This window comes from Aricia agestis, chromosome 2, assembly GCF_905147365.1.
Source record: "Aricia agestis chromosome 2, ilAriAges1.1, whole genome shotgun sequence".
Classification (NCBI taxonomy): Eukaryota; Metazoa; Arthropoda; class Insecta; order Lepidoptera; family Lycaenidae; genus Aricia; species Aricia agestis.
Window position 1 is genome coordinate 21,012,711 of NC_056407.1, and position 259,679 is coordinate 21,272,389.

The following is a 259,679-nucleotide window of genomic DNA, read 5'->3' on the forward strand; positions in this document are numbered from 1 at the left end:
TGCCAGATGGGGACGACTTGGGCAAGTTTTTCTTTTTATAGTTTTATATTTAAAGTTTGTATATATAATATATCTGTATATTTTAGATAGTATTTTAGTGTTTACATTTCTATCATATATGGACAATAATATTATGTTTATTTTGAAATAAAAGAAGATATAATGACAGCTGTCAAAGTTGTTCGACTGATATACACATATAAATAGGTAATAACATAAAAAGTAAGTACAGAAACAAATTTAGAGGTTGGAACTTATAACTAACAATAATAACTTGATGATCAATTTTGAATATTAATTATAATAGCATGAATGTCAATTTATATAGGATGGGTATTATCACTAATAGAAAGAAAATGTTCTTTTACCAGCATGATGCACCGATAATGTGTAGCCGTCATTCTTATATGGGTTGGTAGTGAATTCCACAGCCTTATTCCAGTAGCAACTGTTCAATAGATTTTAAATCTTTTGTGGTATGACCGTGAATAATTGAGTATTTTCTACTTATATTTCGCTCTTTTTGGTTGGAACGTGATATTATGAGGCACTTGTTGACAGATACACCGTCCAATACATATACGTGGGAGAGCCATGCTTCGGCACGAATGGGCCGGCTCGACCGGATAAATACCACGTTCTCACTGAAAACCGGCGTGAAACAGCGCTTGCGCTGTGTTTCGCCGAGTGAGTGAGTTTACCGGAGGCCCAATCCCCTAACCCCTACCCTATTCCCTTCCCTACCCTCAACTATTCCCTTCCCTTCCCTTCCCTACCCTCCCCTATTACCCTATTCCCCTACCCTATTTCTTAAAAGGCCGGCAACGCACTTGCAGCTCTTCTGATGCTGCGAGTGTCCATGGGTGACCCGTTTGCTCGTTTGCCCCCTTATTTCATTTAAAAAAAAAACATAATAAAAATAAAAAGCGGGTTCAAAAAACAATTTTTTAACTATTATAAAGTATATTACAATGACATAAATCTAAAAAATCATCATCAGTAGGCGGAAAATTATTACCACAATAATTATTAATTTAAGAAAGCTAAGAAGAAAGTAATTTGAAAAGAAAAACTTGGTACATTTTATAGCGAGTTTTTATAACATCGGCTACGCGCTACGAAAGACGTAGCAGCTCTACGAAAAACGTAGAGGGTCTACGAGTTCTCGTAGCAAGAAAGTTTGATTAACAAGCAAGTAATTACTTTGATAATCAATACTAAGCACTAGTGAATAATTCAATTGATATATATATATATATATATATATATATATATATATATATATATATATATATATATATATATATATATATATATATATATATATATATATATATATATATATATATATATATATATATAAATATATAAAAGTCAAAGGTGACTGACTGATTGACATAGTGATCTATCAACGCACAGCCCAAACCACTGGACGGATCGGGCTGAAATTTGGCATGCAGGTAGATGTTATGACGCAGGCATCTGCTAAGAAAGGATTTTGATAAATTGCAACCCAAGGGGTTCAAATAGGGGATGAAAGTTTGTATATAATAATACTTCTTAACGCGAGCGAAGCCGCGGGCAAAAGCTCGTAAACAATAATCATGATAAATATTCTATCGATTTAAAATAACATGGTTCTGTGAAGGTTGCTGTAATTGATAATTTTTTATGAGTGTCTTGTTATATTTATATATATTCAAGAAGAATTGAAAAAGATAGAAATCATAATATCTAAACGGGTAGAAAACCCTTATAAAACAAAATCCAAAAGGACGGGTAATTTATATTTTTCGCTTTATGCCTGAGCGGGGTACTTTTAACTGTCGAAATACTGTTTGAATGAGGAATCAATATTATAATAGTCAATATTATCACGGGCGTAGCCAGGGGGAGGGTTTTGGGGGTTGAAACACACCCCCCCCCCCCCCATCAAATACATAAAGCGAAATTGTACTGTCTTTAAAATAGCCTAATTGTTTTAATACTCCCCCCCCCCGAAACAATAAAATATTAACATTCATAAAATTCGAATAAGGGCAGGCGTGCGGCATATCTCATTTATTACAAACTATTGTTTATTATATATATTATTTATTATGTACAGGGTGTAACAGAAATTAGTGATAATACTTTAGGGTGTGTACGTGTTCCTTGTAGACAGTTCACTGTGAAAGTAGCAGCTCTGAAAGACGACAATTTTTTTTCACTTTTGTATGGGCAAGGGCCCGAGCTTCACGAGTTTCCCCATACAAAAGTGAAAAAAATTTTTGGTCTTTCAGCGCTGCTACTTTCACAGTGAACTCTCTACAAGGAACACGTACACACCCTAAAGTATTATCACTTATTTTTGTTACACCCTGTATATTATATTACTAAAAAAAATAATCACATCTTGATTTTTCTCCATTCTTTCACTCCTCAGTTTTTTTTTCTATTCCCGAATAATAAATAAGTCCTTAATAGACACTCTTTCCTTGATTACACCTCGAATACGGAACCCTTAAAAGAACATCGTATTCATAATGTAATTTGTAATATTACCAATAACTTCGAAGCGGCCTTAATCTGCGAATATCAGCGAGATCAGTCTCCAGCCTGAGTATCGGAATCCTAATAACAGATCCGTAGCTATCCAATACCTGGTATATGAGGCGTATCGAAAACCTTACCTTACTAATATTATAAATGTGAAAGTGTGTCTGTCTACCTGTCTGTATGTCTGTTACCTCTTCACGCCCAAACCGCTGAACAAATTTTGCTGAAATTTTCTATGAATATACTTTTGAGTCCCGGGGTTTGAGATATAGAATAATTATTTTTATCGAGGAAAATGTACTGTTCCTACGCGATAAACTAAATTTGGCGTCATCTAGTATATATGACGTCATTATTGTGACGTCATTTTCATGCAATAAAATAATAAAAATAAATAAAATAAAAATAAAATCATTTATTTCATTATTGTGACGTCATTTTCATGCAATAAAATAATAAAAATAAATAAAATAAAAATAAAATCATTTATTTCAGGCTTCTGCGACCCATAACATTACATTATAAAATTTCGTTACATTATCATTATAGTCATTACATTAAATTACAATACATTTAAAATATATGATTTAGCAATAAAAATTAAATTAAAATTTTAAAGTTAAAATTATGTAAGCATACTTAAATAATATAATATAATAAAAATAACCTATATCTGTGCCATATTTGGCACAGATATAGGTTATTTCCTGACAATGTACCTACTGTCCATGCAGAATTATTTATTTAAGCAGGCGGAACCACGTAAAACGTCTATACGCTATACAAACAAATGATCGCCAGAATAATCATAGAAAATAAAAATTACCTTCTTTGGAATCACTTTAAAAATCGGCCTAGTGCACGAAGGGCGAAAGTAGGCACCGCTATAGAGCGAAAATAGACAAAAAAAATGTTTTTTGTATAGGGGCGCCCCCTTAAGTTAACAGACAGACAGACATCGAAGTCTCAGTAATAGGGTTGCATTTTTACCCTATGAGTACGGAATCCTAAAAACGGTCATGTTATGAAAATTACAATACTATACAAGCAGTTATGATCTACAGCCCAACTCGTTATTTAAACATTTCAAATACATAAAGCGAAATTGTACTGTCTTTAAAATAGCCTAATTGTTTTAATACTAGGTTTATGTGGCGGTCGTTAGTGTTGGCCACAATAATGGCCGCGTTAATGGCCGCTGTGACGTCACTGCTCACTATAACAAACTGATAAACTAATTTACAAGGTTAGGCATTTTTAAGTGACAGAAGGGGGGTTTTGTGCTTTTGCTAAAATTAGGGGGTGGGTCACCACTTCCTGATAAGTGCCCGATAGGCTATCCACCACTTAACTTGACAGACAGAGTATGGAGAATCCGTCAAAAAAGTTGTGGATAGCCTATCCGGTACTTTATCAGGAAGTGGTGAAACAGGCCCTTAGTGTTATTTTTGGTTTAGCTTACTTTTAGTCTCGAATAACACGCAAATCTGTCAATTTTTCGATTCTTATCAAAAAAGGCCTAATGATTTTGAAATATACTTTTTCTTCTTTTTCGATTTTTTAATAGAGTCGATTTGAAAACAATCTCAAGTAAGAATAGGTAGTGAAAATGGTGTAAAGTTGCGATGACAGCAAAGCAATAAAGCATGAACAACTAAGTTCCTAATAGACAATCATAAAATAATATAAGCCTCTACACGTTTGTGATCACTGCTATTGGTTCATTAAAGCAGCCTTTGCATAGGCCAATATGTAAAGGCTGCATTAATCTATACAAGCAATAGCATGTCAAACTAATTACAACTTTGGAATTAAAAGAACCTGGTAATTGTTTTGTTTACTTGATACCATCCTTGATTTGCTTTATCATATTTTTATTGAAAAGCAATAAAACTGTTTTAGGCTGCCTTCACATTAAGTCGCGAGTTATGCGGCAACCGCACGACTTCTATACTAAAACGAGTGGGAGCACTTTAGACGTGGGAGAGCCATGCTTCGGCACGAATGGGCCGGCGTGAAACAGCGCTTGCGCTGTGATTCGCCGAGTGAGTGAGTTTACCGGAGGCCCTACCCTATTCCCTTCCCTACCCTCCCCTATTACCCTATTCCCTCTTATAAAGGCCGGCAACGCACCTGCAGCTCTTCATGCTGCGAGTGTCCATGGGCGACGGAAGTTGCTTTCCATCAGGTGACCCGTTTGCACGTTTGCCCTCTTATTTCATACAAAAAAAACGTTTGTATAGAAGTCGCGCGGCTGCCGGCTGCCGCACTACTAGCGACTTAATGTGAAGGCAGTTTTAAACGCAAACGGTATCTATGAGTTTATCTGTCTGCTAAATCTTTCTTTCTTTACATTTAAGCCTTAAAACTGATTTGAATATTTGGTATGAAGTCACTTCAGTACAGGCGTTTTTGTCTCAGAGAAATCTCGGTTCTACCCTATTAACAAGATCATTACTTATTATATAAAGTAACGAGCTTTTGCCCGCGGCTTCGCTCGCGTTAAGTAGTATTATTATATACAAACTTTCATCCCCTATTTGAATCCCTTGGGGTTGGAATTTATCAAAATCCTTTCTTAGCGGATGCCTACGTCATAACATCTACCTTCTTTCCAAATTTCAGCCCGATCCGTCCAGTGGTTTGGGCTGTGCGTTGATAGATCACTATGTCAATCAGTCAGTCACCTTCGAGTTTTATATATATAGATAGTAGTAATAATTATAAATAAACAAAAAAAGAACATGTATATTTAATTTGCTTACATTTTGACATTACCTTTTAAAGTAACCTAATCTCTCAGTCGTAAAAAGAGATAACAGCTGAAGATAAATCCTGGAGTCGTCTAAAGATAGTATTTTATAAAGATCAAAGAACTTCCACGGATCCTGTGTCGTATCTCCGATCTGCCGGGTATTTCCGTGACGTCACAGCATATCCGTTACGTCACACATGGCTTTCATTTCCGTACTCGAGGTTCAGCTATACAACTAATATTAATATTGTCTGCCTATAACTGTGGGTAGGACAATGTGGTAGTATAATTGTGGTTTAAGTGATCATTGTCATTAGTTTTGATGGCTTTACACATACTAGACATCGGATTATATGCATTTGCATATTATTTGCATATGTTTTGGGCGTTAGTGCATATTTTGGCAATGTTTCATTGATAGTGCTTATTTCAGTCATATTATGCCTACGAGACTACGAAGTCTTGAAACTAGCTATCAAAAGCTTATCATTTATCACCATATTCACTACATTTCATCTCGTCTAATTTCTGTCGCATACGTACGCTATACTTCACCAGTCATTAGAACTCATTTTATCTGTAATCAAATTTTATGTACAAATTTAAAATATCACAAATGCTGAATTCTGTTGGTGAGTCTATAAAATAAATAAATAATACAATAAAACAAAATGTTTCTTTGTAATTGGCAACATTCGAAAATAACTGTATTTAAAAAAGACAAAACCGACTTCAAAATAATAATTGAGAATTATATAATATCTCCCTATCTCCAAAACTACTGAACCGATTTTGATGAAACTTGCACTGTTCCCTAAGTTGAACAATACCTAGTACAACAAAGAAAGAATGACTAAAACCGGAATGGTAGTTCCAGAGATATGCGAACACAAACATAAAAACATACATAGGTACATACATACAATTTTGAAATTTGGCACATTTGTTCAGACGCTGATATAGACTAACATATACGAAAATTGGGCAGTTCTGGAAATATTACATACATACTCGTCGAATTGATAACATCCTTTTTTCGAAGTCGGTTAAAAATAAATAAAGTGGGTAATGAATTTTCATGGGCAATAAGATTGCAATCGGAAAATGTTGGTAGAAAATTATTGGTACTGTGTAAGAAATGAAAAATCCTGGATTTCATGGAATGATGAATTTTGGCGCATTAATTAACGACACCACTGCAAAACTCTTCAAAAAATGATACATTTAAATAATAAGTGGCTTTTGATTATCATATTTCGGCCATTTTTGTGCATATAATCCGGTGCCTAGTTATTACATCATAATATCTTAAATGCATGGCACGTGTAATGCATTATTACATAATATATTTACGAACCGTCTCCGCGAATATATAAATTAAAACATATTTTAAAGGTTAATTAATAAAAACTGTAAGGCCTTTAGTGCTAAAAACTGCCACAGTGCCTTGTTCTGATTCATTTGACGTAAATAAAACTAAAAAGTTTTCTCTGAGCATGGTAAGTATAATTATTCTGAGCAGCTGTGCTATGCGTTATTTAACGAGAGGGCACACAGTGCTTTAATTTGGTAACCCAAATATTTTAATGATCCAGTTAGTATTTTGTGGTACCTAAATAATTAAACATTTCTACAATATTAAACGAACAACTTAGAGCTTACGTCAGTTACATTGAAACTTAAGAAAATGTTTAAGAACGTTCACAAGACAGTTTGCAAAGTTAGCCGCAAACTTAGCTTAAAGATTTTGCAAAATTGAGTAGCATTCATCATGCTTGTATTAAACTTTTGATTCTTTATGTTGCACCTTGTGTATACGAACGCCTTCATTCAGTCATGTTAGGTAAAGGAACGATAAAGTGACAGGTAGGAGGAGCCTGAAAGACTTTAGACCCGTGGTCGGCCCGCAACAAAGTAAATTTTTTGAATGTTCATTGTTCAACTACACAATGGTTAAAATTACGCCATATTTAATGAAAATGTAACTGGCCAGTTCTGGCCGGTTATGGTTAATGTTGATTACACCTATCTAGTAAAGTGGCGAGACAGTGTTCTCGACCAAAAAAGTTTGCCGAGAGTACTGTCTCGCCACTTTACTCGGTAGGTGTAAAAAAGGCATGACTGTGGAACTGCTCTTGAAGCGACCTTCACATACTCTGCGACCCGGTGCTGGCACTCACATTGTCATGTGTGGCCCTTGGCCAGTAAAGTTTGACGACCACTGCTTTAGGCACAGCGCAGATGACAGACTATCCGTGACGCACTTTTTTGTCCGTGGAAATAGAACCGTCTGCGTTGCGCATTAGACAGACGATTTTTAAAACAGCATATAGCCAAAATGGTCAGCCAGCCTCCCAAGGTAGGAGATAAAAAGCACAGCTTTTAAGTACTAGATCTAAATCAAACCCGTGGTCTCTAGTTCAAAATTGTTAGCCACTATATTATACTATAATATGCTATAGAAAAAATTTGCGTGAAGCTGTAAAGGAATAAACTACGATTTGTTTTTTGTTTTTGCTTTAACAAATGGAAAAGTTTCAGCTGAGGAGAGTATTGTGGCATCAGTATTCAAAAGCCTTCGAAATATGTGAACCTTTTGTTCTACAAAAATTATATTCTGCGCTAGTTTATTCAAAACTTTCCGTGGCTTCCGTTGTTTAAACTTTTTGTATTACCTTAGATTTGACGTTTAAAAACTCAGAGTTAGTTAATTTCACACAATTGATCATGACAGAAGATTAATTTATAGATCTTTCGGTAGAAAAATTTCTTAGCCTTATTTTTTGGACATAAAATACGAACAGAATTCTTATTTATAATTGCTGCAACCGCATCGCTGTTGTCTATTCTATTAATTAATGATTCTATTATTAAGACCCTGGTTGTCCTAGGCAATCTAATTTTTTTATGTAAATGAAACAATTGTATATTATGTCAAATGAAAACGACTGCTGCAACTATTAAATAGTTGTGGTTCTACGACCCAGGTTTGATGTTTCTCATGCGAGATTTACACATGCAGTCTCAAAAGTCACGGGGCTCTAAGGTTCATTGTATATTCAGGTCGCTAATAGATAATATAAATTCTGGCGCAGCTCCAAAGATCGGCGATCCTAAAAATTGTCGAAGAAATCGATTAGGCGCCATCTGGAGACCTCAAGAATGGTAACGAAATTATTATTCTTTAAAAAGTTAGATATCAATATAATGTAGCAAATAAAGTACCTGCATAATACAGTTGTATGATAAGCATAATAATAATGGGCCAAAATTAGTAGCAATTTCAAATATCGCCAACGGGTCACACAGTCAATCAGCCAGTTAAAACACAATATGTCACATACACAGTCAATAAAAAAATTTTTTTTGACGTGGGAGAGCCATGCTTCGGCACGAATGGGCCGGCTCGACCGGAGAAATACCACGTCCTCACAGAAAACCGGCGTGAAACAGCGCTTGCGCTGTGTTTCGCCGAGTGAGTGAGTTTACCGGAGGCCCAATCCCCTACCCTATTCCCTTCCCTATCCTCCCTTATTCCGTTCCCTTTCCATCCCTACCTTCCCCTATTACCCTATTCCCTCTTAAAAGGCTGGCAACGCACCTGCAGCTCTTCTGATTGTCCATGGGCGACGGAAGTTGCTTTCCATTAGGTGACCCGTTTGCTCGTTTGCCCCCTTATTTCATAAAAAAAATCAGCCGTAAGAAAAAATAAGTTTGAATGTTCTTTATGAACCCATTTTTTCTTTTCAAATATAGCATGTCCTTAAATTAGATAAAAGAGTTTTATTTAAAAAAAAATCCTTTAACAAATTGTTTCGTTGAACCTACTCAAAGAATTTATCTGCAAATATTCGAGTTTCTAGAATCAGTAATTAATGCTGTTGTTTGATCTAATTACTTTCGTAGCTCTATAATTAACTGTACAAAATTCTACATTTAAGTTGTTGATATTAATTAGTAACCGGCTTATTACTATTTAATACTAGGTTAACTAGGTTAAGATTTAATCATGTTATGAGTTTGGTTGGTTGGAAAATCCTAGCTCACAATATGTGCCGCAAATTTCAACAAGTGAGATTTAATGATCGCAAATCATAAATCTTCTCAAATTAAATCGGATCCAATCTGCCGTCGTAACAGATGCCTGTCACGCCAAAATTTCGATTGATTGACAGAGTTTTTTCTCAATAACGCCTAAAGGCACAAAAGGTGTCAAAGTTAGGAAAAGTAATCTTTTGTCGAAATCATACAATACGGATGGGCCAGAAAATCGTCAAAAAAATATTATCTAAGCGTTTGGAGTTTAAAAATATTAGATGAAGTGAATGATTTTTCGGTTCGGGGAGCGTAGGGCTTGTTGTAACATTTTTTATAAATACTTAAATATCTCGAAATGGAATTGGCTTAATTACCACGAACTAATGTTTGATCGATACTCTAAGCATCCTTTTATCAATTCTAATTGAAAAAATAAGTAGGTACTAAATGTACAGCTAATTTCTTAATAATTTTTATTTTCCAAAAAGTGGTAGTGCTTGGGGCATGTTGTAACATCTAATGGGGCAGAATATGGTAACAGCAATAGTCTTTTTATTTTTAGGGTTCCGTACCCAAAGGGTGAAAAAGGGACACTATTCATGAGACTTCGATGTCTGTCTGTCCGTCTGTGTGTCTCCAGGCTGTATCTCAAGAACCGTTATAGCTAGAGTTCTGAAATTTTCACAGATTGTGTATATCTGTTGCCGCTATAACAACAAATACTAAAATTAATATATTTTAAAGGGGGCTCCCGACAACAAACGTGATTTTTTGGCCTTTTTTGCTCGATATCAATACTGGCACTTGATATTTTCACAAAAGCCTTAATTATAATAATTATGTTTACTTCAATATTTAAGAATAATATTAAAAAAATAAGGGGGGCTCCCATACAAAAACAATTGTGGAGCAAACATAGACCAAAAATTGTTTTGGTATATGTTTGCTCTATAACAGTACGAAACCCTTCGTGCGCTAGTCCGGCTCGCACTTGGCCGATTTTTAGCTTTATACTCAACTTACAATTAGACATTTAACAAAAATTTTGAGGTACTTATATAAAATGTGTTATCTTACAATAGTTCAACTAGTTAATTATAATATCCAATCGAAAGTTTACGAAAGCAAAATAATAAATATAATAAAATAAATTAATTAAAAATCAAACAACCCGACTGCAAAAAATGTTAACTAAAAAAAAAGAAACAAGACCTAATTCTGCCGGAGGCATCGAATCCATGTTTTAATTGATACGACTCTTGCTTACGAGTTTCATGCCAGGATGCCTATCTAAGAACGCTTGGGTCATTAAGACAAATCTAACGATACCTCAATTGTGAAAATCCGTTTAGCGGTTCTGGAGATACAAGGTAATAAAGAATATTACAAACATACAAGATACGCGCCAAACACATAACCCTCCTGGCAGTCGGGTAAAAAAAACCGGCCAAGTGCGAGTCGGACTCGCGCACCGAGGGTTCCGTACAAACCTGCAAGGTTTACAAAGTTCGTTCATTACGACAATCGAGTCATAACTATGATAATTTGATATGAATTTCAACTTGATAGCTCTACGCGTTCATGAGGAAAAAAGTAATAAGTTTATATTTATTAAAAAATATATATTTTGTAATGTAACTAAAAATTTAAGGTTTTCGGAATTTTTCCTTTATGTGTGCTATAAAACGTTGCTTCATGCCAAATTTCAAGATTCTAGGTCGACTGGAAGTACCCTTTAGGTTTTGATTCCCTTGCGAGTACTTGCGGTTTCAAAATATGCAGCTTAAATTGCTGTTTCTTTTGATTGCGTTGACATAGAAGTTTGATTTTGTTACAGCTTAAAGGTATTATAGACCTGAGTATTTGGTATGAATTTCAATTTAATACCTCTACGCGTTTATGAGGAAATGGGTAGTAAGTTTAAAATTATTAAAAAAAAATATATTATGTGATGTAACTAAAAATTTATGGTTTTCGTAATTTTTCCTTTATCTATGCTATAAGACGTTGCTTCGTACCAAATTTCAAGATTCTGAGTTCACGGGAAGCACCCTGTAGGTTTTGATTCCCTTGCAAGTGTCGAAAATTTGCGGCATAAACGGCTGTATCTTTTGATTGCGTTGGCTTAGAAGTTTGATTTTTTCACAGCTTCAAGGGACAGTAGACCTGAGTAATTGATATAAATTTCAGCTTCATACCTCCACGCGTTCCTGAGAAAAAGGGTCTTGACAGACGGACGGACGGACAGACGGACAACAAAGTGATCCTATAAGGGTTCCGTTTTTTCCTTTTGAGGTACGGAACCCTAAAAAACTGGAAGAGATTCCAATTTGGAATAAGAAGTACCTTTGTACTAAAATATAAGGTAAAAGCACTAATGGCAGACGCTTTAAGGAAACATAAAACATTTAAATGTTATAAAATATATATTTATGAAAATAGAGTTATCAATACTTCTTCCATGTCTTCAGTAACTCTTACAAAATAAAACTATTATAATTAATATCTGACAAATCAATAAAAAATATATATTATTGGTCTTTTTGTAAACTTAGTCATAAGTACTAATAGATGACATCACAAAAAACGAACATCACTAATAGTAGACACCAATATGAACTAATAGTTGACATAGAACATTACATTACATTTTACATTTTTCCTATTAATAGGTCTTTATTTGCCGTTTTTTTTTTAAGATTTCATTTACTTCATCATAGTGACTACATGCATATGAAATATTATCCACGTTGTCTCCAGATTCTATCTATTCTTCTTCCATGCTGAAACTATCTTTCCTCTTATCTTTATTTTTCATATTTTTTTCCTAGTAAATTTATTTTCAATCTTTAGTCTCTATAGGGAATTTAATAAAACCACGAATTAGAAAAACTATGGTGCATCGGAGCGTTCAATAAGTAGAGTGTCACTTCGCGTGCGACTTGCGTGCGGCTTTAGTTGCGACTGGGTTGCGACTGTGGGTCCCGGCCCCCGGGGAGTCGGGCTAAGGGCCGGAACCTTTTCCTGTGGGAACGCTCTTTCAGCACCTAATTCTTTATTTAACGAAAGCATACAAATCACAAAGTGTTAGCAATATTTTAAAACCAATACAAAGAGCTTATTATTAAACTTAAGTATAGACCATACATTCAACAGTCAACACTGTTTCTTACACAGAACTAATTCTAATAAATTATCATAACTTATGGCCTATGGTGTAGTGCGTCGCCTACAATCTGCCTCCTTAGTGCTAACTAGTTGGCACTACTGTCCTGTGGTGCCAGTAAGGCGACGCGCGTCACAGGTCTGCGCAGCACACCGGTGCGTGTACGCACATCAACAATGCGGACTCGTCCGTCGCGGCCCGCGTGGGTCGCGCTCACAACCCCATGTCGCCAGCAGTTACGTTCTATATTGGGTTCGACTATGATGACGTAATCTTTAACCAGTAACTGTCTGGACTCAGTAGTCCACTTTTGACGTGGTAAAAAAGTTGGCAAATATTCTTTCCAGCAATATCCAGCGTGCCCAAAACATATCAGTGAGTCGCTGTGCTACTCGCCAGCGTTTTTTCAAATTTAAATCCGAATTATCGTATTTACCGAATTGTGGTAATGATGATGAGGAACCGATCAAAAAATGGTTGGGCGTCAGAGCCTCGGGATATTGCGGGTCATTCGAAACATATGTTAGGGGTCGACTATTCACTAACGATTCTACTTCAGCTAAAACTGTTAGAAGAGTTTCAGTGTGGGGTGCGCGCTCTTTTAAAATTATCTTTAGAGAGGACTTAACCGTTCGGATCATGCGCTCCCATGCTCCTCCCATCTCTGGGGCCCCAGGGGGTATGAACCTCCACTCTACACCGCGGATGGATCCTGCCTCCCGTATAGCCTCCTGATCCAGCTCAGATAAGCTACGTTTCAGCTCCGCGTCGGCACCGCGAAGGTTTGTGCCGTTATCCGACATAATTACCTGTGGCATACCTCGACGTGCAGCCATTCGTCTCAGAGCCATTATTGTGGAGTCAGTCGATAAATTCTCCGTCATCTCTATGTGTACAGCCTGAATAGTTAAACAGGTAAACAACATGCAGTAACGTTTTTGTCTCGTTCGACCTACAGTGACCTCGAGTGGTCCAAGAAAATCTACTCCGCTGTAACTAAAGGGACGTCTATTATTTTGTAGCCTAGCTTCCGGTAGGTCGCTCATACGCTGAGGCTGCGGAATCGCGCGCCTATACCTACAGAATAAACAATGAGATGCTACAGTACGAACCGTCGGTCTGAGCTTTAAAATCCAGTAGTGCTGTCTCAAATTGTTCACGACGAGCTCATTTGCACCATGTAGTGCTTGTCTATAAAAATGTTCTACCAGTAAGCGAGTGATTCTATGTTTTCCCTCTAGAATGACTGGTCTTCGCGAGTTAAGCTCGACACCAGCGACAGCCTCCACCCTACCGCCTACACGCATGAGACCGGTCTCGTCTACGTAAGGGGTTAATTGCAACAAGCAACTATCGCGTGTCAGGGGCTTATTTTGTTTCAATAAGTTTAAGTCAACTGCAAAACTATCGTTTTGACATTTCTTTATCAGTAGGTCTTCTGCCTCCTTCATTAGAAGAGTGTCGAGTGAGCATCGTTTACGCTGACATCTTCTAATGAACAACAAAACTCTAGCAGTCGCGCGTACGAGAGTAAGCCAATTCGAAATGTTACTCTCATTAGGCAATGGTATAGTCGAGTTATCTACTGCAACCAAATGTACAACTCGTTCCTCACATTTCGCGTCATCTAACATCTGTTTAAACTTACGGTCCTTGGGCCATTGACCTTCAGGTAGCCTCAAAAACAAAGGGCCTTGAAACCAGGCACTCGAATACTCCATTGGGGGCGCGTCATCACGGGTGGCCACGTCGGCGACGTTGCTCGCGGTGGGCACGTGACGCCATTCGCACGATTTAGTAAGTTCGTCTATTTCACCTAAACGATGGGCTACATAAGGTTTGTAACTACGAGGATCGCTTCGAATCCACTGGAGGACCGTGCTACTGTCCGGCCAGAAGTAACGTTTCCCGGGCTGAACGTCCTTGTGCTCGCGTTGTATAGCTCCTGCGAGCCGTGCGCCTAGAAGGGCGGCCTGTAGTTCCAGCCGTGGAATAGATATCGGCTTCAATGGGCTTACTCTAGATTTACTAGCTACAAAACTAACTAGTACACGTCCGTCGGCACGTGTCAAGCGCCAATAAATTACAACAGCGTAAGCTTTAGAAGAAGCATCGCAAAAAATATGCATTTGTTTTTCAACTATGTCGCACTCATTTTTTGTTGTATTGTTGAAGTGCGTAAACATCTGTTCGGCTGAGTAACAATGGGTCCACTCGTGTGCGTTGCCGTAATATCGTGGAATTCGAAGTGAGGGCAGGCACTTCAAATCTTTCAGCCAGTTGAGCCATAAATTATGCTCCTCGGGTCGAACGCGGCAATTCCATTCGACTCCGCTACGATGTACATTTTGAAAAATAATTTTACCCTTTATTATGAACGGGGAAAGAAAACCGTGAACGTCATAAACGGACATTATAATACTTAACATTTGAGCTTTAGTGGGTACTTCGGTGCCATCTAATACGTTTGGCGAAATTCTACTTAAAGCTAATTTGAAACTGAACATATCGTCGCTCGGATGCCACATCAAACCGAGAGTACGCTCAGCTGTGTTCGTAGCTCCGTTTTGTAACTCGATAGCGGCGGGCGCGAGCGCCGCGCGCGGGACGGTCTGCAGCACCCGTGTGCTGTTACTAGACCAGCGAGTTATCTCGAAACCACCTGACTTGTGGATCTCGGTTATTTCGCGAATTAATTTAACAGCGTCGCTTTCGCTGTCGCAAGAATGCAAACAATCGTCCATGTAGTGGTCGTTCAATATTACACGAACTGCCTCGGGGCATTCTTCAATATATTTGATCGCATTTTTATTTTTTATATATTGTGCGACAAATGGTGAGCATGTAGCTCCAAATAGCAAAGTTTGCATTACGCAAATTTTTATACGATCATCGGGGCTCTCCTGCCAAAGAAAGCGAAAAACATTTTGATCTTCGGGTCGTATTTTAATTTAAACAAAGAAATCTTTAATATCTGCAGTTAGAGCGATTCGGTGTTCACGGAAACGTAACATAATGCCTAGTAGGGAATTGTACAAATCGGGTCCCGTAAGAAGGAAATCATTTAGGCAGACACCGTTAACTTTACCTGCGCAATCGAACACTAGTCTAAGCTTGTCGGGTTTATTAGGATTTTTAACTCCAAAATGCGACAAGTACCAGGTGTTACTGGGTGCGGGTTCGTGGTCGGCTATTTCACGCGCGTAGCCGTTATCAAATAGTCTCCGCATCTCTCTACGATATTTATCTGCGTACGTAGAGTCAGACTTAAACTTTTTAACTAAGTTATTGAGCCTTTTTCGCGCATAATCATACGTATTGGGAAATTCCAATTTATCTTTCGTGAAGGGTAAACCTACCTCCCATTGATTACCTACATTTCGTGCAGTTTCATCTAACATACGCACTGCTCTTAAGTGTGCCGTATTTTCGCGGCGTAAGGTCGATACTCCTATCGAGTCTAGTTCGAATGATTGTTTAATTAAATTATTTAATTCTGTAATGTTCCTATCGTGTTCCTCTCAGTGAGCGAGATGAGAGGTGTGGCCGTTCACGGGAGTGTGAGCGAGACCGATGCGGCCATGAATGGACCAGCCTAGGAGGCATCTCGTGGCATATGGTTCCTGCTTGTTACCGTGCAGAATCTCAAGAGGGGCGATAAGAGAGTAGTTATCCTGACTTATAAGTAGACGAGGCACTACACATTCGTTACAAACATAGTTCTTAATTTTTAACAAATGATTGCATTTTACATTTTTAACAGAAGACAAATTTTGTTTAGGCAAATTTAATTTGTTAACAACACGTAGAGTTACATCAAAACTTTTATTTTCGAAAGCTCCAGCTATAGTAGCGGACACTTTAGGCACATCAGATTGATATATTTCAATTCCAAAGGCATCAATAAATTTTATGGGGCTAGACTGACAAGTTATAAGACCTAAATCACTCACCAAGTCCTTATCGATTATGGATATGGATGCACCGTCGTCTAGTAACGCGAATGCACTCACCGTGCCCTTTGGGCCACTGAGATTGACTTTCACAACTTTTAGTAGCACTTCACTATTTACTTGGGGACCGGCGTCGGCGACGTCGGCGGCCGGGCTCGCGGGGCCGCTCGACTCGCGCCGAGGGGCGGCCATGTGCGCCACGGTCTCGTTGCACGCTGACGATGATGACTCGCCGTCGGCCGTCTGCGGCTCGTAGGTGGCCGTGCTCGCTGTAGCCTCCTTGTTGACTGGGGGCTTCTTGAAGTGTAGAAGTCGGTGATGCGACAGTCCGCAGTTATCGATGTCGCACAGAGGTGCGGGACATGCGGTCTTCTCGTGTCGCTTCTGCAGGCAGCAAAAACATAGGTATTTTGCTTTCACAAAATTCCATCTGTCCTTTCGCATTGCTCTATTGAAAAATCGACATTCGGCAAGTAGATGCGCAGATTTTGAGCAGAACGGGCAATTTTTCGATGCCGTCGGTCGAAAGGTCTTCGTTGCCGTCGCGAGTACAGGGCGATTGTAGTACATAGGCTGCCTCTGTTTCTCGTCCGGCTTTGCTCGTCCGTGTGGCGCCGGGTCGGGTTTCCGGTTGTCTCGCAGGTGAGTAACTCCGACTGTCGAGGCCACAGTAGCTTCTCGTTTTAGAAATGTGGCCAGTAGCTGCAGTTTTGGTACGCTGCTAGCTAGCTTATCGTAAGCGTAGTCCGACCACTTACTTATTAAAACACTCGGCAGCTTGGTGACGATTGACGTCAGTAATTCAGGACTGCGTAGATAATCGTGCTGATTGAGTGTATTCAGCGTCGCAACACAGTTATTAACTTTCATAGAAAAGTTAATAATATCATTGTGATAATTATTCGAGAGTGGCGATAATTTTCTCATTTGTGCAGTGAGCTGTTGGACGATTAAGTCTGGGTGTCCAAATCTGAGCTCTAGCGCCTCCATTACAATAGCTGGCGAGGTGCCGCCGATTAGCAAGTCGGTGACGGCTTCCTTAGCCTCGCCTCGGAGCGCTCTGCGTAGTCGCCATAAGTTCTCGGAGTCGCTGAAATGGCATACCTGTGTAGATTCCTCGTAGGAGCTTTTGAAGTGTAGCCATTCGTTACATTCACCGCTGAATGTCGGTAATTCTCGTGGGGTACATAGGCGTGAGAGTAGTTGTTCGTCTTGATGTTGTTGTGACGAGATCATGATGTCTTTCAACGTGTGAGCGAGCTGAATAATTCCTCCGGCGTCTGGAGCAGTAGCCCGACTAGGTGCGCATGCGTTTGCGCTAGGTGTCGGCGCCACCTCCGCTGCCGTTGCTACCGCCACTGGTGACGGCTGTTCACTACGTTCCAGCCAACTCTCAACGTTGTTGTGACTCCCGTCGATGCTAGCAGGTTCACTACATCTGGAGGAACTCTCGACCAAGGCTAAGTCACATTCGAGCCTCTTGTCGATTAGTTCCATGGCTATTTTAGCCCTTTCTTCGGCTGCCGCTAGTTCCAACTGTTTTCGCCTCAGTAGAGACGATGACGATATTGACACATTAGACTCACTTTTCACACTGTCCGACTTAGATATTTTACGCGATTCTGGTTGTTTGTGACACTCTCGCGACAACACGTGCTCCGAAGCGCTTTCGAATTTTTCTAACAATTTAGCGCGGGATCTAGTTGTACGATGCATTGTATTAGTTCGAGATCCGGCTCGTATGGACCAGAAATTATAGGGAATTTACTGGTTTAGATCCGGCTCGAAGGACCAGAAATTATAGGGAATTTAATAAAACCACGAGTTAGAAAATCTATGGTGCGTCGGAGCGTTCAATAAGTTGAGTGTCACTTCGCGTGCGACTTGCGTGCGGCTTTGGTTGCGACTAGGTTGCGACTGTGGGTCCCGGCCCCCGGGGAGTCGGGCTAAGGGCCGGAACCTTTTCCTGTGGGAACGCTCTTTCAGCACCTAATTCTTTATTTAACGAAAGCATACAAATCACAAAGTGTTAGCAATATTTTAAAACCAATACAAAGAGCTTATTATTAAACTTAAGTATAGACCATACATTCAACAGTCAACACTGTTTCTTACACAGAACTAATTCTAATAAATTATCATAACTTATGGCCTATGGTGTAGTGCGTCGCCTACAGTCTCCATGCTTCTCTTGCCTCTTCTTTTTTCTTCTTTCTTTTCTCAGCTCTCCTTTTACTGCTAAAAAACTAAAGCAATCGATTTTTACATCAGTACAAGGTCTAATATTATGTCCATTTTTAGGTACAGTAGTTCTAATTTGTTAGTTTGTTAATAGAATTATATTCTCAGAGAATAGTGGTGATATTTGCAGTAGAATAAACTACAAAATAACTTTAGTATGTATTGCAAAACTAAAAGATGAGATCCATGTCATCTATAAGGTTTTTTTACATTTTCAAGAACTAATAGTAGACATCCTTTATATTGTTAGGAAAAATGGATAAAAAATCATAAATAAACATTAATTAGTGTATACAACATGACCATTAATCCAATGAAATCAATAGTAATTACAAGAAATCAAATAAATGTATTCAAACCTACCGGCAAAATTTCGCCTTCCTTAACCTATTTGCTAAGAAATTGCCGAGCGCGTGTTGACGTGGTCACATTATTTACGAAAACTGATCCCACTTTAAAATTTTGTTCCCGAAGGCGTCCCAAATATATTTTTTCACATCAACAGATGGCTTGAGAAGCTTATAAAATTTATAGTGTTGAGAAAAAATTAGAGTAATTCTTATTTTTATGGTATTTTTGTCGTAAGTGTCATCTATTAGTTCCGAGTCTACTATTAGTGCTTTTACCTTATGTCTAGTTTTAAGTTTTCTATGATAACTGGTTATGAGTACATAAATTATTAAATAAATATCTACACTACTATTATAAAGAGGAAAGATTTGATTGTTTGTTTGTTTGTCTTGAATAGGCTCCGAAACCACTGGACCGATTTGAAAGATTATTTTACCATTGGAATCCTACATTAATTCTGCTGAACATAGGCTAAATTTTATTTTGGAAAAAAATTGGGTTCCGTAAGATATTTGGGATTTTCGGACGCAATGTGTAAAAAATCAACCAGAAATGTTACTTTTTTCGCGTACGCTCCCTAAACTATAAAAGATAGAACCATAAAATGTTCTAAGTAATTGTAGATCTTTTAAATATCTACAAAAAAGTCCGCGGCACACTATACCTATCTATGTTGAGTGAGGCACAATAACCATTTTTTATTAAAAAATCTTGAAATGTTTTTGGACTACATTTTAATGCCTTTATTTTACTCATGGCATTAATTCTTATCAAAATAAATTATTTCATTACTAAGTACAGTTAATGTAGATAATATTTGGTCTTTGAATGATTAAAATTGGACGTTTGGTTTTAATGTTATGGCGAAATTAAAATATTACGATTTCTGCTGCACGTTGCGAATTGGGCGTCGTCAAGGCGCGCCGCGCGGGTGTGCCCGCCCGGAGAGTCCACGTAAATATGAATTATTATTACCTCGATCATGGGAATCGCAGACACAATAGACACAAAATTTATGCCCATCAAGTATGTGCAATGGGACAAGGCTGCTTATTAAAGAATTAAAGGACAATTTCATTGTAGCTACCATTATCACCGGCCCAGCAGCTGGTCAACTAGCTCATATACCGAGGATAACGATGATTCCGACTGATCTGCCAATCCCATTTAAACGGCTTCAATTTCCGGTAAAAATATCTTTCGCATTGACTATTAAGAAGTCCCAAGGTCAGACTTTCAAATTAGTAGGTATCGATCTACGAAAAGAATGTTTTACTCATGGTCAACTATACGTTGGCCTATCCCGAGTTGGAGCTGCTGATAATCAATTTATTTTGCTGCCACAAAATAAAACAACATCAAATATCGTTTACAGGGAAGCTTTAAGCCAATTTTAATGTATTAAATAAAATAAATAACTTGGCGAAAACGGAAGGCTCCCATAGGATCCACACACTCCTACTGTAGCTTAAATAAGGTTTAAAACAAGGCCGCTGAATAGAAAAGCATAATTATTATTTATTTTAATAACTTAATGGATGAATATTGAATAGCTTACTTTTTCTGTATAAAGGATACTTTCCTTCTGTATAAAGGAAAGTACATAATATAACAATAATCGGCCAAGTGTGAGTTGGACTCGCTCACGAAGGGTTCCGTACCATTAAAGAGCAAAAATTTACCAAAAATGTTTTTTTTTGTATGGTTAGTTATTATTTTATTTTAATTTTATTATGAATTATTAAAGTACACATATAACTGACGATTTTGTGAAAGTTTCAAATGCCTACCTGTTGCCATTATTGATATCGAGCAAAAAAGGCCAAAAAAAAATCACGTTTGTTGTATTTGGAGCCCCCCCTAAATGTTAATTTTATTTGGTTTTTAGTATTTGTTACTAAAGCGGCAACAGATATACACACTCTGTGAAATTTCAGAAGTTTAGCTATAACGGTTCTTGAGATACAGCCTGGAGACAGACAGACGGACAGACAGACGGAGCGACAGATAGACGGACAGACATCGAAGTCTTAGTAATAGGGTCCCGTTTTTACCCTTAGGTTACGGAACCCTAAAAACTAGAACCTACTTTTGAATAACACCTGCTAAATAGTACTTACAACTCAGCGACAATGATGATGAACCGACGTTTTTTATTGATCCCTAGTAGGCTACTAAAATTAATTGAGCTATCCAATTCATTTTAACTACGCCTATCTGCGTTTTCATATTTGAATATTGTCGGTTCAGTGCGTTTCGAGTTTTCCGTGGTTCAACAAGTTTTGTTGTTCGTTTAGTTGCGATGCTATTTGGGTACTATCTTAATATATATATTTCTTGTGTGCGTGTGTATGTGACTGAACTCCTCCTAAACGACTGGACCAATTTTGATGAAATTTTTTGTGTGTGTTGGTGGAGATTCGAGAATGGTTTAGATTTACAGTTTGGTCTACTGGAAAATGTTTTTTCAATTAATTTCTTATTTATAAGGAGTTGTTGATTTTGGAATGTTTTACATTAGATCCGGCGGACGGCGCTATCATCGCATTCAATATTATTCTATTTCAATTTTAGTTTGTCCTGACAGATGGTGCTATGATTAATTTGAAAAAAAATTTGTTATTCAATTCATGTGCTGATTAAAATATTAAATAAATAACACATAGGCTACAATTTTAACCGACTTTCAAAATGGGGGAGGTGTTATGTTCGTTTTCTTATATTCAACGATTACTCCGCCGTTTGTTAACCGATTTTCAAAATTTTTCTTTTGGTATATAGGGTATCATCCCAATTTGGTATTATATTCAGAAAAGTGGTGATCTGATGAAGGATCCATAAGTAATCGAGGGAACTCCTCAAAACTTATAGGGAAACATATGGTGACTTCGGTTTCGTGAGAAGTATTCTAAGCATATGCTACCAACAAGTAAGATTTTGCACCGAGATATACCTGATATACCGTGGTTCGGAAGGTGCTGAGAGAATTCCTGATTCTTTATAGATACAAGTTTGGGAGTTTCGGCGTTGTTTTAAGAACAGAAAGCATATGCTACTATGCAAATTACATTCATCATCATCATCATCATCATCATCACTACCATATTATACCATTTCATAGTCTTTTAGATCGAGACTCGAGTTTGTCAAGCGATAATTAAAAAAAATCTATATCTACCTAATATTATAAACCTGGAGAGTATGTTTGCTTGAACGCGTCAATCTCAGAAACTACAGGTCCGATTTAAAAACTTATCTCAGTGTTAGATAGATCATTTATCGAGTAAGACTCATCATTTATCGAGAAGGTTATATTATATTATTACTCTAAGACTAATACGACAGAAGAAACTCAGGAAAATGTGGGAAAAACGGGGGAAATATTTTTATGGGAAAATGTACCTACGGATTCTGTAAAATTTCTAATTTACGCGGGCGAAGCCGCGCGGGACATCTAGTATTATTATGAAAATTTATCGCGTGGGAGCCGAAAATAATTCCGGGATGAAAAGTATCCTAAATCCTTTTCCGAGATTCAAAGTATCACCATATCAAATTTCAGCAAAATCGTTTCAGCGGTCTGGGCGTGAAGATGCAACGGACAGACAGACAGACAAATAGACAGATATACAGATAGACATATAGACAGGCAGACAGACGACAGACAGATACATTTTCGTATTTATAATATTAGCATGGATAGGCCATTGGGTATAAGCCACATACAAAGGCCATATACAGCTTTAAGATCGATTGGTGTATTTAAATGGAAGGGAGCGGTGTAATGTTAGATGAGGTCTTTTTGGTGAGGCGAGAAGTGGATTGGATAGAGAGCTGGAAACTGTATTGGTGGACCAATGACCATGATATTGGTAGATCGCAATGAGACGGTAAACACTATTGATGGCTATTGAAGGTTATTGGTAAGCACTGGATGTGTATCCATTTTCAACAAGTGACCGTTAAAATGTGTGCAGTATATAGTTTATGTAGTAATAAAATTATATATTTCACACCTATATTAACGTTTTAGTATTTGATTAAAGTAAGGTAACGAGTCGACATAACATTGTGGTTTATTATTACTGTTGATTAAAAACTACACAGTATACACTCTTAAACAAGTTTTAATAACTTTTTTAATATAACATTGTGAATTAAAACCATTAATAAGCGCTGAAAATAAATGTCGTAGTATGAATTATTGCGGCATAATTATTTTCAAGTTGAGCGTTTAAGCCCGGTAGGGTCTGCAAATTAAAAGGACTTAGTTCTGGCGCGTGACATTGATTGATATTGGCGAGACAACTGTTGCTCTGACCTTACCTACAGGTCTGTTCGATGCTTATCATTGTATATTATAATATGAAGTCACTTGATGTTTGTACTATCAAATAAATTGATGCCTAGGCTGATTGCGGCCTTGCGTAGTTTGGTCGCGGTATATCAAACTCAGCCGACAGATCACAATTAACATTGAATTGACATGATCCGACCAAATGACGTTGGTCTGTCAACTACCAAGGAATCAACTCCTTTGATAGTCTTCATAAATTCGAATCGGATTTAGCTCTGCTTTTATGGGGTAATTATTACCCCATATTGACACAGTTATTCACCTGGAGGTTTTATAAAATACATAATACAAAATAATCAATAATAAGATAATACATGCATAATTTAGATAAGAAAATGGTTTCAGAGGTAGACAGGTAAAACTGGAGATGTTATGAGATAGTTTTTTTTTATATTGGGTAGTGGGGCATGGAGATATTTTGAGTCCCGGGAAAGAACATAGAAGAAAACCGGCGTGAAACAGCGCTTCCGCTACGTTTCGCCGAGTAAGTGAGTTTACCGGAGGCCCAATCCCCTACCCTTTTCCTTTCCCTACTCTCCCCTATTTCCTTCCGTACCCTCCCCTATTCCCTTCCGTACCCTCCCCTATTCCCTTCCCTACCCTCCCCTATTACCCCTTAGAAGGCCGGCAACGCACCTGCAGCTCTTCTGATGCTGCGAGTATCCATGGGCGACGGAAGTTGCTTTCCATCATCTGACCCGTTTGCTCGCTTGCCCCCTTATTTCATTAAAAAAAAAAAAACTTTTTATGCCAGAAAAATGTACGATTCCCGCGCGATAAAAGAATTCTGGCACAACCGAAGTTGCGAGTGTCATATAGTCATACATAACATACAAAATAAGTTTATTTGAAAGCATTACTTGATACACCTACGCTGTCTTGAAACTTTCTAGTAGTCAAAGGGAGTGGGGTCAAGATAAGGGATATCAGAACCCGATAAGTTTTGTGTAGGGATACTTAACTATTTAAGGGACACTTATCTATTTGATCCCCACTTCTTAGTTCTGACTAATTAAAACAAAGAGAATTTTCGTACTATGTTAATAGTCGTTGAGACTTTCATTTCACTTGAAATCATAGGAGACCAAAAATTAAAAAGGTTTAGCAGTATTCTAAAAGCAAAAGGTTGGTAGTCTTATTTCAGCCCGAAAGCTCAATTATTTCAAAATAATAATTGTAATTAAAATAATCCTATATTCATATTATGAGCATTACATAATGTACACTTTCAGTTCACTTTGCGACTATAGTTTTCGTCGAAAAATGTGCAGTTTACGAAAGAAACTGTGCAGTTTTTGTAGTCACCTGTACGGTTTTCGTATTGACCTATATACAGTTTTGTATAGATTCAATGGATAAAATTTTATAAAATAGTTGCGATTAAATGAAGGAAGAAATAACTTGACCGGATTTTCATTCAATTTGTAACAAAATATCTTCCAACATGAGAAAGCTTTACCGTTCAACGGAATGCAAGTTCACTCACTATTTGCTGTAATTCTTTTTCTTCTTTATATCAAGAGAAATGCAGGAGATAAATAGGATCTATATTTAAAACAAAAACTTATCCATTTTTATTTATATAGTTTCCCTTGGTCACGTCACGCGTAAACGGCTGGACTGATTTTGCTGAAATTTGGAATAGAGATACTTTGAGAAAGGACATAGGATACATTTTGGCCCCGGAAAGATGTACGGTTACTGCACAATATACTTTTATGATTTTCGCGTAAATTATACAATCGATTTTGATGAATTTTTGTAAGGAGATATTTTGAGTCTCGGGAAAGGACAAGGGATACTTTTTGTTCCGAAAAATGTACGGTTTCTGCCCAAGAAACTTTTATGATTTTCGCCTAAACTATTTAATCTATTTTGATAAAATTTGATATGGAGATTGGAGATACCTACTAATTTATGGTTTAGTACTTAACTAACAGGATAAACGTTTGTTTTCTTTTTTGTTACGGTTTGCCGGATATTTAGCATCTGAAGTTGACGGGTACCGATCAAGCCCGATAGTTTGCTACTCAATCTATCGTGAAATCTCTAAGTTATGGCTCCTTGGGAAGTCCTTGTACGAAATAACACGAGAATGGTTGAGACCAAGACGAAAAATGACTCAATTTGCTCATATTTACCTCGTTTCAGTTTATCTTTCTTATGATCATATTATTATTTTTTAACAAAAAATTTAAATACAAATACTTGACATAGAACTTAGCCAGTACCGACTTCAAAAGAATGAAAATTGAGAACAGAATTGGTGGAGGTTTAGTCGAATTTCGAAAAAGGCGCTAATGAAGAATAAGAATTATTTATTTATTTATTTATTTTATTTATTTATAAATTCTTTATTTGCATTATAAACTATATAAAATAACAAAAACAACATTAGGCAAGGAACATAGCAAATAGGCGGCCTTACCGCTTTCAGCGGTTTCTTCCAGGCAACCAAAATATGGTGGCAGAAAATAATGTTAAAGTGCTAAATTTAAACAAAGAAAAATAAATACACACATACATACATACATATACACACATATATACACATACACTAAATACAATATATTACACATAATAAAATAGCCAAATGAACTACACAAATTTACACAGATATAATAAGGTTAAAAAAGACATGTTGATATAATTACCTACATTACATTAAAAACCTACATTATAAAAAATAAAGGAACATTAAAAGAATTATTTCATACTTCTTAGATCATATTTTAAAGAATATTGTTTTTACCTTGGAAGTCGGTTTAAATTTTTTGTTGAAAAATAATAATTTTACTCTTTTTAGTTACCTACAAGATATGGCTTCATGCGTAAATAACCACTACGAATGTTAACTGCATATTCACATTATGTTACTGTAAGCGGAATTGTGGTAAATGCTTGCAGTTATCTAAGCCATGCTGCAATTTTCAAACTTTTATCTTTAAAGGTTCAGGAGTTCTATTCAGTACCTTCGGATCAAGAGACAGCTTTCTTTGAAATTTCACTTATTTGTAACATAATATTATGTTTAAGTTACTAGAAACATCTTCTTAACCGCTATTTGATTTTTAATAAATTTCGAGGATTTACCTCGACTGCTCATAGATCCCATCATCAGATCACCACTTTCGTAATTGTTATACACAATTTTGATTAAGTATATCCTATACAACAACACAAGAATTTTAAAAATCGGTCCACAAACAGCGAAATAATCATCAAAAACATCAGCTTCAATGCAAAATATCACGAAAAGTACGAATAATTGCATGATGTGATGACGCATGGTATAATTATGGTTGTGATGATGATGATTAATCAAATTGATATATTGGCTTATGCTTTCAGTTGTTTAAAAAACGCCAAAATCCTCGAACCTGTATCTATAAGGTTTCAAAAGTTCTGTTGGGTACCTTCGAATTCAGGATTTAACCTGGTGCGAAATATTACTTTTTGGTAGCATTTATCTCAAATGCTTCAGAAAAAATCGAAATCACTATATGTTTCAATACAAATTTCAAGGAGTTCCCTCGATTCCTCATGGATCCCATCATCAGATCACCACTTTTGTGAACATGTAGCCCTAGCACGGCCACCAGTAGGAATGCGAAAGTATAGATAAACTGTGGACATAAACTAAAGGTGCCGTTCCGCTCTTTACCGCGGCCAATCGCGACCGACAAAAATTCAATTAAAATGCCACTTTACGACAGACAGTATATGTCATAGAGTAGGATATTATTTGAGTTAGAGTAGATAGGTAGGTAGGTAGTATATTATTAGAGTATAGTCTGTCATAAAGTGGCATTTTAATTGAATTTTTGGGAACGAAAAAAGATCGGAACGCTACCTTAAGTTTATCTCCACAGTTTGTCCATACTTTCGCATTTCTACTGGTGGCCGTGCTAGGGCTACTGGTACCAAATTCGAGCTGAGCCCTATACAACACAAAAAGAATTTTGAAAATCAGATCATAAACGGCAGAGTCATAGTTGAACATACAAAAAAAGATACAGAGAACGTATTACCTCCCCCTTTTTGGAAGTCGGTCAAAAACATGTGAAATTGAGTCTGTCTGTCTGTTACATCTAGACACTTAAAGAGATTTAGTTAAAATTTTGTATCCAGATACTTTAAGACCCGAGAAAGGACATAGGAAGTCGGAAGTTTTTTTAACATTAATAAAGTGTAAATAGGCAATATTATTTAGTTTTGAAATAAATATACGAGTTTAACTCGATTTAGGCGGCTAGTATGCTAATAATATAATTATAAATATAATTAATATAAAATAACTACAATGACACATTTTTTTTACCGATTTAAAAAAAGGAGGTTATCAATTCGACGCGTATGTAATATTGCCAGAATTGCCCAGTTTTTGTATAGTTATTCTATATCAGCGTCTGAGCAAATGTGCCAAATTTCAAAAGTGTAAATTATAATATGTATGTTTTTTTGTTTGTGTTCGCATATCTCCGGAACTGCAAGTCCGATTTAGGCAATTCTTTTTTAGGATTCCGTATCTTTCATTAAATCAACTGAAACATAAAAATAAATCAAAAACCTTTTGATTTCATAAAAAATAAACCTATTTTTGCTGCGGAATCCTTCATGGGCGAGTCCAACTCGCACTTGGCCGGTTTTTTTTTTGTTGTACTACATATATTTGTTCAACTCAGGAAGCAAGTTTCGTCAAAATCGGTTCAGTAGTTTTTGAGTAAGGCTTTAAATCTTAATTATTACTTACAATTTTGAAGTCGGTTTTATGTTTTTAAAATACAATACCTGGACACTTTTAAAATGCTTACTTTTTCGGCACCCGGCGATGTAAAAACAGAAGAAGACGGATTTTTCAAATAAGTACTTTTTAAAAAACAATACAACGAAATTGATGAGGTATATAGAGTATCATTTTAACAATATTTAGCCATTCATAATAGTTATCCACTTAGCAGTTAAATACTCGTATTTACCGCGTCACTTACAAATTAAATTTAATTAATCCGGGGCTGATATTTTCCAATATGTGCAGAATTGACTATCGAAAATACCTCGTTAAGTTCGTATGCCAGCTATTTCGTTAGCTCCATGCCTGCAGTAATTGGACTACGGAAATTACAAGCATGCAATCCTAATAAAAACAAAACCATCAGTAATGCATACATTGATTTACTCAGAGTATTCCCCCTTATAAAATACTACCTAACGTAACTCTGTTGTAAAACTATCCTAATAATATTTTCTTTCACGGGATGCAAAGTATCTGCATAGCAAATTTCATCAAAATCGGTTCAGTGGATTAAACGTCTAGAGGTGGCAGACAGACAGAAACATTTTCGCATTTAAATTAGTATGGACTTGTGCAGTGCCAGTCATGTGACTTTCAAATGTAGGTTGTACCAGACAGAATCAAAATATGTACAAGCAAACGACAAGAGCAGTGTAAATATTGTTCTTATCAAGGGGAGCTTTGGTTATATATTTTGTCTTTCTACCATTTTAGTAATATCCAGTTAAATTTGAGGGAATGCCGGAGAAATGTCTTCCATTTCCATGCTACAACAGGACTTTTCTTCGCATAATATAAATCAACAATAAAAAATACAACGACAGGTAGCCAGAAAACAATGGATCATAAAAGTGGGACCAATTATCGCCAGATGAAAAAAATGTTAAAAATTCATATCTGGTCATTGGGCCCACTGGGCCTAAAAACCTTGGGACGAAACACCAGAGTACTCAGAGAACGCATACCTAGATTTAATAAGAGGATTTTTAAGAGCTTGGTTAAAAAAAGCATATTAAGAGCCTATAAATAGGTATGCTGTCCCTCTTCTTGTTAAAGCTCACCTCCAAAGTCTTCGACTCCTCCGATCTAATGCAGCCGTAGACCACTCCCCTCAACCAAAACCAAAAGCGTTAAATAACGTCCTTTTATTCATAAAGTAAGCGAGTTAATTGCATTGAAGTTCCAGAAGGAATTCGTCGGACGAAGTTCCGAGAGTTGGATAACTATAAGTCTAATAATACGATCCCGGACAACAGAACTGCGATTTAAAACAGATAACATTTATCACTTGCTTTTATTTACAGGACAGTTGTGTAAGTAGGAAGTTGCTGGGAAGTTTATCATAATTCTGTATTGGAACTTTATTTAGTTATGTCCTTTTGCCCGCTAATAGAAAAACGATCGGGCTAAGAGGTAGCTTTTAGCCTTTTAATAAAAATAATAATATCTATGGACCTGAAGTAAGTACCTGAAGGACTTGTGTTACGGGTACCAGACAACGGAAATATATTTTATACTTTTATACTATACATAATAATATATTAAGATTTTTATATTAAAACCATAAACTAATACAATAAAACTAAAAGTTTATGTGAAAAAGTTAGAAGTATTTGTTTTTTGTCTTTATTATATTATGATACAAATATTTAATACACATCCATGACCCAGGAACTTTGAAAATTTTTTGTTCCGTCGGCGGAATTTGAACCCGCAACCCCCGGCTTGAGCTACCAATAGCCCACCAACTGAGCCACAGATGTCGTCAAAAGTTGTCAAGTCTTTTGTTTTTTAACTGACTTCTTTAAATTGGAACTTGTGTCACTTCTAAGCTCGTGCCCCATTAGTTACTTAACAATTTTATTGACATACTTACGCCACCTATAGTTTCTGCACGCTCCCTATAGGTAATATCGGTGAAAACTAACTGTTACAAAATACTGACATTTACATCCAATTCAATTTAAATCAGTAACTGCCGTACTCAGAGATATTTAATTATGATTACCCTTTAATTTAATGAAGAGTTTGACAGATAATATATGAGGCTTATGTCAAAATTTTTAATTAATTACATTAAAGTAATTAACGTTCCTCTCTGAGTGCGGCAGTCAGACACTTACGCTAAATAAATATTTATTTTGATCATTTGACCTACTGGTCAAATGATCAAAGCGACGCATCGCGTGCAGGCACACGTGTACGTATTACATAATATGGAATACGGGCACGTGTGCTTTACTTAAATTAAAATTTAAAATTAATTTAAAATTTACGATATCGGTAAAGACGTTTGTGTAACCTTTTTAACGCCACGTAATCCTTCATAAGGTGTCTCCGGTTTAGCCCTTGAGTTTTGACGGAAGTGATTTATGAGGCCTACTTCAGATGAAACCCCGTGCAGAGCGTAGACATACGATATCCAGAGATCTCGCAAGTCAATACATACAAAATCTGTGTATGCGGCGAGCATAAGAAAACTTCAGTTTTGTCACGAAGATTGATAAGAGTGTTATAGAAGGAGTTGCAAGCAACACAGAACTTATTTTGGTAAGGTCAGGATACTTATTTTGGTAAGGTCAAAAAAAAAAGTTTACTTATGTTGTATAATATATAAAAACGTGGTGTCACCATGAGTCTCCACACGTTGAAAAAGACCTGAAGAAGAGAGTTATGGAAAAATACTCATAACACCGTAGTACGCGATTTTCCCATCTACAGATGGAAAAATATCCAAAACACGCTCAAGACTTACCCGGGCTTTTACCCATGTACGCCTACCTAACGTAACTAACTTAAAAGTATTTACTGCTTAACCATTTAATAGTCCAAGCTGCAGATAATGTTCTTGCAGTGGACACGGAAATATATTCGTTTACAAAACTAGAAAACTGCTAACAGTTAACTTTGAGAATTCCGTCCATTGAAACACAATCAAGCGGACCAAGTGCTTGCTTAGCGGAGCCGATGTTTTCGAACTTTTTATATTTATCGTCTGTGCAGTGCCTTTGTCTTTCCAATGAGTTAGCACAAACAAAGAGATAATTTTAGCACAGTAATGATGTCATTACTCGACTGCCGAAGAAAGGGATAAATAAGAAAGGGAAGAAAGCGATGTGCAGTAAGGGATATATTATACCAGGGGTTCCCAAACTGTGCGCCGCGGCGCCCTGGTGCGCCGTGGAAAGGCAAGAGGGGCGCCGTGAGTCAATCCTCCATCCTTATCCGAAACCACAAATATTAGAAAAATAAATTTATAATATTAATTATGTGAAACAGATAGCTGATTAAATATTTGTTTATTATTATGTATTTAACTGCATAACGTAGCTATAATAATTATAGGTGTTTATTTATGTACCTTTTTCTAATAGCTAGGAAGAGTAGGGCGCCGTGACAAAATATTGAACGTATAACTGCGCCACAGGCGGAAAAAGATTGGGAACACCTGTATTATACAGTAACATAATATCTTGTGAGTTGAACTCCCTTCATTAACGGCTTTATGGATAGGTTGGAAGGTGTCGTTACATTCGTCTCAATTGTGACGATGACCATCATTTTAATAATATGAGCTGTACATATAAATAACAATAATAAATTTATATCTTGTTTAATGTATAATTTAAGTATATTATTTGTACTAGATCTTGTTCGCTACTTCCTATGTCAGGAATAGTCTATAGCGTATAGCGTGGCTCGGAGGTCGTGAGTTCGATTCCCGCGTTGGAACATGTTATTTCCAACTTTGGTAAGGACAAAACAGGCTGATCACCTGATTGTCTGACAAGATGATCCATGCGTCAGATGGGCATGTAAAAAGTCGGTCCTGCGCCTGATCTCTCGCCGGTCGTGTCGGTCTTTCGTCCCACTGGGTTATGAGAGTAAAAGAATAGAGAGTGCTCTTGTGTACTGCGCACATACCTGGGCACTATAAAATTACTCCTGCGTAGCTGGCCTGGCTTCAATGAAACCGGCCACCGTCACCGAAACCGGTGTGGGAGCTATTATTATAATAGACTAAGATAGGACGAAGACGGCGATTTAGTGATCATAAATAAAATTTTGTGAATCCTTTTTTATACATACAAACTATTTCACAATAAAAAACCTTCAACTCTAGGATTACTAGAAATAGAGACAAAGAGCCTTCGACACACAACCTTCTCGCTGAGACAAAAGAATTTCAATTAAGTATACTCAACGGTTTGTGAAAAATGGAAGAAATTTTAAAATGGCATTCCTCAAGAAAAACGAGTTTGCACAAGCAGATTCCTACTTTGAGGTGCATTTCTATAAATTAGAGAAACGTAGGATTCTCGTTTCGGAACAAATTAAATATTTGCGACAAACATTTAGGGATAACTGGTTCAGTCTTCGTAACAAAAATTCTTAGTAGGTACTTAGCTGATGAAATATAAACACTGGAATATTAATGAAAAGAATCTGTCGAACCACAGTAGTTTGTACACTGTCTTGGTGCAGTTATTATATTTGTGTAATAAAGTTTATCTATACCGTAATTATTTTTCGACCAAAAATTTAACGTCGTCTGCTACCTGCCTGAGTCTAAGACCCCCATTCATTATTAAATCTGCATGATTAATATTAAGTTATATTAAATTAGTGTATAAATCACTGATGACGCCCGAAACTCCGTTGCGCCAAAATTTGTTTTCACGCGGGAACCGTCCGTTTTTCCGGGATAAAAAGCATCCTTTGTCCCTTGACTCGAGTATTCCCATACCGAATTTCAGCAAAATCGGTACAGCGGTTAGGGCGTGAAGGGGTAACAGACAGACAGACAGACACATTTTCGCGCACACACGCTCAAATTCAGAGTTCCAAATTCAAATAATCATTTCATCGTCCATAGTCAGGTTTGTGCGTGTGTAACTTGTTGCGTATCGCCGGGCGCCCCTAATCATACCCCCTTTACCATATCAGAGCCATCGGGCGGGGGCGTTTATAAATGGGCACAGCTGTACGTCAGTTTTCATTATAGTAGCTTTCAGCAACGCTGTATTCACTTATCAACATGTCATCGTCCGCAACTTAATTCGGGTTGTATTTGGAATAAAGCCAAGAATTCGGTCCGCTTCCCCGTGACAGGTCTTTTTCGGATCTACACCTGTTGCCTCGCCTAGGGGCCTATTTGGGTAGATTTAGTTTGTGTTAACTACCAATCCAGGTGATGCCATGAATAACTTTCAGTTATTTCTCGAAGTAAATACTTGTACATTTGGAAAACAAATAAAAAGCTCTTTCGTCTTTTCGCTGTGCATCGTATAACGTCTTTTCAGTTCGGCAGACTTCAGCACGGTGTTTGTATGCGTGCGACTAGACGTATGCGAATTATTATTGAATAAGTTGATTAAAAAATGCTAGGTATGCAATAGTCTTACCGCAATAGTCCCCAAATGCCACACGTATTTTTATCCGAATGTTGTAAATGGCCTTTACTTGGCTACGTGTTATACAGGCTACGTGGTATACAGGTCTCAAAGTCAAAAGAGCTATGCAAGGGCTATAGATTGCAACGTGACGTTTTGATGCAATGCCCTTCCAAATTAAAAAACCGGCCAATTGCGTGTCGGGCCACGCGCAATATAGGGTTCCGTAGTACCGCTAGTTTATATTTTTATTTTTGTATGGTAAATTAATGTACATTTATAACGTGTGAATTTGAACGAAAAGTTCCTTTATGCTTCGCCGAATACATTTCGTTTAATTGATCGACTATTACTCAATAACTTATGAAGTCTTCTAAGCCGTGATAGTTTTCCTTTTAAATTTAGCATAATATTTCCTACTCTCGTGAATTTTGTCACATTTCCAGAAGCAACCATTTAGCTGGTGGAAGGGTGGGACACTGGACTCTAACGATTTTTTCCGCTTTTAAACTTAATATTTCACAAACGGATCCCTAAATAGGAATATGATCTATGAATACTTATAATATTTTTAAAAAACCTATCCAACGACACCCCACACGATGGGGTGGACGCGAAAAAAAATTCATTCCCGCTTAATATTGTGTAGGGAAGGTACTTACCATAAAAAAAAAATATTTCATGTACCATTTTGTCGGCATCATTAATATGTGTGTTTATGCCAAATTGAATCTCAGTCTCTGAGCAAAACCGCGGACAGACAGACAGACAGACGGACAGACAGACGGACGAACAGACCGGAACTAGGGTTCCTTGTTGACTACGAAACCCTGAAAATGGAATAGGCAGCCCAGCACCGCAGACAACAAGTATGTCAAATTATTTTATATCTTCATTAGCAGTAAATAATGTTCATTTTAAAGACCCGTAAAGTACGGTAAAATGTGGAGTGACAACAAATCTAATGTTTGAACAGCGGACGAGAGTCAACCGGGGCTAATTCATTATGATAATGTGGCGCTGTCACCGGCAGTGACGGATTGCCCGGTCTCCCCCCGCGGTGACACGTAAAAATATGGGTAAAAATTTTCAGCAAACAAAGGGGTGGATTTTTTTACATACCATTATTACGCGTGTTCGAGAAGGCTAAGAAAGGAACAAAGTTTGTCCCCAGCGGCTAGGACACAGGTTATTAAAATAAAGTGTATAACCTTATTTCTATTGCACGATTTAGTTTTATCCAATGCCACATTAAAAATGTTGCTACCTAAAAAGCCGACCCAAAGAAAAACACTGGTTACACTCTAAGAATGCTGAAACAAGTGAAAACGTAACGTCTTTAGTCCACCGACGCTGCTAACTACGAAACAGCGGAGAACCGATTTACTGTCTCATCCGCCACACGACAGTGCGTTATATTGCATCTCGCTCTAGAGTTTTCGCAGTTCGCACCGTCGCGTCGGTGGACTAGAGGCGTAACAGCAGAGCATACATTTTCATTTTTCAGCAGAGAGGGGGATATTATTACATCCTACGCCACCGCCGGTAGCGGTCTACTCTCCTTTCGTCTTACGAATTTTCATTCGTGTACGTTCAAGCAACGTATCCTGAAATCCTGATTAGAAATTAATATTTTTACGCCACTAAATAAGTTTATACTTACTTCAAAAATGCCTCAGGTATCATCTTATACAATTTAAGACAAAATAATAAGAGTATATAACTGTAATTTAAATAAAAAAGATAAAACCGACGTAAACCGACCGTTCAAAATTGTACGTAACTAATAATATCTATGGACGCTTCACACCACGTCAGTCTTAGCCCCGTGCTAAGTACCTAAAGGACTTGAGTTACCAGACAACGGAAATTTGTATTTAAGAGGATACACCAGGAGCAAGAGAAATTGAAAATAGGTATTTGAAAATGTATTGCTGTCTCACCAATCTCAAGTCTCCCACCGCAGAGCGCGATAGAGACAACACGACAAAAGTTCTAATAAAAGAACAGAAAATCTTCGATTCGTTGTCTGCTGATTCCTTCTCCAAAACTTAACCGATTTAAGTACTTTTTTCACTAAGAATTAAAGGAAGGCTTGAGCTGTGTTCCTATGTTTTATTTATTTTTTTTGTATATTTTAGCCAGTTTTGTTTCCTGGGTGTTTAAACACAGAGGAAAATCTGGCCATTTTTTGGGTTTTTGGACGTTCTTATCTTTTTTAATAATAAAATTATGAAAAAAAGGAAAACATAGGGACATGCTAATAGTGGCCATAGATATTCAGGAAAAAAATCATATCTCTATCGGCATTATCCTGTGAGGAAACAGGGGACAACGTCTGTATGGAAAAACGGCGGTGTGGAATCCTCTTAATACACATCCAGACCCGGGTACATTGAAAACATTTTGCTCCGTCGGCGGGATTCGACCCCGCGACCCCCGGCTTGAGCTACCAAAGCGCTCACCACTGAGCCACAGAGGTCGTCAGCTGATAATTAAAACTACCTATCTCCAAAACTACTGAATTGATTTTGATGAAACTTGCACTATTCCCTAAGTTGAACAATACCTAGTATAACAAAAAAAGAATTACTGAAATCGGAATGGTAGTTCCAGAGGTATGCGAACACAAACATAAAAACATACATACATACAAACTTACATACACTTTTGAAAGGCACTTTTGTTCAGACGCTGATATAGAAAATTGGGCAGTTCTGGAAATATTACATACACACGCCGCACGCGTCGAATTGATAACCTCCTTTTTTTGAAGTCGGTTATAAAACTAAAAGACACATTTTTATTTTAACATATTATTGCATTGTCATTAGCTCTCAATACGTATGCAAAGTTTCAAATTATTTAGACTAATGGAGATAGGTAAAAATCATGCTCAAAGGTTCCGTTACATACATACAGTCCAAGCTTATAGAAGCGTGTTAAAAATGTTCAATCTCGTGCATTGAACTTCGGTGGGTAGTTGTAAAAATCGCAGCTGATGTCGTCGCTGATGAGTTACAAGCGGCCAATTAACCCTATCTGCCCCATTTCGCCGGCGAGCTCCATAATCACCGTAATCGATTTCTACTCACGTCGATATATTAAAAAAACTCCGCTTCGATTTTTAATCGATTCCACAGCATGTCAAAAGTACCTATAGATTCGTTATCGATATCGATTATAAGCGAATGGAATGACACTGAGACATCACTTTTTAAATCAGCTGGTAAGGGCCGGGGCCCGGGAGTCGGGACACAAAAGCACGACGTCGTATCGTACCACGACGCGACGTCGTTTCACGATGCTACATCGTGTCGTGGGAATGTACAACGCGCGTCGTAAAAAACTACGACACGACATCGTACGACGCCGCGTCGTAGAAACTTATCATTGAATTTCTACGTGAGTTTCTACGACACGACGTCGTACTCGTACGATGTCGTGTCGTAATTTTTTACGACGCGCGTTGTACATTCCCACGACACGACGTCGCATTGTGAAACGACGTCGCGTCGTGTTTTTGTGTCCCGGCCCTTAGTCGCCGGTGAATGGTAATTCTAGTAGCGGTATTGTAAATTATGATAGTACTTAATACGTGTTTCCCAAACCTCTAACGGCGTCTATAGACCGTAATATAAATTAATATACAGGGTGTAACAAAACAAAGTGGTGGTGGAGAAACGAAGCATAAAACAACATAGAAATATATGGAAATGGATAAATACATACAGTTTTATTAAGTTTTATGATAAGGTATTTTGATTTATGCCACACTTGACAGTACACTGATATTTTTTTAAAAATACAACCAATATGATGTTAGTGACGGTATCCTGCAACTAATTTCAGATCATCCCCACTGATCTGAAATTAGTACCAATAGAAAATCTAGAAGTGTCTATCGTCGCGCCATTTGGTGTAGATTCTAAAAATAAAAAAGAAAAGAAAAAACCTCTTTTCCAGCGATGTTCTTTCGGTCACAGCCACACTCACGCGAATTTGAACACAACCTAAATTATAACATTACTAGCTGTCCCGGTGAACTTCGTGTCACTTTAAAACCTTCCCACGACTTCTACGAATATTTTAAGACTAAATTTAGCCCAATCCGTTAAGCCGTTTTCGAGTTTTAGCGTTACTAACACAATTGAAAATCCATTTATATATATATAGATAACGTTTTTAACCTAAGTTATTATTAGACCTTTTCCGATACAGTTCATAATTAATAACCGCCCTTTGCCTGTGCCCTGTCACCTTGGGCCTGAACTTCATAAGGCTGGCTTAACCCAAGGGCAGGACGATCTAAATTACTCTACTTCATCTTTAAGAAGACAGCTATTAAGTTCTATTTCATTTCAATTACATTCACAGTTCAGTGTCTAATTTTCTTATAAAATTGTCTTAACCACATTTGAGGCTTTGATAAACATATATATTCTAAATTTTAATAATTAGAGTTTAAATAAGAAGTTTATTCAAGTAACTGATCAATTAAACGTTTTTTAATATACTATAAATAATAATAACATCTAGTTAGATAGGTTGTTTTAATGAAAATACAAAAAGTCTATTTAATATAATTTATATATTTTTTAATATTTTGATACACAAACCAAACAGAGAAGTAAAAAATTAACATCCAGGAATAATCAAAACATTTACTGTCCGTTGTGAAAAATAATCGGCTAAGTGCGAGTTGGACACGCGCGCGAAGAGTTCCGTACCATTATAGAGTAAAAATAGCCAAAAAATTGTATTTTTGTATGGGAGCCCGCCTTAATTTTTTAGTTTATTTTAATTTTGCCATCAATTATTAAAGTATAAATACAACTAAATATTTTGTTAACATTTCAAGAGCTTTTATTATAAATATTTTAATTTATTTTGTTTTTATTATTAATTGTTGTTATAGCGGTTGTGAGATACAGCCTGGAGACAGATAGATGTACAGACAGACGGACAAACATCGAAGTCTTAGTAATAGGCTCCCGTTTTTACGCTTTGGGTACGGAACCATAAAAATTAAATGTGCATACAATATAGTACAAAAACCATTTCCTAAAAGGTGTTTTCTGCTTATATGAAGGGTCCACTGTAATAATAATGACGTCCAAAAAAATTGAAATCTTAACGAGATATTTCGGCTACACGACTAAAACGCTCAACGTCATAGGCGTTTACCTCAAAATAATCTTTAATTCCAAGTTTTGTTATACCGCTCTAAATTTAAAAACCCAATTATCTCAAAACTAACAACTTAGGACATTCATCATTATTGCAGTGGTGCCTTCATATGAAAATAGGTATTGAAATCTTTAAAAAAAATAAAGGTGCCAATAAAAATAGTTGACTGTTGAAGATGAAAGTGCACGGTGTGGACATAGCTTCTCCTGACTATTCTACACTGGTCAAATCAGCGTCATACTTCTGTCACTTTTAAACTCTGTTGACTGTTACCTCTTGCTCTCTCCCTTACTCATATGCTGCGGAAGGCTACTGTGGACGTTTGTATGCCTTTTCGCTTGCTGAGGCGTCGCAAACTCTTTCCCGCATATATTGCACTTATGCGGTCGCTCGCCTGTATGTTTCCGCATATGCACGTTCAAATGCGCCCTCTGTTTATACTTCAAGCCGCATATTTCGCATACATGCGGCTTCTCTCCCGTATGCCAGAACATGTGATACCTCAGGTAGCACTCTAAGCGATACCTTTTTAAGCAAATCGGACATTGGTAAGGTTTTTCGTCGTGCAATCTCTTTAAATGCAAACTTAATTTGTTTTCGTTCTTGAACCTTCTGTTGCAATGGTCGCAAGTTACCGGCTTGTTTGGCTTGTGGACGCTTTCCATGTGCATCTAAAATAATGCCGATTTATTGAAAAATCGGCATTATTATCGGCTTATTAAAAATTTAATAAGCCGATAATAATTTAATTATTAAAAATCGGCAAGATGTTAGTGTAAACACCGTAAGGGAGATCGCAGACGGCACACTTTTTGTGTGATCGAGTCTGCGGCGCACATACAGTTTGCATGGCGCGGCCATGCAAACTGTATGTGCGCCGCAGGCTTTTAAAATTTCATTACGTTTGCAGTTTAGAATTAATTAGACAACTGGAGTTAGGCAAAAATCGTGCTTAAAGATTCCGTTACATACATACAGCCTATTAAGCTTATAAAAGCGTGTTAAAAATAATATGATCAGGACGAGCGAAGCGAGCACTAGTATATCCCACAATCTGAACATTATGTGGTACACTTAACGGAAACTATCACGCCTATTGATTTGTGCTGTAGCATAGAAAATTTTATTTATATGTAGAATGTAGATGTGTCATCATCAGCGAGTCAAGGTGTGACGATGCGAGCCTTCACAAAGCTCGGCTTCTAGGTAGCTATTAAATAGCATTTTACGCAGTTACTAGAGCACAGCTACTTACTCGTAAGGTGGCCGGACGTTTGAACCCCTTCCCACAAGCCTCGCAGATGTACTCCCTTACATCCGAATGGTCGATCATGTGAGCCACAATTTGGTTTTTGTATAAAAATCTGCAAGAAATATTTTGCTGTAGCCCAAGCCCAACCGCTTTACGCGATAACGGATTCAGTAGCGGCGTTAGGGTGGGCGACGCTGGGTGACCGCCCAGGGCGCCAGATAAAAGGGGTGCTGAAGACAAACAATAGGGGTGCCAATTTTTTCAGCACTACCAGCGGGGCTAAAATGGTCACATTTAGCAATTCCTCTCAATCAATTCAGCAAATGAATTGTCAAAACTGTCAAAATGACAAATCAGTACAAAAATACAGAAATGAATTGCAAGCAGAGTTGCATTTTGCGATTTTAGAAAAATGAATCATATTATGATTAATATCATGATTCTTCAAAGCGACCATTTTAGCCCCGCTGCACCCTGGGCGCCGAAGAAATCTCGCCCAGTGCTGAAACCAGCCCTAAACGGATCTACGCAACACAGCTGGCTCTAATTCTACGGGACTGGAAGTGTCGCGTCACTTCGCTTTATTTTCGGAAAAAAGTTGTACTCTGAGGGCAAAACAATAAAATACGTTTTAGCTGAAGAACAAGTAACTGTAGCGTCGCTGTGGTTTTTACCCGTCTCAAAAATCTCCCAAAATGACACATAGGGATCAAAGGTACCATCGAAGAAATTGTTTCATAGACAGTTGACGGATCTACGTCAATTGGTCGGATTATGTCGATTCAATGTTAGCTCTGATCTTTCGGATAGGTTTGACATAACGTGACCAAATTACGCAGGTCATCTGCCTATGAATGAAACTCAAAGTTCTCTGATAGTACAAGCAGAGTAGACAGAATTGTAGAGTATGCCGACTTAGAAATGATGTTGAAATTTTTAAATTTGACGTATTATGACGAAAATCGTCGCTAGGGTTGTTAACTTGTTACCTACGAATTCAAAACTATGACATAATATTCGCTGGACGTGTTCCTCTTTGGTCGTATTGTTGTTTGTGTTTTGACACATGCGATTAAAATTGTCAGAGTCCAATTTTGAAATCTTTATTTTAAATATTTAAAAATAAATTATATCAGCCAGCGCGAGGCACATTCTGTTCATAATCCTAGTGAAACCCGACGAATTTGACAGATATTGAAACCTGTCCGTTTCTTTGCAGTCGAACTACTGGTCATGGGCGTACCGAGGGGGGGGGGGGGGGGGGGGCAGCTGCCCCCCCTGGATCATGTTGACGTTCCTACTAAGTATATTATCTAGTACTTTTATGTATAAAAATTTAAAATTAAGAACGAATTTTTGCCATTTGTTTGCAATACAATATTTTTACAACTAAAAGTTATTAATTTTTTATTCTTTATAAACACCTAGCTTATGAAAAATCTGATTTGCCCCCCCCCCCTGGCCCAGAACCTGGGTGATTTGCCCCCCCCTGGCACCAGAACCTGGGTAATTTGTCTATTGTGGTACAAGACGCGGACAACTTCAAGATCGCTTAGTAAAACTGGAGGGGACAATATCTTACCAACAACGTACAATAACTAACAATAATGTCACCCTCTGATCGCTATCTACTAATAAAGTCCAGTCTAAGTACTGTATCACTAATAGCAAGAGTCCGTGCACGCCCCGCTCATTCCTAACCCCACCAAAGAGACCTAAAACCGAACACGATGCGCCTTGTCGGGTTCCCCGACTATTTCACGACCAATCTTAAACTTGAGCAGCCTATAAATAAACACAAAACACTTACCTTCTATCACAAAGATCACAAACAAACATCTTCTTCACGGTATGCAGCCTGTCATGTTTTCGCCAGCTATGGTAGTTCTTGCAGTCTCTACCGCAGTACGGACACTGGCCAGGTTTCTGCAGGTGCACCGATCTATAGTGGTACTCCAGCATCTTGGCAGATTTCATACGCCGATTGCATATGTGACACCAAACGTGCTGGCTGATGTGAGTAAACCTGCACACATTTTTAATTTGAGACACTAACTAAAAATAAAACCAGCCAGGTGCGAGTTGGACTCGCCCATGAAGGGTTCCGCAGCAGCAATAAGGTTTATTTCTATGAAGGTTTTTTATTTATTTTTATATTTCAGTTGATTTAATGAAAGTTAAATTAAGGTTTACTATTTATGACGTATAAAAAAACTACTTGCTAGATCTCGTTCAAACTAATTTTCGTTAGTAGTTTTTATAGTAATGTACATCATATATATTTTTTTTAGAATTATCATGCCCCTACTCCAGAAGTTAGAGGGGGGGGGACACATTTTACCACTTTGGAAGAGTCTATCTCGCAAACTATTCAGATTAGAAAAAAATGATGATTGAAACCTCAATATGATTTTTGAAGACCTATCCATAGATACCCCACAGGTTAGATGATTTTTTTTTGTTTCAGTTCTGCCTATGGGGACCCCTAAAATTTTTAATATTTTTTCCATTTTTGTATCGAAATATTAATGCGGTTCATAGACTACATCTACTTACCAAGTTTCAATACTGTAGCTGTTATAGTTTCGGAGAAAAGTGGCTGTGACATACGGACGGACAGACAGACAGAACTCCTCCAGAGGTTCCGTTTTTTGCCATTTGTCTACGGAACCCTAATAAAAAATGGGTTGCACTTCCAGAATGTCGACACAAGTGAAATAACTGGGCATAAATGTTTGCCGCGCGGTAGAAAAAGTGGGATATAACTGCCTCTCCTGCGTCGCGCCGGCAGCCTCCTCCGTCTTATGAATTTTCGACCAGGTCACTGTCTTCAGGCGAGTTTATTTTTTAGTTTTAACAAAAAAAAACACGTCGCTAAAGAAGCCTATCACTTGAATAATATAAATCATGTACCTGTGAGAAATCATTTTAGCGGCGTCTGGTCCATTATATCCACATATTTCACATTTGAATAAATTATTTTCAGAGTGCTTGTTGAGATGGTCCCTTAGTTCTACCTTATTATTAAAACATAAGTCGCACAACCCTACAAAAAACATAAAATCTTTTTACTAAGTTTTTATTATCTATTTGTAGCTTTTTTTTTTTTTTTTTGAGATAGTTATATTTACCACAAGTGTTTTCTACTTCTTTCTTAGTTGTATCTTGTAGTATTGGACTGGGTGCGACCTTTATTATTTGGTCTCCTTTCTTATTTTCTTGAATATCAATATTTGTCTCATTGCTACCCAACTTTTTATTTAAGCATTTGTGATTAATGAAACATTTAGAATATTCTGAAAAAGCAATAATTTTATTACAAGATACACAATCAAAATGAACCTAATGACAAGATTACCACAATTTCACCGTCTGTTAGTGTTAACAGCTTGTTAAAATGTCATGTCTTCTCTTTCGTTGGTACAGTCGTTGGTGAAATTGGGGCTTAAATCTAATGACAAAAGGTTTAGGCTCTAGAGTCTAGACGTGCCAAAAATACACTCGAAAAACATAAACCTACCAATTAAATAAAAATAACATGAAATAAAATTGCCATGAATCAAAACTAATATTGAAAGGGTGAGTCCATAACAATTTGTATATCTAGATGAACTTCACAAAAGCGAGACAACGGGCGAGTCGGAACAATGTGACCCAATAACGACACCGTCACGATTGACATACTGCCCATTGTGCATGCATGAAATATCGCCGTGGACGCTATAAACGAAACAAGATGGATACTATCAGAGTAAAAAAAATGATTTTTTACTAGATGCTAACATTTTGTTAAGGGGCGTTTCTGGGTATTTTTTATCAGGCTCCACTATACTAGCTCCTACATAATACTTCGAATTTGTTTCTTTTGGAATTTTACAAGTTTTTACTTTAAAAATAGTTTATTATTAAATCGTTTTGTGAAAAACGCGTACGTCTGAACGCACCCTTAGTGAATTTATTAAGCAGAACACGTGACTTTTTTTCGTGATAAAGACTATTCCATGTCCTTTCTCAGAGTATCCACATACCAACTTTAATAGGTTCAATGCTTTAACACTAGAAAGACCGGAGCAGTCAAATGACCGCATTTTCATTTTTAATTTGCGATATTTTTGTTACCGTTGCGTGAAAATCGTTTTCCTCTCGTGACATTTAATAATTTTCGATTGTTTAAATTGTGATAAGGGTGGTTCTATTTTTTCGGTCCCATTTGCTTTCGGGGTCAAAATTTGATATTTACGAAATGAATTTTTTCGATCAAATACTTTTAAAATGTTAAGTCTGTAGTGTTCTACTTTGCCACGTATTGTGTATTACCGTAAGATAATTAATCAAAAAGATATTAAACATCAAATAGCCAAAATTTCATTTCCAACGCTCATACGTTCCCAGATTGCTAAGCTTAGACACAATTTTTTTAGAGTTTTCGTAATTAATCTTATCATGTTTTGTACTGAAACATTAGCTTAAATACTCATATTAACCATTTTAAACATAAGAATGAACTCGTGCATGTGCAACATTGAGAGAACGTAGGTTTTAATTTTGTCATGCGAAATTTTTCATATCGTTCCGAGCAAATGGTTTTTATGTTTTTGACCAAATCTGCATCTGTAGATCTACGTGCAAACATGTTTAGGAACCCCCACGCCCATGTCTGCCATACCTACATTAAAGGCGAGATAAGATGTGCGCATTGTTTCTCGGAGAAAATTTAATTTTTAGTTGCAAATTCTCGTTTTGTCACGGGTAAGCCTTCATTACCATCCATTGCCTATTTAAATGACTTTTGTTGCTAGTGATTTTTATAATGCATTATGATAAAGGCTATTGAAATATCTTCTAAAGATATGTTGCAGGGCTTTGGAAAAATATAAGAATGCAACAAAAATTTGAATTAAATGCCAAAACTTCATTTCCATCCACTTCATTCCCATCCATAACTTCCGATTTTTAAACCAATTTTCCGATTTTTTTGGTATTATTTAGTATTTTATAACAGATTTTGTCCAAATCCTATCTATATATTACATTCCATTTTAATGTTTCTTGCTGCGAGTCATTCTGTACCAACTTACCGCTATTCTCATAAACACAGAGAATGGATTGCTTCATCATCAGTTGGTTCACTTGAATGGTTCTATTTTGGGGGTTCGTTGTCTGTCTCATCACTGTTATCTGCCATTAGATAGAAAAGGGGGGGTTAATTACGTCTGATACAATATTTACTTAGGAGAAGTCACTGACGTTCAAAACAAAAGATTTTTACCTAGCTTGTGGATTGTGGAACTCTATATAGATATTGTAGATTTACGCCCTGTCAAACATATGCTTCTGGAGCCTTCAATGAACCGACGAGTACACATTTCTGACAAATAAATATGGAAAATATATCTTCGAATAGTATTATTCATGTTAATCTCATAATGAAACTAAATATGTGATTATTTTGAAATGACTAGTATTTTTAGTAACATACGGATAACCCTCTATATTTTCCTTTTAACAAGTACCTATCCATGTAGTACTAATCTAGCTAGTACTTTAAGTGATTAAAAATAATATTTAAGATTTAAAACTGTTTTTTAAGAATTTAAGATTTCATTAGTTAAAGGAACATATTACATATTTTTGTTGCTCAACATCACTATCTCTAATGCCTGTTAATGTATAAAGTGGTGTGTAACAAATTGGGATATTATTTTCAAGAGTTTACTAAAGTTTACTAAACTAGTTGGCGCTAAATTGCATAGAACTGCGATTTGTGAAACTATTTCTTAAAATAGTGTTTTCCTTAAAAACTCTAGTAAGTTGGGTAAAGTATATGGAATGTTGATTGTATACGATCATACTATAGTAGAACTAAAGATTGGTTGCATTTTATTTAAATAAAATAATAATGTCTGACTTGTTTCCTATTTTTTAAACAAAAGTCTTATGTTTTTGTCAATTATTTTAGTAGAGGAGATTTCAATAACTGACACTGGTTTTATTACTCATAAATTATCTAACATGAAATTCCTTAACTTTTTTCGCTTCCATATATAACTATTTGTCATTTCCATCCAATCCTTTAAATTTCCATCTTATCGATTTTCATTTCCGTCTGTTGCATCATTACCATCCATCTATTTATATCGTAAATATAAATAGCAGACTAAGGCAATTCAGAAATCAGAGTAAGTATACGTTACACAAGCCTAAATACAAAATTTTGTCGTAATATCTTAAAAAAAATTGATTCTACAAAAATAGCCAAATGAGACCGAAAAAATAGAACGACCCATAACGTGTTTTTAATGATTGCTCAATAATTATAAGTTTTAAATAACAACCTACCTAGTGACCTACCTAGAAAGACCGCAGCGGTCAATTGATATTTCATTTCTAAAGCATACTTTTGTACTTTTTTAGCTTTAGTGATAAAAGATTTTTATATTGTAACCAAAAATACGACACGAAAATATAATGGTTTTGTCCTCCAATAGAGTATTTTCATCAAGATGTTCATGGCTTCTAGACGTGAATTACTGTACATAAGAGTAACTTTACCATTCTATTGCTAAAATGAGAAAATATAAAATCTGAAAAAACGCTCTTTATGCTCAAATACAGGAACAAAACCAATAAATGTCATTGTATCAGTAGCAGGTCTATAAAATGCTTTTTTAAATAATTTTCTTGAATATTTGTTCTCTAATTTAATTTAGTTACATTTATAAATAATTATATAATTAATTACTTACTAAATTTTCGCTTGCAAGTGGTACATTCATGTGATTTTTGTTTATGATCCAATGTTATTTCACTTCTGGAACTTTCTATTTGCTTTGTACTATTATGTAGCAGTGAAGATTCACATTCAGGATAATCATTTTCATTGCCCTCCTCCTTTATAGTAATGTGAACTAAGTCTGTTTCCGCAGTGTCTCTGTCAGACTTGTCTTCATTGTATACACTCTGAGCAATACTTTCAAAAGTTAAATATTTTATACATTAGGCTAATCTTGATATGTTTAAACTAATTCTTATTTGCAAATAAATATAATTTTTCAATAATATCGAAAAATTACATATTTTGTAAGGTAATATTGAATATAAAAATAAAATAGATAAGTTTAGCTTTATTATCAGGTAACCTATAATTGCAGGCATATTCTGCAAACTTTTTGCATTCAAAGTACAACTCGGAAAATTAAAATTTTTGGAGGTACACTATAAATTAATCAGTGTGTAAAGGGCACATGGGAACTCAAGAGCAAGATGTTCTCGAGTTCCATTTGTCGACTATCCTGAGATGCTGGTTTTAATAAAAAACAAGGAATAACATACGAGCCACACCTATTAATGACCCCAATTATTGTACCCTCAATTATTTAAATTAACTTGATATTAATTGTAATACTTAGATGGAGATAACATAGGTATGTAAAAACTCACTTTGTTAATAGCATTCTTCCAATAAATTTCAGATTTTATACACTTTAGTTTAAATTTCGCAAAGTTCTCCATTTTTTCTACACACTCGTTGTACACTCTTAGAGGTGGAATAGTCATGTCAACCTGTAAATGTACACACTAATAACAAATTACATAACATACGGTACCTACATAGTTTATTCACTTTTGTTACAGGTTATATTACAAAGAGGGGGTATTTGGTAGTTACTTATAAGATAAGTTCCGTAACTACTAGACCGACAAAGGTTGGCACAAACATTCTAGATTATGCCAGGGACAAGCGCATAGGTTTCTTTTTGGCTAGACATTGATAGGCAGAACACCGTTCCCGGAGAAATTTGTTTTTGGAGTATGCCATCCCAGGAAACGTCTATTATATTATATATATTATAATTATGTTTAAATTAAGTACAGGTCTTACAACAATATCCGTACAATATTGATATAATGTTAACATAGCTTCATTTCCCGCTAACGATACAGCTATTTCATCCAATTTTCTTTCGAGGCAAACTCGACACGTAAATTTCTTTATAATATTTACATCCATTTCACTGTAATAATATCAATTTTTGATAATAATTTCCAATCACAACAATAAAAATTAAAAACTGTGATAAAAACGCTTAGCGAGCAATCAGCAAACATCACCGCTTTGTTGTGACAGCTGACATTTGACAGCTGACAGTTTTTTTTTCATAATATGGCGCTCGACTTTTTAACCATGGCCAGCGTCAAGTAAAATATGGAGGGAAAAAAATTTTTCGTGTAAAGTTACAAAATTTTAAAGTCGTTTTTCAAGATGATCGTCAAGTTGAAAGTCTAGTAAAAGTCTAAAAATGTAGTCAGTAAAGTCAACGAGTCAAGTCAATTGTTTTAGTAAAGTGGTAGACCCTTTACTAAAACTTTCGATGGAGTTTAATTTAGAGGGAATACAAAATGGGAACAAATATAATGACCACCAAAAAATGCACTGATACCCTAAACTTGTTTACCTAAAAAAGATGATTAACACCAAAAAAATAGTCTAAAATTGGAATACTACCAGCTATTTTAGTCATGACAAAACTTCAAATTGTAATCGAACACCAAATATAGTAAATGGTCACCAAATAAAGTAAATGATCACCAAATATAGTAAATGATCACCAAATATAGTAAATGATCACCAAATATAGTAAATGATCACTAAATATAGTAAATGATCACCAAATATAGTAAATGATCACCAAATCCTTGTGAGCAAACCAATGCGATATTTCTGTCCAAATAAATTACTACGATTGACAAAACATGTAAGCATATTAATAACAAAATAGTCGGCCAAGTGTGAGTCGGACATAGAGGGTTCCGTACCGTTATAGAACAAAATTAGACCTAAAGTTGTGTTTTTGTATAATGTTGGTGATCATTTACTTATTTTGGTGATCATTTACTATTTTTGGTTTAAAGATGTTTAAATCTTTGGATATCATTTTACATTAAAATGGTGGTCTGTATTTTGGTGATCGTTTACTATTTTTGTCTGTGAAATGTTACTATTTCTGGTGATCAGTTAATTATAAGCCATACAAAATGGCATGTTTCTTAATGTTGTATCGCTTGCCCACACTTGTGCACGACATCGAATATTTAATGGTTAATATTCTACCAACATTACCCATTGAAAACCGAAATAACACAATTTTAGGAAAATAATACAAAAACACAACATAAATCTTTCATATTCCCATCAAAACTCCCAGCTCGCAGTTGACAAAATATTACATACAAGCTGTCAGTAGCATAATGTTTTTATTATTCTTATGGCAAATGACAATAAAGCTAATAAACCTAAATATTAGGTTAACTTTAATAATATCTAACTTTTTAGGGAAAGTTAATAGGTAATTTTATTATCCTTAATATAACTTGTAAAGTTCGTCGTTGATTAGCATTTATCAGTTGGTGGGATTGGCAATAATCATAGTTTCTTAAGTTAATGCAAAAATTATTATAATCAATAGGTAAAGGGTTCCGTAGTACGGTAGGTACCGTTAGTTTTTGATAATTTTTGTATTTTCAATAATTAATGTACATTTATAACGTGTTTAACACTTTAACTAACATCATCTCAGTTTCGTTCAAAGGAATTAGAACGAAAAGTTCCTTTATACTTCTCCGAATACATTTTTTTTTAGTTGATCGGCCAATGAGTTTCTAAAATACTAGAGTAGCAATGTCTTACAAAAGATTCTCAGAAATGCGTAACCACTTTTTTGTTCAAAAGACAATGTCAAGTCATATATTCGTTATGTCATTATGTATGTGAGATATGCCTGCAGGCATCTTCGAAGTGGCAACGCGTTGCTACCGTAAACTTCCAATCTAGTTACGTTAGTAACATAGAATATCATTGTGATCGGCTATTACCTGCTCAATTATTACTTGAAGTCTTAAGCCGTGATCATTTTTCTTTTAAATTCAGCATAATATTTCCTACTTCCGTGATTTTTTCCATATTCCAACAACATAATATTCCCACACGGTCGGGTGGACGCGAAAAAATATTTTCATCCCCGCTTGATGTGTAGGGGACGTACCAATATTATACTTATTATATTTTTTTAAAGATTTTATGTACCATCGAGGAAGTTGATTCCTATGCAATTGACAGACAAACGTTATTTGGTCGAATATGTCAATTCAATGTTAATTGTGATCTGTCAGCTGGGTTTGACGTAACGCAACCAAACTACTTAGGTCCCCGATTTGCATAGGAATCAACCTCTGTGATAGTACTTAGTACTTACCATTTTGTCAGCATCATTAATAAGTGCATTCATGCCGAATTACAGCTTTGTAGGTACAATTATAGTATCTGGGCAAAACCGCGGACAGACAAACGGACAGACATTGTTGACTGCGGAACCCTAAAAAAGGAGTTTTATCCATAATTATTTGACTGACTCTGGTACCCATCAGAGCTGGTGACCTGGTCAGTTTCTAATTAATTAGGTTAATAGTCGTGATTTCTTGTAAATTACTTTATTTCTATTTTGTAACGTATTAATTATTATTATATTCAACTAGCTGACCCGGCGAACTTCGTATCGCCTAACAGTCGATTCTTTAACTTTTGTATGGGAGTATAGAAAAGTGTTGTTTTTAGACTTTTTCAGGAAATTTATTTTTTTTTAGAATTTTTCTCTCCGTAAGAACCATCCTCGTACTTCAAGGAATATTTTAAAAAAAGAATTAGCGAAATCGGTCCAACCGTTCTCGAGTTTTGCGCTTAGCAACACATTCAGCGACACATTTTTATATTATAGATTACTTATGTACCTAGATTACAAATTAATGCATGACGTTGTTAACACCAACGATAATTGTTAATATATTTTATTGTATTAAGTAAACTGACAAATAATGTAGCAAATAATACTAAAATCAGGTGCAGTAGTTAGTAGGTAGCTGCATGGTGTCTATTTAATAATATTGTCTGTTTCTTAGGGAAAATCTAGAAAGGAAAATATATCTCACCAATTAGGGGAGATACGAAAAAGATTTAAGAATGTAAATAATTGTAGCCTATTAGGATGATAAGTGTATGCAGTAACAGCGAGTAAAATAAATGCTATGAGCTATCCAGTAGATTCGGTTTTATTTTTATTTGCGAGGTTCTATGAGGAGCTATCACGTAAAGAAAATAAGCGTGGCTTTCGGAGACTGCCGTGGTAAAGCTTAATATGCAATATTATATTTAGCATACGTATAGTCACATGCACACAAACACCGTGCTGATGTCTGGCAACGCCGTTGTGCCGGTCGGAGTGGAGGGTGTTAGGTTATTTTCGTTACCGTCGCCGCGCTCATAGCCTGTGACAAAAGCTATTCATTATCATAATACTTACCTATGGATTTTATATTATTAACAAAAGGGGTAAGTAGTGTCTTGAAAACCATTTGATAGAAGCTTACTGATAAAAATAATAATTACACGTGAAAATAGACCAACATTTCTTCTCTTTACTGGCACGTTGGAAAACTCACATGACAGACAAAAACAGCTAATTTAGATTTTTGCGCCTTGTTTATAATATTACTATGTGTATTTTTTTTTATTACTAGGGTATTAGTTAATTTTAAGAGGCTGCGCCTATTTTGAAGTACTAGAGATCGCCAAATGGTCGAAATTCGACCTTAGTTTCAATGACATTAGGACTACTACCTACATTTTGTAAAAAAATATTGACTTTATAAAATTTTTTTCAACTCTTGTCTCTGGGACTCAGCTGATCGCAGACTGGCCGTGTAAGCATTGTCTTATAGTATCTAAGATTCAATAAAAAAAACTATAATACATTTCCAATTTGTCACCTTGTTGTCAACAGACTTCAACCATAAATAAAAGAGTATAATTCGTATGTATAGGCTTGTCACTCAAAAATCTGTAATTTTTCCTAGTGTGTGTGTTGTAGTGTGTGTAATGTTTTATTTTTTTTTTAAATTTACCTACGATTAAAGCATAATTTCAAAATAATATTAGCTCGATGCACTCCTCCACCATATAAACTATAACTGTGCAAAATTTCATTCACCTACGTTTCCCCATTTTTTGTCAAAAGGGATACAAAGTTTTTGGCTCACGTATTAATATAATATAGAAGATAGTTTTTGTTAACCTTAAATGGAAATAAATATTTTAATTTTAAAATTAAATGAAACTCGTTATTTCTGGTAATATACTCCACATAATAGCTGCTATAATATGAAGTATTTAGTTAGTAAGAAGTAAGAGCCTATGGGCTATTATAATAATACAGGGAAGATATACCTCCTGCTTGCTCAATACCAAAGGAGTAAGTAGTAACTAACAACTCCCTCATTGGTTTCGTTGCCGGCGGCCGGTTTAATTGAAACCTAATTGAAACCGGGCCAGCTATATGTAGGAGTATTTTATATTGCCCATAATATAGTTATGTGCGCAGTACACAAGAGCACTCTCTATTCCTTTAACTATCCAAACGGAAAACCGACACGACTGGCGAGAGATCCGGCGCAGCTGGCCAACTTTTTACATGTCCATCCGACTCATGGATCATCTTACTTGTCAGACACTCAGGTGATGAGCCTGCTATCAAAAATTCGAACAATAATGTTGTGTTTCTAACGTGGGAATCGAATCTAAGAAGTCCAGTCAAGAGCCACAAGCTCTAAACCACTGAACGTTATTATTGTGCGCTTTTATAATTTTGGACGTGGCAGTAATATCGTGGACGTCCGCGGTAAAAACGATAAAATAGAGAAGTAAAATGTATGGAAATATAATAATATGAAGACGCTTTTAAATTTCCGTCGACGATAATTTTTAACGTGCACGTTAGACCTAGGACATCACGACGTCTACACTCTTCTGAACTGCACAAAACGTCCGCGGTGCGTAAAATCAAAAGGCTATTAATTTTAACGTACCCTACGTTTTACTGTGGAAGTCGGCGTCCACGATAACGTGACGTCCCGAATTATAAAAGCGCACATTGTCAGAGGAGTAACAAGTGTGTATTGCTATACCCAATAACAAAGGACAGTTGCGTACACGTAATAATCGCGCAGGGGCCAGTGTTATCAATTATGCGACTGTCGCTTCAGCCGCAGCTTTTACAGTGTTGCCAACAATTAGTAGCTTAACGAATTCCACTGGCGGGGAGATTAGAGCTTATATTTTTTAAATGTTGCCAAAACGGTGTAAAAAATGCACTGAATAGGACTTTTACGTATTTTATTAATATTATAATTTAAAAATATGATGAGAAAGACTAGGGCCGGTATAAATAGTCAGTACTTAAGATGCGACCCGATCTCAAGACGCGATTCGGCTCTATGATTGGTCCAAATTTTGACAGCCAACCAATCACAGAGCCTGAACCGTGTCCTGAGACCGAGATGCATCTTGAGTACTGACTATTTATACCGGCCTAGGCATAAAATACAACGTAAACATTGCTGCGAGTTTTTTCCTATACCGTACATTTTTGTAGTATAAGTTATGTATTTTCAAATTTTTATGTAATGTATTTATCACTTCTAAGAAAATGATAATATAACGTAGTCAACCCAAAGATTTCCCCTTAGTATAAAAAAAGTTACACAATGGACAACAACATATGCTTAATATTATGGCAGACCTGTCAACCGTCTTTTCAACTGTAAGGGCCTTATCACACTGGCGATTAGCGAGCGATTTGAAAGCGACGCGACTGCGCAGCGCACACGCCGCGATGACGCCGCGATTGCGCGACGTGCACGCAGCTTGCCTTCGGCGTTTTGGACACTCAGCAGCAAAATGGATTCTGACGTCACTCGCTTGACGAGTCTACTATATATAATAATAATCTGTGTAGACGAGTGTACAAAATGACGTCCACGCCACGCCGCGACGACGCTGCGCTGTCGCGACGTGCACGTCGCGCAATCGCGGCGTGTGCGCTGCGCAGTCGCGTCGCTTTCAAATCACTCGCTAATCGCCAGTGTGATAAGGCACTAAGTTGTAACTTGTAACAGTCCAAGACAAAACCAAGCCTATGTATGGTTTCAATACTTATTGCATAGCTTTTATCGCGGGCTTTGAGCGCGGCGAATGAATCACGAAATTCCGTTACAAAAACAACTAACATTCGTCTAACGGTGTTTTAGTTCGGCAGACCTCTTTTTGGAACGAAGTTCCTTATCGCGCGTTGCGAAAGGGAGCTAGACAGAAAAATTAAGACGAAAAGTTCTAACGACACTTATTGCACGGCTTACAATGCAACTATAGCAAAAATGCTATATGTGTATATGTTTGTTTCTCTGGCTGTCTCTCTCTCTCTCTCTCTCTCTCATTGCACAGTGTGTTTTTAGATTATGTAACAGGTTTTTTGTACATAAGAAATAACAAACTGGAACTTCGTTCAATCCGGGTATCCCTTGACACCTCTCAAGTTTTTTTTAAATGGGAACTGGATACGAGTCCTTTGCTCTCGGCAAATTTCGGTTCGGCTGTGTTGCCGCACCGCTGTGCCGATCAGTGCGATGTTGCCAGACTTCGCCACGGTGTTTGTTTACGTGCGACTAGACGTATGCGAATTATAATTATTGTATATAAGTTGATAAAAAATGCTATGCATACATTTTTGAATTCGCTTTACCGCGGCAGTCCCTAAATGCCACACGTATTTTTATTTGTAAGTATATAATATACTAGCTTTTACCCGCAGCTTCGCTCGCGTTAAAACGTATTATTATAATATTATAGCTGTTGCCCGCGACTTTGTCCGTATTAACATAGTATAATAACGGAAATGGATAATTTTTAAATGGATTAATTTGCCGACGGAAAAGTCCCCTGCATATTGATCAAAGGTCACTCGTAAACTGTATGTTTAGCTTAGGTTGGTATAAATTGACTTTTAAATAATAACTATATTCCTACAAACGAGAATTAAAACTTAACACTAACGACGCTAAACCATTTTGATGTAAGCAACAATCCCAGGAGGTTGAGTTTGGGAGGGCGCAGCCCCCCCAAGTACGGGCCGAGGGCAAAGTCCCCCGCATATTATAAATGAAATGACACTCGAAAACCGTATGTTTAGTGTAGGTTGGAATAAATTGAGTTTTAATTATAAACTTGAATCCTAAAAAGGAGAATTAAAACTCAAAACTAACGACGCAACATAATTTTGATGTAAGCAGATATCCCAAGTTGTGGGGGGGGGGGGTTTGGGGGTAGTACGGACCGACATCAAAGTCCTCCAAAAATATATAAAATATGCATTAATCAAATGACAGCCGAAAACTATTTGTTTAGTTTTGGTTGTGTTAATAACTTTGTTATTAAAAGGGAAAATTAAAACTCAAAACTAACGACGCGACATCATTTTGATGTAAGCAGGTATCCCAGGAGGGGGAGGGTTTAGGGGGCGCAGCCCCCCCAAGTACGGACCGACGTCAAAGTCCTACGCATATTTATCAAATGAAAAATCGGTTTAGCGGTTTGGGCGCAAATCATAAAAGTTATTGAGCGGGAACCGTACATTTTTTCGGGATGAAAAGTATTCTATGTCCTTTCTAGGTACTTAAAGTATCTCCATACCAAATTTCATTAAAATCGATTGAATAGTTTACGCGCAAATCACAAAAGCTTATTGTGCGGAAACCGTACATTTTTTCGGGACATAAAGTATTCTATGTCCTTTCTCGGTACTTAAAGTATCTCCATTCTGAATTTCAGCGGTTTGGGCGTGAAGAGGTAACAGACAGACAGATAGACAGACACACTTTCGCATTTATAATATTAGTATGGATAAAATAATAATTAGCAAAGGTACAATAGGCTGTTAAATAAGATGGAGAATGTTTAATTTCAACTCTTTGTCTCCGTGCTGTTCTAGAGCTTGTACATCCACAGCTGGGCCCGAAACTTTTTAATATTAAAAGTTCGCTAGGTAGCTACTGTTTTTGGAGCATTCGTTTTTAATACGTATTGCAATTGCCAACTTTCCAACCGACTTTTTTCATTTCCGAATTATTCGTAATACACTTTGTTGCAACATTGTTTTGGTTTCATTATTTTATTATGTTTGGATAATAACACAACTCAGCAAAAATAAATTTGTTTTAGATTTGTTTTAGTTTAGGTATGATCGTCATTCTAATATTTTTGGATATGCAGACTGCAGAGTCAGAAAAACCATCTAGAATCCTGGCAACACCCATGGGTGTCTTGTGCTTTCATGGCTATGCTGTGTTGTCTGATACTCTGCGCGCGAGCTCTGAGAAATCGGTGGCACTCAACTAGGACAATTTGACAATTCCCCCGCTCTACCCCGCAACATTTCCAAAAATTCCTCGAAACTCATAGTAAATAATATGAGTATTCAAGCACAATCTAGATATTACATTAGGGCGAGGACCATACCTAAGCTGAATACCAAATAGGGTACGAAAATCCATAATTTGAGGATCACAGCCACATTGTGACAGATATCTTAATATTATCCTCTCATATTTTATTATTTAGGTAGGGATCACAATCAAAGCTAATCTATACTAATATTATAAAGAGATAAACTTTGTTTGTTTGTTTGTTTAATTGTAATGAATAGGCTCAAAAACTACTGGACCGATTTTAAAAATTCTTTCACCATTCGAAAGCTACATTATTTACGAGTAACATAGGCTACTTTCTATTTTGGAAAATATAGGGTTCCGTAAGATATTTCAGTTTTTCGGAAACAACCAGAAAATTTACTTATTTTGCGTACGCTGCCTAAACTATAAAAGATAGAACCATACAATGTTCTAAATAAATGTAGATCTTATAAATATCTACAAAAATGTCCGCGACATACTATACCTATCTATGTCAAGTGAGGCACAACAACCATTTTTTTATTTAAAAATCTTGATTTTTTTTGGACTAATTTAAACGCATTTATTTTACTCAAGCTAATAATCCTTATCAAAATATATTATTTCATCTCTAAGTACAGTTTATGTAGACAATATTTGGTCTGTGATTGATTAAAATTGGGCGTTTTGTTTAGAAGTTATGCCGAATTTAAAATATTGCGATTTACACCCGTTGTTGTAAAAAATGTAGGTTCAGCTGTATTAAAACTCCGTTTGCTACTTCCCTGAACAACCCTTTCTGATAATCTTCGTGCTGGCAGGCCGTGGGCGGTGGGTGTGGGTGTAGTAGGGTTGGGAAAAAAATGGAACTCGTTGCGCCTAAAGTAGTTGATCGCGCAGGATGTGTACATTTTTTCGGGATAAAAGTATCCTATATCTTTACCGTAATTTCATACCAAATTTCAGAAAAAATAGTTTAGCGGTTGGGCGTGAAGAGGTTACAGGCAGATAGACTCACAGACAGACAGTCGGACAGATAGACACACTTTCACATATTTTATGGAATATTAGTATGGATAATGGATGGATGCCTAAAGTCCTGAATGCTGTTGTCATGGAGGACTTGTCAAGAGTAAAGTAGCTGAATAGACTGTTCGGGAGCGTCCACAAATTACGTGAGAAGTTTTGACGATTATTTTGATCCGGGAGGGTTCCTCTCCTAAATAGGAGAGGAGGGTTCCTCCTCGCCGGATCCAATCTTACAATGAATTACCAATTTGTAATTTATTGTAAGATTGGCCTTGACTTCACCTAATCTTACAAAATCGTGTATATACACAAATTGTAATAAGTATTTAAAAACAGTTCTTTATTAAATAGTGATAACGTTAAGTTTGAAGCATGGTCATGTTTTGAAAAGCTAATCCAACTATGGAAATTATTATAATGTTCGAAAAAATTTCATGAGTTTTTCTGCGAGAGCACGTAAGTTGGTAAAATTTGGCTGGATGGCTTCCCATCAAAATAACTCGCGTAATTTTTGGACGCCCCCTTGCTAAAATGCAGGTAACAATTCTTTCACACCTCACAAAGCATATTTTCTTCGCGTTTTCCTTCTACTTTAAAAGTACCTACGGGATAAATATTTTCGAATTCCTTCACGTGTTGTGAATAAGGAAATGAGATCAAATTCTAAACATACGTAAAACAAGTAATAGACTATGTAACATTGCTTGATGTTGTTTGCAGCTTTGTTTCCTTAAGAAGTCGTATAATATATACTTATTTGGTTCATGTAAATACTTTGAGGGCACAATTATTTTTATGATTTTTACTGCGGCAAAAATCAAAATATACTATCACTTATCAGGGAAAATGATAAGTAGACAGTGCGATAACCTGAACAAATATCAGCTGTCAACAGTTGACAGCTGTTCGCAAGTCCAGGCTACTCAGCACGACTAATTTACTTGACATAACCCGAGCAAATTAAGTAGATAGACCATTTAGCTACATGTGAATACATTTTTCTGATGGTACTTTTTCTACGAGAAAAACAAACCGAGAAACCGATATTGTGGGCAACGCCGCATGAAATAGTATAAAATATTATCCATGTATCATACAAAAGAGAAGTAAAACTAAAAACTGGCCGCCTGTTGCTCGAACGATTCCCAAAAAGAGCGGTCGAACTTCGAATGATAAATTCCACGCTATTCATGTCGTGTTTTATTCAACCTTTTTCGCAATACGTACTTATTCAGATATTTTGTTAGAACTATAAATTTAGCGATACAATTAAAATACTTGAAGTGAATAATTCGTTCTTAGTAAAAGTGATTCGCGTTTAACAACTTTAATAGTTTACCTGATTGAAAATTCGTAGAACGGGTAAGTTCCACCGGCGAGGAGTAGGATAGGAAGTAATGCCCCCTTTCTTTTTACCACACAAAAAAAAATTATATGTATGCTCCGTGTGCTTTGTTGTACTTTGTGCATGCAGAGGAAAATGTGGTTGCAATTATTTGCAGATTTACAAGGATAAGGGCCTGTTTCACCACTTCCTGATAAGGCTATCCATATCCACCACCAATTAACTTGACAGATCAAGTATGGAGAATCTGTCAAAAAAGTTGTGAATAGCCTATTAGGCACTTTATCAGAAAGCGGTGAAACAGGCCCTTATTCTACCATTTTATTGGCGTTGATAGTAAGTTTATGATGAACAGCTGCCTTTCTTACTGAAGCCAAAACATACAAAATATTACTCGTAAGATGATATAGTAAGATTGTATGATTGACTCACCATGAATCTTCCTATTACATTCTATGATCTACTTCACATAGAATATATATTTTGGTCATTGGCAAAAATATATATATATATAATAGCACATGTAAAAAATCATTGAACATTTTTATCGCGTATCCCTAACCGGTGCTGGCTAATAGGCGGTTTAGATCAATAGATACATTTATGTTTTATTTTGCTCGTAAAAGTAACATTTTCATAGAATTGATTGAAAGGGGTCGTCTAGACCGTAAACTGGAATGGAGGGCTTCTGCTGTCCCGGGGTAATTTTTTATGTCCACTGGATTTTATGAGCCATCTCGCATAAACGGCTTCCTATAAACGTGTATTACTCATATTGCGCTAGGTGAAATGCCCTGTGATTTTTAACGGCTTTTTTAACGGCTTTTTAACAGGACCTAATAATATTAAAGGCCTTATATTTAAGAAGTTAGGCTATTTTTGGATAATTCGATGAAGTGAATAATATACTTTTTGTAAGATATTATTTTGACACCCCATATTTGTAAATAATTCCATCAAGTTATCTTTTTATATTTTTGTGAGACTATTTTTACATGCTTGATTTTTTTCTAAACAATATAAATTCTGTTTGAAATTCAGATCACAAGAAGATAATCACTGAGAGTGAAAATCAGCGTATAATATAATAGAAAAAATATAAAATACAAAGCTGATAATTATATTATAGCTAGTATTGATAGATTCATGACTTTATGTTATATAATCCATACTAATATTATAAATGCGAAAGTATCTCTGTCTGTCTGTCTGTCTCGCTTTCACGCCAAAACTGCTGAACCGATTGCAATGAAATTTTGTACACAGTTATTCTAGAGTCTGAGAAAGGACATAGGCTACATTTTGATTTGGGAAAATATCTTATTTCCATGAAAATATCGATGAAAATGAATTCGCATTACGCGTGGCCAGCGCTCATCCCGGGGGTCCTGGGTTCGAGTCCCGCAGGCGGAACAAAAAGTTTTAAATGTTCCTGGGTCTTGGATGTGTATTAAAATAAAATTTCAAAAATCTTAAATGTATTTTATGTATAATATTATAAAAAATTCAGGAATATATCGATGCAATGAACATTTTAGTTCTAATACGATTCAACATATGGCGTTTTATATTTTACTTCATTGTAACATAGAACTAATCATACTTATTAGTTACTAGCTGTTGCCCGCGACTTCGTCCGCGTGGACTTCAGTTTATAAAGCGCGATGTCAACAAAATTGGTGTCAAAAGCTTTTATAAAAAAAACCCTGGTACCCCTTAAATCAATACAGCTGTGCAGTGTGCACACAATAAGTATTTCATTTTTTTATATTTTATGCCAAATTTTAAAGCTTATTTAGCTCCCAATTACACAACTTTACCCATAAACTATTTATCATTGATAGGTTTAAGGTTACGTCACTGCACAGATAAAGTACTGAGTTATTTAATACCGTAGAATAGATATAACAATCGAAAAAAAATCGAAACTTAAATGTAAGATGATACCACCTCTTATAGAAAGACTTTTGAGCAAGCGTTAGCGCGATGTAGAAGACGCACGGCGCCATCTATTATGAATTTTTGGAACTAACTTAATTTGAACAAATTTATGCATTTTCACCCCCTGACAACCCTTTTTTCCAGTAACAAAGTAGCCTATGTCCTTTCTCAGGCTTTAGACTATCCATTACAATCGGTTCGGTAGTTTTGGCGTTTGGCGTGAAAGCGAGTCTGACAGACAGACAGACAGACAGAGATACTTTCGCATTTATAATATTAGTATAGATTATGTGCACACTGCACATCTGTTTTTGGGTATTTCGATTAATTAAGGGCCGCACTACACCGGAATGGCAGCGGCGAGGCGAGCACTTTCAGCGCTGCCATTCCGGTGTAGCGCGACCCTAAGAGGGTACCCCTCTTAGGGCCGCGCTACACCGGAATGGCCTTACCAGGGTTTTAAAAAGTTTTTAAATTTGACACAAATTTTGTTGACACCGCGCGCTATAAACTAAAGTCCACGCGGACGAAGTCGCGGGCAACAGCTAGTATCTATATATATAAAACTCAAAGGTGACTGACTGATTGACATAGTGATCTATCAACGCACAGCCCAAACCACTGGACGAATCGGGCTGAAATTTCGCATGCAGGTAGATGTTATAACGTAGGCATCCGCTAAGAAAGGATTTTGATAAATTCCAACCCCAAGATCTCAAATAGGGGATGAAAGTTTGTATATAATAATACTTCTTAACGCGAGCGAAGCCGCGGACAAAAGCTCGTAATTTGTATACGTATATTTCAGATGTATGCATATTAAATTCTAATATTACTACCTATTTCTTGAGGGCCGTGGGCAAAATCAGGCCATTTAGCCGAAACTTTTTCGTTTTCGCTTCGTTATAGAATCGCCGATCAAAATGTATGGAATTGACATAAGACGAGTCGAACGTCAGCGTCATATTAACGAACGCTTATGTCAATTCCATACATTTTCATCGGCGATTCTATAACGAAGCGAAAACGAAAAGATTTTGGCTCACCCCCCTAGTTACGTATCTCGTATCTCGTAATCTACTTTTTATAATGGGTCTGCCATTCTACATCATAGTAATTTCAAACTGCATAATATTATCCTACATTGCAATAGAAGCAATATAAAGAAAAAACTAAACACAAATTCATGGAATCCTGTCACCAGCCCTCTGAGCGTCTGAGACGTCTGAAAACGGAACGTGCGTTGAATGTGCAGTGAACACGCGAGTAGACCTTTGTAGAGAGGACACTTCGTACTAACATATTTATACCTTTCGGGTTGATAATTTTAGTAAAATACGTCTTATAACTATTAAATTACAAATACTAATTGAAATCTTATTTGTGTACCGCTCTCACACTCCAATGGTAAGCATTGGCTAATAGAGGATATCAGCCAATATTGATATTAGTCAGCGTCACAAGATAGGCTTTAAGTTTTTACCCACACTTAATAAAATATAGCCTCTAGCCTCATAGAAAATTTGAGTACCGAGTTTCACGTTAACTCGTTTGAACTCAGTCACACATAATATCATGGATCACTATATCCTCTTAAGGCATAATCTTGTACTGATTCTATGTAATTTTTAACAGACTTCCAAAAAGGAGGTAATAATTATGTTCGGCTGTGGATTTTTTGTATGTTCAACGATATCTCGGTTTGTGAACCGATTTTCAAAATTTTGTTTCTTTAAAGTTTTCGCGTTAACTCCCATTAAAGTACCCTTCTGTTCACATACTTACTCCCAGCACTGACCTATATCTGCTGAGATGTGGCCTGTAGTTCCGCTCCCATATGCTTATTCTGGATGTCGTAATTTATTTCGTTTTACCTTATTAAAATTCTAATATGTTTTTACAGTAACATAGAAGAGTGGCTGAGCTAGGTAGGTAAAAAAAAATTTTTTTTTTTAAGTAAATCTTTTCTGATTGTACGTTGGTATCGCATTTAGAAGATGCAAATACAAATGGCATCACCAGAGAAGTTTCGAGTGTCTATAAACATCAGGTTTGTATTAATCCTAGGTTTTCTATATAAGGTTTCCTTGATTTTTTTTTATAATCACTTTAAACAAAACGTTTATTAGTTAGTATAATAATATTTACTTGCACATAATGTTAAAATTGACTCCAAGTAAAAACGTGAATCATATGTTATGTCATCCATGTAACACAAAGATGAGACTGAGAGAGAGAATTATGTAATTAAATATTCTGCCAGGTGGGGATGACCTGGGGAAGTGTTTTCTTTTTATTTATTTTTTAAGTTTGTATAATATTATATATTAATATATTATGTATATTTTTAGATTGTATTTTTAGTAATTAATTTTATGGTTTAGGGTTAACTGTGTTATTACCCATTTGGTGTTAGATGTGCAATGTAAATATTTATAGAACAATAAATACTTTCGATTATATACCAAAGTACTTTGACTAAAATCGTAGCATCAACGCTACGCATGTATCTTGTAGCGTCAGTGCTACGGCGTAGGCGCGTAGCACATTCTGTAGCAAATGCCAAATTAAACCACAGCCTACGAATATTAAGGTCGGTTTACATTATTCCAATCCATCAATCTAAACCAGCGCTGGATTACTAATTGAATAATGTAAACGGTACTGGAATGGACTGAATTGCATTCTAGTGTGATCATTATTCCAATTCAGTATTGATTCCTGGATTGGAATAATGTAAACCGGCCTTATTGAGATTAAACGCGTGCTTAATTATTTTTTATGAAATAAGGGGGCAAAAGAGCAAACGGGTCACCTGATGGTAAGCAACGTCCGTCGCCTATGGACACTCGCAGCATCAGAACAGCTGCAGGTGCGTTGCCGGCCTTTTAAGAGGGAAAAGGGTAATAGGGGAGGGTAGGGAAGGGAATAGGGGAGGAGCTGTTTCACGCCGGTTTTCTGTGAACCCGTAGTATTTCTCCGGTCGAGCCGGCGCATTCGTGCCGAAGCATGGCTCTCCCACGTCAATACTGAATTGGAAAAGTGTGATCATTATTCCAATCCAATATTGATTACTGGATAGGAATAATGTAAACCGGCCTTATTGAGATTAAACGCGTGCTTAATATAATTTTACAATGATATTCCTTAAGACAGTGAAATTTCTAACGTGGCATTCGAGTAGAATTTAGAGTCTACATAGTTAAAAGAGTTTACATAACTATAGTTATAAACTTTGAAGTGGAGCAGTGATTTGTCAAAGTCTTAGCAAATAAGTTAATTCGGGTTAGGTTTCAAACAAACTTCGCAACCTTTTCCATTTAAGGCGGGGATTAATCTCAATCAAAAACAATAACCTTGCACACAACCAAAGACCAAGCGTATACGCATCGCAATAAGATTCATTTTAGCTTAGCATAAAACTATAGGTTCTCGAGCGGATCTTCTCTATTTTTCATGTTTTTTTTGAATATCTTTGGAAATAAATGTTAAGAAACAAAATTGTTCGGTTAAAGAATTTTTAATATAGATTTACTAACAATTTATCCAAATAAAATGTACAATAATCCTAGTTAATACTTATATTTCGATGAAATAGAGTTTTTTCGGAGGTAAGTTTGTAAATTAATTACAGCCAAAGTATTACGTTTTATTAAAATGTTTATGGTTTAAGGTATTTTGAATATTGTGCTTTATATCTCATATTTTTTAACACTTCGTTATTATATTGGAACTAGGTAAACCGCGAGTCACGGAATAACAAATTGGGGTTTATCCTCGCCTTAAGTCGTTATTGTTGACAATAACAAATACGGGTCGAATTTGGGTTTCGGTGAATCGAAAATTATGCTTAGAGTAAATAAACATTATATATGTTTATATATATGTATGTTTATCTTCTGACACAGTCAGGTAAAAATGGTTTTCTGAAAAAAAAAGTGTTTCAGATATTTCGAAAAGTCCATTTATTAATAATATATTATTAATTTATGTCGATCCTTGACTTTCTTGCCAATTTTAAAACTAGTGTCAACCTGGTTTTAACTATACTGATGCCTGTTTTCACCAACCGCCTCCTAACGCTAAGTGGTCCCCTAGCGGCCATTAAGGGTAAGTACATATCCTTCAAGATTTCACGAATTTTTGTATGTCACGTTCATCCTTAGGGCGTAAGAACTTTTGCAAAACATTACTTTTTTAAAATGTGTTTGTTTTAAGAGATATTTGACCCGCAAAGATCGCTAGGGAACACTTAGAGTTAGGAGACCGTTGGTGAAAACAGGCATTAGTCTTCTATATAGCAACACAAAAAACTGTTTATTTGTTCAAAATTTTATTAAAACCTACAAGGTGTAACAAAACTAAGTGATAATACTTTAGGGTGTGTATTTGTTGCTTGTAGAGAGTTCACTGTAAAAGTAGCAGCGCTGAAATACCAAAATTTTTTTTCACTTTTGTATGGGAAAATTCGTGACGCTTGGGCGTTTACCCTTACAAAAGTGAAAAAAATTTGGTCTTTCAGCGCTGCTACTTTCACAGTGTACTCTCTACAAGGAACTCATACACACCCTAAAGTACTATCACTTAGTTTAGTTACACCCTGTATAGATTATAGGTATTTGTCTTACTTGAATTCGCTTACTTAATTATGATTATTTTATATGTGTTGTGATAAGAATATAATTTTTTTACTTTTAATTTATTAATAACTGAAAACGCAAATGGATGAAGTGAGCAACAAACAATTTGAAAATGTTCGTTTAAGGCCTTTAAGGACCGGAAAAAGAATTTAAGATAAAAAAAAATATGTTTTATGTGTACCCTGTAACATGTTAGCCAGACGAATTTAAGTCACAAGGCTTTTTTAAATAGGGACTCATTAAAGGGGAAAAATGAGTAATTGCCCTTATGTTATAAAACGTTAGTTATCCAGTTTATCCACTCATGTTTTCAATTATGATTATTTTATGTACTTATCAAGTTACCTTGATTACACTAAAAAGCAAAACATACCCTAGCAGGTGACCGATTGTATTTGCCGCCCTACTTCTGGGCGCGCCTTATAGATCGCAGGCCGCCGTTCAGTGAGTGCCCGAGTGTTGCCGCGCGCGGTCGTCCTACCCCACGTACACGCGACGTAAGATACGAACCCAACGGGTGCGAGTGAGACAGCAATCGACGTTTTCAACAGGTCTTTATTGTTTCACTAAATGGTCGTATCGTGTCATAATTCTCACTTCAGTTTTACTTTTATGAGTTATCAGCTTTATACTTGTTGATAAAAGCAAAGTTTTGCGACGTGTCGATTTGTGTGGTGATGATTTGTATTCACAACGCAGCGTGGTATAAGTATATGAATAATAGTAGGTATATACTTTTGCTTGTTTTGTTCTAGAAATGAAATAAGCCAGGTGTTATTTAGTTGAAAAGAACTTTGCTCATTCTCATTATTCAAAACATTATTATCTATCTTCTTATATATAAAAATGGATTTTCAAATATGTTAGTCGCGCTAAAACTCGAAAACTACTGAACGGATTGGGCTGATTTTAGTCTTAAAATATTTGTAGAAGTCCAGGGAAGGTTTTAAAGTGACACGAAGTTCACCGGGACAGCTAGTTGTTAATATTATTATACACATTTTTTTCTTTAAAGTACATTACTTCTAACGTTACACACATGGATACAAAACTAATTACTTATGTGGTTAAAATTAGGTCAGCCTTAAGACTATAACTTCAAGTTACACTCGGAGCGGTAATTTATAAAGCTGAAGTTTTCCACGCGTTTTCCACGCTTAATTAATTTTATTATGCTTATGCCTTTTACGTTGAGCTTACTTTTTATACGGACTAAGATGTGTACGTAACTCTGCTTACTGCAATACAGCTAGTGCTTCCAACATTTATACTAAAAGGAAGCTTATGTTATTTTGGTGTATGTGAGTTTGTGTCTCTTGATCAAGGCCATATTTAGGCTAAGGCGAGTATATTAAGCTTGAGTGGTAAATATTGTGAGATTAATCTTAGTCATAAAATTAATGAAAAACTCAACCAAAGCAATTATTATATATTATATTTTTATTATTATAAGAGTAAGGTGAAATTTTATGATGCTGATTTTCAAGAATTACGGTTATTAAAATTTATGAAACCACTCAACTAATACAGTATTGATTGAGAATAAATAATCAAAACCTTTTAAGATCTTTTGATCGAAAATCCACTGTCTTTATCCACTCAGAAACGTAACGCTCAGAATATGGATCATATCTGTGATTGGCCAGCTGTCACGTCGCTGTGACATTAATAACTGGACCACGAGTGACAGTGATTTGGGAACCCTCGCTCCATCCAGAATTATTTTACCCTTGGCTGGATCTTATGTCAACGAGAAAAGGATCAATCTCATGGAACCTCTGAGTCAAAACAGTAAGGGAGATTCTCCAAATTGAATATTCTTGCTCCCAAAAATATACCTGCCACGGTAAATCCCCCACAGGAGTAAATATTGTCGATTTAGAATTTGTAGTCCCCAAAATATTCTAAGGAAAGATTTTTAAACAGTAAAAAAAAGTTTCAATTTTTTTTCCTGAGGCAAACCTTATTTTAACAATTAAAAAATCCGCCTTTAATCAAAAAAAATATAATAGGGATGACGTCAAGGTTTGATTGGCTAATTAAAAAAAAAAAAAAAAAAAACAAACAAAAAATAAGCATTCCCAAAATTTCAGCTTCATTAACTTATGAACTTGGTCAAAGTTGGATAGTCAAGTCTTATTTTTGTAAACCTTTCGATAAGTAATATAAGTAATTTATATTTTTTTTCTTATTTATAACCCCTTTTATAAACGCAATATTTAACATATCTATCGAACAAAATCTTCCTGCGATGCGTACAAACTAGCTACTGCAGGCGTGACGTCATAGTACTTTGATGACATTTTGTATGAAGCGTATTGGGAAGGTTATTTAAAGTGAGTTTTTAAGCTATCAGAGTAATTTTTTCATCGATATGTCTATTTTTGAATGGTCCTTTAATAAATAAATAGTCGTCGTGCGTATTATTTAACGTTTATCGAAACATCTAACTGCTGCAGGTGCTGTCATTTTTGTTTGGTAGGTACGCCGTACGATACCTAGGACAATTCCAAAATATTTGGTTACTAATAATATAGAAAATATAAAATACTATGCTCACTACTTTATTCTAGCAAACTTGTTTTTTTTTTTATTGCGGCACAATGAACGGTTATCTAAAACCGTATTTAATACAATATGAAAATACCTTAAACATAATCATAAACAGCGCTTGCGCTGTGTTTCGCCGAGTGAGTGAGTTTACCGGAGGCCCAATCCCCTAACCCCTACCCTATTCCCTTCCCTACCCTCAACTATTCCCTTCCCTTCCCTTCCCTACCCCTATTACCATATTCCCTCTTAAAAGGCCGGCAACGCACTTGCAGCTCTTCTGATGCTGCGAGTGTCCATGGGCGACGGAAGTTGCTTTCCATCAGGTGACCCGTTTGCTCGTTTGCCCCCTTACTTCATAAAAAAAAAAATCCCCGCTGGCCGCAGAAAATTACGGTTTGCGTGAATTTTCAATATGAACTTCAATAGATAGAGTGGTCACGTGTCGCGCTACTTTGAAGAATCGATACCAAAAGTTAGACTACAGCTACATGGCTTTGAATTTCGAAATAAAACTTATACGATTTCAAATTCAGCACTCGTACTAGACATCACGAGAATTCACAGTCCACACTTTTATTATAGATGCATATTCTGTCTATTTATGTGTATGTGTTGCCTATCATAATATTAATTGATTTGTCTTACTTTCTATTACCCCTTTACACCTTATTAATCGCTGAGTCTATTTGGATGACTTTTTGCATGGGGACAGACTCAACTAAATGATTTAGTCCTTGCTGTCTAAAATATATTTATAACTGACTTAAATAAGCAATTTTCTGAATATATTTTCTTTTTTAAAACTTTAAAATGGCTGCAGTTTCTGAACCCACCGCTAAAATAAAAAAACGCTCCTATTATTCTTTTATCAGTTTTACCTAATGTACAACACCTACTTAGTCTCCATGACACTCGAGTGACTACAAAAATAGCACCCTTCCCTCCTCTACTATTAGTAAGAGCTACTCACGAAAAGTGAGATGAAATGAAAACTCAAACATGGAACATTCCTCAGGTGGAATTACTAGACGAAACGTGCACAAAAATGTCATTTGACGCTTAAAACGAAATGCAAACGTCCGAAAAGTGATTAAAGTCCATAGCGAGCGTTCTGGCTAATTCATTTGGCTGTTTCTAAAGTTCTTCACTCTGAAACGAGACGATAAAATGAAACAAATACTGGTTATACTATAATACTGTTACTGGAAGAAAAAGTACAATAATTAACAGTTATATCATCTGTAAAAAAATAATATAAAGAAATAAATGTTTAAGAATATCTAGAAAGAAAGGAAAAATAAATAATATGGAAGGTGCGAATCCTAAGTTTCATTATAGAAGATATAAAGAAAAATAACATTAAGAATTAAAAAAGTAGATGTACTTAAATATAAAAAAAAAAAACTTCAAAAAACAATTGTTAAAAAGTTATATATTATATCCACGGTCTACCTATAGTCATTCCCACAGTAAACACGAATCTGATGCCACCTCTACAACTCAAAACATTTTAACAATAATTATTGCCCATGATGTTGGGCTGCCTGGGCCCGTATCATTATCTTGGGTTAATCCACGCAGGTCAGTAAACTGTTGTAAAGTGAATTGTTCTGTTTAGGTATCATGACCACTTTTACTTCTGAATGGTTTAACCTGTAATATTTGTCTCTGAACTGGATAAAAAAACGAACGTCAAATTTGACTAGTGGAAATGTTTTTTTTTAGGAATTGAAATGGCATAGCCATAATGACTAACGGAAAAATTGTAAATCAAGATGAAAATATAGTTTAAAAAAGATTGATTTTTTTTTATTATAAAATATACTATTTTGTAATATATAACGTGGTCAATGTAGGAATAGTTACTTTTGGACCGATTTTATTGTATTTAAAGGTAATTATTATAAATGTGTAAATGGTTTTATTTATATTTTTTTGGCATTTTATAAGCCCTTTATCAAAACACTGAGAAAATAACACTCCTTCATGTTTATATTATCACAAGCATGGCGATCTAGAGGAGAAAGAATTCTCTGACATTGGCAACTCACTGAGTCGGCAATTAAAAAAAAGAAAAAGGAGACAAAAAAAGATAATTAGATATTAATATTATTATGTTTATAGAGATTATGTTTTAAGCAAGAAATTGATAAGTTTATTGGTATTTGATACCTACGCTAAATAATGAACCTTAAAAAAGTCTTAGAAATGCATCAAACTTGTGGATTACAATTACATGCATTACAACAGAGTTGATGTCATGAGTCAACATAGTTTGTTGAACTTGAACTTATTCTTGAACTACCTACGTTTTTTTTGAGCTTTCAAATAGGTATTATTGTAACATAAACAGGCAATTTATAAGTTTAATAATCCCCTTTTCGTGCCTTGTAAGGCATTTTACATTATTAGTACTGTGTACGCTGAACCAAATATTTTTCAGGATAAAGGATGATTGCTAACACTGAGATACTATAAGTACTACATTGCTAATAAAAAGTGTAATGATAACGAAGTCCTAGGAAGATAATATATATTCATTCAAAAGCTTAAATTAAAATAAATTTAATAAATATTCGTTTTTAAATGTTTTTTCATTTATTTTCTCACTGAAATATACCTTAGATACAATATATTCATACACAGCTTTCATCAATAGGTACTATATTTGTCTTACACCTTAGTATCAACCTAGTATCAGATTGGCAAGTGTTAAATCTCTTTTATATTATACTTATAAAAATATTTATACAGCGGAAATCTTAAACAAGTTCTTGCCACTTAAAATCAAAGAAGTTGAATCAAAAATCCCTTGTGTAAATATTAATTTATTATTATTAAAGGAGTTCAAATACAAACTTTTGATGAAAGATAAAAACAATATTATAATTTCAGATTTTATTTGGCAAACCAATAACAATTAGAAACTGCATTGCAAGTTGCAACTATAGGAAATTGCCTGGGCTAGCTCAGACAGAGAGCGGTCCAGGGTTTTGTGTTTTTTGTGTTGTATTATGTTGTAGAATGCTTCCCGTGTGAGTATCTCTATATACTCACACAGGAGGAGTTCTGAATGTGTGAGAATTGCTCCTCAGTCACATACTGACTTATAAAAATATTTATACATACTGACTGACTGCTCCAACGCAAATGCTTCAACGCGTGACCACTGTGTCTGATAGGTCCCTAAGACGACCACGTCTTTTTAAAAAAAATTAATACATGAGGACTAACTAAAGTCCTCATGTATTTTGAATTTTAATCTACGAATAATAAAAACTAAGGAAGAGTAACTCCGTCAACAAAAGTGCACCAAAAGGCTACAAAATGTGACCCGAATAAGCCCGTCTTTCATATGCCAGGTGAAAAAGGACGGCGCGGAATCATCGCCGAGTTAGTTTTACTTGAATAAAAGACGAACTATAATGATTATGAAAAAAGTGTTTTGAGCAAATTTAGGTTTTATCAATACCTTTTTAGATATTAAAAAATATTAAAGAAGAGACAGCAAACTTCGAAAATCCAAGCAAAAACGTTTTTAAAACAAGGTTTTTTGTAAAAAAGAAACTATCGAGCATTTTTTGAGTAATCGTGTTTTTGTCTTGAGCATTTAATCTTTATGAACTGAAGTTACTTGTGTCAAAAAATCAGTTTTCTAGACCTTACAGATTTTGAGATCTAGGTTAAAGTATGTAGTCAAGTTAGGGTCATATGGGCTCTTAAATTCCTTGTATTTTTATCGACCAAAAAAAAGATGGTTTATTTAAGTTGGATGCTAGGATATTTGCGAAAAATCATATTTCTTGCTACGGATTTTTTTACAACAAAACAAAAAAAAAACATAATGTAATTAATTATGTTCAATCGACAAAAACAAATAAGTATTGCCTTTAATATTGTAAATGAACAAAAATAAATAAACTGCTAACTGTTATTAAAATATTATATTAACTGTGAGTTATAAGTACAAAATTTACGTAAGTTTTTAATTTCAATTCTTTAATAATTTAGCACATAGATTTTTGTAATCTGAAAACGTCTTCTCTAGGTGCCCGGAGCCTCGGACAGTTTTAGATTTGCTTATAATTATTACATGTATATTATTATTATCGATGTCTTAAGTATCAGAGGAAAATGTTTGATTTTGAAATAATAATTATGTCTACTCGTTTCTTCGTGATAGAGATGTGCTTGGTGTATACTGCATAATACTATCCGCTTCTGACAATTATAGTTTCATAACTATGACGATGACAATAACCGCGCAGGCTGTCGCCCGGCGCGCAATATTATGATACGTTACATGGGAAACGACCTTGGCGAAAATCTGAATTGTCATATTTTAGTGTTCGAAAAGGAGCCAAATTTAAAACGGTTGAAGCATGGGAGTTACGTTTCCTAAGTTTTTATTATTCGTAGATTTTAATGTAATAATATAAAACTAATATTATTATTATTGAGGTACAAAAGTATTTTTGGTAATAATAATATGAGTTCCAATGAAAATATTATGTTTTATGAACAATAAATATGTTTGTTATGCAATTTTTGTTATGTCTTTTTGAAAAAAGTACTATAAGTAATGTAGGATTATATTTTTGAGTTTTAGTGACTATTCCCATTGTGTGTTATATCATATTGTAGTCAAGAGAAGAAGTTATAAATGAAAAAGTGCTTGTATGAGAATTTAGCTAATTTGGATTCTATGATATTATCAATTAAGTATTTAACTTTTCTAGTAGTTTAGATGTGACAATGTTTATCCGAAGCATGTTATACATACATCTTATAAAGTTATAAAGTTTAAAAGGTGGTGTTCTCAAAATTCTTGTTAAAAGTAAGTAATATGCCTTTGAATTTACCTCTTTGGTGCAGTGTTTATCATGCATATACCAAAATACTTCAGGTTTACAAGGAAATAGTTTGTGAAATAACACAAAAACCTACAATGCAACTATAAGATTGTACCTGTAGGTTTTTGGTGAAAATTCATACTTATTTTACAGTAATTATACACAACACTTGTGTTCCTTACACTTTGTATGTGTTTTTTGTGTACTAAATCAATGCAGTCTAGCTCATCGCACAAATGCAAACCTTATTGTTGCCTAGACATATAGGTATATTGTATTATTATACTACACCTCACTTATGTTATTATTCTGAAACCTCACTAACACTAAATGAATTACTAAGGTCTCTAAGGCGTCTTTACTTATGTCTCGCTTCGTGATTAACTTGAGAATACTTAATCGTTTTCCAAAAATTCAGACACTTCGAATGTTTAGTTTTTATAGCGAATTATTTTCACTAAAATATAATTATGCTATATACTAAAATATAACTTATTAAGTAACTAAACAACTAAATAGCAATATAATTTAAGACTAAAAAGTATGTAATATTAATAAATAAAATTACTTAAATGTAAACTATTCAGTAAAAGCTACTCGTTGGTTGGTGTTTATTGAATTGCTGTATTTGACGTAAAAGCCAGCCAGCTTATGTCAGTTGTGTTGTCATGATACGAAATTACTACTCAGCTATCAATGGAGAAGTGAGTTTTGTGTCACATGACCACTGACTGGCTGGAAAATAGAGGTCGTGGTACCAAAATGCGAGCCATTCAGTATTCTGGCTGGTTTTAAGAGCTTGTGATAGAGGCCCTGTTCCAATTTTGTTTCCAAGTTTGTTTGGGACAATGCAGACTGATCACCTGATTGTCTGACAAGTAAGATGATCCATGCGTCGAATGGGCATGTATTAAAAAGTCGATCCTGCGCCTGATCTCTCGCCATTAGTGTCGGTCTTCCGTCCCACTGGGTTATGTGCGTAAAAGGGATAGAGAGTGCTCTTGTGTAGTGCGCACATACTTGGACACTATAAAATTATGAAACCGGCCACCGTCACCAAAACCGGTGTGGGGGTTTATACGACCCTATCGATGCTTCAATGCTCAGTGAAGCGTGTGAAAACTAATCAGTGGAAAGTCTTTCGGCTTGCTATCTGTTGCTTCAGCAAAGCCCGGATGATTGATGAAAAGCAAAAGTTTTCCCGGCGGAAAACCGAAAAATTATTATGAAAGAATATGTTTTTTACGTTACTTGTATTACATGTACTATCCATCAACATGCTCAGTCGAATTAGCGGTGACGGTAATGGAACAAGAAATCTCGCAGCCATTTTGATTTTGGTTTGTTTGGATAAAAAAATGATTAAATAATTTTACAGGCATAACACATTAACAATATGATAGTGAAGTTCCTAAGCGCGCGTTGCTTTAAAGGGGGCTAGACGGACAAAGTTTTAACAACACTTTTTTAATACCTGTGTCGAAGTAGGGGCAGAGGGCGTTGCTGTGGCGATGACGTAAACTGGCGGGAAATTTAAAATTGTACCATTCCTCTATTTAATTCCTAAGGAAATTTATTTTTTAGCTGTCTGGGGTGGCGGTTCTCTTCATTAATTTTTTTTTGTGTTTTTTTATAACTTCGTTCCATCCGGGTGTCCCTTAACACCTCACAAGTTTTTAATTTTGATAGTGTACGGTTATGTACTTGAATAGCAAAAAAATTGGTCAAAAGTTGATGAATTACGGAAACATTAAGGGCCTGTTTCACCACTTCCTGATAGGAAGTGTGGAAGTAAGTGGTCGATAAGACCACTTTAAGCTTGACAGATGAAGTATGGAGAATCTGTCAAAATAAGTTGTGAATAGCCTATTCGGCACTTTATCAGAAAGTGATGAAACAGGCCCTTAGAATCATAAATCTGCATTCATTTCACAGTTCAACCCGTAGAATTTTCCCTTTCGTAGAATGTTGTCCTCATATTTTGCATACTCTAAGTAATAATTATTAGTATCATGGTAGCGCCTGCTCAAATTAAGAAATTCTATAAATTGACAATTTGTCACGTTCAGTATGAGGCTTCTTACGGACGAACGGCACTTGTCGACAGCACGCGTCAGTTACTGGATTTTTTTTCATTGATTTTTTTGTCGACGGCAGTCGACGGCTGCCATCAGCTATAAGGCTGCCTTTCCACCAGAGCTGAGCGGTCCTGTGTTGCGAGGAATTTGTTTTTGAAAACCAATAGAATCACTTCATTGACATGACTTTGCCATGACATCGCTCAGCGCGCCGATCGCTTCGTCTGTAAGCGCTCTAATAGCTAGTTAGTGACAAATAGTTCAAATATATCTATTTATTAAACACTCGATATAATGTACATGTAGAACATAGTGGCAACACGGAACATCCACAGTATTGCTTAGTTAGTAAGTTATTAGCTGTAATCCTCCTCGCGCGGAGCCTGGCACGCAATACATGCGCGGTAATTAACACCCCGCTGTTATTCCGAGACGAGACGAGATACATCTATCTCTCTTTGACATGTTCACTGTGAAAAGTTCACTGTGAAAGTAGCAGCACTGAAAGAGTAACTTTTACTATTATTTTGTTTGGGAAAATTCATAACGTGAGGACGCTTGTCCACTCTTTCAGCGCTGCTACTTTCACAGTTAATTCTATATAAGGATCACATATTTATAAAAAAAAACATAGATTATTATAAAGAAAAAAATCAGGTACTTAGCACGGGGCCAGACGGGCGTGGTGTGAAGCGTCCATAGATATTATATGAACCCTCAAGTATTATCAAACTATAGTATTTTATATCAAGTATAAGACTTACACTATAATTCTTCAGGTTTAGTTCGGCAATTTTGCGTGTACGATAACCACCCTATGCGTGCCAGTAAACGCCGGCAAACTTGCTATTTGTTCACACCATATCATCATTATGGTGTTATGACGTGAACATAATGATTGCCCATTTTAGTTTAGCAATACCGAATGCTATAGAAAACTCAGATTTCCACACTAATATTATTAAAATGCGAAAGTGTGTCTGTATTAACTCTTCACTCCAAAGCCGCTGAACCGATTTTGATGAAATTTGGTATGAAGGTTCTATCATAAATTGATTCATAGGCAGATGGCCAACCCAACCTACGAATTTTGGTCGCGTTTTGTTAACCCCAGCCAGAGTAGACAGAATGATAGAGTATGCCGACTTAGAACTGATGTTGAAATTTTTTAATTTGACGTATTATGACGAAAATCGTCGCTAGGGTTGTTAACTTGTTACCTACGAATTTAAAACTATGACATATTCGATGGACGTGTTCCTCTTTGGTCGTATTGTTGTTTGTGTTTTGGCACATGCGATTAAAATTGTCAGAATCCAATTTTGAAATCTTTATTTTAAATATTTAAAAATAAATTATATCAGCCAGCGCGAGGCACATTCCGTTCATTATCCTAGTGAAACCCGACGAATTTGACAGATATTTAAACCTGTCCGTCTCTTTGCAGTCGAACAACTGGTAGTTATGTCTATCGTGCCTAAGCCAACGACCTTAAGGGCCAATTCAGACCGCAACCCAACGAGGCAAGGCGAGACCCACGCGGCATTTTGTATAGATTTGACAGATTTCAATTGCGTGAGATGTCGTGGGAATCTGTCAAATCCATATAAATTTAGAAATGCATCTACGCGTCTCGTTGCGGTCTGAATCAACCCTAAGTTGACATAATCCGATCAAATGACGTAGGTCCGTCGACGACCTATGAATCAATTTCCTCGATGATACTTTGAGTCCTGGGAAAGGACATAGGATACTTTGTATGCCTGAAAAATGTATGGTTCTTGCACTTTAAACGAATTTTGGTGCAACGGAGTTGCAGGCGTCATTTAGTAGAAAACAAAACCCTGTGAAACTGTATTGTCAGATTTAACATTGACGCAACGAAACGAAACTCGACGCTTCGATTTTCAAATCTATTATTTTAGCCCAGATTTTTACCAGCGTCCGATATCCGGAATCCAAAATTCGATCGATAAACGAACAGACAGATCGCTTGATAAAAAAAAAAAACTAGGCCTTTGCATCCGTTGTGGATACAGTGTTTTCAGCGAAGTAACCACTCCTCAAACACTGTAGTGCTTGGGATTATCTGGGATTTTATTTATATTCAATAATCTCTTATTTTACATAGCACCAGAAACATTTCTGATTAAATTTTTGGTTAAAGTAGATACTTTTCAAAGCATATAAAAATATTGTTAATTATTTATTAACTAAAAATATAGTTAAGTAATTAAGAATTTATATAAAAACTAGCTGTCCCGGCAAACGTTGTTTTGCTTTATAAAGTATTTCGCCCATATTATTTTATTGAAGTGACTAAATAAGTATGTAACCATGGCAACGACCATCGCGGCTATCCCGTCGTAACAATGGTCGTCGTCAGTCTCGAGTATTAATAATTATAGGGGTTGGTGATAAAAAAGTAAAAATTTTGGGTTGTATGTATTTATTAATGCCACATTATAAAAAAACAAAAACAAAAAAATTGCGTTCAAAAATTAAAAAAAAAATTTAAGGGTGCTCAATATGCTCACAAAATTTCATGAGAATCGGGCAAGCCGTTTCGGAGGAGTACGGGAACGAACATTGTGACACGAGAATTTTATATATATAAGATATAAATTCAAAGCATATAAAATAAATAGCCATAATTGCCTATCTACATTCTAGATGACCTGGTGAACTTTGTATCACTTTCCTCCTAATACAAGTCTGGTCTAGATTTCCACAAATATTTCAACACTAAAATTTGCAAATCGGTTCAGGCGTGTTCGAGTTTTAGCGAGACTTAGGGCCTGTTTCACCACTGTACCACTGGTAACAAAACTAAGAGATAGTACTTTAGGTTGTGTTTTTTTATGAAATAAGGGGGCAAGCGAGCAAACGGGTCACCTGAATATGGAAAGCAAATTCCGTCGCCCATGGACACTCGCTGCATCAGAAGAGCTGCAGGTGTGCGTTGCCGGCCTTTTAAGAGGGAATAGGGTAATAGGGGAAGGTAGGGATGGGAAGGGAATGGAATAGGGGAGGGCAGGGACCCTTCCCTGCCCTAAGGTAGAATAAGGTAGGGGATTGGGCCTCCGGTAAACTCACTCACTCGGCGAAACACAGCGCAAGCGCTGTTTCACGCCGATTTTCTGTGAGAACATGGTATTTCTCCGGTCAAGCCGGCCCATTCGTGCCGAAGCATGACTCTCCCACGTCTAAATTGTGTATGTGTCCCTTATATTATAGAGTTCACTGTGAAAATAGCAGCGCTGAAAGAGCAATTTTTTGTCATTTGTATGGGCCAGCACCCCAGTGTCATGAATTTTCCCGTACAAAAGTTTAAAAAAAGTTACTCTTTCAGCGCTACTACTTTTACAGTGAGCTCTACACAAGGGACACATCATACATATACCTTAAAATATTATCACTAAATTTTGTTACAGGCCCTGTATATTTATTATACATAGACTACTATGGCCCAAAAATGTTCCCCCAAAAACATAATACTATGATCGGTTTTATGATAATAGCTTCTGCAAAATTATTTCCCAATATAAAAAGGTTAAATGGACGTCTACTTATCAGGTAACAGATAATTTCTGTTCTTAATTCAAAGTTTATCCACCCTCTACAAAATTATGCAAGAATTAGAAGGTTCCAGACATTTCGAATAATTAGCCGAACATCTATAGAACATCGCGGTTAGGGTGTGTCATTTTAAAAGTTGTATTTGTCCATAAAAATAATAACTGCATTTATTTTTTCTACTTAAGTTTACGTTTTTGGCTCGCTCTAAGACCTTGAAATTTCGAAAAAAGCACAAAATCAGACATTCAATTAAGATTTTTTTTGCTATTTGAAATTAAAAAAATAAAAACAACGGACTGTTTTAATATTATTAACAATGTAAACAATATCTAAAAAATATTTTAGACGTTATACGACTGTTTCTTTATATTTTATACTTACATACCCGCGCCCTGTTTTTATTTGACCTCATTCGACTCCTACAGTTTCGACTAAGCGGTATTTTTCAGTTATCTGAGTGGTTCAATTGTAATTTGTGAGCTAAATAATAGATAAAAATTAGTAATTCGTTTCGTTTAATTTGATAAAACGATTAAAATCACTTCAAAACCTAAGATAGAAACGAGAGAGCGAACTAAATTACTATAGAGTTATGAAAAGATATACCGTCGCATACGAGTAGAAGAGCATATAACAATGGTACAAAAACTAGGTTTATTTTATCTGGGGCATGCAACTTATCAGAATCTTCGAAGGTAGTTTCGGAAGCTATTATTTTATATTTGGCGGAAATCGACTAAATTGGATTTGTTGAACGCAGCCGGCTGTAATCTTGCCTTATGTTTAAACTACTTTGCTATAATTTGATGGATTAAAATTATTTTTTTTTACTTTCTTTAATGTATAAACATATATTTATAACTGATAAAAATTAATATTTATCACTTTAACCGACTTAAAAAAAATAGGACAAAAATTCATTTTTTTGATATTTCAAGACACTTGAGCGAGCCAAAAATAAAAGATATACGTGGGAGAGCCATGATTCGGCACGAATGGGCCGGCTCGACCGGAGAAATACCACGTTCTCACAGAAAACCGGCGTGAAACAGCGCTAGCGCTGTGTTTCGCCGAGTGAGTGAGTTTACCGGAGGCCCAATCCCCTACCCTATTCCCTTCCCTACCCTCCCAAATTCCCTTCCCATCCCTACCCTCCCCTATTACCCTATTCCCTCTTAAAAGGCCGGCAACGCACCTGCAGCTCTTCTGATGCTGCGAGTATCCATGGGCGACGGAAGTTGCTTTCCATCAGGTGACCCGTTTGCTCGTTTGCCCCCTTTTTTCATAAAAAAAAAGAAATATATAACTTTTATAACATATACATAATCATATAAGTCCAAGGCAACTTTTGATTCCTATTACGTAAAGAAATTTTAAGAAAAAAAAATCGCCCATACAACGTGACACACCCTAATCGCGGTATTATGTTTTCTTTGCCGAGTATTTCTTTATGATAATATTTGAACATCAAAGAGATGTTTTGATTTACAAGGTTATTATGTAAGGAACTTTTCCGCTTTCAGTATTTCGACAGTCACTGAAAATAATGACATTGGAATCTGTTAAAATACGTATTGAATTCAGTCATGTTCTTTAGATATTTTAGAGCCATGCTTCGGCACGAATCGACCGGAGAAATACCACGGGCTCACCGAAAACCGGCGTGAAATAGCGCTTGCGCTGTGTTTCGCCGAGTGAGTGAGTTTACCGGAGGCCCAATCCCCTACCCTATTCCCTTCCCTACCCTACCTTATTCCCTTCCTTACCCTCCCCTATTCCCTCTTGAAAGGCCGGCAAAGCACCTGCAGCCCTTCTGATGTTGCGAGTGTTCATGGGCGCCGGAAGTTGCTTTCCATCAGGTGACCCGTTTGCTCGTTTTTTCATAAAAAAAAAAAAAAAAATGTGGGTTATTACACAAATGCTTAACAGCGAGTAGCAACCAATTATGGTAACTCCGGTACTAATACTAACTTAGAATGTTGAAAGTAGACAAGAAGAAATCTAACGACACTAGTGGTATAAATATTCTACTTTCCCTTGAAAATGTTATCCAAGTGCTTAGAGTCCCTGTATTTATAAAGACTTTATTTAATTTTCCCGAGTCACGCCCTATCAAGAGTGTCGCCAAACGTTATAACAAATGGCAAAAAAGTTTGCTTTGCCTGCCTCCTTTTTCTTATCAGCACAAAAATACGTATCGTATCAGCTGCCGCCGCGCGCCGAGACGAGCCAAGCGAAGCACAACTACCTAGCTTTTCTCGAAGTGTTTTGTCGTTTTTGAACCCTCATAGAGTTCGTTTCTGTTGTACCAGATAGTTCATAATTTATTATTCTCAGGATATAATGTCAATGATAGCTCCCACACCGGTATCGGTGACGGTGGCCGGTTTCATTGAAACCAGGCCAGCTATGCAGGAGTAATTTTAAGGTGCCCAAGTGTGTGCGCAGTACACAAGAGCACTTTCTTTTCCTTTACTCTCATAACCCAGACAGGACAGAAGAGCGACACGACTGTCGAGAGATCAGGCGCAGGACCGACTTTTTACATGCCCATCCGACGCATGGATCATCTTATTTGTCAGACAATCAGGTGATCAGCCTGCATTGTCCTAACCAAAGCCAAGAGCCGCGCTCTATACCACTAGACCACGGAGGCGTATAATGTCAATAGTAAAGTAATTAAACATACAAAGTCTCAATTGAATAGCTCTTATGCTTTAGATTTTATTGATATCTAAAATACACCGATTTCGTCACTGTCTCACTGATAAACTCATACACTGACACACTGATGATCATGAAAATGTTTGGCTACTTCCTGAAGTGCTTGAAAGCTGAGGTATGTTATTTTTTCTTTTTTTTTTTTTTCTATGAAATAAGGGGGCAAACGAGCAAACGGGTCACCTGATGGAAAGCAACTTCCGTCGCCCATGGACACTCGCAGCATCATAAGAGCTGCAGGTGCGTTGCCGGCCTTTTGAGAGGGAATAGGGTCATAGGGGAGGGTAGGGATGGGAAGGGAAGGGAATAAGGGAGGGTAGGGAAGGGTTATCTAAGTTTAGTCTACAACAAACAAAAAATTTCATAAACCTATAACTTTCGCCACCCATCTCCGAAAATAGGAGGTGGAAGTTTGAGACTGTCACCAATTTTATGAATTAGGACATGAAAGTTCACTCGGGACTGTAGACAGTCACTAAAAAACCTAATAATAAGTACTTACAAGACCCAACTTACAAAAAATTCGTTTAGCGGTTCAGCCCCTGTAGACAAGTGGCAAAACGCTAACGCTAGCGCTAACGCTAACGCTACAAAATGTATGGATTTGACATTAGTATTCGCTAGCGAAGCGATGACTTATGTCAAATTGCATACATTTTGTAGCGCTAGCGTTAGCGTCAGCGTTAGCGCTTTGCCACTTGTCTACAGGCCCTGGAGATACAAGGTAATAAAAAATATTACATACATACAAGATACGCGCTAAAAACATAACCCTTCCTGGCAGTCGAGTAAAAAGAACTGAAATCCCACCAAATACATTTCTTGTAAAATGTTGCCGAGACGACTACATCAGGTTTACCCTGTGAAAAAGATATAAGATCTCATGTAGAACCAAACTTCTGTATATATACGGCCTAACTCTACTGACCCTAAATGAAACAAATTCTACATATCAATAAATATAATATGTATGGCTCGGCTGTTTCGTTAATTACTTCAGATCAGAAACTAAATATTCGCATCAGCTCCACGAGGAAACGGAGAAGCCATACAATATATTTACTGACTAGCGACCCGCCCCGGCTTCGCACGGGTATAAAATAAATTATGGCCTAAGTCACTGAAAAAATGATTAAAATCGATTCAGTAGTTTGATTTTAAATAATTTATATTCATTACTACCCGTGGCCCGCGTTGGTCGGTACTGCCGCAAAAGCTACTTACGTCCCGCAATTTTTAAATCTATAATGACTTCGAAAATATTCATTTAAAATTAAAATCGTAATAATGATGCTGTAAAGGGACATAATCAATAATGTATTTGAAGTATTTAATTGAATAAGGATTATTGCCGTATTGGTTAAAATCGCTTCGAAAATTAGCCATTATTTGAAGTTAAAAGTAAATGACAAAAAAATATGTTATTGTGGGATATATCCATAACAGATATACTTATACGTAGGAGAGCCATGCTTCGGCACGAATTGGCCGACTCGACCGGAGAAATACCACATTCTCACGGAAAACCGGCGCTTACGCTGTGTTTCGCCGAGTGAGTTTACCGGAGGCCCAATCCCCTACCCTATTCCCTTCCCTTCCCTTCCCATCCCTGCCCTTCCCTATTACCCTATTCCCTCTTAAAAGGCCGGGAACGCACCTGCAGCTCTTCTGATGCTGCGAGTGTCCATGGGCGACGGAAGTTGCTTTCCACCAGGTGACCCGTTTGCTCGTTTGCCCCCTTATTTAAAAAAAAAATGATATACCATCGTGGAGTTTTCTGTAGACCTTTTTAATGTGTACAATGCGCACCCCTGCATTGGTACTTGTACTATTATCTATTCTGTGGCATTGGTAGCGCCCATTTCGAAACGGGCGTAAATCGCAATATTTTAATTTCGCCATAACTTCTAAACCAAACGTCCAAATTTAATCATTCAAAGAGCAAATATAATCTACATAAACTGTACTTAGTGATGAAATTATTTATTTTGATAAGGATTATTAGCATGAGTAAAATAAATGCGTTTAAATGTAGTCCAAAAATAATCAAGATTTTTAAATAAAAAAATGGTTTTTGTGCCTCACTTGACATAGATAGGTATATTGTGTCGCGGACATTTTTGTAGATATTTATAAGACCTACATTTACTTAGAACATTGTATAGTTCTATCTTTTATAGTTTAGGCAGCGTACGCAAAATAAGTAAATTTTCTGGTTGTTTCTGAAAAACTGAAATATCTTACGGAACCCTATATTCTCCAAAATAAAAAGTAGGCTATGTTACTCGTAAATAATGTAGCTTTCGAATGGTGAAAGAATTTTTAAAATCGGTCCAGTAGTTTTTGAGCCTATTCATTACAATTAAACAAACAAACAAACAAAGTTTACCTCTTTATAATATTAGTATAGATAAGTTGAATTTGTTTAAGTTAGGGTCAGTAGAGTATTGCCGAAGCGTTAACTTTGGTGGAATTCCGGTCCCTTGAGGTAGACCGGCCGTGGAGGGAGTCCTGTGTTGGACAGATGATAGATCTAGAACATCCCTCCATATACGGCTGAAGGCAAACCGCAGGTGGTTTTAGTGGGTACTAGCCCGACGTCGGGAGTCCCACATACCCCCGGGGTACTTCAGCTTAACTGAGGCACATCCCAAACCGGGACACCCATAAAGGGTTTCCCCTACGCACCAAAAAAAATATATTTTGATAATTACATTTGTACCCTCATGCAGGCAGGTTCATTACGGTAGGTAAGTTTAGAAAACTTTTGATTTTATTGTTATGATTTATTAAAAAATTCCGTGGTAGACTGACTTGGGGGTTTAAAATTGGTGTGCCTCAAATTCTTTCAATGATTTTCAAATACGTCATAGCCTGTCCAGAATTTAAAAATAATATACAATATTCCCTCCTACTTTTCGTTACAAGTTACAACGGTTGTCACATCAGTATATTTGCAAACAATGACGTCATTATAACACTATATCCACAAGGGAGCGGGTGAAGTAGGTCGCACATATCAACAAGCAGATGCGGGGTCGCGGTGTGTCAACATGCTTTATATCGAAAAGGGAGTTAATATTATCAAACAGCACAATATATTTTTTCTTTATAAAATAAAGGGGCAAACGAGCAAACGGGTCACATGATGGAAAGCAACTATAACCGTCGCCCATGGACACTTGCAACATTAGAAATGCTCAGAGCTGCTGGTGCGTTTCCGGCCTTTTAAGAGGGAATACACTCTCTTCTTGAAGGTTTGCAGGTCGTATTGTTCCGGAAATACTATAATATATTTTATACCTACTAATTACTATTAGTATCCTCACTATCATTATAGCTTTTATACCTCGATCGTGGGAATCGCAGACACAACAGATTTTCGATTGTTAAGCGACAGCCGGGTGCCGCTTGGGGATTGATGGGTTACGGCCAACTTGTGCCAATCCGGGTAAAATGTGTAAACGTATTTTCATTTACTAGTGCGAGGTACGAAAGTGATAAGTACTTTAGCTCAGGGGTTACTATTTTTAACCTAGACTGCCGTATGTTCAATTATAATAAAAATTGTAGCTTGACTGCATAATTTCAGTTTTGTCATGCCAAGTGTATCTGTGCCGCTTATGCCGCTATATGTTACCCAATACCTTGCTTGCCTTGCTTTATAACGCCTCCGTGGTCCAGGTGGTTCAGAGCATGGCTCTTGACTCGGAGGTCATGGGTTCGATTCCCGTGTTGGAAACAATATGTTAATTCCAAGTTTGGTTAGGACAATGCAGGCTGATCACCTGATTGTCTCTGTCTCTGACGCATGGATCATCTTCATTATGTGTGAAATGTGAATGAAGATGATCCATGCATCGGATGGGCATGTAAAAAGTCGGTCCTGCGCCTGATCTCTCGCCGGTCGTGTCGGTCTTCCGTCCCACTGGTTTATGAGAGTAAAGGAATAGAGAGGGCTCTTGTGTACTGCGCATACACTTGGGCACTATAAAATTACTCCTGCGTAACTGACTTGGTTTCAATAAAACCGGCCACCGTCACCGAAACCGGTGTGAGATTTATTATTATTATTACTACCTTGCAAATTAATTTGTTTATATTACATTTTTTTTTCCTAGACTCGAAGTATTTGACATACTTTCAATTCGATCTGATCTAAATAGCTGGCAAAGAATTTGAACATACTGAAACTAATTTCGTCCAATTACATCGTATTTTGCATTAAATAAATTTCACATTAAAAAGAACTCGTCCACCATAATAAAACTTTTTAAAAGCATGATTCATATTCCATTTTTTCTCGTTAGTGTAAAGTTGGTAAACACACGGGAACCAACTATGCCGTAACACTCTTTGTTCACTCCCCTCCCACCCGTGACCCCTCCTAGATACCTACTCGTATGATATTGAACTATGATAGAAATAGATGCAAATATCGTGTTCTCTCCAGGGACGGCACTGCCACGTAAATATTTTGTAGAATTTTAGCGTTAGTGGTTCGGAAAATCTTTGAAAATTTAGCATAATTTAGAATACACGTCCAAAGGACAATGGAAAATAGGAAGGGATTGAAATCCTACAATTTGTTCGCTGTTCTGCTTGTCTTTCTATCGCTGTCATATAAGTCGCCATGGCTAGACAATACATAAGATTTTTAATTAATAAATAATATTTCGTAATTTTATTTAATATTCTCATCTATATTTAAGTATATAACTTGCTTATTATATCTAGCTTATGTCGACGATCTTTTACTACAGAGCTTTTATGATCCGGCTTAGATTTTTGAAATAAAAAATATTATCATGTCACTAAAACCGAATAATATTTTTACGATCTGTATTATTTCAAAGGAGGATCAAATTGAATTTTGACAAAGAAAGAAAAATCAAGGAAAGTGAAAGCCTTGTAAAATGTTAAAACAACAAAGAAAAGCCTTTTAATATTAATTTTAAAACACATTAGCATTGTTCGCTTCAGATTTTTCTTGTTTATTTATATTAGAGGTAAAACAATTTATTTCCAACTGAAAGGAAGAAAATTTACCTAGAAAATTTACCTGATACATTGAACACAGAATTATTTAATACCAGCTGTTGCCCGCAACTTCGTCCGCGTGAATGTATGTTATTAAAATCGAGATTTAGAAATTTGAACACCCATCTACGATTATTTAATTTGGATATCGTATGCGACATCAGATTTACACTGTAGGTTGTCTAGCATTGTAGTTCTTTCGTCTTGGTAGAAAAAACTTTCCCAGAAGAGAGGTTTATTCAAACATACTGCCTTCGGTCGTACATATTCTACCATTTCTACCTATGTGCTCGAAAGATGCTAGTAACTTAGATCAGTAAAGTTTGACTTTAAAATTTCCATGACCGGTAACCAATTGAGATACGCAGTGGTCAATATCCATCCAGGGTTTGGATAATCGTTTACGAATATTAGGAAAAGTTTTAAAGATCAAACTTTGCTAGAATTGGTAATAATTTTGCCTGTCGTTGTAAATTTCGAGGAGTTCCTTCAATTCCATTACTTATCAAGTCACCGTTTTTAGGGTTCCGTACCCAAAGGGTAAAAACGGGACCCTATTACTAAGACTTCGAGGTCTGTCCGTCTGTCTGTCTCCAGGCTGTATCTCAAGAACCGTTATAGCTAGAGTTCTGAAATTTTAACATATTGTGCATATCTGTTGCCGCTATAACAACAAATACTGAAAACAAAATAAAATCAATATTTAAGGGGGGCTCCGATACAACAAACATGATTTTTTGGACTTTTTTGCTCGATATCAACAGGCAGGCAGTTGAAATCTTCACAGAATCCTTAATTATATGTGTATTTTAATAATTCATAATAAAATTAAAATATAATTAAAATTTAAGGGGGGCTCCCATACAAAAACAAAACTTTTGGCCTATTTTATCTCTATAACGGTACGGAACCCTTCGTGTGCAAGTCCGACTCGCACTTGGCCGATTTATTATAAACATGGTATCAAATTGGGGCAATCTATACAATAAAAAAAGAATTTTGAAAATCTGACCACAAACAGCAAAGTAAATATTAACTCCTCCTTTTATGAAAGTCGGTTAAAAAAAAGTATCTAAGATGTTGACCAGGGATGTCATGTATAATCATGCCAAATTTCATTGAAATCGCTCCAGCGGATTCAGAGATTAGCCTGTGCAAACAGACAAACAGACAGAGAAACAAAAATTAAAAAAACAGTTAAAATATGTTCTATTACTCTTCTAACATGCCCCTGACTCGTTTTTTCAAGTTTATTTTCAATGTAAAAAATTTTACCTCTACGATTTTATTATTTATTTATTATTTATTATAAGTAAAGTAGTAAAGTATATAGATAAATAGGTATAGAAGATAGACTAGATCACCCGGTGGTATCATTTCGGAAAAAGAAATTGACGTTTTTAGTATTTTATTCGCAATTTTTTCATATTTTCTAATCGCCAAACCTTTTCTGGACCTAATTTTTAAGATTTGTTTTGAATTTTTCAAAACAAATCTTAAAAATTAGCCAAATCAGCCGTTCTCGAGTTTTAGCGAGAGTGACAAAATTGAAAATTCATTTTTATTTAAGTATATAGATTTTAACGCAGTTTCATTGAGTCACGTAGTAGCCTTGTCCAAATTACAAAAATATATTATTAGATACGGCTTCGCCCAACCAAAGTCCGAACCCAATAATTACGTCGAATATGGAAATGACAAAGAAATCAATGAAGCAAACATAGCAACAAGGGTCCTATCGAAGAGTAGGTTAAGTTGAAAAAGCCGACAGATGCGAGAAAACCGATTTTTGTTTTAACAGTCCAGTAGAATCAATAGTTTTGACATACTTTGTATGGGCACTATGACTTTGGATAGTTTATTTACAGAGACACAAACTGAAAGCTCTGGTCACCTAATATATAATTTATCTAAATCTATATATTATGTACTATCAGAGAGGTTGATTCCTAGGCAGATGGCGGACCTAAGTAATTTGGTTGCGTTAAAATACAAGCCCATCCGACCGATCACAGCTTACATTGAATTGACAGAAGCCGACCAAATGACGTAGGTCCGTCAACTGCCTAGGAATCAATTTCCTCGATGGTACTAGGTTTCTACCTAATATACAGTACAAAACTAACTGGTTATACATAAGTGAGTGTTTTACATTTATACGTGGGAGAGCCATGCTTCGGCACGAATGGAGAAATACCACGTTCTCACAGAAAACCGGCGTGAAACAGCGCTTGCGCTGTGTTTCGCCGAGTGAGTGAGTTTACCGGAGGCCCAATCCCCTACCCTATTCTTTTCCCTACCCTCCCCTATTCCCTTCCCTTCCCTACCCTCCCGTATTACCCTGTTCCCTCTTAAAAAGCCGGCAACGCACTTTCAGATCTTCTGATGCTGCGAGTGTCCATGGGCGACGGAAGTTGCTTTCCACCAGGTGACCCGTTTGCTCGTTTGCCCCCTTATTTCATAAAAAAAGTGTATTTGTCCCTTATAAAGAAATCACTGTGATAGTAGCAGCGCTGAAAGAGTTACTTTTTACCCGACTACGGCGAAGCAAAAAGGAGGGTTATGATTTGGACCTGTATGTATGTATGTATGTATGTGGGTATGGATGCTCATCTATTCCCTCGTAAATTTAATTAAATTTTATAATGGGTCATTTTTATAGAACGACAAAAGTAACTTCCTTCACGCCTACAAAAACTACCTATACAGGGTGTAACAAAAATAAGTGATAATACTTTAGGGTGTGTACGTGTTCCTTGTAGAGAGTTCCATGTGAAAGTAGCAGCGCTGAAAGACCAAACATTTTTTTCACTTTTGTATGGGGAAACTCGTGACGCTCGGGCACTTGGCCATACAAAAGTTAAAAAAAAATTTCGTCTTTCAGCGCTGCTACTTTCACAGTGAACTCTTTACAAGGAACACGTACACACACTTATTTTTGTTACACACTGTATATTATGCAGTATGCAAATATTAACTTAGTGCATAATCAGTGTCACTACCACCATACAAATCGGATATAAACAGGACGGAGTCGCTAGAATCAGCTCCTCTAGTTATCAAGTAAATGAGTGTCGAAGCCACAGACATACATCAAGATAGATACCGCATGTGTGTGTACTTCGCGTGCCATATCGCATTCCCAAACGACGAACAATGCTCGTCTTTCGAAAGTCTGTTCTTTAGTCTGCTATCAGAGTCGGACGTCAATCGGAATTTTAAAAATGCCTAAATGCGTAAAAGTGCCGTATTGAACAGTAGAAATTCAAATAGAAACGTTGGCCAAGATAATGGGCACGATTCTTATCATCTTACGCCAGTTCTTCTCGGCGGGGTAGTTCCCGAACCGGTGGTAGGCAACGTAGTTTCTTCGTTCGACTTTCAAAAAGTGTATCATGATACACATTTTGAATAAAAAGATATTTTATTTATTTTATCGGTACGTCATAGTAGGTGGGAAAAAAGTGACACGCTCGTTTTCACACAAATGGAGCGACATGCGGTATCTATCTTGATCTGTGTCTGTGGTCGAAGCCGATATCACTTGTGATTGGAAGTGAATAAATATTGCCAATTACAGTAACTAAGGCGCACGAGGGTCGATGAGAGCCCTCGGCAGTGTTTCAGTGAGAATTATGATAAAATATGTCTACTTAATATTAATATCTGCTCACTAATGTTTGGATTATGTGCAGTAAATCACACGGAAACTGTGTAGTGTGTTGTTAATAAAATAAATATTATAATATATAATATATTATTAACAACGCACTATACAAATAACTCTACGATTAGGAAACAGTAATCGTTGAGTAAAATTTTATGCCAGTTTGGTCGAATCTGCCCTTAATATTTGTATCTGACCGGTATACCTCGGCGATACAGTATTTAAATATTTGAAATTTTCGTTGAATTTCGAACCCGCGGCCATTCCGCGCGGCCTTTGACAGGACGTGTCAACTCATCTCCACTACACCTAGCCGAATAGTATCCGTGTTTGCTACGGTTATACAATTTTGTTTCTATACTAAAAGCTTTTTTTCATGTTTCATATAAATTAAGTATATTCCCAACGAAGTACCATATTATAATATTTGTAGTACGTACCTGTTTCTACATGTGCACTAAAGGTAGCAAAATTTTATTTAGTTACTAGCTGTACCGGCAAACGTTTCTTTGCCATATATACAGTGTGTAACAAAAATAAGTGATAATACTTTAGGGTGTGTACGTGTTCCTTGTAGAGAGTTCACTGTGAAAGTAGCAGCGCTGAAAGACGAATTTTTTTTTTCACTTTTGTATGGGCAAGGGCCCGAGCGTCACGAGTTTCCCCATACAAAAGTGAAAAAAATTTTGGTCTTTCAGCGCTGCTACTTTCACAGTGAACTCTCTACAAGGAACACGTACACACCCTAAAGTATTATCACTTATTTTTGTTACACCCTGTAGTATTTCGCCCGTATTATTTTACTGTAGTGACTAAATAAGTATGTCACCATGGCAACGTCTATCGCTATCCCGTCGCACAAACAATAGTCGCCATCAGTCTCGAGTTCTAATAATTTACTATTATTTATTTAACAAATGCACTTATGAATATAATAAGTATTAAGGCGCTGTGGTTGTTGCAACTACGTAAAATGGGTTTTTTAAAACACGTTTTTAGTAAAGGAAATGTCATTATTTAAGTATAAAATAAGTACCGTTTTAAAATTGAGAAAATTTCCTATACTTACGCAAAGGTATATCAGTACACAATTTGAAAAATTCTGCCCGATAGCGCCTTATAACGCCGTTTTTCATAATTAAATCATTTTATGGCTAAATTACACACTTTCTAGAAAAAACAAAAAATGTAGTATATGTGTCGTAACCTAACGTAAACGATTTGATATATTTGATTTGTGTAATACTAAAAACAAAAGGTTTTTACTCCTATTTTCTATTATCAAGGCACGCGGCGAGCGCGTAACAGCCACTGTACAAGGCGCGTGTTATTTTCATGTCCTTAACATCGATATTCGTACTGACAGACATCGACCTGTTTATTTTAGGGACTACTGGGCCTTAAGTACCCAGTAGCCGATTCTCAGAACCACTGAATATGCATATAAAATTTGGTTAAAATCAGTAAAGCCGTTTCGGAGGAGGACGCGGCCTAACATTGTGACACGAGAATTTTATATATTATGAGATATTATTACTTATACTTTCGTTTTAAAACCATCAATAATAAAAATATTCAATTTCTGGATCTTACTTACCTAATATAACATTAAAATTGAAATATTCATAATAACAGAAAAATAAAAATGATTATCTTATATCTTTAAACGAGCAATTCTTGTATATATATATAATTGTATTACTGTAATGTACGTGGGAGAGCCATGCTTCGGCACGAATGGGCCGGCTCGACCGGATAAATACCACGTTCTCGCAGAAAACCGGCGTGAAACAGCGCTTGCGCTGTGTTTCGCCGAGTGAGTGAGTTTACCGGAGGCCCAATCCCCTACCCTATTCCCTTTCCTACCCTCCCCTATTCCCTTCCCTTCCCTACCCTATTACCCTATTCCCTCTTAAAAGGCCGGCAACGCACATGCAGCTCTTCTGATGCTGCGAGTGTCCATGGGCGACGGAAGTTGCTTTCCATCAGGTGACCCGTTTGCTCGTTTGCCCCCTTATTTCATTAAAAAAAAAAATTGGAATCTCGGAATCGGCTCCATCGATTTTCATGAGTATATAGGGGGTTTCGGGGGCGATAAAACGACCTAGCTAGGAATCATTTCTAGAAAATGTCATTTTCATCGTATACCGAGCAAAACTCGGTCAAACAGCTAGTATTAAATTATAAGACAACACGAACTAATTAATTGTAACTGAAAAAAAAAATATGAGTCCAAAAATAACTTAATTACGTATAAATTAAATTATTATTGACTATAAGTCGAGTGTGTCAAACGGCGAAGCAATTATGATATTGTTTCTAATAGCACGTTTGTATTTAATGACTATTGGTTCCCTATCAATTGATATTGAAATTGTTATTCGGTATAATCAAGCTAATATTAGTATTAGGGACCTATCAGAAAGAGAGCGGTCACGCGGGCAAGCGTTCAAACGGGCAGTTTGCGTTCTTTGTGTTGTATTCGTTATAATATAGAGATACTCACACAGAGGGCGATCGCCACGTCGAAATTCCTCCTGTGTAACTGACGGCTCGAACGCAAAATGCGAACGCAGAACGCTTGAACGCGTGACCGCTCTCTGTCTGATAGGCCCCTTAGGTTATAACATTAGTATTTGTGCGTGTAATAATATGATTGATAACCTCTAAAGTAGGTCTTCGGACAGAGTGAGAAGATAGACACCCGAAGTCGACGGTTATTTAGTTATAGTAGATTCGACACCATAAGTTTTTTTAGTCCGCTTTTTCATTTTTCATTTCATTCATATTAAGTAGTATTAAGGTCTATTTTCCATCTCTACCTTTTAGTATGTCAACCGCTGGAGGCGTATCGCGCGAAAACTGTCATTTTTTTCAGGATAAACACTACTCTGTCCTTTTTCTGGATCAAATTATATATCTATACAAAATACCTATACGATTTAAAGTAAATAAGTCACAACTCAGCTGGCAGCTACAGTTTTGCATTCATTATAGTCTGGAAAGAAAATCAAGAATAAAATAAGGACTGTCACTCATACTGGACCACACTTAAGTACTTTTTTTTTAAATTTGCAGTTGAAAAATCTGGGAGCTGTACATGATGCTAACTGAATTAGTTTTGTAACTCTACGTGTTCTAATTTTCATCTTACTTCTCTGAGAATAGAGTCCATTTTTGCGCAAGGAAAAACAGCAACAAGTATTTTTATACAGCGAAGCGGTCATTATAATATTGTGTAATTAGTACCTTTTTGTGAAGCGGAGAGGCCAAAAATTCATAATTAAGTCCCCAGTTGTAATTTATGCAAAATGTGTCATTGTGTCAACGACATTCGCTAACTGTAAAGAGCGACACAAACTGCCTCTTGCGGCACTTAAATCTTAACAGGGAAAATATACGCCATTAAATTACCTGGTCCGTCGTTCGGGGGAAATATAACATTTAGTTAATTAAAGGGAAGGGACTAAGGTTCACTCGGCGTAACTTGGCGGTAGCCCTGTCAAAAATTTGTTATTTTTTGTACAAAGCCGCGAATGACAACATCTGACACCTTTTTGTCAATCGCGGTTTATATAGATAATGAGAAGTTTTTGACAGGGAGTCAATGACCGCTACCGCCAAGTTTCGCCGAGTGAACCTTAGTTATAACAACACTTTTACCACAATAGACAGAACGACCCAGTTGGTCGGCTTTGTTCTCGTTTATACGTTTGACGTGTGACATATCGGCCGGCGCGAGCAGTGACTCACTCAGCCGTTCATAGCATGCTTTTTGATACAATAAGGGGGCAAACGAGGAACCGAATCACCTGATGGAAAGCAACTACCGTCGCACGTGGACACTCGCAAAATTAGAGCGGTACCCGTGCCGATTTGTTAGTTTCTTTGAAGTCGGCCTACTGGTTCGTCCTGTCTATTGTGCTTTTACTCTAGGCACAATTGCGTTCAGCTCATGTACTTTAACTATTTGAATTATCCACGTTGGCAGGAATGATTCAAATATCATAACCCGTTCAATTTTTTTGCCCAGCCACAACAAACAAACTGTACAAAATTATTTCTGGAGCTAACTACTCGAAATAAAATAGTTCGTCCAGTGAAATTTAAAATCAATAAATATTTCACAGAGTTCGGATATAAATAAAACATACGCTTACTTCCAAAGGTAAAGTTACTTTTCGGAAGTCGATATAAGTTCTAACGTGCAAGGTCTCATAAATTCTTAGAGTAAGTTCACGAAAGTTTAAATTTTAGTTCGAGTTCAAATGCTAGACGTATTAAATGTTTGTCCAATCGAAACTGTACCTCGGGGAGTGTGGAGTTCAGGTGGAGTGAGGCTTAATAGATTGGCTACCAAAGATCGTTTCAGTGTAACACGGGCGTACACCTAAGGGCTTTAGTCCACTGCAACTTTTAGTAGCGATGCAGTCGCGCGACTATGAAGCGCACGACTGCATCACTACTAACGCGCGTTAGTCGCATTTGCAACTCCATGAACTCCAAAAGGGGGATGGTGCGGAACCCAGAAAAAAATGGCGGCGTTCTGTGGCTCATTTATTTCATCTAGATGCATTTTAAATTGAAACAAGGGGGCGCTAAAACATAATCTTTTCTGAAAGTGGGCAGTTAGACGAAATAAGTTTGGGAACCCCTGGTTTAGAACTATAGGGATTCAAAACGCTCGGTTTCGTGGATTTGCAAAGCCGGAAGGAAGTACGTAAAAAAATTTAAGAAAAAAAGTTATTAAATGTTTTGCCCTCACAAACGAGTTCAGAGTCAATAAACTTTAAGGTGGTTTGCCGAACATTTCCGGCTGTTTGTGAGCCCGCAAACCAAGATAATCTTGTAGTAAACATTGCAAGGAACAAACTAAAAAAAATAATCATGTTACGTAATGAGGGCAAAATGACCTCCCTCATCACACACTTGAAAAGGCTTGCCTGAGTCTTTTCCGGCCAAAAAAATTAGAATGCGTAATTTTTTTCCTGAAAGGTAAAGAAATTTCCTATTGAATACACTTTAGAGTTTAGGCAAACCAGTGCACATGGTGAGGGAAATATTTATTCACTTTTTTCCTGAATTTTTTTACGTACTTCCAGCTTTGCAAAACCACGTAAACCGAGCGTTTCAAGTTCCTATTTTCATCAAGAAAATCCATGCACGCTATGAAGGTACTTTTGAGATTGACAGCTCTCGGACCAAAACGATTTATTTAAATAGCGGCGCGGTACGCTATCAATTACATACGAGTATATATTATATTAAATGCTTTTAATCGTGCCGCCGCATATTAAATAGTCGTTCTATAACGTTTACTTCACCAATCACCGCACGGTTTCTGCAAGGGAAACGCGTGGTTTTTGCTGTGTCTGAACTTCCTCTAAGGATTGTATCACACCTGTACATTGCACTATGACATAAATTAGTTAATTCATAAGTTGATGGTGGACCTTCGTTATTTGATCCACTCTTCGATTTCCCTGTAGGTTTGCGAGATCCATAGCCAATTTATTTCGATTTCGGTTACCGATTGACAAATCTGACTGTGTATTTTAAGGCCTGTATTCACTTTGATTAGTGATAAGTGCAGGTGATTAGTAATCAGGAGACTTACGTGTGGACAGTGACTGATTAGTGCAAGTGCTTTAATTTCTCCTAATCACTAATCACATATACTAATCACCTGCACTCGCACTAATTAATAGATTAGGAGGTCACGACATTTTTGGTAACGATATCCAAAATGACTTATTTTAGATTGACAAGATAAAGAGCAACTCTCTGATGCCAAATATGTCGGTCTGCCTGAGTAAAGTGGTTGCGTTCTCTGTATAGGGCGCCTGAAAACCCAGTTATCATGACCAAAAAAAAATGATAAGGTAAATGGCTGAGTAAGTTATACCACAGAATATATATTAGTAGTACCAACAGGAGTCTCACTAGAAAACCCGTTTAAAGAAATAACGACTCATGTTACGATTCTATTAAGTTCAAATTCCGACCGCGCAGTGCTAGGTGCCTACAATTATATTCACCTACATGTCCGCTCTCTGTCTATCGCATAACTCGTACCTTTTCTGACGAAATCAAGGTTTTCGCCTTTTAGAAAACAAAATATTCTTTTTTAATTACTATTGGTATGAATAGCAAACCTTTTTATAGTAATATACAATTTTAGTAACCCAACCTATATTTTATAGTAGTTTTATATATTCGATTATAGTGTAAGAAACTTTTACAATTTAAACATAGTAACTTGTGTTTATTTCTGTGTAGTTTGTGCGTTTCTTTGTATGAAATTGGTTTATTTGCTATGTTTGTATAGTTTTTATCTACTTTTTATATTTAAATACCTTATTCAAATACATATTTCATTGGCCTTTCCTTATTGTTCATTTTTATAAGATTTATAACGATTTTGTCACAGCGGTTAAATCAGTACCATGAATAAAATTCCTCTATGATCAGTAAACAGTAGATACCACGAAAAATCTTGCGCGTGCGTCACCGCTCGCTTGTGAGTCCCTACTGATTGGCCACCCGCCGGTGGTACTTACAGTTCGATACCTATTCTCGCGAGTGGGACAGGCCTGGTTTTACTAGAGATCACCCAATGGTCGAAATTCGACCTTACTTGCAACTACATTAGGACTACTACCTATATTTTGTAAAAAATATTGACTTCATCATAGTTTTTTTCAATTCTTGTCTCTGGGACTCAGCTGATCTCAGACTGGCCGTTTAAACATTGTCTAATAGTATCTAAAATTAAATAAAAAAAAACAATAATCCATTTTCAATTTGTCAACTTGTTGTCAACAGACTTCAACCATAAATAAAAGAGTATAATTCGTATGTATAGGCTTGTCACTCAAAAATCTGTCATTTTTCCTAGTAGTAGTGTCGTAGTGTGTGTAACGTTTTATTTGTTAAAAATATATATGATAAAAGCATTATTTTAAAATAATATTAGCTCGATGCACTCCTTCAACATATAAACTATAACTGTGCGAAATTTCATGCACCTACGTTTCCCCATTTTTCGTAAAAAGGGTTACAAAGTTTTTCTCTCACGTATTAATATATAGATTAGGTAAGTACTGATTGCTCTCATATCAGTAGCGTAAAAACTGACCAAATATTCGGTTGCGTTATGAAGCAACGAGCGTTCAAACGTGACTTATTGTGACCAAAAAAAATGATCAGGTAAATGGCTGAAAATTACAAATCGTAAACTGTCCGTACGTACTAGATCAGAGAGTTGCTCTTTATCTTGTCAATGCAATGTCACGGACGTAAAAAAAGTACGGACGTAACCTTCTCTAATCACGAGTGAAGCCTAGTTATGGCCGCCCGTGTAGGACGTGTGCGTGATATGAGGGTTGCCATATAAATCATAAATTTCCCTACTTTTAAATTTTGTAAACTCAGACAAGTTAAATGTATTTTTTATACTCAAACATATTTTTATGTTTTTTTCGCTTCAGAAATGTAAGCGGTTGTTAAAGATGTCATAATGAAAATATTATTTTTATGACACTATAGATAGAAAAAAAAAACACATATTACGTACGGAGAAGTATATTATTTACATAACATTATTAGTAATAATGATTATGTACAAACATTTACAATAATAAAATTATTACTAGCTATTTGACCGAGCTTTGCTCGGTATTCGATAAAACACGAATAAAATGTCATTTTCTAAAAATAATTCCTAGCTAGACAGATTTATCGCCCCCGAAACCTATATAAGAAACCTGTATACGAAAAGATATAAGATACTTAAGTCCCGTAACCCGTACCTATCTTCAAACAATCAAGTAATGTTAAATAAATAATGGCTTGTCAAATCAGTTAACGGCCTGTTAGAGCTATCGAGAGTTCTACCATGCGCTAACGTCAAATCAAATCACCTAACATGGTGTTAAATTTATTCCTGGTCTAGAGGTCCATTCAATATTTTCATTCCTACTAGGTCTCAATGACGCTCGGGTGACTACACCAATAGCACCTTCCCTCCCCTACTACTGAAGGAAATCTAAGACAACAATTTTATCTATGGACGCTTCACACCACGTCAGTCTGACCCCGTGCTAAGTACCTGAAGGACTTGTGTTACGGGTACCAGACAACGGATATATATTTAATACTGTTATACTATACATTTTATATTTAAGATTTTTATTATATGATACACATATTTAATACACACCCATGACCCAGGACCTTTGAAAACTTTTTGTTCCGTCGGCAGGATTCGAACCCGCGACCCCCGGCTTGAGCGACCGACAGCCCACCCACTGAGCCACAGAGGTCGTCAAACAACAGTTATATCCACTTTTGTAAATTAAGAAATTAATAGGGGTGTAGACTATTTTTAGGAAATATATTTATTTTACAGATGTACCATCAAGGAAGTTGATTCCTATGCAACTGACAGACCAACGTTATTTGGTCGAATACTTATGTCAATTCAATGTTAATTGTGATCTGTCAGCTGGGTTTGACGTAACGCAACCAAACTACTTATGTCCCCGATTTGCATAGGAATCAACTTCTCTGATAGTACATAAGTATTTTGATACACCTAAAAATATGTATAAAAAATAAATACACTCTTATTTCAATTAAAAAAATCACTTATTAAATATAAAAAATATTATAAAGTTATTAAGTAAAATATGTCCATTTTCGGTAATTCTATAATACAAACTGTCAAAAAAACAATAATTTGTATTAGATTTCGTTTACTGTCTACACCCCTATTATTGTATTCCTGCCTAATTACTGGTCAATAGTATGCTAAATACTTACATGACACTAATAAAAGACAATAAAATTAATTATTTGATTATCTAAAAATAATTTAAAATTTTCCCCGGTTTGGGGAAAATTTCCCCACTTTGTTATGGACATTACTGACCTGTTGAAGTTGAATTAATATTTACATTATTTTATCAAAATACTTTAAAAATATGTTATCTTACCTATGAAATATTATTCCTTGATGTTTTTTGTGTAAGGTTGTATTGTTCTTGCACCATTTTACAACACAAGATGGCATATTTATTTTTATTTATGAATGACAAAGATGTGTCACCGCGATGCAGTCTAATTGTGTAATGGCGGTACGATCGGCTTATTACAGTGCGAGTGTGCGTGCAAGATGTGTACATATGATCGCCTGGGCTTATTAAGGGTGCTTCACTCATTTCATAATGGCGATCCGTCCGTATTTTTTTTACGTCCGTGTGCAATGTAAGTCATTTTGGATATCGTTACCAAAAATGTCGTGACCTCCCGTAACATAAAGGGAATACAGGCCCTTTAATATGATTTTAATTGAAACAGTGTTCCAAATATTTGACAGACTGTCATTCTAGTACACTGAAATAACAAATACAAAAAAACAGTCCAAAAACATAAATTGAAGAAGTCTTAAAGTAAAACTATTAAATTCCTCGGAACTATAATGAAAGTTTTATCAAAAGATGCACGCCTCTACAATATTAATTAGTCCACGGAACGGAACCGACCAATTTTAATGCAAACTAAAACAAAATTGGTTTCAAAGTTAACATCGAACAATAAATCATTTTAAAGCGTTTTATACCGGAACAATAGTATGTATATCGAGCGAAGTCCAGTTCCGATATCATCTTGAGGGTAAGGCCAAATTAGCCTCGAAGAAGCTTGGCGTTCTTAACAGAGCGAGACAGTACTTCAGTCCGGACCAACGCCTACAACTCTACAAGGCGCAGGTTCGGCCTCATATGGAATATTGTTCTCATCTCTGGGCAGGGGCGCCAAAATACCAACTGCTCCCTCTGGATCGTATCCAACGAAGGGCTGCTCGAATTGTTGACTGCCATAGTGTTTCAAACAGCTTGGACCCCCTGGAATTACGCCGAGATGTTGCTTCACTCTGCATCCTCTATCGGTTGTATCACGGGGAGTGCTCTGAGGAATTGTTCGGAATCATACCACCTGCAACTTTTCGCTATCGTCCCACGCGAAAAACATACCATCCTCATCACCTTGATGAGTGGCAGTCTTCCACAGTGCGTTTTTCGCGTAACTTTCTGCCGCGCACTGTAAAACTCTGGAATGAACTGTCACCAGCAGTATTTCCGGACCGATACGACCTGCAAACCTTCAAGAAAAGAGCGTATACCCTCTTAAAAGGCCGGCAACGCACCTGCAGCTCTTCTGATGTTGCGAGTGTCCATGGGCGACGGTAGTTGCTTACCATCAGGTGACCCGTTTGCTCGTTTGCCCCCTTATTTAATAAAAAAAAAAAATGTATTAGCGATATTACGGAACCCTATATTTTATTTTTCAATTATCGGTTTTATAATTATCGTGAAACTGTTTCAGGCTGATAGTGTACCAACTATGTCCTAGATGTTGCCCGCAAGTTCATTGCTACGAAATTTTTCATGGGGTACACTCTTCTAGGATAAAACTATTAATGATAACGTGAACCTTGTCAATTTTTATTTAAGAGAGCGACTAACCCAAAATTGTCGATTTTATAATTCATTTTTATACTTGAAAATAAGCCTGGAATTGTTTCATTTTCTAAACATAGATACTACATTATTATTTTTTTAAGAACTTGATCTGAGCGAAAACACGATATCTTAAAATTTTCACGATAGAAAAAAATCACAAAGATGCATCTAATTTTCACGAATATTTCATATATTGCCAAAACCGTGCATTAAATTAAGTTAATATTTTAACACATTCTATAAAATTCGATCATTGAGACACTCACCTGGCGGATTTTTAAAATGTTGTATATATATATTAATTATCGAGTTATTAAGAAGAAACTAACTTATCGATGATTCCTCGTCGTCCTTTTTAACCTGGCATATGAAAGACGGGCGTCAGTGTGAAAAGAGAACGACGATGTTTGATTTTTTGGGTTAGTCGCCCTCTTTATTAAAGATTTTTTTTGTTCAGAAAAACAAGGTAAATAAAACACACTTTTGCTCGCATAATAGTTTAGATGTTGTTAAAATATGTAAAACTCTAATGTTGGAAAAAAGAGGTTTAATATGTATTTGGATTACATTTGGCTTTTTATAAGATTTTATTTTGGATGTTATTCCCCAATATTATTTCATTTCGAGTATATGAATTTTATTAAAATGAATAACATTTACGAGATTCAAATAATAAATCAAAGGACTGTAGACATTGTGAAGGCTTTACTAAGCTTAATCATAATATAATTCTGAATAAAATAATCCGAATTATTCTGAAGACATTCCTTTTTAAGTCAAGGATGGGTAATCTACGAGGAAATCTGCTTTGGTAATTTGTCAAATGTCATTTACTGGCGTTCTTACCTTGTGATATTCAATTATGTACTAGATTTTTACATGACGTACTTCAGCTGTAGAGGCTTGGGAAAAAGTAATCCTTTATTTGGGACTGAAAACTTTTGCGTTTTTAACGCACTTTTATTAGCTTGGGCTGTATGTATGTAACGGAATTATGATACCTATCTCCAGGAGTCTAATTAATTGGAAACTATGCAATAATTTGTACTTTTTAAAACTTAATTTTTTTTAACAAATAACGTGTTTTTTTTATTTTTTTTAACTATTAAAATATTGTTTATAAGAATTTCAAAAATTAATAAAGTTCGAAACTAAAAATCGTGAAAAATAACAAAAGAAACCGGACAAGTTTTCCCAGAAACACAGCTCTACGTATTCTCCATACAAAATAGCGTGTGAGGGTAGTTAGGGGACGTATTTATTCACTTGCACCAGACACGTACTCCGAATAGTGCATCTTGAATAGGATTTTTGTTCCTCAATTCGAGACGAGATTTAAACGCGACTTAAACTGCCCCGGACTGAATGTGAATAAAATATGGCTCGCTTTCACTGGCTTAGCAAGTAGAAAGATGTTTCTCACAAAAGTCGAAAACGTCATTTCTTGTAAAAGGGTACAGAAAGTTTTTAATTTATTTTGTTTATTCCTAAATTTTTAATAAGAATTTTATTTAAATATGTAGTAGCTGTCTAGTTTTACTGACTTATTAATCACTAAAACCATACATTCACTACATAAAATATATTATCTTATATCTTTAAACGAGCAATTCTTGTATATATATTATATATTTATAATTGGAATCTCGGAATCGGCTTCAACGATTTTCATGAGATTTAGTATATATGGGGTTTCGGGGGCGACAAATCGATCTAGCTAGGAATTATTTTCAGAAAATGTAATTTTCATCGAATACCGAGCAAAGCTCGGTCAAATATTTTGACGACCTGTGCCTCAGTGGTGAGCGCGTCGGTAGCTCTAGCTACCGACGCGCGTTCGAATCCCGCCGACGGAACAAAAATATAATAATATATGTTCCCGGGTCTGGATGTGTATTAAATATGTGTATGATATAATAAAAATCTTAAATATATGTATAGTATAAAAGTATTAAATATATTTCCGTTGTCCGTCCGTACCTGTAACACAAGTCCTTTAGGTACTTAGCACGGGGCCAGACTGATGTGGTGTGAAGCGTCCATAGATATTATAAATAGCTAGTTTGAAAAAAATATACTACTACATAAATAAAATATAAAAAAGTTAGAATGCTAATTTACTGATTCCCCCTTCCCAGCCTTTAATTACTGAAAAATAAAAGTATCAATTATTTTATTTCAGGGTTCTCGTTATTTAGATTTCATTGATATTTAGAATTCACCGATTTTGTAACGACACATTGACCCACACACTGACACACTGATGATCATCAAAATGTTTGGCTACTTTCTCAAGTGCGAGAAAGCTGAAATTTGGCATCTAATCTAAGTTTAGAATACAACCAACAAACCCCATCCCCTAAAATGGGGGGGGGGGGGGGGGTGTATAAGGGACTTTCACCAATTTTATGAATTAGGACATGATAGTTTACACGGGACTGTGGACAGTAACTAAAAAACCTTTAAAGAAGTACTTACGAGAACCAACTTACAAAAAGAACTGAAGTCGCATCAAAAACATTTCTTGTAAAGTGTTGCCGAGACGACCACAATATAAGGCTTTCCCTACAAGGTGTTAAAGATATAAGATCTCATGTACAGTCAAGCTTCTGATTCTACACGAAATAACTCTACTGACCCTAACTTAAACAAATTCTACATATCGGTAACCATGTATGGCTCGGCTGTTTCGTTACTAACTTCAGATCAGAAACTAAATATTCGCATCACCTCCGCGACGGTAGCGAAACGGCGAAGTCATACATATTTACTGGTATGTAGAATTTGTTTAAGTTATGATCAATAGAGTTAGGCCGCGTAGAATCAGAAGCTTGCCTCTACATGAGATCTTATATCTTTTTCACAGGGTAAACCTTAATATGTGATCGTCTTGGCAACATTTTACAAGAAATGTTTTTTGTGGGAATACATTTATTTCTATGTAATAACAAATACTAAAACCCTGTAATTATAGTGGTTGGCACGCCAGACCCAGGTACGGCATTACAAGCTAATCTCGGTGCCAGTCGAGGCTGTCACTGGCACGCGTGGCTCGCAAATTGGCACACTCCAACCTTTTATTGCCAACTAAATCTAGGCTTTTATAAATTTACGATAAAAGTTTTTTACGATTTTCTACATTTTGCTATTATATTTTAGATATTATACGGATTTTTTTATTAAAACTACCTGAATGTGTTTAGACAATAGTTAGTGTCTACACACACTAGGCCGAAAATACGCGGCCGAAGTTCGGCATAATTATGTATGCAATGTATTTTAAATTACTAATGACACACCATGCCAAAATTACGTCGCGTTATATTGTATGCGTAGCGCCGCATTGCTGGCGTAATCATGCCGAACTTCGGCAGCGTATTTTCGGCCTAGTGTGTTTAGACTTTAGACACTCATTATAGTTGACACAGCGCAGTTTGTGACCATAACAATTATTGTGGTAAGCACTATTTTCGTATCCGTAGATCAATTTTTTCCCCTTTTTTATAATAATTTGCTTAGAAATTGACGACAAATAATAATTAGACATATCTTATATCTTTAACACTAGAAAGACCGGAATTCTGAACTTCCTAGAAAGACCAAGAGTGGTCAAATGACCCATCGTATGTTTTTACATTTTTTTGTGTGTCTATTTTGCTTTTGAATTTTATTGACCATGTAATTATTTATAAATGTAACTAAATTAAATTATAGAATAAATATTCAAGAAAATTATTTAAAAAAATAATTTTATAGACCAGCTGCTGATATAATGGACATTATAACGACTCCACAAGATTTATTGGTTTTGTTCCTGATTTTTGAGCATAAAACACCGTTTTTTTCAGATTTTATATTTTCTCATTTTAGCAATAGAATGGTAAAGTTACTCTTACGTACAATAATTCACATTTAGAAGCCATGAACATCTTGATGAAAATACCCTAGTGGAGGACAAATCTATTATTTTTTCGTGTCGTATTTTTGGTCACAATATAAAAATCTTTTATCACTAAAGCTAAAAAAGTACAAAAAAATATGCTTTAGAAATGAAATATACTTCAATTTAGCATAAATATAACAATTTTTATCATATTTTCATAGAACTACAATTCGCAACCTTTAGTTTGTTATTTGCTTCGTTTGTGTAGGTAAAACAAAAAATAAAATTAACTCAGCATAAATATTTCATGGAAATTCGAACTACTAATAAACCCTGGCTATGTTAGGTCAACTTAGACAATAATACTATGAAAATTGACACAGATTTTTGTAGTACCGTTGATAATTTTCAAAAAACAGGGTTTCATTAGGCAAAAAACTTGAAATACATTACAATATCAAAACAGGCAAGGCAAAATGTTTTGTTTGTGCAAAATACTATATTTGTCAATATATTACCATTATCTTTATATATAAAAATGTCAAATTTTGGACCATTTATGTAAATAAAAGTATTTATCCCACTTTTGTCCTATGAGTCATTGACAAGTCTATTTCAGTCGAGTTTTTTATAAATTTTAAATCAAATTTCAAATACAATACATAAACAAAACATGACAATAATAAAAAATTTGAAAGAAAAATAAAACTGGCAAGAAAAACCCACTTTCTTTACAAATCTTATTCAAGCGGTCAATTGACCGCTACGGTGTTTCTAGGTAGGTTGTTATTTAAAACTTTTAATTATTGAGAAATAATTAAAAACACGTTAGCACAATATAAACAATCGTAAATTATTAAATGTCACGAGAGAAAAACGAATTTCATGCAACGGTAACAAAAATGTAGCAAATTAAAAACGAAAATGCGGTCATTTGACCGCTCCGGTCTTTCTAGTGTTAAACGAGCAATTCTTGTATATACATAAATATATAATTGGAATCTCGGAATCGGCTCCAACGATATTCATGAAATTTAGTATATAGGGGGTTTCGGGGGCGATAAATCGATCTAGCTAGGAATCATTTTTAGAAAATGTCATTTTATTCGTGTTTCATCGAATACCGAGCAAAGCTCGGTCAAATAGCTAGTGACAACATTAAGTATACAACAATAATTGAAGATGTGAAGGGATAAACTGGGTACTTATACAATAATTTAAGAATATTAATTGTCGTTTTGCTTTTGCATAAATAGTGGCCTTAGAACAAGGAAAATAATTTGAAATCAAAAAAAATGTTGTTTTGATATACTATACTATACAGTATATTATATGTATGTACTATTCAGTATATTATATAGCCAGTTAAATTAGCTAGATGAAATAGGTGAGTTACTAGGTTTGTTCAAATTATAAGGGGAAAAACTACGAATAATAAAAACTAAGGAACGTTACTCCGATACTATTACCGTTTTAAATTTGGTTCATTTCAAACTGTCATGTAACGTCAGCCTGATACCGCCAGAGTAGACAGAATGATAGAGTATGCCGACTTAGAACTGATGTTGAAATTTTTAAATTTGACGTATTATGATGAAAATCGTCGCTAGGGTTGTTAACTTGTCACCTACGAATTTAAAAATATGACATATTCGATGGACGTGTTCCTCTTTGGTCGTATTGTTGTTTGTGTTTTGGCACATGTGATTAAAATCGTCAGAATCCAATTTTGAAATCTTTATTTTAAATATTTAAAAATAAATTACATCAGCCAGCGCGAGGCACAATCCGTTCATAATCCTAGTGAAACCCGACGAATTTGACAGATATTGAAACCTGTCCGTTTCTTTGCAGTCGAACTACTGTAGCGCTAGCACGGTGACCAGCGGAAATGCGAAAGTATGGACAAACTGTGGAAATAAATCTAAGGTGCCGTTCCGATCTTTTTTCGTTCCGAAAAATTCAATTAAAATGCCACTTTATGACAGACTATAGTCACAAACTGTGGAGATAAACTTAAGGTGCCGTTCCGATCTTTTTTAGTTCCGAATAATTCAATTAAAAAGCCACTTTATGACAGACTATAGTTCTAAAAATTCAAATAATATCCTACATTATGACATATACTATAGAGTGTCATAAAGTGGCATTTTAATTGAAGTTTTCGGAATGAAAATAGATCGGAACGGCACCTTAGGTTTATTTCCACAGTTTGTCCATACTTTCGCATTTCCGCTGGTCGCCGTGCTAACACTACTGGTAGTTACTCGTATGTCTATTGTGATACCGCTGAAGGCCACCTAAATATTGCAAATGTATTGAAAATGTGTGCACGTTTTTGACAAGTATTGTAGAACATGTTTTTTGACGGACTTACTTTTCCTTAATTTTTGTTATTCGTAGGGGAAAAACAAGTAGGTAATTATTGTCCTTATGTTATAAAATATTCACCACTTCATCCACTTACGTCTTCAATTATTATGAGTTAGAGGGCCCCTAGACGATCAATGTTGGGACGCAATATTACGCATTGCACAAGTTTAATGGCATTTGGCCGTCTAGGGTTTATATTGAACGCGCCCTTTCAATCTTATTGTCAAAATAAATTGTTCAATAAATATTGTTCAATGTTATTGTAGACCTACAATTTGAATGGAAAATTCTCGTTCATTTTTTCTAAGCGCCAAATCAAATAACTGTCAAAAGCTTACCTATTTAATTATCTTTACCCTTGTGTTTCCTTTTATTTTCGTCCGTAGAATCAGATTTGATCAGCTTGTTAGTATTGGATAACATGTTTGGGAAGCGTGAACAAATACACAGGGCTGTTTACTTTACTTATACGGCATGGGTTTTAAGGACATGTACTATCAGAGAAGTTTATTCATAGGCATATGGGAAACCAACGCGATTTAGTTGCGTTATGTCAAACCCAGCCGACAGTTATTCACAATTAACACTGAACTGACGTAATCCGACCAAATGACGTAGTACGACGACGTGTAGGTCTGTCAAAATTAATGAACAAATCGGTTCACTCATGTGTAAATTAGTTCAACCACGTCTGCAATCGTTGTGGTTGATATTTTTAATTGTTCAAACTTTTGGGTGGTCGAGCAGTTTGTCTAATGTCTATGTTGTACGTACGCGATCCAGTACTGCTCAAAATGTAATAAACATGTCGTGTGATAACTTTGAAAAAGACACGAAATTAGTCCGACTTGAATCATGAAAAGCCTATAGAGACCACTAGCAAGACCACATCAGAAGCGACGTATAAAAAACAAATCGAAAAAAGCACATTTTATTAACAAAGAAAACAATAAAAGAAAATGTCCTTAGAAATAAAGGGAGAAGGTGAATTTTAAAAATGTTTACTCTAATAAGAGTATTTCCTAAGGAACAGCTTGCCAATAAGGCAGCCCCCAGGCTTGTAGCGATGCAATAATTGTAAATAAGAAAATACCATTTTCCAACGCCATTTATGTCAGCCGTAGAATAAAATGTACTTTTACTTTTTCACAAACCCAGAAACAATATGCTCAGGTTTATTATAATACAATATGTATCTTATCATCATTAAAATATTTATTTAATCATTACTATCCACATATAAGTTATGATTATAATATAGATAATATTATTTAAACAGTTATAAGCAAAAAATATTTTGTTTGTTTTTCAATTTTAAACCCCGACAACACTCGTAACAGAGGACGTGTCCGTCTGTTTGTCTGTCTGTCTGTGTACTATCAGAGAAGTTGATTCCTAGGTCCCCCACCTACATAGTTTGGTCGCGTTTTGAATTTTAACATAGAATCGGTTGGTCTGTCAACTGCCTAAGAATAAATTTCCTCGATGGTACATTGCAGCATCTAAACGGGTAGGTAGACTGATTTGGATCTAGTTTTTTTTTTGTTCAAAAGCTGACTCGATCGAGTGTTCTTAGTCATAAATTATAATTCATAAGCATTATATTGCTTACTGCTACAATATAAATATTTTATTAATTTATATAAATAATAATTATGTAGTTCATTGAAAGATTGACGGCACTTGTGTCAATTTTGTTAATACGGTTCTCTACAGCTAACGATGAATAATAAATAGTTTTTATTATTCGTAGACAGCAAATAATTAAAATCAAATAGACAATAATTGCTGTCATTTACAGTTTATTGTGACGTTATTACTTAAGCTTACATTAATTAATTTTATTTCAATTAAGTAATAATTGTGTGACGATTTTGGATGATAATGAAGCAAATGTATTACAATACTATGTAGGCATCACAATTTCTACAACTATGGTCCAAACCACGATGTGGGACACAAGACTTCTAATTGTTAAAAATTGTAAAAAACATCATGAAAATTATGTGCCTTATCTCACGATTTTTAATATAGTCAAAACTATACGGGTCTCATGGTCTGGACCATGGGGGTGCACCTAATCTAATAACGTCATTTCATGTTTGTTATAGTATAAGTAGGACCCGGTATTCCTATACGTTCGTTTGAATCTCAAAACGGTTTCGTGGTCGAGACCCAGGTTGCAATACGAAGTTTATACGGTATTTTTTTTTCCGCAGGTCACCTCGCCCGGAAGAATTATGTGCTTCTTCAGCATAATAGTCATAATATTTGACTGCTACGCGTAAAGTGCGACCATGAGGTGGCGTGCTGCAAAATGGTTTCTAATATACCTCGCCAGCGGATGTTTATTGGGTAAGTTGCTTGATTCCCTTTTTTTTCTAGGCTCGGCTGTCCCACCGCTGGGCAAAAGTCTCCCCCACAAGGTCCAATTTACTGCTAAATAGCATTTATTTAACATTTTGGAACGAAGTTCCTTATCGCACGTTTGGCGTAAATCTGAAGGCTAGACCTTGATTTTACCTCGACACTTTTTTATTAGTTCCTGTATGTTAGGGGCAGAGGGCATTGATAGTAAGTATCCCTGTGCGTCAACTAGATCGTCGCCCATGGACACTCTCAGCATCAGAAGAGCTGCAGGTGCGTTGCCGGCCGTTTAAGAGGGAGTAGGGTAAACGGGAGGGTAGGTAAGGGGAGGGAATTGCGGAGGGAAGGGAAGGGAATAGGGTAGGGGATTGGGCCTCCGGTAAACTCACTCACTCAGCGAAACACAGAGCAAGCGCTGTTTCTCGCCGGTTTTCTGTGAGAACGTGGTATTTCTCCGGTCGATTAGTGCTGAAGCAAGGTTGTCCCACGTCGTATTCAAATAATTGCGATTGTAAACGAATCCCCATTAAGGAAAACATTTTTGCGGAATATTTTTACTGTCGGCTCCTGGAAATTTTCCTTATACTGTCTGTCAATATCGCTGATGAGATGTAATTAAGTTTCCTGTCAAATGTGGGACACAAGACGGGGGTAGTCAATGATGCGTAGCTTCATAGTATACTGATTGTAAAATATTTTGTTTCCGGGTCACGAAATAGAACATTGACGTTCTTCAGAAATGTCATCGGAAAGTCTCACGTACATTCTTTTGAGTGTAAATATACTTCTACTAGCTGTCCCGGCAATTGGTATGAAAAATAGATGTTGGCAATTTTGGTATGAAAAATAGATGTTGGCCGATTCTCAGACCTACTCAATACGCTCACAAAATTTCATGAGAATCGGTCAAGCCGTTTCGGAGGAGTACGGGAACGAACATTGTGACACGAGAATTTTGTATATAAGATTTATTAACTAGCTGACCCTGCAAACATTGTTATGCTCTTTATGTTACTTGGGGTATTAAAAAGAGACTAAAAATACTGTCCGCAAATTCGTTAAGCTGAAATCGGTTTACCGCGAAAACCTTACATTTTCCAGAAAAGAAACTACACTTTGTCCTTTGCCAGAACTCATAGTATCTCTTTGCCTGATTTCATTAAAATCGGTCCAACTAGTCAGACAAAATTAAATTACAGTGTAAGTATTCTAGGCAAAAAACATCTCTGGCGGAATTTATAAGTACAAAAATCTCTAAAACTTGTCAACAAAGCCAAATTCATCAGCGAAGGACCAAAACAATTTGTTTGCAGACGTCACTTCTCAAGTTAATCAGCTAACTTTTCGGCCTTTGGGAACTCTTCAAATTATAAATTATGATACAGGCTCACGTATTACGACATACGAAAATTCGCCTCTCGACGTCATGCTTAAATTAATTTTTGCCTTCCATTAATCATTTAGTCCTACTCCCTCATACGCTTCCGGATAAGATCGGATTAAAAATTCAGGATGAAATATCATTTTTGGTTAAAATCCTATTAATAATATAAATGCAAAAGTGTGTCTTTGATACGGAAAAATGCACGGTTACCACGTGATAAGCAAATATCGACGCAACGGAGTTGTGGGTGTCATCTTATTGTTACTAACAATCATGAAGTGCTACACTTGTAAACAAAAATCCATGCGGCTGCTTTGCAAATTTAAAATTCTTATCTAACGTAAGAAATTCCATTAGAAATAAAAATGTGTTTAAAAATTTAATTTAAATCTCAGGTCAATAAAAGTAGTAGGTAAAACATTTTAAAGTTTGCAATTTAAGCAGCTATGTAGTCCAACCACATGTTTTGCGTGTGTATCAGTTTGCCGCAAGATGTAAGCGAAGCGGAAATTAAGTGTTTTGGAAGCGAATTAGAGGCTAATGTTAACCGACCTTAACTCCGAACTTGCTTTGAACTTACGTGTGGAGGCATTAGTGGTTTACGTCGATTTTATTCAAGTTTCTCGTTTAAGTGATTGTAATTATAAGTATCTTCATATTATACGTTAAAATTGAAAAGATCAACAATATAGCACTGAAATAGAAACGGGTATAGCGTATCACCTTGTGATACTCCTACAAACATTTGACTAAATACAATACAGCAATTAAATTAATTGTTACTAAATAAGTTACCTTATGAAATTTGTTACTAAAATTAGCAGTTTTAATATTAGTAAAAATAACGTGTATTGTAGTGCCTTTATTAACGTACATAATAAGATAACGACAAGAAACCACATTATCCAATTCAGAGTCGCTCATAGTTTTCATTTAATATTTTTTCCCGCGAGAAATGGAGCACGGCCAAGCTTTGTCCACACTGTGCCTTTTTCTGTTCGTCAAGGGCATGCGTTATAGCGCAGTCAACAGCGAACGTGAGGCATGCCCGCGACGCATGCCCTCTGACCGTGTCCAAAACTTCAAAAATGACAATATTGGCATTGCGTTCCTTGACACATTTAATTATTGAATGCGCCAATATGAAAGCTTATGGCGAAATTTGAAGATGAAAGTGCACAGTGTGGACATAGCCATTAGACAGTTTGCGTTAAAAGCGTAATTTCATTTTAATGATAGTTTTAAAATTATTTAAAACTATCATTAAAATGTGTAGCATTTACTGTTTACATTATTGTGATTCAATGCATTTTAATTATGGTGTGTTTAATGTAACGAGCTTAATTTTATTCATTTAATTTTATGGCTAAAAATAAATTTTATAGGAACTTATCATTTAAAATAATAATTTTACTATAGCTTATGTAACCGTTTTATTGTAAATTTGAATACATTTTAAACACGCATATATTATATATGAAATTTATTCTAATATTATCATATCAATTACTACTAGCTACAAGAATTGCTCGTTTATAGATATAAGATTAGTGAGTACAGCTGTAGTCAACCAAGTTTTGTTGATTACATAACCCTAAAACGGAACCCTAACCAGCTGATTTTTTTGTATATTGATAGGTTAATAGTTACTTAATTTAAGAGTAACCTTGTCCTACAAATAAAACTTTCCATAGCTTAGGACCATCAAATCAAAGTATTAAATCCTTTCTATCTCTGTTAGCTACCACTTTCGATATTTTTGAAAATAAAAATGTTGTTCGTCTTATCAAAATGTAGCTAACAAAAAATTTGCTTGTTAGTAATCAGATTTGTTCTAGGGCTCCCTGACTATAATAATTATGTTTTGAATGAAACGCTTATTTTAAAATAAATTTGGATTTATAATTGAATTGAACTAGATAATAATAATTTCTATAACTCCATTCACTTGTTATTTGTTCTTACCCTAACACTTGAATTTCTACACAATTATAGAAAGCTCTGAAGCATTCTGCATTTTCTATTTTTATCTGAAATCTGAATGTGCATTTAATGTTGAAGAATTTGAAGCGTCTATTTCCGCGTCGTTCTTCTAGAAAATTCACTCTTGAAAGTGGCATGCAAAGCAAAATGGTTTTTTGTTCCTTTTGGCGACAAACACAAGGTTTTTTTTACTGAGGACCGGTAAAAACGTAACAATGTGTTTCATTATATTATAATTTATACAGGGTGTAATAATACTAACGGCCGTTCCCAATATTTGTTCTATCTCTGGTTTTGCCCTACTAGAGATAGGAATAACTCTTATTAGACATTAGAGACATATATTATAAGTCAATTATGAGCTATTCCTATCTCTAGTAGGGCAAAACCATAGATAGATCAAATATTGGGAACGGCCGTAAGTGATAATACTTTAGGGTGTGTATGGGTACCCTTTATAGAGTCCGATGTGAAAGTAGCATCGCTATAAGAGCATTTTTTTACTTATGTATGGGCAACCTCAAGCCACGAGGCGCTTACACATACAAATCACAAAAAAATTGCCTTTTCAGCGCTGCAACTTTTACAGTGAATTCAATATAAGGGATACTTACACAACCTATAGTTATAGGTTGTGTAAGTATCCCTTACACAACCTAATTATAACTTAGTTTTGTTACACCCTGTATAATTAGATTATTTTTGATTTCATATAAACGCATATAGTATTATTTCACCGTTATCTACCTACTTTTATAATGAGGAAGGTAGAAATTTTATTCCAGCAATCCCACAAGATTTGCGAGATCAACCTTATCTTAAAACAAATTGAGTATGAAATAAATTGTTGGATATTTCACGTTCACGTACAAGGTACACCATAAACCCATGAACTTTTCTCACGTACGCAATTCTCAGAGAAGTTAACCCGCCTTCCTAATTTATTCGCTTGTCTCTATCATTAACGAGGTCCCTGGCAGGTAATATCTATAATTCCTGGAAAACTTCGTTGGACAACAGATTTCCGAGTCGCATTAAAAGATTAATGGCACAATAAATATTTATCGCAATCATCAAAACTCGGATTACTGTTGCCCTAATGCTTGGGAGTGGTTGACGAAAATTGTGAAGTACTTCGGACAAGTTACAAAAAGTGTCAGAAATTGCAGATTTATCGTTTGAGCTCGTAAAATATTATTTTCCTAATTTATTTGCGGCCCCACTTAGAAACTGTCTCTCAGAAGTTTATGACATAATCGTTATTAAATGAAAGTTAAGTTATCATTAAATTATTCTGAGTATTCATTTAGCTCTTCTATCGATCAGTAAACTTTACAAACCCATCTCAACTTCCATGATCACAATAATAATTATTATTATAAATAATACAAGCTGTAATAAAATATAGTTAATAATAATTTAGGGTGTGTACGTGTCCCTTATATGCAGTTCTCTGTGATAGTAGCAGCACTGAAAGAGCAAAAGTTTTTTTGTGATTTGTATGGCCAAGCACTCCAGCGTCATGCATTTTCCCCTACAAAAGTTTTAAGAAAAGTTGCTCTTTCAGCACTGCTACTTTCACATCAAACTCTATATAATAGGGGACCCATACACACATTAAACTCTAAAGTATTATCACTTAGTTTTGTGACACCCTGTATAAAGATTTGGATCCCTTTTAGCCCGGCTGCACATTGTCCGAAATTTCTGATAGGAAACAGTCGAACGTCCGCGCTCTCTTACATTTTGTACTGAGCCGAGTGAGCTCGAACTCGCCGGAAGGATATTTCGGATAGTGTGCGGGGTGGCGGTCCGGCGAAATTCAACTGTTTCTGATCAGAATTCGGACAATGTGCAGCCGGTCTTAACGAAAAATGCGGAAACGTAGGTGAATGAAATTTTGCACAGTTATAGTTTAGATGGTGAAAAATTGTATCAAGCTAATATTATTTTCAAATTATACTTTTATGATAAATTTTTTTAACAAATTAAATATTACACACACTACAACACACTTATTAGGAATTTTGAATGACAAGCCTATACAAACGAATTGTACTCTTTTATTTCTGGTTGAAGTTTGATTGACAAATTGAAAATTGATTATAGTTTTTTTATTGAATCTTAAACATGGGCGTATTATATTATTATCATGCAAGCAAGAAAACAAAATTGAAGTAGGAAATATCCATAAGATAGTAAAATTTCCGAGGAATATTATACGTAGAACGTGTTTCTAACTACCAACTACCAGGCTATTACGAGAAAGCCAATATCAATGAATTTTCATTATAATAAAAGGTTTTCTTGCTACTAAGTTACTTAAAGTGCATTGGATTTTTCTTTTTAAATTTTGATTGTCTATAATTTACAAATTGTCTTTGCTTCCGGCAATTTGTCTTGCACTTTTCAAATTGAATTCATATCCCCAAATTACATAATATTATCTTATATCTTTAAACGAGCAATTCTTGTAAACACACCGGCAAAATTAGAGGAACATAACAAAATTTTCAATTTTTTTTAATTGTTCACTGATTTTTATATATTTATTTATTTATTTACTAATTGATTATTAAAAAATAAATTTTATATAAATTTAGGGCATAAAAACGTGAAAAATAGAAAAAAATCAGCAAAAATCAAAAAATTAAGAAAATCTTTGAAATTTCAGTAGTAAGTTTTTAAGATAAATTCTCAATTTTTATTAAAGAAATGCCATGTTAAAAGCGTGTAATGCCTTCTATGGATCTCAAGAGGGCCTGGATACGCCATTCCATGCTTGCATTTTAATTGTCAATCATTTCCTGTGGGATATTCTCCTACTCCTCCAGTAGCGCCAACTCGAGCTCCTGGACACATTTTGAAGCTGGAGTTTTAACTCGTACCGTTCACCCATTGATATGCCACACGTCTTCAATCGGATCCACATCCGTAGACCACGCTGGCCTCTCCACCTGGGCTACGCCAGCATCGTTTAGGTAATAATGCCCGATTTTCTTACTCTATGGACGCACATAAAATTTAATTTACTACCTAAAACTGTGTAAAAGGCACACCATGCAGTTCCAGGATGTCGATGCTATAGCACTGTACTGTCAAAGTACCATCATCTATAATCATCAGCTCCATGCGGGCTCCAAATCATATGCAACTCCAAACCATTACGAAGCCTGCATCATAGGCCACTGTTTCCGGTAAGTTTGATTACCTGTAGCTTTCCTTATGATTTATCCACATTCTTTATCGCCTGTCAATACAATGTACACAGAATTTGCTCCCATCACTGTACAGCACAAGATTTCACTCACTTGTCTAATTTTGATGTTCACGCGCAAATCTTAGCCTGGCTCTTCTGTGTCCTGTCTCAAGTTTTGGTGCCTTTGCTGGCACTTTTGAGTTTAATTTAACTTCTTTGAGTCTTCTTCTTACTGTACAATCACTTACACGTTCATCTTGGACCTGTTCCGACAGGTTTCGTGTCTGCATAGCAGTTTGAGGTCGATTTCTTAAGTTTTGTTTCCTTACAAAATGGTCATCCTGAACCATTGTCACCCGATATCTGCCTTGTTCTCGTCTCCGAACGTAAGATCCAGTCTCTCTGAAGCGTTGAAAGTTACGATGAACCACGGAAGCCGACACACCTAAGGCCTGACTGACCGAACGGTAGGTGTGACCTTTCTCTATCGTGGTTACAGCTCTAGCTGTCGCAGATGCTGAGAAATCACTAATTTTGTATCTAAGCAATGTGTTCTTCCAAAAACCAAACAATCAAATGAGCTGAGCATACCTTTCACCCCGCTAAAACGCCATTCTTATCAGGAACACTTACAACGTCAATAATCGAAAAACACTTATTAGGGCATAATTGCTATAAAAACCTGTCAACTTGCCAGTTTTGTTCAATATTTTATTTCTTGAATGAGCTTAGAAGCTATAAAAAAGGCTTTCAGACAGCCCGACCCACTTGAGTTCAAGTTTTGGCCCTTTTTACCTATGTTCCGCTAATTTTGCCAGTGTGTGTATATATAGGGCGTTTCGGGGGCGATAAATCGATCTAGCTAGGAATCATTTTTAGAAAATGTCATTTTATTCGTGTTTTATCGAATACTGAGCGAAGCTCGGTCAAATAGCTAGTAATAATTTATACCCTAAAGTCGTTATTTTTTTTGTCACTGTGTCAATAACTTGTATGTGAGAATCCAACCGCAGTAATGTCTGACACACTAGAAATCATTGTTTACCGAACGCGCAAAGCAAAAAATAGGCAAAGCCACGGGCTGAAGCTAGTACTAGTAAGCATTAACTCTGTATCACAGAAACTGATTCATAAACTAGGCCCTACATAATTTGGTCGCATTACGTCACGTCAATGTTAGCCGTCGTCCCGGCCGGTATTGACATAACCCGACTTATTGTAGCTAACCCGTAACTAAATAACTAAATAAAATCTGGTCAGAGCTTTTAGACAAGTATAGAATTGACATAGGCATTCAATAATAATCTAATCCTACTAATATTATAAAGGCATAAGTTTGTTTGGATGTATGGATGTATGGATTTTCAAAATTTTTCTTTTGTTATATAGGGTATCATCTCAATTTGGTATTATACTCACAAAAGTGGTGATCTCATGAAGGATCCATAAGTAATCGAGGGAACTCCTCAAAATTTATAGGGAAACATGTGGTGACTTCGGTTTCGTGAGAAGTGTTCTAAGCATATGCTACCAACAAGTAAGACTTTGCACCGAGGTATACCTGGTATACCGTGGTTTGGAACGTGCTGAGAGAACTCCTGATTCTTTATAGATACAAGTTTGGGAGTTTCGGCGTTGTTTTAAGAACGGAAAGCATATGTTACTATGCAAATTACATTCATCATCATTATCATCACTACTATATTATACTATGCATCGTCCCATGATTATGAGCCTATTATGACCCTGTTATTGGTACTTTTCCTAGTCTTTTAGATCGAGACTCGAGTTTGTCAAGCGATAATTTAAAAAAATCTATACTTAATATTATAAAACTGAAGAGTATGTTTGCTTGAACGCGCTAATCTCAGGAACTACAGGTCCGATTTAAAAACTTATTTCAGTGTTAGATGGCTCATTTATCGAGTAAGGCTATAGGCTATATAATTATCACGCTAAGACTAATACGACCGGAGAAACTCAGGAAAATGTGGGAAAAAACGGGGAAAATATTAGAAATCTCACGAACTACTGGAGCTTTTTTGTGGAAATATTTGGCACAGATAAAGAGTAGATCACACGAAGCGGGTATAGCTATTTTTATGGGAAAATGTACGGTTTCCGTAAAATTCCTAATTATCGCGGGCGAAGCCGCGCGGGACATCTAGTAATATATAAAATTCTCGTGTCACAGTGTGCGTAATTGAACTTCTCTGAAACGGCTCGACCGATTTTCGTGAATCTAAGCGAGCATATCGGCTAGGGTTGAGAATCGGACAACATACTACTTTTTATATTGATAAATGCATTTGTGGAATAAATAATAGTAAATTATTACAACTCGAGACTGACGGCGACAATTGTTTGTGCGACGGGATAGCGATGGACGTTACAATAAAATAATATGGGCGAATTACTTTATATGGCAAAACAACGTTGCCGGAACAGCTAGTAATATTATGAAGTCGACATTAAACTCATCTCATGTGAATTCCATACATTTCGATCGGCGATTTTATAAAGAAGCGAAAAACAAAACGTGTTGGCTAGGGCCAGCTCTAATTTGCTTATTTGGTAATATCAGATCACAGTCTGATGATGATGCCCCTTCATACAATTTACCCATTATCGCTCAGTGAACGTATATTAATTTTTTCAGCCGCGACGCTCGTCGGTGTCACCCGTTATCGCCATAATAAACTACGTTGAGTGAGCGTATAAATTTAACGGCAAAAATTAACTGGTACAGTCAGTTAATTAGTAAAGCTTTTAAAAGCAAAAAATTGTAAAGCTAAAAAGAGAAAAAGATAGAATTTAGATTGATCTATTTTATTGTTCCTCGTAAGTTATAGCTATTTAGAAAATGTGGTAATGGGTAAAGGTTTAAATAAAGCTTTTCAGATGAAAAGCTTTCCCACCACTGCAACTCCTGTGTCGTCAGGATCAATAGTGGCAACCAACCACGAAAACCCTTTGATATGATCTCAGGGATAACCGAGGGACTAGCTATCGATATATCGAACGCTCTTGTCAATCCCATACATTTTATCGGCTATTCTACAAAAAGGCGACAAAGAAAACGCAACAGCAACGCAAAAAAATTAACTGGTACAGTCAGTTAATTACTAAAGCTTTTAAAAGCAAAAAAAATGTAAAGCTAAAAAGAGAAAAAGATAGAATTTAGGTTGATCTATTTTATTGTTCCTCGTAAGTTATAGCTATTTAGAAAATGTGGTAATGGGTAAAGGTTTAAATAAAGCTTTTCATATGAAAATAAACTATATATATAAAACTCAAAGGTGACTGACTGACTGATTGACATAGTGATCTATCAACGCACAGACCAAACCACCGGACGGATTGGGCTGAAATTTCGCACGCAGGTAGATAAAAAAAAAAAAAAAAAAAAAAAAAAAAAAAGGTAGATGTTATGACGTAGGCATCCGCTAAGAAAGGATTTTGATAAATTCCAACCCCAAGGGGTTCAAATAGGGGATGAAAGTTTGTATATAATAATAATTCTTAACGCGAGCGAAGCCGCGGGCAAAAGCTCGTGTAAAATAAAATATTCAAAACGTTTACCCCAATAAATGAAGTAAAGTAAACAAAATGAAAATAAAATACATCGTTACATAATTTTAGTAAAATTTGTTGACCAACGAAATGAAAATTTGCGTGTTCAAGTGCGGTTTGTACGGCGAAAGTTTAATAATTTTATTTAGAACTCATATTTTATTATTCAGAATATTTTATTATGGTGACTCTGAATATAACAAATTAATAAAATGCTTAAAGTTGACCTGGTTGACATATAAATAATAGTTAATTGCTGATCATAAAACTAACCCCATGCGGAGAGGGTTAAAAATACCTTGGCATGGGTCTCTTATCAGCTAAGAGAGCAATGACCGATAGCTTCGATGACATATCAAGATTAGAGCCCCTGGCCAACACGTTTTTGTTATCGCTTTTTCATAGAATCGCCGATCAAAATATAATTGACATGAGCATTGAGCGTATTATGGTCTGCACATGACATGACTCGAATGTCGACTTCATAATATTATATTATCGAACGCTCATTTTTTTACGGGCAAAAGGCCCACCACACATTCCCACCACTGCAACTCCTGTGTCGCCAGGATCAATAGTGGCAACCAACCACGAAAACCCTTTGATATGATCTCAGGGATAACCGAGGAACTAGCTATCGATATATCGAACGCTCTTGTCAATCCCATACATTTTATCGGCTATTCTACAAAAAGGCGACGAAGAAAACGCAACGGGCTATTGTATAGCTAATAGATAGTCTACGCGCATACTCCTGGTCGCACGGACACAAACACCTTGCCGAAGTCTGCTGAACTGAAATGACGCTAGACGATGCGTGTTAGGTTTATTTTCGTTATGAAATTTCTTTATTCGGTCGCTGCGCTCAAAGCCCGCATTAAAAGCTATGCAATGGCTTATAAACAAAATGTTTAGTTGTTCCAACGTGAGAATCGAATCTACGACCTCCGACATAAGAGCCAAACCTAAACATGTAGACTATAATTATGTGCTGTAAGTTTTCCCAATAAAATAAAATAAAATAAATAAAGAAAAACAGGAAGGCGGTAACAGACATACTCCCCAATTTCACCAACGTTTGTTAGTGTTAACAGCTTGTTAAAATGTCATGTCTTCTCTTTCATTCATAAGAAAAACGAAAGAGATAACGTGATTCAAATTCGAGCGTTAACTGGTGCAATTGGGGCTAAGCGTCATAATTAAATCTACCGTCATAATTATTAAAACCACTGCAGTGAATGACGCCCATGCTTAAAGGCCACGTGTTGATTGCACACCTACACGTGTTCCTGTCATGCCGTCGTAGCACGCGTGGATTGTACGAAATTTGGCTCTATTATGAGATGCGTAGGTGAAACGTTAAAAGTATCACGTTTTGGTAACAGCCCCTGAGGCTACAATCACCAAAACGTGAAACTGATGACGACATTCTACGCGTAGGATTATAAAATGTGCTTCTGGGGATTTATACAAACACATAAGAAGCACCTCCAGGACATCCATGGTACGGAAAAAATTTCTACGAAAGACAAGACAAAGTGACCAACAATCTATACTTATAATATTATAAAGCGGAAGAGTTTGTTAGTTTGTTTGTTTGTTTGAACGCGCTAATCTCAGGAACTACTGGTCCGATTTGAAAAATTCTTTCAATGTTAGATAGCCCATTTATCAAGAAAGGCTAAAGGTTATATTTTATCACTTTATGACTTATAGGAGAGAAGAAATAGTGGAAAATGTGTAAAAAGCTGGAGAAATTATTTGAAAGGACTTATCTCTTATATCTTATACTTATTGACTAGACTAGACTTATATCTTAGACTTATATCTTATACTTATTGGCGCATTTTTTATGTTATTTGGCACATATAAGAAGTAGACCACGTGAAGGATCATAGGCTATTTTTTGTGGACTAATTTGTCTGTGAAATATCTAATTTACGCGGGCAAAGCCGCGCGGAACGTCTAGTAGGGAATATTAGGCTAATTAATTATAATTAATTATAATTATAATAATATTTAATATTAGGCAGAATATGCTACCAGCACAAACAAAAAATATTAATCCGACCAAATTCCGACACGTTGCAATATCAAAATGTTGACAGAGTTGTCAAACGTCAAACATAAATTTAAGTTTACTGTCTTTGCAGGTGCTGCCGTCTTGCGTGAAAATATCGCTGTAATATATTAAGGAAATCTGTCAGTTTATCTTTAACTAACAGTATTTCTACTCCCTAATAATATAGGGATATATAATTAGTATAAATTAGGCTTGCAGAAGCTTGTGTTGGGTTTCACCGTATCGGATGCTTCGGTCTGACGATGCATCATACTCATTTGAGGGTTAACCCTTGATCAATTACTAGGCCAACACGTCTGAGGGGCACCAGAAGAGTAAAGTTTCAAAGACCGATTCTAGTTGTCACACGGATAGCTATGCTCGATGCCCTAAGCAATTCACAGGCATGGATTGCTTAGAGCATCAAGTAAAGCTTAGGCCAAACCTACGCGACCAAGCGACTGCGAAGCGGAAGCGTCAAGTTGTCAAATGGTTTAAAAAAATAAGTCTAGTTACAAAACACACATTTGACAACTTGACGCAACTTAACACTCCCGCTTCGCAGTCGCTTGGTCGCGTAGATTTGGCCTAAGCTTAATCCGTCACAGGTCATACTTGACAGTTGAATACGCCTTGTATTTACATCAAAGCGCTGACATGGGTGCTCTCTTGGGGCCATACCGCGTACCCGAAACAACAAATCGGAGCCTAGTTGCGGGATCCTAAAACAAACCTATTACAATATTATACACATCAATTATTGTATACTATAATAGGCACGTTAAATACAATATCATCCATGGTTATAGTCCAAACCACGAGTTATAGTCTTTCAATTGAAATTTTATATTATGATGGCATTGGTTAATAAACGGTTTTTTTTATGAAATAAGGGGGCAAACGAGCAAACGGGTCACCTGATGGAAAGCAACTTCCGTCGCCCATGGACACTCGCAGCATCAGAAGAGCTGCAGGCGCGTTGCCGGCCTTTTAAGAGGGAACAGGGTAATAGGGGAGGGTAGGGATGGGAAGGGAAGGGAATAGGGGAGGGTAGGAAAGGGAATAGGGTAGGGGATTGGGCCTCCGGTAAACTCACTCACTCGGCGAAACACAGTGCAAGCGCTGTTTCACGCCGGTTTTCTGTGAGAACGTGGTATTTCTCCGGTTGAGCCGGCCCATTCGTGCCGAAGTATGGCTCTCCCACGTATAAACATAATATAATATAAACGTGAAACATATAAACGTGAAACATAATATCTTCAATTTCTTTAAAAATAACATATTATTCCGACTTTAAAATCTAAAGATGACCCACAAGATCGGATAAAGTTCCAGGTGAAGGAAAATAAAGAGTAATGTTTTAAAAGCTTCTAGTTCAGAGTTTAGTTTGGATACGACAGGATTTCCAACTTGAAGTACCTTGCGCTTAAGCTAAGTTCTGCCTTAAGTACTGACCGAATGGCGAATATGCATCAGTTAATAGCTTAGAGCTAGCTTATCAGCAAGAGTTTTATGTTAAACTAGATGACGCCCGCAACTCCGTTGCGCCGAAATTCGTTTATTACACGGGAACTGTACATTATCTTATATATATAAAACTCAAAGGTGACTGACTGATTGACATAAAATAATCTTAATATATATATTTCTTGTGTGCGTGTGTATGTGACTGAACTCCTCCTAAACGACTGGACCAATTTTGATGAAATTTTTTGTGTGTGTTCGTGGAGATTCGAGAATGGTTTAGATTTACAGTTTGGTCTACTGGAAAATGTTTTTTCAATTAATTTCTTATTTATAAGGAGTTGTTGATTTTGGAATGTTTTACATTAGATCCGGCGGACGGCGCTATCATCGCATTCAATATTATTCTATTTCAATTTTAGTTTGTCCTGACAGATGGTGCTACGATTAATTTGAAAAAAATTTTGTTATTCAATTCATGTGCTGATTAAAATATTAAATAAATAACACATAGGCTACAATTTTAACCGACTTTCAAAATGGGGGAGGTGTTATGTTCGTTTTCTTATATTCAACGATTACTCCGCCGTTTGTTAACCGATTTTCAAAATTTTTCTTTTGGTATATAGGGTATCATCCCAATTTGGTATTATATTCAGAAAAGTGGTGATCTGATGAAGGATCCATAAGTAATCGAGGGAACTCCTCAAAACTTATAGGGAAACATATGGTGACTTCGGTTTCGTGAGAAGTATTCTAAGCATATGCTACCAACAAGTAAGATTTTGCACCGAGATATACCTGGTATACCGTGGTTCGGAAGGTGCTGAGAGAATTCCTGATTCTTTATAGATACAAGTTTGGGAGTTTCGGCGTTGTTTTAAGAACAGAAAGCATATGCTACTATGCAAATTACATTCTTCATCATCATCATCATCATCATCACTACCATATTATACCATTTCATAGTCTTTTAGATCGAGACTCGAGTTTGTCAAGCGATAATTAAAAAAAATCTATATCTACCTAATATTATAAACCTGAAGAGTATGTTTGCTTGAACGCGTCAATCTCAGAAACTACAGGTCCGATTTAAAAACTTATCTCAGTGTTAGATAGATCATTTATCGAGTAAGACTCATCATTTATCGAGAAGGTTATATTATATTATTACTCTAAGACTAATACGACAGAAGAAACTCAGGAAAATGTGGGAAAAACGGGGGAAATATTTTTTATGGGAAAATGTACCTACAGATTCTGTAAAATTTCTAATTTACGCGGGCGAAGCCGCGCGGGACATCTAGTAAATAAATAAAATAAAAAGTCTTTATTTCAGGCATAAGTACCCATAACACGATATGTGTAAAATATTATGTAAAGTTACAAGTAAAATAATGTTAACACTGTATAGGGGTGTCCAGTCAGAAAAAAAAAAAAGAATCACTTTTTTTTCTGGTTCATGTGAACAGAGATCCACCGCACGTACATAAGATTATTGTAGTAGTCGTCAGAGATAGCCTCGAGTATCCTATTGCCTGAGCCGCGCAGTCTATGCCAAAATGCAGCCACCCGAGATCTTATGATGGCAAAAAGTCAGGGACTCCCGCCTCCGCAAACATACCCGATGCACTGCAGCTACGGAGGAGCCGCATAAGAGTTCGGTATGCATCATTATACTGAACTCTTATACGGCTCATCGACTTTTGTTTAAACGTAATCCAGAGCTGGCAGGTATACATGCTAAGGCAATATGCCTTAAAAAGTGTCGTTTTAACATCCCTTCTGCAGTTAGCAAAACGTCGAGCGATCATATTAGCTCTGACGGCGAGAGCCCTGCGCTCTCGCTCAATGTCAGCGTCATCCTCCAGTCGATCAGTCAGCAAATGACCTAGATACCGGAACTGCTTAACAACACCTATCTCACATTCATTTAAGTACACTTTATGTACCACCTCCGGACCCCGACCAGATGCGAAAACCATGACTTCAGTTTTCGAGACATTATAGTTTAGTCCATGCGCATTCGCATAATGCTCACAGATCGACAGCAGTCTCCTTAGTCCTTTGATCGAGGGGCTTAGGAGCACCATATCGTCTGCGTAGCTCAAATTATTTAAACAAACGTTTCCTATGTGGCAGCCGATTCTGGTGCTACTCAACTCCTCAATCAGGCCGTTCACATACACATTGAAGAGGTCCGGAGAGGTGACCCCCCCCTGGTGAACTCCACACTCTAGTCTATATACACAAGAGGCCGCGTCACCCCATTTCACAAAATTAGTTTGGCCTCCATACCAGAATCTCATCAGATCAATCACCCGCCTAGGCACTTGTGACTTGAGCAACTTATTCCATAAAATGTCATAGTTGACCAAATCAAAAGCGCGGCTCAGGTCTAGAAAGCACGCATAAACAGAAGTCTTACGGGACTTGTAGTGGTTTATGGTGCTTTTCAGACTGGCTATAGCAGCATCTGTCGAGAGTCCGGCCCGAAAGCCAAACTGTGCGTCATTAATTTAAATGTTCTTAAGCAGCTCCGGTTGCAACAGTCTCTCTAAAATCTTGCCGACTATCGTACCCCTTTGGGTAGGTATATCGGCCGGTAGTTTGACGCAGAGCTCAGGTTACCCGTTTTATTTTTTACGATAGGAGTGACTACCGTTCTCATTAGTTCTTCAGGTAAGTACGAGTACTTAATACAAAGATTAAATAATCGACTTAAATGCCAAGTAATTTTGTTGCTGGCCCACACTATGTGCTCGATACTGAGTCCATCGTGCCCCGGCGATTTACCACGCTTCATACTCATTATGACCTTTGAGATATCCTCGGGTGTAAATTCTATGACATCATTATTAGGACAGATCTCAGTATCAAACACATATTGCGCATCCAGAGGACTTATTCTAAATTTACGAGAGAATAATTCTGCTATCTCGGACTGTTGCTGGCAGTCCTCCACCGACACAGGCAAGTTTTGCTTATAATTAAGTTTCTTAGTAGCGTTCCAAAATTTACCAAAATTTTTATTCTTTCTATGTAAAGCTAAAATATTCATTTTAATACTTTCCTCATTTTTTTGACACCATTTAAGTTTATTTTTAAATTCTTTCCGACTATTGCAAATATTTTCATATTCTGTACCGCTGGAGGGCTTGCCAGCCACCATCCAGCACTTAAAATAAAGCCTAGCTCTCTCGTGGCTATCTCTGACGTGGTAGTTCCAGCCTGGTATTTTCTTACCACATCTGTGTTCACAAGAACCAGAACTTACAATTGCTGCGTTTTGTAATACGTCAATACGAGGGCTGCTATTTATGTATCCGGAACTGGCCACTTACAAGAACAATATTTAAAAAGTAATTACAACATTTGAAAATAGAACTCTTTGGTTGAAGAATACATTTTGTTTCATGTGACTGTCAATTATTTTTCCATTGTGGCGTCATTTTGAAAATTGCGTGTCTTCATTTGCCATGGATTTAACGCGTGAACATTTTCGTGCAATGATTTACTACGATTTTCGGCGTGGGCTAAATCAACAACAGTGCTTTATTCAACTCACCGCAACTTTTGGAGATGAAGCACCATCAAAAACCACTGTTTATCACTGGTACAGTGAGTTTAATCGTGGGCGGTCTATGCTCACGGATGAAAATAAAGAAGGTCGCCCAAAAACAGCTGTTGTCCCACAAAATATAGATGCTGTGCGGGAACTAATAATGCGTGATCGTCATGTCACATATCGCGAGATAGAGGCGTCCTTAGGCATAAGTATGACGAGCATACATAAGATATTACACGAACATTTGGCTGTAAAAAAAATATGTTCGCGTTGGATTCCGCACAACTTGACAATCGATCAAAAACGGGCTCGTGTCGATTGGTGCAAAAAAATGATAAAAAAATACAACCGTGGTACGTCAAAAGCCGTTTATAATATCTACACAGGTGATGAATCTTGGATCTATGCATATGACCCCGAAACTAAACAACAGTCAACGGTGTGGGTGTTCCAAGATGAGCCGAAACCAACAAAAGTTACTCGTGCAAAAAGTACTTTGAAGCAAACGGTCGCCTGTTTTTTTTGGAATTAATGGACATGTGGCTACAGTGCCATTAGAGAATCGTAAAACGGTTAATTCTGAATGGTATACGACTATTTGTTTACCAGAAGTCTTTGAAGAAATAAGAAAGGACAACCGACAACGCAGAATCATATTACATCACGACAATGCTAGCTGTCACACCTCAGCTGAAACAACTCAGTTTTTGGAGGGTCAAAAGATCGAATTGACTGGTCATCCGCCGTACAGCCCTGATTTGGCACCTAACGATTTCTTTTTATTTCCATACGCGAAGAACAAATTACGTGGTCAACGTTTTCCGAGCCGCGAAGAGGCTGTTGATGCGTTCAAAATGCACGTTTTGGAGATACCTCAATCAGAATGGAAAAAGTGCTATGAAAATTGGTTCCAGCGTATGCAAAAGTGTGTCGATCATCGCGTCGAATATTTTGAAAAGCAATAAAACCATATTAAATGATATATGTTTGTCTCTTTTTTTAATTCCGGATACATAAATAGCAGCCCTCGTAATATGCCTATAATATCGATCAATACTATTATAATGACTTTGTAAATGTTCACAATTAAAATTAAAAATGTCTTGACAATCACATGAAAAATAATTAGTAAATATATCTAAATTATTATTACAAAATTCCCCGTATAACTTAATTTGACTAGAGTTTCTCTCGCCCCATTTTACGTACTTTAGAGCATCCGGCTTGTAGGAAACGCTAGGACTTATCGTGGGCACTAAAATATCACACACTATACTTAACGGGTGATGGTCGGACCAGAGTACGTCATGGGTGGCATAAGCATCTACTACAGTATCCCACGCGGCCTTTGTTGTTATGCAATGGTGTAAAAATCTCCTACTGCCAGTCGCCTCACAGATAAAAGTGTAGGTATCGGAATCAGTCCCAAGTATCCTCAGGTCTGCCCACTCCCACAACATTTCATCGCAAAATTTAAGAAGCTGCTTACCGAATCTTGCACCAGGATGCGCGTTAAAATCCCCCAGGATATAGGCGACCTGAAATTCAGAGTCATCTATAATAGCACTAACTTCAGCCAGACATTGTGTAAATTCTTCCACATTATCACTAATATCAACAGGCATGTATACATTAATAACAAGAAACGATCCTGTATTCACAAAAACACGTACAGCCTGAATTCTCTTACTCACACAGTCTATAGGTACAACATTGGGAAATATTGCCCTATCCCACATTAGCAAGCCCGCCATAAGGCCTACCCCTAAGGATACCCTCCGAGAAGTCCACTGACGACTTAGCAACACAGCCGAAACATTTATTTATCGAATGCACAAAGTTCAAGTCGTGCTCAAGCAGCCAGGTCTCTTGAAGAACTATAAGATCAGATAGTGATCTATCAACGCACAGCCCAAAACACTGGACGGAACGGGCTGAAATTTGGCATGCCGTTAGGTGTTATGACGCAGGCATCCGCTAAGAAAGGATTTTGATAAATTCTAACCCCAAGGGGTTCAAATAGGGGATGGAAGTTTGTATATCATAATACTTCTTAACGCGAGCGAAGCCGCGGGAAAAAGCTCGTTTGATATAAAAACTATCCTATATCCATTCCCGGGATTCAAAATACCTCCAAAACAAACTAATTCAGCATAATCGGTTCAGCGGTTTGGACGTGAAGAGGTAACAGATAGACAGAAAGTGCGTTATAGTTTTGGTGTGATTTTGGCTACGCGCTAAACCAGCCTTTTTATGGTTTTCATAATTGTGTCAAAATAAACAATGATTCTTATCTGAAGTACCTTAAATAAATCATCATTATCTTTATCAATAGCCTAAAATATTACGAAATGCCGTGACCGCCGAAACAAATGATCGGATGTAATTCGTAGAATTAATTGCCATTAAGAATCTCGAAGGGTCGAAAATAATCGACTGTTTTTATGGACAAAGAAAACTTGTAAGACAGAGTGGCCAATAAAATGACGGGTCCTGGCCATTTTCAGCACCGGACGCGCCGGGATTCTGTTCAATATCGAAGTCGGAAATAGAAGTTCAAGTTTTTCTGGGCTTAATCGTTTCCTTTGCTTTTTTATTTCTCTCTTTTTGCATAAGTATTTCTGATATTGTATAGTGTTTAGTTACATAAGTTTAAGTTTTATATTTCCCTTACTAATTTTTAAACGTGAAATGTCTATCTGTCTGTTCAATTAAATAATTTCCTTGCACTTATTCTAATTTATTATATTAGATTTATTATAACACTCCCACACCGGTTCTGGTGACGGTGGCTGGTTTCATTGAAACCAGGCCAGTTACGCAGGAGTAATTTTATAGTGCCTAAGCGTGTGCGCAATACACAGCAGCATTCTCTATTCCTTTACTCATATAACCCAGTGGGACGGAAAACCGACACGCCTGGCGATCAGGCGCAGGACCGACTTTTTACATGCCCATCCGACGCATGGATCATTTTACTTATCAGACAATCAGGTGATCAGCCTGCATCGTCCTAACCAAACTTGGAAATAACATGTTTCCAACGTGGGAATCGTACTCACGACCTCCGAGTCAAGAGCCGCGTTTTATTCCACTGGACCACGGAGGTGTTTATTACAAAGTTATTATCTACACGACCGGTTTCGATAAAATCATCATCGTGTCCTGTTACCTCTTTACGCTTAAACGACTTAAATGGTTGGTAAGGAAATTCTTTGAAAGACGGGAAAGGAAATAGGAAAAAGTTTTTGAGAATGAAAATATATGGTTAGGAAATTTATAGCAACTACACATGCAAAATAATTAATATTTACTTTTTCGGTTAAATTTTTACTAAAAATTTTAACGTCAACGTGAGAAGTCGCGTGACTTTAAAAATGTTTTTAAAGAAAAGTTCGCAATTATTCAACTAAAAAGTTTTAATTGACGGCTCATCATATTGCATTAAATTAATCTAGCAATCATGAAGTTTGTCAAGCTAGTCATGACTCATGGTATAGCTGCGTGATCATATTTTTATGAAATTATGGTACAGGTAACTTTATGACTGTTTTTTATTGAAAGTAGCTCCTGTTTGCAGCTTCGCCCGCATAAAATAAGGTAACTTACATACAAACTATGTTTTTTCCTATTGAACTATGAAAATTGAATACAAATTGAATTCTAACTGTATACATACAAGTTGAATGTTATAACTTCCTAACACTCTCTTACCTTTTTCTGTGAAAACTTAATTATAAATCAAAAAGACAGTAGTTAAAATATTTATGAGATCAAAGAGATTGAGAATTTCGGAATTCTATAGAAGACGATTTTAATTACGAGCAAAAGTTAATTTACTCATGTGTCTGCCAGCCATCAGGTGTCACAAAGTCTTTATGAGCGATTCGCTTGAGAATTGTATACTTGTTTCTTTTTTAATATTATTACTCGTATCTAAAAGATGTTGTTCGCCAGTGTAAATTTTTCCGGCATAAAATTTTCTAAAGTCCTTCTTTCTTTATCTCAACAGCAAATTTTTAATATTAGTGTGAAGAAATGAAACACCGATAGAAATACGGAGAAAAAGGCTAGAAAATCGATGCTCAAGCCGGGGGTCGCGGTTTCAAATTCCCCCGAGGTGACAAAAGGAGTACAAAATATTAAATATTATGATTGATACATGGGACTGGATTGGCGGGTCATAGACGTTTTATTAAAAAAAAAAAAACAATAGCAATCACAATGTCTCAACTCTTAAGAGAATTAGAAATAAAAAGTGTATAATTAATTCTGATTTTTTGTGAGAGAGCCGATTGCCTTTATTTGGAGAATCTTGCCCACTTACCCTTCTAGCCATTTCTTTGAACAGCTTTTACTTTTGTAATTAGATTACGGACTTCCTTTGACCCTACGCGTCGATCGAAGTTTTTTCTTAATTTAATTCGGAAAACTTATGGACTGCCTTGGAAGTACAATCAGGAGCATAATTATCAAAAACGTCAGTTGTTTAAAAATAAATTACAGACGGCTATAAGGATCTTGTAGCACTTGGATGACATTGTCATACAAGACATGTCATCGTAAGTTAAAACAGCTGCCACTCGAAATTATTCCAGTGCAATTAAAGCCAAATTTCGATATATTGATCCTTGTTAAAAATAAAAATACACGTATTTTTACGCGCGGCGCGACTCTTTTGTATAGAAATCGCGCGCTGCTGCCGCACTGCTTGCGACGTAATGTGAAGGCGCTCAGCTGGTATCTATACAGACTTCAAAATAATGAAGATTGTTAAATTACAGAAATAGTTGAGGTTTAGGCTACGAATAATAAAAACTAAGGAAAAGTAACTCCGTCAAAAAACATGCTCCACAATACTTGTCAAAAGTACCTTAGGTACACATTTCAATACATTTGCAATATTTATGTGACCTTGAGCGGTACTAGGCTGACGTTACATGACATATCAAAAGGAACCAAATTTAAAACGGTAATAGTATGGGAGTTACGATTCCTTAGTTTTTATTATTCGTAGGGTTTAGGAGAATTTTTTAGTTCATTGAACAATAAGTAATGTTATTGTTTCCAATTGGAAGTTGTTTTAATTTTTTGTCATAGTTCTTGAACTTTGAGCAAAGGCTATTTTGAATCGTGTGCAAATGAGATGTTCAATTTGAACCGAGCCCAAAAATCGATAGCCATACACGCTACGGACGGTGTGATCAATCAGACACGTTGACTAAAATAAAACCGACCGAGTGTATAGTCTGTTAGGTAATTATTATTATTAAACATAAGAACTTATTTTATATAATCGGCCAAGTGCGAGTCGGACTCGCGCACTAAGGGTTCCGTACCGTTATAGAGAAAAAAAAAATAATCTCCACAGCCGAACATATAACCTCCTCCTTTTTGGAAGTCGGTTAAAAAATAGGCCAAAAGTCGTGTTTTTGTATGAACCCTTAAAATCTAATTTTATTTTAATTTTATTATTAACTATTAAAGTACACATATAATTATTATTAAGAATTCTGTGAAAATTTCATCTGCCTGCCTGTTGTCATTTTTAATATCGAGCGAAAAAGGCCAAAAAATCACGTTTGTTGTATGGGAGCCCCCCATAAATAATATTTTATTATGTTTTCAGTATTTGTTGTTATTGCGGCAACAGATAATTATATACACAATCTGTGAAAATTTCAGAACTCTAGCTATAGCGGTTCTTGAGATACAGCCTAGAGATAGATAGACAGACAGACGGACAGACATCGAAGTCTCAGTAATAGGGTCCCGTGTTTACCCTTTGGGTACGGAACCCTAGAAAGTACTCTAGATGACGCCCGCAACTCCGTTGCGCCAAAATTGCCTTATTGCGCGGTAACCGTACCTTCCGGAATAAAAAGAATCTTAAATATCCTTTCCCAGGGTCTCAGAATATTCCCATTCCAAATTACAGCAAAATCGATTCAGCGGTTTGGGCGTGTAGACAACAGAAACATAAAGGCAGACTTTCGCATTTTTATAATAATAGTATGGATAGTAGAACCATAACAATTAACGCCTCCGTGGTCTAGTGGTATAGAGCGCGGCTCTTGACTCGGAGGTCGTGGGTTCGATTCCCGCGTTGGAAATATTATGATATTTCCGAGTTTGGCTAGGACAATGCAGGCTGATCACCTGATTGGCCGACAAGTAAGATGATTCATGCGTCGGATGGGCATGTAAAAAGTCGGTCCTGTACCGATCTCTCGCCGGTCGTGTCGGTCTTCCGTCTCACTGGGTTATGAGAGTAAAGGAATAGAGAGTACTACACACACACTTGGACACTATAAAATTACTCCTGCGTAGCTGGCCTGGTTTCAATGAAACCGGGAAAACTTTTGTGGGAGTGAAGGTCATGTCAAATAAAAACACCTTAACCACCTGCAGGTATAAAACCACCGCTCTTGCTACTTTTTAATTCATATTAACAAGTCGTTTTAAATAATTTAAATCTCATAGTAATTTTCTTTACGATACAAATTTAAAGAGATGATATTTCATATCATGATTTTCACTACGCGACTTATATCTTATATCTTTCGAGCAATTCTTGTATATATACAACTCTCGATTCAACGATTTTCATGAAATTTAGTATATAGGGGGTTTCGGGGGCGATAAATCGATCTAGCTAGGAATCATTTTTTGAAAATGTCATTTTATTCGTGTTTTAACGAATACCGAGCAAAGCTCGGTCAAATAGCTAGTTCACACTTATACGGAAAAAAATTAATAGTATGGGCGACGGTATTTGCTTTCTACTCGTATGTGACCCACCTGATGGCAAGCAACTATCGTCGTCGCCCATGGACACACGCAACATTAGAAAAGCTGCAGGTGCGTTGCCGGCCTTTTGTGTGAAGTAAAGTCAAAACTACTTTGTGATAAAAATACACCCAAGATTGTTAAAATGAGACCGGAAAACGCTGTAGCCGCACATCATATATGATGGGATGAAACCCTTGAAAATACTTACAGGAAATAATAACAACAGGAAAAAGTGACTCAATCCCTGACCCCAATATTTGAATCCTTGTTAGGGCAATGGACTACCAGGACCCATGTTGTTTTAGTGGACTCTTGGTAAAGTCGATGGAAGTTTTTTGGTAATTAGTAATTAGTGTCTCATGTTATTTAATTCAAATTTGTAGCGCACAATCCTGAACTGCATTGTCAAAGTTTCTGAGATCAGCATAAACGTCTGAAAAGCCGTAGGGTATACCGTGTCAATTGTCGTTTCAAACAGTTGTACTCTAGCATTATATTATGTATTATGCACTGACCTCCATTATACAAGTACGCTGCACTTATGATTCCCTTTGAAATGACAGCTATTTTTTGTGCCTAGTTGAAGCGGAATCAGCGCCCTCAATGGGGGGAAGAGAACTTAAAATGACGTTTGAAAGTCGCCATATTGGCGCTGATAGCAGTAGTGAGAGTATTTGGAACTAATACTTGTGATGACAACCACAACCAATAACAACATTATTGGTTGTGGTTACGTCAAATTTATGTCTCTTCTCTCTCGGTCGAAAAATCTTCCTTTGGAGCTTTCGTGTATATTCGGCGAGCATGCCTCGCCCGTATGCCGCGCGCGGCGGGCCTCGCCCAAGGCTGCTCGCTTGGTGTGGACCCGCCTATTATCCCACACATTTGTTTTCACCAAAAGGTGAGAGACGTTATAATCAGTAGTATATTGTTTGTGTATTGTTCAGAATAATTATGTACTGCACTCAACGCCTTAACAAATTGTCGCATTTGAGCTCGTGAAATTACATTCGTAATTAATCCTTCAAGCCCTATAGGGATACCGGTAACCGCGACAACAATAGAATACAATAGCATTTCCAAGAATCTCCAATCGAAGGAGTACATCGAATTTTCTGACAAATTATATATCAAAACTCTAATTAAGTTACCACACATAACGAATTTCCCCCACTTTTCCTGTGAAAAATGATTTGACAAGTAGCATTTAGCGTAGAGTTCGTTAATGACGTTGGAAGTATGTTACAGTTCCATAAAACGGTTTGCCTGGCAGCCTTTACTACTGATAAGATTTGTGAAGCTACTTAAGGCCGTGTAAAATCTACTCGGCATATAAATATCACCCGAAAATCAGCCTTATTGCCCACGAAATAAGCTCCGTGGTCTCACTATTTCTGGTAACGGTTAAGAAACACGCAAACCGACGGCGTTTGTTTAAAAATTCTTGACAAATTAACGTTGAATGTTGCCCGTGATTTTTATTATTTGATAAAATTTTTGTTTATGATTCAATTGAATGCTTGTGGAGTTATTTTAATACTTTGTCATGATTCAAAATATTTGTAAATATTTTTTGTGCTGTTTATTTTATAAAAGAGCGTTAAACTTAAGATTTTACCTTGTTTATTACCTTGACCATAATTATATATTTGCCGCGTTGCCGAGACCGCACCAAAATCCTATTTTTTTTTACTTAACTAAAGTTCAAAATTGACCTAAAAAATTCAAAAGGGGAATATGTAATTTAATGAAATTGTCGATCTATTGGCGTGTGTTTCATATTATATAACATTTGTAAATATACTAGGGAGATACTGAAAGTATGCTTGAATTTTATAAATTGGTATTACTTTGGAAACTGATATCATGAGTATAATAAACAAAAATAGGATATTAATAACGGCGAAAGGATTATACATATACTGATAATTATATATAGTATACTATGTTTTATTATAATTTTGTAGCTTTAAAATTATGAGTTATATTATTGCTCTAAAAACTGTAAATTACGGCATCTCCGTAGCGCCTTAAGGACACGCAAATTAAAAAAATATTTTCAAGCTAATTGTAATAAATTTCAAGAATTTTGTTTAACAAATCATGAAAAACACTTTAAAAAATCACGCAAACAATAAATAATTCATATACTTATATTTGCCTGTTAAACATTTTTGTAAATATAGTTTGTTAGCACCGTTTTTTCTTCTCATAAAATGTAATCTTTCATTTTTCAAGCTTTTAATAGCTTTTACTGATGACCTTAGCACAATCTTATATCTTTAAACGAGCAATTCTTGTATATATATATATATTTATAATTGGAATCTCGGAATCGGCTCCAACGATTTTCATGAAATTTAGTATATAGGGGGTTTCGGGGGCGATAAATCGATCTAGCTAGGAATTATTTTTAGAAAATGTCATTTTCATCGAATACCGAGCAAAGCTCGGTCAAATAGCTAGTGTATATAATACTAGATGATACCCGCAACTCCGTTGCACCAAAATTCGTTTATCGCGCGGGAACCGTACATTTTTCCGAGACAAAAAGTATCCTTTGTCCTTTCCCGGGACTCAAAGTATCTCCATGCCAAATTTCAGCAAAATCGGTTCAGTGGTTTGGGCGTGAAGAGACAACAGACAGACAGACAGACAGACACACATTCGCATTTATAATTTTAGTATGGAAGTAGGATACAGTAGCCCATGTTTAATTGTTTATATTCGGCCGCTTTAATCGGGCGTGCACACATTTGCGTGATTTCAGTTATCTTGGAATAGCAAAACAACGTACGTGCGCATGCTACGTGCAGGGAGGCAATTCTCAGGATGTGAACATTTTCCCTCGTAAAATTATCTCACGAACTATTCATGTCTACTGGCAAGTTCGAATGATACGTAAAACTCGTATTCTGGGGACCAATAGAGTATCGAGGAGTTTCTGCCATTGACATTATTTTGCGTTCTTTAGGCATTAAAAAAAACGCTACGATAAATTTTGCAACGTGCGAAGATATTTAATTGTATTCTAGTAAATATAGCTTACGAAATAATTGATTTTATTACACCACTAGCTATCCCGACAAGTTGTTTTGCGGTTATTTTGCCGTATGATTAGGTAGTACTTATCTCAAATCTCAATGCATAATATACTTAATATAATTATTTGTAATTAATAACTAAATCCTCGTAAAATTATTTCTTGAACTATTCATTTCTACTGGCAAGTTCGAATGATCCTTAAAACTCGTATTCTGGGGACCAATCGAACAAATTACCAATCGACCTATCGAGGTGTTTGCGTTCCGTTTGGGCATTAAAAAAACGCTTGGACAAATTTTGCAACGTGCGAAGATATTTAAGTGTATTCTAGTAAATAAAGCTTACAAAATAATTGATTTTATAATATTACTAGCTACCTTGGCAAATTGTTTTGCGGTTGTTTTGCAATATACTTACCTATATTATTTGTAGTTAACAGAGGCGGCGCAAGGCGTGGGCGGTGTGGGTTGCCTCTCCACTGGTAGTTAATACGAGACACAATTATAGCTTACCTATTGTTATCGCGGTCGCCGATGACCGCTTGGGGCTTGAAGCATTAAAAACTAAATTATTCTTTTATTCTTTATAATATTTTGTAAATAACAATTACTTATATTTTTATTGAAGTGACTAAATAAGTATGGCACCACGGCAACGTACGGGACGTTGCCGTGGTGCCATACTTATTTACTTTTACCATACTTATTTATTCACAAACAATAATTTGGTCGCCGAATTTACTGTTATTTATTTGACTAATGCACTTATCAATAATTATAACAAGTATTGAAACAACACTTATTATTCTAATACAGCGTTATAGTACTTGTACTATTATCTATTCTGTGGTTATAGTAATATAAGTAATATCACAATTTAACTTTCGTAATCGGAAGCGGGCGCGAGACTGTCTGCAGCCTGCCGCTGGCCGCAGCCCGAGTCGTTCCGTCGGGAGTCGGGACTTGTCGGGAGTCGGGACACGAATGGCGCGCACCCGCTCGGCCTCCAAGGGCCGCGCGGCGCGGCGCGCCAAACCGGAATGGCAGCCGCGGCGAGGCTAACACAGCTAACACTTTCGGTGTCATATGATTTTAAGCTTTATCTTCATGACTGTAATACTTAATGAAGTCTACGGCCGCCCATGGCCGGTCGTGGCCGCTGGCGGTTTTGATAAAAATCAGTAAAACCGTTTCGGAGGAGTAAGGTAACTAACATTATGACACACACGACAATTATGATAAACGTAATTATCCAAAAAGTAGCTGTCCCAGTGAACTTCGTGTCACTTTCAAACCTTCCATGGACTTCTACGAATATTTTGAGACTAAAATTAGCCCAATCCGTTCAGCCGTTTTTGAGTTTTAGCGTTACTAACATAATATATATATATATATATATATATATATATATAGATGTATACAGTATAGGTACAATATAATAGAACAAAAGTTCTGATAAAAATATGTAAGTCTAATTCAGCTATATTTTAATTTAACGAAATTATAAATAGTTACTTTTAAAGTTTAAACACATTAACTTATAATTAGTAAGTTATTATATCGCAAAAGAAACACAAATAAGTACGAAATTTTGTACTTCTTTGCTACATATCCACCAATAAGAGGGCGAATTTGTGTACGAATTCCGACATCTACCGGTCCCTAGCACTCGTATGACTCGAGCGATCTTTACACGAAACATTTCTAGTGTGAAGTTCTGAGAATACACAAACTCACAGCAACAAATTGTATCGTGCAGAAACCGGTTTCCAATCGAACGCCTATCCACCAATAGGAGTGTAAATTGGTGTACGAATTCCGCCATCGTAGAAATAACCGGTCCTACTCGTTCGACTCGAGCGATCTTTGCACGGAATATCTCGAATGTGAAGTTTTGAGAATACACAAACTGTGTTACGTTCGTAAAAATCTCATAATTGGGTAATTTTTTCGAAGGTGAGATTTTCTCACGTTCTGAGAATTGGCTTCCAGCTCGCGCGTAAAACTTGTACCTTACACACCTGAGATACTCTACTGTGTCATGTTATGGCCGTAGAATGAAATAAAATTTAACGACGAGCAGATCCAGGCACTCACTATAAAACACATTTAGGTGTTTACGAGCGCCTGATGCAATTGAAATCTAATTATTTTATACTCTAACTGCAATAACACACCTTATATCTTTTTAAGTTTACGAGTGGTATTATATCTATTATCATCTATCACAACACTAAGCATTCTTTATAGCTGAAATGGCAGGAAAAAGAAATGCGCTCTGTACAAAATTCGTACAAGTATTTAAAACTTTGCAATAATTAAAGTACCAGTTATTATACCTACGCAAGGAATAGCACATATTTTGTAAATCTTTAGATTTGCTTTAAATAATTAAAGACGCACTTTAATGAGACAAAAAATAGATTGTCGACAGACAGTAGATATCTTAATAAATCACGCGTATATAAAAGTTGGAAACTGAGGAAACAGCCTTTTCCTTAATCGTCTTCAAAAACCATTAACTGTTTTTTAAAACCAAACAGCTTTTGAACAAACTACGTAAAAAACTAGGCCTTTACATCCGTTTTGGAGGATTTATACAGTATTTTTCAGAGCGAAGTAACCACTCCTCAAATACTGTAGTGTACTGGGACATGATTTTTAAATGTCTGTATGGTTGACCGAGCGCATACGGCATTCTCGTATCATAGTCGCCCTAGTCTAGAGGAAAGAACTAGTCAATACGTCTGGGACCAACTATGTGCGGGTTTCCTCACGATTTTTTCCTTCACCGTACGAGCGTCCGTATTATGTACTTGAGATCGGAAAATGTCTCATAGGTACTCGCCTCCACCCGGGTTCGAACCTGCACCCTCTAAGAGTGCGAACCAAAGGTCTACCCATTAGGCCACGGACGCTCAAAAACGCTACAGTTTAATAAAACCATACTATTCTGGCCAATTGACCCTTTCCTCCGAAATCGCTTACCGCTTATTATTTATTCTATCCATCCCGAATTAAATTTGTATTGACAAACAGATCTCTTACTTAATAGTTTATTTATCCGACCCAGATAATGGTGTCGTCACTTAATCCCTGATCACTGACCGTCTCCCCGTATTATTCGGATTTCGATAAAATGCGGTCCGAGGAGTGAGGACCTTTGTGTCCCAAATCAAACACAAAGAGCAATATGATATTTGACATTTTTCGATGAATCAGCTCGACGACCTTTTTGGCACTAGGGTTTGATTCAGACCGCAAGGCGACGCGTAGATGCATTTCTAAATTTATATGGATTTGACAGATTCGCAAGACGTCTCACGCAATTGAAATCTGTCAAATCCATACAAATTTATGCCGCGCCGCGCCTCGCCTCGCCTTGTCGCGTTACGGTCTCAATTGACCCTAAGTGACATAATATGAGATACTTTTTCACACCTGTAAGTTTCATCCAGGTATTTTGCATGTAGCAAAATATTTTGAAGAAAAACACAGTCTTGTTCCGCTCGCTTAATGGATCCATAATTCCGAAATCTTTTCTATGTTTTTGCAACCTTGCTCACCTTTTTTTCTTGCATCGAGAAAATGCCTTTGAATATCTTCTTGCTAAGAGTCCGAAGTTTGTAGGTCTCTACTGCACCCAAAAGATGGTGAATTAAGCCAAACTAAAAACTCCGCGTAACTTCACTATGCGCCCTGGGTGAAAAGTACACTTATGACTTCAGCCATGGCACCTGCTATTGAGCAAAAATAGAGGCTATAGCGGTGGTTGAAAACATGTCACTAGTACTTAAAGCAGTTCTCTTTAGGTCCCGTATTTTTATAACTGATTCCTAACATATTTTGTTTAAAAGTAACGCACCTGAGCAATTTTCACTTCAATAGAAAGCGCATGCTGTATGACATCTTATCACCCATCGATAAGGCTGCACTAGAAAAACGTATCATTCCGAAAAACCAGCATAATGACGTCATAAATAAAAGTCCGTATCCCAGTAGCAATATTTACAAGCTCATAAGGCTTTCGTTTACAAAGTCAATAAATACAGCGGTATCTCGATAAATTGATAATATTACGCCCGTTTATCTCCAGGCCCCTGACATCTCTTATCTCCTTATCGACCTTAACGTCTTACACATAAAAAGGATTTTCCTCGAGCAATGTATTTTATTTTCTTGTTATTCCGTTCTGATTATTATATCATAACTTTTAAAAGAGCCGAAATGAAGTCAGTTTATTGCGTTACTATTTTACTTGGCGAATTACTTTCCTTTATGAAGTCACGTCTCGCGGGTTTTTCGGAATTCCAGAGTCGTTAAGCCAAAGAAAACCCCAAGGAAAGCTCATTATACGTATTCCAGTATTTGGCAGCGTTTGTAATATTTACAATAGCGGCTTTCGGAATAGTGTCAAAACATATATCCTAAGTATACTTTAATATGCGCTATCAATTTTCCCTCATTTTTAAGTCCTATTTCACAAACTTCTAATAACATAATTTGTTCAGATCACAGACATAGATCAATGCCTGTGGTTCAGATGCTATATTTCTGTTGGCCAGTAAGCAAGAAAATACTTTCCAATAAGATATTGGTCACTTATTAGGCAACTTGATGACGCCCACAACCCCGTAGCGCCAAAATCCATTATTCGCAGGGACCCGTACATTTTTCCGGGTTAAAAGGCATCCTTTGTCCTTTCCCGGGACAAAAAACGTAACTCAAAGTATATCCATATCCATACCCAGCAAAATCGGTTCAGTGGTTCGGGCGTGTAGAGGTAACATGCATACAGACACACTTTCGGATTTATAATATTAGTAGAGTATGGATGTGAAACGGGACTAAAGATTGTTTGCATACAAATTAAAAAAAAAATATATATTGCTGATTGTCCGATGTCCAAATTCTAATAATGCAACATTTTTCCTCCTCACCTATCATTCCGAGATGTTGCCCAGATTTTCAACATCTTTTTTACAACAGAGGCTAAGCGCAAACCCTAATCAGGCCTAACAGCATGACGAACGAATTTTCAAGTTATTTTAATAAATTATAGATCCAATTCGGGCCTCACAAATAGCCTTTTATGATGTTTCCCAACGAGCGGTCTGCCTTCTGTTTACGGAAATCCTTTCTGTGACCTTTGACTACATGAAATTTTTAAAGGGTTCCCCGGGCCAGCTGGGATTTTTGCTCCGCTGAAGATAATGTTATTTTGAATTACCATTTTGAAAGGTGTCAGAAGTGATTGTTTGTTGAGATTTATGGTCAGCTGGAAATACACGTTCCTTTTTGTTATTATTATATTTTATTTTATTTTGCGTTCAGTGTTGTTACTAACAATGTTTTTCCAATTTTAGTCTCTAAATTTTATTTGGTGAAAATTATCTTATAAAAACTGTTTTCTTTACTTTCAGTACTGATTATTATACTGTGGTTTATCAGGTTGTTACACTATCGAAAACCTTCGTCTTAAACCCATTAGGCTATTCTAAGCTACGGGAGATATCTGCATGTAATCGCGCCCTTTCAGTTCTGATCAGTTCTCATCTTCATTTGTATCGCTATGATTAATGGTTAGCTAAAAGATTTGAGGTCATCATTTCAGATAACCTCTTGCACTTATTCTTCAATAGATCATTTTTGTAAACGAATTCAATATATATAATACAGATTATTTTACCGGTGGTTATAATGTAACAACGAACCACGTTACTTGGAAGAGTTATGCCAATTAATAATGTTGATAATATCAATTTATATTACAGTAAGAAGAGGCAACAAAATGCGATGCATTCAATAATGAGCCATTAAAAACTGAACTTTACATATACTGTACGAGAAAATACGGCGTTAAATATACATGTTACGTTAGTTGTGTTACTTGGGCACCGAAAACGCTCGATCCTTGGGCGGAAAAATAGCTCACAACGCGTTGTGGTCACAGTTAAACAGCCACAACGCAAAATTCATGTTGTGGCTGTTTAACGTCATGCGTAATGCGTATGCGTCATAAACGTCATGGCTTTTCATCATGGCCACAACCCGTCGAGAACGAAAAGTATGAAAGTCGTATCGGTCGCCACAACTTGTTGTGGCCGTGGCTGTTTTACTGTGGCCACAACGCAATGTGAGCTATTTTTAGGGTTCCGTACCCAAAGGGTAAAAACAGGACCCTATTACTAAGACTTCGTTGTCTGTCCGTCTGTTCGTCTGTCCGTCTGTCCGTCTGTCCGTCTGTCCGTCTATATGTCTCCAGGCTGTAACTCAAGAACGGTAATAGCTAGAGAGTTGAAATTTTCACAGATGTGTTGCCGCTATAACAACGAATATTTAAAACAAAATAGCTGCCCGCTAAGTTGGCCGACTATTGTTCGTATTCTCAAAATGCATCGCATCACCTGGCCGCGTTAAAATGTGAACTAACCCTTAAAAGCAAAAAGTCAGATTAACAAAGTCATATCAGTTTACGCAAGAAAACTTTTTCATTTTAAATCCCGAAGAAAATAATCAAAAAGCTTAAATTCATTCTAAGACAGGTAGGCCAAAGGAGAAACTTTCAAAGTGTAATTTTCAAAGTTGATCAAAAGATCTTGTGAAATTGCCTTAGCCTCATCTTGTCACAAGACTGTCCCAGACAACTTGTACTTAAACCTATTTTAACTTATTTATATATTTGTGGACTATATTATTTGATTATGAGGGCGTAGAAAGCAAAATTAACAGTTGCTGATACTTACTTGATAATAAGGCTCTACGAATTGTTTTATTTTTTAAACTTAATACTACATTATATTTGCGACGGTCTATACTAGTGAAAACACGCTATCATAATTTTTTTTCAACAGAAAAAAAAATCACAAACGCATCTAATTTTCACATTGTTTCAATTAATTTCCAAAATAGTGCATTCAACAAAAAAAACAACAAACATCTTAATACAAATAACATAATGTAATAAAATTGTTTATCGAGGGGCTGGACTAGCGGATGTCGAAAATGTTGAATAATATTTATCGAGTTGTTGTATATATTTGTCGAAAATGTTGTATAGTATTTATCGAGCGAAAAAACTATTTAGAGGCCGATTCCGTGTCGTTCTTATTCACCTTACATAATATTATGAATGACTACAGATGGGTAATGGAAAACTTTCCGAAAGAAAAGAAAAGAAAAAAGAAAAATTTCCAATATATTTTTCCAATTTTTCAAATATTTTTCAAATATTTTTCCAAATTGAAATGTCAACCAAGATTATGTACCCAACAATTCCGTACCCAAAGCATAAAAACGGGACCCTATTACTGAGACTTCGATGTCTGTCTGTCTGTCCGTCTGTCTCCAGGCTGTAACTAAAGAACAACAAATACTAAAAACAAAATAAATTAAATATTTATAGCCTAGTAAACGAATGCCCAAAATGGGGGTCTGCCTGGAAAAGTCGAAAGCAGAAATTTTAACTTTGGTACTTTGTTAAGAGTAGTTAGGAGATAAACATACTAAAAGTCCTGATCCCTCCGAGGTGAGCCCGAGGGAGGGGGGGGCAAAGAAGGTCCCGTTTTTTTGGTTTTTTGCTTACTCATCAAAAAAGGTGCTTCGTACGAAATTCTCTTCTACTTCATAATAAAAGCTAATTAAATTCTCTATAACTTCGTCCTTTACACTTTGTATCTATCTCCAATCATTGCCTCGCTATAAGCTTCTAAAATTGGCCGATTTTCAAAAGTGTGTTTTTTGGGGTTTCGTACCCAAAGGGTAAAAACGGGACCCTATTACTGAGACTTTGATGTCTGTCCGTCTTCCTGACCGTCTGTCTGTCCATCTGTCTGTCCGTCTGTTTGTCCGTCTGTCTGTCCGTCTGTCTGTCCTTCTGTATGTCCGTCTGTCTGTCTCCAGGCTTTAACTCAAGAACGATAATAGCTAGAGATTTGAAATTTTCAGAGATTATGTATTTCTGTTGCCGTTATAACAATAAATACGAAAATCAAGAAATTAAATATTTTAAGGGGGCTCTCATACAACAAACTTGATTTTTTTTGCAATTTTTTGCTCGATCTATCATGGCATAAGGTAGGCTGAAATGTTCACAAAATATTTAGTTATATTTATACTTCAATAATAATAATTTTCTTTACCAAGCAGAATCATTCGTTTACTAGGGCTCCCATACAACAAACGTGATTTTTCAAACACTTTTTGCTCGGTATCAATGATGACAACAGGTAGGCACTTGAAATATGCACAAAATACGCAGCTGTATTTATACTTTTATAATTAATAATAAAATTTTAATAAAATAAATAATTAAGAGCGGCTCCCATACAAAAAACACAATTTTTTTACTATTTTTGCTCTATAATGGTACGGAACCCTTCGTGTGCGAGTCCAACTCGCACTTGGCTGATTATTGCTATTTACTATTTCATTTAATTTCAAACCAATAATTTCAGTAAATAAATATTTTTCCAATATTTTTCCAATTTTTAAATTTTTCAGAAAAATAAATTGAAAAATTTCCGAGCTTTGAAATTTTTCGGAAAATTACCCATCGCTATGAATGACTGGCGTAAGAGTGAAGAAACCAGGGCGATGTTTTATATTTTGCCTTATTCACCCCCTTAAATTCTAGTTTTAGTGGCGCTTCATAAGTCAATCATAATTATTTGAACAATAATTCTACATAGCTCCTCCGGCGCGTGTCCGAACTTATGCCGCTGTCTTGTAGTGTCATGTGACTGACATCTTGCCGCCATCTTGTGGTGTCATGTGAAATACAGTTGTTACAAACGTTACATCTGAAATGAAAACCTACATTTTACACGTACTCCTCATCCATGCCATCATGATAATGCCACTCAAATACCACAAAATCTTGTAGTACTTTGTTGATCGATAACATTCCTGTACTTAGCTTAACAATAACGTTTTTGTCTATTTAAGAATCTTATATCTTTAAACGAGCAATTCTTGTATATATATACAAATATATAATTGGAATCTCGTAATCAGCTCTATGAAATTTAGTATATAGGGGGTTTCGGGGGAGATAAATCGATCTAGCTAGGAATCATTTTTAGAAAATGTCATTTTATTCGTGTTTTATCGAATACCGAGCTCGGTCAAATAGCTAGTAAAAATTAAGCAGGAAATCCGTAAACCACCAAACTGTTATGTTAATTTGATGTCCGTCTATTCACCTACGCAAATGGCAATCATTTAGACATAAAGACAATATTACGTTTCAAATGCCAAACGATTTATTATTACCAAAGTAGACAGAATTATACAGTGTGTAACAAAAATAAGTGATAATACTTTAGATACCATATACAATACCGAATACCAAAAATTTTTTTCACTTTTGTATGGAGAAACTCGTGACGCTCGGGCCCTTGCCCATACAAAAGTGAAAAAAAATTCGTCTTTCAGAGCTGCTACTTTCACAGTGAACTCTCTACAAGGAACACTTACACACCCTAAAGTATTATCACTTATTTTTGTTGCATACTGTATACGATTGTTGATCATTTCTTGCAAAACAATGACGTAAGCAGAGTAGACAGAATGATAGAGTATGCCGACTTAGAACTGATGTTGAAATTTTTAAATTTGAAGTATTATGACGAAAATCGTCGCTAGGGTTGTTAAATTGTTACCTACGAATTTAAAACTATGACATATTCGCTGGACGTGTTCCTCTTTGGTCGTATTGTTGTTTGTGTTTTGGCACATGCGATTAAAATTGTCGGAATCCAATTTTGAAATCATTATTGTAAATATTTAAAAATAAATTATATCCAGCGCGAGGCACATTCCGTTCATAATCCTAGTGAAACCCGACGAATTTGACAGATATTGAAACCTGTTCGTTTCTTTGCAGTCGAACTACTGGTAGTTATGTCTATTGTGACGTAAGTACTATTTTATATTTATTCTTATTTTCAATTTTGATAGAAATAAGAATAATTAATTTTTCTTACTTCTATCAAATAAGAATGGAAATAAGAATAAGAATATTTAATGAAACAGAAGACTATTACTAGCGTCAATCTCCGCTATACTTTTTACTAACAATAACGAATATCAATAGAAAGACTGTTTTTGTTTGTCTGACCGGAACTTCAATATTTAAAAAAAAAAAGCAAATTCTTTTAGCTTTAAGCCCGTCACAGACTTAAGCTATAATATAAATTAATATATTTATAGCTAGACATAATATTTTCTATACTAAATCCACATGCCACAGAAATATATATTATAGCTGCGTGTGTGGTCACGCGAAATTAGTATAGAAAATATATATTAATATGCCAAGCTATAAATATATTAATATATATTATAGCTAAGTCTGTGACGGGCTTTATAATTTACAAGTGACGGTGATATATTTATGTGTATCACGGTACTTGACATTTAAAATTTGTATTGTTTGTGTTTTTATCCAACTCAAAGTCACACCGCATCCCGTCCCGTTTCCCGATGTAAAATTAGTTGATCACAAACGAATTCGATTCTCAGTACGCGATCGTTTCTAGCCGACATACATTTGTGACCAGAAGTCAACCTGAACTACTCAAATAGTCTTTGAGATACGAGCCAAAGCAATTTCCTCTAGACCTGAGACTGGATTTACCTTCTATAAGATTACTTGCTGCTCTCGAACTAACTGCTAAAATACTCATGTTATTCTAATAATATCTTTTTGTCGTTTTACCGCTTTACTAATAAAAAAATATGTTTAAAAAATATTGTAGCTTATTTTAGGTATTATGTCCAGCAGTGAACGAATTTAGGTTGGTTTGATTGATTGATTAGTTATTATAATATTGTGTTTGTCATGATTTAATGCTTAGTATGTAAGATTTAACTTTTTTGTACGTTATTGGAAAATTATAATTGGCATATCGCTGTATAATATGTTTTTTAAAATGATTTAAGTTTTCCTAAAAAAAAATTATAAAATAATTAATAATAATGAAAAAACTGAAACGGAGCATACGGAGCATACGGAGCATACGAGACGACCTCTGTAGCTCAGTGGTGAGCGCGTTGGTAGCTCAAGCCCGGGGTCGCGGGTTCAAATCCCGCCGACGGAGCAAAAAATCACAAAGTTCCTGGGTCATGGATGTGTATTAAATATGTGTATCATATTATAACAAAAATCTTAAATATATTATGTATAGTATAAAAGTATTAAATATATTTCCGGTGTCTGGTACCCGTAACACAAGTCCTTCAGGACTTGTGTTACACTTACCTTGGGGCCAGACTGACTGTGTGAAGCGTCCATAGATAATATTATATTATTATTATTATTAAAGCTGTACAATGCTTTGTCTCTGTTGTTGTCTGTTACATTGAAAAAGGCGTTTATTATACAAGAACATTCGTATAGCGTATCTTTTGTGTAAACTTTTAATTAGTAAGAGACTAAGGGTCTGTTTCACCACTTTCTGATAAAGTGCCTAATAGGCTACTCACAACTTTTTTGACAGATTCTCCATACTTGATCTGTCAAGTTAATTGGTGGATAGCCTTATCAGGAAGTGGTGAAACAGGCCCTTAATATTATAATGATAATGATGATGATTTGATATAAAGAATAAATACTATTATTATTATGGTTCTTCAGCGCCATCAATCATTTTACGTATTTTATTACAACCTTGATACAGAAGCCAAATTAATATAGATTGATGAGTGCAGGTATTTTTTGTCCCAATTTCTATCATTCGTTTATATATTTTTACATATTGCAATTATATTATTACTTATTTTTATTATGTTTTTTGTCTCTGACATTCTAAAGGTTACAACCAAGAACTACTTGGCTGTAATTTTAATGCCACTACTATGCACTCTTTAAGACATAATATTAGTAGGTTGGGGAGAAAGTTTCCTCGCATTTAATGTAAAAATTCAAAAGGCTTTTTTAATAAGTTTATTTACATTTGACTAAATTATATAGGTGCCATTTCGTTCGACAACTCTTTGCCATCTTGTTGGTGATGATGATCCCATTGCTATAAACATTTTGGGGCTTCTGATGAAACAGCTTTATCCTAATATGTGACTCTATGAAACAGCTTTTTCTATGTGACACTTTTTTTAATGGCGATGTTAATTCTGATTTCGTCTAGCACTAAAATCCTGGTAGTATTGTTTTTTTTTAATTATTATTTATTTATCTTTATTGATTAAAATGTTTACATAATATTTTACTTGTACATAAAAATCGACAATTTGTTGGCGATTATTTCGTTGAACTTAATAAAATTAGCAATATCAATTTTTAATTCTTAAATAAATAACTCATTTCCAACCTATGCTATAAATAAATCATTATTACCTTTTTAAGTATCCTAAAATATTAATAACTAGACCACATAATATTTTTAGGATTGTTAATAATTGATAACACGAGTCAAAACTCGACTCTTTCTCATGTAACTTGTAAGCCTAAAATTTCCCGTGTAACTTAAACCGACGAACTTTGATAATAATCTATTTACCTTTGCGATTGACTGATCGGCTGACTGAATTATCGACGTTGGTAACGAAGTTTCACTACTAACCCAAGAGCCAGCGACAGCCAGACTGTCCTCATTTTATAAAAGCCGAACGTCTATTGCTAAGTACTCACATACGGTTTTGCTCGATCGAGCAATAACGTCGAGCAAAACTCGCGTCTCGGGATTTCGTCAACACATTCAGCATTGCTCGATAGTTTATTTTAAATCGATATATTTAATTCCATCGAGCCGGCTCGATGCGAGCCTTCGAGCTTTAGTTTTGCGGTCAACACAGTAATTATTACTCGATTCTATTCCCTTCCCTTCCCTTCCCTACCCTCCCCTATTACCCTATTCCCTTCTGATGCTGCGAGTGTCCATGGGCGACGGAAGTTGCTTTCCATTAGGTGACCCGTTTGCTCGTTTGCCCCCTTATTAAAAAAAAAAAAAAAAAAAAGATTTGGAGTAAAACTATCGAGCAAAATCACATGTGAGTACTTAGCATAATGATCTTAAAATTCCCTTGATACTTTGAGGTGGTCTTGCAGTAAGAAGCAACAGTCAAAAATTTCCAGCAGTGGTAGATGAGATTCCTACTACCCCGAAAAATATTAGATATAAAATTAAGCTTAACTTTTTATCGAACGTCCGGTAGATCTTCAGAACTGGATGCCTCTTAAAGTAACCGTGTCCAAAACTCTAGTTGCTGGTCGTTTCCCTCTCTGTAGGGGTAATAAACAGGTAAACTTTCAGCCTTTATAAAATGAACTGGGCTGGTCACGTAGGTCGAAGAACAGACGATCGCTGGAGTAAACTTACTCTGGAATGGAGACCAAGGCTGGGAAATCGGGGTGTAGGTCGACCTCCAACTAGGTGGGACGACGATCTCCGCTTAGTTGCAGGCCCATGTTGGATGCGAGTAGCAGGAGATCGGTCATCTTGGCGTTCATTGAGAAATGCCTATGTCCAGCAGTGGACGACTATAGGCTGATATGATGAAAATGAAGACAATCTGGCTGTTACTGGCTCTTGGGTTATAAAGCCTGGAATTGGGTGGTCTCACCGTAAACAAATGTTACGTTTTGTTTTAACGAGATGTTACCTTTTTCTCGGTTGTGTCTCGATTTATTTTAGTGGACAATGTAGGAAAACGTTTTTACTTTAGATTTATTCTGAATATGTAATGTCGTGAAGGTATTACACAACTATTTTCTCTTTTGTGTATCTTGTACAATATAAAACTATCGTCTACGTTATAATAAGTAAAGCACAGTTGAAAATTATAAAGTGTGTGAGTCAATTTTCAAAAGCACATTGGGCTTTAATAATAATAATAAATAGCTCCCACACCGGTTTCGGTGACGGTGGCCGGTTTCATTGAAACCAGGCCAGCTACGCAGGAGTAATTTTATAGTGCCCAAGTGTGTGCGCAGTACACAAGAGCACTCTCTATTCCTTTACTCTAATAACCCAGTGGGACGGAAGACCGACACGACCGGCGAGAGATCAGGCGCAGGACCGACTTTTTACATGCCCATCCGACGCATGGATCATCTTACTTGTCAGACAATCAGGTGATCAGCCTGCATTGTCCTAACCAAACTTGGAAATAACATGTTTCCAACGCGGGAATCGAACCCACGACCTCCGAGTCAAGAGCCGCGCTCTATACCACTAGACCACGGAGGCGTTTTTTTTAATAATAATATTTGATCAAAATAAAAAGTTCACACTTAAGACATCAAAAAAGTATATCAATACTAAAATAAGTTTTAACTAAAATATTTAAGCAACTTTTTGGGAACGATAGACAGTGTGATAAGCCTAAATGGAATTGAATTTAAAAATTAAAAGTACCAAATTCAGAAGCCAATTAATAAAGTTAAAGCGTCAACGACGAATACCAGATTAATTCGTTAAAAGATTTAAGGATTGAGTTAAGCAAAGAAATTATCTCTGAAGCTTAAATCTAATATTTAAAAACATGATGATGATGACAATGAATCTAAGTATTTACAGCAAACGACAACAACTATAGACAAAAGAATAAAGTTAATTTCGGTAACTAACCCGAGCCTGCACGTCAACATTAACAATCTTAATTATACTTAAGAATAACGCGCCCTTTCAAATTATATAAGCATCTTAAAGTTCCCAAGGGAGTGGATAAATATCATCCCTTTAGCCCTAGTAATAGCGGCCCTTGAACAGGAAATCCACTAATTAAGACGCGCCCTTCTCGCGTTCGTATCTCCTCAGGGGTAGTTGGTAAATGTTTGTTGTTTTGACAACGTGTCTGTGTTCTGGCGACATATTACATGGAACTTTCACAACAAAACAAAATATTAATTAAAGGTATCGGTTGGTAGCGGACGACATGAAGCAACCGCAGACGGCATGTCGTCGCGACACTACAGGGTTTGTAATAATTTGTATTTCATAGAAGTACGTAGAAATGACGTGACGACACGTCGTCTGTTGCAACTTCATGTAGCCAGCTTCCAACTTAGTACCTTAACGATTGGTTTTGAAGGAGCATTTTCAGTCCCAATTTTACCAGGTTATTTTAAGTTAGGCTGCCTCCACATTTAGGGTTTATTCAGACCGCAACGCGACGCGTAGATGCATTTCTGAATTTGTATGGATTTGACAGATTTCAATTGCGTCAGACGTCATGCGAATCTGTCAAATCCATATAATTTTAAAATTTATATAATTTAGAAATGCATCTACGCGTCGCATTGCGTTCTGAATCAACCGTCGCCTGTAGTGCGGCAGAGGCGCGACTTAATGTGAAGGCAGTCAAGGTCTATCAAATATTTTGATATTCAATCTTATCGAATGCAAGAAGATGTATGATATTATTTTAGCAGAAATTACTAATTACGGGCTTTCAAAATTAAAGAGATACTATTATCTGTGTGAGCTTTGTAAGAATATTTGCCTGAGCTTACCCAGGAAAGATCATCGTATTATTTGGTAGTCATCTTTAAATATTAGGTAAGGTACTACCACAGATATTTTGACAATATAATTCTCACCATGTCACTGTTAATGCAAATTTACTGATTTCATTAGAGCTCACTAATATTCTATTGTTTAAACAAACGTGATTATTCAACTGTATTCCGAGTTAAGCTTTAACATGTACAGTGTGGACTCTAGGTACCTGTTAATTACAAATATCTGTTAATTTACAGGGAAATAGGAATGTACTGATGAAAATACACATTCCCAATACCGCACGATATGACGTGACGATAATTATACACATTCCTTGCACTTATTCCACTTTATTATATTAGATTTATTACAAAATTATTATAAACACGACCGGATTCGAAAAAATAATCATCAGGTGTACTCTAGATTTTTTCAAAACCAGTCGTGTATATAATAATTTTGTAATAAATCTAATATAATAAAGTGGCATAAGTGAAATAGAGTGTATAATTATTTAATTGAACATGAATTTCCACCAAGAAGTGACAGTACATTCAATATCATAATATCTATAAGCGATTTTACTACTAATATACTTATAATATTATTATAATATCATTAGCCGTATAAAAACAATCAAGTTGCGTTCAATTTTTAATATATTATTATAATATAGCTTTGCTTATATGAAATTTTAATAAGACGCTGTTAAAACTTAATGCGTGTCTCCATTGCGTATTTATTTTACTTACAAACCTTTTGCTTAAAAATTAAGACTTTTTCCTCGGAAATTTATCCTAAAGACATAAAGCACACTATTCTAGAGATATCATAGCTTACTCCAATATCGTCGCCGTGACACAATGGAAACCCGCCGTTCTCCGACGCATATTGAGAGCATGTGGTCGTTGGGTCTTATATTGCTTTGTTCGAATTAATGTTATTGACAATACAAAACATATCAGGAACACAGATGGCTTTGTTTCCCCTGTATTTAGTACTTAATTATCTTTGTACTATTGATTATTTATATACTTACATAATATATAATTCATGAGGTACAACATTATTATGTTTTAATCTTTTGGCAAACATCAGATCTATAATGTAATGTCTGAATTTTATTGTTTTTTTAAGATTTAAACGTAATCGGAATAAATATAAATAGCTTTAAATTTGTTTTTTTTAGAATGATGTAGAAAATTCATTTTAGCCTCAAATGTCACTAAGCAACATAAGAAAACAAAAAAAATGCTCTTCAATTAAAACAATGTACCTAATATAGTATTACAAAATGTGCTATTACTTGAAACTAATAATTAAGTTATATTATTATGTATATTTGGTATTACAATCAAGTTGAATACGCCTGTATACATTGGTTACATTTGTTCTATCTGCAGATTGTTACAGAACTCACGTTAAATATACCAGCGTATTGGACATGGTGAGGAGTCAGCAGTATTTACACATTGTTGGCGTGAATTTATACGGACGAATCGGAGCTGGTTAGCAATATTAGTTTCGCGCATACGAACTTTGCCTGAATTGGTTTTGAATATCGATTTTGAATGAATATTCAATGGAATGTAATATTCAAAAACGAATTTAAATACAATCATGTGATCCATAGGCACCTCGTGGTTTGAAGTTTAAACTTATTTGTTACTTATTTACATATCAAATATAAATGTTAAATAATAAAAGAAGCCTAACAGTACTCAATCTACCGAAACTCCAAAAAGTCCCAAAAACTTCCCTCTTCCTGGGTAATTCTAGTAAATATAAACTCAAAACACCTGTTTAGTAAATAGTTAAAACTTGTATGCTTGCTCAAGTTCCGCAGAACTTGCTAGAACTTAACATATCCAGTGGCAAGTTAAACATTTACATCGGGGAGTTTAGTTTGTAAGACAGATATGGCCTTATACCAGACTAATTTAAACTAGAGTTAAATCAACAATACTTAATTCACCGCTGATATGTATTTCGTCAAACCAGCTCATAATCATCTGTCTATCGCCGACTATTACTACTGTGCCGAAAAATCTGACTTCTTGAATGAGCGCCAACCATAATGATCTTGGGCTCTCATCCATCCACTGCCCTCCACTTTCTTTAAACTGTAAATCGAATCGGCTGCAGGGTATTCTACGCTACGTTTTCTTCATAGATTTATCATCATCTGCAGACATGGCCAGTCCACTTCATTAAACTGGCTCATTTATACCTAAATTAGTACTTAGATATGAATGTGTCTGTTGATGAATGAGATAGTTCTCAGTTTAAACCTTAACTTGTATTACTTTCTGAAATACCACTAGTATCCCACATTTGTATTATTACTAGCTAAAAACCGAATGTAAGGGCTCGCGTCGTCACACCTTGCAACTGACTAATTATCATCACACACACACATCTATATATATAAAAATGGATTTTCAAATGTGTTAGTCGCGCTAAAACTCGAAAACGGCTGGACGGATTGGGCTGATTTTAGTCTTAAAATATTCGTAGAAGTCCAGGGAAGGTTTTAAAGTGACACGAAGTTCACCGGGACAGCTAGTCTACATATAAATAAAAATTACTATGTTATAGCATACATCAATAGGCATGATAGTTTTTCTGTAAAGTGTACCACAAAATGTTCAGGTTGTGGGATATACTAGAGCTCGCTTCGCTCGCCCTTATAAACCATGTTTTGTTTGATATCCATTTCAATCTATTACAAAATATTATTTAATACGTACAGTAAAATATTAGTCTAATATTCCAAAATTCACGGCTGTCTGCGGTCCATTTGGACAATTGTATTCAACTAATATCCTGTCAGAGTTTCACCAGTCGCCATATTAGTTCAGACCTGCGGCGAGAGTCCGCGACGATATTATGGAGGCATCGCTAATATAATATTACTAGCTGTTGCCCGCGACTTCGTCCGCGTGGACTTCAGTTTATAGCGCGCGATGTCAACAAAATTGGTGTCAAAAGCTTTTATAAAAAAACCCTGGTACCCCTTAAATCAATAGAGCTGTGCAGTGTGCACACAATAAGTATTTCATTTTTTATATTAAACTTTATATTTTATGCCAAATTTTAAAGCTTATTTAGCCCTCCAATTACACAACTTTACCCATAAACTATTAATCATTGATAGATTTAAGGTTACGTCACTGCACAGATAAAGTACTGAGTTATTTAATACCGTAGAATAGATATAACAATCGAAAAAAATCGAAACTTAAATGGAAGATGATACCACGTCTTATAGGAAGACTTTTGAGCAAGCGTCAGCGCGATGTAGAAGACGCACGGCGCCATCTATTATGAATTGTTGGAACTAACTTAATTTGAACAAATTTACGCATTTTCACCCCCTTACAACCCTTTTTTTCAGTAAAAAAGTAGCCTATGTCCTTTCTCAGGCTTTAGACTATCTGTATACAAAATTTCATTACAATCGGTTCGGTAGTTTTGGCGTTTGGCGTGAAAGCGAGACTGACAGACAGTCAGACAGACAGAGATACTTTTGGCGTTTGGCGTGAAAGCGAGACTGACAGACAGACAGACAGACAGAGATACTTTCGCATTTATAATATTAGTATAGATTATGTGCACACTGCACAGCTGTTTTTGGGTATTTTGATTAATTAAGGGCCGCGCTACACCGGAATGGCAGCGGCGAGGCGAGCACTTTCAGCGCTGCCATTCCGGTGTAGCGCGGCCCTAAGAGGGGTACCACTTACCAGGGTTTTAAAAAGTTTTTAAATTTGACACAAATTTTGTTGACACCGCGCGCTATAAACTAAAGTCCACGCGGACGAAGTCGCGGGCAACAGCTAGTGTTACAATAAAGTAAAAAATAAAACGCCATCTGCTGAATCGTATTAGAACTAAAATGTTCATTCCATCGATATATTTCTGGATTTTTTATAATATTATACATAAAATATGTTTAAGATTTTTGAAATTTTATTTTAATACACATCCAAGACCCAGGAACATTGAAAACTTTTTGTTCCGCCTGCGGGACTCGAACCCAGGACCCCCGGGATGAGCGCTGGCCACGCGCAATGCGAATTCATTTTCATCGATATTTTCATGGAAATAAGATATTTTCCCACATCAAAATGTAGCCTATGTCCTTTCTCAGACTCTAGAATAACTGTGTACAAAATTTCATTGCAATCGGTTCAGTAGTTTTGGCGTGAAAGCAAGACAGACAGACAGACAGACAGACAGACAGAGATACTTTCGCATTTATAATATTATAGTATGGATTGTATCGTGTACTGCATGTACCATCAGAGTTAGTTCGTGGGTAGATGGCGGATCTATTTTATTTGGTCGGGTTATGCCAATTGTCATGTCAATATTAGTTGTGACTTGTTGACATGGCTTGACATTCTCTAACAGTGGTGATTCATGTGAGTGAAATTCGAATTTCATTGCAACGAGAGGCAACACGATGCTACATAATATAATTAGGGCCTGCCCACATCTCCACGACACGACGTCGTCAACGTGGAACGGTGCAGCGGTTACGTGGCACGGTATGTTGACGTGACGTGCAAATGTATGTTAACGTAACGTAAAATATACGTCACGATATAGCAACATTATACGTCGCCATGCCTTGTAAAACTGCTACATTCTTCACTACCGATCTAGATGTGGACCGCACAATACGTATTCTGCTTTTGCGATTGTTAACAACGGAGAAAGAGAAGAAAAGATTTTTACGTTACGTTGACATAAATTTACACGTTACGTTAACGTACCGTGCCACGTTACCGCACCGTTCCACGTTGACGACGTCGTGAAGTGGAGGTGTGGTCAGGCTCAGAAATACAACATTGAAAATTAAGCGGCGTCAAATTATTTAAATGTATAGCCTTAACTTATATTTTTATTTATATTTTTAGCCTTAATTTATATTTTTAGAATGTAAATAACACCTTTTTCCTGATGTACTACTCCAAATCCATTTTAACATAATATTATTAAATTAATTTAAGATGATTTTAAAATTAACTATTTATCAATTTTATAACCAACACTTTTTCCAATAAAAAATATACCTTCCTTTTTGAAACGAAGTTTTGTTTCTGGAAAATTCTCGCATTTAAATCACAATAATATTCTTGCGGTTGGAAAACACTTGAGTGCACTGATTTTCTTTTAAAGCATTTCAGTGTCTTCAAGATAAGAAATGTCGCTCATTTCTTCGTCACAATATTTTATGCAAGAGGACAACAGATCTCTCCGCGTTTTAATATTGCAAAGCCATAAATTTTCTTTTATTTGCTTCGGTAAAAAATATTTACCCTATTGCAATTCTCGATGTAACTTAACAGCATGGACGTGTCGTCAGTAATATAATAATAATAATAATATAATAATATATATGGACGCTTCACACCACGTCAGTCTGGCCCCGTGCTAAGTACCTAAAGGACTTGTGTTACAGGTACCAGACAACGGAAATATATTTAATACTTTATACTATACATATATTTAAGATTTTTATTATATCATACATATATTTAATACACATCCAGACCCGGGAACATTGAAAACTTTTTGTTCCGTCGGCGGGATTCGAACCCGCGACCCCCGGCTTGAGCTACCGACGCGCTCACCACTGAGCCACAGAGGTCGTCGTAATAATAACAGCCTACGTATGTTTTTCATAAATCATGTTACGGAAAAAGATACACCTCTGCCGATTAACTTTACTCCTCCTCAAAATATGGTTATCAAAGTCGGCTTACTTTCGAAAGGTTTTCGATTCATACAAACGAATATTTTCACTTATAATACCACAAGAGCTTCAAAATTATCGGATATTTCCCGATAGATTCGTTGCAAACAAATGAAGGATTCAAGTTTTTCAGGTTAAAAAATCACGAGCGCGAAGCGCGAGTGATTTTTCCTGAAAAACTTGACGACTTTATTTGTTTGCAGGGAACCTTGAGGGAAATGCCAGATAATTTTGAAGCTCGTGTGGTATTAGGGGGATTATTTTTCCGTCCCAAATGTCGGCCAATATAATTGCACCATGAGACACAATTGAATTCAACCTGTCAGTTTGACGTGTTTGTCTTTTATATATAGCAACTACCAGAGAAAATTTTCAAAAAATTATCAGTATAATACCATGTAGGTTGTACCACGTGACGTCGAATGGTGCAATTCTATTGGTCGATATTTGGGTCGGAAAAATAATCTTTGAAATAATATACATAGATAAAACATGTATTAAAATTAAATATTAACATACGACTTTTTAAAACGGAACGGCATGTTAGCAGCCAATGGAAACCATTAGGAAAGCGATGATGAATAAATTAATTGCTGAGTAACGTAATTGCAAAATGTGATATTCATTTCTAATAATATATTTTGAATCTGATAGCATATGAATTACCTGATGGCTTACTAATTCTTCAGCTTTTTACAAATATATTGACACTAGTGAGCAAATTACACTATTAACATTATATCAATATACATTAACATTTAAAAAAATTATCAATTTAGGTAGCAGTATGAACGCAAGTGAGTACGAATGTATAAGAATCACAGTTTATCGTTAGAAAAACAAAAAAATACATCAACATTATTTACAGAATAAAACTTCGTTTGCCTAAAAATCCTAATTTCCATATTTGGTCCGAGGCTTTGCAGCTTGCAGAGCGGAATATTTGGAAAAATATAAACAAAATATTTACGAGCACGCGACTCGCGAGTTGTCGACGAACGTTTTAAAGAGGGGCATAAACTTTTTTACGTAACGTCGTTAGGACAAGGGGTGGTTTATTAAAGTCAATAATTAAGAATAATAATGACCATTATTATCTGTAATTTAATTAAAATGTAAAGAATATTACGTACGTAAATATTAGAGAAAAATATAATTTTCTTAATGATGGTGTGAGTTTCCATTTGAAAGGTCACCCATTGTGTATAGAAGAGATGATATTTTCGAATAGGTATAGCAATAAGAAATGAGATGATAATATTGCATTATGGTTATGCAAAAACTTTTTGCATTATGGTTCTGCAGTATTGGTGTGCCTGTTTGAATACCAATAAAATCACATACATTCTTCATTATACAATACATAGACGCTAAACGCATTCGATACCGTTCAATAAGAAACTTAAATATTTCTCCATTCAGTTCGTTTTAAGTTACACTTGTTTATCACTTGCGAACTTAATTAATTGCCCCAGTTCCTAGATAAAGTTGCCCGGGGACCACAATCAATGACGTAAGACTTGAGACCTAAGTGATATTTAAGACCTCAATAAAGCTCACACGTGCGATATAGCCTGCACTAAATCTATGGAGTTTATTACTCTGTTTATTTTACGCTTTAAAGCTTTCCACGGGAGCTTTTCTGTTCTATTTTAAGGAAAATTTTGAGTGTAATTGAAATTGTACATTTCGGCGTGATAAAAATTGTTTATGGCTTCATTTTGGAATATTTTAATTTTTACTAATTAGTAAAATTATTATTAGTAATCTCGTACTTACATCGTGGCATCAAAATAGCAAATTCTCGACTCTTTTCGATTTAAATATTAATTGCTTAATGTTTTTAAGGATTAATAGTAGCCTATGTCATATGGACGCTGTTATGCAATAGCGTATCATCTCACAAAAAAATACGTATTGAGATATAAATGCAATCATGTTCTTTAAATCATTTAGAACAAGACTGCATTCGTAACTACACAATTTCTTATGGATTAATTTACAAATGCTTAACAGCGACAATATATACTTTGATCAAAACAAATATAATCCCTTTTTCAATTATTTCTTCTATAGAGGTTGTGATAGTTGTTTTATGAAATAACGACTTCATGTAATTTTTCCAGTGGCGGGTCTAGACGACGTGTGGGTGGAGCTGAGGGCGCCGAGGTTTGTGGTGCACGGGCACAGCGCCGTGCTGCGGTGCGACCACAACGTGCAGCCCGACACCCTGTATAAGGTCAGTGTAAGGCTGCGTTTCCACCGTGCGTTGTGAGGAATGTGTTTTTAAGAACCAATAGAAACGCTTCATTTGCCTGTCCATATTGTGCGCAATGATTGTAAAACACATTCCTCGCAACGCAGCTTAGCTCATCTCCGGTGGAAGCGCAGCCTAGTACATGGTGCAGTGGCACCCTGTATAAAGTCATTATAATCATTCTATCTAGTAAGTGCACCAAGTAAACGTAATTTTTTTACTCTTTCACTTCGTATGCTTTCTTATACAAATAAAATTTACGTACGTCTGTCTAATGTTAGGCATTGTTTATTATGAACTTATAATGTTATTTTCATTAATATTTTCACGATTTACTACAATATATTTAATATTAATGGTTAAAATTAGATTAATACTTAAAATATAACGAAACACAATTCGGGCAACCCACAAGACTGTGGTTTGAGCACGGCTCATTCAGGTTTCACATGCTTTACATATTTAGCACCACTAAAAACAGCCGAGTATGTGCGCCAACATAATATTATTATAGTTAGAGCGCAGAGCAATGCACACATGATATTTGTGATTTTTCATAACAGCGAAATGAAAGTTTTGTTATTTTAAATTTGTTTTGTATTGCATAACAATGTTAACACTCTTTAGATAAATGTTATCTGACACTGCAAAATCTAGTCATGTAGGTTTAGTCAACAAACTCTGTCAATATTATCGTTGGATCGACTACTGCTCACTGTACAAACATGTTTAGTGATATCCCTTCGATGTCGATATATTGGTGTTTGCGAAGTGAAATGAATTGTCGGGGGCAGGTGTGCTCGTAGCTCTCGTAGCATCGTAGCACTTCGTAGCTCTTGTAGCGACGTTCGTAGCACCTTGTAGCTCTCGTAGCGACGTTCATAGCACTTCGTAGCAACTCACGTAGCGACGTTTGTAGCACTTCGTAGCTCTCGTAGCGACGTTTGTAGCACTTCGTAGTTCTCGTAGCGACGTTCGTAGCACCTCGTAGCTGCTCGTAGCAGTTGTACCGAAATCGTAGCACTCGTAGCACACGTAGCGACGTCGTCGTAGCACTTAGTTAAACACACTAGGCCGAAGTTACGCGGCGGAAATTCCGCATGATTACGCCCGCAATATCAAACGCATACAATATACGGACGGAACGCGACGGAATAGTGTGTCATCGGTAATTTAAAATACATTCGGGCATAATTATGCAGAATTTCCGCCGCGTAACTTCGGCCTAGTGTGTTTAGACACTTATACCGAAGCATGCGTCGCGTCGCGTCGTAGCGTTTCATAGCAATCATAACGACTTGTAGCACATGAAGCGATATCAAAAGTAGCGTCAGCCAAAATATCGTTATTTTATAAAAGCTTAAAGTATTTCTTTACACAATACACATCCCCTATAGATTAAACACGACCAGCAACTATGGAGTCTTGGTTACTTCAGGTGAACGTCTTTCGTTAAAGTTCTTCGGGATAGCATTTGAACTGCCACTTTTATTTGTTCGTAGCGGCTCATAGCACCCGTAGCGGCATTGTAGCGGCGCGTAACTCTCGTAGCGGCATCGTAGCAGCTCGTATCTCTTGTAGCTCTCATAGCGGCATCATAGCGACTCATAGTTCTCGTAGCGGCATCGTAGTGGCTCGTAGCACCCGTAGCGGGATCGTAGCGGCTCATAGCGCCCGCAGCGGCATCGTAGTTTCTCGTAAGCTCGTAGAGACTGCTACGTATTGATTTGCGTGGTTTAACGTTTGCAGCGTTGATTTTTATACCAAACACAAATATTTAATTTCGTTGTTCGTAGTATTTGTTCATTAAAAAATTAAATATTTTTTGAACAACTTTTAATTTATTATAATATTGAATTTGTGTCATTTCTCGTTACCTAAATTTAGCTTTCTATTTCAAACACGAACGAAAATACTACGAGTCGTTCGTAAAAACCTTAATTAAAGTATTACTTCGAACCGTAAAGTAAACAGGATGGAGCCGAGTTTTAAAAGTCACAAAAGTTTCCTCGAGAGCTCGCTGCTATTTTTGATGATTAAAAACATACTTGAAGCACTTCAAGTTTTCAGTTTTAGAAAAGGAACTGTCTCACTCGACCTATTTTAGCTCTAGTGAGACACAGAAATGCCCATTCATCACGATTCGCGGTGTTTAAATATTTTAACGCGTTACACGATGCGTGAAATACCTTCTGTGTAAAATTATTTTGTGCTACTATTATTTAATAAGTTCGCTTCGTGGTTAAATGTAAAGAGATTTTAAAATAAATGTGTTTCTGGAAATTTTCATTTTACTGTAAAAATTTTATTAATGGTATTTTTAAATCTCGTGATTTTATCACTATTCACTAGCCACATACTCTTTTTTATGTTAAAAGCTTCAAATTGTGTAAAACCTAGATGAAATTATTAACTTATAACAATTCCTTGGTCCAAAAAATTTGATAAACGAGACAAAAAAAATAACACGAGGCCGAGCCGAGCAAATCGAATCAAAGAGCCAAGGAAATCTGTGCTTATACACTCAAAAACATATACCTCTTTTTGTCGCAGGAGGATAAAAGAGACTGCTTAGTGTTTAAGCGCTGCTTAGAAACAAGTACAGTCAAGTAATCAAGTATGTACTGAGCCAGGTTGACCCGGCTTGAGCTGGCACGCTAAAACAAAGCCTGAAAATTACTCACACATTTACTTAACTACTAAACAAACGTTTGCTCACAAATATTTTGACGAAATAAACTTTCTTACAAATTTCCTAAATGAAAATTGTAAAAGAACAACAATGTTTAGCGTTGATTTTAAAAGTCATGTCTTTTAAGGAATAAGAAATTTTATATAGAGGTCCCAGATAGGGGCCTTTATTTCTGTGTTTACGTAAGTTTTTACTGTCCACCCTCAAAACGAAAACAAAAATTAATTACTAATTAGTTATGAATAAGTGTTGTAAATTGTAATGTTTTAAGCAAAGTTTATAATATTATAATGTATTATTGTAAGCCTGTACACTCGGTACGCTCAGAGCTAGTAAACTGATAATTATTGTATATTTTCTCAGTTAAGTGAATTGTGTAAGTTCTTTTGAGAAATAAATGTCTTAAACCATTTATAATCTTATTAGTTGATACCGACTTTTTAAAAATACTCAGTGTTTACAATAATAATATTATGTACCATCGAGGAAATTTATTCCTAGGCAGTTGACAGACCAACGTCATTTGGTCGGATCATGTCAATTCAATGTTAACTATGATCTGTCGGCTGGGTTTGTCGTAAAGCGACCGGACTACGTAGGTCCGCCATCTGCCTAAGAATCAACAAGTACTATAACCAAATTCTCACTTTGTTCACAATACGGCCTTTCTGTATTGAGAGCCTTTAACGCGAGTATATACATCCGTTAAGTATTCAAACTTTTTTGTCATAAACATGGACGTATAAAAGTCATAATAAATAATATAATAGCTCCCACACCGGTTTCGGTGAGGTGGCCGGTTTCATTGAAACCAGGCCAGCTACGCAGGAGTAATTTTATAGTGCCCAAGTGTGTGCGCAGTACACAAGAGCACTCTATATTCCTTTACTCTCATAACCCAGTGGGACGGCAGACCGACACGACCGGTGGGAGATCAGGCGCAGGACCGACTTTTTACTGGCCCATCCGACGCATGGATCATCTTACTTGTCAGACAATCAGGTGATCAGCCTACATTGTCCTAACCAAACTTGGAAATAACATGTTTCCAACGCGGCAATCGAACCCACGACCTCCGAGTCAAGAGCTGCGCTCTATACCACTAGACCACGGAGGCGTTACATAAAAGTCATAAATACTATTGGGAACAATCCAACACAAGCTTTTCAGTTTAAGTAAAAGTCATTTTTATTAAGTAGGCTTAATATAATTTAAATATTTTCCCGTGATGCTTCCCCCTTGTTCGGACATTAATGTCATGAAAATTTGGCTGTCTCCCGCTTTGCTTGGGAAGGGAAATTGGATTTCTCCTACTCCTTTCTTCTGGTTAATTTCACTGCGGGTCCCAAGACAGATTTAGCTTGTCCCTCGGGCACCCCTGAGATCATAATATCAAAGGGTTTTTGTGATTGATTACCACTGTTGATCCTGGCGACACAGGAGTTGCAGTAGTGGGCCCGCTAAATACCGTGCATTTTTCAGGTGGTGTTCTTCAAGAGCGGTCAGCGCATCATGCAGTACGTGCAGGGCCGCGATCCGCCCTTCGAGGTCTACAACTTCACCGGCGCCGACATCAATGTAAATATTAATCTTATATGTAAAATTCTCGTGTCACAATGTTAGGCCGCGTACTCTTCCGAAACGGTTTTACTGATTTTAACCAAATTTTATATGCGTACTAGCTGTCCCGGTGAATTTCGTGTCACTTTAAAACCTTCCCTGGACTTCTACGAATATTTTAAGACTAAAATCAGCGCAATCTGTTCAGCCGTTTTCGAGTTTTAGCGCGACTAACACATTTGGAAATCCATTTTTATATATAAGATTCAGTGGGTCTGAGAATCGGCTACTGGGTACTTTTTATATTGATAAGTGCATTTGTTGAATAAATAATAGTAAATTATTACAACTCGAGACGACGACTGTTTGTGCGACGTGATGGCGATGGACGTTGCCATTTTAATGAAATTTTATATGTAGGTACTATCAGAGAAGTTGATTTATAGGTAGATAGCGGACCTAATTCAAACCCATCCAACCAACAGCTTACATTAAATTGACATAAGCCGACCACATGACGTACGTCAACTGCCTAAGAATCAATTTCCTCGATGGTACATTCGTTAGGCCTGAGAATAGGTTTTTATCTACTTTTTATATTGATACTAGAAATAATTAGACATTTTATAGGGCAAACACTTGCCGGGTCAGCTAGTAATAACTAAAGTATGACGCCCGCAACTCCTTTGCAACAAAATTCGTTCATCGCGCGGGAACCGTACATTTCAGGATAAAAAGTATCCTATGTCCTTTTCCGAGATGAAAGTATGGAGATTGGAGATACATTCCAAATTTCAGCAAAATCGGTTCAGCGGTTTCGGCGCCAAGAAGTTAACACACAGACACACTTTCGCTTTTAATATTAGTATGGATATAATACGCTTCACACCACGTCAGTCTGGCCCCGTTCTAAGTACCCAAAGGACTTGTGCTGTGACTTGTGCGGGTACTACACAACGGAATTTTTTTTTTTTTTTTATGAAATAAAGGGGCAAACGAGCAAACGGGTCACCTGATGGAAATCAGAAGAGCTGCATGTGCGTTGCCGGCCTTTTAAGAGGGAATAGGGTAATAGGGGAGGGTAGGGAAGGGAAGGGAATAGGGGAGGGTAGGAAAGGGAATAGGGTAGGGGATTGGGCCTCCGGTAAACTCACTCACTCGGCGAAACAGCGCAAGCGCTGTTTCACGCCGGTTTTCTGTGAGAACGTGGTATTTATCCGGTCGAGCCGGCCCATTCGTGCCGAAGCATGGCTCTCTCACGTATAAAATTTAATGCTTATACCCTATATTACCATACATAATTTATTATTTAACATGGATGTACCATCACCCAGGAACATTGAAAACTTTTGGTTCCCTCGGCGGGATTTGAACCCGCGACCATCGATTTGGTCTATCGCGCGCTTACCAACTAAGCCACAGAGGTCTTCGAATATTCTAATTACTTTGTGTAATGTAAATTATATTGTGTAATTTAGATCATGTAATTTATATGCTAATCCACGTTTGACACGCTGGAATTGAGTTTTTTTTGGGATTTTGAATTAAAGTTTTATACTGCTTTCAACTAAACAAAGAGAGATTAATGTCTTGGCTCTTAAACCTATTATAGACTCAGACCATCCATCCATACTTATATTATAAATACAAAAGTCTGTATGTATGTCTATCTGTAAACTCTGTACGTCCAAACGCTGAACAGATTATGGCGTTTGGTATGGAGATACTTTGATTACCGGCAAAGGACATAATGTGATACATTTTATCCCGGAAAAATGTGCGTTTCCCACGCGGTAAATTAATTTTGGCGCATCTCAGTTACGAGCATCATCTAGTAATAAATAATAATACTCCCCACACCGGTTTCGGTGACGGTGGCCGGTTTCATTGAAACCAGACCAGGTACGCAGGAGTGATTTTATAGTTCCCAAGTGTGTGCGCAGTACACAAGAGCACTCTCTATTCCTTTACTCTCATAACCCAGTGGGACGGAAGACCGACACGACTGGCGAGAGATCAGGCGCAGGACCGACTTTTTACATGCCCATCCGACGCATGGATCATCTTACTTGTCAGACAATCAGGTGATCAGCCTGCATTGTCCTAACCAAACTTGGAAATGACATGTTTCCAACGCGGGATTCGAACGCACGACCTCCGGAGTCGAGAGCGACGCTCTAACCACTAGACCACGGAGGCGTTAAATATATTTAGATTTTAATAAATATATTTAAAGTGTATTAAATATACATATAAATGGATAAATATGTTTAAAGTACGTATGTTGTAGTACTATAAAGTCGTATAAACAATATTCCAGAATCATTGCTCCATTTGGTTTCGCTGTAGTCGGTTAAAACCATAAAGATAATATACCTAGCGGAATAGAGCAACAATCTCGAGCTGTCAAACGAAACCGAAATTTGTTTTCATCTGTGTGAAAAATATGTCTACGTATACACTTACACAAGCATGGTTGAGCATAAATTCTATGAGATTAAATTGTCAACGTGCGGCACGTGCCGACTGGACGTCAAAAAGGAGAGCTACTATCATGTATCACACGTCTCTTTTTACCACGCAGTGTTACCGATAGTGACATTTCGCTTGCTCAGGCCTTTGTTTCTCAATTCCGCTAGGTATTAACTTTATGGTTAAACATCCAAGGACTCGGAACGCCCATTGTAATTATTGAATGATTCCAATAACACCACAGACCACACCCAAAACCAGCCGAACTAATTACAACGAAAACATTGAAACAATATCCTTAATGGGCGAGTAATGCTCACAAAAAATGGAGCACGATAAATTACCTAATATGTCGTACGTACCGTATATCATGAATAAGTGAAACATTTTTAAATCCATATTTCCATTCTAATATTATAAATGCAAAAGTATCTGTTTGTCTGCCTGTCTGTCTGTTACCTCTTCACGCCCGAACTGCTGAGCCGATTTTACTGAATTTTGGTATGGATATACTTTGAGGTCCAAGAAAGGACATAGAATATTTTTAATCCCGAAAAAATGTACGGATCCCGCGTGATAAATGAATTCTTACTTCGAATTAAACGAATCTAGTAGGAAATATTACGCAATAGTTGGAGCAGATGGCGCTATTAGCAAATACAGTAAATAATGCGACAGGTTGTACACGTCATATCAGAAAATTGACAGAAACGTTTACAAACATCGAAAAAAATATTTTGTTTGCTGTCTGATCTGGTGCTGCCGCCTAGCGTAAAAACACTGTAGTAATATATTATCCTATTGAAAAAGTTTTAGTTGTTTCCAGCTCGTTGTGCCAAAATACGCTTATCGCTCAGAAATTGTTAATTTTTGAGTTATTCTTTTTTTGTTGTACTAGGTATGGTTCAACTTAGGGAATAGTGCAAGTTTCATCAAAATCTATTTAGTAGTTTTTGAGATACGGAATTTCAATTCTTAATTACGCACAATTGACGTCGGTTTTATCTTTTTTAAAATCCTAGGTATTATATTATTATCAATTTATGGTTTCGGTGATTTGAGCTTGAAGAGATACAGACAGGCAAACTTTACATGTTTGACGTTGTTACTATGATTTTACATTTTTAACATAATACTCGTAATCATCACTACTTGTTTTATGTACGAAAGTATTGTGAATGCGAATCTATCTCGTAGTAATTGTGTTCAAGCGATATCGTGTGTAACCGCAAGCTCGCTTTACGAAGAAACCACACACCTAAACCTCTCCTAAGGGTAAGCGAAGACCGCCGAACCCCGTAGGGGTAGCCGAGAAACCACAGACCAAATCTGTAAGCCACATCTTTTCCTCTAGGGGACCTCAACATGACAATTGACGAAGCTTAACTTTGAATATAACAATCCAATATCCATATTAATATACCAATATTATAAATGCGAAAGTGTGTTTGTAATATGTCTGTCAGTCCGTCTATCTGTCTATCTTTCTGTTACCTGAACCGATTTTGCTGAAATTTGGTGTGGTCTCTCTTTGACTCACTTTGAGTCTCGGGAAAGGAAATACATTATCATAATATTAATACGCGAACGAAAAACTTTGTAACCGTTTTTACGAAAAATGGGCAAACGTAGGTGCATGAAGTTTTGCACAGTTATAGTTTACATGGTGAAGGAGTGCATCTATTAGACAATGCTTACACGGCCAGTCTGAGATCAGCTAAGTCCCAGAGACAAGAGTCAATATTATTTTTAAAAAAATAAATGTAGTAGTTCTAATGTCGTTGTAACTAAGGTCGAATTTCGACCATTGGGCGATCTCTAGTATCCTTAAAAAAATGTACGGTAAAATAATTATAATTATTGTTATCGGTTAGCCGATTACGAGATTCCAATTATATATATATATATATGTAGCTCGGAATCGGCTCCAACGATTTTCATGAAATTTAGTATAATATATATTTTGTATTATTATTATATATAGGTTTCGGGGGCGATAAATCGATCTAGCTACGAGTAGGAATCATTTTTAGAAAATGTCATTTTCATCGAATACCGAGCAAAGCTCGGTCAAATAGCTAGTTATTATTGTTATCCGCAACTCCCGGGACTCAAAGATTCTCCGTACCCAATTTCAGCAAAATCGGTTCAGCAAAACCGATTTTGAAGCCACACTTTCGCATTTATAATATAAGATTTAGTTTTTATTATTCGTAGATTAGATTTTAAGGGATTCTAATTGAGCCCGATTACTATCGGATGATTTCAAACTCTACTGTAAACGTTATAAATCCAGTAAACAGCTTTTATAAGAATAAAAAGAATATAAAAACGTAAGCAATGCTTGTTACAATGCGTATCTTCCATTTACTTGTTGCTTTCATTTAATTGTTGCATTTATTTGCTCGAACAGTTTAATCTAAATAACTTCCTTCCTACAAAGCGCGTGAACGCTAAACAACTTGACATTATGATTGTTACTGGAGCAAAGTGTTACAGCCCGCTCTTGCTCATCAAGATTAATTTCCTTACTTGTTTACCTAAAGCTCTGTTTTGTGTCTAAACTCCTTCAAGTAACTTGGGTTGGTTTGTTATTAGGGTAAAATTTTGTAACAAAAAATTAAACAGAACTGTTCTGTTTGGTTCTTTGTCTTCATTATGTTTTTAGTTTGTTGTTTTGAGATAGTAATCACTAGACATCGGATTATACGCATTTGCATAATTGCATATGCAAATGCATATAATGGCACTTTTTAGGCGTGTTGCTGTAATAATAAAAAATACTATAAACAAAATAAAATTTATATTTAAGGGGGGCTCCCTTACAACAAACGTGATTTTTTTCGGCCGTTTTCGCTCTATATCAATAATCCCAAGAGGTAGGGGACTTGAATTCTTTTTATATTATGTGAACTTCAATAATAATAAAATAAAATAAAATAAAATAAAATAAAAGTTTAAGGGCTCTCATACATAAAACACAATTATTAGTCTATTTTTGCTCTGTATCGGTACGGGAACCATTCGTGTGCGGGTCCGACTTGCACTTGGCCGATTATTTTTTTTTTAATTTTCTGAGAGGTTCATGTCATAGTATGGTTCTACCCAATATGGGACTAAAATTCGCAGTATGCTAATCTCGAATATTGACGCATTGATTTTCCGCAACACTGGCTTCAAACATACTTGTAGGTCCACACAGGTGCGTCAGAGTAATTTTGAATAATATAGCTAATAATAGTGATATGCAAATTGTACTTAGCTTTAGGATGTATCATAATTAAATACATCTTCCACCAAGTTCGAAAGAATAGAATACTTTAGAGATAAATTGACAGATTTCTTTCGCAATTTGCTAAATTGTCTATCCTATCGTAGAAATAAGTACCAAGCGATAAAGTCAACAGAGAGATAAAAATACAGTAGGTATGAGAATCGGTAGATTGACACAAATAAAATATGGTTTTGTAACAGTGCGTAAAAATATTGCATTCTTAATCGAGCCTTCCTCTTGGGTATTGAATCAAAAATATTACGTTTTAATTTATTCATGTGTTTTATATTTCTTTCCGGGAAAATAAAATTTATGCCTCTGTTTTTATAGCGAGGGAGTTTATGAACGTTTTATTTGTTAATGAAAAGGTCATAACTGCATTATTTGACCTATTTTGTTAGAATGTATTTAATTAGCACGATAACAGAAAGTTATAAAAGATTATAAAAGTTTTTATAATGCCAGGCAACTTGAACTTATTTACGGCCCTGTGCTAAGTACATAAACCTTTTGAGTTGACGACATGCCACTTTCTAGTAACTAGTATTTTCTGTTAAGAGGATTCCACACCGCCCTTTTTTCCATACAAACGTTGTCCCCTGTTTCCTCCCTGGATAATGCTAGTAGAGTTATAATTTTTTTCCTGAATATCTACGGCCACTAATACAATGTCCCTATGTTTTCTTTTTTTTCATAATTTAATTATTAAATAAGATATGACCGTTCAAAAACCCAAAAAAATGGCCAGATTTTCCGCTGTGTTCAAACGTCCAGAAAACAGATTTGGCTAGATTATACAAAAAAAGCAAAACATAGGAACACAGCTCAAGCCTTTTTTTAATCTTTAATGAAAAAAGTACTTAAATCGGTTAAGTTTTGGAGAAGGAATCAGGGGACAACGAATCGTTGATTTTCTGGATTTTCTGCAGTTGTCTCTATCGCGTTCTGCGGTATAGGCTTGAGGTAAAGGAGACAGCTATAGATATTACACGTGCTTTTTTTTCATTTCTCTAGCCCCTGTTGTATCCTCTTAATACAATCCTTATGTTGTTAAATAAAGGTTCTAAAAGAGAGAAAAACAACTCGGTAAGGACTGTACTATTACGTGTGAGCCGTACATTTTAACATCCATCCATACTTAATATTATAAATGCGAAAGTCTGTCTGTCTGTCTGTCTGTTACCTCTTCTCGCCTAAGCCGCTGAACCGATTTTGCTGAAATTGGGTATGGAGATACTTTGAGTCCCGGGAAAGGACATAGAATACTTTTTATACCGGAAAAATGTACGGTTCGCGCGCGATAACCGAGTTTTGGCGCAACGGAGGTTGCGGGCGTCATCTAGTGATAAAAATAAACCCCTAAAGAATCTCCATACAAAATTTAATCAATTTCGCTTCAGCGAAGGATCGCTAAACCGAATTTGATTGATTGAGAGAAACGACACTCGCATTAAGGATGACTAACGACTGCACTCGAAAACGTTAAATGTTGAAAAATTTAATTTAATTTTAATCAAGAGTTTTAACATATAATTTTAGAGTTAAAAAAAACATAATTTCATTAAAGTTAAGTATAATTATACGTCTCTGAGTACAGCAGTTATTATTTAACATTTTGCATGTAATCGCAATATATTATACAAGTTTCAGTGAGTGTAATAAGTATAAACGAGTTCTTATCAATACGAAGTCTCATGAATATGTATCAGATCTTACGCGGAGGCGAGATTCTCAGTAATTGAGTCTTCACGATCCTTACTTCCGCTTAACTGATTCAGGACTAACCTATCAACATAATGAATATAATTTGAAACATCGTAGCAACCACGTAACTGTTAAAGACGCAAAACTTGAAATTGCTTAGCTAAACTAGGTAAAAATACTAGTAGTAATCTTCCAATGATAATAATAATTGAAGACGTGAGTGAAAAAACCGGACAATTACTCATTTTTTTTTTCATAAAATTTTAACTAATATTGTAACTTTATTGCTTCTTCATCTGGCTATACATAAAATCCACATTTTGTTGATTTCAAATCATTTTCCCGACCTAGCCTAGCCTTTATTTATAAAAAACGTCAATTTTTTAACTGCTACTTATCTGCTCATGTCTTCAATTATTATGCATCACCGTCTGAGCGCAGTCCATCAGCTATATATTTTATATTTACGGAGAAGAAAATGGGTTAAGTGAAGAATGTACTGTGCATCAGTGTTTATTCCTAACCTAAGCCTTGAATTAAATCAAGATTGAAGAAGATACAATCGAACCATCTCCCCGAGCATTGAGATACTTGGCGTCAACATATCGAGCGAAGTCCAGTTCCGATATCATCTTGAGGGTAAGGCCAAATTAGCCTCGAAGAAGCTTGGTGTTCTTAACAGAGCGAGACAGTACTTCAGTCCGGACCAACGCCTACAACTCTACAAGGCGCAGGTTCGGCCTCATATGGAATATTGTTCTCATCTCTGGGCAGGGGCGCCAAAATACCAACTGCTCCCTCTGGATCGTATCCAACGAAGGGCCGCTCGAATTGTTGACTGCCATAGTGTTTCAAACAGCTTGGACCCCTTGGAATTACGCCGAGATGTAGCTTCACTCTGCATCCTCTATCGGTTGTATCACGGGGAGTGCTCTGAGGAATTGTTCGGAATCATACCACCTGTAACTTTTCGCTATCGTCCCACGCGAAAAACATACCATCCTCATCACCTTGATGAGTGGCAGTCTTCCACAGTGCGTTTTTCGCGTAACTTTCTGCCGCGCACTGTAAAACTCTGGAATGAACTGTCACCAGCAGTATTTCCGGACCAATACGACCTGCAAACCTTTAAGAAAAGAGCGTATACCCTCTTAAAAGGCCGGCAACGCACCTGCAGCTCTTCTGATGTTGCGAGTGTCCATGGGCGGCGGTAGTTGCTTACCATCAGGTGACCCGTTTGTTCGTTTGCCCCCTTATTTAATAAAAAAAAAAAAAAAAGAAGAGTAAAGTCGATCAAAACGATCGTTCAAAAAAGAGCGCTCCTAGAAACAAGAAATATTTACGCGCATTTTATTCACACGTTTCTACAGAACATTTTCAAGCGAGTAACACCAGTAAAATCTTTAATTTCCACATAGAACTACATTACTCACAGGCATTGCATTCGAGCAAGCCTGCTAAGTTAAAATGCAAACTCACGGTATTTGCGTTCGTGCTGGCTCTATGAAAGTTCCGTAATTTTGTTGACAGTTCAAACATATAACCATTTACGGACTACTAATTTTAACTTAAATTGTAGATTTACGCTATCCATTTAGTTGTAATAGGCAAAGTTGGTTTTGAATTAATGTTTATTTCGGGAAACGCTAGAACTGTGATTAGCTTTTGATTTACTCACTCAAGAAAGACTATTAATTAATTTATAATTTTAGTTCCTCTATACAACAATAATAGCCACATACATACATACAAGACGTCAACATAATAATATTAAGTTGACTTGTATGTATGTCTACATACATAATATGTATCATCATCCTTTTTGCTTCGACGTAGACGGGTAAAAATAAGATAACATTATAATATTATTGAGATACTTGGCGTCAACATATCGAGCGAAGTCCAGTTCCGATATCATCTAGAGGGTAAGGCCAAGTTAGCCTCGAAGAAGCTTGGTGTTCTTAACAGAGCGAGACAGTACTTCAGTCCGGACCAACGCCTACAACTCTACAAGGCGCAAGTTCGGCCTCATATGGAATATTGTTCTCATCTCTAGGCAGGGGCGCCAAAATACCAACTGCTCCCTCTGTATCGTATCCAACGAAGGGCCGCTCGAATTGTTGACTGTCATAGTGTTTCAAACAGCTTGGACCCCTTGGAATTACGCCGAGATGTAGCTTCACTCTGCATCCTCTATCGGTTGTATCACGGGGAATGCTCTGAGGAATTGTTCGGAATCATACCACCTGCAACTTTTCGCTATCGTCCCAAGCGAAAAACATACCATCCTCATCACCTTGATGAGTGGCAGTCTTCCACAGTGCGTTTTTCGCGTAACTTTCTGCCGCGCACTGTAAAACTCTGGAACGAACTGTCACCAGCAGTATTTCTGGACCTATACGACCTGCAAACCTTCAAGAAAAGAGCGTATTCCCTCTTAAAAGGCCGGCAACGCACCTGCAGCTTTTCTGATGTTGCGAGTGTCCATGGGCGACGGTAGTTGCTTACCATCAGGTGACCCGTTTGCTCGTTTGCCCCTTTACTTAATAAAAAAAAAATCGGTATATGACGTCTACGGATACGAACACCTACGGATACTAGATGACGCCCGCAACTCCGTTACGCCAAAACTCGTTTATCGCGCGGGAACCGTACATTTTTCCGGGATAAAAAGTATCCTATGTCCTTTCGCGGGACTCAAAGTATCTTCATACCAAATTTCAGCAAAATCGGTTCAGCGGTTTGGGCGTTAAGAGGTTACAGACAGACAGATGTGTATGTCTATACACACTTTCGCATTTAAATATAATATTATTAGTAATTAGTACATAAGTATAATATATTAGTATATATTTAGTAATTTGTATGGATGGATATTATTGTATTATTTAACCGAGTTACCCTAGTTAGTCAAGTCAATTATCTATACTAATATTATAATTGGGAAGTGTTTGTTTGTTTGAACGCGCTAATCTCAGGAACTACTGGTCCGATTTGAAAAATTCTTTCAGTGTTAGATAGCCCATTTATCGAGAAAGGCTATAGGCTATATTTTATCTCGCTGAGACTAATAGTAGCGAATAAATAGAGGAGAATGTGGAAAAAACGGGGGAAATTATATGAAAGGGCTTATTTGAACGCGCTAATCTCAGGAACTACTGGTCCGATTTGAAAAATTCTTTCAGTGTTAACTAGCCTATTTATCAAGAAAGGCTATAGGCTATATTTTATCTCGCTAAGACTAATAGGAGCTAAGAAATAGAGGACAATGTGGAAAAAACATGGGAAATTATATGAAAGGGCTTATTTGAACGCGCTAATCTCAGGAACTACTGGTCCGATTTGAAAAATTCTTTCATTGTTAGATAGCCTATTTATAGAGGAAGGCTATAGGCTATATTTTATCTCGCTTAGACTAATAGGAGCTAAGAAATAGAGGAAAATGTGGAAAAAACGTAGGAAAATTATTTGAAATTGCTTATTATCTTAAGAACTACTGGAGAATTATTTATATTATATGGCAAACATGATGAATAGACCACGTGAAGGAACAAAGGCTATTTTTTTGCGGAAAAATGTACGGTTGCGTGAAATTCCTAAATTACGCAAGCAAAGCCGCGCGGAACATCTATATATCGACCCCTCTGGGTAGAAACGTCGTAAAAGCCATTTTGGCCAAAATGAGTTTTTAACGGTTTCTTACTCAGAATCGCGAGCTCTATCGATCTGTATATTCGAAATGTTCAAATTCGCAGAAAAAATGGCTTTTACAACATTTTTTAACTCATTATAAACCCAGTTTTCATCTTTGAAAATGTTGTAATGCGCAATTTTTTCAATAAATTTTTGAAATTTATGTAGTAAGCGACATATTTTTAATTTCGTGGTTAATACTACATAATATATACTATATTGAAGATAATACTATCAAACATTTTGTAGTAAAAGACACGTCACCAACAAATATGGCTTTTACAACATTTTCTCAACTGCAAACATTTTTTTATTCTTTGAAGTTATAATAAACCACTATAGCTCAGTTAGCTTAGATTTTCGGATAGTTTATTAAATAGAAACTCAAAATATTCTACCTTCAATAGTTTCAGAGATCGCATGGCTTTTACTACAAAAATCTAGTCGTGATTGGCTTTTACAACATATTTTTTTGCTTCGTGACTATAACCATTTATTCATTTGGTTGTTTAGTTTTTCATTATTTTAACGTAAAAGTTCTTTGTAATATATTCGTAATGTCTACAGTATAAATCTTTTTGAGGAAAACTGCTTAGGTACATTTTGATATAATATGAAATAATCTTAGCTTTTTAAACTAAAGTAAACATTAGAGATATTTTCGTCTTTAGAATAATAGTGAATGGCACATTATAATTGTGTTAAGAAGTTTTCCACCAAAAGACTTATTACCAAGAGTAACAATACGAAGAACTGATTTTCTAAAGCTATTATTGTTAAATACTTACCTAGTTTTGCATTATTTAGAGGTTAAGTTTATTTTATTTCGATAATTTTATTAAAGTTTGTCGGAAAAGTACAATTATACATAAAAATAATGAAAAACTATAAAATAATTTGATATTCGTCACTAATGTTTGTCGCATTTAATACACAAATTACACTTACTTATTATTACACTTGTCTTTTAATTAAAAAAAATACCTTCAATAAAACGTTGTTTTAAGTCTTATACAACCAAATAAATAAATGGTTATAGTCGTGAAGCAAAAAAAATGTTGTAAAAGCCATTTACAACTAGATTTTTTGTAGTAAAAGCCATGCTATCTCTGAAACTATTGAATGTAGGATATTTTGAGTTTCTATATAGTAAACTACCCGAAAATCTAAGCTTAATGAGCTATAGTGGTTTATTATAACCTGAGAGAATAAAAAAATATGCGTGAAACAAAATTACGATTTTTGTTTTTTGGCCGTACTGTAAAATGGCTATTTGGCCTTTACGACGTTTCTACCCAGAGGGGTCGATATAATAAAATCGTAGGAAAGTCAATTCTGTACATTGAATATTTTTGTGCAATAAATAATACTTGGGATGTGATCTACTATGCTAACGCGGAGTGCGGACGAAGTCGCGGGCAACACCTAGTCTATTATACTATTGTGTTTTCTCCTAAATCTATTTGGCTTTTGTCCGTAATAATAATCCATAATGATTTAGCATTTGGCCAAAATAATGCATAATATTATGTCGCAATAAGCCCAGGTTTTGGCGTCGATATGAAACATGTCGGCGCTGGCCGGCGCCATATTAAATCCGTGTCGTTATCCAAAACGAATGCATTCAGCGTACAATAGCTTATTATATTGCTTTTGACAGATGTATAGTTGTTTTGATTTGGAAATTTGAAAGTGGAAAAAATAACTGCAAGAACGTTTGTGAAGAAAGAGTATTCCCTCTTAAAGGGCCGGTAATTCACCTGCAGCCTTTTTTTTAATAAAGGTATTTATTCATTTCAAAAAACTTAAAAACTAATACATTTAAGCCTCGCCAAACCAAAGTTTATCGGCGAGTCGTCGCAATGTCTACCCTTTTCCCTTCCCTACCCTCCCCTATTCCCTTCCCTCCCCTATTACCCTAATCCCTCTTAAAAAGGCCGGCAACGCACCTGCAGCTCTTCTGATGCTGCAAGTGTCCATGGGCGACGGATGTTGCTTTCCATCAGGTGGCCCGCATGCTCGTTTCTTACCTTATTATTTATATAAAAATAAAAATTTTAAAGTGTAAATATTTCGCGCGTGAGCACCGATGAATCGGGGACTAATAAGCAATACAGAATACGCGACTTTAAAAAGATACCTTGTTTTCAATTATAGTTATTGTAGGTACCTACTATATAGGGTACCTACTATATAGGGGGGCACTATTCTAATGCCGGTGCCGTGGGGCACCGGCATTAGAATAGTGCCCCCCTCCAGTACCAGGTGTCGTAAGAGGCGACAGAGGTACCTGACAGAGAAGGAAAACTTGATACAAACCCGGAACGGTATCTCCGTAAGGCGAAAGCCAGATCCTGCAACCAAACCAGCTCCACACGTAGCGACTCATCGTTCCTGTGGAGAAAGCTGGTAAGGTCGAGAGGGAAGTGTAGGCAGTGGGAAAACCTATACATCCTAAATTTTCTATCCCAGGCATGGTAGGAACCAGAAGGTGCCGTGCAAAAGTGGAGAGGACACTTCGCCACTGCTTTTAAGGGCAGCGGAACAAACACGGGAAATAACAGTTACCAGTTATAAGTCTGCGCGTATGGGCGTAAGCGCGGGCGCTAGGGGTTATTTCCGACAGTGGGAGGATCCATCGTAGGTCCACTGATCAGTTACCGCCCGCTCAAGCTGGGCAGCCCCCGGCCAATAAGGTACTGATCCGCCTCAGCACTGACCTGTTTCCATTGGGTGTAGGACACACTAGGTAAAACTAGCCAGTCGGTGCTGTAAATTATTTACACCTGCTCATGGGAAAAAGATTGACTCTTCAAAACGCTTGTCCATGCGTATTTCGACATGGAACGTTCGAACCATGAGAACGGGCCTTCCGGACACCTGTGGAGGCTTAGGTTGTGTGCAACAGGATCTGCGCAAAACGTCTATCATTGATATAGAATTAAAAAGATTGAACATCGCAATCTCAGCTCTGCAGGAGACTAGGTTACCTGATACAGGATCTATTAGAGAATCTAATTACACCTTTTACTGGGTAGGCAAGGATCTAAATGATGTACGTGAGCATGGCGTCGGTTTTGCAGTAAGAAACGACCTTCTGACCTGTATAGAACCACCACAAGGTATTTCTGAGCGCATAATGGTATTGCGCCTATTTACTAACTGCGGCTATGTTACTCTGATCTCCGCATACGCACCAACGCTAGCCTCATCTTCTCACGCGAAAGACGCGTTTTACGACCAGCTTACCCAAGTAACGAGAGGGATACCTGTGGGTGATCACCTTTACATTCTCGGTGACTTTAATGCCCGTGTTGGTCAGGATAACAACGCTTGGCCGGAATGCCTCGGAAAACATGGTATTGGTAGATTAAATGAAAATGGTCAACGTGTGCTTGAATTCTGTTCACTTCATCATCTCTGTGTAACAAACACCTATTTCCGGGGCAAGCCTTCACATAAAGTTTCATGGAAACACCCTCGTTCTGGACATTGGCATCAGCTCGACATGATCCTGACTCGAAAAAGATATTTTCGCCATGTGCTCCACACACGTTCGTATCAAAGTGCTGATTGCGACACGGACCATTCATTAGTCGTTACAAACGTTGCCATATCTCGAAAGAAAATTCACTTCTCGAAGCCCCCCGGGAGAAAGAAAATTGATATTGCCCAGACCAGGGTTCACGTGAAGGTCGAGTTGTATAGAGAGGCCGTACAAGGTGATGTTCAATCATGGGACAGTGACCCATCACTTGAGAAAGCTTGGGAGCGCATCAAAAAAACCCTTACAGATACTGCAGGCTCTGCTTTCGGCTGTAAAAAAGCTAAAACTGAGGACTGGTTTGCCCAAAATATCGAGCACTTACAACCACTTATTGATTCGAAGCGGACAGCCAGCTTGAATCACCGCCTTAATCCTTCTCCAGCAACACGTCAAAAACTAAAGGAAGCTAAATCGGCTCTGCAACGCAGTTCGCGTTATTTTTCAAACAGATACTGGCTCGACTTGTGCCACTACATCCAACATTGTGCTGACACAGGAAACCTAAATGGTTTTTACTCAGGCATCAAGCAAGCAATCGGCCCTATTCCTAAAAAGTCTTCACTGTTGAAAGAACTGGATGGCACCGTCATCAATGACAGCAAACGTCAATTGCAAAGGTGGGCTGAACACTATGCCAGTCTCTTCTCCAAGCCAGCAAATATTCATGCCGAGGCAGAGGACTTGCTTCCTAGAATGGAAACTATGTTCGAGTTGGACGATGTGCCTACAGTAGAGGAGTTCAATAACGCCGTCAAGCAAACAAAATGTGGCAAAAGCCCTGGTGGTGATGGGATTTATCCTGAGCTGCTAAAACTAAATTTCATCACTCCTCTTCTATATGATCTCTTGGTCAAATGCTGGACTGAGGGCACTGTACCACAGGATATGCGCGATGCTAATATCATCACCCTCTACAAAGGAAAAGGTGATAGGGGTGACTGCAATTCCTATCGTGGCATATCGCTCTTGAGTGTCGTTGGTGGACTTGTAGGTCGTGTAGTTCTCAACAAGCTTCAATGTCTCGCTAGCCGCATTTACCCAGAGTCTCAGTGTGGATTCCGTGAAGGGCGATCGACAATTGACATGGTTTTCACTTTGCGTCAGGTCCAGGAGAAATGTAGAGAGCAGCAGACCCCTGTCTTTATAGCTTTTGTGGACCTTAATAAAGCTTTCGATTCGGTAAGCAGGGAGGGACTTTATAAAGCGCTCGAGCTGATAGGCTGCCCACCGAAACTTCTCGGACTAATCAAAGCTTTCCACGATGACATGAAGGGATCTGTTATATTTGATGGCAGCACTTCTGATCCTTTTGATATGCGCAGAGGTGTGCGACAAGGGTGTGTTCTAGCTCCTACCCTATTTGGTATCTTCTTCGCATTATTACTAAAGGTAGCATTTGGCGACAAACCTCAAGGCGTGCACATGTACACTAGACAAGACGGCAAACTCTACAATATTTCTCTGTTACGATCAAAACGAAACCGTAAAAACTTGTTCGTTGATAATCTTTTATTCGCTGACGATGCCGCTTTTGTTGCCACATCACCTCACGAACTCCAAGCTATTATGGATCAATTTTCTCGTGCTTGTAGGCTCTTCTCCATGAGTATCAACGCCAGGAAAACTGTAGTACTTACACAGGGGTCACCAGAAAAACCAGTCATATCATTAAACGGATCCCCTTTAGAAGTTGTCGACAAGTTTTGCTATCTTGGTTCGACGGTCACGAGCAACCTTTCACTTGATGCAGAAATTGAGATACGCATTGGTAAAGCAGCGACCTTGTTTGGAAAGCTTCGTTCAAGAGTATGGGACAATAATAACCTCACGGTCAGAACAAAAATATTAGTATATCAGGCCTGTATTCTCAGTGTACTCTTGTACGGAGCTGAAACATGGACTACGTATGCAAAACAAGAGCGACGACTTAATACATTTCACATGCGTTGCGTACGCGGCATTCTTGGAATTAAGTGGGAGGATAGAGTCACGAACGAGGACGTCCTTGCTAAGGCACAGTTAGCTAGTGTGGCGGCTATACTCAAACAGCGAAGACTGCGTTGGCTTGGACATGTGCATCGCATGCCGACGTACAGGCTGCCGAGACAGGTTATGTTGGCGGTGGTAGCGGATGCAAAGAGGGGCATTGGGCGTCCGAAGCTACGTTTCAAAGATTGTATTAAACGTGACCTTGCCTCCTTCAACATCAAGCAGAATGCATGGGACGAGCTCGCCGAAGACAGAAACAGGTGGAGGCAAAGTATAGCTCAGGGAGTCCGGTACCATGATCGAAAATGGTTCGACAGGTTGGCTGAAAGGCGTGTCAAAGCTAGCGATAATTCACAACCTCATCCATCAAACAATGCTCTCTTGTGCATAAATTGCGGACGGTCTTGTCGATCGAGAATTGGACTCTATAGTCATCAAAAGAAGTGTCTGAAACAGAAGCTTGCAGTTTGCACCCATAATATGACCCCTACCTAAATCATCAGTAATTGATGAAGAGGCCAATGATGATGATGAGGTACCTACTCATACATTCCAACCGAACCACATATTCAAAGAAAAATTACAACAAGATCTTGTAATTTTTCTACCTTTTTATTTTCTTTTTCGCGCGCGGACTTCTCTCTCTTTCTTTTTGCACAGTCCTGAAAAATGAATATTCGCATTCAATTGTACTTCCATGAAATCCTTTTCACTTACAAAGTTCATCTCAAAATTGTGTGAAATCCGGAAAAATGCAACCCCTTCACCATCGTTACTTCGATAGCAGTTTTCCGTTCACAGAAAATGTTACCCGTAAAACTTTATGTCCTTCTGCTTTGCATTTTATCTTAAACCAGTTAAGATACTTCCTGCTTGAGACGAGTCTAGAATTTTTAGGGTTATCGATTTTAGACCAATCGGAATGCTACGTAGACTATTTCTGTTTATCATTTTAGAATATTTTTTAAATATAAACAAACAAACAAACATATATACTTTATTGTGCACAAAAATTACAATTAAACTTAAATATAAGTATACAACAATAATTATTCATAAATCAGACATGTACACAAAGGCGGCCTTATTATTGTGAAGCAATTTCTTCCAGGCAACCTTTTAACATTCTTAACAGTGTTAAATCCAGAAAAACGGTGATGTGCAAAAGTATACCTAATATTAGTTATTTTTTTACTTTTACTTTTTTTCTTACTTTTACTTTCATTAATATTAATCAGTCTACTTTAGTATCCTTTAAGTGCTAAAATTGTATATTTTGCAAGGTTTGTTGTGCAACTGATCGATATTATTAAAAATACATATCGAAGAAAGAATAACCCTTTAAATAATGTTTTCTGAAAACTTCGGAGACTGGAGAAGCAAGCTCTTGATAATTATTATCGTCGTTGTTTGTTTTCAACATGGGCTTGTAATCAAGCCACCAAATCATGATTGATTGGCACAGAGAGATAAATTGATTGGCACAGGGAGACTGAAGAATACACAATTTCTATTTTCTTTTCGTTTGATGTAAAAAAACTGAAGAGAAAGGCTAACAATGTTAGTATGTATGGTATGTATGAAGATAAATACATCACATTGTTATGAAAGTTTCTTAGCACTCAATTCCCTAAAGCAGACTCTGTTTTACAACGAACGTGAAAGCATCGTATTATGATATCGAGTGCTCTTAGCGAGGCAACGCATTAATTAAAACTTACACTGCCGTCAACTATAAGTTGAGATAATAAAGCAAATAACTAATAGAGCTATCTCCTTGTATAATAAAGTTTATAGTTGGTAAAACTTTACGCGAGAAAATATGAAGTTTACGGCTAAAGTAGTTTCGGTGAAATATTCATTACATGTTGATTCCCAAGTGCGGCTCAGAAAGTTTTTCGTGCGATTTCAAACGAAAGATAAAGTAACTTTTTTTATGTTATCTTCTGTCCTAATTTTTTATGACGCACTCAGAGAGATTTAATGATTTTTTTTTTAATGAAATAAGAGGGCAAACGAGCAAACGGATCACCTGATGGAAAGCAACTTCCGTCGCCCATGGACACTCGCAGCATCAGAAGAGTTGCAAGTGCGTTGCCGGCCTTTTAAGAGGGAATAGGGTAGGGGAGGGTAGGGAAGGGAAGGGAATAGGGGAGGGTAGGGAAGGGAATGGGGTAGGGGATTGGGCCTCCAGGAAACTCACTCACTCGGCGAAACATAGCGCAAGATCAGTTTCACGCCGGTTTTTTGTGAAACAGCGCTTGCGCTGTGTTTCGCCGAGTGAGTGAGTTTACCGGAGGCCCAATCCCCTAACCCCTACCCTATTCCCTTCCCTACCCTCAACTATTCCATTCCCTTCCCTACCCTCAACTATTCCGTTCCCTTCCCTACACTCCCCTATTACCCTATTCCCTCTTAAGAGCTCACCTGACTCTAAAAATCAAACATCGTTCTTCTCTCTTCACACTCACGCCCGTCTTTCATATGCCAGGTGAAAAAGGACGGCGCGGAATCATTGCCGAGTTAGTTTTACTTGAATAAAAGACGAACTATAATGATTATGAAAAAAGTGTTTTGAGCAAATTTAGGTTTTATCAATACCTTTTTAGATATTAAAAAATATTAAAGAAAAGAAGAAGGAGGTTTTTTGTAAAAAATAAACTATCGAGCATTTTTTGAGTAATCGTGTTTTCGTCTTGAGCATATAATCTTTATGAACTGAAGTTACTTGTGTCAAAAAATCAGTTTTTTAGATCTTATAGATTTTGAGATCTAGGTTAAAGTATGTAGTCAAGTTAGGGTCATATGGGCTCTTAAAAGGCCGGCAACGCACTTGCAGCTCTTCTGATGCTACGAGTGTCCATGGGCGACGGATAGTTGCTCTCCATCAGGTGACCCGTTTGCTCGTTTGCCCCCTTATTTCATAAAAAAAAAATCTCATTGTGGGACCAAACTGGAGACGGGTTGCAAAAGATAGAAAACTGTGGAAGTCGTTGACCTATGCCTCGACATTATGATTATGCCTCTTGAGGCACACTGTGTCATGAGATAAATTTTAAATAATTGTAAATTATTACTCTCAAACTGCAAAAATTGTAAATACGAATTTTATTTTTATTTATTCACTTTAACGTGATGAAGATTTGAAAGGAAACTCCAATTTACATTTTTTTTTTCTTTTATCGAGAAGAGAAGTTGCATCTACCCTATAAATAAAGATCTTTACAAAATCTTATAATATATGATATAATATAATATAATATCTATGGACGCTTCACACCACGTCAGTCTGGCCCCGTGCTAAGTACCTAAAGGACTTGTGTTACAGGTACCAGACAACGGAAATATATTTAATACTTTCTATACTATACATATATATTTAAGATTTTTATTATATCATACACATATTTAATACACATCCAGACCTGGGAACATTGAAAACTTTTTGTTCCGTCGGCGGGATTTGAACCCGCGACTCCCAGCTTGAGCTACCAACGCGCTCACCACTGAGCCACAGAGGTCGTCGAAACTTTAATAATTTAAAGTTTTCATACCAAACTCGTGGTTTGAGGTATACCTGCATTTACCTTGTTCTGTATCGCGGTGTGGTGGCATTTACTTATGGCATTTACCTAACTATACCCTCAGAATACTGTAAAATATTTTGTTCCACATAAGTTAAGGGCCCTTTTCCCTTTTCCTGAACCGGATGTGAGTTTACAGCCTCAAGGGCGAATACAGTTGACGGCAAAGACTCCCTTTGTCCGGCACGTGCTTCCTTTGATAAGAATTGTAGCTTTTTGCGCTTAATGTTTGGACAATTTGGGATTCCAAATTGTTTATGGGTTGAAAGATCAAACAATTTGTAGCCGTTATTGTTTTTGTGGTTACGTGGCAACGTAAGAATGAATGAACGAATAAAATAATGAATGAATGTTTGGTAACCTGTTGTACTACTATTCGGTAACTGTGATAGATAAACAGGTTATACAGGATGCAATTAAACCTTCCTGCCTTGATATATTGATCCTTGTTAAAAATAAAAATACATGTATTTTTCTTTTAGAGTCACTCAGTACTAAAATGTTGAGAAATAGCTTCCGAAAGTTATCCTAAAAAACACTACAATTAATCGATTTCGATTTTAACGGTTTTTTGACATTTTTTAGACATATTTTAGATGGCTAAAGTGTCAAAAAACCGTTGAAATCGCAAATCGAAATCGATATCAGTTTCGGGAGTAAGGCACCTGTTTGCACAGTCATAATTATTCTGTCAAACGTACCGCATAGTACATGAAATGCGGCGCGTACGGTACGGATGAATTCTTGAGGTGTCACATCATTGCATACGATAAATTCCGAAATGCGGTGCAATAGACGCCTGCGTGCTGATAAATGTGCAATCACCTTAATTTAAAGCTTTTTTATAACAAAAACATAACACTCATATTTCCTCTTCCAGTTAATAATGTTGAAGCCGACGGCCATAACCCTGGAGAAGATGGACTTCTCGGCGGCGGGGCCGTACGCGTGCGAGATCGCGCTTGACATCCCGCTATACTCCAAAGCCTCCAAAATACACGAGCTCAGCGTCATAGGTGAGTAAAACAAACTAAAAGAAGAAGCAGCAGGCCGATAATCTTGCGACAGCTATGCAACAGGTATTTGACAGCAGATATTGCACATATTGTATCAAAATCAATACAAAATTTTTATTCTCAAGTTGCGTAGCTGTAGAGCTGATCGCACATAATATTTTGTCAGCAGTCGCGCCGTACGCGCCTAGCGCATCGCATAGTTTATGAAATGCGACGCGTACGTAAAATGTATCATGAGACAGTTTTATAACAGGCGTTGACTCTCTGGTAAACAAATCCCCTAAATAAGATAATCCGCCAAGTGCGAGTCGGACTCGCGCACGAAGGGTTCCGTACCAGTATAGAGCAAAAATAGACCAAAAAAAATGTTTTTTGTATGGGAGCCCACCTTAAATATTCAAATTATTTTGTTTTTAGTATTTGTTGTTATAGCGGCATCGGATATACACAATCTGTGAAAATTTCAGAAATCTAGCTATGGTGGTTTATGAGATATAGCCTGGAGACAGACAGACGGACAGACAGACATCGAAGTCTTTGTAATAGGGTCGTTTTTACCCTATGGGTACGGAACCCTAAAAACAAACGGCTCGAAGGAGACTATTGACAGTTGCAGCTGTACCGATTGATTTTAATGAAAAAGTCGCAAAAGTATTAAAAGTCTTGCTGCCTGTGCGGCAGAGAATATTAATTACTAAATTGTAAATTAATGAAGATTTTGACTGACCCATCATCTGTCAAACTCTTAATTAAATTGACCTTACATCATCATTAAACGTATCTGAGTACGGCCGTAAACGTAGTCGCACATGTTGCCTTGTATAACACACGTCACACGTCAGAAAACAAATCAAACCTTACCTCTGAATAAATACATAGATAAAAGTCTACAAAAGTCAACATATTATGTTCTATAGTAAGTATATTTCACAATTATATTTTACAATTCGAAACAAACGGAATTTTACATTTTTCTTAAAATATATTTTCTTTTCTTACAAGAATTCGAAAGACATGAATATACGTGCACGGTGGAAACCTTTTTAACGAGAATATTGCTGATCTCAGGGCTCTGTTTGATTTCACGTGTCAGATGTGAGAGGGTATTGGAGAATGATTGCTTCATAAACCGAATATTTTCCTCAATCTGCTGTTCGTTATCGGGAAAACAAACTTTGAAATCTAATACGTATCAATTAGATTATGTACTTGTTATTTGCCGACGGTGAAGTTTATTTTGGGTTCCTGGTAATAAAATATAATAGCTTTTTAACGAGTCGCGTGTAATTTTGAGAACGATATAATTTTAGGAAAAAAAACATATCCTTTTATTAAATTTAGTGTTAAAATGTTTGCAATCGGACCAGTACTTTCAGAGATTACAGCTCCTACAAACAAAAAAACAAACTTTACATTTGTAAACCACGTTTCATACAATAAATATTATTTATCTCTTTATTATAATGTTATTATGTACATACTATGTTCATGTTATGGCCTATTATATCTTGAATCATAAAAATATGTCAATTTCTAGTCCATTTATTTTTACTTCTAAATATAAAACAAACTTTTTGTTTTAAATTTTTAATAATTATAAGCAAAACATAAGTTCTAGACTAGTAAAGACTTATATGCGTAGCATAACGTAGGTGTTTAAACATTGCGTTAAAGCTTTTTAAACCGTTGATAAAATTTGGTATGAGGTAAATTATTTTAAATTCCGTTTCCGCGAAGTAAACAAATTCCTGCACAGCAAAATTACGGAAAACCTTCAGCAGTTATTAGCAGTTACTCTGATATTTTTCCACTTTTCCGTCAAAAGGATTATCCTAAAAAATGTTTTGCCTTATCAGTTACCTCGTCGGGCCGTTTCCGTGAAAGCATCTATACATTACCGCTAATTCCTATCATTAATTTCAAATTTAAAAAGGCTTTATAATACATAATGGCTGTTATCAAAAATTGAACAGCGAAATCCCGGGCGTACACAAAAGGAAGGCTGTTAAAACCTCGCTAATCTGTGTTTATATAAGCCCGCGCACACGGGAGACCGTTGGTCGCGATACACTGTTATAATAGTATGCTTAAAGGAATTTAGACTGAAAATTAATGCGATAGTGTGTCCGTCTGACCTCTTCACGCCAAAACCGCTAAACCGATTTTGATGTCCTGGGAAAGGACATAGGATACTTTTTATCCCAGATATGGATATTTTGGCGCAACAGAGTTACGGGCTTCATGTACTTAGTAATAATATAACGGATACGTATTTTTGCCAAATACATTGTGGGACTATGCTTAAGAGGAAGGTAGGCTCAAAGGAAAATAATATTATTATGTTCACCGAGTGAGTGGTTTAGAACCTCAAACTTTCGGACAAGACTTAGGACTGCTGCTTAGTTTGCTATGATATTTCAATTCGAAAGAATTTACAATAAAGCTTCGAACACAAGATTTTCATATTTATAAATTATAGAATAGCACATTTTGCAACCAATAATATTACGAAATAAGCCCTAAGCGCACCTTTTCAAGAGTATTTAATCAATGATTGGTAGCTCGTCTGCGCCATGCCTTATTAGTAACTGGCTTCAAACTATTTGATAAAAACGTTGTGCGGACAGCAGCTAGAAACGAAGTAGAGAACTGAGATTAATTAAAATTTGAACTAGCGTACATTTTTTTTTTCCTTATTTTAGTCTATCCAAACTTTCATATACTGCAACTAACATTTGTGCAACTTTCTTTGTTCATACGATATAACAATACCAGGGTACATAATTAGAATTATAAATAAAATAAGTAGACGAGATGCAATGAGGAATGAGTAATGACCAATAGTAATGAGGACCATCCACCTTGTAGCTTATTTAGAACTAATGACGTCCGCAACTCCGTTTCGCAGCAAATAGTTTATTACGCGGGAACCGTACAATTTTACGAGACAAAAAGTATCTCATGTCCTTTTCCGGGACTCAAAGTATCTGCCTACCAAATTTCATCAAAATCGGTTCAGCGGTTTTAACGTGAAGAGGTATCAGACAGACCGAAAAACTTTCGTGCTTATAATATTAGTATTGATTTAAAATATTCGGTCCCAGAACTGCTAATATTTTTAGTTTTACTTTGCATGTAGTTGAGCCTAGCTCGGTCCAATCTAACAACTTAATATTAATGCTAAAAAAATGTTGCAGTTCGTCAGAAGCACCGTCCGCGGATCAAGATCAAGCACAAAAAGCTGTCGTCGTACGAGGACCTGGAGGCGAGCTGTCAGAGCGCCGCCGCCTACCCCGCGCCCCACCTCACCTGGCTCATTAACAATGTTAAGGTAATTATAATTGACTTAAGTTAGTTTTGTTTACTCTACCAGAGTAAACAAAACTAACGAGTAGGTTGACGACGTAGTATAATCGGCCGGCGCGCGTCGTTACTCAGCATTGTTAAACATGTCGAAAGTGTTACTCGCGCTCAACTCGCGTAGAATTCGCCCGTTTGTTTGAGGTCGAGGTACTTCTTAAGAGGAGTCCACACCGACCTTTTTTCCATACAAACGTTGTCCCCTGTTTCCTCCCTGGATAATGCTAGCAGAGTTATAATTTTTTTCCTGAATATCTACGGCCACTAATACAATGTCCCTATGTTTTCTTTTTTTTCATAATTTAATTATTAAATAAGATATAAACGTTCAAAAACCCAAAAAAATGGCCAGATTTTCCGCTGTGTTCAAACGTCCAGAAAACAGATTTGGCTAGATTATACAAAAAAAGCAAAACATAGGAACACAGCTCAAGCCTTTTTTTAATCTTTAATGAAAAAAGTACTTAAATCGGTTAAGTTTTGGAGAAGGAATCAGGGGACAACGAATCGTTGATTTTCTGGATTTTCTGCAGTTGTCTCTATCGCGTTCTGCGGTATAGGCTTGGGGTAAGGGAGACAGCTATAGATATTACACGTACTTTTTTTTCATTTCTCTAGCCCCTGGTGTATCCTCTTAATAGTTCTGTCTACTCTGACTCTACGTAGCTCACATGAATTTTATGTATTAGTCTCTCAGTAGTATCAAAGGTTACTGAATGAGCTTGGTGCTAATATATATTTTTTTTAATGAAATAAGGGGGCAAACGAGCAAACGGATCACCTGATGGAAAGCAACTTCCGTCGCCCATGGACACTCGCAGCATCAGAAGAGCTGCAAGTGCGTTGCCGGCCTTTTAAGAGGAAATAGGGTAAATAGGGGAGGGTAGGGAAGGGAAGGGAATAGTTGAGGGTAGGGAAGTTAATAGGGTAGGGTTTAGGGGATTGGGCCTCCGGTAAACTCACTCACTCGGCGAAACACAGCGCAAGCGCTGTTTCACGCCGGTTTTCTGTGAGAACGTGGTATTTATCCGGTCGAGCCGGCCCATTCGTGCCGAAGCATGGCTCTCCCACGATCCTCGATAAATATATTATTATGTTATGAATCCTGCAAGAATTAGTTAACTACAATTCAAATGACATTCAACAAAGATATATTTTCAACTGCTTGCTAGAGGGGTGTTGTTTTAGCTAATAATAAATGAATTTAGTAGGTATACTGATTTTAGCGCCGAGTCGTTCATTGTATGTGATCCAGTCAGTTTTATATTAAATAGCGAAATAGTATTTTCATGAAATATATTATATCTTTAAACCAATTATAAAGTTTTTCAAAATTGGGACTCAACTATTGGAAAACTTTAGGTTGTCATTTCATGAAAAGGAAATGGTTTCCTAGTTTGATAAGTTGCGGACTGAAAAGAATGAGGAAAGATCTTGCATTAATTATGCATTACAAAATTAGAACTCATTAATTACAGTTTTTCTTAGTTATCTAGTCCTATCAACAAAAGTACATATTGTGCCCAAATCTCGTGCTCCGAATCTTTCATACTGTCCCGCAAGCCGCGACCTACACATAAGGGTCAATTCAGACTAACGCAACAGTTGTCACGCAGTTCGGACGAGGGAGAAAATACCATGGCATCTGTTGCGTCGGTCGTATATTCGTATGCCGTTATGTGTTTTTTACTATGTGGGCCTTATAAAATACTATCACCCTTTTTTGTACGATCGTATAAGTACTTTTTAATACGAATTTTGACTCAAAAATGTACTGCGCTCTTGAGATCAGTAAAACCTTATATTTTTTATGAGTATTGGCCACTTTAATTTTGCCGCCCCTATGTACGAATTCTGCCGCCATCCTAGGACGCTGCCGCCCACAGGCCATGGCCTATACTGCCTATACATGCCTGCCTGAAAACTGGTCAACTCAAAATCACATCCTAATTAATCCTGCCTAGGTACAACGATCACGTGGTAGACAAACATTCACTCCATTATAAATCAATGATTAGAATTATGTATTCTATCCGCGTACCTCTTTGTACGGACCATCCAACGTTAATTTATCCCCCACAGGACCTTAACGCCATGGACATAATGATCACTTTACTGAGGTAAGATAACTTTGAATGGATTGTAATCGAGGCGAGATCGGTGAGCCACCAGATCGATAGAACCCTTACAAATAGAATAATGGTGGATTCTTTAATCTGAATAACTTTTACACCAGAAGCGTAATTACAATAATTAGTATTTAATAAGGTTTATCGTTATGGGTATCCAGACAAGGAACATACTTGAGTCCACTGTTCGTACCGTTAATTATGTAACATTGATCTCAGATAATTCGATAGATTCGATTTCTATTTGATTTCATGAAAATCGGTCCAGACGCTTCGGAGGACTATGGTATTAATCAACGCCGACTTAATGTTACATAAGACTATAACAATGGCTAAATTACATTAAGATCCACAATGGACTAAGACAAGTGTATTATATTCGTGAGCGACTACAATAAATTAAAAATGTGCGTAAAGCTTGGTAACAATCATGGTTACGCATCATGGTTTCATGTAAAAAGTTGCGCCAAAATTCGTTTATCGACTGGAAACCGTGCATTTTTCCAGGATGAAAAGTATCTTATGTCCTTTCCCGAGACTCAAATCTCCATACCAAATTGGTTTAGCGGTATGGGCGTAAAGAAGTAACAGACAGATTGACAAACTCTTGCAACTATAATATTAGTATGAATATTCGTGAAAACAATTCGTGATTTGGCTATGTAAATGTATTCTATAACTTTTTCTAACTCCGCTGGTCATTTTAATTAAAACTTTCACCGGCAACTCTAATGCTTAAATTAACTTTAACAAACTATTGCTTTTACGAAATGCAAAAAGATTATGTAGATTTTGAACAGAGCGTCAATTTTTGTCGGAAAATAGAATTTGATGCAACAGAAAATCTCCGGTATTTTGCAGAACCCTCAGCAACAAGTCTGGTACCTGATACTCTGCACAAAAATACTGTGCCTGCTACCTCGGAGAAAGAATTTAGAGTGAAAAACGGATAACGTTGTCGTAGTCGAGCGCAGCACTGTAGCGATGCAATGTAAAAGTCCCAGTAAAAATGTACGGCTTAGGGTCAATTCAGACCGCAACGCGACGAGGCGAGGGGAGGCGCGGCGCGGCATAAATTTGTATGGAAATGACAGATTTTAATTACGTGAGACGTCTTGCGAATCTGTCAAAACCATATAAATTTAGAAATGCGTCGCGTTGCGGTCTGAATCAACCCTTACGCTAAAACGGCGCATAGAGTTACAATAGTAACATCTAGTTACAACATTACTCATAGTATCTTCATATCAAATTTCCTGGGACTTAAAATATCTTCATACCCAAAAATTTCATCTAAATAAGCGTGAAGAAGATAGACGCATTTCAGCATTCAAAATGCTAAACTTTGCGTTGTGGTGGTTTCCTGTCAAAAATTATGTTTTATTCACCAATATAACAAACTCATTTAAAAACAACACACAGCCTGCAACAGACATCATTTTGTAACATGCTTCCTGTTGCTATTAAATCAGCATTATTTTGCGCTGAGTTTCGCTTAAACTCGCCCGGGCACTAAAGATTAAACTGCAGAAGCTATCGGGAATCGTGCAAGAAACCGCACTTAGCATAATCCATATCAGGCTACACACAGCTTGGACAAAGTATGCACTATGTTTGATGTACGAGATTTGAACCGACGTCAGAAAAGGAGGATGTTCGGCTGTTTTATTTTTGTATGTTTTACGATTACTCTCCTTTTTAGGTCCGATTCATAAAATTCAATAACACTATGAACAAAACTTGTAAGCAAGTTAAAATTTTATTATTTAAATAATATTAATATATTATATGCTGCCTGCTACCGGTTCGGGAGGAACCGGCATAAGAAACTCGCAAATTTCAATTTCAATAATTACAATTGACTTAAATTAGATATTATGTTCCTCAACGCAAATGTCAACAGCTAGGACCTAGCTCAATTTATGGTTTTTTAAACCTTTTCAATCAATTTCATGGCGATACTGGCAGTCGTTACCCGCAAACCAATTTTACTTCTTATCAATTAATATACTATGCTATGAATCCACCAGTTATTATGATATTTGATCGCTATGTTTACCATTGAATAATTCAAATATTTAGAATGTCCAACAGTGCATTGCATTTTACATGCATAATTCAAACGCTACAATTTCAATATGTAATTACAATATTATATTAAACTCATTTAAATCATTGATAACATTCAGTTTCAGATTATGATTGTATCATTTGATATATTTACGCTCAAATTGCAGTTTAAATCCTAGAAATGATGGATGGATAGATGTCCGTTACTCTTTCGTGTTCTAAATTGCGCTGTATAAAACACTTATTTATCATTGAGTTATTAATATATACCACTCAATTATTATTAGGTTATTTTCTGCTCGTCGCTCACCAGTCTTAGGGCGTTTGTGCACTGCACGGAATTTTACCATCCGGTGCGGCGCGGCATCTTGATTTCCTACCTTGAAACGTGAAAGTTATGGAAGCCAGACGGTAAAATTCCGTGTAATGCACAAACGCCCTTATTCCGTACTTTTCCTACCTTCTGTCCTGTTTTAGAAGTGGAATCTTCCTAAGCGGTGTTGTGCACTTTTTGGGATGGCTTAAACATTTTTAAGTCGTGTCAGGACTCAGGACTCGTGATCTGATGGAAAATTAGTAATACGGTAGGAGACCAACGGCTTTTTACCGGAAAGCAATATGCTCCTTTTTTCTACCGTTTGGCAAAAACGGATGTTGGCTCTGCTGTTTCGTTCTCACTTCTGTCGATTGTTATGGAGCGCAGCTCTATTTTTACCGACTCCCAAAAAGGAGGAGGTTATACGTTCGGCTGTATGTATCTTTTTTTTTTTTGTATGTTCAACGATAACTCAGCCGTTTGTGATCTGATTTTCAAAATTATTTTTGTATTGTATAGGGTTTAACTTGAATTTGGTTTCATGTTCACAAAAGTGGTGATCTGATGATGGGATCTTGGAGGAATCGAGGGGACTCCTTGAAATTTTGTATGGAAACATATAGTGATTTCAATTTTTTATGAAACATTCGAGGTAAATGCTACCAAAAAGTAAGATTTCGTACCAAGTTATACCCTGGATCCGAAGGTACCCAACAGAACTTTTGAATCCTTATAGATACAGGTTCGGGGATTTTGGCGTTATTTAAACAACTGAAAGCAGAAGCCAACACATGAATTTATTTGATCATCATCATCAAAATAATAATTATAAAATGAGTCATCACATTATGACCCAATTATTGATGCTTTTCGTGATATTTTGCATCGAAGCAGATATTTTTGATGATTATTTCGCTGTTTGTGGACCAATTTTCAAAATTCTTATGTTGTTGTATAGGGTATAATCTTGATTTTGTATAATAATTACAAAAGTGGTGAGCTGATGATGGGATCAATGAGCAATCGAGGGAAATCCTTGAAATTTAGCAAACTTTATCAAACGACTCATAGTGGTTAAAATGTTGTTTCTAGTAACTTAAACATAATATCATACTCAACTATTTCTGTGCATACTACAGTCTTCATTACTTTGAAGTCGGTACCAGTCCCAAAAGCTTCAGATATTCTGACATTGACTGAACTCACGATAAAATTAGCTGGTACCGACTTCAAATAATGAAGACTGTAGTATGCACAGAAATAGTTGAGATTTAGACGAATTCTGAAAAAGGCACTATTATAGAATAAGAGTTATTGAATACTTTTTAGTTCATATTATTATTGTTTTTACCTTGGAAGTCGGTTTTAATATTTTGTTAAAAATAATAATTATTTCTCTTAACCAATTCGATTCCATTAATATACAACATTGTATGTTTAATACAATACATAATAATATTACATAATGTATTATATGTCAGAGTAGGCAGTAATCCGTATTTAATAGCTTTTTAATTTCTACCTGTGAAAGGATTTGACCTCGACCGACATAGGGTATTCGCTGCGGTAGTTAAATTATACCTCAGTCGGGGTGTACTTTACGCGGTAGGGGTAGGGGTAGGGATATAAAAGTTACAATCTTACGGTCTCGTAAATTGTAATCTTGGAATTTAAACTTGATAACTGATTGTGACTTACAGGCCTTTTTGTTAATTGTAATTGAATAAAACAATCTATTATTTATTAACGGCCATTCCCAATATTTGATCTATCTCTGGTTTTGCCCTACTAGAGATAGGAATAGCTCACAATTGACATAAAATATATGTCTCTAATGTCTAATGTGAGCTATTCCTATCTCTAGTAGAGCAAAACCAGAGATAGATCAAATATTGGGAACGGCCGTTAGTGTTAGACCGAATCAGGTGATCCGTCTGCTCGTTTGCTCCCTTATTTCATAAAAAAAAAACAACAATGCAACAGAAAAAAATTGTATGATGTCTGGTATTAAACGGCTATCATACAAGTTCCATACCTCCTGCAACTTTTCGCCATCGCCCCGGCACGCGAAAAATATACCATCCTCACACCTTGATGAGTGGCAGTCTTTCACCGTGCGATTTTCGCGTAACTTTCTACCGCGCACTGTAAAACTCCGAAATGAACTGTCACCGGCATTATTTCCAGACCTATACGACCTGCAAACCTTCAAGAAGAGAGCATATTCCCTCTTAAAAGGCCGACAATGCACCTGCAGCTATTCTGATATTGTGGTTGTCCATATTGATAGGCGGCGGTAGTTGTTTTCCATCAGGTGACCCGTTTGTTCGTTTGCCCCCTTATTTCATTTAAAAAAAAGTTTGTCCCAAGATACACTCTGCCGGAACCGGACCCCTTCTAACTTAAACCTTTATTACAGGTGGACGAGAAGCTAACAGTTCCGCACGGGACGGTCAGCAGCCACAAGTACCACCACGGCATGCCGCTCTCCTTCACCAACTCCTCCCTCCACTTCCCCCTGTCCAGCCTGCAGCTGTTCCCGAACCAGACGGTTGACATCACCTGCCTGAGCACCATACCGAGCTACCCCACGCTCGGCGAGGGCTACGCGGACGTACAGAATAATACCGTCACAGGCGAGTACAACCTTTTTCGTGGATCTCAAAACAAGAATTAGTTCACTTTCTAATGTGTCGAGGTGATACGATGCCACAGTGTGATAAAAACCTCGATTTTGTTTCACCGCGTTTTTCTTTCAAAATACTATAGTTGATAGCTATATAAACATTGGAGTAAAACTCCGAGATCGATATTCTTTGTAGTTATTTTTTTAAAGAGTGTCAAAGTTGGCGTTTTTCCGGGTCAAAAATTTGCATGAAAATTAATTTAAAAAAAACTAATCAAGTAACATTAATTTTGTATATACCAATTGAACAAGCACTTAATACTTTACTTTTTCTCCAAATTGGTTTAACCTACTGTGATCAAGTAGGGAGATATTTATTTATTTAGTAATTTTAGTTTTTTATTTGTTATTTCGCGATTAGATCGAATTAGAAAAAGTTTTAAGCATGAAATGATAGTGTGAGTAATCCTTTATCAATGTTATCAAAAATCACACTCTAATAACCTCTGTGTCAGAAGTTATATCGTATTTAAAATTTTTTTAATAAAAATTCGGATTTTTTGTACCTAAGGTTGTCACTAAAGTTGATATTTTATTTTCCCCGACTACATCAAAAGGTGATTACTGATTAGATACTGTTTGAGCATATAAAATCAATCATCAACTATAGTATTTTGAAAGAAAAACGTTGTGAAACAAAATCGAGGTTTTTATCACACTGTGGATGCTTATAATTCAAATCAGACATTTAAAACTGAACTTTATTTGCCGCACGAGAAAATAAACACTGACTGATTTGCCGCCTGCGGTATTGGGTTTCCTATTCCAATTTTTCAATGGCTTAAGCATCGCTTCGTCATAATATTACAATGTGAATCTTAGGGAAACCAGCTGCAAGTAAAAATTACGTTTTCTTATTAATACTCTTTGTCATTTGTTTATTCTTCTTTATCGTTTTATGCTACGTTTAGTGATGTATCATCAGAGAATTTAATTTACAGTCGTTAATTTACAGGGAATTAGGTCAAGTCAATATTAGCCGTGATTTGTCGGCTAGGCTTGATATAACCTAATCAAAATGATGATAGCACCATATATATAAATATAATATGTGGCTTTCCGATCTTTGTCATAAGCGACCGCGACCAAAATGACCTATAGGCTTTAATATTATGTAACCAACATTGGTCTAGCGACCCATTCCGCCGCTGCTTTGTAATGTCGTACATCAAAATTAAACCTATAGATTAGGTCAGGGGTCACCAAATGGCGGACCGCGGTCCGCATCCGGACCGCGGATCATTATGTGCGGACCAAGCATTTTCGAAGATGAAATTCGTTAAAAATAAATTTCGGTCTCGTCTTACTGCTGAACATCTCCATGATTTAATATCAATAGCTTGCAGAGAGATAAATTAGCTACAAAAACTGGCACTTTTCTAATTGATATGTAAATACCTTTGTAATTTCAGTAATTAGGTACCTTTGTTGTCTTTTTTTAGTGAAATGTGCGGACCGCGAAGGTCATTTCATCTCTCAAGATGGACGCCGAACGAAACTAATTAGTGACCCATGGACTAGGTTATAAAGTGGTATTTTATTTGATTTTTTTTTGGTTGCGTTCGCTTGCGGCAAAGATTGGAAAGGCACTTTACGGATCAATTTCCCTGATAGTATGTTACGTAACATACAATAATATTGTTATAATTGATACGGAAGGCTAAGCCAGATCCAAGGTCGATGCAAATGGGTCCAGTGGTTACGTTAATGGTCCCTACCCGAAGGTTTCTCCCATCAGGGTCCGTCCCAGGGGAGTTGTAAAAGGGACATAAAATTCTATTGATTTAGGTATTCATTGAATGTACAAACCGACGCGATAGGGAATTGGTTTGTCAAATGAGAAAAATGAAAGTGAAACTTAATTTTTTTTCACAAAGGTTTTAAATTATTTATTACACTTATGAGCTATGAGCAACAACAATGAGAGATTATTCATTACAAAATATTACGATTCCAACTAATTGCTCTTTACATATTTTACCAAAAATAAAATGATAATTAATCTATAATTAATAATAAAAGAATTTTAAAAAACTTATAAAAAGTATAATATACTTTTATTAAAATATTTATACTATTCAATTAAAAACTTTGAACAAAAGTTGAAACACGAAAGAAAAATACACAGAATAATATGACTGAAAAATAATTTACACATTTTTGTTATAATAACATTGTATAATTTTGAATTTGTTTGTAGACATGTAGGCGATGTTTATTTTACCATTATGAAAGCCTTAATGAAAGCAAAACATATACATAAACCTATTCTAGTGTATGTTTTAGGTCAGACTTAGGACTCGGTTTATACATAAATAATGAAATAGCATTTGGAAAATACAACGTGGGTGTATATAGACAGCTACACAGCTAGGTACGCGTTTTTCGTACAAAATACTAACATGTTATTAAAGTAAGTGGCTGTAAATTCAACCATTTAGATTTATTTTTGGCATCTACGAAAATAATAAGTTGAAATTATTGTAGAAGTATCGAAATTTAAAATGGTAGAAATTATTAAAAACAGCAGTTAGAAATTAAAATATGGTCTGAATGTGTTAAGTTATGAAAAAAATATGTCTTCTCCAATATTTTTTTTACGTGTTATAATAATATTAAGTTTTGAGGTTTTAAAATAATTGCGAGTAGGTATGTATCAGAGAAGTTGGTTCATAGTAAGATGGCGGACCTAAGTAATTTGGTTGCGTTTGAAACCCAGCAGACAGAAAACAATTTAGCGGGCCCTTAGACGATTAATTTTATCGTGCATTATCACGTATTGTGTCATATTATTATTGGCCGTCTAGGGTTGATAATATTGAATTGGGGTGGTGTCGGGTCTGCAAAATGTAGATGATCGCTGGTAGAGTTGCGATAGGTTCTATCGTACCCGCAACTCTGCCTTAAGCGATGAGTGGAGCACCAGGGTTTTAGTGGGTAGACAGGAGACCCACATACCCCGGCCGATATCCCCAATTTGCCGGGGATGCGTAAAGCATTTCCCCATGTTAAAAAAAAGGGTTGATATTGAACGCGCCAGCCTTACAATCTTATTATCAAATAAATTGTTCCTTAATATTGTTCAATGATATTGCACAATAAAATTGATCGTCTAGGAGCCCGCTGAATATAGTTCGACAAAATGACGGAGGTCCATCAACTGCCTATGGATCGATTTCTTCGATTCTACATATCGACAAAGCTCCTATTCGGCCTATGTCAAAAGTTTGCGTTTGCCCTAGGACACCTTAAAACATATTAAGAAACCAACTGTACGCATGGTTAAACTACGTCTTACTAAAACATAAGGCTCAGTTCACATTGCAACGTAACTCAGTGCGCGTTGCGATGCAACTCATTAGCTTTGTCCACACTGTGCCTTATTTTGATCCTCAAGGGCATGCATTATAGCGCAGTCAACATCGCATGTGAGGCATACTCGCGACGCTATGACACTTTTATTTCCAACGCGGGTGGATTTTGACGCATTCAATTATTGAATATGCCAAACGTTAGTTGAATAATAAAAAAATGATGACGAAAATTGAAGATGAATTTTTATAGTGTGGACATAGCTATTCAGAATTTTTCCCAAGCCCAAGTAAGTCCAAGGTGATGGGCTACCTGTTACGATTCTGTGCTTCAATATATTTTATTCACGTTTTATTTATTTATTTAATAACTTCATGCAAATATTTACATAGGCGGGCTTAATGCCTAGTGGCATTCTCTACCAGCCAACCTTAGGGTGATGATGAGAATGTTGAATAGGCGCATTCTAAAACAATATTACTTAGTTAAAATATGATGTGATAAATAGTTTTATAAACATTAATGTCTGATAACTTTTATTTTAATACATTTAATTATAATAAACCTACTTATTACATACTAATACGCACTATAATATTATGATAAAACTATACATAATTATTTAAAATAAATAATTAAAAAATATACCTACATAAAATATATGTTCATAATAAAATACTAAATTACCAAAAGAAAATATGGAAAAAATTATTAAATATGAATTCCTGTGGAAACTAAATCTAATTACTTATTATCATTCAACTGATTTTGTAAATATAATTGACGAACTCTATGTTTATATTCCTGTGTAACAAATAACATTTTCATAATGTTTCATTTGGAAATTCATTGTGTTGCCTCGTCACTTTGCTATGTGGTCTTACCCTAATTCATCACGTAACATTCACACCACCGTGAAAAAGCATTATTCATATTGTTATTATTCATATAGTTATAAATTTTACTAACACGTTTTGTATTACAGTGAACGTGGTTCGTATGGAGCCGACACCTACGCAGCTGCCCGTCAGAATAATAAATTTAGATAACTCCTCTTGTAGTTTAGCTATAAATTATATCCTAATGGGAGTATTGATTTTGTCCCTAACCTGTGTAACCTTCGGCGTTAGATCCTAAATTCTATAGATGTTGACTAGTGTCCGACTGAAAGTTTTTGGCTGAGGCCGTTTTGATTAAAACCATATTATTCTTTTCCAAAGTTAAAGTTTATAATGTGTAAAAATTTAAAATTAAATGTTGACAGTTTTAATAGTTTTAAAACTTTAAAATTTTTTGATCATTTTAGAATGATTGTCATTCTGTTACATTCATGGTACCAAAAAAGTTGATATTTCTTATGGACCGAAACTTCGCTCTGACACTAGTTTTAAGTTAACACTGTTAACACAATATACTATAGTAGAAGACGGTATTATTTATAACTTTTATAGTATAAAATGTTCCTGATACAATAAGCGGAAATTCATTTTTGTTCTGTTAACTTTTGATTCCTCGAGCCATTTAAATGGAACTTATGATTTACAACTTGATTTACGTTTAAACTTTACTGAGATTCGACTCTTAACTGAGAAAGTAAATTATGTCAATTAACGTTTAACTAATGCAGTTAATTATGATTTCGTGAGTTGATTTCGTGACAAGATAATGCTATTGATTAACTCAAAGTAATGTACTTTTCTCAAAGCTTTGATGTACTTATTTTTTAATTCGAAATGTGCAAAGTATAAAATCAATGTATTTTCCAATTATGTATTACCATAAATGTATGTAAAGTTAATATAATATTTTTTTGAAAATAAAAGATGATGTATAAAAGTAAACTTAAAAAGAAATATATCATAAAACGAATCAAGATTTATTGAATGATGATGTTCATTTTATTTTCTGTTGTATTTATTATGTTTAAGATTTATAATATTATTTAGTTTATAATACTATTTAGCTCATTTATAATATTATGTATCGTGTTATGAAAATAACGAAATATAAGGTCTAAATGTCTACCGCACAACAAAAATTGCAAGATTGAAGATTTTTGCCTCAACTCTTGCGAGTTATGTTGTAAATTTTTACTCCTTACTTGGCAACCCCAAACCATTTTGCAATGCGCTTCTTTATGTCATTTGTATAACTTTACATTAAATGCTTATGTACGCGTAATTATGAGACTGAATTAGGATATTTAAAATCAAATTCCATAGACAGAACTTAATTCCTCAAACATAGCTGGTTTGTTTGGCGTTAGCTTTTGTATTTTTATACATCGCGCAGTTTGTATTAAAAGATACAAGGATGAAAACTAATACCACGTGTTAAATTTCTATACACGAAAATAGTATAATTTTAAATATTTGATTTGCATAGAGCATTTAAAACATTTCAAATTTAATAAATTAAATAAATAATCTTGCACAACATTCACACTGTTAAATCATGTGATAAAAGTTAAAATATTAATATTTTTAACCCTAGTACAAGTCGTACTTTTGGGTTGAAAAGTTTCAGATAATCATCGTTTTAAGTTATGAAAAAATCTGTAAAAAAGGCCCAAAATGATATTGATTATAATAGAAGTTTATCAAAAACACTTTGGAGGTTGCATCTGTCTATTTTAAGCGTTTTGCTAAGAGTAGTTCTATTTTCAAACAATGAGTGTTATGATTACGATAAAAAAGGTGAAAACTACCTTTACTTTTAAAAAATATCCACTCCCAAAAACATGCGAGCAAGAATTAAAAATATTATGTTTTAAGATTCGTCGATTTATTTTAGCTTTGACAAGAGGAAGTACGTCTCATTTATTATAGTTTGATGTATTATGATTGATGTATTATTTTTCTTTCGTTACCTGTCGTTCTCAAATCTTTATTACGATAAAAGTTATGAGAGCGTTAAATAGAAAATCTCTAACACTAAACTAATCATTGATTTGGCTGGTTTCTAAAAGAAAACTGGATTTGATATGACGAAATGTTTTTGGACGCTGTTAAGCATTCGTGTACTAACCCACACAAAAATTACGTATTGAGTTATGAATGCAGTTATGTTCTTTAGATGATTTAGAACAAGACTGCATTCAAAATTTGTCAACAAAAAAATTGTGGGTTAGGACACTAATGCTTAACAGCGACCTTTTGTGATGTATAATATAATAAAGATTGGCAACATAGCGGTAACAATACATATCAGATATCGGAGTGAGTATATATAAGTGTTGTGCGCGGTGTTAACATAAGTGTTTGTGCTTTGATCGTTCTAAACGTAAAAACAACACAGTTTATTATTATTTGCCTGTGTTTGCGTTATGCTAAGTACTCATATGCGGTTGTGCTCGATAGTTTTACTCCAAATCGAGTGATTATTACTGTGTGGACCGAAAAACTGACAGCTCGAAAGCTCGTATCGAACCGCTCGAAGGCTCGCATCGAGCCGGCTTGATGGAATTAAATATATCGATTTAGAATAAAACTATCGAGCAATGCTGAATGTGTGGACGAAATCCCGAGCCGCGGGTTTTGCTCGACGTTATTGCTTGATCGAGCAAAACCGTATGTGAGTACTTAGCATTACATAATTTTGACAATAGGATGTATTACTGATATGTTTTCACGCAAGAGGCAGCATCAGCGTAGTAGTAAACAAAAAGTTTCATTTGACGTTTGACAACGTTGAACTGTCAATATTCTGATATTTGCAACATGTCGGATTTTGATTGGATTAACTGTATGTGCTAGTATTTGACTACTGAGAGTGTTGTTTTTACACTCTCAATAGCACACTTAACGGCCTTGCTAATACAAAAATAATATTTTACTAGCCCTAATATAAACACGAAAACTGTGTATATTTAAAATGTTTTTATTATAATATTTACGTAATGATTTTGTAAGTTTAAAGGTATCCGAAGATGACAGAAAATTATAATTATAATCGTGTTTGAAAAAAAAATACAAAGTTTAAAACGTATAGAAAAAAATATTTGTATGTTGTACGCGTTAAGCATACTCTGTAATGAATATAATAAAATATAATACCAAAATTACGTTGAGGGTTTTGTGAATGAGTAAAATGTAATTCAAGGAAAAATGTTATAAACATTTAAAATTATATGAATTAGAATTTGTGAAATGGCAACACTGTAATTTAGGGAAAGAATTTTATAATTTTGCGCTTGTTTTCTTTTGCTATGTCACAATTTCATTTAAATTTAGAATGTGTGTAATTAAACTATTAAGAAAATATTTTGTTAAATCAGTGTTTTAAGGTGCTTACACACTTGAAATCTAAGATATCTTTTAAACCTGCAGTTTGCAGAATCGTATCAAGTGTGCAAGCATCTCTATTGTTTTTATTTCCTGTTTTTTTCGACCAACTTAATTTGTTTCTTTGAAATTGTAATAATACATTGAATATAGAAAACGCTGTATGAATTTTCTGCGAAAAACGCGTCAACCCGACGAGCCGTGAATGTTAAAATGCGTTCCAAATAAACAATTTTGCCGCTTTCTGCACGAAAACATTAATAATATTATTATGTTAACGTTTACACATATCACGTAGTAAGTGTGTACACACAACGTCCAAAACGCCTTTATTATTATAATATATTTTTTTGTCTGTTAAAAAACACTATACTCACTATAAACACGCACTATAAACATTTCATGGTATAATTCATTATCTTATCGTGAATTAATATTTTTTTTACAAATTATCACTTTTTTAAACAAATATTATGATTTCCTTCTCACATTTAAGCCTCCCTAAAAATAGACAGTTGATCTGGTATTGTTCTTCTTTTTATTATCTTACTGTTAGACTAATCGCACCGGAAAATCGGCCGACCTGGCCGGACACGTTTCGTTATGTCAAGCCCAGAGCATGGAATCGACATAACTGCGAATTCGCATCGCATCGCAAATATCTATGACAAAATTACGATGCGATGCGATATGCGATATTGTGTGGGAGCTCTAACATTGATTTGACATAACCCAACCCAATTACGTAAGTCATCTGCCATATAATTCTTTATGTGGTACATTCCCGTGTGTATGAACCAATTCACTCTAATAAGGCTTTTTATTAAACGGAACTTGTAGACAGCATTTGTAGACAGCACGTGTCAACAGCAGTTACCGGCAAGTTCACGACTGCCGTCAACTGTCGACGGCTGCCGTCGATTGTCAAGGGCCGCCCGTCTGTAAAAAGCCCAACTTGGTTGATATACCTGTATAGAGGCTTTAACACAATCATTGCTCTTACATCGAGCTAATCGAATTAGGGTCAATGAATATTAACACGATTACACATAACAGGTTAATTGTTGATTTGGTGAATCTTGATTGAACATTAGAACGTAAGGGCGTCTATTTGCAGTGGATAGTTTCGATCCATCGCAAATAAACAAACACGAGGTCGAACAGACGGACACTTTGGTAAATATTTTTGCTAACCCCCGACAAAAAAGAGGGGTGTTATAAGTTTGACGTGTCTGTCTGTCTGTTTGTCTGTGTGTGTATCTGTCCGTGGCATCGTAGCATCCAAACGTGTGGACCGATTTTGATTTTGTTTTTTTTGTTTGAAAGCTGACATGATCGAGAGTGTTCTTAGCTATAATTCATCATCATCAGCCTGCTCAATGCTGGACAATCAGGGTTTATCTAGTTCATGAAAGGCCGTTAGCAACTTGTAGTCGATTGATGGGTTTTATATTGCATTCTAGTTCGTGACATTTATGAATATACCATATACGTATACATATAATAATGGAAAGTTGACCTGGTGCTGCAGCATCACCTGGTAATTAATAGGATATCCAATTCCTCACCAACTTAGAGCAGAGATTTCGTGTTTGGGCTCATTTTAATTGCGACAACCAGTAAGAAGTAGATAAAGTATAAACAGTAAATATTTACATGCTGCTGCTGCAGCATCATCTGGATTCTATAGGAACCGAGCTTCTTATGAACCCAAAGTGGAGGTTTCATGATTGGGCTCATATTAACGGCCTCATCGAAAAGGACATTGATAGATGGTAATCATGAGAATGTAATTCTGTTGATAGGAATTATTCTGCAGTATAACCAACACAAGTTTAAAAAGTATGAAATAAAATTAAATTAAGAAATAAAAAAAAACCCCCGCCAAAACAACTTTAAAAAGTAATGAAATAAAAAAACTTTTTAAAGTTGTTTTGGCGGGGGTTTTTTTAAATTTCTTAATTTAATTTTCATTCAATAAGAGGGCAAACGAGCAAACAGGTCACCTGATGGAAAGCAACTTCCGTCGCCCATGGACACTCTCAGCATCAGAAGAGCAGCAGGTGCGTTGCCGGCCTTTTAAGAGGGAATAGGGTACTAGGGGAGGGTAGGGATGGGAAAGGAAGAGAAAAGGGGAGGGTAGGGAAGAGAATATAATAAAAAGGGGATAAAATAAAATTTTGATTTTGATTTTGAATAGGATAGGGGTGGAGCCTCCGGTAAACTCACTCACTCGGCGATACACAGCGCAAGCGCTGTTTCACGCCAGTTTTCTGTGAGAACGTGGTATTTCTCCGGTTGAGCCGGCCCATTCGTGCCGAAGCATGGCTCTCCCATGTTCAAATATGGATTAAAGGCTTTTTAAGTACTTTGTGTGTACACGCTGTCACAAGTCAAAATGTTAGATTTTCTATTTAAATATAAAGAAATTTATGCAGGCTATCGATGTCTTCCTTATTGCTATACACTCTATAAACTTTAAGTGTATCGTAAGTTAGGATATATAGTTGTTTATTACATATCTACGCGTAGTAAACTTTTACAGTAAGCGAAATTAAACTTAGCACATATCATCATAATTATAATGTTACATTTAAGTATGCAGAAAATGAACATTTGTGTTAATATTTATACGTTACGATTCTATATGAGGTCTATGATCGATAAAATATTATAAATAATTTATATTTTATACTTACTATAAAATAAAAAAAATATACTAAAAGTAACAATAAAAGGACATTAGGTATTCTGGTCTAAAAAATAAATAAGATTATTTCCAATAGCTAGGCCATAATATGGCCATAGGAACTTTAAAAAAATATATGGACTTAACCCTGTAACTACAATTTCTAAATAATTATTTAATGAGGAAAAAATATTAAGAGCATTAAAATTAAACTGGGAAATGACCCCTTACCCCATATTACCTCTTTCCTAGTACGATGCCATTTCCAGTACGATCCCTTTCCCAGTAAGACCCCTTGATATGTAATACTTTAAAAAAATAATCCTAACTAAATAATTACTCAGAAAATGCAGGGTTAAGTCCATATTTTTTGAGGTTCTTAATATGGCCTAGCTATTTTAAATAATCCTAGGTCTGGCCGCGCAGCTTTTTTTTTAGGCCAACATTGTATGGAGATTGCCTGATGTCCTTTGTCTTCAAATTCAATTTTAAGAATGTTCGTAGCAGCATAGCTACGCGTGTAGCGTTCACGCTACGGCGTAGGCGCGTAGCACATTCCGTAGCATCCGTTCTACGAACAATTACAAATAAAAACTCAAAAATAGAACAAATATTTGAAGAACAAAGTATATTAAAGCCTTTATGGCAAAAAAGGTTTTATCTGATTAATTTTTGCCAAGCAGTGGGACACTGTAGGCTGCTAATAATAATAATAAAAGCACAATTTAGCTATCATAAAAATTTCTATTTGTTTCAAATATAGAAAGAGTGTATTTTTTATAATTTTTAAGAAAAATTAAACATTTTATTTTAAATCTCGACTATAATATTTAGTAAATATTTGCTTTTATATTATTATTTTGAAGCTGTTAAATGAAAAGAAAGAAAATGAAATATTTATTTTGTAAGAGGTTATTTTCGTCTCATAATAAAATAGGTATGTAATAAATAAATGTTAGAATAATAAATGTGTGAAACATAACTTAGCTGAGCTATAATAATGTAAATGTAATTATAATATTTCGTGTACAGTCAGCCCCATTATACTTTTATTTTTGTATTTGTAAGGACATTTTTGTAGTTACACTATGATTTTAATATAAACTTTCGCCTGTTTAATTTGACACTCTACGAGCTTAATACGTTAAGCGACCACATGACGACATCGCATCGGATGCGTTATCGGAAATTGTAAAGAGTCACGTGAAACTAGACACACGAACAACCGTACGTACATGATGTTTTGTGCCCAGGGGCCCTATTATGAGCTCTTAAATCCATTCACTTTACGTCCTTATACAGTCAGATAAGGACGTAAAGAGAATGGATTTAAGAGCTCATGATAGAGGTCCTATCAGACAGAGAGCGGTCACGCGTACAAGCGTTCTGCGTTCGTATTCTACGTTCGAGCGGTCAGTCACGCAGGAGCAATTCTGACGCGGTCAGAACGCCCCCTGTGTGAGTATATCAATGTAAAGTAATACAATACAAGAACGCAAAACTGACCGCTTAAACGCGTGATTGTCTCTATCTGGTACGTCTCTAAAGGTTAAACTGAACTGCAGCGAAATAATGCGACGTCACGTAGTTTCGATTCCGCGTAGTGTGATTTGTATCATACAATTTCATATTTAAAACGAGAATTGGCCATACCGTATATCGTCACTCCGCTGCAAAATATTGTTTCACCTTTAGATTCAAGGTTTTTAGAAATAAATAATATCAAAACGAAGCGAAATTTCGTTTCTACAAAAATATTTTATTAATTTAATATTAAGTCCATCGCGTGCGGTGCGTTTTAAGTATGTGGTCTCTTACCATTAATTTCTCTAAAGTAAATTTGTGAAGCTGACTGTACAAAGCCGCCGCTGTGTTTAGGAATGTCAAATATTTACAACAAATGTGAAATTTTATCTCTTTATTATATAAATGTATTAAACGTTCGATTTACACGTATACAAATTCGTTTTATTTTCAACAAAAACCTTTTGAATAATAAAAATTAAAATATACATAATATTATTATTATTTGTTAGAAAAGGGGTAGAAAAAGAATACGAAATGAATACTACATATTACGGCAACGAGATACAAAAAGTTGCGTTCATTTCACTCTTAAGCTTATCACACACAGAGAAGGTAATTTAAAGATGTATATTATAGCACGATACATCTCGATACATCTCAATACATCTTTCTACAGAAATCGTCAGGAAACCACACACAGCAGCTATAATATTGTATATTTTTACATCTTTGTATCTTAAGATACCGAGCTATATGAAAATATACATTTATATTTTGATACATCTAAATACATCTCAATATATTCCTGTATATTACGATACATCTCTTCTCTTCATAGGGTGTTAAAAAAATTCTGTGATTATATTATATGTGTATGATAGACAGATACACACAGTGTTGCCACTTGCCACCTTAGCACAGCACTTCACAGCAGTTACTGCAGGCAGTCTGTTCCCCAGAGCCTATATTTCAATCAAATATCTTCAATCCACATCGTTCTGTTTGTGACACAATATGTAACAATGTGCGCATCAAAATTACAAAATCTAATAGCAAGTAACTCGAAAGGCCAGGCGTATTACAACATTAAAAATAAGAACAGCCTGTATAACAATTGAAATGTAGGGAAAGATACATTACATTACCTGTTGTGTGTATGATACATTAATATAATGTGAAGATATACATCCCGGGATGTAATGTACATTAATATACATTACCTGCTCTGTCTGTGACAGCCTTTATTATTCGGTCATCGGTGTGACCTATAAGTCTAAGCTGAGAGTATTTACGGTAAGTTTTGAAAAGAAATAATTAAACATTTATTATTATTATACAACTAAGTTAACATAAACGAATAAAACTTACAATTATAAACATCACATTGTAAGGATCCAGAGGTAGAATATAGTTTAAAATTTAATTTGTAAGATACTCAGGTACTGAACTCAAAGCGTATAAAGATAAGGAACTGATAAGAGAAATGTACTGGCTGGAGCTATTTCTGGCCAAGATTGTACCGCTTTCTCGGTGTATACGTATATAGGTATACGTCAATTCCTTTGAAAGCGTAGGTTTCTATTCTTGTATTTCTGTTAAATTATATTCTACAATGTCGGTTATTTTGTGTGTGTCGTATAATATGAACTGTATGATTTATAGAACATAGACTATTTAAGTGGCAAAATATGCAGTAAATACATAATATAAAATGGAAGAAACATGGACAGTAAAAAGTTTATTATTGTAATTTATGTTTGCATATTATGCGTTTGTAAGTCGGAAGTAAGGGTCTGTTGCCTTACTCTTTACATTAATAACATTATACAGATTATGTTGAAATCTAGTACGAAGATAGTTTGTGTCTCGATAAGGATAGAGGGGAAGGAGAAGCAACGGAGAGAACAAGTAACAACAAGTAATTGTATAATTTCTTTAAATCTACAAAAATCTTGAGGGGTGTCAAGGGACACCCGGATGGAGCGAAGTTCTAGTTTATTATTTCTTATGTACAAAAAACCTGTATACACTAAAAAAACATACCCAAAAAATACGAAAAAAAAACCACAAAAAATCATAGCTACTGTTCAATACGAAATAGAATGACAAAACGAAAATAACTTGCTTTCTATGAGAGAGATAGAAACAGAGAGAGAAACACGCACTACTGCACGGCTTACTACTAACGACACAAAAAGTGTCGTTACAACTTTTCGTCTAAATTTTTTCTGTCTAGCCCCCTTTCGCAACGCGCCATAAGGAACTTCGTTCTAACTACATTGTGTCTGTTCAATTTTATTTGAAGGACTAATGTAATTGAGCCTTTAATATGGACACCGAATTTAAGGTCCCCAATTTTGACCCCAATTTCCATAAAAGAAAAGTAATCGACCGAAAATAATTTCGAAGCTTATGGGATCCTGAATTTATACGAATTCCAACAGTTTCCGGACAAAAGCGGATTTGCGGGGCATTTCGGTCCCTTATTCGAATTATCTTATTGTAACAAATTATTGTACCTAATAACTATAAAAATATACAGATAAATTAAATTTTCAGTTTTGATTGTCTTTGCAATAATTTATTCATAATAATAATAGTGGTTTCGTTCAAACTATAAATTTCATTTTTTTTAATGAAATAAGGGGGCAAATTAGCAAACGGGTCACCTGATGGAAAGCAACTTCCGTCGCCCATGGACACTCGCAGCATCAGAAGAGCTGCAGGTGCGTTGCCGGCCTTTTAAGAGGGAATAGGATATTAGGGGAGGGTAGGGAAGGGAAGGGAAGGGAAGGGAATAGGGGAGGGTAGGGAAGGGAATAGTTTAGGGGATTGGGCCTCCGGTAAACTCACTCACTGCGGCGGCACTCTCTTTTCTGTGAGAACGTGGTATTTCTCCGGTCAAGCCGGCCCATTCGTGCCAAAGCATGGCTCTCCCACGTATCTCTATTACAGTACATAGTTATTATAATATCCCAGTGAGGTTCGAGCATTCCATAACAAAGTAACTTATACTTAAGTTTTGATTAAGTTTGATTTTGTAAATTATTTGCATTAATTAATATTAATAAATCAATTAATAAGGGAAGTTCTGAGTACATAAATTATCCTAAACAAACTTACCGTCCATTTCAATTATCCACCGATGCGTAAACACTACAGATTGAATTATTCCACAATTGAAGGAAATAATCTTGTATTAGTCAATAAAGACGATATTGTCTACAAACAAAGATTTGATGCTTTATTAGTTTTCAATAAAAAGGAAAAATTAATACTTTATAAGCGACTGAGAAAAATTTCTCAATTCGACCGTATTTTTTTTTTGTTTGTTCGCGGATAACTTCGGTGTTTTCTAACCGATTTTGATGATTCTTTTTTGTTGCAAAGAGAACATTTCAAAGGTGGTCCCACGATTAGGAATACTGTTCAAAGAATGTTTTTTTCGTTAAAAGTGTTATATTTAAGGTCACTTCTCATTGCAACATGACGCGTCGATGCAATGCATACATAAGTCAATCAAGTTTGAAAAAGGCAGTCCAACACCACGAGTATTAATTCCGCTTATTCTAGTATACGAGTAGTATCTTCTCGTGAAGTAAATAAAGTCCAGTTTCAAATTGAGTCGCAACGTCAGATTGTAATAACTGACCCTAGGGTTAAATGATCAATGTTTGCTTTCCAGCAGGCTTAGCATGATAACATTAAAAATGGGAAAAATGGACATACTGACAGATTTTTGTGACAAAATGGCGGATTTCCTTTGTCTATTTGTCACCTTGCCTATTCATCCGTAGAAAGAAACTGTATACTATAACCGTAACCTACAGGAGTCCTAAATCATGCAGGCAAAGACGCCGAACAAAGTAAGTATCAATGATATTATATGAATAAAAAGTGTATTATATTCATTTCAATTGAACATCGTTTGAGTGTGGACACACGTCAGCCTGACAGCGGAATGACATGAATGATGGTGAGGTGAATTATTATTATCACCCATTGTACTCCAATCCGAGTTTCTATACATTTTCAAATGCTATCTACAAATAAAATAACTCAGGTTCGGGACTGCGTTTATGCGTGTATAAGTGACCGCAATGTTTTCATAAAGGCTGCGACCAGCACTGACAGTAAGCAAAAACTTTTGTTCGACGTTTAAAAACGTTTCTGTCAATATTCTGATGTGTGAAACTTTTTTTTATGAAATAAATAAAGGTGTGAGGATGGTATATTTTTCGCGTGCCGGGGCGATGGCGAAAAGTTGCCGGAGGTATGGAACTTGTATGATAGCCGTTTAATACCAGATATCATACAATTTTTTTCTGTTGCATTGTTGATTTTTTTTATGAAATAAGGGGGCAAACGAGCAAACGGGTCACCTGATGGAAAGCAACTTCCGTCGCCCATGGACACTTTCAACATCAGAAGAGCTGCAGGTGCGTTGCCGGTTTTTTAAGGGGGAAAAGGGGAGGGTAAGGAAGGAAATAGGGTAGGGTAGGAAAGGGAATATGGTAGGGGATTGGGCCTCCGGTAAACTCACTCACTTGGCGAAGCACAGCGCAAGCGCTGTTTCACGCCGGTTTTCTGTGAGAACGTGGTATTTCTCCGGTCGAGCCAGCCCATTCGTGCCGAAGCATGGCTCTACCACAAATACATATAATGTCGGATTATTTACTGTATGTGCTAGCAGCGCCTTCTGCACCGACCATTGCGTAATATTTCTCATTATTTTGTTACTTAAATGTACGAACTTAAATGTAGGTACTATAATTAATAATAATAATAATATAATATCTATGGACGCTTCACACCACGTCAGTCTGGCCCTTGGACTTGTATTACAGGTACCAGACAACGGAAATATATTTAATACTTTTATACTAGACATATATTTAAGATTTTTATTATATTATGATACACATATTATTTAATACACATCCAAGACCCAGGAACTTTGAAAACTTTTTTTTTGTCAACAACAAGGGGCACATACGCACCCTACAGTATTATGACTTTGTTAATTTTGTTACAGCTTGTATACTAGTAGCTTATATAACTAGTTTATTGACCAGATCTTTGAATCAAAACTTTATCAAATCTTGACGAAATCTTAATTAATAAGGTCACGATGAAAGTAATAACTTTCGAGATCAATGTCCATATAAGTTTTCATCTTAGGATGATAAAGATATAAATTAATTGAAAGGGCTTAGTAGAAGTTGAGAGGCTTAAGTGTCTAAGTCCATTTGAAAGACCCTAATAACTCTTTGAACTTCACAAACGTAGGACCTTATGGTTAGTATCAATTTAATCTAGATTAAACCCTGAAACGGTCAGACAATTCAATGGACACTAACAGTTACTGCACTCATTACTGAACAGTTACAAATGAAAGTTTTGTTAAAACGATCCTTTGCCTCGTGACTCAAAATTGTGAAATAAGCCATTATTAACTTGACGACCTCTGAGGCTCAGTTGGTGAACGAGTTGGTAGCTCAAGCCGAGGGTCGCGGGTTCGAATCCCGCCGACGGAACAAAAGTTTTCAATGTTCCTGGGTCTTGGATGTGAATTAAATATATTATGTATGATATAAAAGTCTTAAATATATTTCCTTTGTCTGGTACCCGTAACACAAGTCCTTCAGGTACTTACCACGGGACCAGACTGACGTGGTGTGAAGCGTCCATAGATGAAAAAGAATTAAGTGAAAGCTGCTTCACATCCCCATCAAATCCATACTAATATTGTAAATGCGAAGTGTCACTTTGTGTTTGTCTATCAGTCTATTTGTCTGTTACCTCTTCATGCCCCAACCGCTGAACCGATTTTGCTAAAATTTTGTATGGAGATACTTTGAGTCTGGGGAAAGGACATAATATGATACTTTTCATCCAGGAATAATGAACGGCTCCCGCTCGATAAACGAATTTTGGCGCATCGGATTTGCAGGCGTCATGTAGTAAAAATATAATATTATTTTGCCTTGAAGAGGTAACAGACAACACACTTTCGCATTTATAATATTAGTGTTTATTAGAAAATATTTAAATTAAACCTCCAAGAATTACTATTCATTTAAATAGCACAGGTTCCCTAGATCAATTTACTTCATTACTATCAACTTAATTTTTCATGAGTAGTCAACCAAGTTTTGTTGATTACTCATTACAGAACCCTAACACGAAACCCCAACGAGCGGATTTTTCGTATATTGATAGGTTTATAGTTATATCATTTTAGACTAACATATTGTCCTACAAATGGAACAATCCATATTTTAGGACCATCAAATCAAAATATTTAATCCTTTCTATCTCTGTTAGCTACCACTTTCGAGGATTTTCGCAGAGGAAATAATTGTCATTCGTCTTATCACAATTAAACTACTCACGAAAAATTTGATTTATAATAATCACTTATAATACCACAAGAGCTTCAAAATTATCGGGTATTTCCCGATAGGTTCGTTGCAAACAAATGAAGGAGTCAAGTTTTTCAGGTTAAAAAATCACGAGCGCGAAGCGCGAGTTATATTTCCTGAAAAACTTGACGACTTTATTTGTTTGCAGGGAACCTTGAGGGAAATGCCAGATAATTTTGAAGCTCGTGTGGTATTCGGGGGATTATTTTTCCGTCCCAAATGTCGGCCAATAGAATTAGAATTTGTTTTTTATATATAGCAACTACCAGAGAAAATTTTTAAAAAAATATCAGTATAATACCATGTAGGTTGTACCACGTGACGTCGAATGGTGCAATTCTATTGGTCGATATTTGGGTCGGAAAAATAATCACTTATAATACCACAAGAGCTTCAAAATTATCGGATATTTCCCGATAGGTTCGTTGCAAACAAATGAAGGATTCAAGTTTTTCAGGTTAAAAAATATTATATAGATATTTCCTGAAAAACTTGACGACTTTATTTGTTTGCAGGGAACCTTGAGGGAAATGCCAGATAATTTTGAAGCTCGTGTGGTATTCGGGGGATTATTTTTCCGTCCCAAATGTCGGCCAATATAATTGCACCATGAGACACAATTGAATTCAACCTGTCAGTTGGACGTTTTTGTCTTTTATATAATATAGCAACTACCAGAGAAAATTTTCAAAAAATTATCAGTATAATACCATGTAGGTTGTACCACGTGACGTCGAATGGTGCAATTCTATTGGTCGATATTTGGGTCGGAAAAATAATCAAATTAATTTAATCGTCGGGTAACGGGTTGTCCTTATCTTTTCAGAAAAACATCGTTGCATTGACAAACATTACTCGCCAAAACGCAAAAAAATTATGTTTTGGGAACATAAATATTGCAAAAACATACATTAACATACAATACGATTTACGTTAATAATATGTTTCAGGTTTCTATATAAAAGGCATAAACAAATAAGCGTCTAAATAGGAGCTAAGGAGAACTTAAAAAAGCAAGAAATCACGATGAACACAAATTTAAGCTATTTTCTTTGGGCCTATCTTTATCTTAAAACATTATAGTAGTATATAAGCATAACAAACTGAAAAAAACTGTCTACATTATTATAACTTAACATGCAATTCTGTCTACTCTGATGCAACTCAGAACTTTATTATTTTCAATCAAAATTTTTCAAAACAATGAGTTTGAAAATGGAACACATGTGTCGATTTCAAGAACTTTAGAGGAGATATTTTATCAGTTATCGCAGATTCTGAATTCTCATCTACAAAGAAAATTCAAAGAAAGAATTTTTCTCTGCAGGGAAAAGAAAATATTTCCTGCATCTACAGTCCAAACAATATACTTATATTATTATTCCGCAGCTTAGTTATGTTTCTAAGAATTATTGTTAGGTATAACCACAGATGGTATAACATTGATAAATTAAAAGTACAATATTAAAATTATTATTTATAATATTATCTTATAGCTTTAAACGAGCGATTTTTGTATATACGAGTATAATATATATAATTGGAATCTCGGAATCGGCTCCAACGATTCTCATGAAATTTAGTATATAGGGGGTTTCGGGGGCGATAAATCGATCTAGCTAGGAATCATTTTTATAGAAAACTAGCTGTTGCCCGCGACTTCATCCGCGTGGACTTCAGTTTATAGCGCGCGATGTCAACAAAATTGGTGTCAAAATCTTTTATAAAAAAAACCCTGGTACCCCTTAAATCAAAACAGCTGTGCAGTGTGCACATAATATTTCATTTTTTAAAATTAAACTTTATATTTTATGCCAAATTTTAAAGCTTATTTAGCCCCCCAATTACACAACTTTACCCATAAGCTATTTATCATTGATAGGTTTAAGGTTACGTCACTGTTTAATATAATATAAAGTACTGACTTATTAAATAATAACTTAAAATAGAAATAACAATCGAAAAAATCGAAACTTAAATGTATGATGATACCACCTCTTATAGAAATATGTTGGGCAAGCGTTAACGCGATGTAAGAGACGCACGGCGCCATCTAGTATGAATTTTTGGAACTAACTTAATTTGAACAAATTTTCGTATTTTCACCCCCTTACAACCCTTTTTTCCAATAAAAAAAAGCCTATGTCCTTTCTCAGGCTTTAGACGATCTGTATACAAAATTTCATTACAATCGGTTCGGTAGTTTTGGCGTGAAAGCGAGACAGACAGACAGACAGACAGACAGAGATACTTTCGCATTTATAATATTAGTATAGATGTCATTTTATTCGTGTTTTGAATAGCTAGTGTACTTTATACGCAAACGTGTCATCGATGTTTTAAATTTAATTCTTGAATAACATTCATGTTCCTTTAACAATTTATAAGACGCCTATTGCCTGCTACTACTGGGTTGGAAAACAGCTAGCGAAGAATAATAAACTATTCAGCTCTGAATCAAGAGCCTGAAAGATAAATATTTTCTAAAAGTAATAGTAATAAGTAATGCCAATTTTCCAGATGCTACCTAATACTTTTAGAACAGTGTAAGATAGAAAACTTTATTTTACATCCCTAACTTAAAATTCGAGATGTTGCAGTCGTGAAAATACTCGTATCTACATCAAACATTGAACGCTACAATATTTTGTATAGGTATTTCAAGTAAAATATTATTGATGAAAATTTTATGGTATTCACAAATTACGATTATTTGAAGAAAATATGTGGGTGTCAATGGTGTCATTTACAAGTTTAGGGACGCTGTATGAAACTGTTTATTCAATGAATCTTTAGTTTTTAACCTTTTGTAAGATTCTTTATCGTCATTATCCATACAAGTTGACAAACAATGATAATAAGAATATCTCGAACAATAATTTAACTAAAAATAATGTGTTTTGTTAAGGGTATTTCATTACTTATTGGTTTCTTGTGAAAAATATATCTTGACGAATCCGTAAAAGAGCTACGCTTTTTAAATAAATTGACGCTATCACTTACTGGAGACAGCGCTGATCGTTTCCAAGTCTATCAGAGTAAAAGGGCAACGACGTGCGAAGGAACTGCGTAATACAGTACGCCTACGTACACAAGCTATTTTCCCAATAGGCGTATTTACGACGGGTGTACACGCCCTAGTTTTCGGGCTCACTGAGTTTACTGGGTTTTAAGACTTGGTTTCACTGGCATCTCGGAAGCTTAATTTAAGATTTAAATTGCGTGAGACGTCTTGTGAATCTGTCAAATCCATATTTTAGAAATGCATCTACGCGTCACGTTGCGGTCTGAATCAACCCTTACAAGTTGCCGTGGGGAAAGTGTGGTTTAAAATATAATCGGTCAAATGCGAGTCGGACTCGCGCTCGGTTCCGTACCGTTATAGAGCAAAAATAGGCCAAAAATTGTGTTTATTGTATGGGAACTTCCCTTTAATAATAATTTTAATTTTGTTTTTAGTAATTGTTGATAAAGCGGCAACACAAATACACAATCTGTGAAAATTTCAGAAGTCTAGCTATAGCGGTTCTTGAGATACAGCCTAGAGACAGACAGATAGACGGACAGACATCGAAGTCTTAGTAATACGGTCCCTTTTTTACCCTTTGGGTACGGAACCCTAAAAATAGACCGACGATTGTAGTCCTGGCAAGATAATAATATTATTATTTGCTTTATTTTAGGTTAATTTTATCTTATTCTTATTATAATTATTAGTATTACATGTATTATTATTTTATTTTTAATTTAATGTAATTTTGCATGACTGTATTTCAATGAATTTAGGTTATTTAAATTTGATTTGATTTAATTTAATATAGTTAGCTTAATTTAGTTTAATATTTTCATTTTTTTTATTATCTTTATACTTAGCCGATTTTAATAGCAAGATGTAATAGCCTCTAATTAAAAGTGCAATAACCGTGATTCAATATTTAATCCATGTTTATATTATATATGTATGATTGTAACTTTTGTTGGCTGTTCATAGCAAATAAATAAATAAATAGTAAATAAATAAATTAGTGTTGACAATAATATAAAGTACATCCTCAAAGATTCCGATATTAAGTTATACTCTGAACGGACTGTTCAGTATGTTTAGTATGTTTGGATTTTTACTTATTATTGAAATAATATGCTTTTGTAGCTTAGTCCGAATGACTTAAAGATAGTAAAATTGATTATTAAGATAAAGTTATCTTACGTGTCTACATCTGTTACGAGGGCAAAAGAGAAAGTTCTCATTTTCCCTCGTAGTGCTAAAATTAATAAACTACTGCCAACATTCTCCAATGCTTCTTTTTATATTTTTTTTATTCAATGAACTATAAAGAAAATACAATCATAAACTTAATATTATACAGTGTAACATAAACCATTACTGGTGCTGATAATAGTTTACATGTACTCTTTCTTAGCATTTTTGCAGCCAATGGCTGGTTCGTCAAATGCAAGTTCTCATTATGTGAAAGCTGATACGAGAAGCTTACCAAAAGTTCGAAATGTAATCTTGGTCGAATTTATTGCTAATTTAACGCCATTGAAGGTCAAACAAAGGTTAAACGTATTTGTTCAAAAATATAAGTAACTAATGGTTATTTTTTTCGTTTATATACAGGAAAACGGTCACTGACCTTATTCCTCGAAATGTTTTTGTAATGAGCAAAATTAAAAAAAAATGGACAATCCCCATTTCGAGTATCCAAAACCCGCGGGAAACAATATTATAGAATAGAATAGAATAGAATAAACGTTTATTTGCAGCTAAAACTATAGAAATACATAAATTATAAATTAAAGAAATAAAAATAAAAAATATAAAATCGTTGAATTATTATCATAAAAATATTGAGTATATTAGCCGCAAATTGGACCAAGCTCGGCAGTGTTGGCCCACCCAGCAGGTAACCAACGCCGGTCTTCCGCTTGACCCATTCCGTGACCTCACAGCCGTTCCAACCTTTTAGTGACACAAGTCTTAAATATTATTATGAATAACTCAAATCACTATTTAAAAACAATAATATACAATCAACTTTAAGTAAACATATTTCACCAATCATATTCTCTTATCTAGTGCATAATATTTGTACTGGCACAGCCTATATAATAGTGCTATTAGCACCTATATCACAATTGGAATAGGCCGAGCATTATTCACCAAGCCCGGTAATGTGCCAAACTATGATCTACACCTCTCTTTCAGATAATATTGTTACGGTACATGGTATACGGACACGTAGTGCCATCTGGCGACAAACCAGCGAAACTTACCGAGGGAACACAAGCAACATAAATCCCCTACTTAATACTAGATGGCGTGAGGTGCGCTAGTACATACTCGAATAGACTGTGCTCGAACCATCTAGAAAAGTCCAACATTTGTTTACGTGTTTACCGGTTTATTTTGTTTACGTGTTTACGTGTTTAGTTGTTTATGTTTATTGTGGTACATGCTCGAGCCTCTTAGAAAGTTCCCGCACTTGTTTACTTTTTTACGTGTATCGGGAACTTTCTGGGATTCGTCTCGCCATATAAAAAGCCGCAGGTAAACGGCCCGGATAGTTCAGTTCGGTTCGAGCGATCATCAAGGCGATTTCGGAGTGATAACAGTGAGTGAACCAGTGAAACCTTCGACTTGGCTACGACAGGACAGTGATAGTGCTTAGTGATTGGACCTAGTGATTAGTGTTTGGACTTAGTGCTAAGTGTTGTGACCTAGTGTGTGCTTGTGTGACCTAGACTTAGTGAATAAAGTCTTCAAGAGAGTCAGCAGGTCTTTCTCTCCAAATCCTTCGAACCCTAGCACGTAACAACTGGTGTCAGAAGTGGGATTTGGAGATGCCATTGACTCCGAGAGAGGACTTCAAGGGGAGTGTCAGGACAAGGGCGCAGTGAGCTGCTGCCATTGACTCCGAGAGAGGAGTTGCGGAGGCCACACCCACTGGGGACCAAGCTCCGCCCACTGAGGGACAGGCCCCACTCACTGGTCCTGCCCACCTGGCTCCGCCCACTGACCACGCCCACCAGGCTCCGCCCACTTTGGGTGAAGCCACGCCCACCGGGACACACCCACTGGCCACGCCCCTCAGGCTCCGCCCACTTTGGGCGTGACCACGCCCACTCAGGCCACGCCCACTGGCCCCGCCGACGCACTCTCACGAAGGCCGTGTTCAGAAGACTGCAACATTATGTTAAGCAGGAATCTAACGAAGTGACATTAAAGTTAACGAAAGCAAGTCCTTTGGGTCCATGGGAGAATGATGCTATGAGGGAAGCTCAAAAAAGAGATGACCTTTGGCACATCATCACATGGAGGAAACGGGGTGATGTACAGACTGGTTAGTCTGGAATGAGGTTGCACCCACTGGCGCTGTCACTAAGGCGTACTGGGCGCAATGGGACAGTCTGATACTTCAAAACGGAATACTCTACCGGAAATGGGAGAAGACTAACGGCAGAGAGTTCCATCTTCAGATAGTTATCCCAAGAACGAGGGTACCAGATGTTCTCCGTAAAATACACGATGGCGTATCAGGAGGTCATCTAGGTATCAAGAGGACGTTAACAAATGTTGCATTGTCAAGATGATGTACAGGATTGGTGCCGCAAATGCACTACTTGCGCTGCAGTGAAGGGACCACAGACGTGCACAGCCGTGGGAACCTGCGGTTGTATAACGTTGACGCACCGTGGGAACGAAGTGCAGTTGACGTAGCTGGGCCATTTCCCGTGACGGAATCGGGGAACAAGTATTTTATGGTATTCAAATATCTCATAAAAAAGACCTGCCCGAAACGCTCCATACAAAGTGCTACGAAAGTATGACGTCAGTCTTTCGTAGTTTGTACGCATCGGGAGACAACTTTGTTCGACAGGTATGATAAATATTGCGTTTATGAAAGTGGTTTCATAACAAAAGTTGCTTTTAATTGCATAAGTTATCGAATTGTATACAAATATTAAGAAATTTAATTGAAAAAAAATTCGACTTGAATATCCAACTTTGAAGGCGCATAACAAAAAAAATACAAATGCTATCAAGCTGAAATTTTGGGAACACTTATTTTTTACCGTGATTTATTTATTTTATAAACAAAATTTGCTAATTTTTGACCTTGTCATCATCCCTATTACTGTAAAGCATAAAATATTCAGCTACCCAGCGTGCCTACACGAATTAACCAAAAATATTTTTATTCAGTCTCGTTTTACGTGTAAAAATATTTATTTAAAATTTACATGATGTTTTAAATATTCTAACATTATTAGGCGTTTTTAAAGCCTAGCCTAAAAAATGTTTTAAAAGCTTGTAAATATTTTTGGTTAAACTTCTAAGTAATATCACAGTTTAAGTATAATTAATATTACTTTTACCGTGGTAATAATTTAGGAACTTTTGCGTAGTTGTTGAGTTGTGGGCGGCGGCAATATGAAAGGTCAACTGCTCCGTTAAGATCTTATTTACTTTACATAATAATCACCTGATTTTAGTAATATATCATTGAACAATTAAATTATACTTTCATAATCTCATTATTCATATTATTTTGCGAATTTTCGAAGCTATTTTCGAATGGCCAAGATAGAAACGGGAATGAAAAAATGCACCGTACTACAGCTGTAAGTGTTTAAATCAATAATTATTATTAAAGTCACTAGAATAGTGTGTGAAACAAGGGGAAATTACAATTAATAGATAATAATATTATGTTTGTGTAACCTTGATTCATAAAAAACAAAAGTAATTGTTAACTTAAAATGTTATGTAGTGTAAGAATAGTCATAAAATAATATTAACTACTTAACTAGTTTAAGAATAGTATGTAAACAGAACGTCTCTCCCAAACCGATAAACCTTTTAGGTTTTTGTATGGGAAACTATGTCATGTTTTTCTTAAATATTGTAATGCTTTGAATAAAGGAAAAAAAATATCAAATTGTTATATGAAACATATTAACACCATCAACAGATTCATACCAACATCAACAGAACCATTGTCGTTATTTTATAGAAAAACTTGTTATGTTTGCGCTTTACACAAAAAATATATCAAGCTATAATATTTCCGCAGACAAAGATTTATTATCTGAGCAAATCCTTCATTTCGCCATCTCATGTGTAAATCACATGTGTCGCCTCAAACAGCTGCGAGGTACATTTCTGCTAAAGCGTTGGATTCAAATTGAAAGATTACAAGATGGCTACCTCAACATTCTTTAATAGCGAAATGGCGTGTTTTGTGTTATTTTAGAATGCTAATTCTTTATAGGTATCGTGCTTACAATAACTGTGAAGCACTTTCGAAAAGATTGGTAGACATTTTGTTATTCGCTATAAACTAAGTACGTGCATATCTCCCTTACTAAAAAAATATTTGTGCAAATAAAAATACGCAGCATTTACTTCTAGGCCTTACAACTGCACTCAGAGATGAACATTAATTACATAACTGTAAATAAATTAAGATTTTGACAAAAGCCCCATACATTATCTGCAAAAGTTTTCATTAAATTGAAGTTTAATCATCATTAGATGTCTATGGCATCCATTACACGGTAGGTTTTGCTGTCAGTTTTACCACAGTCATGGCTGTAACTGATGGATAACCTACCGTGTAAGAGCGTGACAGATGGTTGCATGAAGTTGATTGGCGAAAATCTGGATATCTTGATTTTTGCTTCATGCAACCATCAGTCACGAATTTTGAGTGAGTGTTGTCACATCTGACAAAATATGAAAAAATTTGAAACGTATACCTTTGAAAATTTTGGCTTTGACTGACATAAAACTGAAGAGAATTGAGTGACCGTCTAATACCATTCGTCAGTTCATCAGTCACCATCAGTCAAACATAATTCATGATTGACGGAATTGACTGCCGCTTGCATGAGCGTGTAATGGATGCCTATGAGTGCGGCCGTTAGTCATATTATGAAGTTTTCAATGTGCCAATATATTTATTATAGATAATAAATATAAGCAGTAGATCTTGTTTAATCGCTGTTTAAATATTTTTATGATTTGGGCTGTTAAATTATGTTTTTATTTTTATGGTAAACTTATAAGTTATAACATTTTGGTTGACTCTGTATTTATCTACCTGAAACTGTAATTTCCTCTCACCTCAGTAGTATGCTTAGATAAATAGCTTTCCAATATTTTTCAGCGATTTTCGTGTCCCGACATCTATTTTCATAGAGTTGTTTAAGTAATGTTTCAGACGTGACCGCTTTTGGCGACTATGAATTATTGTTTGCTTAGAGCCGTGAAAAAACGACAATTTTTATCTTAAACTGAAGGCACAACTACAAGGAGAGAAAAAAACACATTGTTATTGGGGTTTGGACGAAACAGACTACACTCAAATTCATTAATTCAGGAACATGCAAAATGATACTTTAAAATCCTACAAGGATGATGATGGCTTCATTCATCCTTATAGGATTGTATATTCATAAACATTTGAGTGTATTTAAAAAGACTTTACTCAAGAGATACGCAGGAATCTACAGTATATAATATTATTTTTTTTTTTTTATTTATTAGGCATATCAACAATATAAACACACACATATACATTGATTACATTAATAACTACATTTTAGTGCTTATATTAATTACAGACATGCACACCATTATTTTATAAAAACACATCTATAACCAAATTAAATTAAAGTTGAGTATACAATTAATTCTAAATTTATTAATTAAATATCTAGGCAAATATTGTAAATGCGAAAGTATGTCTGTTTGTTACCTCTTCACGCCCAAACCGCTGAACCGATTTTGCTGAAATTTGGTATGGAGATACATTGATTCCCGGGATACTTTTTGCTCAGAAAAAATGTACGGTTCCCGCGCCATAAACGAATTGAGGCGCAACAAAGTCTATTACCTTATAAAAAGACTTTTCTCGAGAGATATGGAAGAATCTACTGTATATATTCAATATATATTCAATATGAACTCGGGTTGGGTACGTAACTGTACTCGAGGGCTCGCTTTAACATAATTACAGGCTTTGTGGGGAAATTGGTTCGAGTCGCGTGCGGCGAAAACACACACAAGTACATATTGAGCACCGCTATTACCTAGATTGTACACTTTATCATGATTTTTACACACACTTCACTGGTTATAGGTTTATTTAGTACTAACTACTAGATTACGCACACAACTCTGTTGCGTCAAATCAGTTCATCGGGAACCGTACATTCTTCCGGAATGAAAGGTATTCTATGTTCTTTCCCGGGACAAAAAGTGTATCCATACCTAATTTCAGCAAAACCAGTTCAGCCGTGAAGAGGTAACAGACAGACAGAAAGACACACTTTCGCTTGCTTATTATAATAATATAATAATACTTATAGCTGTCCCGGCAAACGTTTTTTTGCCATATAAAGTATTTCGACCGTATTATTTTATTGAAGTGACTAAATAAGTATGTCACCATGGCAACGTCCATCGCTATCCCGTCGCACAAACAATGGTCGCCGTCAGTCTCGAGTTGTAATAATTTACTATTATTTATTTAACAAATGTACTATTAATATAATAAGTACCTACCCAGTAGCCGATTCTCAGACCCACTGAATATGCATATAAAATTTGGTTAAAATCAGTAAAGCCGTTTCGGAGGAGTACGCGGCCTAACATTGTGACACGAGAATTTGATATATAAGATTAGTATTGATTAACAGACTAAGAACAGCTATAGTACTTGTTTAATTTCTGAATAACAAATACTTGTTGAGCTGATCAAACTCGGAATCACTATGCGGCTTTTCTACATTGACCCATGATAGATTGAAACCAGTGACTATCTACACGTGAAAAAACGTCTATTTTTATCTTAAACTTTTAGTTTAAGATAACGAATATAGTCTTTAGGCTATATTTGTTGCGTAAAACACATTGATGGGGTTTGGACGAAACAGGCTACACTCAAATAAATGTTTAATTCATTAATTCAGGAACATGCAAAATGATACATTTAAAACTCGGATAGGGCTTGGTTGGAAACAGCGTCTTAAGTAATATTATTACAAGACTAGCTGTTGCCCGCGACTTCGTCCGCATTAGTATAGTAGATTACGTCCCAAGTATTATTTATTGTACAAAAATATTCAATGTACAGCATTGACTTTCCTACGATTTTATTATATATACTTAGATGTTCCGCGCGGCTTCGCTTGCGTAATTTAGGAATTTCACGCGACCGTACATTTTTCCGCAAAAAATAGCCTATGTCCCTTAACGTGGTATATTCTCCATGTTTGCCAAATAACATAAAAATTGCTCCAGTAGTTCTTAAGAATTTTAAGATAATAAGCAATTTCATATAATTTCCCCCGTTTTTTCTACATTTTCCTCTATTTCTTCGCTCCTATTAGTCGTAGAATAATAAAATATAGCCTATAGCCTTCCTCGATAAATAGACTATCTAACACTGAAATAATTTTTCAAACCGGACCAGTAGTTCCTGAGATTAGCGCGTTCAAATAAGCCCTTTCAAATAATTTCCCCCCGTTTTTTCCACACTTTCCTCTATTTATTCGCTCTTATTAGTCTTAGCGTGATAAAATATAACCTATAACCTTTCGCAACAAATGGACTATCTAACACTGAAAGATTTTTTTAAATCGGACCAGTAGTTCCTGAGATTAGCGCGTTCAAATAAGCCCTTTCATATAATTTACCCCGTTTTTTCCACATTTTCCCCTATTTCTTCGCTCCTATTAGTCTTAGCGTGATAAAATATAGCCTATAGCCTTCCTCGATAAATGAGCTATCTAACGCTGAAAGAATTTTTCAAATCGGACCAGTAGTTCCTGAGATTAGCGCGTTCAAACAAACAAACAAACAAACAAACTAACTAACAAACTCTGCAGAATTATAATATTAGTATAGATGGCTTTATTCATCCTTGTAGGATTGTATATTCCAAACATTTGAGTGTATATAAAAAGACTTTACTCAAGAGATACGCAGGAATCTACAGTATGTAATATTATTTAAATATCCAGGCAAATATTATAAATGCGTGGGCCTCATCATGCCTGTCATATTCCTTTAAGACAGTCCATGATCAGTTTTGCAATCATGGTTATTGACCAAATGGGCATGGACCAAAGTAGAGAAAAGTATTAGTATAAGTAGTCAGTTCTGGTTTTAGCCAGAATTACAATTAATACTGATTTGATAGGTTCGTACCATCTTTGTGTTGGTCTATGGCTACAGAAACAAACCAACGCGTGTAATCTATAGTATACAGATGTCCTAGGAAGTTTTGAAATATTATTCACACTAAATTTCTAGGTGCACATTTTGATCTTTACGTCAATAAAACTCTCAGAATGGGCGGTCATAAAAATACGAGACGGTATGTAAAACTAAACGCGTTTGTTTGAAAGTTGCTAATCTAAATTCGTGACGAAGCAAAAATACCGACGGAAAATTCTTATTTGTGATCGAGTGGCTTTCCAACTCAATGGATTTCGAGAACCTTGTTTATTAAACAGGAACTGTAAATTTTTCTAAGATAAAACTATCCTATATTTTTCCATCAGCATATTAAATTTCATCAAGTTTGATTCAGCGTAAAGTGCTAACGTTCGATTATTTTCAAAATATTTAAAATACAGAAATTAACTTGACACATAATATTATATATATACAGCTTGTATATGACATAGTATAGTTTCCTTAGAACGAGACGCCTACTTCCGGCGAAATATTTAAACATTGTGGCGAACTAACTATTAGACTACAAGCCCATGAAGAAAATTAACGGGTGAAAGGAATTAACTTGAATATCGCTTAGAAGGCTATAACTATGTCTGAAAATAACTCTGAGCACTTTGTCTCTATTTTTTAACAGACTTTCAAAAAGGAGGAGGTTATATAGGCTGTGGATATATTTTTTTTGATCGGTATAGTTGAGTAAGCAGTGAGCAATATAAAATATCGCCAAAGTCCTGCATCGCGCGCTAAGTTTTCTGAGGGCTTCGGCCTAGTAGCATGCCACCTCGCTAGTCCTCTCTGTCAGCCGCTATGCATATTCCCACAACGTACAACTTTTAATTACTAAGCCTCTCACCCTAATTGTTAAGCCCTTATGTCCTATATCTGGGAGCTCAATTAGCCACATGTTGGCGGTGACCGCAGAGGGCTATATACGTATTAATTAGCACTCACACGTGTGACGTCATCACCGCTAATGAGAGCTACATTTGTGACGTCACTATCACAATTCATCCATATTTTGTTTTATAGTAGATTTAATCCTGAATTTTGAATCCTATTTACTTTTTTTATATAATACTAGATGACCCCCACAACTCCGTTTGATTTACCGCAGAATTTTGATTTACCGCATGGGAACCGCACATTTTTTCGGGATAACAAGTATCCTTTGTGTGCGTCCTTTCCTGTAACTCAAAATATGATCCATACCAAATTAAGTTCAAGAATAAAGTGGTAAACAGACAGACACACTTTTGAATTTATAATATTAGGTTGGATCGGTGGTTAAAACAACAGCTCCTATCTTGCGTAAAACAATATTCGTTACTATTACGGTAATTTCGACGGACGATGTAAAAAAGACCCAAAAACATCCTTCTCTTTATTTAAAACTCTGATTGTCAGTACTTTTAATATAGAGGACGAGTTTGTTTGTTTGCATCAAATAGGCTTCAAAACTATTGGGTCGATTTTGATCTGACTTCGGTCAAAACTAAAATATTTTATATAAATGCTTTGTTTTTGTAATTAATCTTATACTTACTGTAGTTGTTATAAACATAATATAGAACCCATACCTTGTTAGTTGTTATGAATGCCCGTACTCAACCCGGGGCATGCATCAAAACATCAATTATAAGTTGTTAAAGTTGTTAACAAATATTCGGAATTCGGAAAGTTTTGTGGTGCAAGTTGGTATACTAAATACTTTATTATGTGTGAGCTAGTGAATTCTATATTCAAATACCAGAGATTTTATTGACTAAACGTCACTAAAATCGCTTATCATGCAAGCACTGCATTTTTTTCTGAGATAAGAGTTATCAATTGATAACTCTTATCCCGGAAAAGTGTGCGGTTAAGCGGCGGTATAAAGATACTTTGAGTCGTGGAAAAGGACAACTTCCTTTTCCACGACTCAAAGATCTTCACACCAAATTTTAATCAAAATCGGTTCAGTGGTTCAAACATAAAAAAAAAGTTTTTTGGGTGATCAGCTCCCCGTCGCGTTGGCGCTGACATTGAAATGCATGAAATATCAGCAAAGACGTATTATTCCAAGACGCTTTCTAGAATTCCATACAATCCGGGCCATCAGCGCTGATGATACAAGTGCACGTTTGACTACAGCTTGTAGTTTTATGTCATACAAAGTTTGGTGATTAAAATAAAGTATGAAACAGCTATTTCCGTGTACCATATTGGCAATTTCATATTAATGCACTTTCATTATCGTAAAGACAAGATGACTAATAAATATGTATGGAAGAGCGTTTCATGTGAACGCTTTGTGAGGTGGAACATATTGGGAAACAAGCATGAGCATAGTAGGAATATAAAAGAATAGACTGACAGTTTAAGGTGCCGGTTGGCAGCGGGCGACACGAAGCAACCGCAGACGGCGTGTCGTCGCGACACTACTGGTTTGTATGTATTTCTATGAAACACCCTCCGCAGCCGAAAACACCATAGAAAAGAAACCGTTTCTATGGTGACCATGCTAGGTATAGTATAGACAAAGTGCCTGGTAGGGCTGCTGAGGTATAGTATAGACAAAGTGACAGGTAGATAAATCCTTAAGGTGCTGGTTGGCAGCGAGGGACATGAAAGAACCGCAGACGACGTGTCGTCGCGACACTCCTGGTTTGTATATATTTCTATGAAAGGTGTCACTAGCTTCTAGCGACACGAACACACACGTTGTTTCATGTCACTCGCTGCCAACCAGCACCTTAAGGATTTATCTACCTGTCACTTTGTCTATACTATATCTAGCATGGTCACCATAGGAACGGTTTCTATCTACGTATGAATAGACAAAGTTAAAGTTAGTCAAGACAAAGTGACAGTTAGACAACGGAAATCCGCCATTTTGTCGATAAAATCTGTCAGTATGTCGATTCTTTCCCATGTCTACTGTTGTTATGCTAGCCCTGCAGAAAACTTTTTTTTGTTATGGAAATACTAAGTACTGTCGTGAAGAAAGGGAATATTCGCGTCATACTAAGAATGACATTATAAATGCACCTTTTATTCTAAGCGTTGCACTTTGTAACATAAAACGGAAAATCTTATATCACTTTACACTTTATCCAATAAGTGCAGTCGATTCTCCTACGATTGTGATGTCACAAGCATATTAAAGGATTAGTTACAAATAGACAGTTGTAGAAACTTTTAAAAGATCTGATTAGTCAACTTGCATTTAATATTATAATTTCGACATCAATCAAAAACGTGACATGGCGCTTGTGACATTTAAAACGCTGTCGAAAAACCTGCAGGCTTAGCATGGCCACAGTAGAAATGCGAAAGAATAAACACGCTGACAGTTTTTGCAGACAATCTGACAGATATTCTTTGTTAATCCATCACTTTATCTACTTTACCGTAAGAATAAACCTTTCTATGATGGTCATGCTGAGCCTGCTGGACTTACTTTTACAGGCCCACCTAATGCATATTTTTGTCAGATAATAATCGTTTGACCAGCAGCCTTACCCCCGAAAATGATACGATATTGATTTACGAGTCTGATTAGTTCCAAATTGAGCCGCAGCACGATAGTGCGCTGGTATATCTGTCAGGAGTGGGAAAAGACGTTGAAACCGCATTAGTTCCAAATTGAGCCACAGCCCTATTTTGCGCTAGTAAATGAAGTGTGCCTACACGAAATCTATTGAAATCGTGGTGATTTGATTCTCGATTCCATTCTGATTTTGTCGGGAGTAAGGCAGCAGGATACGAAACATTTTGTTATCCAGCGTGGGCATTGAACGGACGATATCTGAGTCAAAAGCCAAGTTCTGAATCTGGGACCAGCAGTGCCAGTGCAGTGCAGTGCCAGTTTGCTCTGGGCAAAATTTATTCGCTGCCAAGGGAGTTGGTAGTGCGAAGGCTTCTGCGGCGCCTTATTTTATTCGGCACCCTAGGCGGTCGCCTAGCGTCGCCCCCCTCTAATGCCGCTACTGGCTACGTGGCAAAGCAGTTATTTTCTACGAAATCCAAATATCGTGACGTATTTCAATGATATCCATGTTATGCATCGTCGCAAAGTCTCTTTTCAGTGTGACCTGACCCTCCGACAAACACGACCCCAGCACCAGCAACTTTGAATACCAAATATTTCCCATACATTTATCAGAATACAGTTGCAAAGTTTGTCCGGGGAACTACAGCGCCTCATTTAAAACTTCGTTCGCTCTCCGAACTTTTTGAGAGTCGGAATGTTAAATCATGACATGTGCTATCGCTGCCCTGTTACGACAAAACAATGCAACCCGGGTTACATCGTTTTGTAATAATATAGTCTAAATATATCTACTTGAGGAAGCTTTGTATTGATCGAACCCAAAAAATTGAGGACAAGTTTTTATCCGAACTATTCCATGTATCATTTTGCTGTAACCCAAAATGTGGATAAAATATTTTTGCAGCGTTTTGTACCCGTATAGCCGTCGTAGGTTAACAATCGCCCAAGTTTGCCCCTTAATATTTTATACTGGCTAGCTACATACCGTCACCACAGAATAGATAATAGTACAAGCCGTCACGATAAAACATGTTTTAAAGTATTTTAATATATTAAAAAAAAATACGATAAAATAATGTTATAATGAGGAAATATTATAATATTTCCTTAGGTTTCTATATGAGCTTATAAGCTCATATAGAAACCTAGTACCTGTCTACACTGGATAAAATTTGGTAACGAGCTTAAGTTAATAAATTTTAAACTCATTTTTTAAAAGTTGACGTGTTACAAGATACAGCGTTTTGTCCTAACTGGGTCGAATTCGATTGATGTTTCGATTTTAATGATGACAATATAATGTTCATATATGGTGACAATAGCAAAAAGACTGCTAAGCTAGAGCTATTTGGCAAATCCATACCAATACTATAAATCCGCATGTGTTTAACAAACTAATAACTCTTTTATACAACGCTGAAGCGATATGAAAGGACATTGGGACCTTTACTATGGACAAAATACCCACGGCAAACACTAATGATTCATACCGAGACTTCTACATGTACTGATTTAAAGCTCATTATTGTGGGGTATGGGAATATGAAGCATTTTAAATTAAAAAAGTGACTCAATGTATCAGTTTTATATCAAAGTAAAATAATTATTATTACGGAAAGCACTTTGTTTCTTATAATAATAACAAAGAATGATTACATTTACTCTATTCACTATCGTTTTGTATAAAATCATGTCAAATATCTCAATAACGATGTAGGTGTTCAAGAAAAAAATGTGTCGTTTTTATGCACAAATCTTTATTAATATTAATCGTAACCCTCTCACCGCATTCCACGCCTAATATAATATGATGGTCTTAGGCACAGTGTATAAAATCTTAGTTAGTTACTAATATTATTGAGCATGAAAATGTGCAAAAACTAAAACATATTTTTGTCATTATCTCTCCATTCCCATTACTTTATTTAAAAAAAACTGCACAGTTATAACTTATGCAAGGTTATCTAAAAATTAATATAAGTTTCATTCGTGTTTGCTGAATTTCGTAAAGCGGGTCATAAAGGTCCCAATGTCATTTGATATGAAGATTGAAAATACTTTCAAAGTATTGAAAAAGGAGGAGGGTAGTTTTTATCCTTGAAATATGCACAGTCCCCGCGTGATAAACTGCACGAACTAATTTAAGGGCCATTCTGATTTGACACAATCCGACCAAATAACGACATCTGCTCATTAATCAATTTATCTGGAAGTACAACTAAATTAACAACTTTTCCACCTAGCTAAACATAATTTTAGTACATAGACCAGGAGTTCCCAATCTTTTTCAGCCTGCGGTGCAGTTAGACGTCAAAATATTTTGTTACGGCGCGCGCCCCATTCTACCCAGCTATTACAAAAAGATACATAAATAAACAACTTATAGTAAGGTTAAGCAGGTAAATTATAGTAATAAAGAAATATTTTATCATCTGCCTGATTTGTATACTTAATATTACAATTTTATTTTATACTTAATATTTATGGTTTCGGATAATGATAAAGGATCGACTCACGGCGCCCCTCTTGCCTTTCCACGGTGCACCAGGGCGCCGCGGCGCACAGTTTCGGAACCCCTAGCATTGACTATACGAGTACTAAAACTACTCCCAACTAATTAAGCACAGTCTACACGGTCGAAAATTGTTAGTTACCAGTTCGTTGATTGATTTGGGTACATTTGTAAAAGGGTGTGCCGGCTTCTAATGAATATTAAATTATATTGTGCCCAGACCTTTGTATTGTTTACAACTCGTGGCACGATATTTAAACTTTATTTAGGGGTTAACCGTGCTTTAACTGTATGGATATTTACAGTAATTTATTCTACTAATAATATAAAGGCGAAAGTTTTGATGTATGGATGTGTGGATGTTTGTTACTCTTTCGATGATCGAAAAGATCGCGTGGCTGCCCTAAGTTCAATATCGCTATATAATCAATGAGCTAAGCTTGAGTATTGTACAGTATAAGCATACCTATAATTGATACTTTTGAAAATACGGTATTTTCCGTAGCAACACATTCCTATTTACAACTTATTTTTACCCGCTATAAAAGCATAAATTAAATAAATTCCTCTCGAAGCTCAGCTTAGCGCCGTTTTTACCTTAAAGTGGTATAATTTTTGTGATCTCCCAATGGCCTATTTCCTTACACAAACGAGGGCACTTAAAGAAATTCTGTCATTTTGTTACGCCTTAATGAATGCCCCTCGAGTTGAGGAAAACCAGTCGCCAAGTTTACAAATAAACACGGTTGTGACTCAAGTGTCGCACTTGTTGACTGGCAATTCCTGTCAAAATAAACAAGTTTTCATTGACGATTTTAATTTGGTACTTTTCAATAAGAGTCTGCCACTTTATAACGCTGATTACAAAATCGATGGCTCATGGTAACTGCCAACTAATGAGTAATTAGGACGTGGATTACGGTCAGGGCGCTTTGGTGTGTTTGGGAATACATTTGCGATAATTATATCACTTCCAACTACATGTTGTACAGTGTGTAACAAAATAAGTGATAATACTTAAGGGTATAACAAAATCGCTTTTTGTGTTGTATGGCCCCTGTATAAAGTTCGCTGTGAAAGTAGCAGCACTGAAAGAGTAACTTTTTTAACTGTTTTATAGGAAAATAAGTGACGCTGGGATTTTTGGTCATACAAATAAAAAAAATGTTCTTCCGCTGCTTCTTTCACAGTGAACTCGATTTATATGACAGATACACATTAACGCCTCCGTGGTCCAGTGGTTCAGAGCTCGGCTCTTGACTCGGAGGTCGTGGGTTCGATTCCCGCGTTGGAAACATGTTATTTCCAAGTTTGGTTAGGACAATGCAGGCTGATCACCTGATTGTCTGACAAGTAAGATGATCCATGCGTCGGATGGGCATGTAAAAAAGTCGGTCCTGCGCCTGATCTCTCGCCAGTCGTGTCAGTCTGCCGTCCCACTGGGTTATGAGAGTAAAGGAATAGAGAGTGCTCTTGTGTACTGCACACACACTTGGGCACTATAAAATTACTCCTGCGTAGCTGGCCTGGTTTCCATGAAACCGGCCACCGTCACCGAAACCGGCGTGGGAGCTATTATTATATTATTACTAGATGTCCCGCGCGGCTTCGCCCGCGTAAATTAGAAATTTTACAGAATCCGTAGGTACATTTTCCCATAAAAAATATTTCCCCCGTTTTTCCCACATTTTCCTGAGTTTCTTCTGTCGTATTAGTCTTAGAGTAATAATATAATATAACCTTCTCGATAAATGATGAGTCTTACTCGATAAATGATCTATCTAACACTGAGATAAGTTTTTAAATCGGACCTGTAGTTTCTGAGATTGACGCGTTCAAGCAAACATACTCTTCAGGTTTATAATATTAGGTAGATATAGATTTTTTTTAATTATCGCTTGACAAACTCGAGTCTCGATCTAAAAGACTATGAAATGGTATAATATGGTAGTGATGATGATGATGATGATGATGATGATGAAGAATGTAATTTGCATAGTAGCATATGCTTTCTGTTCTTAAAACAACGCCGAAACTCCCAAACTTGTATCTATAAAGAATCAGGAATTCTCTCAGCACCTTCCGAACCATGGTATACCAGGTATATCTCGGTGCAAAATCTTACTTGTTGGTAGCATATGCTTAGAATACTTCTCACGAAACCGAAGTCACCATATGTTTTCCTATAAGTTTTGAGGAGTTCCCTCGATTACTTATGGATCCTTCATCAGATCACCACTTTTCTGAATATAATACCAAATTGGGATGATACCCTATATACCAAAAGAAAAATTTTGAAAATCGGTTAACAAACGGCGGAGTAATCGTTGAATATAAGAAAACGAACATAACACCTCCCCCATTTTGAAAGTCGGTTAAAATTGTAGCCTATGTGTTATTTATTTAATATTTTAATCAGCACATGAATTGAATAACAAATTTTTTTTCAAATTAATCATAGCACCATCTGTCAGGACAAACTAAAATTGAAATAGAATAATATTGAATGCGATGATAGCGCCGTCCGCCGGATCTAATGTAAAACATTCCAAAATCAACAACTCCTTATAAATAAGAAATTAATTGAAAAAACATTTTCCAGTAGACCAAACTGTAAATCTAAACCATTCTCGAATCTCCACGAACACACACAAAAAATTTCATCAAAATTGGTCCAGTCGTTTAGGAGGAGTTCAGTCACATACACACGCACACAAGAAATATATATATTAAGATTATACACATTACACACTTTAACGTATTATCGCCATTGATTTTTTTATTCGCCAGAGGGCGATAATCAGATTCAGATTGTCTCCGTAATAAAAAATGTATAAAAGTGGAAAAAGTGACTATTTAAGTGAAAAAGAAGTTGTGTTGTGATCAAAAACTGATAAAGACTCTGTGACATTGTTATCCTCAATAAGCAATTGTGAATAAGGAAGATCTGCAAAAGACATCTCTAAGATTCATTTATAAAGTAAAAAGTGTTAAAAGCAGTCTACACGTACTTGAATCTTGTGTTCCACATTCATGTGACAGTAAGTGATGTAATGGGAATATTTTGTCGTGTCTAAAGAAACAATCAGGAAAGTTCAAAAAATATATTTAAGAACAAAGGAAATTTAAATGCACTTAGTCAAACGGTCAACAGGAAAGTTGCATGCTACTCAGCAAAAGATGGAGCCACTAAAACAGATCTGTTGGAATATATATGGATCATCTGATAGCTAACTGAAGGTCATAAAAGTTCCGTCAACAAATCATAGATGTCGCTTTTAACTATTCTAGCTTCTCACAAATTACCATAGATGTCACTACCTATTGCTGACTTCCTACTCGACAAAAGACTGTCCACCTACAGACAAATTGAACAGTGATTAAGATGAACTTTTTAGATAACATCACTTTTCGAAAGAAAAGGAGGAGTAGTTTAGGCAGCCATGAGACTATTATCTCAAACGACAGTGGAGATCAACGTATATCAACCCTTAACGATATATTAGATGGCAGCTCACACAGCCTCCCCAATTTATCGACGGACGCTTATGAAATTTCTACACTAAAAGAGGAAATAGTTAATCTAAAACTAGAACTGGAAAGCGCTCATGAAGAAATCGCTAACATTAGTTATGAAAATGCAAGTCTCAAATCAAAATTAATAGAGTACGAAAAGCAAAACAATATATATATAAGGATGTCATCACTACGCTAAGGTCAGACGCTACACCAAACACAAGTAGAAAAACAAATAAATTCTATACACCAACTATTAAAGGAGTAAAAGTAATGTCACGAGGATTATTTCGGACTCCAAACTCAACAAATTCACTTGATACAAAAATAATCACTTGAATTTAAAAACCTGCTTGAAACTTACAACCTCAAACTAGCGCTAAATGAAGCAACTCGTCTCTCCAGCAAAACTTGCATCGATCATTTTATTTCTAATTTTCGTGATTTTGAATGCAATGTTACTGAATTAGCACTCTCGGATCACACGGCACAAATTTTCTCTTGTCCTATTGAAAAACAAACCCACTATAAATACTGGTATGTTCAAAAGCGTGACTATGGTACGGATAACATTCGTAAGTTCATAAATTGCTTAAATGCACTATCTTTCTCCGAAGTATATGAGTGTAATGACGCGAATAATGCATTTAACGTACTCCACGAGCTATACCTTTTATTTTATGATTTGTGCATATATTTTCACTTTTATGAATGGGAATTCATAAAAGTGAAAATATATGCAAACAAACGAATGAAATGGATATCAAAAGGGATAAGAAAATGCTGTAGACGTAAGAGATACTTACTATGGCAGTATCGTAAAAATAAAGGCGTAACTAAACAATATCTTAAAAAATATTCATTAAGACTTCAACAAAACAGAAAGCCCAAAATAACTATGCAATTATTTATCCCATTTGTACGTGGGAGAGCCATGCTTCGGCACGAATGGGCCGGCTCGACCGGATAAATACCACGTTCTCACAGAAAACCGGCGTGAAACAGCGCTTGCGCTGTGTTTCGCCGAGTGAGTGAGTTTACCGGAGGCCCAATCCCCTACCCTATTCCCTTCCCTGTCCTCCCCTATTCCCTTCCCTTCCCTCTCCTATTACCCTATTCCCTCTTAAAAGGCCGGCAACGCACTTGCAGCTCTTCTGATGCTGCGAGTGTCCATGGGCGACGGAAGCTGCTTTCCATCAGGTGACCCGTTTGCTCGTTTGCCCCCTTATTTCATAAAAAAAAATTAATAGATCTCATAATAAGTCCAAAGCAATGTGGGCCGTCAATAACAGAAATAGAAAAACTTGCAAAAATGAAATACACAAGTTACACGTAAATGGTAAGTATATATCAGACCCATCCAACATAGCTACAACTCTAAATACATTTTTTTCCACCGGCACTACAGACACAAGCTCCAGGTACAGTCAAAATAACTCTAATTACAAGCCATTTTCCAATCATTATAACTCTATATTCATGCCGCCCGCAACTCCAAGTGACATTTATCGTACAATTAACTCTCTCAAAAATACTAGTACGGTAGCGTAGGTTATGATGGAATAACAACTAATATTATTAAAAAAGTGTCTGCTACTATATCACCGATACTATGCCACGTCTATAACTTATGCGTAGAAAAGGGAGTATATCCAGATAAGTTAAAACTAACACAAACAATTATTATAACACCCCTATTTAAAAAGGGTGATCCAGAAATGCCAAATAATTATAGATCAATAGCACTAATACCAATTTTCTCAAAAATTTTTGAAAAGTTAATCAATGAAAACTTATACAATTATCTTGAAAAACACAACATAATATGCAAAGAACAAATGGGTTTTAGAAAAAACTAATCGATAAATTCGGGTCGTGTATTGCACAATTTATCGATTAGTTTTTTCTAAAACCCATTTGTTCTTTGCATATTATGTTGTGTTTTTCAAGATAATTGTATAAGTTGTCATTGATTAACTTTTCAAAAATTTTTGAGAAAATTGGTATTAGTGCTATTGGTCTAGCAGGTTCAAGCAGGTTTTTAAATTTTTAAATTTTAATAAGTGATTGTTTGGTTTTTTTTAAAGTGTCAATATTGAGGTCGCCGCATATTATTAATTTCTTCCGACCAAAGCAAATTTTCTTTAGCTGATTATCTAAATTTTCTAGAAAGAGATTATATATTAAGCTTTACTATCTCTAGACCGCAACACTCAAAGATCCTTTCTTGACTTATTATCTTTAAAACTTGTAATTCCGTTATTTCAAATTAATATACACGAGCCACCACGACGTGTGTTTCGGGTAAAGTCTGCTCCCATTTTGTAGTTCGGCAGGTTTAATAATTTGGTGTCTTCATGTGTCATGTTATGTTCAGTAATACATAGTGCATCAATATTTTGGTTTATTCCGTTAAGTGTAACAGTTAGCAAGTCGGATTTACTTATTAAGCCATTGATATTTTGATGCAGTACACTAATATTATTGGTCACGAAAAAAACGTTTTTTTAAATGTAGAGTTTGATTGCTGTATTTATTTCAGTACTACTGTTATCGTTAATAGATTCTGTTTGTGTAGATTTATTGTGCATGGTAGAGCCCAGAGTAAGTTTTTTGTTTTTAGCGTACTCGTAAGAATTACTTTTGTACTCTAGATGGAGAATTTCTCTAAGCAAATATCGACATAAATTTATACGAAAGTTTTTATACGTAGATAGAAAATATGTTTCATAGTTCATAGGAACATAGGTAGAGTTGAGATAACTGTAACAGGCAAACGTTAGTTCGTAATTTAATTTAGTTTCGCGAAGATTCTTACAGATCGTATTTCAGCGACTTTAAGGAATTTCTGTTGACTATCATTATTAGGCTTTGAAAGTAGGTTTGAATTACTGTGTTTCTTGAGACTGCTTTTTGGCGAATCGTGAAGAGATTGTAGAGAAGTAGAGAAATTGGTTATTTTTGTATCAAGTGAATTTGGTGAGTTGAGAGTTTTGAGAGTTTGGAGTCCGAAATAATCCTCGTGACATTACTTTTACTCGTTTAATAGTTGGTGTATAGAATTTATTTGTTTTTCTACTTGTGTTTGGTGTAGCGTCTGACCTTAGCGTAGTGATGACATCCTTATATATATTGTTTTGCTTTTCGTACTCTATTAATTTTGATTTGAGACTTGCATTTTCATTACTAATGTTAGCGATTTCTTCATGAGCGCTTTCCAGTTCTAGTTTTAGATTAACTATTTCCTCTTTTAGTGTAGTAATTTCATAAGCGTCCGTCGATAAATTGGGGAGGCTGTGTGAGCTGCCATCTAATATATCGTTAAGGGTTGATATACGTTGATCTCCACTGTCGTCTGAGATAATAGTCTCATGGCTGCCTAAACTACTCCTCCTTTTCTTACGAAAAGTGATGTTATCTAAAAAGTTCATCTTAATCACTGTTCAATTTGTCTGTAGGTGGACAGTATGGGAGCGCCCTCTTTTGTCGAGTAGGAAGTCAGCAATAGGTAGTGACATCTATGGTAATTTGTGAGAAGCTAGAATAATTAAAAGCGACATCTATGTTTTGTTGACGGAACTTTTATGGCCTTCAGTTAGCTATCAGGTGATCCATATATATTCTAACAGATCTGTTTTAGTGGCTCCATCTTTTGCTGAGTAGCATGCAACTTTCCTGTTGATCGTTTAACTAAGTGCATTTAAATTTCCTTTGTTCTTAAATATATTTTTTGAACTTTCCTGATTGTTTCTTTAGACACGATAAATTATTCCCATTACATCACTTACTGTCACATGAATGTGGAACACAAGATTCAAGTACGTGTAGACTGCTTTTAACACTTTTTACTTTACAAATGAATCTTAGAGATGTCTTTTGCAGATCTTCCTTATTCACAATTGCTTATTGAGGATAACAATGTCACAGAGTCTTTATCAGTTTTTGATCACAACACAACTTCTTTTTCACTTAAATAGTCACTTTTTTCACTTTTATACATTTTTTATCTGATTAGCGCCCTCTGGCGAAAAAAAAAAGCAGGAGACAGGGCGAAAGCCAATCAAATAACACTCGAAATCCGTATGTTTAGTTTAGGTTAGAAAAAATTCACTTTTATAATAAATTACTTCATTTGTTTGTCAAAAGGATAATTAAAACTCAGCACTAACGACGCGATACCATTTCGTTAAAAGCAACAGATTAAGGAGGGGGGCGCAGCCCCCCCCAGCAGGAGACAAGGCGAAAGCCTATTAATAAATTTAAAAAATTTAAAATAACACCTCCTCTATTTCGGAAGTCGGTTAAAAATGTTAACCATTTGTTAGTCCAGGATATCAGCTAACAGCTTGTAAATTTTTGTCGAAATCGGCTGACAGACATCGGAGTTATCGTTGAACAAAAAAATCACATGAAAACGAACATAACATCTCCTCCACTTTGAAAGTCGGTTAAAAATGTTGCCAGCTACCTCCATCTAAAATTTTGTCGAAATCGGTCCAGCCGTTTAAGCGTGAAGAAGTAACAAACATACAAACTCACATACTTTCGGCTTTATAATATTAGTAGGATAATTAAATGTTTTTTTTTTATGAAATAAGGGGGCAAACAAGCAAACGGGTCACCTGATGGAAAGCAACTTCCGTCGCCCATGGACACTCGCAGCATCAGAAGAGCTGCAGGTGCGTTGCCGGCCTTTTAAGAGGGAACAGGGTAATAGGGGAGGGTAGGGAAGGGAAGGGAGTAGGGGGGTACTACTAATATATATTCTGTGGTAGGGGAGGGTAGGGAAGGGAATAGGGTAGGGGATTGGGCCTCCGGTAAACTCACTCACTCGGCGAAACACAGCGCAAACGCTGTTTCACGCCGGTTTTCTGTGAGAACGTGGTATTTCTCCGGTCGATCCGGCCCATTCGTGCCGAAGCATGGCTCTCCCACGTGTAAAAAAATGTTTTATTTCCGAATGATTGGTTGAAAAATAACCATTTTTCATTTTTCATTGATGCTTATACAAAAATCTTTTGAGAAAAGTTTATGATGCCATCCGGTTCGGGAACTAACCCGGTTAAAACCGGAGTATGAAAACCACATGAGGCTACTATTTTCTTGACAAAAAAATAGAAAATTATTGATGTTTTCAAAACATTAACATTCAAACACTGTTATAAAAATAAAAAAAAATTAAAATGAGAGAAAGTCAAAGTAGACATAAAGTTCTAAGTTACTTTACTTATTTATTATTTATGACTTCGCCTTCTGTTTTGGTTTTTACTTCAGCCAGTTCTCCGAGAGTGCAACACAGTTGGGTAGTTTAGCATTTTAATGTATTTATGTGGTTATTTTAATGTGGTTAAGTTGACCGTTAAGATACAAAAATTAACCTGTCTAGACTAGCTATTAATATTTAGGCCTAAATCCTGGATTACACTAGTCTGCTTTAATAATAAAGTCTCTTATGATCCATCAGGGGCTTTTAATGTGAAATGCATCGATGTTTCATATGTAAAGACGTCACATTTGTATTTGATATTCATTTACTAATATTATGAATGCGAAAGTGTGTCTGTCTGTTACCTCTTCATGACCAAACCGCTGAACCGATTTTGGTGAACACAAATAAAACATAATATTACGTGCACTTTTTCCGCTATGTTCATTAATTACTACAAATTATTGAACTTAAACATAACCTGTTTCGATATAAATCATCATCAGGTCGATCGAATGTGGTGAAATTTTATGGAGAGATTTTGAGTCCTGTGAAAAGAAATAGGATATTTTTATCCCAGAAAATGTATGGTTCCCGTGAGATAAACAAATTTTGGGGCAACGTGTGAATGTTATCTAGTGATAAAATATTTTATAATCTGTAAGGATTTAGCATATTTATGTTAATCATAGTATAGTTTTGCATAGAGTGCTTGCTTAGACTATCTTTGTCTACATATGCGTCTTGGTAAATAGTTTTATGATTACATATTATTATGTTTTAATGTAGAGATGAACCTCCTACCATACCAATTCATCAGCATAGTTTTTCGTGATAGTTTACAAAGCGTACACAGTTATACAAACGTTTGGATTTTTTTTAATAATGCATACTCTTAGTATGGAATTGAATAACAAGTCAAATTGATTGGTACCTGCAGTGTTTATATGTCTTTTTTTATCCCACTGCTGGGCAAAGACCTCCCCCAGGGTCTTCCACTTGTCTCGCCTCCAGCTCATCGCGTCATCATTTCCTAGGCCGGCCACGGTTGCGTGTTCCATCTTCAGGTACCTCTCTGCCTTTTTTTATCTTTGCCCAGTGGTTGGGTTTCATGTCTATTTTATATAAAATAATAATTTATTTGAAATTAGAACGCTGTATACAGCGTTACATTTAAAATTCCGGCGAATTTTCCAAAACCTCCGCATCGTCAAATTCGTCGAATTTCGAATGCAACATCCCTGACGTTTACGTCTAGTTCAGAATGTCACAAGTTACTCGACTCTCGAGAGCTTATAGAAATCTTTTAAAAGACCAACGAGATTTGCGGATACAAACAAAATTCCGGCAAACGAAGTTCCGAACTCGATTTGCATTCAAATAAAAGAGCCCATTGTACTTAGCACAATCGCTACCAGCGTAGACTTAGAACTGATGTTGAAATTTTTTAATTTGACGCATTATGACGAAAATCGTCGCTAGGGTTGTTAACTTGTTACCTACGAATTTAAAACTATGACATATTCGCTGGACGTGTTCCTCTTTGGTCGTATTGTTGTTTATGTTTTGGCACATGCGATTAAAATTGTCAGAATCCAATTTTGAAATCTTTATTTTAAATATTTAAAAATAAATTGTATCAGCCAGCGCGAGGCACATTCCGTTCATAATCCTAGTGAAACCCGACGAATTTGACAGATATTGAAACCTGTCCGTTTCTTTGCAGTCGAACTACTGGTAGTTATGTCTATTGTGTCACTACTATGCACGCTACTATGATATCGTATTTTCATTTCATTTTTATGAACGGCATTTGTCATTCTTGACAGGAGCAAAAAATGTAACTTATTTAGCTATGTCCACATTGTGCACTTTCATCTTCAATTTTCGTCATCAACTTTCAATTTGGCGCATTCAATAATTGAATGCGTCAAGGAACGCAACGCCAATATTATCATTTTTGAAGTTTTGGATACGCTCAGAGGGCATGCGTCGCGGGCAAGCCTCACGTTCGCTGTTGACTGCGCTATAACGCATGCTCTTGACGAACAGAAAAAGGCACAGTGTGGACAAAGTATTCTGTTGCATTATAGGCGAGACGTAAGGGGGCGTCAACAAATTACGTGAGGTGTTTTTTTAATTTTTCTGAATGAGATTTTATTCCCCTCCCCCACCCCCCAATGTTACGTGAGATTTTTATAATATTATGATATTAGTATTATGAAGTGAATATGTCTAGTGTAAATTTAGTAAAATATTTTTCTTAGGGCCTATTTCACCACTAAATAAAAATTAAATAAATAAAAATTGTTTTATTTCTGAATAAATTTGAATCAAATATTTTCAGAATGTTGAACTACATGTTGCCTACCACCGGTTCGGGAACTAACCCGGCGAGAAGAACCGGCGTAAGAAATTCGCGCGGGGCCACTTTTTAGTAAAAAAGTGATAAATTTGTCTTTTAAAAAAATTAAATTTACAATGTAAATAACTTAATCTATACAATATGAATACACAATTGTAAGTCACATATAATAAATGTAGAAGCAGCCTTGCAAGCAGCCATACTACTCCCAAGATGTGCTATCGTTTAGGAAATCTTTGACCGTATAGTAGGCTTTGGCACACAAACGTTCTTTAATTACTTTTTTAAATTTATTAATTGATAGATTTTGAACGTTTTCCGGGATTTTATTGTAAAGGCGTATACATTGACCTTTAAAAGATTTACTTATTTTTCTAAGTCTGATCACTGGTATTTCCAGCTTGTGCCTATTTCTAGTGTTTCTACCGTGACTATCACTTTTAGTTTTAAATTTAGTTAAATTCTTTCTAACATACAATACATTATCCAAGATGTATTGAGAAGCAACAGTTACCAATTTCTTTAAACTTTTCTCTCAGACATTCAAAAGCTGACATTTTATAAATTGAGCGTATAGCTCGCTTCTGCAGCACAAAAATTGTATTTATGTCGGCAGCGTTTCCCCATAAAAGGATACCATAAGACATTCTACTGTGAAAATAACTAAAATATACTAGTCTTGCCGTGTCTTCATCAGAAATTTCCCTAATTTTTCTGACTGCATATGCTGCAGAACTGAGCTTACCTGCAAGATTAGCAATATGAGTACCCCACTGTAATTTACTATCTAATGTAATGCCTAAGAATACAGTGGAGTCCACCAAATTCATTTTCTCATCATTTAATAGTAAATTGGTTTGAACTTGCCTAACATTGGGCAAAGTAAATTTTAAACATTTGGTTTTCTTAGAGTTTAAAAGTAAGTTATTAACATTAAACCAATGTACTATTTTTGAGAGATAAAGTGCCTAATAGGCTATTCACAACTTTTTTGACAGATTCTCCATACCTGATCTGTCAAGTTAATTGGTGGATAGCCTTATCAGGAAGTGGTGAAACAGGCCCTTAGTTTAATAATTTTTTAGATAGCCATTTTGTCAGTTGAGGCACAAGATAATAGTATAATATCTATGGATGCTTCACACCACGTCAGTCTGGCCCCGTGCTAAGTACCTGAAGGACTTGTGTTACAGGTACCAGACAACGGAAATATATGTTTTTTTCGAGAACCGGAACGTTTAACATTTTGGAACGAAAAGGCGGATTAAATACACGGTTCAATTACATTGATAGCAATTTTGTTAAAAATCACTAAGCAATAAATATTCAATACGTAAATATGTAATAATTAATAATATTATGTACTTAATACGTGTACACTGTACGCAATACGTGCATTCAATACGTGACAATGCCATGAAAAGAATAAATTTGAAATCAATAATGAACAGAAATTGCTAAAAAATTTACTAATATGAGGGTGGTAGATCTACCAATTTTTGGTTCCAACATCTACCTAATTCTACCAATTTTTGTCATGACATCTACTGATTTTCTAAAATTCGGTGTGACAACACTGCCTGCGCCGGAAGGAGGGTCATGTTTGAATAATTATCATTATTACCTAGTTAATACCCAAGTTCAGGTTGATAACAGCCTGCCGAATATCCGCGCCTAAAACTCATAAAAACTTTACACGCCCGCTACGATTTTAATATTTCGTACATAAAACTTTCGCCATGAATATTTTCTTATTTTGAACAAGACTTCCGGGGGGCTAGATAATATATTATCTGAGAACTTTTAAAGACATAACTTAAGTATAGTACAAGTGCATAAAAAGGATCGCACTTATTATTATTCATACTCAATGGAAAACGTAAGAATAATATATAGGTAATTGCTCATACTCATTACTCATATCAAATACCAAAATATTTATAGCGCGTGTACATTTTTCCGGGTCAGACTTATCCAAAGTGGTTCAGAGCTTAGGTAGCAGATGTAACAAACAAACCAACTCTTGCTCTAGTAAGGATTAACTATTAAAATTAAAATATTAGAAATTGTTGCTCAGTGTATTTTGTTTACCGTAGTCATAGATTTTCTGCCAAACGTTTTTGTGTTCAGGCAATGAATATGTAATACAAATTTGCATGAAATTATCCGACTTTCCTATACCTCTATGAGCGGCAACAAAGAAACAAACAATTTAAAATGCAATACAAAAAACCATAAATTACATTTATATTCCATGTAATTAAAATGTATTGTTGTGTTAAACTTTCCGGTGTCCATTCGAAAACAATGCAAAAACAAAATGGAAAACAAATAACACATGAAAATATCAAAAACATAGAGGGTGGCTAGAATCAATTGTATTTTTAGCGGCACTCGTTGATTCATACGTAAGGATAGGCTACCACGAACATTTAGCCAATCAGCATAACCTATTTACCCCGTATACTAGGTATTTGTACTGACATCAGATGATATACATAATTATAGTGAGTTGGGGTAATTCCGAAGTGGTTGTTCTGAAAATGTAAAATTCTTTTCAAGATTTGATTTTTTTTTTTCGCTCGGATAATTGTTTAAAATATAGACATCGTACCATCAATTATTTATCACAATAAATGTCGGAATTACCCCAAATCACCCTAATTTATTCACGATACACCGAAACGATCCCAAAAAAATCATAAAAATAGGCCGTTAATGACATGTCAATAAAGGTTTAAAGTCATGACTAAACCTTTATTATCTATAAAAATCAATATTATTGAAGTTTTAATTAATTTACTATAACAATAACTATTATTATCTCGTCTACCTTATACTTTTTAACCGACTTCCAAAAAGGAGGAGGTTATATGTTCGTCTGTATATTTTTAACCGACTTCCAAAAAACGAGGAGGTTATATATTCGGCTGTGGATATTTTTTTATTTTCTTTTATTTTTGTATGTTCAACCACTACTCCGCCGTTTGTGAACCGATTTTCAAAATTTTTGTTTCGTTATATTAGGTTTCACTCCAATTTGGTCCCATTTTCACAAAAGTGGTGATAATATGATGATGGGATCCATGAGTAATCGAGGGAACTCCTCAAAATTTATATGGAAACATAATATGGTGATTTTGGTTTTATGAGAAGCATCCTAAGCATATGCTACCAAAACGCAAAATTTTGCACCATGGTATACTATGGTTCCGAAGATACTAAGAGAACTCCGGATTCCTTATAGATACAAGTTTGAGGGTTTAGGCGTTGTTTTAAGAACTGAAAGTATATGCTACTATGCAAATTACATTCATCATCATCATCATCATCATCACTACCATGTCAGGGTCAGCAATGTCACAACTCACATGGTTGTATATGGATACAATATACACACAACACCATAAAATATCATCAGTCATCACGTTATGACCTTATTTATTTGGTACATTTCAAAGCGATTTTAATACAAAAAAATATACTTAATGTTGTTTCAAAATACGTAATATTTCAAGTACCACAAAATTGAACATAAGTAACAAATTCAACCTTTACTCCAGAGCGTAAGGCACACATTTGGGTTGGACTAAAGGAAACGGGGCACTATGGAAAAAATACTTTAACCTCTTATAACCACCCTTTTTGAATGCACTAATCAATAGGGGGCACCAAGGGAAGCAAAAAAGCTCAGATAAACTTTTCTCAAAAACCAACCCGTGTCGAATGACAGGCCGAAATGTGGCCCTTGTTAGTATGGCGAAAATACTTAAAAAATTTGGCTAAGGCTTAGGAACCTACGTCAATTAAATGTTGGTGACATGGGTTAAGGAGGATTGTTTTGGGTGAGAAAAACTCCTACTTACCGTTTCCACCGCCAGTAAACTCTCCGTTTAGAAGAAATTCGCATTTGAGATTTTCGTAATCTTCAGATAAGATCATCTGTTTTCTGATGCTAACGAAGTATTTTTAAGGCATCTCAAGGCTGTGATGAGTGGGTCTTATTTAACTACTCAGCCACGGATACCGAAGGGGGGGCTTGCGGGGAGCAGCCCCCCGCCAAAACAAACACAATCTAGAAAGTCCAAAAATAGGTAAGGTTAGGTTGGAACTTAGACCACAACACCCAGATATAGGAGCCCCGCGTAGCGGGGCTCCGTCGACTTCCTTTTGTAGTAGTTTGTCAAATAAATTGGGGTAGGTTTGTAAACATTTACCAAGATTAAGATAATATTAAGGGGTTGAAGTATTTTCTTACGCGATGGTTAGTAGGTAACTAAAAAGAGTGAAATCATTATTTTTAACAAAAAATTAAAACCGACTTCCAAGGTAAAAACAATAATAACATCCTTATAATATGAACTAAAAAGTATTAAATAATTTTTCCTATCTAATAGTGCCTTTTTCCGTATTCGGCTAAAACTCAACTAGGTATTTCTGTACTCAATCTTCATCATTTTGAAGTCGGTACCAGATATAGCTGAATCTTCAGTCTGCCAGAATATTTGAAACTTTTGTAACTGGCACCGACTTCAAAATTATGAAGATTGAGTACAGAAATACCTAGTTGAGTTTTAGCCGAATACGGAAAAAGGCACTATTAGATAGGAAAAATTATTTAATACTTTTTAGTTCATATTATAAGGATGTAAGTATTATTGTTTTTACCTTGGAAGTCGGTTTTAATTTTTTGTTAAAAATAATAAGTAATTTATTTTACATATTTTACAATCGTGCATCATTGACATTGTTATCGCAAAAGTAAAACTGGAGTATCCCAATGGGGCACATAAAGTGAGGACACTTTTAGTCTATACTAGTCTCGTTCCTAATATACATTTTTATGTCGACACATAAATAATTCAGAGCAGGAGTGCCGTAAAAACGGACGCAGGTTCGACTATGACGTCACACGCACAAATTACATTCCAAAACAATATCAACATTCATATTATAGCGATTACTTCTTTAGCTCTTATACCCAGATAATTTCGTCGTATAAAGAAAGTATGTAGTTTTTTTTTTAAATATTAGTGTCCATCTAGAGTTTCTAGAGTCTAGACTCTAGACACTTGCGAAATCTAAAATAGTATTATATTGAAATAGATTTATAGACCTTTCAACGTTAGATATCTGCAATATTAATAATTTTGATATCATGAAAGTTCTATACAAGCAGATTTTTTTAAAAACTTTAAACTCTTCACTTTAAACTTAAACTGCCGCACTCAGAGTGGAACATTAATTACTTAAATGTAAAATTAATGTAATTCAAAGTTTTGACATAAGTCCCATACTATATTATCTGTCAAACTCTTTTTTTTATTGTTTCTAGCCAGCCAAAAAGCTAGAAGTTTCTTATTACTTCTTTCTTTTCTTTTCCTTTTCTTCTTCGTTTATCCATAGTTTATTCACGTCATTTCACATCACTTAACATTAATTATAAATGTGAAAATGTTTGTCTCACTGTCTGTCACCTCTTCTCGCCCAAACCGCTAAACCGATTTTGCTCTTTAGTATGAAGATACTTTGAGTCCCAGGAAAGGACATAACATAATTTTTTCTCGAAAAAGTACAGTTCCCGCGTGATAAACGAGTTATGCCGCAACGGAGTTACGGGCGTCATCTAGTAACTTCGCCCTCCACTAGGCTCATAAAATATTTCCATTAGCACTAAAAGTGTGCGACGCACATTGTATATGAAGCGATTGAGTGTATAAACAGGCTGTATAAAAGTTGTTTGTAAGTGCTATTGGCAAAGTTAAGGGATAACGGTTAATGTGCCTAAAGAATTGCCAGTAAATCCGAAACTCATTTTGTATTGTTTTTATTCGTATCTTCTTAACCGACTTTTGAAAATAAAGTTTCTGGATGTAAGTTTTTCAATCCAGTAATCGGCATTACTGGATTGAAAAACTTACATCATTCAGGATATTATATTTACACCAGGTATATTAACTTTCTGATTTACACATCATTTTAAAGTTAAACAAAAAAAACGTTCATTTGACCAGTGTCAAATGAACGTTTTTTTTGAACACATAAGATATTACATTGCGTGACATTACCATGACTCTACAGCATAGAGATGTGATAGAGATACTAAGGTAGATCTCAGACGACAGACTTTTTGTGCGATCGAGTCTGTGAGATTATGGTTTAAATACAAAATATGTAATTTCGATTGATTATTCAGGTACTTGAAATGTACCGGCTACACCTACCCACACCTTTTATAGTTCCTATGGTGCCTATAACGTTAATATTACTTAATCTTTAGGATCTCAGGCACTTTCTTCTCAATAAGGTCTCAATACCCTACTAAATATTGTCGTGTCAAAGTAAGGGTTTTCTGGTTTCAAAACAGTTTTGCGTTAACTGTAGACTTGTTGATTATACGTTCAAAATAAAGCAAACTTTACATCCTTTAAGCCCTTCAGTGCTCAGGACAGCTAGTGTTGTGTCACGCCTGTCGATTTTATATGGGTTTCACTTTGGTATTGCCTCTATTTCTGAAATGAATTTTTGTCATGCCTATGAAGATTACGAAGACTTTTCCATCGTGAGGATTGAGGAAACTTTTAGCTACCTGAAGAATTAATTTAAAATCTTTTGTGCGTGTGAATCTAAACTGATGCCGCAATCTTGTAAAATAGAGTCACTTTAGAGATAGCCTAGCCGTTTTATGTCAACACAGTTTAATGTAATAAGCTTAATAATTATGACCTACGAATAATAAAAACTAATTATGACTGAAATATTTCTAAACAGAATATGATGTCATTTTGAATGGCAGCGCTAAGGTTTGGGATTAGGATGCTCACTATCCTGGCAATGTCGTATACGAAATCCTTGTAGGTTTGGCACTTAACTTTGACTAGTTTGAATAAAATGATAAAGTTAATCATTATTTGTTTCTTTATTAAGCAACTGACGCCCGGAATTACTTTGCATCGAACTTCGTTTATCCGAAATCTTAGATTTTTGCAAAAAAAAAACTATTCTTTTATGTGATTCTCATCTCTTAAATTATCTCAATACTAAACTTCAACTAGTTCAACCGTGTGATAAACAGACACACTTTCACATGTATAATATTAGTGAGGATCGCCGAGAAACTCATCAGCGTTACAACTTTCATTTATCTCGTAAGTCACATCCCTAGATCTCATATTCTTCACAAAAACTGCTACGTGTTTAATATCGAGTAGACAACTAGACAGTAGACGGCTCCGGCGTACGTTTTTGTCCGTATTGTCGAACCTGAGACAAAGCTCGCATATTGCACTGCAAGATTTATTAAAAGAGTACCTCTAAAAAGCAGCTGCTTCAAAAGACTTGGTTATTTATGAGTTGCTTAAGTGCGCTATTGAAAACGGTAGAATTGTTGTGGTTTCTGCGTGGCCAGAAGATGCTATCTTCTGCCTGCTGGCGATGTCCGCTTGTGAAACGAGAAAAACATGTTGACATTCGTCTGTAGGATTCTCCGAAATAGCTCGAGTTCATACACTTGTAATCTAGATTTAGGGCCTGTTTCACCACTTCCTGATAAGTGACGAATAGGCTATCCACCAATTAACTTGACAGCTCAAGTATGGAGAATCTGTCAAAAAAGTTGTGAATAGCCTATTCAGTACTTTATCAAAAAGTGGTGAAACAGGCCCTTAGAACGAAATATTTATAAACAAAGTTATCAATGATTTCACACACGTATAAAGTCATGGGTGCAGGCCTCCTACTAAAACAATTTTTTAAACTATCCCTATGTAGTTAAATATAGAAGTCAACATTTTGAGTGTCATAATTTCCGCTGAAACCGTGTAAAAATCTAGTTGTATCTATACTAGTCAAAGATTTACGTTAAAGATTTTCGTCGTCATACATAAAAGGCAATATTTAATTTTCTTTTTTCCAACTTCTGCCGTTTATTTTCCATTTTCGCGAAATAATAATTATCTCTCAACATGGCTCTGTAAAAATTTGCAGTCGGTCTCTGTAGGCTACAGTAAATTATCAAGGTGAATTCGATTTATGTGACGTTCCCTCGGCTCTTTTGCCAATTTGTAGCTTGTTTCACAAAAGACTTCCTGCTTACCTTCATCATAATTCAGATAAAAAAATATATCTAGGCATTCGCGTTTACGGATGATTGTTAAGTCGATTGCTATAAAGCCCTCTTTATAATAATATATTTTGTATACTTTTTATATAAAATTACAGGGCAAACGAGCAAACGGATCGCCTGATGGAAAGCAACTACCGTCGCCTATGGACACTCGCAACATCAGAAAAGTTTCAGGTGCGTTGATAGCCTTAAATTTTTGGAAATATAATTATTATACTCTATGGATGCTTCACCCCACATCAGTCTGGCCCCGTGGTAGGTATCTGAAGGACTTGTGTTACGGGTACCAGACAACGGAAATATAAATTTAATTTAATTTTATACTATATATATTTTTTTATTATATGATACACATATTTAATACACATCCATGACCCAGGAACTTTGAAAACTTTTTGTTCCGTCGGCGGGATTCGAACCCGCGACCCCCGGCTTGAGCTAACAACAGCCCACCAACTGAGCCACAGAGGTCGTCGGCGGGAATAGTTCTTTAGACGCGACAAGCCGCATATTTTCTTGTGCACAATTGTTTTCAATTTTGTAATCGTTCCCGGACTCCGGAGTTTTATTTAATGCTTTTCTTAATTTTAGGCACAGATGGTCAAACATGGTTTTTCCCCATGATTGCTAAGCAGTCTACAGCATGTACAGTAATTAACGTCGTTAATCACTTACGAATATGCTCATTTATACCTTCGTAATTGTATTCGTTTTCTTAATTGGTATTAAGGTACAGTTTTCCTGAAGTTTTCAACTCAAGATAACAGGTATTTGAAACATAATCTAAGCCCAAACTCTTGAGCAAAGAATGTCTCATTTAACACGTACAGAATGATCTTACTGACGCATAAGATAAAGTTGAGGGAACTTGAAATGGAAATATTATTTAATTTTGCAAAACTAGAGCTAGATAAGTTAAACGTTAACTGTCAACTCGATGGAGCTATCTTTTTTATCTCTCCTTATGAAAATGTTAACATGAAGTTTATTCTATTTATTACAAATGTTTCTGCGAGATTTAAACTTTTTCAGTGAAAATGCGCATGATAAATGGGGTGCACAACTATAAGGTTGTTCGTCAAAATGCGTTTTTGTAGGTCTCTTTGCTGAATGAGGATATTAACAAAATATTTTGACTGTGGACGGATATTATATTTACTAGTCGTTCCATGCGGCTCCGCCCGCGTAAGCGAGGAATTCATTACCTATTTTTAACAAAAAATTAAAACCGACATCCAAGGTAAAAACAATAATAACATCCTTATAATATGAACTAAAAAGTATTAAATAATTTTTCCTATCTAATAGTGCCTTCTTCCGAATTCGGCTAAACCTCAACTATTTCTGTACTCAATCTTCATCATTTTGAAGTCGATACCGCTGTATCTTTAGTTCTCAGAATATTTGAAACTTTTGGAACTGGCACCGACTTCAAAATTATGAAGATTCGACATTCGACAGGGGTTGATTTTTAAGAAAAGTTTATCTGAGCTTTTTTGCTTCCCTTGGCGCCCCCTATCGATTGGTATATTCAAAAAGGGTGGTTATAAGAGGTTAAAATTTTGACGAAAAATTTTTGTCTTTTTTTCATAGTGCCCCGTTTCCTTTAGTCCAACCCAAATGTGTGCCTTACGCTCTGGAGTAAAGGTTGAATTTGTTACTTATGTTCAATTTTGTGGTACTTGAAATATTATGTATTTTGAAACAACATTAAGTATATTTTTGTATTAAAATCGCTTTGAAATGTACCAAATAAATAAGGACAAAGTGATGACTGATGATATTTTATGGTGTTGTGTGTACTTATATTGTATCCATATACAACCATGTGAGTTGTGACATTGGTGACCCTGACATGGTAGTGATGATGATGATGATGATGAATGTAATTTACATAGTAGCATATGCTTTCAGTTCTTAAAACAGCACCTAAACCCGCGAACTTGTATTTATAAGGAATCCGGAGTTCTCTTAGTATCTTCGGAACCATAGTATACCTCGGTGCAAAATCTTGCGTTTTGGTAGCATATGCTTAGGATGCTTCTTATAAAATCAAAATCACCATATGTTTCCATATAACTTTTGAGGAGTTCCCTCGATTATTCTTGGATCCCATCATCAGATCACCACTTTTGTGAAAATGTGACCAAATTGGAGTGAAACCTAATATAACAAAACAAAAATTTTGAAAATCGGCTCACAGACGGCGGAGTAGTGGTCGAACATACAAAAATAAAAAAATAAAATATCCACAGCCGAATATATAACCTCCTCGTTTTTTCGAAGTCGGTTAAAAAATTAGCAATTTATGACCTTAGCGTGGTGTACTATAATATCTGTGCCAAACAATGTGCCATAATACATAAATATCGGTATTTTGTCAGATTAGCGCCTTCCAATACAAACTCTTACGGTTTTACTACAAAAGATTTAAACACCTGTTGAACAGTTGATTAGAAAAAAAATCAGTACTTATTGGTCACAAAACAACTGTTCAATAGATGTTTAAATCTTTTGTGGTGGGACCGCTAAGGTTTATAAAATACTAGCTGTTGCCCGCGACTTCGTCCGCGTGGACTTCAGTTTATAGCGCGCGATGTCAACAAACTTGGTGTCAAAAGCTTTTATAAAAAACCCCTGGTACTCCTTAAATCAAAACAGCTATGCAGTGTGCACATAATATTTCATTTTTTTAAATTAAACTTTATATTTTATGCCAAATTTTAAAGCTAGCCCCCCAATTGCACAACTTTACCCATAAACTATAATTATCATTGATAGGTTTAAGGTTACGTCACTGCATATAAAGTACTGAGTTATTTAATAACGTCGAATAAAAATAACAATCGAAAAAAATCGAAACTTGTGACTAAGTTGATACCGCCATAGAGGAATTAAAATGGCTGGTCTCTACTCTCTGATACCACGTCGTATAGAAAGATTTTTGAGCAAGCGTCAGCGCGATGTAAGAGACGCACGGCGCCATCTATAATTACCTTTTGGAACTTACTTAATTTGAACAAATTTACGCATTTTCACCCCCTTACAACCCTTTTTTCCAGTAAAAAAGTAGCCTATGTCCTTTCTCAGGCTTTAGACTATCTGTATACAAAATTTCATTACAATCGGTTCGGTAGTTTTCGCGTGACAGCGAGACAGACAGACAGACAAATAGACAGACAGAGATACTTTCGCATTTATAATATTAGTATAGATATATTTTTGTATATATTTCAGGCTGCTATAGCTCAGTATGCTTTGATCTAACTCCTTGTGAGTCCGATTGCTTACTGACTCAGCCAAATAAAATCTTACCGTGGTCGAGCTCAAAGCGCCGCTAATCTGAGTAAACATCTGTTAGAGGTTACTTAAACCACCGTTTAACGTTAAATTAACAGAGAATTCAGGTTGCATTTCCGTTTATTGAAATTGTGAAAGGAAGTAACTGCTAATGTAAATTGTCTTTAATACAAATTAAGTGTATTCATATTATATAAATAGATAAAATCATCAAAATTCAAGCTCTTCGCATAAAGGAGCTTAGTTTGATTATTTAAATAAGACATTATTTATAAGATCATAAAATATATCCTGTTTGTTCAGTTCGTTCAGTTCGAACGATCTTCAAGGCGACTTCGGAGTGAAAACAAGTGATCAATAGTGAGTGAACCAGTGAAACCTACGACTTGGCTACGACCTAGGACAGTGATAGTGCACAGTGTTTTGGACCTAGTGCTTTATGTTGGACCTAGTCCTTGTGAATAAAGTCTTCAAGAGAGTCAGCAGGTTTTTCTCTTCATATCCTTCAAACCCTAGCACGCAACAACTGGTCGCACCTACTTCATCCGAACTTACGGCTTTCAACCAATTGTGTGTGTGTGTGTGTGTGTGTGTGTGTGTGTGTGTGTGTGTGTGTGTGTATGTGTGTGTGTGGGTGTGCGTGCGTGACTGCGTGTGTGAATCTAGCGATTCATTCTATTTTGACAGGACCTTTATTCCAATGACATAAGGATCTCACTCTTATGATACTCCGAGGTAAAATAGCCCAGTACATTGCTCCCAAATTGAGTCATTACTCTAAAAGTTTCGCGACATGAGTACAAGACGTACATGCTACGTATGCGGATAAATTCGATTGTTTTCTACAAAATGTACGCCTAGTTTTACCTAAAGTTACCTAAGACCTAGGTAACATTAGATATGGTATTAAATCAAATCAATTTGAGAGCAAAGCAAAAAAAATCAGCCAAGTGTGAGTTGGACTCGCGCACGAAGGGTTCCGTACCAATTTAGAGCAAAAATAGGTAAAAATGAGTTTTTTTTTATGGGAGCCCCCCTTTCTTATTTATTTTATTTTAATATATTTATTAATCACAAATGAGTATTTTGTGAAATTTTGTGTGTTATAATTGATATCAAACAAAAAATAGCAAAAAAAATTACGTTTGTTGTATGGGAGGCCCCCTTAAATATTTAATTTATTTTGTTTTTAGTATTTTTTGGTATAGCGGCAACAGCGGCGGCGGCACAATCTGTGACAATTTCAGAAATCTAGCTATAGCCGTTCTTGAGATACAGCCTGGAGACAGACAGACGGACAGACAGACATCGAAGTCTTAGTAGTTAATAAGGGTCCCGTTTTTACCCTTTAAGAAAATTACGAACGTTTTTTGTTTTTGATTTGGTGTGATCGAAACAGTTTTCTTATCTATACTTATATTAAATAATATTATACCTACTAATATTATAAAGCGGAACAGTTTGTTTGTTTGTTGGAACGTGCTAATCTCAACTACTGGTCCGATTTAAAAAAAAAATTCAGTGTTAGATAGCTCGTTTACTTACCCAAGCAAATCAACAAAATCTAGAATATTACTGACTTATTATTTTAATTTTATGAAGTTTTGCGGCTCGTTTCGTATCTATACCGAAAAGTAAATTTTTTGGCCTGAATTATGTAGTCAGTACTAGGTTCCAACTTCCAAAAAGTTGCCATGTCTTTGAGACTGTAAGATCTGTGTTCATAATAGATCGCGCATAACTTCGTCGCCGCCTTCGGGGAGGAACTTCTCTTGTACATTTTATTACACAAGTATTACGAAATATTTTGCTAAACTTGTCATATTCTTCATATTCATGCTCCCATTAGGGTAAGTATAGATGCACAATATTATAATAATTATCTATCGTCTTAAGAAATTCTAAAAGAGAGTCTTAACGGCTTCCATAATATTTATGATAATATAAGAGAATAATTTATGGCTATTATCGCAAAACTACAGTCATATTTTGTACTCGTAAAGTACAATACAATACTATAAATTTAATTTTCATGAAACATATTACTTTGTTACAAAATTTACACCTACTAACGCCATCTGTAATAAATTACTGAAGACAGTTGCAAAAGCTCACGCAACTTGGCGAGCTTTTTCAGCTTGATAAGACCGACTTGAATGATTAAGCGCCCTCTAGTCGTGCAACTTACAACGACACAATTTCCATGAGACCGTTTTAGTGCGAGTTATAGGTTATAGATGGCGCTTAATTTACTTAGTTATATTAATGTTATAAAAAAATAATAACTTTTTACTCAAATTGAGTAAGTATAATTATTGTTATTCTTATTTTTTTAAATAAAATAAAAGTATTCTCATTTCAAGATTAATAATGCCATCGATAGTAAAAAAAACCGGCCAAGTGCGAGTTGGACTCGCCCATGAAGGGTTCCGCAGCAGCAATAAGGTTTATTTTTATGAAATTAAGAGGTTTTTGATTTATTTTCATATTTCAGTTGATTTAATGAAAGTTAAATTAAGGTTTACCATTTATGACGTATAAAAAAAACTACTGGCTAGATCTCGTTCGAACCAATTTTCGTTGGTAGTTTTTGTGGTAATGTACATCATATTATATTTTGTTTAGACTCATCAAGCCCCTACTTTAGTAGTTGGGGGGGGGGGACACACATTTTACCACTTTGGAAGAGTAGTAGGGGCACGTTAAGTCTAAAAAAAATATATGATGTACATTACTACAAAAACTACCAACGAAAATTGATTCGAACGAGATCTAGCCAGTAGTTTTTTTTAATACGTCATAAATGAACCTTAATTTAACTTTCATTAAATCAACTGAAATATGAAAATAAATCAAAAACCTCATAATTTCATAAAAATAAACCTTATTGCTGCTGCGGAACCCTTCATGGGCGAGTCCAACTCGCACTTGGCCGGTTTTTTTGATTTAGAAATCAAAAAACTAAAAATTATTTTAAAGCATTAGTATAATGAGAGTTATTATGAGGTAATGGCCTGTTTAAAACTGGCTGTTTTCATTATTTCAAACTAGTGATCCAATGATAGATCACTAGTTTGGAACAGTTGTGGGTTGGATTGGATCCCAATACAACCTTATTAAATTTTTTACCGGAATAATGTAAGCAGGCGCTGGAATGCACTGGAATGAAATTCAGAGCATTCCAGTAACCGTTTACATTAGGTATTCCAGTAAGAATCGAGCGCTGGGGTCCTATTATGAACTCTTAAATCAATTCACTTTACGTCCTTATACAGTCAGATAAGGACGTAAAAAGAATGGATTTAAGAGCTCATGATAGAGGCCCTGGATTGGAAATTGGAATAAGTACTGCGCGTTCTCGATTGTACTATCTTTTTGATTTCAGACAAAATTGGTCAAAATCGGTTCATTGGTTTCGAAGCTATGGTGCTACAGACATACACACTGTAGCAGACATTTAACTTTCAGTTTGCTTTAATCGATTGTTAAAAATGTTTGATTTCATGTGCACGAAATGAGCTGTATGCTACATCTACTATTCTTATATTATAAATGCGAAAGTGTGTCTGTTTGTCTGTCTGTCTGCACGGCCAAACCGCGCAACTGATTTTGGTGAAATTTGGTATGAAGATACTTTGAGTCCCGGGAAAGGATATAGGACACTTTTTATCCCGGAAAAATGTACGGTTCCCGCGCGATAAACGAGTTTTGGCGTAACGAAGATGCGGGCATCATCTAGTTGATTATAATCTCGCACTGTTAGTTTTAATCTAGATTACATGGATGTGGGTAGTTGAACCCACTTAGGGTGGGTTGCACCAATTTACTTTAACTTTAACTACAATGCAAAATGTCAAATCTTTGGTTAAAGTCAAAAATGGACGCCATACTCAACCATAACCATAGAGCTCGACCAGCAGCGCCCCCGAAAGCCTGGTCGGACCAGCAACGTCTTCTGTCAAATTCTGTGGTCAAAGTGAAGGTTAAAGTTAAATAAGCCTTAACTATAACCATAACTCTGACCATAACTTTAACTTTAACCACGCCTCTGGTGCAACCCACCCTTAGCGTTGTTTAACGATCGATCAAAAAAGAAATTTGTTAAATAAATTAAGAAAAACTTTCTTCGTTCGACTGTCAAATAACAAAATAAATTTAGCTTAACAAGATTAACTTAAGGACATAGAGCTTTCTGAGTTTGCCGTCATTAAAGAATTATAGGTACCAATAATCATTGCATTACCTAACTTAATAGTAGAGACTAAATATTTACAGTATAATACTTAAATAATAATATAGAGTATAGACTAAAGCCGCAAAGAAGTCTGACAATTTGAGGTTTATAAACTTGGATTTTATTGCGAGAAACCAGTCAAGAGTTTCCCCATGCAAAAGTTAAAAAAACTTGAGAGGTGTCAAGGGACACCCTAATGGAACGAAGTCAAATCAAGGTCAAATATCGTTCTGTCTAGCCTTCAGATTTACGCCGAACGCGCGATAAGGAACTTCGTTCCAAAAATGTCTTTTAGCGATGCTACTTTTACAGTGAGTTATACGTGGGAGTGCCATGCTTCGGCACGAATGGGCCGGCTCGACCGGATAAATACCACGTTCTCACAGAAAACCGGCGTGAAACAGCGCTTGCGCTGTGTTTCGCCGAGTGAGTGAGTTTACCGCCCAATTCCCTAACCCCTACCCTATTACCTTCCCTACCCTCAACTATTCCCTTCCCTTCCCATCCCTACCCTCCCCTATTAATAGCTCTTCTGATGCTGCGAGTGTCCATGGGCGACGGATGTTGCTTCCATCAGGTGACCCGTTTGCTCGTTTGCCCCCTTATTTCATAAAAAACAAAGACCGAACCAAACCCGGTTACCTAACCGCTCTAAAATCTAAAGATTTGTTTAGATGACTACAGCTGCTCAACGCACGTTTTAGTAACACGCGTTTATTACGTAAGTTTTCAAGCTGTACTGTTCGTTAGCTCACGTTTTTACAAACAAAATGGATAACGAACGGATGAAACACGTGCCTTCAG

General features: G+C 36.0%; 2 protein-coding genes across 3 annotated transcripts; one reads left to right on the forward strand and one right to left on the reverse strand.

Annotated features, from left to right (window-relative positions):
• Positions 1-38,965: 38,965 nt before the first annotated feature.
• On the reverse strand, positions 38,966-48,130 carry LOC121739866 (zinc finger protein 664-like). 2 transcript variants are annotated; one of them, XM_042132455.1, is made up of 8 exons: positions 47,912-48,130; positions 47,470-47,592; positions 46,776-46,989; positions 43,161-43,325; positions 42,943-43,075; positions 41,840-42,055; positions 40,033-40,141; positions 38,966-39,448 (listed from the first exon to the last, which is right to left on the reverse strand). In XM_042132455.1, exons 1-8 carry the CDS (start codon positions 48,038-48,040, stop codon positions 39,047-39,049), a joined length of 1,491 nt encoding a protein of 496 aa, XP_041988389.1. In that variant the 5' UTR covers positions 48,041-48,130; the 3' UTR covers positions 38,966-39,046. The 2 variants fall into 2 exon arrangements, with proteins under 2 accessions (XP_041988389.1, XP_041988390.1); XM_042132456.1 differs by having other exon boundaries at positions 47,926-47,991.
• Positions 48,131-65,775: 17,645 nt separating this feature from the next.
• Positions 65,776-200,121, forward strand: LOC121739755. The gene is made up of 8 exons (XM_042132307.1): positions 65,776-65,867; positions 108,806-108,941; positions 159,374-159,486; positions 163,679-163,774; positions 184,900-185,035; positions 188,233-188,366; positions 195,330-195,546; positions 199,894-200,121. Exons 2-8 carry the CDS (start codon positions 108,884-108,886, stop codon positions 200,043-200,045), a joined length of 906 nt encoding a protein of 301 aa, XP_041988241.1. The 5' UTR covers positions 65,776-65,867; positions 108,806-108,883; the 3' UTR covers positions 200,046-200,121.
• The last annotated feature ends 59,558 nt before the right edge of the window (positions 200,122-259,679 follow it).

Excerpts from the sequence above, each read along its gene's own strand:
- LOC121739866 (XM_042132455.1), bottom strand. The coding sequence starts at position 48,040 with ATGGATGTAAATATTATAAAGAAATTTACGTGTCGAGTTTGCCTCGAA. Across the intron at positions 47,593-47,911 it reads AATATTGTACGGATATTGTT|GTTGACATGACTATTCCACC; the intron begins GTAAGACCTGTA and ends GTACATTTACAG. Across the intron at positions 39,449-40,032 it reads AACGTCCGGCCACCTTACGA|ATGCACATGGAAAGCGTCCA; the intron begins GTAAGTAGCTGT and ends GCATTATTTTAG.
- LOC121739755 (XM_042132307.1), top strand. The coding sequence starts at position 108,884 with ATGAGGTGGCGTGCTGCAAAATGGTTTCTAATATACCTCGCCAGCGGA. Across the intron at positions 108,942-159,373 it reads CGCCAGCGGATGTTTATTGG|TGGCGGGTCTAGACGACGTG; the intron begins GTAAGTTGCTTG and ends TAATTTTTCCAG. Across the intron at positions 195,547-199,893 it reads ACAGAATAATACCGTCACAG|TGAACGTGGTTCGTATGGAG; the intron begins GCGAGTACAACC and ends TTTGTATTACAG.